Source organism: Platalea leucorodia, assembly GCF_965183815.1.
Source record: "Platalea leucorodia genome assembly, chromosome: 4".
Taxonomy (NCBI): domain Eukaryota; kingdom Metazoa; phylum Chordata; class Aves; order Pelecaniformes; family Threskiornithidae; genus Platalea; species Platalea leucorodia.
Genome location: NC_138826.1, coordinates 46,299,416 through 46,546,606, shown reverse-complemented (window position 1 = coordinate 46,546,606; position 247,191 = coordinate 46,299,416). Strand labels below are relative to the sequence as shown.

The window sequence follows — 247,191 nt, the reverse complement described above, 5'->3', positions numbered from 1 at the left end:
AGGAATCAAGTTGGCAGAGTATCTGCTGTGTCCCATTAGTTTTAATTATGAGTCAGGATCTCTCCCTATGTTATCTAATGTGGATAACCTGATTTCCCAGAAAATGAGTATTAAACAGAAGTGTAGAGTTTGTCAGCCACATCCCTATATTTTTCTAGTAAGATCCCAAAAAAAGGTCCACAGAGTAGGAACATTGTATGAGAGATGCCAGTGCATCTTAAACAGCTGGCTGTAAATTGAAGCATGAAGAAACCATAATCTTCCACAGGAACCTGTGGAGACTGATACATAGTGTATCTGGACAAAAGAAATTCATTATTTCTATACTGAAAAAAAAAATTAAAGACAACCTTTAGAGGGCAGTTACATTCACTTCTTTTTGTGGAAAGAACAGCAATGAAATACAAGCATGAACTACATTTAAAAAATTTTGTTGAGAATCTGAGTAGTGGTTTATGTCTGAAAAATGTTATGACTGCTGTCATTTTTTCATATAAAAAAGTATAAAATATATATAAATATATATGTGGCTCTAAAAAAAAGGCTCACTGCCCTGGAGACCTATGTTGGTCCCTCCTAAAGGAAAATAAATTAAAGCATTCTCCACAGTTCTTATTCCCTTTCACAGTACTAGAAAAAGCTGACATTAGGACCAGAGTTCAGTAAATAAACACAACCTTGCTCAGAAACAGGAGCCTCTAAAGCAGTTAGTGATTTTTAACTTTGCTCTTTTATCTAATATTGAAGAGGTCCCATCCCCTCTAAGATCAGAGTTGTGTTTTGTCAGCTGAATGCTGCTAACACATTAAATGCCATTTTAGCTGCAATAACCTTCCAGCCAGCATGTCTTGCATTTGGTGGCTGAACCAGGTGCACTGTTAGACTAATTATACTGTTTCCAAAATGCTGGCACACACGTTTCAGGTTACACTCATTTAACATAATGAAACTACTCTCAGGTGAAAGCATCTGCAGAAGCAGGACCTTTGATGCTAGAGCGAACCTTGGAACAAAGACAGGGTGTATTGCGAAATGCACAGCAGAAGAATGGTGCCCTGCCAGCAATGAGATGCTGAGCCAATAACCCTGATGAGGATGAAGGATGTTCTGTCTTGGTGCAGCAGAACGCAATTACGCAAATCACATTCTTCAAGTAAGCACTGTCTTTGCTGTTTGCAGACTCCCAAGTTGTGTTTACAGCTGGCTGCACTTCACTTGGCGATTAGGCAAGCTGTACACAGAGGACGCAAGAGCAGAGGGCTGGGTTTCTGGAGCCATCGCGACCCAAGCTGCAGCAGCACAGGTCTCTCCATCAACCGCGTGTGAGAAGGAAGTCAGAAAAGGCAGGCTTGGTTCACTCCTGCCCTTCGTCTCACGTAGGCACCTGCAAGCGCACAAAGCTGGGTGAAACGTTACCTGAGCAGAAGACACCGCTTGTAGTAGCGCGAGGTCGCTAACTGCCTGGTACCGCTCTGGTAGGAGCCTTGTTTTTCTCTCAGAATTGGTAAATATTGAAAGTACGCAAAATTACCTAAAAGTCAAGAAGTGCTATTTATTTCCTGCAACCAGTAGTTCACGGAGAATTGGAAGCACTGCTAAATTACTGCAGCTAGAGCACATAAAAAAAATGAATCTGTCTTCATGCCAGCCCACAAGGAAGGCTAATGAGGTTCATCTCATTCACGTTACACGATCCGGTTTTGTGACATCGGGGTTTCCGAGCCGTGCTATGTGTGATGTTCAAGCCCGCGCCTCACGGCGCTGAGGAAGCACGCGCTTTCGGGGCCCTCAGGTGCGCCAGCGGCATCCCTGCGCCCGGCGTGCGGGGGCCCGCTCCCTGCCCCCTCCGAGGCCGGCGCTCTCCGGCCCCCCACACCCAGGCTGCGAGGGAGGACAGGCGCCCCCCGCACGGCGGCCCGCGGGAGATGGCTCCCGCCCGCCCGGGCGCCTGAGGGGGCAGAAGGAAGGCGGGCGTCCGCGCTGCTGCTGCTGCTGCTGCTGGCGGGGGCAGCCCGCCTCTGCCGCTCCCCACCCGCCCGGCTGAGGTAGGTTGGTCCGGCAGCCTCGGCCCCGCTCTCCCCCGAGGGTGGCTGGGGCCCAGGTGGCCTTGATGAGCCGGCCGGGGCCAGCAGCCGCAGCCTGCGCGGGGCTCGCCGCCGGGCGGGGCATTAACCGGCTCGGGCCGGACGCGGCGCCGTCGCCGAGCCGGCATGGACGGGGCGGGCGCGGAGGAGGAGCGGGCGCCCGAAGGGCTGGGTAAGGGCCGGGCCGCGGGGCAGGGGCGCCGGCTCTCATTAATGACCGGCGGGGAGGCACCCGGCAATGAGCCTAATGAGCGGCCCCGGTGGAGGATAACGACCCTGTCGCCTCTTCTAGGCTATTATCTGTGCGGCCGGCCCGCCGTGCGGGCTGTGGCGGCCAGGGCTAGCAGCCATTACCCGCTGCCTGCCCTTGTCGCCTTGGGCCGGCGGCCCCGCGTTACCCTGGCCCTGGGGGAAGCCGCCATTTTGCCCGGGATGCCTTGGGGGATTTGGGGCAATGGGCTGCTGGTCGGCTCTGCATGGCGTGTAAAAGCGGCCGGCAAGCTGGCGTGAGGGCTGGGGGCAGGCGGTCTTCCCTTCCTGCCACACCGAGGGGTCCCTGCTGCCTCTGGGTTTCTAGGCTGCTGGTGCTGACCACCTTCACCCACTGTCCAGTTTTCCTCCTCCTTGTCTGAGCTAGCATGGGTGGACCTGTGAAGCTGATGTTTTTCCCTGTGCCTGTGTTGAGGTTGCTTTGCAGCCGGTGCTCCAAACGATCTTAAAAATCTTGCTGTCACTGTGCAAGTGGTTACCTTGTTCCAAGCAACGTCTAACGAGGTGGTTGTGAGAAGAAAAGAGGGCTTTGCTTCCTGCTCATGCACCTTCAGCAGCCCAGGCGTTCCAGACTCTATAAGCATGATGTTCCCAGTCAGTTAAAATCCCTTCTGCTTAGGGTTATATTTGTCTAAAAGTGGGACAAAGTGATGTTCAGCCTGGTCTCTTGTCATAAGAACGATGGGAGAAAGGAGTGGTTTGCTAACCCCCTGTTTGTTACCATGAAGGCCTGTCTTTCTCTCCAAACTTTATTGTCATTTCAGGTCTTTTCTTTGGCAATCCCAAGTTGTTGTCAGGCCTTTGCTATATGTTTTAAAAATAGAGACAGCAATTTACTTGGAGGAATATTCCTGTAGATGATATAAAACTCCCAGGTGTCAGTCTCTTTCTCTGCTACATACACAAGACTTTGAAATGTATTTTGTGATGTAAGCACATACTGGTGTTTGCATAAAACTAAGTTAAAAGCCTTGTCAAATCAAAGCACTAAGCTGAAAATGCTACTCCTGATGTGAGGCAGAGGGTGAGTGACGGAATGGATGATGTGAAAATACTAGCTTTTTCACATAATGAGCGACACGAGCTCAGAGGCAGTGAGGGCAAAGGTGGAAAAAGGAATTATGCAGAACATAGCCAGCTTCTGCCTCACTCGGTTCTTGACCCTCCCCATCAGGATATTTCATCTCATTTAACAGCAGTGGAAACTGTTGCTGCTTAACAAGATCAAGTTATTATAGTTGCATGGTTTCCTGCTTCTGTCTCTTTCCCCTGCAACTAATTCGGTTCTCTTAATCCTGTAGAAAGCAAATTGGAAGGTCTTGGAAGCAGCCTGGCATCCCCTCATACTTCCATGAAGATTCTCCCATCTGACTGGTGGTGTGGGGTTCCTTCTTGATTAACAATTGTTTAAGAAAGAAACATTGAGGCAGAAAGCAAGCCCTTTATTTTGGCATTGCACTAATATATGTCAAAAGTAGGACAGAGTGAAATGAAATTATTTTAGATCTTTTCCTCTCCACATTAAACAACCACGTTTCTCTGTAGGCACATACAACTGAAATGTTGCCAACAGTCTGCTCAAACTTTCCTCTTTCAAGACAGAGGCAGATATATGGTTTTGGTTTTATTATTCTACTTTCTATTCTTAAGAAATAGTCACTTTTTTTTTTTTTTAAGTAGCAGAAATCACACAGACTCACACATTCTGAGACAATCAGCGGGTTTTCTTCTTTTAGAAATGTATATGCCAGCTGGGAACATATAATGCTTCTTTATTATTCTGTTGCCTATTTTAATTATTTCTCTTGCTGTGTTCTTTCTGACCTGTCTTGTACTATTCAGTCTCTCTTACTGTAATGCAGTTTGTGCTTTTTGTTAAACTTGGTCAGACTTCTTCACCTATTTTTGTCCTCAGCCAGCTATTTCATTACCTGTCTTGTAAGTCTGTTATTCATAAGCATTGTGGCTGAAGCTGCAGAAAACTAATTTAAGCCAGTTATTAGAAGTTTGTACAATTAGTTGTTTTTTTGCTTGGTCAGTTTGAGTATGATAGAAACAGAAACCTCTATAAATCAAAAAGTGATGTCCTTTGTCAGATAATCACTGCTGACACAGTAGACCAGAATTTTGCTTGTATTTTTCTTTTGCTTATTTTAATAAGGTGACACTTAGTGTCTTGATACGTCATTAATTTTTATTCTGTTCCTTATTCTAAAGACCTTTGTTTTCCCTAGTACTGTTTTCCCCGTATTTGTAATATGCAACCTTCCTTTTATTCTCTGTGTCTGGAATTAATTCTTCCTGCATTTTACAGTTGGTTGTTTTTGCAGGCATCTTCACTCTCAAAACGAGGCTTTTTTCATCTCAGATGTTCGATCTCCGTAATGACCATATCACGTTCTTTGCTGTTGCTTTCCTACGAGCACTCTGTCCTGGTGGCGGTCTTTATTTTGAACTCTCTAGTTCTTTTCACTGTTGGGTTTCATTGTGTAGTGTTTTCCTTCTCCCATAACTGAAGCTTCCTATCCAGGCACACCCTTTTTCTCATGCCATCTGGGCACACCTGGCTTAGACAATGTGCGTGGGGGGGCGGGGGGCTGTTGTTTTTCTTTTTTTCCTTGTAGAGTGCAAGGATGAGAAGGAGGATGCATCACTGAATACTGAGCACTTTGTAGTAGACGCTGATGCTGTCGGTGGGCATGGTACAGGGAGCAGTGTGCCGTCTGCATTCCAAAGCATAGCTATAAAGGAGAAAGTTGAGGATATCTTGGGAACAGAAGATGGGGTCAGCCCTGTAAAGAAGGTGGAGGGAGATGGAACATATTGCACCCTGCAGGCAATTGGGTCAACTTCCCAAGACTCGGCAGCCCTTGACGGCCAGCTCGACCTTGCCTCTGTGTGTGGGCAGCTGTCAAATTTCCTCAGTGACGTGAGGGCTGTGCCCCCACTTTCTGTGGTTGAATTTGCACAGGAGCCCACAGGTCAGTCAGGGTCACATGAACAGTGTGAGAGCTATTACTCTGATGGGATTGAAAAGGAGGCAAAGAAGAATAAAAGTAATGACAGAAGTGGAGTGTGCGCTGAGAAAGCATCTGGTGGAATCCCTGGAGACCTCTGCAGGCAGGATGCGTGTGGCCCAGCTACTCGCCGATCATACAAATGCGCTTCAGCCAACGCTGCAGCTCAGCAATCCTACAAGGTGTCTTCAGTTCCGGAATCCAGAAGTAGCCACGATGGGACCAAGGGAAAGAAAGAGTTACTTGAGAATCCCGAAATTCTACCACCGGTCAGGAAGAAGTCCCGCACCTTCTATAGTGCAGGTAGATACCGGGGAACCCACTGGCAGACAGTGGCACTTGTAGCGCCATTGGCGCTGATGTTTCCTTTGCTGTACTGAAGGCACAGCATAGAGGTGCTGAAGTGCTCTAACTGGTATTGCAATGCATTGTACGCTATTAGATGTGTGAAGACTTCTTCAAATAAAGGTTGCCGAGTGCCTTATGTTTGAAGCATTGCTAGCGATGCCCTTTGTTTTACTGTGGAAGAAGATTTTTGTTTATTTTTGTGGTTTACTTTTCAAAAACATCTTTTATGTTGTTCATGTATTTCTAAGTATAGTAAAAAATGTTCTCTTGTTTTTCCTCTGTCTTGTTTCTTTTGGGGTTTGTTTGTTTGTTTTCTTATCACATGCTCCCCATCTCTCTCTCCTTGAACAATGCATCATTTCTAGAGCAGCTAGAAGAGTTGGAGAAGATGTTCCAGGAAGACCACTACCCCGACAATGAGAAGAGGCGGGAGATCGCAGCTGTGGTTGGTGTAACGCCACAGCGTATCATGGTAACACCTGTGTGGGTAACAGTGCTGACTGTGGGTTCTGTGCAGAAAATTGACAGAGGGGGACTGGGGCAGGGAGGAGGAGCTCATGAGTAACAGGACAGAGACTACATCTGCCACTGGTGACAAGAAAAGAGAGCTCGCAGGGATGGACACTGCAGAACCAACTGCCCCACACAGTGGGGCAGTGGAGTCTGTGGTTGCATACTCCCTCTCTTCCTAAGATGAGACACATAATGGGTAGGTAAAAGAGGCTAAGGAGATTGGAGTTAATCTCTCTTATCTTGAAGATCGTGGGTGACAAAGGAAACTGGTGTTTGGGGCTATCTTTCTGCTCTTATTCTTCTATTTCTGTTTGCAATGAATCTTCCAGATTCTCTGGAAGAAAGGTTTCTGGCCTCACCTGGTGACATGTGGAGGCAGTCATTGCTGATTCGTTGCCTGTGTCCCCCTGTGTAGATGGTTTCCTCTCTGAATGCATCCTTTCTTTCCATTTATCAGGTCTGGTTTCAGAATCGCAGGGCAAAGTGGCGGAAATCAGAGAAGTTGAGTGTGAAAGGCAACAAAAAGTATCCAACATCATCAGCTCCGTCAGTCCCCTTTGGGTCAGATGGTTATGGGTGAGGGACTTACTCCGTTTTCTCATTTCTCCAAAATAGATACCTAAGGAATTAAATATTTTCCTTTGCCGTTTCCCCTTTACATTTAAGCTGTGGAGAGCCGACCATGGAGTTGGACCTCAGTAGGCTGTCAGATTTCTGGGCAAATTGTAGTGGACCCTCTTAAAAGCACTTTTGATTAACCTGTAGCACTGTTTTGAAGTAAAACTGTTGAAATCGCTCTGGCTGAAGTCATGTAGAGAGCAAGGGATGAGATAGAAAGGTCTGTGGAATCACTCCTTCATTTTTAGTTTCTGTGAATGTGTTGGCCAGGCACTTTGTGTGCCCTTGGGAGTTCTTTTATCCCAGTCCTTCTCCCACCATCACCTGGCAATGGAAATGCTGCTTGCTTAGATCAGTCTTACAAAGTCATGGGCTTCTGTGAAGAAATACAAGCTATCACCTTCCGTAGGTGAGCAGGGGACATTTATTTGGGGGTGGGGGAAGGGAGTATGTGAGAGGATAGATGGTCTTTCAAGGGAGAGTGGGTGAGTAAGTGAGGGAAGAAATCAGTCTTCACAGGGAGGTATTTATGGCAGTCTGGAGCAAGAGTCTTCCTGTGAAAAAAACAGAGTGAAAAGAGAAAAATTAAGTGAAAGATTGGAGACCACCTGACTGATTTCATTGCACTGTCCCTGCTGCCTGTCCTTTCCACACTAGTGACCTGGGGCTGCTTCCCCGAATACCGTTGATAGTGTCCCTTGCACTGCTTCTCCTTGCACTCTTAAGTCAGCCAGCGCTTTTCCTTTCCACCTGCTAGTGATCTAGGATTTGCCCATTGCAGGATAGTTAGAAGAGTGTATACTTTTGTTGTAACGTCTTGTCCTTTTTCTGGTCCATGCTCATACCCTTTATGTATACCTCCAGGGCACCTCTTCTGCCCATGCCTCCATTGCCTGACATTGCTCATGACCAGTCTGCCATGCTGGGTGTAGACACTACAGCTGGGAACTACTCCAGCCTGCTCAGTGGACATCCTGCACCACTTGCCTCCTCCTCAGGTGAGACCCCCATCAGCACAAGTATTTTGCATAGCGGCCGCATTAGCTGGTGGTGCTGGCAGGTTCCCAAACACTTTAGGGAAGGTCATGTGAGAGCCCTACGCCATCAATCCACAAAGTGACACCGGGTTTAACAGCTCTCTGCTAATTGAGTGTCTACCAGCTATGTACCAGCATGGTGGTGCCTCTGTGCTAAAGCTAGAGCCAAATTTGCAGTCTTTATTCGTGTCCCAGCACAAGCCAGCAAGGATTTCTGAACATGACTTCATAAGGATATGTGATCAGGGCATTCTTCTGTAATAGCTGTTTGACACTGGTACTGCTTCTCTGAACGATGACAAAAGTATTATTCTGGTTATTATGCTCTGCATGGCAGACACACGCACCCCATATTCTGGTTTAGACTGCAACGTTCTGGCTACAACCTGTAGTGAAGTGAGCTGTGTGAGGAAGGTGCATTGTATACTGTTGGGGTTGTAGAGCCTCCCTCAGGTACTCCATACCTTTAAAATCTCCAAAGGAGGTTCCTTGACTTGTCTGGCCAGTGCAGTTTTCCGTTTTGTGGAAGACCTTGAGGGAGTGAGACTAGCTGAGTTCTTAAGCATACAGCTTTATGTAATTGCTGTTGCAGTGTTGTTGAAAGTCAGTGGGGTGTGCTGTTGGACCAGTTTTCTACCTGAACTGCATTTAGACTTTAAAGATTGATGGCTACCAAAAAGAGAGGATTTGTTCAATTGTGTATTCGTGTGTGGAGTATCAGAGCATTCCCTAGCGTCAGGAATGTTCCCTAAAGCATTTCCCATGTATATGTTTACGTTACCAAGTTGGCACGACTTGAAAATATTTCCAAAGTGATGAGGACTTCACCACTTCCTTAGGGACGGATATCCCAAGCAATAGATATGCTGACATGTGATACAGTTGTGTGTATTTTCCTGCTTCCCAGTGTAATTCATTCTTTTGAATTTCATGCCATCATTTCTGACTCCTCATTGTATTCTAAGTATACAGGGTTATCAGTATTAAGGGCAGGTCTGTGCAAGTAGTTTTCTAATAATGACCCAAAGACTTTAATATATTTTTAGTAGTGCTGATACCTTAAAAGTATTTTGGCACTGTAGAAAGCAACTATAAGATTGTATCAATAAGCTTAGAATACTAAGTGCCGGGTCCTGCACTTGGGTCACAACAACCCCATGCAACGCCACAGGCTTGGGGAGGAGTGGCTGGAGAGCTGTCTGGTGGAAAAGGACCTGGGGGTGCTGGTCGACAGCCACCTGAACATGAGCCGGCAGTGTGCCCAGGTGGCCAAGAAGGCCAATAGCATCCTGGCTTGTATCAGGAATAGTGTGGCCAGCAGGACCAGGGAGGTGATAGTGCCCCTGTACTCGGCACTGGTGAGGCCGCACCTCGAGTACTGTGTTCAGTTTTGGGCCCCTCACTACAAGAAGGACATCGAGGGGCTGGAGCGTGTCCAAAGCAGGGCAACGAAGTTGGTGAAGGGTCTAGAGCACAAGTCCTATGAGGAGCAGCTGAGGGAGCTGGGGTTGTTTAGTCTGGAGAGGAGGAGGCTGAGGGGAGACCTTATTGCTCTCTGCAACTCCCTGAAAGGAGGCTGTAGCGAGGTGGGGGTCGGTCTCTTCTCCCTAGTAACAAGCGACAGGACTAGAGGAAACGGCCTCAAGCTGCGCCAGGGGAAGTTTAGGTTGGATATTAGGAAAAACTTCTTCACGGAAAGGGTAGTCAGGCCCTGGAACAGGCTGCCCAGGGAAGTGGTTGAGTCCCCATCCCTGGGGGTATTTAAAAGAAGGGTAGACGTGGTGCTTGAGGACATGGTTTAGTGGTAGGCTTGGCAGTGCTAGGTTGACAGTTGGACTTGATCTTAAAGGTCTTTTCCAACCTTAATGATTCTATGATTCTATGAAATAGATATGTATGCTGAAAGCATGTAATTGAGATACTTTCTTGATACCATAATTTAGCACTTATGTCATTTAAATTTGCCTGTCATAGTCTCAAGGCAAGGGCTACTTCAGTCAATTTTATGAGCTGTTTAACCAATATGACTGTAATTCAGTTAGTTCCAGTTTTTCCCCTTGCAGCAGAGTAAATATGATCAAAGTGTTTGAATAATTCACTGCTCCCCAGAATGATGAAGTGGTGCAGTCTGTTGAGTCCTGTATTTAATTAGATAAAGACCAAGATTTTGCAAAATGATTCATTTAAAAGAAACAAACCAAACATCCTCATATTTCTACACTTGTATTCAGAACTCTTCTGGTTCCATCTTCTGGTACATCTGCAGACATGCTGTTTAGTTGAGAGGGAATATATTTGTTAGAGAAATAAAGTTTCATTCAGGGATGTCATCTTGTCATCTGTCTGTAATGAGCAACTTTTTTCTGGGGAGCCTGCACACTGGGATGCAATTCTCCATGTGGAAAACACAAGCAGTCTTTCTGATGGGAAAGAAATGTCCTGTCTGAATTCTTTGTGCAATGTGTAAGGAAGAAAAAGGGCAAGGGAGTGTCCCTGAGAGTGGACTGGGTATGTGAGAAAATGAGTGATAAAGATAGCTGAGTTTTTACTCCTTGAATCCTTTGAACTTGGTGCTGACTGCCACCTATTGCATTTACTGTGTATGCATCTAGCTTTTATGAAACACAGGCTTCCTTTGCTTGTCTGAAACCCCTGTATCTTCAGTGTTAAGGACATGTGAAGATGAGAATGTACTTCATTCTACTACATCTGTGTGAGGGAACAAGCTTCCCCTTGTTCTCTTTAAATTATGCTGGGCAAGAAGTAATGAAATCTATTTGTGTCATCTAAGCCTGGTAAATACTTTCCTGATACAGATCTGTTTGGAAAAAAAGTACCTTTTCTAAATCACTTTGCAGAAAAGAGGCATGCTTTGCTAATGCACACAAACTGTGCTGTTTGATGATTGGTTTCTAACCTGTTTTCCTGAGGGAAGGGAGGAATACCTTGTGTGTAACGAGCCACACACTCTCTTTGTTTATGAAACCCACCCTGCCCTCCAAATTTACTTATTAAGATTTGATGGAAGGGGGAAGTCTTAAAAAATTACGTTCCTACAAGTCATGGAAAAATTGGTGCCTGGGCAGAGTAGAGACCTAAGTTAGTGCTCCCTCTGAGGGAGACGACCGTTACTAGCTGTAGAGAGTCCTCAAAGAAGAGATATCTGCATGGCACAATTGCAGAAAAAGCTTCAGTCGCTGTTTTGCCTTACTAGATGCGGGATAACACTGCCATGGGGAATGAAACTTGCTTTTTTTGTTATCTAGCATTGCGTAGGCAGACTTTTCTCTTTAAGAATGAAAGCAGAAAACGAAACGGAAGAAAAATGAAAGACAACGTGACTTCCAAATGCATTCAGCCTCCTTATTCAGAAAAAAGGCTAGTCAATAAATAGGGCCATCCAGGGTCCATCTGTTTTCTTCACTAGAGTATCTCAGAAAATGAAGGAGATAAAACTTGGATAGGATAAAATCTGAAGTAACAGAAGCAAAATAAAAGAGGGAACAAATGAATAAAAAGGTCATCAATTTACAATGCAAAACCTATTGCTTAGTAAAAGTGGCCTTTGTGGAAACAGCTCATGGCAGGTTTCAGCAAAATAATCTGTGACCTGTGCACAGTGGTGCAGTTGTACCCAGAGACTGTGGCCTAATGGAGTGGCTATTCAGGTGCTTTCCTTGGTAGCAGCACGTTTAACCACTTTCAGCAGGACAAGCAAATGACTTAAGTGCATGAGAACAGTATGATCTGTTACCTGACACCTTTGGAAAGTGTTCAGTACCACCTTTGCCATTGTTTTTACTTGCTCTAGCCGGTAGTTCTTACTGTCTGTTGGTTTGTGGGTTTTTTTGTTTGTTTTTTTTTTTTTATGTCCCATTGTTTCATACAGTTCTCCAAACAAGCTGATTAAAAATCCAGCAAGTTGTATTTGAGATGTACTCTACCTTACTGGTAGTTATGGCTTCTGATTGTGATGTTAGCTACACTACTTGCCATGAGAGCCTTTTGTGCTTCAAAAATTCAGTCTTGAGCTTGCTTTGATCTTAGAATTGTTTTCTTACTAGTTTTGCTAGACAGATAGCTTGCTTTAAATTAATGGTGGTTTTTTTGACATTTGCAGTTTTTGAAGTTTTTCTTGTTTGTCTGAGATTTCTTACGGATATATATCTGTTATTCATTGACTTAAAACATTGACTTACATTTTCTATAGAGTTGACCCTTTAGAAAGAAAAGTTACTTTCTATGCCTCTGGTTTGCAGGAGGAAATTTTTCTGCCTCATCGATGCTTTTGCAGGAAATATTTTGTTTCATGTGACTATCTTGCTGAGGACATATGTCAGGAACCCAGCCTATGCTGGTATCTCTTATGCAAATAGAAAGAGGATTATTCAGTGGCAGAGATTGTAACGGAAGTTTTGGGAGCAATTGGATGAAATTGGACATGATCTGTCAAAGAACGGTAAATAAATTACAAGCTCTAATGATTTCACTTATAGGATTCTGGCTTTTGAACAAATTACTTTAAAGCTGATGATGTGTAGCTGACACTGCAAGCAAGAGTTGTCCCTTTTAAACAAGCGGTAGGTTCTGGCCTACTGAAAATCCAGAAGAGGATCAGACTGACGCACTTCTCAAAGCAATGCAGTTAGAAACTGAAGTTGGTTTACTAATCTTCAGTCCGTTAAATGAAGAATGCTGTTGCTCCTAAGGTTGATGAATGTTTTGTCTACTTTCAAAATGTCATTTACAAGAGAGATGTGCTTTCTCATAATTTCAGGAAGAGGATGTATCTGTGAAAAGCTTTGTGATGGCCCTTAATGTTCCAATAAATGCTCCAATTACACAGGCATGTTTCCTTAAAAGAAACTGCATTGAATAGTGTATGACATAGAGACTCATAGTTATAGAGCCTTTTGCTGAATTCTTGATTTGATGCTTGGGAAAGCAGCCCTAGCAAGTAGACTATCTGAGGTTAGACTGCTTGCTCAGCGTGTAAACAACATCAGCCGCATTGTGCCCAACACTGGGCTTGTAAAACAGTTATAATCATGGTCTCCAGCCTCGCAAACCGTCTGCAAGCAGCTGCATAGTTACTGCCTGAATCATTGCAGGCATCTCATGCCAAGGCCTTTTGGAGTCAACATAATAAGTGCTTAACCAAGAAAGTCATGTATGGCTGACGTCAAGAGGAAAGGCTCCAATGCAGATAGGTGTCACTCAGGTAACAAATCTTGTGCACATGATCTGGTCTGTTAACAACAGTGAAAGCAGCTTCCTAGAACATTTGAAAATCATGTTTTCACAGTTGAAACCATGCCCTGTTGTAAGTTCACGGACACCTCTCTAGAATAGGCCTCAGTCTCCTTCAAGACTGGTGAAAGACTGAAATCACAGTCATCCCGACAGAAATATACACATCCGTTTTTGTTAATTTAAGACTCTGTCCCATTCATTGGAAGCTATGTGCGTTAAAGAATGGGTCTCTTAACTCTGCTAGGATGTTGAGGAAGCAAGTATAGTAAGGAGAAGACAGCTGTGTAGCTGAAGACTTAGAATAGCTATTCTTGAGCTAAGCGTAGTGCCAGGACTGGTTCAGAGATGTGAAGCTGCGAATTATTAAATTGCTCTCCAAAAATTCCCAAGGTTGTCTCATGGACTGAAACCCCAGAAACAGTGGAAGTGATAAACAAAAAAATCCTACTGTTACATTCCCAGGTTCACTGGAAAGCCTTCTGAGGGTATCTATCTCTACATCAATGTCAGGAAGAGCAACAGAATTGTAAAATGTATTATCTCAAGCCAGTGATCAGAATTCATCATTGTACAAGATGCTGGAATCTTCTGTAAATATAGTATCAGGTTTAGCAGATATTACTTCTTTGGGAATTGTTTATTCTTATGCACTTGTGGCTTTATTCAGAAGATACAAATTCAGTGTCTGTCTTTGAAAGGACTGAGAAGTAGAGGAAACTTTAGAAAAGGCTGAACCAGCTCTTTGGAGGCTGAGTGCGCTGTCTTCACCATATCACTGCCCGTGGGTCCTATTGCCATGATCCACAAAGATTATCTGCACTAAGTGTTGCAAATATCGCAAAAAACAGAATTGAATTCTTAGTAGGTGTGAAAGTGGGTTTAGAAGTGATTTCCTGGGCTATGTTGTTAACACTGCTTGTATTCGTCCTAAGCAAGACTAAGGCTGTCTGCAGAATAGCTAATCCTACTGTTATTGTTGAACTGAAGCTTTATCAGGATATAGACTGTTTTTCAGGTAAGTTGTGCCGCACATGGCTGCTGTTTCATAATGTTTGTGTGAACTGCTACATTCTGGGACAGAATGGTTAGGAGAACCAGTGCAAATGAAAGTTTTGAAAAATCAGAAGAGATCTTCAGCTTCGTTTCTGGCTAAGCTGTTTTGACTTGCGAGGAAACTAAATGTTGTCTTGACTAGTGCTTTGTTGTGTGGGACTAGATCTGTGCTGTGTCAAAAAACAGGAATGTGACAGGTACATCATAGATGCTGCCTGACGTGTAGAAGTAGTATGTTCAAATAGAAAAAATAAACCACTGAGAATTGCCTGGGCCTGTGAATGCTTTAGAGATGTCATCCTAGATTTTGCTCTAGTTTTCTAAATGAACCCCAAATTAGGGGTATTCAAGTTTTCATTGAAACGTCAAGACTCCCTCTTTCCATAGTTGCAGAGGTTGAAAAAAATTGAATGTGGGAAGATGCAGTAAGATAGGCGTAATTGCACAGCACACTGGGGAATCTGAGAAATGGTGCTGCAAGGTGTTGAAAAGGAATCTCCTTATCAGCTCTCTGGGCATGCATACCAAAATTCTGTAAAGGTAGCTCATGCTTGCTGTGGCAGCTTTGTGTTTAGGTTTTATGTTTAAGGCCTTTGATTCACACCTGGCAGAGCGCATTTGATGTTACTCTGGATGCCTGCAAGGGTGAAGTATAGCTGTAAACTATCCATGCTACTAGCTTTCCCTGGATTCTTTACAATGTGTGGGAGTAGATCAACTTTACCTGAACAGTCAATGATATGCTCTCATATCAGCCTCATCCTTGTGCTGGTTCAGCCTAGCTAGACTTGAAAAATCATTTCCAATGGTGTCATGCACACCTGATGGTTACACTTCTCAAGAGAGAAATCATTTGCTATTTGGCATAATAAAAGAGAATCTTGTTCTCTTGCACCATGTGCAAGCTTCTTAAACTTCTGTGTATACTTGTTACTCTGGATCACCAGCATACATGATTCTTACCTTTTCATTTCCTGTATTATCCTCTTTCCACAGAGGCTGTTCTGTAGGAAACTGTTCCTCTCTCCTTTTCCAGCAGTGCCTGAGGAGGCAGGTCACCAAACAAGATTCTAGCAACCAAATGGTGTTGGTTTCCTTTTCCATCTCCCAGCTTCTTTTTCTCAAGGCCCTTCAGCTGATGTCTCTGCTTTTTTTTTTTTTTTTTCTTTTTTTTTGGCATGACTCATCAGAGGCCAAACCAGGAGTGAAAATTTCGTTAAAAAATGGCCTAGACAGTGGATCTCTAAAGGCACGTTTTTGTTTCTTTCAAACCACAGTTAAATTTTTCAAAAGGGTAATCTGTGCAGCACACTCTTCCCAGAGGACAGTAGAGATGGAAGATGGTTGGGGGATTGTTCCTGGCTTTTTTCCAGGAAGTACTTTGCTTCATTTGGCTGCCTTCTTGAGAGCTGAATAAATCCAGTATGCAGAGACTGAAATCATGAAGGTAATTTTATTTAACCAATAAACATAATCCTCTGTTCCAGAGAGCTTGCTACTACTCCCTTTTGCTTCCCAGCAGCAATGCTGGTACTTGTTCACTTTTATTCCCATCAGTTAACCTCCGCTCTTTCACTGGCATCTTGCTTTTTTGTTCTGCCACTCTTGTCATTCCCTCTGCTTGCTCCTTTTAATTTTCAGTATGACAGCATCCTATGACAGTCTCTCTTTTTATTCGCAGTCTCTTCAATGGCAGGAATGGTGGCATCTTGTGAAGCAGTTCAGACAAAGGCATTACCACAGCTCAACTTCAGTTCCAGCAGAACGGAGTGCTTCCCTAGTCTTCCCAGCCCTCCGCCCATCCGTAGGGCCAGCCTCCCTCTCAGTCTGTCCTTCAGCACGCACAGTCATATCGTTCCCTTGATGCTGGACACTCCCAACAGTGAATGCAGCTTGTCCGGTCAGGAAAATGGCTCCAGGGAGGCCTTTACATACAGCATCCAGAATCAAGGGTAGGAACAGATGGGATTGCCTTTGAGGGAGATTAAAAAAGTGAACCCTGGGAGAAGCCTTGAGAGGGTGAAGGCGGGGCATGGGACAAGGAAATAGGTGGGAGCATAAATGAGCAGTTAGACGTGGGAGTGAGAATGTCCTGTAAATGGAGTGTGAAAAAGCGTCTAATGTGCGTAGAAGGACGGGGCACTTGCTGTCAGAAAAGTGATACCTTTAATCAGAGTGCTTTCAAGAACTGTGTGCCTGTCAAGTGAAAGTGGGGTGCAGAAGCACAGTGAAGAGGAATCCTTGAGAGAGGGTGGGTGTGCTTTGGGGCGCGCTTTGGAGAGTGGGAAGAACTGAAGGGAAGGTGATCCCCACTGGTGCGCATTGTTAAAGAAACCTGCTGTGAAAGCACTTGGCTCAAGTGGTTTCTGTTGCTCTTGTCCCGTGCCTCGCATTTGGGAGGAAGGGGTGGAGTCAGAACAGGTTTGGAGCGGCTGTCAAGGGGAAGATATAACAGTTGTTTATTGTACAGGTTGCTGTAGCTGTTGACCCTACTTTAATCTCTGAATTGCCTTTCCTTGCTCTCTGCAGTTTGAGTCCACCAGTTTCCTGCAATTACCCCGAGCAGCTGGAGTCAGCAGGCAACCTAGAGACCACGTACTGTCAGTACAGCAGCCAGGGTGGAATTTACCAGCTTCCCCAGTATCCCCAGCAGCACCAGCTCTCCCAGTTCCATCATCTGCCAGGTCAACTGGCCAGCAATGTGCTCTCCAGTGTCCGCCTCACTCCTACGCCACCCACTGAGTCCCATACAGCTTTCCTCGCCTTGCCTGGTAACAGTGGACCCGTAACCTATGGGGCAGCAGGAGCCACACAAGGCTACGTACAAAACCACATGGGGGGACAGCTCTTGTTACAGCAGCCAAGTGGAAACTCGGGTAAATTTCTGAAATCTTTTGGCATCCTGCTCCTCTGGAGTAACTAAACAATACCCTGAAATGTTCAGGATAAGGAGTGGTTTTACTGATAACTGTGAGAGAAAGAAGGAATGTGCGTATACATGCACAAATACATATATGCTGCCTATCTTTTTTTTTTTAATTTCCTTGTATGCTTTTTTTTTTTAAGTGCTGAGTGACCCATTAATTTGAATTGAAAGTTACTACATAGGCTGCATGTCAGAGAGAGTGTTACCATGTGACTATGTCAGGTAGTGCAACGGTTTTGTCTGGAATGGAGAGCTAACTTTCCTTTTTCAGGAGTGTACTGTTGTACAAACTAACATGCCTTCAGTGTATGTGGATGGGAGTCAAGGGTGCAAAGTGAAAAAGGTGCCACAGTAAATGGAATAGTTGGAGACAGGAAGAAAAACAGGCTTCTAACTCTGCTGTGCTTCTGCAGAAACCATTTTGAAAGAATGTTATATATCTTAGGATAGTGCAAAAAGAGAGACGGGGCCCACAGAGTATGGATATAGCTTCTTTCTTTTTCTTCCTGTGACATGAATTTGCAACACCACTTAGATTAAAGCACTTCAGCATAATTTTCTAAAAAGTAACTAGGTGAAAATGGCATTGTTGGTCTCCTTGTTTTGTGTCAGGGATTTGTATTTTGAAGTTGTTTAAGCCCAAGTACAATCAAAAGATAAGCTATTGCAGTTTATTTCTTTGGACTGTCAGGTTTGTTGAATTAAGCTCACAGTCCAAAAAATACATCTCTGTTCTGATCGCATAAGAGAATAGAGTTTTCAGACCACAGAAGCTGCTCCTGTTTTTGTACCGTTTTTGTGGACCTTGTCAGGGAGAGAAGCCTGACTCACAGGCTGATGGGTGCAAGCTGGCTCATGTTCACACTGTTCATGGCCTAACATTCTCCAGAACAGGTTGGCAGCACCCATGCTATCTAGCACGCTTGGCCTGGTTCTCCTCTCTGGTTGTAACGCATAATTATTATTTTCTGTGATTTTTTAGTTTGAAGTGCCAGAAGTAATGAGAAGGCTGTGTCCTGGCGCACCAAATTAATGTTTTTATAGTGCGATGCCAGAAGTGTGTGTTGCATGCCTTGGGGCATGTCGTGCGAACATAAAGGGATGTGTAAAGGTGCAAGCCTTGTTAGGACTGATAAAGTTGGAGGATTGTTGAAGGAACAGAGGCAGAGTTGATGGTCTCTTATTCCGTACTTGTGTTCAAGGAAGATTTCCCATGGCTGTTACGCAGTGTGGACGACCAGGGCCTGGGCTTCCAGAAGTGCAGTGGGGAGGGAACTGATCTGTCAGTGTAGACACACCCAGAACTCTTACTTCAGCATGTAAGCAAGTGAGCAGTTCAGTTGAATTATAGATATTACTTAAAAAACATTCCTGCTTCCTGGATTGCAGTTTTGATAAATGGATGTGAAGATTAAGCATCCAGCTTATGCTTTGCAGAGCTAACTTGGAAAATATGAGTGCAGGAAAAAAAATCGGGGCGGGGGGAGCATGTCTCTAATATCATTACATATGCTCAGGATCTATGCTGAAGTGACATCATGGTTTTTAGATTATAACAATGCTATGAACTTCTTAACTTTTTCCTCCTAATAACTCTGTTCTGGATAAATACACTGCAATGTAAACAACAAAGTTCACCTTCACATGTGTATGATGCCTGCTCTATTGCAGTAACCATTAAGGCATAACTGTAATACTGTATTTGCGCTGAGCTTGCTCTCTTAAGCATAACATGCACACTTTTACATATACATGGTTTTAATCCTCCTTCCTTTATTTTCATTGTTCTGTCCTTTCTTGCTTGCTTTTTCCTCAGCAGGCGTCACTGCCTATCAGGCTGTCCCCTGGAATGATTTCTACATGCAGGGAGCTCCGTTCTCGAATCAGTTGTGCTCGCGAATGCCATTTTCCAGCACAGCAGGAGGACAGTACTTCACAGAGCAGATTTCCTACACTCAGCCACCTTGCCTGCCCTCCTCTCCGTATTTTCTTCAAGTGCCCAATGGAACAACACTGGGATCCATGCCACATACTGGAAAACAAAAGGGAGTCACACCACAAGACCAGAGTTCGTACCAGAACCACCAAACAGAGCCAGAGTTGATATCGCTTGCTGAAAGAGAAGAAGTCGAGAGTAGCAGCGAGAAAGGAGAGACTATTGTTGGTAACTGAAAGGCCAGCTGATTTATTTTTGTTGAGAAGGGGAGAATAAAGCAGGAGTTCCAAGACAGCAGTAGCTCCTCTGAATGCAGGATCAAAACTGTGGCATGAATGGGAATGGAACTTTTTTTTTTCCTGGGTTGCTGTCCAAGACGTGTCCCATTATGCTATACCTGATTCTTAGATTCATCTATTTTTAGAAATGGGGACTTATAGGTCAGTAAAATAGATGGCAAAGTTTTGTCCTCTGTCAGTCACAGTCTGTTGTGAGCTGAATGGCTACACAGGACTTACTATTTCTAAGATTTCCAGAGACATACACACCTCTCTTCAAAGCAGAACTTCTTGAGCAAGAAGAGGGGAAGGGGAAGGGAGAGCTTTCTGTTTGGATTTCCATTTTCAGACTTTTATTTTGGAAACAAAATTACCTTACTCTAGATTTGCTGAATGGTGTCCTGTGCCTTAAATATTGTTTGGATGTGTGTGTCTAATTTTGAAATATGAAACATTTGAAAAAATTCATGTTATTCTGTGTCATGTGAGATCACATTTTCTTATGAATCTGTTTTTTCTTCAGATATTAAAGAAGAAACCCATGACTGATGCTGCACTCTGAGAAAAAAAAAAACAAAGGAAGAGGAAACGTCACCATTTTAAGCTCTGCAAAATAAGAACAGAGAAAAAGAGAAACGAGAATAATAATATTTGCAACAGAAGGACTTTTTTGTTTCTTTTTTTGGGTTGTATTTTTTTTCTTGTTGCCATGATTATTTTCCTGCTGAGGAAAGAAGCGGGGAAATTTCAATCAATAAAAGCTTCTGGTCTGTGTTTTTTGCAAATCTCCTGACTCTATTCTTCTTAATGAATTCTGATCTTGAGGAGCTCACAGACAGGAAAGAGCTGATAGAGGCACTGGAGTCCCATGGGTAGCTGGAAATTCCAGATCATGCAAGAGTCAGAAGGAATGGCTGGTATCCTGGAATATGTGGGAAGAGAGCCCGGGAAGGGTAAGATGTATGCAAAACAGGGGGAGGAATTCCAGCAACTACACCTGATTTTAGGGACTCGGATAGTGCAAGAAGTGTCATGGGAAGTCCGTGGTGTTTGCTAGCCTTGAATTACTTTTTTTTTTTTTTTGGTCATTTTCAATATAAAACTATAACAATAACTGGCAGCAAAACTGTAACTACAAATGCCAGCAGTGTAACCAGATCCCTATCAGTTATTAATTGGTTTAGCATCCTGTTTGAATTGTAGATGGCTTTGCATGTCTGAGGATTGGATTGCTGAAAATTTCTTATGAATTAGTTGATAACTTAAATATTTGGTGGGCACGACTTTCTTGAGATACTTGGTCATCATTTCTGGGACTGACCCAACAGTTTATTGCTGAGGTGGCTCAGTTATTTCAAGAGGGGTTAAGCTCTCTACTGTCTCTTTTGGTGAACAGGAGCTGTGGACGGTTTATGTGGGTATGTATGCCTTGCATTTACGTCTGCATCCTGTTAGGATGTGGTGCAGGTTAATCTGGTGGGATGTTTCGTAACTGTGGCTTTTCTTTCTCATTCCTCAGATCTTACTGAATATCACACTGCAGTGTTAGCAGTAGTTTAGTAGGGCAAATGATCTTGGCTTGATAGTCTCAGCTTCTGCTTTACCTGAGACTGTCAGCCTAGGATAAAACGTGTCTCTGCTATCAGTCATCAGCAGCAGCAGCAGAGGGCTCAGGTGAAGAGATTGTTTACTCCGGTACATAAACAAATGGCTGCAGTCCCTAGGAACCCTGGCTCTCAAATGAGCTTTAACCACCTGAATGCATAGGATATATAATACGAGTGGCTAAAACGTATGTCAGGCTCTCGCTGTGTCCTTGTGAGGGAAGACCCTTGTGTTGTAGGAAGCTGGAGGTGCATTTCCTTAGCTATTGATATTTGATATTCTTGTATTTGACCCTGAGTCTTGCCACTGCCTTTTGGACACAGGCAAGGCCTGAGTAATTTTTATATTTACAGTGATCTGGGTGCCCCTCTTGTACCTCGTGAAATTAAGTGTTATCAGGTCTTTTGTTTCAGTTTCTCCATAGTCTGTTCATAGAGTGTCTGGCAGGAGTTGAATGCTGCTGCTCCTCTCCTTTTTCTTCTTCTGTGTCTTCTAAAACTCTGGTTTATGTCTGGCAGTGTGTGCAGACAGCTGAAGACTAAGCAGTATAGTCAGGGACAGATTTATATCCCGAATATACAGATCTGTGTAGAGATTCTGGAATTTTCATTTCCTAGAGGAAAAGTTTCTTATTGTCTGTAACAGGCTGAGAACTGGTGGGGAATGTGCATTAGTGCACACTTGTCTCACTCATCCACAGCTGAACAGCCTAAACCAATATTTCCAAGAGCTGTGAATAGGAGTTTTCATTGCAATTACAAGTGCGCTCTGAAAACTTACTGGCGATGACGGCAGAATTCTTCATAGCTAGGGCTGGCTACGTATCTTGCTTGGATCCAAAAACAACCCTTGCAGGAGATGAAGAGGACAAAACCAACAGGATGCCAGCCTGTCCGCCCCTACATGCCCCTTCTCTTACAGAAAGGAAAAAAATAATTTAGGGTGGTTTTTGAGAGACTTTTATTTTCAGAAATACGCCTTTTGGGTGCTGTTTGGTGGCAGAGTCATGCAGCCAGCTTGCATATTCTGCCCATGACATTTCCCATAAGAATGTCATTTGGACACTCAGGACTATGTGACACAATCTCAAAAAGTCTGGGGATTGAATGAGCCCAGTCAAATTTTTGAAATGGAAAATCTTTGGTGTTCAAGCTTTTGGATAAAATGTAGGCTTCTCCAGGAATGGTTTGATTCATTTCCATGCTTGTACCTTAAATTTGCCAGGTTCAAGTGGGCTTGAAGTTTTGAATTGAGATTTCTTTCGTATCGCTGTTAAGGGCTGGAGGCAAGGGTGGGTACTTGAGAGTACACAGATGGCCAGGTTCATCCTGTCTGTGGTTCCAGTGACTCCACTGGAGCTAAACCAAGGCTAATCTACTCCACACGCATGCAGACTTTTCTTTTGCTGGCAGAAGCAGTGACAGCCCTTGATCATGTGCCAGGCCACCCACCAAGGTGAAGGGTCTTAGATATTTCTGTCAGCCTGTCTATCATACCTACAATGCACCCTGCACCAATATCTTGGAACCTCATCATTCCTTAGTCTTCTTGCGCTATATTCCCTGCTGCAACTTACTGTTACTAAAATTAGGTACATGTTGCACAGACACTTTGGGTTTAGGCCCCTGTGTGCTTTTAATAGGTATTTCCATTGCATGTTAAGTCTCAAGAAGGCTCACTTTGTTAGGGTGGCAGGATCAACATTCAAAATGCCATGGCTTTGTGACTGTGGCATCTCCTCCTTTGAAGTGAAGAATTGTATGAGGTTCAACAAGGCTCAGTGCCAGGTCCTGCACTTGGGTTGCAACCACCCCGTGCAATGCTACAGGCTGGGGGAGGAGTGGCTGGAGAGCTGCCCAGTGGAAAAGGACCTGGGGGTGCTGGTCGACAGCCAGCTGGCTGTGAGCCAGCAGTGTGTCCAGGTAGCCAAGAAGGCCAATGGCATCCTGGCTTGTATCAGGAATAGTGTGGCCAGCAGGGCCAGGGAGGTGATAGTGCCCCTGTACTCGGCACTGGTGAGGCCGCACCTCGAGTACTGTGTTCAGTTTTGGGCCCCTCACTACAAGAAGGACATTGAGGTGCTGGAGCGTGTCCAAAGAAAGGCAACAAAGCTGGTGAAGGGTCTAGAGCACAAGTCTTATGAAGATTGGCTGAGGAAACTGGGGTTGTTTAGTCTGGAGAAAAGGACGCTGAGGGGAGACCTTACTGGTCTCTACAGCTACCTCAAAGGAGGTTGTAGCGAGGAGGGGGTCGGTCTCTTTTCCCAAGTAACAAGAGATAGGAAGAAAGGAAATGGCCTCAAGTTGCACCAGGGGAGGTTTAGGTTGGATATTAGGAAAAATTTCTTCACGGAAAGGGTAGTCAGGCCCTGGAACAGGCTGCCCAGGGAAGTGGTTGAGTCCCCATCCCTGGAGGTATTTAAAAGATGGGTAGACGTGGTGCTTAGGGACATGGTTTAGTGGTGGACTTGGCAGTGCTGGGTTAACGGTTGGACTCGGTGATCTTAAAGGTCTTTTCCAACCTAAACGCTTCTATGATTGTTTTGCACCTGTTCTGTAATTTTAACTGGAAGCGCCAAGCCAAGTAGTCAGAATTTTGAAGCAAGTCAGACTTGGTGCAAATGGGTATAGCCGTGTGTGTAATCAAGTATTACTGTGTTTTTTTCCAAATTAATGAAGAGGTGTTACGAGGGGGAAAGCCAAATTGTGGATGTGTGTATTTCTGTTGGACTAGTTCAGTACCATTATTGTAAGACTGGAAAGGAGAGCGAGGATATTGTCGCAAGCATGTTTCCACAGAAGGAAAGCAACTGTAAGGTTCTGTCTGGTTACCCAGAGCATGACATGCACATGCTCACATATGCGTATCTATCCTGTATATTGCATATTTTAACATAATTAAATTGTTAACCTTCTGCTACTTCTAAATAGCTGATGTAGAAACAGGTAAATTTGGTATATTAACCTTTTCCTCTGTGCCTTAGCCAGCAAGTAGACATTATTTTCTACAAACGAGTCCTGTCTAATGTGGTGAGGGCACATCAAACCTCATGAACTAACTCTTCTGTTTTAGTCAAAAGAGAAATCTTTTCCTACAGGCTTAGTTTCTGTAAAGCAGGATACATTAGGAAGTATCAACATTTATTCAGTTTAGCAGTTGAAATTCCCAAGGTATTTTTTGCATTGCTTATTAGAAAGATTGCTACAAATAGCATGAGAAAATAATCTATTGCTGAATGGTAAATATTGATTTTTCTTCACATAGCTGTGCTAAGCACAAGAACAATACATTAAAAAAAAAAAACCCCAAACCAAATGCATTATCTGACAGTGCCATGCGTCTTCATAGCTAAATGCTGACAAGCATGGAAACACCTGCGATACCTCATTTAGCTTTATGATAATTATACCTTCAGAACTGATAATAACTCTGCCAGATGAGACTGCACAGCATAAGATGCACAGCATAAGTCATCAAAACCAACACGGGGGGACTCCGGGACGCGTTGCTTAGTCTTCGTATGTGTCCCACAGGCCCACATCTGCATGATCCCATCAGACAAGGGGTGGTAAATCTTGAACGTCAAGCCAACAGCTTCACAGAGAACAGGGTTCTGATAGCAGCCTGCTAAGGGTTGTTGCTGGAGAAGTGAACTGCAGAAAAGCGTTTGATTTTACAGCAAGGTAGCTGTAAATAGCCAGGAGCTTAAAGGTTCCAGTTATATACAGGCATATGTGCCACCCTCTTGGGACACTTCTTGTACCCTCTGTGCTTACTATATATATTTTTACAGGCTCTAGAAAAAGGGAGTGAAGTTCCTCCTTTGGTTTCTTTTCAGGAATTTTGAGCAAAATGTGAATGAGAGAGAAAGCTGCAGCACGTTTTACCTGCAAAGTGTACCTCTTGGGTTCACCTCGCCTTCTGGTCCTGGGGCAGAGAGGGACCCCAGCTCCTCCAGTGCTCCCTGCTGCAAGGGAGAGGCTGAGGCAGAAGCCTCCGCATAGTTTTTGTGGAGGGGAACTGGTATGGTTGCCCTTTCTTCTGTGGGAAGGTGGTTTCCTCCTTACTTTTAACAGGGAAATCACACGGCCACGTCTCCTCAACCCAGCCTCTTGGGGAAGGTGAGGTTTTCTTTTTTATTTTCTTTATTTTTTTCTTTTATTTTTTTATCTTTATTTTTTTAATTTTATCTTTATTTTTTTGTTTTCCCCCACCTTCCTCTGAGCATGCCATGTCACGAAGCGGCAGCAGGTTGTGCCCTGACGCGCCCCCGCGGGCCAGGCAGCTCTGCATCTTCCCGCAGGGCTCCCACCTGCCTGCGCGGGGGCTCGGGCAAAGGCTCCGCGCCCTCCGTCGGGGCCCAGGCTCTTCCTTGCGCCACACATGGCTCCAGATGTCGTGAAATCAAAATGCTGTGATACGCGGTGATCAAGGGTGGTGAGAGCCTCTTGTTTTGAGCTCCCGTAATCTCTGAGGAGTGCAGAAACATTGGTGGGAGAAGGTCAAAGAAAAAAAGAGAGCGCCAAGGGGAGAGAATAGTAAGAAAGAGGGGGAGGAGAAACAGATGCCAAAAGGCATGTTGCATGACCATGTGCAGGCGGTGATGGGAATCCTGACCCTGCAGACAACTCTGTTTTGTTATAAATGTGTTTGTGTCCATGCAGCATCCCTGCTGCCGGCACCGCTGCTGCCTAGCTTCTCCGGCCGTGCCCCTGCTGCAGCTTTCATTCCATGAGCAAATGTGGGCTTCGGGCTTCCCGGTGGCCCCACGGCAGCCTGCACCAACAGAAGGGCAAGTGTGGGGCAGGAGGCTTCCAGCCACTGCTTTTAATCTCTCTGTTGGATTTTCACGCTAGGATCGGCACGCTGAGGTATTACACACCCATCCTCTGAGCTCATCTTCGCATTTCGCTGAGGAGCACTTTGGTCTGCCTGAAAACATACTGGTGCCATGGGAGCCCTTCTTGTAAGCTGACGGCTTCTGGGCACTGGTTTAATTTGAGCCACTGTCAGGGAAGAAGGGACCAAAATAAAGGTTACTCTGAGACCCTTGCTGAGAGGGGGTCCCCATCCCGAGTCCAGGCTCAGTGCTCCAGCGTGGGGGTGGTGGGGTGGCTGGCGCAGGTCTCCGGGGAGCTCGCCAGGCTGTTGTGAGGAGCTGCGCCCCAGCACCCGCCAGCTCCACCTGCCAGGGCCGATGTCCCCTCTTCACTACAGCACAAATACTCTGTGAAAGCCGACAGCTCGCACAGCCGCTGCCGCAGCTTTGGGGCTGCGTGAACGTGAGCTGGCGTGCGGGGAAGCTGCAGGCTGCTGCTACCCGCCATCCCACACACGGTGGCAGCCTGTTTTGCTGGCTGGGTTGTTTACACTCACTCTGTTTGCAACAACAAAAGCTGTCCCATAATATAGTTCCCATAATTTGTTTGCTGTTCTCTGCAGAAGAGTCATGGTTTATTTTTACAGCAACCTTCCATTTTGAAAAGCACCTTCCTGTTTGTGTAATATTCCTGCAGTGCCAGGGGAATACATGCCCTCCCAGCCGCGCAGTACAGGCGAGATGTGACTCCAGAGAAACACTGACCGTCACATCTGGAGGCATGCTCTCTGCTGATTCATTTAGTTAATGGCTCAGGAAGAAAAGCCCTTTGTATACAGATGACTGAATAGCAGCCAATGCATCAAAAAGCAAAAGTCATTGCCTTTTTTTCCTTCCCCCCTTTTTTTTTTCCCCCAAACTAGGCTCCCCACCCTGCTAGAGGTGCTTTACTGAGTCATTCCACTGATTTAAAACACTGTTTTGAATTTTGCCTACACAAAGAGAGGAAATGGAAAGGGAATCCCCATCTCCCTGCCTCTCTATAGGGAGGCTGCTCCCACAGGAAAGCCTCTGTGTGGGGGCAGAGTGAGTAATGCTTGCAGTAATACGCAGCTTTCTTACCATGGCTACGAAACGACTGAATAAAGGTGGAAAAGAGAGGGTGAAGTGGGAAGAGACACGGAGGAGGCATGAGTGGTCAGCGGGAGGGGAGACAGAGCGGCCTGGTCCAACAGGCAGCAGGGGGAAAGCCTGGTGGGAACCCTGGGGTTGCCTTAGGGCTGTCAGCGCCTGCTGTGCAAGCCCCGCTGCGACCCATCTCGGGGGTTGTCTGGTCAAGGTGGCTAGAAATTAGGAGTGCAATAAGAAACAGGCTTAATTCCTCTCTGACTTAGTTCATTGCGAAATGAAATCGTTTTTGCCCCAAGCCTGAGGCAGCCTGGTTGGGTGGACGGGGCACGCAGCCTGGAGGTGTGGGTGCAGACTCCACGGGAGATACAGCAATATCGTTCCTCTGCTAGATGATGCTTGGTTATTTTAAAGTGGAGGGTCTCCAGCAGTATTGCTGGCATATCGAGGGGAAGGTGATCACATCTGCAAAACCAGGAGGAGAGAGGTGCCTCCCTCCAGCCCGGAGGAAGGTCACCAAGTCTTATGGGGTTTTAAGGCATCCTTTTGCTGATTTTGGCGATGGCCTATTCAGCAGGCTTGGCTTTAGTGAAAGCTGTTTTTAGGAGCATTTGCTCTGGAGCCTGAGCAGGTTCCAGTCTGGTGGGCAGACTCCTCCCGCCGGCAAAGCTCTTGGTAAATAAATGTCCTGGACACAGCCTAGACCAACGCCCTCCCTCCATCCCGCCCAGGCTGAGGGACTGTAAGCACAGAAAAAATTAAAATTAAAAAAAAGGAGGAGGAGGAGAGGGAACTCCTTGTTCTGCTCTGAAAAGTGACTGCATAAATGTGATGCTGCCGAATAAAATACTAAAATAAGAATTGCTTCTGTTTAACTTACTGGATCTGCAAAACCCAACCTAGCCAGGGGAAAATGAGCGAGGCGCTCTGAGCCCACACATCATCAGCTAAATTAAGTTCCTGGTTCAGGAGCACCTTTTGCCCTCAAAGGTATTTGCACAAAATTAGCCACAACATAGTTTCACTAACATGAAAAGGAGCTGCTATCTGGAGAGGGTGCAGAGGCACGCGAGGAATTCTCTAGGACTCTTTTACTGGCAATTGCGTACAAAATGGAAAATTTCCTGCTTGAAACAGAGCTGTCAAGCAGAAAACAAAACCCAACTTAGACACTATACAGAGCATAGCTGATGTGCAGCCAGTGACAGGCAGCAGTAGCACGGCCATAGTCACTTTTTAGAGGGTAGAACAGCACTTTAAAGAGCATAAATGTTTCACCTCAAAAAAAATGCAGAAAATTATTTCAGTTAGTTAACAGAGATGAGCATTCAAAAATTAGGAAATGTTGCTATAAAGGTGCAACTTTTATTCAGGCTCTTTTGTGCCTACGCATACGTGATATTGTAATTAAAGACTATTTGTAGCTCAGCACCTCTGTCTCAGCCAGTGAGTAGGCAGGGAGTAATTTGGATTTTTTTAGTCTTTTCAGCCAGTGTGTGACTGAGGCCATGTTTACTTCATGTAATCTTAATTCCTCACTGAATAGTTAATAATTTCCATGTGGCATTTTGGTGATGCTCATCAGTATTGTTTGTCAGTGTCCCACAAACATGACATAACACCCTGCAGGAACAGGAGGCATTATTACAAATCTCTTCTATGTCCTCGTTTTCCAGCTTGGGAGCTCAGGCACAAAAATGTTTAAGTTCAGAAATAGGTACTAGCAATGGACTGAGACAATAGAGGCATAATTCTTCAGGAGGTGCAATGGTTTGTTGTCCATGGCTCTTGCAGACTTCAGCTGTTGCCATGTGGGCCCAGCACCCCAGCAAAACTAAAAGTACTTTACCTAGCAAACTCAGAAAATGAGGAATACAGAAAGAGTCCAACTGTGTGACTTGCTCCCCCCATCACTTTGGGCCTGAAGCAGGACAACATCAATGTATCATCTTCATCACAAGACCATTCTTCCTCTTCCTTGGGCTCTTTGATTTGTTCATTAGAGCCTCCACGCTCCTGCTGAAAGGGAAGCACAGATCTTGCAGCGCTATATTGTATTGCATGCGCACATGAATTAGAGGTTTCCTCCATGCTCTTCATACCAGCATCACCCGAGACTGCAGTCCTAATGTCATTTATTCTCTACTCTTGGTTGTTCTTTTTTGTTGTTGTTGTTAAATAAACAGCAAAAGCTACAGTTCATGGTGCGGGGGTCATGCTGCCACATAATGATCATCAGAAGGTTGGAGTCTTTGATTTCATCATTTGAGCTGAAGACCCAGCTGATAGACCCTTTTTGTAGTGCCAGCATTTCAAGCTAGAAAGAGCCCTTTATATCTTTTAGTCTGATCTCCTGTATACCCAGGCCATTACATTGTCTCCCAGATGTTAACCTGTTCCTGTCATTCCCCACAACTTGTTCTCACTCATCTTTATACCTATGCTCTGCATTTGCCTTCCCCACTGTTTCTAGTGCTGACCCTTTCCTCCAACCCTAGTTTTTCTCTGTTCCCTTACTTTCCCAGCTCCTCTCTTCAGCTTTGTTTCTCCTGTGTCCTGGTTTCAGCTGGAATAGAGTTAATTTTCTTCCTAGTAGCTGGTATAGTGCTGTGTTTTAGATTTAGGATGAGAATAATGTTGATAACACCTGATGTTTTGGTTGTTGCTGAGTAGAGTTTACACCAGTCAAGGACATTTCAGCTCCCCATGTTCTGCCAGGTGCACAAGAAACTGGGAGGGAGCACAGCCAGGACAGCTGACCCAGACTGGCCAAGGAGCTATTCCATACCGTATGGCGTCATGCTCAGTATATAAAACTGGGGGAAGAAGAAGGAAGGAAGGGGACATTTGGAGTGATGGCGTTTGTCTTCCCAAGTAACCGTTACGCGTGATGGAGCCCTGCTTTCCTGATGGCTGAACACCTGCCTGCCGATGGGAAGCAGTGAATGAATTCCTTGCTTTGCTTTGCTTGCATGCGTGGCTTTTGCTTTACCTATTAAACTCTCTTTGCCTCAACCCACGAGTTTTCTCACTTTTACTCTTCCAATTCTCTCCCCCATTCTATTGTGGGGGAGTGAGTGAGTGGCTGTGTGGTCCTTAGTTTCCAGCTGGGGTTAAACCATGACACCCTGATGCAAGTCCCACCTTGTTCTCTGTGCTGCCATCATCCTGCTCCAGGTCACAGCGCAGGACACCTGGGGGAAGCTTTCCATGCTGCTTCTAGCAAATACAGGGAATGGTTTATCACTTTGTTTTAAAATGAGGCCAGAAAGGGGAGTGAGGGTGGAAGGAGAATGTGGTGCCCTCGGTCCCTACTTATCCACTTAGGGTTACAGTGGCTAGGGCCCTCCTCCAGGATTTTGGAGAAGTGCCTCCAGCTCTGTTGCTGCCTGGTATCTTTGAGGACTGGCACAAAGAAAGAGGTCGCTGGCTACTCTGGGATTTTTCATTTTTGTGTTGAAACAAAACAAGGAAAATCAAAAAGGTCTCCAAGGGAGGAGCATAACCCTCCCTGTACCATCCTGGTGATGCAGAGGCCCGGCTGTGCTAAGTATTTCCTTCTAAAAGAAGTCATTGTGTAAAATGCACGAATGCTCTTGGAACTACTCTCTCTCTTCTCCCGGCTCCAAGAAGTGCCACAGCCACTGAGCTGCAAAAAGTCACGCGTCTCGCCAGGCATCAAGCTGTCCTGCATATTGCAATACCAGGACAGCAATGAAGGCGTGGGCATGAGAAAACTTGCTCTCATAGCTGCAGCACAGCAAGATATTTCTGCATCAGCTGGCACATTTCACTGTTGTGTCATGTGCAGTTTCTACAGGAGCTTGGCAACACACCTAAGACAGCAAGTTTTACAGCATGGTCCTAAGAAATCGGCTGTGGAGTATTAAGCTAAGAGAATTAACATGAACCAGTTAACCAAGAAGGCTGACTAGAGATAAAACTTCAAGGCTGCCTACCAGGGCACCCGAAACCAGATCAATAGGTTTTATGCAGCAGATAGATACACCTCCTGAAATGAAGAGCTGGGCACTTGGGATACCAGTAAGGATCCAAAAAGCCTGTCTCCCTTGATGGCCCTAGCTCTGAAAGACCCCGAGCGAGGCACCCTGCGTTAGGGCAGTGCCTGGACACTGGGTGACTCCCAGTCAGGAGAGGATGGGAGCACTGGGGGAGGTTAAGGCAGGTTAACCACTGACCAGGATTGCCTTTTATGTTTTCTTCACTTGTAACCTTGTGTTCCCACACTCCCCCTAAGGATAAGCCTTGCTTTGTGTCTTGCTAGATAGATACATTCTGTTTGTGTTTCATTGCGAAGCCTGGGGGTGGTAGGGGAAAAGACTAGGTGAATCTGAATGAAACCAGCAAACGTGCAGGGTGTTGTCCCACCAGAGGCAGCAAACCAGAGCAGAGGGCTATTTGCAGGCATGCCTGAAAGACTGGTACCTGAGGACACGTTTCAGTAGCCTGGCTGTTTCGTGGCAGCGTACAGTTGGTCCACAACAGGTCTGATGCTGTCAGGTTTTAGCTCATCAGGGCTTCCCTCCAGAAGAGTATGTATTCCCCCTGCACAAAGCTGATGGCAGAGGTGTGCCATAGGCCTGGGTGAACCTGAGCCTCAAGAGGGCTGAGAAAGCCTGGTCTCTGCCACCCAGCGCACAACCGGTGGCACATGGGTTAGGAGTTTGCGCACTCATCTCGAGAGAGGGACATGGAGGACAAGGGGTTGTATTCCCTGGGCGGAGAAGGGGCTCCTGGGAGAGTCTGTTGTATAAAAGGGCCCTTCCTCCTGCCGTGTCCTTGAGAAAATTTGCATCTGGAGTATTTACACCATGTCCTGTCCCCCAGGTAAGCCACAGATGTCTGTAAGCATCTAGGAGAGACCTTCCCACACAGGAGAGACCTTCCCAGGGAGTCAGGTGAGGCCATCTCCTCCTGGGGACAGCCCGAGGCACGAGCCACCCAACTCAGCTTTGACCAGGCTGAGAAAATTTGGTTTGCATTAAGGCACAGCTCTTGTTCCCAGGAAAAGCCTGATGATGATTATCAGCTACAGATTTTAGGTGCATGTGGGGCTAAGTGTAGGTGAAGCTTTTGAGCTTTGCATTGTTAGTCCCAGGGACACGCTTAGGTGCCCAAGTCCTTTGGTGGCTTCAGCTCCAAGTCCAGCAGGACTATGCAGATGAAGGTCTCTCCCAGAAGCTTACACTTTGGTGCTCTTTTCCTTTCTAAAAAGCCATAGGCACATCTCTAAGAAAAAGCAGAAGCTGTCCACAGCTCTCAGGCACTGCCTCCAAAACCAGAGGCTGTCCTTCAGTTAAATGGTTGCTAGATTTTTTTTTTTTTAAACATTGGCAAAACAACATTTTTTCCTCTAAGCTCATTGTTGGAAATAACTGACCTCTCTTTGCTGATACTCCAGTACATACTAAAAAGCCCATTCAGCTTGAGGCAAGCAGCACAGAAACTTTTAGCCCAGACACTTGAATCCTGGCAATGATAAGGCACTGATAACAGGGTCTGATCACAAAAAGTGTGAAGGAATAGCTAGTACCAGCTGCAGGGCTAATTTTACAGATAAATGTGACACGCATTGTAAAACAGAACTCTTTCATAGAAGGGAAAACTGAAGTTTTTAATAGAAATCTTCCCCATGAGTAAGATGGGACCTTTGCCAGCCAGCCAGAGGGAGGGGAGCTCCTCTCATGGTGTAACAAGATGCCGCCAGCAGTAATCAAGCAGCTTGCTGTTCTGGGTTGCTTGCATCCATGTAGCCAGAAAAGCAGAGGAAGCAGCTCGCGAGATACGCCAACAGGCTCAGGAAAGGGAACTGATGGCAGCAAAAAAATCAGCTTTCAATAATTGTAGTGCCAAGTCAAGGGTGGAGCCTTAGCAAAGAGGAGAAGCTTACTCTTTCTCGTGGACCTTGGCATATGAGATTAGCAGTCCCACCAAAGACAAGGAGACCTTGACGGGAACGACTCACTGAGTGGCATGTTGCTCGGCTTTCTGCCCCATTTCCACGTTCAGTTTTGTTTCTTTTTCCATGATAAAGTCCTTGATCATGGACACGCTAGCCTTCACCAACCCATAAAGTACCAATAAAACTGCTTATTTTTTTGACTTTTTTTCAGGTAACTGCCTTATGTGGAAGATGTCTTGAAGATTTTCCCAGAATGGTGGTGAGGTGTTTTCTCTATATTTAGTGTACTTGCTTCTGTCAGAAATGGATCTTTGGGTAGCCCACAAACAAACAGGACAAGTTTCCAAGTATGCAAAAAGAGATATTAATTTTAAAGGAAGCAAATAACAAGTGGGGCACTGAAGGTGTCTGTAGGGAACTGTCCTGTTTAACATCATTGCCAATAATCTCGAGGAGGTGATGGAATCCACTTTCCTCACGTTTGTAGGGGGACTGGTCAATATGCTTGAGGTCAGGGCTGTTGTCCAGAGAGACAGATAGGCTGGAGGAATGGGCCAACAGAGACCTTATGAAATTCAACATGGATAATTGCAAAAAGTCCTGCATCTGGGAAGAAATAACCCCATGGTGACAGTACAGGTTGGGGACTGCCAGGCTGGGGAGAAGCTCTGTTGAAAAGGCCCTTGGGGGGGGCGGAATTGGGGTGGGGGCTGTGTAGACAGCAAGCTGAACATGAGCTGGGAGTGTGCCCTGGCAATGACGAAGGCCAACAGCATCCTGGGCTGCATCCAAAACATTGTGTCCAGTTTTGCCCCCCCACTATCAGAAAGGCATTGACAACAAGCTCGGTGGAAGACAACCAACATGGTCAGCATGCTGGATGGAGCGTGCTCTCTGGGAGAAGATGCTGAGGTTACAGGGCCTGTTTGACCTGGAGAAGCGAAGATTCGGGAGGAGGGTGGGGGGCTAATGGCAGCCTTCCAATATCTGTGAGGAGGTTACCAAAAAGACAGAGCCAGGCTCCTCCCTGTGGTGCATGGTGAGACAACAGGCATAAGTTGAAACAAAAGTAGTTCAAACTCCTAAGAAAAAACTTTCTCTCCAGGACACCAGCCAGGCAGTGAACCAGGTTGCCCTAAGGGGCTGTGCATTTTTCCGTCCTTGGAGGTTTTTAACATCAGGTTGGGTGAAGCCCTGAGTAACCCAGTCTGACCCTGCTTTGAACAGCAGGTTGGACCTCCTGAGGTCCCTTTCATATTGAACTGTTCTGTGAGCCTACAATCCTAATTCTCTTTGAGCTTTACTGTCCTCATATCCTGGAGATTTTTACAGCCTCTGGTGTAAAAATTAAAGCATGCAGTGTAGCACCCTTTCTGCTTCTACAGGGAAAGGCCTCACTCATTAACTTGCCATTAAAGCATGACTTGCATGATCAGGAGAGTGGGATTTGACTCGGTCTTCTCTCTTCTATCCATCTACATCATGTTTCCCACCTTGGATTTCCTTTCAAGAGTATTTTTGTTGTGCACACTTTGCAAAATCCTTCAGCAGCTCTGTGTGGAGGACAAAGGCTAAAGCCACAGACTGTACAAGAAAGAGGGGAAAAATCCCTTTCTGTGCCCCACGTAAAATGTGAATGCTCACATGGCTTCTAGGAAAATTTTAAAAAGAAGAAAAATAGAAGTAAAAACACAATGAAAATAGTTTTCTTTAGGTGGTGGTTATGGTGATGCCAATGGTTGAAGGTCTACAAATCACAACATTCCCATACCACGATGCAACAGCCCTGTAAGAGCAGAGGTTCCTGGGGGCTGTATCTCTTTATATTGTAAAATATAAAGAGGGGATTGATATTGAGTAGTTGTCCCTAGGAGTCACACTGCAAATAAAGTAGTTCCTCATCTAAAACAGATGCAATGATGGCTGTGGTAAGAGTTTGACTGGACACAGAAGGGCTGCTGGGTTTCTCAGTGTGGTTGGCAAAACATAAGATAAGGCCCTAGTTTCTTGCAAATTCAGTCTATAAATAAAGCTGGTTCTAAGGAAAGGCACACAGTAGCAGCCAACATGGACTTTGCCTCTTCTCTCCTCCCCCTCCCCACACACCTGGCAAAGGCAGCCACAGTCCTGCAGAACAACCCACCCACCCCACAGCACGGGACCAGACTCCATCTGAAAACAGAGACAGAGCCCACTGGCATAGCCTGAGTAATAAAGATTTTTCTGTCTTCGCTCGCACACAGAATAAAGTGATAGAGAACAGCAAAGGACTGACTAGTCCCATACAAGGAGGAGCAAAACAGTAACTTTATTGAACGCCCACTACCACTTAACATCTGTCTGCATTTACACTGTGCCATGAATAGCCTGGAAGTAGACAAAGTCCTGAATCATGACTTCTGACAACTGACCCTGTCTCTCCTCTGCCCCTGTTGTGGTGCTGATGGTAGGATGCAACCTGAAATTCTAAGGTGCCCACCTCCCTCCTGGAAACTTGCTCTGCCCTGCATCTCTGCTGTGAGGATAACCGTGCACTCGGGTACGGAGGCAAGGAGAGGGACCAAGAAATCCCCACAATAGAGGAGCATCAAGGATATTTAAAACTATTCTTTTAACTACAAACCCACAGTCTCACCTCAGCTTGAGGTTTGGAAAGGGCTGCTAAGTATTCTCCCATCTTTCCACAAGCAGAGGCAGTGCCTGGGTAAGTTGAAGGTGCAGCTTGCATCAGGCTGCGCCAGTGCGAAGCTGAAAAACTTGTTCTACAGTGTAACTTCCCTGGCTTTCCTCCACCCTATTCCTTCCTCATACAGAGGCAGGGAGCAGCATCTTGAGACACAAACTCCTTTTATCCAGCAGGACCTGCCATGTTACTGCTTCAAAGGGAACGATTTCACTGGTAGGACAGAGCAGCAGAAGTGCAGTAGTCCAGTGTGTGGCAAGTTAGGGACGAAAAGCCAGCATTAAGAACAAGACATAAAAGGTCACTTCTCGGCCACAGCCTGAATATCTATTGAACACAAAATAGGCAGCTAGAAAAGAGAAGCATTCAACATGCCATGAATGGCTGCCTTGTGGATTCATTTTGTAGGAGCCACGCATGTGGAAGCCTGTGTCCAGCAGTGGAAAAAAATCTCGCTAACCTATTTTTATTATTGCCAGCAAAGTCTACCAACTGTCTAGATGTTCTAGATTCATTTAAAAGTAACTTTTGATAGGGTTCAAGGTTCTCAGTGCTGGCAGTTCAAATGAGGTCATTTTCTCAGAGCTGCCAACAGGCGGAAACTGAAGAGGTGGCTATTTTATAATCATAATTACACAGTGGCCATAGGTTTAAACCACCCTCTAAACATAGAGACCAAACAAAACCCAGCTTGGGCTGTGCTAAGTTAGTGCTTGTGCTCCTTAGTTGGAGCAGCAATGCTCCCCCAAGGACAGCAGCTCACAGGGTGTCCCTCCTGGGCAGCAGCAGTGGCTGCAGGGACTTATTTACTCCGCTGCAAAGCACCTGGCTCCTCACACTGCTTCCACTTCTATGCAGCACACCCCTGTCCTCCCAGGGTGCTCAGACCCTCACCTGCCTGCATGTTATCAGCCTGTTGCCAGCAGCAAGCTGGCAGTGAAAAATAAAAACAAAAAAAAACCAAAAAAAAAAACCAAAAAACTAAACCATGTTGAAAAAAGGTGCTGCAGTATTCAGAAAGAGCCCCTGCATTGCTCATATCATTGCCTACAGCTGGAGAGCTGCCTTAGCTCTCTGCTAAGGCTTGCTTCTAAGAAAATGGGGCAAGGCTCAGCTTGAACTTCACCACACATCCCCCATGGAAACTGTATCAGTCTCACATTTATCACTGGGAGTTTAGTCCCCAGCACTTTTTTTCCCCTCCTCCAGAGCAATTTCTCTGAACCCATGTCCTGCAAAGTTTGATTGGACTCCTAGATTCATCTGAAAAAAACAAGAATAGTAGAGATATACACGTGGCTCCTAAAAGCTGTCTGCAAACACTTCATATTCTTTTCTCCTAAAGGGTGGAGGGAGTGAAGTATAGTCCTGACTGGGATAGCCTGTCAAAATAAATCCAGGCTTTTCTGTCTACTGGAGCAATTCCTTTAGGAACTCTTTCTGAAGTCACCCTGCAGGTAACTACATCCTCCCCTTCTGCAAATACATCTTCTCTACACCCTTTATGAGTAAGCCTATTAATTGCTGAAACATAGAATGTGGTATGATGGATTTAAATTTTTAAATTAGAATTTATTCCCACCCCAAAGGTGTTAGGCTTACACCTTTCTTTCCATTATTGCCAGATTCTTCCCACATCCCACACCATTTCCACATTTCACGGACCTGCTGTCATTTCTTTCCTTGTACTCAATTATGGTGCTGGTGTGCTAGGGATTCCCGTAAAATGACAATGTGCTGTACCACAGGAGACTTTCCCAGCTCCACTGTAACAGATGAAACTGTTTTCCAGCAATAAACCCTGTCCCTGTGGAAAACCAGGCTCTCCCTGCCTTGGTGTACCTTCTTCTGACATTGCTGATGGTGCAGCTAGCTTAAGATTCTCTCTGTTCCTGAGGCAGGCTAGCTCTGATTTCCTAAAGTAAGTCTGAAGATCTTTATTCTGGCATAATTACCTCCTACATTGCCAAATCCAGCCTTCCTCAGGACTTTGTAAAGTCCTTGTCCCTTAGTCAAACATTTATTTTCTTAAGCTTGCAACAGCAGATATACTGTTTCCTGGTGCAAATTCCCATATTCTGCATGCGCTCCATTATTTTTCCCCACTGCCCTTGGCTAGCTTACAACATATAAATAGCCATATCCTTTAGTGGTTTGGCTTTATCTTCACTTGTTTTCCTCACAGCAGCAGACAAGGGGCAGAGCTGACAGCAGAGCAATACAGTGCAGAGGCCACCAATGCTTCCCCATCTACACAAGCCAAGACCCAGCAGCAGCCTGTGCTCTGCTACTTTGCCACATGTGTTTCAACAGCTCATGAAAACTTTGCATAATGTTATCCATTTAACAGCATTACAGGCAGTATTTTATGTTAGTGCCTAACATAGGACTTACTCTCATTACTAGTTATCTCTTTTTACTATCCCAATCCAAGCAAGTGTCTACACCAGGACTGCTCCGCTCCCACAGCTCTTTGCTATCCACAAGCAATTCCCATAGGCATACAATACATAGTGTCACATTTGGCCACAGACCATAGCTACCTTAAGCAAATTTAGTGCAAAAGATTAGCAGCACCTGTGTTAAATGAAGAAATCTGCTTGTATCTGGAAACAAAGCTGCTTAAGTCCTTTTCCTTTCTGGTTTCTCACATTCCAGGTAGGCTTTAAGGTCTTAACATATTTGCACCTTTCTGTTTACTGATGGGGAAGCTAGGATGGCATAGAAAAGACTAAGAAGTATTTTACTCTTCTATGTTTTCCTTCACCTTATCTATTCCTCCCCATAAGCATTACATCCCACCTGTAGGATAATTTTTTCCTACTCCTAATTTTTTCCAAGCATCAGTACTTGCTTCTCTGCTGACCCACTGAACCAGGACAGATTTCTTCCTAACAGGGATCCTTGCCGTGTCCTGACTCACTTTGCTCTCCCTCCCTTCACAAGCATTACACCAGTGTGAGTCACTTCTGCCACAGCACACGCATGGAAAAAAATCTCACTCTGAGACAAACAGAATGTTTCCTATTCAGTATTGTAATTCCCCCATTCCTGCTTCCCAGAAAAAAATCCATTATCCCTTTTGTTCACCTGACCCTCTACGTATTACTTCAAGTCACATTCTGCTCCAGCTTCCCTGAGACAATCCTGACTTAACCTGAAGATGGGAACTCACTCCTTGCTTGGGCAGTCAGTGCTACAAACAGATTTTTTAAGGACTGCCATCTTAGAACTGAAGTCTTCAGGAAATTCCGTTGCAATTCCCACTTTTAAAGTAAAACTTTTTCATCATTCAGCTCATGAGTATTCATTACTGAGAAGTATTCATTCCAGGCTAGCTTGCAGATCTTCAGATGACGGCAACCAGGTTTTACAGCTGTAGTTCATGTTCCTGCTAGAAGGAAAGTAATATTCAAGTAATAAACAGTAGCTCTTTCTTCTGTGATAAAAGACAACTTACTCATCTGTTGATTACTCAGAAAACACTGACCTACATACATAGGAAGTTCAAAAAGGGCCAAAGACCAGGTTGTAGGACTTAAAATATGGGGGGAAGAGGGCAGGCATCACAGAGGCTTGAAGCACTGCAGTAAACACTGTGGTTAGGGCAGCAGCATTGCAAGGTAAGGACTACCTCACAGGAAGCCCCCATCCAGCTTCTGTAGAAGGCAGCAACAGTGGAAGGTATAAACTTAAGTCTTCTGGATATTCAGTTGACCTGGATGCCAGTAGCTGCCACCCAAATCCATCTCATGAGCTGAGGTGCCGAGCCTACAGCTTAGTTCTCATCACCCTACTTACAACCCACTGCATTTTCTTGCACACTGACAAACTCTGCTAGTGTTGGGCTACAGCCATGTTGGCAACCTGAACACTTGCACCAACATGGAGCAATAAAACCAAGGGCAGTTGAAGCCAGCAGTAAACTTTCGCTATGGTTGACAGCAATTCACCCCAGCTCTTTCAGGTGCCAAGTTCAGTCTCATGCCCAGAATTGCACAGCTGACAAAAATGCTCCTTCTCAGTTCTGCAAGAGCTCAGGGACATGGTAGGTCTCAAATCCCGTAAGAGATTAGATTTTTTTCCTCCAGGCTCTCTCATATATTCAAGAAGGAAAATTAGATCAACTCCTTTCTGGAGTCATTCCAGTCTCTGTAACACACAGAAAAGCATCATTACCATTTGACTTTTTTGAAATCCAGACTTTTTTTTTTAAGAAGGCCCTATTAACACAGAACAATGCAACACATTACAGAGGAGAGCTGTATGGTTTGCATAACCCCTTAGACAAGGGACAAGGTGTAACAAAGGTGGGCAATACATTCATGCATCAGTCCAGAGCTACAGCCAGAGCCTGACCCTCAACAAGTCTGATATTTCTCATAATATTTCTCATCATATTTCTCATAATAAATACCAACCTCCTATTAAGAGACATCTGTAGTACCTAGAGGACAAAGACCAGAAGCTCCTAGGAACACAGCTGAAATACTACAGTAGGGGAGCACCAGATACAGGTGAAGCACATCAACTTGCTGCAAGGATCCAAATCCACAGGCAGCCCCCACCAGAAGATATTTTAGACGAAAAAAAAAAAACCCACAACTTTAAAAGCCATTTAGAGTACAAGTACAGGACAAATTGGTAATTCTTTAGGCTAAGGGTTCCACACTAACATCTCTGCTCCCTCCCATATCCATTTTTAAACTGAAACAGGATAGCCAGAGCTCTAGCTGCTGCAAGCAGCAACTGCAGAGCTGTACAGTAACTTCTCACGCAACTTTTGTTTTTTTCCACTTGGAAACCTGAGATTTGGCACACATGCCATAAGCCCTTGAGATTGTACTTCACTGGCTTTGGAGAAACAAAGCACAAAGCCAGCCACTGAAAAAAATCCTGAACATACACTATGGAAGTCTGCCATGTCAAAGGACCAAGGCCATGTCAGATGCCAGGGGACAGAGTTATGTCAGCAGACAGGCTGACAGAAGAAAGCCCAGCTGGCTCCAGGTTAGAGCCCAGCCTGTTTGCATCAAAGTACCACTGCCCACAGTGTGTGTGTATATATATATACACACACACACACACACACACACACATATATATATACACATATACTGGTGATACGTCATATCACCAGTATGACAATCATCCTTTGCCACCCTGTATGAAGACAACAGTAAAAATGTTACTGCTGTAACATTTTAGGAATATAATTAAGAACTGCTTTTGTTCACACACACCAAGGAAAGGAGGAATGACAATACCTTCCCTAACATGCTCTGGCATGTCATCTTCTCCATTCCTTGGAATTCCCTTCAAATATGACATTGGCACAGGAGTTATTTCCTGCTTGATACTAAAGCCCTAGTGATTTAACACTTAACATGTTATGCAAGTTCAACTCCACGCTATGCATCAAACAGCAAGATTAATAACATAGTAAAATCTCCTCTCCCCCACAAAAATACAATACATTTTACTCTTTATTATTAAGTATCAAATTGTCTCCAACATAAATTACATCCAAATTACATAAGTTTCAAGAGTCAGATATTTTATGTACAATATTTGTCTTGAGTCAGATATACCTTTATCATTTTAACCTACAACAAAAAGCAAACCTACATCAGTACCAAATAAAGCATTAAAAAGGTAACAAATATATAACTTTTTAGAAACGCTTTCAGAATGCTAAAGTTAATGACAAAGATTTTATAGTGCAGCAGTCTTGGGTCTTTCCCTCTTAGACCATTTCTCTGTTTTTGCGAATAGCACAGCAGAGAATCATACTGAATATCATGCCGAAAATCTGTAAAGAAAGCAAATGCATTAGAAATCGGACGATCAAAGCGCATTCTATCAACATGGGGACAAGCACACCTGCTCCTCCTGGCCCAGAGGCCACATTAACACTTTATTCTGCAGTTCGTGTCCCTGCCCCTCCCTTCCCCTCCACCCCCAAATTTCAGCCCATTCTCATGAATCCCCTTCACCCTCAATACTTCAAAACATATCAGCTATAAACCACTGCTATATCTCCTAATAAATCTTTGATCATCCCAGCATATTTGCATTCATGTCATACTTCCTACCAGAGAAGTCAAACAAAAAAGCGTGAATTTTCTTACTAGCACTGTTATTTCAGTTCTCTAGCACAGTCTGTAATTTTTATAAAGGAAACAAAAGTAAGAATCCCCAAGAGATATTAGGATTAAGAAGTGGGCTGCCAACATGACCAATATGTCTTCACCCTATATATCACACTACCAATACAACTTCACCACTGCTAAAACTACAAGGAGGCAGATCCTAATCCAAAGCAGAAGCAGGGAGGTCCAAGACACCCCACCCTCTGCACTGCCTCAGGGCCCCACAGCACACACCCTGATCCTGCTGGTACCTGTCATTAGTGGAATGGGCTTGTAGACTGCCACGCCAGGCACTATTCAGACTTTTGCTGTAAGCATCCTTTGGCCATACAGCCACCCTCTACATCTGGAAACTCACCATTATTACAGCAATGCCAAGGCCAACTGCTCCAATCACATTCAATTTTGAATTGAAGACATCATCAATGGCAGCAGGGCATGACTGAAAAGAAAGACTGCTTGTTAGCATTTCATACATATGAAAGGTTTGTTTCTGCTTGCTTGTTTGAGCTCAAGTCTGCCAAATGATGCTACACCTTTGACCAAGTCTGCTTGCATTAGAGATGAAGACTCATCTTTTGAAAGCTGCTTTGAACTGGCCTTCATTTTCACATCTTTAAAGAGAGCCAGGGATGTTCCAACACAAAAGTTGGAGAAGTTTAAGTCTACTCTTCAAGTATCTAAATCTCTTAACTGCGCCTTGGTTACAGCAGGATTCCTTTCTGAACATCTGCAGTTGATCAGGTAGATCAGGACAAACAGCAGTTGTACCAGGCTTGGCTTGTTACTAATGGCTGTCAGCATTTAAGTTGCTGTATTGCTCAGCCCTTCTCAAAACAGATTTGAAGCTACTCTTGATATTTCCACTTGCTATTGTAATTTTGCAGACACCTTATGAACACATGGTGCATGGGAATGGCACGATTTCTTGAGCTGCATGCATACAGGCTAGGCTCTGGGTAGATTCATAGAGGTGCCAGTCTGAAGCTCCCAGGACAATGAATTACCATTGCAACTAAAGAAAAATTTAAGTACAGTCCTTTCCCCAGCAAAGACACATGGTAGCTGAGAAAAAGAACAAGGAACTTTTACAGAGGTATAAATCTTTAAGAGCCTGGTAGCTGGTCAAAGTCTCATCCCAGCTCCTGTCCTACTTATTCCAGCAGCAGACTACAGTGAGCTGCTGAAAACTACTTTTTTCTTTAGTTGTTCCTTATGTAGCCCAGAAGGAAAGACTGAATCAAGGATTAAACAGATCAGCCACACCATTATATCCCTTTCATCTTGTAGTCTATCTACTGTTTTTCTACAGCTGGGACTAGGCCATAAACACATCAGAAGATGAAGTCAACAGATGAAGCTAAAACATGCTTAGCAGAACAAAAGCAAACAATAAAACCTGCATGCTGTCTCAGCTATTCCCATATAATCTAACTCATAACAGATTGTATGGACGGGACTAAAGATGCAGTCTAAATAAAGATTGAAATGTCTCATGTGGTCAGATATTTGAAGGCACAAGTAATGTGAAAAAAAACATTAATTGAATTCCTGCATTATTTTCTATGGGAAGACTCATGCAGGCTGTCTTGGAGCATGAAGCAAGGGCACAAGACAGCTGTAAGAAAAAGAGGAAAAGGGGTAGTTAAGAACTATACAAGATGCCTCTTCTGTATCTGTGGCATACAGGCACCTTTGCAGCAACGTTTCAACAAGGGAATCGATTCAGAGAATTAGCTTCACAGCGACACTCACCTAAACAGGCCACCAATGCATTACCCACCTCTCCTTTTCCTTGCTAAAACTTCAGACTTGCTCCCACCCCATGCTCTACTTCTCCCTAACCAAGAGGGGACGCAACAGCTCTTGTGCAGCACCAGGAATGTGCCCTGGCAATAGGAGGAGCCAGGAGAACAGAGCTCTGTAGCATGTTTTCAGGTGAAGTTTTGGCCTTACGCTGTCCACCACGCCAGTGAGTCTAGTGACACAGACTGCACATTTCCTGTAAAGTTCAGATTTCCTGCTGACCCTGCTTGTTCTTTCCACAGTAACAGTACATTGATTTTCCACAACCAGATTGATGACAGAGATAGGTTGCTAAGTAAGTGTGACATGGGAATTTCCCATGGAGTGGAAGGGTTTATTCAGAAACATGTATCTTATTCTACTCATTGGGCAGAGTTGTTGGTGAATTAAGTCATGCTTTACCACTACAGAAAGCGACTCGAGCATGCTCTTCTTCGGACAGGTGTCCATAAACTGCTGCTCAAGAACTCCTGTAACACCACAGCAGTCTAGCTACAAGAGAACACAGGAAAAGAAAATCAGGTTAAATAATCCTTATTTTTGCTCTGTATTTGGTAAAAAGGAGAAATAGATTACATTAGGTTTTATTACAGACCTTATGCAAATTTGGTTAGAAGTTCTGCCAGTATGACTGCTATAAACCTAATTTTAAAAAGCCTTTATTGCATTAAAGGACAAGATTCTGAAAGGAAGAGCTAGATCTCATTAAGTAGACACCCATTAATTTTGGTGACAGCTTGTGCTTCTTACAGACACAACAATGAAATCCTCATAAACATGCAGGTATGCATACTATGGTACCTCTAGATCAATACTACAGATCTAGAGCTTCCCAGCTTGCTTCTGAGTTTGTTTAGGAAAAGAAGAACTAGTTCTATGCATTTCAGAGGCTGAGGGACAAAAAGGGATACTGAATTCACTGATACTATGCAAAAAAGATCTTCTCTGCAATTTGTTACTAATACTCCTTTGGTTTCTTCTACTTAGTAAGATACTAGGCTTGTACAGGGGACTGGATGACATGGAGAACAGCATGAACAAGGTGCAGTACTGTCTAGTTTACATATAACCATGTACTTACAGCAAACTGAAATGCTTTCAGGGTGTCTCTGGCAGCTGGTTGAGATCTCTTTCCATAGGTTTCCATGTAGAAGTCCTTTAACTCTTCAATAACCTACAGGACAGCAGAGTTGAAGTGTATTACTGTCTTACCTTAGTATTAATTATGGAAAACTTATTTTGCATAAGTCAGTCGTTAAAAATTCTGCAACCTACAATACCCATCCTTTTGACATGTAGAAATAGAGGGTGGAAACAGAGGGTGGACAGCATTTCTCACCTGAACGGGTGAGCTTAACTGGTACACTCACCTTAAAAGCCACACCTAAACAGATAAGATTCATTTTCCCTTCCAAAGCTCTGAGCTTCTAGGAGGAGTGAGAACCAAGTCTTTGCCCATCAGTTACACAAAAATATTCCCTATTCATTTCTGTACCCCAGAAGTTGCTATATTACCCTGGTGTATAATACAAGCAGAAAAAGTAACCCTGATCACCAAGCACCTTATTTTCAAACAAGACAGAATCTTGACTGCTTGTGAGGGGACAGCTCAGATCAGTCATGTTTTATATGCAGAAGCATTCAGCCCATAGCTTACCCAGATCCTATCTGGAAATGGTAAAGCTTCACTGGTGGCCTACTTCGCTTCACAGCTCAGCCAGGTACTGGCTGAAGGGCATCTCCAGCATGCAACAGCATCTTGATTCTGGCTTCTCTGCTACAGTCTCATTTTTAAATATTACAGTTTAATTTCTTGCATTGTTTTGTTAGAATGGATCTTCTTCCTCTCCCCCAAATTTGCTGGGTAATCAGGATTTGACTGGTACAGATTTCAGTAGACTGCTAACTTTCTGTGGGCACAGTCATAGAATCCCAGAATGGTTTGGGTCAGAAGGGACCTTTAAAGATCATCTAGTCCAACCCCCCTGCTATGGGCAAGGGACATCTGTCCTGACACCAAGTTGGGCAGGAGTATTGATCTGCCTGAAGGTAGGAAGGCTCTACAGAAGGAACTAGACAGGCTGGATCGATAGGCTGAGGCTAACTGTTTGAGGTTCAACAAGGCTCAGTGCCAGGTCCTGCACTTCAGTCCCAACAACCCCATGCAACGCTACAGGCTTGGGGAAGAGCATCTGGAAAGCTGTGCAGTGGAAAAGGACCTGGGGGTGCTGGCTGATAGCCAGCTGAACATGAGCCAGCAGTGTGCTCAGGTAGCCAAGAAGGCTAATGGCATCCTGGCTTGTATCAGGAATAGTGTGGCCAGCAGGACCAGGGAGGTGATAGTGCCCCTGTACTCGGCACTGGTGAGGCCGCACCTCGAGTACTGTGTTCACTTTTGGGCCCCTCACTACAAGAAGGACATCGAGGTGCTGAAGCGTGTCCAGAGGAGGGCAACGAAGTTGGTGAAGGGTCTGGAGCACAAGTCTTATGAGGAGCGGCTGAGGGAACTGGGGGGTTGTTTAGTCTGGAGCAGAGGAGGCTGAGGGGAGACCTTATTGCTCTCTACAACTCCCTGAAAGGAGGTTGTAGCGAGGTGGGGTCAGTCTCTTCTCCCTAGTAACAAGCGATAGGACAAGAGGAAACAGTCTAAGTTGTGCCAGGGGAGGTTTAGGTTGGGTATTAGGAAAAAATTCTTCATGGAGAAAGTGGCTAGGCATTGGAACAGACTGCCCAGGGAAGTGGTGCAATCACAGTCCCTGGAAGTGTTCAAAAAACATGTGGATGTGGTGCTTAGGGACATAGTTGAGAGGTGGACCTGGAAGTTGGGTTAACAGTTGGACTCTGTCTCAGAAGTCTTTTCCAACCTTAATGATTCTATGATTCTGTCTTTCACTAGATCAGGCTGCTCAAAGCCCTGTCCAACCTGACTTTGAACACTTCCAATGATGGGGCATCCACAACTTCTCTGGGCATCCTGTTCCAGCATCCCACCACCCTGCCAACTTTTAAAAGCAACCTACCTTTTCTTTATTTGCAAATCCCCAGATTGCAGCAGCAATTTCAAGGGCAAAAATCACAAAAAGGAAGAGGAAGAACTAGAAAAGAAAGACCACATCATTAAGACTACAGCACCACAAAACAGCATCACACATGTACTACAAGCTTGTCCAGTCCCCAGCATCAAGCCTTGTGGGAACCGTCACTCAACCAGGTTCCAGCTGGAGGTCTGGAATGCTGGTAAGACTAGGAAGAAGGACACACTGCACTGGGTCAGCACTTCTTCCCAGAAGCGTCAGAAAGCCTGGCAGTGTTTTTCCAAGCAGAAGTCCTCCTTTTTGATCAGTGTTAATTAAACCCAATCATCTGTTAACTCAGACCTTGAAATTGCCCAGGTCACTCAGACACATCGCAACAGCTAACACCAGTTCTTTTCTCTGGTTTGTAACTCCTCTTGCTTTAGGAGTCATTACTTAATACCTAGCTGGCCACTAACTCCCAGAGAGCTAATGGTCACTTCTTTGTTGTATATCCCATAAAATAGAAATAAAAGTGTCATCTCTGTTTGATTGACTACCAGGTCCAAAACTCTAGTACAATTTAAAGGCACTTTAAAGAGAGATATTGAGAATTACAACAAAGAGCTAGAGGCATCATTTTGCAAGAAATACATGAAATTAAAGTCTTCCATGACATAGAAGGGGAATTGTTCTTTCACCAGCTATAGTAGCAGTCTTTTATTAACTAAGTCTTCTGGTTATTTGGACGAGTAGTTCCACAAGTGTACAGATGTGCATGAACCCAGTAAGCTCTACTGGCCCCTCCAGTCTGAAAACAATGAGGTTGCTCTCCAATAATTGGCTTGCAGAGCAGTTGTCAACTAGAAGAGCTCATCCTGTGATTATGAACAGTAGAGGCTTGTTGTTGCAAGGATCAAATACCACAGTTCTGGTCTCAAAGACTGAAGATTGCACAGCCTTCAGAGTTCAGGGCAAACTGTTTAATAAATAGCATTACTCTTATCAAGATTTTAGTTCTGTGTTCACACATACTCCCAGTCTTGATACTTCAATGTCTGAATATGTCACTAACTCCAGAAGTCACCCTGTATTGAAATACAACATGGATGCTTGGATTTAGGGCCAGAAATAGAAACTGTATTTAACATTTTAGCATTATGTAGGTGACCATGAGTTTAAACATTGTGGAGCCAAAACAATCAGCATCTGCTGCCCTTTAACTGCATGGTAATATTTTCCTTCCTTTCTCATCATGCTGCTAAAAATTTAAACACTACTCTGAACACTTACCAGGCCAAGCATACATTGAGATTCCTGCAATGCACCACAGCATCCCAAGAAACCAACCAGCATCATAAGTGCGCCAGCTCCAATAAGGATGTAAACTCCTAGGGAGGAGAAAAAACAGAGACATGTATACAGGCTAGTTGGGACCTCAGCAGCAAGGTATAAAATTAGTTGCTCCACAAGTAGCATTTGTAGCTTTTGCCAAGGTTTATTTACTGAGGTGTTCCAAGCAAAAAAGGCTGTGCTTAATTTTCAAAGCAAACATCTCAAAACTTGTGGGGAAATGTACTGATAAATAAAAACTTCAACTTGTAACAATTGATGTGTACCACTACTGCAGTTTCAGAAGTTTTCAAAAATGGGCAAAGTAAAACCATCTAAGACAAACTGCAAGACACATTTTAAAACTGGCTCAGAGCTAGTTACCAACTTATCTTCAGATGAAGAGTGTGTTGCAGTTAGAGACAGCTGGAACTAATGATTTGTCAATATCTGAGAATTCCTGAAGTGTGCTACCTCTAGAAGAATGGGTATTAAAAGGCATCATAACCTGTCATAAAGCTTTAAATGCTTTCCTACCCTGCTTTTCCATCAGGAAACACTGAATTATTCCACCAGTCATGGCAGTACAAGTCTACACTTCAGCTGCCTAACTCAACAGCCTCTCTAACTACAAGAAACTTAGCATCTTGTGCTTTTGCAAAAGCAGATACTTCTTCAAACCATATCAAGTGGCTGAGCCTGTAGACCATTCTGCCCAGAATTTAGGTAGCAAGTGTGCTGGAACAGAGAGGGCAAACCTTTCTGGGCTAAAAGGACTCCATTTACACCCACTCCTCTCAAGCTTGGGAGCTGCCAGCTTAAGCATTGCAGCTGCCAGCTGGTGAGAGCAACAAGATGTAGTAAGCAAAACAATTCCCAAAGGATGGCAAGAAAGTATTATTGAGGTGGTGAAATATGAGACAAAGAATCAGCACAAAGCATGTAGAATTAGTATGACATTTCTATCAATATAGACAAAAATACAGTTCTGGCCTTCAGAGACCAAATCAATACTATTTAAAGAAAGCCATACGTAAGCATTTCCCAATTACATTTTCTAAATGCAAATTGGTAAGATTAGCTGCCAAAATAAACATCTACTTGATTAAGCATATGTAAGTGATTAAGCCTGACATTTCTTATCAGCAGGAAATTCCTGCGCCAATTTTTACCCCAGCTTAAACTTTTTCCATTTTTTTAATAAAAAAAAAGAGTCCATCAGAACCTCTTATTCCAGTTGAAGTAACTTGCTTTGTTATAGGTACAAACTGACAGATTCTTTCTATTTCCTATCAGAAACTGCAGTCAGTAACTACTCCCAGAAAAATTTGTTAAAACAGTAATTGCTATTAAGCTTTTTTTAAAACTCAGTTTAACCTACAGAGATTTCAAGTAGGTTTCACTGCCTGCATTCAGCCAGTAGCTTAAGTATCATATCATAAAACTTTCATGGTTTAGGAAGTTTAAGAGTTGTTTTAGGCTACCCAAAATAAGACTTGTTAAATATTCAGCTAAATGGCTAAGTTTAGATTTCTGTTCCCTTTCCAAGGTCCAGTTAAAAGTATATGGAAATCTTCCTGGCAACTGCAAGAACGCAGTTTGCTGCCATGCCAGCATATCATGGGTGAAATACAAGCTTTCTCACAGGTAAGCCACCTGCATGCCTGTGGCCTCTTCACAAAGTCTCACAAGCATTTCCATATTCCCAGCTATGGTCTCTAACAAGCCTAACTCATCATTCCTAACAGTACTCCCTGTAGGCACAGGCTACCTTGGTACTATAAGGCTGCAAGTGTGAGTTGTACCTCCCAGCATGCCTTACACCATCTTTACTGACCCTTTAAACACCAGTTTGGGTGTTGTGACAGATCAAGTAGCTCACCACAGGAACCCGTTTTCTTGGTAAGAAAAAAGACCAACCTATCCACGCTGTGGATGGCTAACGAGTGACGCCATACAGGACATAACAAATCCAGGCGCTACAGGGATGTGAAATATGTATGTATAAGGATTGTCCAAATCAAAGATGACAAACATGTACATAAGAAAGGTACATATTTGAATTTGTTTTCTTCCCAATTGTTAGAGGTCTTCAAACACACCCACTTGGTTTCAAAAAGTGTTTGAGCACCTACAGGTGCCAACAACCAAAGAAGCATCTGTTCTTCTGCCCAAGCCTAAAAGTGGCTGTAGAGATTAAAATCTAACATATAGGGTAAAACCCAGTTCAGTTAGGAACTCCTACGACATTAGAATAACAAATTGAAAACATGCATGTTTGTCCCCTAATTGGTAATCTTGCAAAACAGAATATATCAGAGAATAACTTCCATCTGGCCTAACTAAAGCTACATTGATCTAGGTTGCCTGTAACAGTTGCTCACATAGACCAAGATATTTGTGCATCCCTTCCATTATGTTCAGTATAAATAAGCATACATAGGGCTGTAAGAGTTCTCTCCTGAGAGATCAGGTGACAGAGCTGTGGCTTGGGGTAGCTGGTCCCTTGGGGGGGGTGGTGGTGGTGTACAGAAATAGTTATTCACGCCATCTTTGACTACTCATTTACTTATATTGTGGGAAGCATCAGGAAAAGACATCCTCTATGTCTACCAGGAGTCCCTGGGACTACAAAACACTTACCCAACAGCACCCAAAGAGGAACTGCAGGGTTTAAGCTAGGAAAAAGATGAAGTGATACACAATGCATAAGAAGCCAAGAAACTGCTCGTGTGACACTGCTGCTGCCTGCATTAGAGCTCACAACAGAGGCTGGCCCCTTACCCCACCAAGGTTGTTTAGGGCCGTTTTGTCTTTAGCCTTCAAGGAACACAAAGGTTTCTAAGCAGTCTGGAAGTCAGGGCACAAAAGCGTGATCTATCACACCGAGCCATCTCCTAGCTTACCTGTGTAAAACGTCGTGTTGTTGGATTCCAGTTCAAAGATGCTTTTGGTCTGTGAATCAAACCGAAGCCATAGTCCAATTGCAAGAACTGCTGTCCCTGCAAGCTGTAAGAACAAGTAAGCCTTGTTAAATAATACCAATTAATACATTTACCCTTGCATTAGTAACAACATCAGAAGTAAACACAGGATACAGGTCTGTTATTTAAAGAGGTGGTGACAAAGAACCAGCATAAAAGGATAGGGATACCAAAACAAGAACAAACTTAGTTCCTGACATGAGGCATCTTGTTTATAGACACGTCTACATATTAAACTACAGCACACAAGAACAATGCCATTCTTGTTCTTTACTGAAAATGACCAAGATTTACCAAAGCACCAAGTGTCAGTATTTCCACTGACCCCTCCACCCATTGTTTTATTCGGGGTGATTAATGACATTGCATGGTTTAGTGATCTTAAATCTTCACACTGAAAGACAAGTATAATGCAAGAAAAAGCACCTTTAAGGCCAGCTAGAAGTTTTAGCATATTAAACAGACTGGTAAGAGTTCAGTGTTCTGCCGTATAGAGTTTAGAGAGAGTGGTCTTTCTTGCAAAATAGGATAAAACCAATCCAATAAGTCACCGCACTGACAGGAAGGGGAAAATACAGGCTGCTAAAATAGCAACATTTCTGTGTGCTGATCTGGAACAACGCAATCAAATTTTAGATAATATTTAGTTTTATTATATTATTGTCTGTCTGTGTGCCTCCAGGTTCCTTTTAAAATCAGTGCCTGTGTTTGCAGCAAGTTGTTGTGTGTATACATTAGCTTCCGAATGAAACATGTGGGAGAAGGCATTGGAGAAGTGTTGCAAGAAAGAGGGAACTGCACTCTGGTAAGGCAAATACTAACAATTTGCTTTGAACAGGCTGAATTGTTCCTGCTGTAAAAAAAGAAAACCTGGGGTCATCTTGCATACAAAAACAAAAAAGAAACCAGGACAAACTAGAAAGCTGGAGACTATGCTTCTCAGCAATTCCTTCTCTCCTTTGAAGGCCTTTTAACTATCAAAAAAACTCTACAAAAGTGAGATGAGGACAGAAATTGCAGCAGACATTAAAAATTTAAACTTAAGATTGAGCAATAAGCTTAGAAAGTCTGGAGCTTTGGTTAGGCTAAGCAGGCATGAAAAGTAAAGCCTTATCTCTGATAAGAAGTTCCTTCTAAAAGGGAACAGCATTCTTGATTTGCCTCCAAGAAACTAGAAAGTGTTTACTTTAAAATGGTAATTTTCAGGGAGAATATGGAAGGAATTCCCACAGAAAGCACCCAACACCAAGCCTGACTCCCCCTGCCCCACGCTCTCCCCACAGGGAGCCCGAGAGCCCTTTCTTTCTCCCTGCTACAGGAGTGCTTGCGTGCACCAAAGGCAGGCACAGCTTTGCTGCCCATGGCTGCCTTTGCCAACCTCCTCAGCTTGCTCTTCCAAAAAAAATAAGGAAAGCTTTGAAGATTCACCCAGGACAAAGAGGATGGAGCTAAGCAAGGGCTTAAGGGCAGGTATACCCCTTGTAGCTTCTCAGCAGAAAGCATCCTAGCTGAAGTGTAAAGGGCTCAGGTATCACTGAAGGAAAGCGAGAGGCCAGCCATACCAGAAAAAACCAGCATTTCCTGTATGGCAGGCACCTGACTCCCAAGCCTGCCTCAAAGAGGAGCTGCATGGTTTTAGCTGGGAAAAAGATGAAGTGATATGCAATGCATAAACAGCCAAACCCAAATGGAGGTTTCCAGAGCGATGCAAAAGGCACTTTGTTGGTGTCACAGGTGCGTAGGCCCAGGCTTACTCACAAAGTGCACAGCAAGAACAAAGCCTGCACGTACCTACCGCTTTCCTTGTTAGGGCTATGCTGACAAAATAACTTTAAGTTATGCCGAAGAACATTGGTTGTATATGGTACGTCACAACAGCGTTATTATTTCAATTTATTGTGCCACAGCAGCACCCCAGGGGAAGGGAGAGGTACAAGAGGAGGACTGGCAGAGAGAAGGGTTGCTGCTCTACCCATGCTCACTGCTACAGTATCACTTAAAGCCTTTGGAAACTCATCCCACTTCAGTGCCTCAGTTCAAAAGTCAGAAGGGCTTAGTGATGGAAAAAACACACATTGCTTCTAGCCTACAGTTAAGACACCCAGTATTTAATAATACTCTGTTTGAGACTCACTTTCCTGGGTCATCAGTCTTCAGCTTTTATATGCATCCAGATCTGGAGCATTAGGAGAAGAAACCTACAGCCTTTGCTTGTTTTGCTAGGAACTCAAGAATTGCAAAGCCACAAGCCTGAGCACACCCAGCTGTCTGCCCCTACCTATGTTTGTGGTTTGACAAGCCTCAGCATTCAAGTAGAGAGCTCGGGACACTACTGCAAAGTGAACAGGGCACAGCAAAGGACAGTAAAACTGAAACCCAGAGCTCATCCCCCAGCAGACCTTTAAGGCCAGACTATTCAAATTGTGAAGAATCTCTAAGCCATACAACAACTGCGTAGATAATCTTACAAGTCCAAGCAAAGCAGAAGGCTCAGTTAATGATCTCCGAGAAAGAAACTGGTTGGTTAACATTAGGGAGAGCTGATGTACTTAATATGTCTCCTTTTAAAAAACAGACTTAGCTCGGAGGGGGGGGGGGGGGGGGGGGGGGAAGGGTGAAGCATCATATTTTCTCCTTGGGAAAGCAGTCATCCTGTGAAAGAAGTTACCATCACAGGGAGGCAAGAGACTAACGGGATCACAGAACAGTGATAATACTTGATGTCAGTGAACTGCTCCAGATCACTAAAAAAACCTGTAGCATTAAAGTAATAATTCTCTCCATAGTGGACTCAGGGGGAAAAAAGCAGCTCCTTCTTGCAAGAAAAAGTGACTTTTTGTCCTGGTTTCTTAAGGAAAGCAGACTTGTGTTCTCAGTTTGTGCTCACGATGTCCACTGATCTAAAAAAAGGCAGTTTTAAAGCAGAAGGCAAGAAAGTAATTTGAAACTTCAAGTTTTTATCAAAACAACCAGAGACTAGGCCACCAAGGCCTAGAGAGGAAGAGGAAGAGGCCAGCACAGCCCCACAGGCACCCGCTGCCTTTGGCAGCATCTCAGCCCGACTGGGCAGGCTGGAGGCTGGTACACACCAGTGCTACGCCCATAGGTTTTGGCAGCTGTGTTGGGGTGCTTTTGGTAGCTGCTGTTTTTTCTTCCTGGGAAAGGGGTGCAAGCCTCCCCCGCCCAGGCTGTGTGGAAGCAGATTCCCTGAAGAGCTAGTTGTTAGGTTTTTAAGCTAAGTGTTTTCCCAATCTAACAGACCTGTTTTGTCATAGCAGTTGAGTAATACAGGATATTTCTAAGTAGATCTATCCTGTGCTGAAAAAGAAATTTAACAGAAAAAGAACAAAACTGTTTTCTTGAAGCTAGTCACTTTGTGTGCACAAAAGCCTACAAAACTAAGAAAAGAGCAGGGTTGTGTGCTTATGAAACATGTACATAATTTCTGTATTAAACAAGTATAGGAAAGGGAACTCCGAAGACAGACTTTTTTTTTCTTCAACCAATCTGACCAAAACATGGAGTTAAAGGGGTACTATTCACTCACTGCATTGGAAAAGTCTGTGGCAGTGATTCTCCAGTAACAGCATGTCCTGGCACAAGTATGCTACTGACATCCCTACTCAAGCCAGTGCTAGCAAGGTTTCCTTGTGTTTCCCTTAACCACTGCCAAGCAACTTACAGCTCCCAGCTCATTTCTGCTTGACTAATCTCTGTTCTGCATCTGCAATGGACATATGCCAAGCAAGGGTAAAAATACCTGGTTATTCCTCCTCTAGTCTTATGGAGGCTCCTTGGGTTTTGTTTTGTTTTTGTTTTTTCATCACATGCAAATGTACCCCCATTGCCTCAAAGGCTCTACTCCTGCATACATCTTTCTGCCTGTTACAACAAGAAAAAAACACAACTTCTTTGGTCTGTCTTCCTTTCCTACACAGCTCTGCTCCTAGTGAGCCTCCTGTGCAGGACTTCCCTCCTCCCACCCATCCAGCCCCACGCTCTGACAAGTGCCTTCTCCAAAGTCAGCCCTTCCCATTGCTCTGGTCTCCCCCTTGTAAACTACATGGTTTTGCCTCTGAGCATATCAAAAGGTGTGTCCTGGTATTTACCTTTGACACCGTGCTTTCTTTTAGCCTTCCATGTGACAAGAGATAACTGAAAGGATCTCTACCACTGCAGATGACAGTTGCTATATACTCAAGATGAGAAACAACCCATCTATCCTGGAGGCAGAAGCCATACAGAACCCTCTGCCTTCCTCCCCTCACCATACTTGGCTAACTTCAGCACGAACTTGGAGCATTCAGTGCGGAGACATGCTATCAAGCAATTTCCACAGCATTTTTTTCCCTTTAACACCTGAGGTTTCAGAGATAGGGTCTCCTAGCAGAAGACTTGCACCAGGAATCATTAGATTTAATGATACTCTACTTCCACAAGATGGAGGCAGGGATAGAGAAGAAATGAGACACTACAAGAACTCCCAATATATGGACCAAAGGCTGTAAAAAAAGCCTTTGTACAGGAAGCTATAGGTTCTGCTATTTTAGCACATTCAGGCCAAGCTTACATGCAACTTCCATCAAGTTTGTGGCATTACCTCTAGCAGAAGGTAAGTCAATAAGTAGAAATATGGTAGAGTCAGTCAAAAATAAATACTACTTTCAGTGTTGTCAGCTCAGCATTGCATCTAACAGAATACTGTTATTTTTTTTCTTCAAGTAAGAAGGTATGTCAGGCTCTGCATGACTGTTCCTTACGTAGGTTTTACTGAGGGTATGCCAAGAGTACATTGAAAAAGCCACTAATTTCCCTTCACCTCAAACAGATAAAAACTTTTTGCTAAAAATCTGACTCAGATCTTCCATTGTGTAAGACAAACAACTTTTCCCTCACTGTGCAAGACAGCATATGAACAAAGCCAGAAACGGATATAACGTTATAAAGCACACCAGCAAAGAAATTGGGAGCATTATGAGAAGTAATGAACTCTGTTTCTGTCCTGTTACCTGCTGGTACTCTATAAAAACCCCATAAACAGTAAGTACAGATGAGGCTCAACATCACTCTAACCCCTTAATTACAGGATTAGTGTTATCCATAACAGCACAGGTTTTCAAACCTCTGGGAAAAAAAGAAAGCTTTCCTAACAGATGTGCAATGAGTGCTAGCAGTTATATAAGAAACTGTAGCTATTTCCAAACTCCTTTGAGAAAAAAAAAGTAGACTGGAAAGGAAGTATTTTCTTTCTGCTTAAGCTAGTTTCAAGAATGTTGTGGGCTAAGTTAATGTCACAGCATTTATTGCCATAAAATGGTGCTCCAGTACAGTAGGAGCAGCATTACAGAATTCCTGAACCACTGCCAAGACTAGTACCCATTTCATACAAGTTCCTATTCAGAAGCCGGTTTACTATATTTGCAATTTAAATTGCAAATAGGAGGTAGGACTGCTAGAACTCTAAGTACAAGTACCTTCACATCAGGTTTCTCAAGGCAACATCCTCCAACTCCACTCCTGGCTTTACAAGACTTACTGGAGTTAAAATACATTGAACTGAGCCCAGGCAGCATTTTGATTCATATGCTGCAGTCAGCGACTAAATCAGTTGATTACAGAAAGCAAAAGCAACTAATTCCTGTTCCTTTTGTGTGTGCATGCATATTTACATACACACATGCATATTTCCCTGCCCATCTAGCAAGTTCTCTTCTCCACTTGAGCAGAAAAGACACTCTGCAGAGTCAAAGTACTGAACTGCTACTGCCTGTTCCTGGTGCGGCACAAGCAAATGAGATTATGGCTCAGAACAAAATCACAGGTATCTTCAAGTTACAGAAAGAAAAGAGCCCTGCTGGCCTAATCTTACTAATGTTATGTTAGCAGGCACTCCGGTAGACAAATGCATTTGCTGATAAACACTGCTCGATAAACAAAACAAGAAGAATGGAGAGCCCAGACAAGACACTTGCCTTATAGTGTAAATGAGCAAGAAAATAATTGCTCAAAGACTCAACATGAACTCTGACTGTACGCTGCAGCACTTCTTTGCCTATAATACATTATAAATATTAGCAGCAGATGTCTTTGTATTCCACAAAATTCACAAGGGAAAAACCCAGCATTTAAGTTTAATGATGCAAGCTCTTGCTTTTGTTCAGCAGGAGAAATCCAGTGGGAGAACACGCAGGCACACGCTCGGTACCCATGGCCATGCCAGGCACTTGCCCAATGTGCACCAAGTTACTCAGAGCCAACAGTTTTATTGGAAAAAGACTTTGTCACCAGGGCCAACAAGCCTGAGCAAACCCAGTGAGTTAAGGGAGCTCAGCTAGAGGTAGTCACTCATTACACAATTCAAGGTAATCAAGCATGTGCTCGCACCAAGGTTGTTCAAAACCAGCTTTGGTAAGACCACTTAGGTGTAAGGCACATAATGTGATGTTTCCATTGCCTTTTGCCAAGCTTGAGTTGGCTTGGTAGAAAAATTTTTATATTACTTCTGTATCAGCCTCAACACCTCCTTCACCAACCCCAATTCAAACCCCAAACTTGCAAAAGCCTAAAATGGTACAGCTTTCATTACAGACCACACCAAAGATGCCAGGGCCAGTGCTGGTAACCCTGAGACAGAAGAGCAAACAGACAGGGCAAACCCAGGTGGGAGTACCCCAGCCCCACCAAAGAAGCACAACAGCAGTGAGGAACTTAGTGTTTGCAACAATGCTTGAACTGAAGCCAAGATGCAGCCACCCCTCAGAAGGGACTGGATCACCTAACTTGCTCATCTACTTAAGTTACAGTTGCATGCAATGCTTAAACCAGACTTCAGAGGCATGACAAGCATTTCTAGCAACCATCCACAAATCCCATACCTGCCAATCAGGCCACAAGCATGTTTTAACCAAAGCTCTGAAGTCTCAAAAGTTTGAGGGCATCATGGTAGTGAGATATATGCCTGGTCTGGCCTTACCAGCTGGAGAAAAGCCATCAGACCAGTTACCCCCATGATCTAGCACAGCATCCTACAAGAGGGCTCCCCAGGAAGGGTATCAGAACAGGGCAGAGTAGCATTTCCCAGGACTAACCTCCCACTTCACATGTTGAGCACTTACAGGTTGTGCAAAGACAGACGGTACCTTTGGAAAAGAAAAGTTAAGGAGGGCTGCCAAACACTGCATTCATTGGGTACCCCTTGAACTGCATACTCCACAATACCTGCTGGGGAGAATGCACCACCACTGTGTGCATGGCCACAACCTTTTCCAAAACTTCCTCTTCTCAGACTTAATATCCCTCAGTTCTTACTCACTGACTCTTTCGATACAGTCAAGCCCTGCCTACTACCTGGCCAATCGTGATCCTACAGACCTCTAGCATGTTTCCCCATCTGTTTCCAGGCTGAAGAATCCCAATTCACTCAGCAGTTCCTAATAGCAGAAACCCTCCTCTTCCTTTCCCAAACATTACCAAGCTCTGCTATGTTCCTCTCAAGGCAGGCAGGAGGAGAGCAGCCCACAGCATTGCAAGACACCAGCACACAATGGATTTATGCAGCAGCACCATCTTTCTGCTTCTCTAGTTCCTTCACTTCTGAAGCTGGTTTTCATCTGCTGCTGCTGAGCACCCACCTGATGCTTTCATGAAGATACCACAGACCCTTTTCTCCCAAAATTTCATCCCTCTGGCAGCAGATGCCCCTGAGCCAATTAGTTTGTAACTCCAGGCTGCTTCCTGCTCCTGCCTCCCACACGTTACTTGATGCCTACCTTTGGCGAGTGTCACTCTGCTTTGTCATGTAGCCTGCTATGTCAGCATGCACCCATCTTCATCGCTCTGAACAACAGATGCTACTCAAGCACCAACATGTTACCTCACATGCTATTCCAGATTAGGTGGGACTGTACTGACCACCACACAGTTTGCTCCTGCATCCCAGCTCTGCTGGTTCTCTCCACCGCAAGAGAGCTCTGCCTCATCTCAGCCCTGCCTCCGCTCACTCAGCAATTTCATCCCTGACAGGATCTTACTCCAGGACTGCTTACTTTCCCTAAGAGCCTTGAGATTTTCAGGAGACATTGAACAAGTGAACTAATACTAACCAGCACTCTTTCTGTCCAAGATTCAGGCTTTGGAAGGCTTCAGAGTTAACAGCTTCACAAAGTCTGACTTCCCCTTAAAGCAGCCATCCTCTCTTCCTCAATGTCACATCTCCACGTGTACATCAACTTACTATTTTTCAAGAATCTTCTCCTCTGCCTATTCCAGAGGCACCACATGTGCCACACTCTACATAACCTACAATAACATAAAACAAACCCCAGACTCAAATTCACTGCATTCCAGCCCTCTGGCACCAAGGTAGATGGCAAGCAAGGAGGTTTTACCTAATCACAATGCATTTGTAGTTCTGAAGTAACTGTTGTGTGACCCTGGCAAGTTGTTAATCAGCATTTGCTGTTGTTGTTTCACCACCTTTTCATTGACAGGTCAATTCAAGCCTGTGAGGGATTCAGAGTCAAAGACAGGTTACAGCACAGAACCTCCCCAAGGTCTTCCCCAAGCACACCCAGTAAGAGAAAGTCCCACAGAACATCACTCCTAACACACGTTTACACCTGGACGGATTACTGTCTCTAAGGACGCCCTGGGAAGCTCCCTGGTCCTAATGTGTCTGAAGAGGAATATGTTAGGCGGGTTTGCTTTTGCAAGTTATACAAAAATACAATAAGGCTAGCCAAAAGAAAGCTTTAGGTATCTGCCCCGCCAGCATTTATGAACCTTTATCTCCTTCCTTTGGACACAGCTTCAACTTTTTGAGAGTTTCCCAGTTTTTGTTTTAATAGCCTCCTATACCCAGCTGTTTCACTCCTGCTGCTGCCTCTTGCCCTCCCTCAAGTCTCTGATGGAGGCAAATACATGCTACCTGACATGCAATCTACAAATACCTGCAGGTTTGCTGCAGACCATTTAAACGCCTCACCTGTCCTTCCTGAGATAACTTATTTTAAAAAAAGGGGTGTAAACTTGATCACAGCTTTGCAGGACCTTTTAGCTGCTCTTGCTCAAGGAGGTGCACTAAATCTAACTGCATCATTGCCACCATTCCTGAGTAGCACTTGGGCAATAGGACCCCACACCCATGACCTACTCAGAAGCAAGAAAAGGCTTGTTCCTCCTCTTGTGGGGATTTCCCAGGGCCAAGAGCCAGTCACTGATTGTGCCTTCAAGTTTAGGATCGGAATTGCACTCAGGCACAACATTTTTGCTCAATTTATTTCCATTACTTAATGGCCTTTTCACCTCCAATGCCACAAGAGACATTAAAGTCTTCTTTCTTATTAGGGTTGTTCCTGTCCTCTAGTGCTGCCTGCCCCAAGACACCTTCTCTTTACACTGTTCATTGAGGCTTAACAGCCTAAAATACCCCAAGAGATTGCTGCTTTATTCCTCCATAGAGGACGCGAGGTTCACTAACACCATACTTGAAACTCCCCTTTGACAGCTGTAGTAGGGCACAGATACACGTATGAGCCCTGAGGGTCAAGGATTACCGCAGCCGGTCTACAAACACACTTATCCCTGGCTAACCCCAGCTGCTTGCATTTACTGCCTCTTGGTGCTTCCAGCCACTTGTCAGGACACCCCAAGAGGAAGAAGCACCCATCCCCCTTTAACTCTTCTTTTCCCCACACCCTAGCCAGGTTTAAGAGAGCACAGCCATCCCCTGGGAAGGCCACTTGAAGAGCTGCATCCTCATGCCTCCTCTGGGCACCAGCCCTACTTGGGGCAGCAGCACCAGCCTACACGTGGTACAGCCCCCTTCCCCACCACCACTCCTCCTCCCCTCCACCCTGTTAACAGGTAAAGCCTGCATCCATGCTTATGGGACACCCAAAGGTGCAAGTAAAGCTTCTGAGCTTTATTACCATGAAACCCCCAAGCAACAGATGCCTCCTAAGCTAAACGAAAAGACACTCCCTGTTCTCAGCCCTACGGAGCAAAAAGGCGACACTCACGTTAAGAGCGTCTTTGAGGCAACACCTTTGCCACACAAGCATTCCTGCGCTATAAAATAGTTTGTAGAAAGTCTGTAGCTTTTAAAAAAAAAAAGCAAAGCAAACCATGAATATTTCTTCCTGTCTCAAAAAGTGGTTTAGCACCTCACTGACCCACAGGTTTCAGCAAGCGTGTTGTTCAGCTTTTTCTTCTTACCAGCTATAACCCTCCAAATATGACCTGCCTCCTCACCCTCCTGGCAAGTCTCAGGTGGCAAAATGTGCTCTCCTGCGCCCTTGTAAAGTTCCTCTACACAAGTTCCCTCAGTTGCAGCCCAGGTCCATTTCCTTACTTTGCTGAAACCCATTTGTAAGTTGAGAGATCACAAGTACTTTATCCGTTAGCATTGCATCTTCCAGTCATCCCATGCGCAATACTGTAACCGACTCCAGAAACGGTTTCTTTACACAGCTCCAACTTAACTTCTCCACATCAGCGGGTGAAAAGGAATCACACATGCATTTCTCCACTGTAGCAGACAGCTGAGAGAAAATTAATTTTTTTAACCTCACACTTCACACCTACATGTTAGGCACACCGACAGTTGTACTGCGTTCCCTGTGTACTTTTCCACAAGGCAGACAATACTAAAATGTCCACGCCCCAAGTGCTTGAGAAGCAGCCATAACCTATCAGTTAAGCCATGCTTTCCAACACTGCCTGGCAAACAGAGACAGTTGTGGCAGAAACCACACTGGAGATACAATCTCCACTTGTAGTGGCGTGCTTCTACAGATTAAGCTATTTTAGGACTTTCTTTACAAAGATCTGAGGCAGAAGCCACAGCACCAGCGAGGCTCCCACCAAGGCACGTTCACGTATGCGATGATCGCAACCACAAGCGCTAATTTGCGAGGAAGTGGCTCACTGCCCCCCGTTACAGCCTTTGCGCTGGAAAAGCTAGAGAGAAGTACAACCCGCAAGCAGAGTTTCTGGAGAAGCGTTGTATGTACTGATGAAGGGAAAACAAAACAAAACAAAACAAATCTCTCTTCGCACCTAGCATCCCCCAAGACGTTAACAGGCAGGACACACAGTCTGCCTTACGCTAACCACGGTCCTACCAAAAATAAAGAAAAGCAGCAGTGAGCCGGGTGCAGATGTTACTCGGACACCTCCTGCCGAGGACATGGCACGCAGCACACCGAGTGCCGCAACAGGTCACCGGGCGCCGCTCCCGCCCGCGGCCGCCCGGGGCGAGGCGGCTGCGGGCCCCGCGGGGGGAGACGCGCCCGCCCGGGGCCGGGCCCGGGGCCGCCCCCGCGCCCCGAGAGCGGCGCCAAGCCGCTGCCGCCGCCGTCGCCCCGCCCGGGCGCGGGTTCCGCGGCTGCCCCGGGGGAAACCCCCGCAGCGGGGGGGGGGGGGGGGGGGGGAGCAGGGCCGGGCACCCAGCCCCCTCCTGCCGGGCGGCGCGGGAGAAAAAGTGGAAAAAAAAAAAAAAAAAAAAAAAAGGCAAAAACAAACAACGAAAACCCAAGCAAACCACCGCTCCCAGGACTTCGACCCCCGCTTCCCGCGGGCTCCCTCCCGGGCAGCCCCGCCGGGCGGGCGAGGGGGCAAAGCCCCGCCGCGCCCCGGGCTCCGCAGCAGGGGGGTCCCCCGGGGCCGGGCGCGGGTCCCTCACCCAGAAAATGAAGTTGAAGCCGAAGAGCAGGTACTTGATGCACTTGGTGCCTCCTTTGACGGGCATGGCGGTGGTGGCGAGCAGGCGTGCGGCAGCAGGGACGGACGATCGCGGCCAGGACACCTCCACCCGGCGCCACTCCTTAAATCCGGCTCCCCCCCTCCCGGGTCTCCGCCGGTCTCCCCCCTCCCCGCGGCCGCCCGGCCCCTGCCCGGCCCCCTCCCGCCCCCCGGGCCGCGCCCCGCACCGGCCGCCCAATGACCCGCTCCCCGCCGCCCCGCCCCGCCCGGCAGCAGCCCCGCCCGGCAGCAGCCCCGCTCCCCCCGCCGGGGCTGCCGCCGGGCCGGGGGCTGCTGCCGCCCGCCGCCCCGCGCCTCCCGGCGCAGCTGGGTGCTGCAGCTGGGTGCTGCGGCAGGGTAACGTGCAAACGCACGGGTAGCGTGCCGCTGCCCGCGGGCCCGTAGTTTGCCTGCTCTTTTACAGGTTTAGTTTAACTTACGTGCCTCAGTCTGGCTTAAATGGGTATTTTCCCATACAGGATAAACTCTCAGCATAGTTTAACGGCTTTAATCTTTCAAATATGTCTGTACAAAGTTGCTAGCGTGCAATTTAGAATAAATCAGGTGAGATCAGTTTCAGCCCGCCAACTGATCCGTGGTAACTGGCTGTGTACGTGCCCGTAGGTAACCCCGGTTGAGGGGCAAAACATGTTAAATTTCAGTGAAGAATTTCCCTTTGATTTTAATGGGAAGTTCAGCACTCAACCTCTGAGTCTGCTAGCTCAGGAGTGAAAACTGAGGGATAGTACCTTAATTTAATACAGCGTGACTAGAAATTCAGCAGTTATCGAGAGTCAAAAAAACCCCAAGCAGAACGGGAAGAACAGAAAAGACTTACTGAAATGCAAATAAAAACATGTTGGAGTTGTTGTTGCCAAAATAAATGATAAGATAGAGCACATTCCAGTGGAGGAGACATTGAATTGGGCAGCAGTTTCCCAGACCAGGTTGCAAAACATTAATACATTTCCATTAGAAAGCAAGGCAGAAAAATAAAGACCTAGGAAAAACGCAAAGACGATCGTGGGTGCACAGGCGTAGCCAAACTGAGGCCTCTGCTGCTGCTGCACCACGGGTAGAAACGGTACAGGAGAGTGTGGGAAGGGTGGCTGGCTGCTGCCTTGCTCTTTGTGAACCGTGCCTGGCTGCAGCCGAGCATCCAAGTGGCCTGATGGTCTGAGCGTCCGAAAGCAGAGGAGTGGGGAGCTGCGGCGTGTTAAATGATGCCATCAAAAGCTTTCTGCTGCTCTTGGTTTGGGGTCTCTAAATGGGCTGGTAGTAGATAAGCTTGACTCCAGAGAGGAGGGCGAACGGCGCTTAAACTCGAAGCAAACTCCACCTGAAGCATTTCAGTTTGTGGTGTAAGTCAGTGACGGGAGCGGGAGGGAGGGAGGCTGGCCACAGCAATATAGACCCAGCAGGGCTGAAGCTGGTAAGTGCACACGACTAAAACTCTTGTGGTATCTGTAAACTGAGCGAGTTTAAGTACTGTGTCTCACTCTGGAGCTGGGACTGATTTTCTGAATGGCTTTCGGGGCAAGGGGGGTGTGTGTAACTTTGCCATTAAGAATTTATGCCCATTAGTTAATATCACTAATATGGCTTTCCTCAACTTTCTAAAGTTAGGGATAAAAGAAAAACTTTGGATAAAAAAAACCAAAAAACCTCCCACCATGATATTATTAAGCTTTTCATGCTTATACCGTGTTAAAGCATCTCCCATTAAAATTCATGGGCGGTAGCCTTTTGATCAGAGGCAAGAAATGGATCTGTTGGATCAAAACCTCCTGTGAGTTTGTCCTTATTTAAAACTAAAGCCTCCCCGTTCATCCGGCGAATTGATTTATGAAGAAGTGAAACCGATTTGTGCACTTTTAGTATTCTCAAGAATATGGACTGAAAATAGTTGGAATTTGTGCTTATGTGGCTTTTTTTCATTCCATATGAAGGGTCTGGAGAGGACATTTATGTTTCAGTCTTCGAGAGTGTGATGATCTGGTAGATGCATCTCTGAACATATCTGAACTTTTCTGACTATTGGAATGAGATAGTAATCAACTGATTTTCTGCAGAATAGAAATCACTAATGGAAATTCATGCCCTTTGTAGAAGTACTTCAGAATGATTTATTATTTTAAAACCTTGTATTTACGTGGGATAATAGGCCAAAATATTTTGCATGCAATATTTATTATCTGCACTTAAAACTGTATTTGATGGTTAAAGTGTTATTTTGTCCTACTGTAACAGAGAAGCACAAACTCAGGATATTGCTGATAAGAAATCTGAGTTTACCAGAAGCCTCTTAAAATTACCTTTCTAATCATCTAGACATGACACTAACTTAGTTTTCATATACAGATAACCTGAATTATTTTCTGCTATTTTAATGTGAAACTGAATGTCTGGTTTGGGCCAATAGTGAAGAGGACAAGTGTTTGCTTCTCACCGGGAAGGGTTTTCCCCTCAGACTGCACCATCCAAAGGACCCTGATCCTGTGATTAATGTAGCAAGGCAAAGGAGAGAGGGTGTTTCTCTCCTAACTGTATTAAAGGATGATGGGAACCACTGGTGAACACAGCAGAAGTACTGAGGTTCACAGCCTCCTTGACCTGTTTTCCCCATAGCTCTACCTTTACAAATATGTGGAAGGACTAGTGTCAACTAGCTTGATGCCTTTAGCCTTCTTTGCATAAAAAATTTCAGGTCTTTTAAAATGTTTCTTTCAGCTCCGTTAAACAGCCAGGCATAAAAGATTTGAACCACAGAGGGATAAAGCTTTTCTCAGTGAAGGACAGGGATTAACAGAGTTTCTTGAGAAGTGTGGATTAGAGGAGAAAGATAACATCAGTTTTCTTCTTTGTAGAGAAATAACATCTCTGACTGTACAAGCAACACAAAAGAAAAAAAAGGACTTTCTTTTGTACACAAAAGAAAAAAAAAACAACAAAAGATTGTTTTGCTTGCTTTTTAGCTTCAGTGAATTTTTTCTGCTGCGTATGTGATGACTCTGGTGCACTGCGTGCTGGGCTGGATGTGGCCGTCCGGTGAGGGAGGGGGCTGTACGACCACATTGCTTCTCTGCTGTCAGGGAGTTGAGAGTTTAGGAGGATTCAGATGACACCCGCGTAGGTTCTGTGGCTTCTTATTTCCTCCTACCACTCAAAATCCATCCCCGAGTTCATCTGTGAAACTTCAGGTTAATTGCCTTACTTCTTCGGGCCTAACCTTTTCAAGCAAATTTTACAGGTACTTACTGTGGTTCTTTTAAATGCAGCAATAATTCAGAGTGGCATGATATATGGGAGAGAGCTGTGATGGCTAAGTGGTTCCTGCTGGCTTTCGCATCTGGGGCTGCGAGGGAGAGGCAGGTCTTGGAGCTGGAGAGTTGAGATTTTCATTCCATTGCAAAAATGACTCATAGGATTAGTTATGCTGATAACACCATGTCAAAGGCACTGACCTTTTTCTGCTGCTGGAGGAAAAGTGTTTGGTGTTTGGTATCCATAACAGATAAATTCTGGAAGACCGCATGCTGTGAGTAAATCTGTGCATCTTGGAAGTCTGTCTGGTTTCTGCCATGAGAGAAAGGCTTTGAAGAACCCACAAAGCCCCATGGGATTTCACTAGAAATTAGGTCTTCCTCTATAACTGGAAGTGTAGTTGGAAGTAAAGGCCTGAAGCCAGACCTCTTCATTTTCTATGTTTTCAATTCATTTTCTATGTTTTCAAATTCAACGATTTGAAGAAGATTAGAAGAGATTTAGGCACATCCTTGCAAATATTTGGCATGAGACCTTTGTGTACGATACGTTAGTACTGATAATGTCAGGAGAGCAACTTGAAAATCTCAATGTGAATTTAGGAGCCCTTATAAAATTGTTTCATAACCAATTATCACTTTCAAACTCTGAGATAAAACGCATGGGATAAAAAGCAAAAATATTTTGTTCTTAGTTGTTTAAATTTAAACTTGTAGTCAAAGTATAAGCATCAGTTCCAAATAATTCAGACTCTCTTACTACTACCAATGATGAAAGTAGGTCATTTCAGGAAGGAAGGATGTGGAATATGTCATAGTTTTACTTAGGGAAAAGAAAACACACCTGCTTTTTTAATTGTCATGGAATACAAAAAAATAGTCTTGATGCCTCTTAATTTTTCATAGAAGCAGTTTAACACCATTGAATATGTAGCCTACAGTATAGCTCCTTTTCAAGTGAAATTACCATTTAAGACCCTCACGCTGCAGATAGTAATACTTGTATCTGGCTTTCAATACGTGAGCAGTCTTGTGTCTGTAGGATGGGAGCCCAAAGCTTTAATAAACAGCAGGCTGTTGGTAGGGACAAATGCTGTGACTATGAAGGGTTGCAAAATGCCTTTTTGGAAATCATGACTGTAACACATGCAGCTCTAAGTGTGATTCATCTAACTACTATTTTGATGTCCGTATGTGTCAGCCCTCTTGGTATAGATGAGATTATTTTAAGACCAGAGGACAGAAGTGGGGCCACAGGCTGCGGCTGCTATCGAGATGCATGCAGTTAGGTGGGTTCTTGAGCACAGGGACCCACGATGTGCCACATGTGTTTGAGATACACACTAGTACCTGATACATAGAGTAGTGGTATACTTGCTATAATACAGCACTGCAGGGTGTGTGGTGACCTAGGGCAAACCTTTCTAGATGTCAGATTATAAATCAGGCCACTGAGGGTCATCTAGGACTTTTGTGGAACAAACTGGAAAAAAGTCCTGGCTTTTCAAGTGCATGAAAGAGAAATACAGGTAGAATCAGAAAAGAGTGAAATGGCTTGAGATCTGTGTCTCATAGCCAAGGAAACAAAGGCCACCGTGTGTTTCCTCATTATTCTGATGGGCAGGCGCCAATGTCCACCAAAGGTGACTGACTCTAAATCGTGCTCCTTGACTGGAAGTCTGATGAGATGCCATTTAGAATAAATTGTTGCTCTAAACAGAAAAGCTTCCCCTGGTGTGAGTGGCTGGCGTAAACTGGTGATATCCACTCTCTTGCATTTTTATTCTGTACTTCATGTTAAGCTGTCCCTGGTTTTCATCCGTATGTCCAGTGGAAGAAATAAGTCCTATACATGCAGCTTTTAAAACATCTGTGATTTCTTCCAAGTGCTGCTGCCCCAGGGCTACTCTCTAGCACTTCTGCGCTGCTGGAGTGGTGACCTGCATACGTTTAATAGTATTTCAGTTAAAATGTGAACACTACTCTACGTATCAGGTACTAGTGTGTATCTCAAACAGACTATTAGCAGAATGGATCAGAAAGTGGTTTACTCAGTGCTGTGCAGCGGCCCCACTGGCATGGCTACTCAAACTAGTGCTCTACTAAGAGCTAACAGTTGCCTGTGTTTAATAGTCTTTCTGGAGGCTTTTTTTTCCCCCCTTCAAAATAAAGTGATTAGAATAGAACAGAACAGAACAGAATAGAATAGTTCATTTGGAAGGGACCTGCAGCAATCATCTAGTACAACTGCCTGACCACTTCAGGGCTGACCAAAAGTTAAAGCATGGTATTAAGGGCATTGTCCAAATGCCTCTTAAACATGATTACTAGTTACGGTCCCAATTCTGAAAATATTTCTGGGTTTTATTCTGTTCCCACGAGGAGCTCCATAATCTTTCATGGGTCTCTTCATGGTAATCAATATGTTCACCACATCTGCTTGGCTTGAGCTGCACCTGTTGGCTACATCTATTTGTTTGACCAAGTCAAGAGGAGAAAGTTCAGGGGATGTGGAGTGGGAGGCAGCAGTGGCACCACGGGGAAGGTGTTTGGTTCACATTTTGTCATGTAGGGTTCCCAACGCTGTTGTCAGGTCTGTTGGTCCCCATGCTCCCTCTGCTTCTTCCTTTCTCTCCGTTCTTCCTTTCTGCCCCTTTCCTAGGTGTTGGCATCCCGCACCCTGCGGTGCAAATTCCCTCGCGTTTCCCCTGCGCCCGCTTGGTGGGAGGGCTGCCGGGATGCTCTGCTGGGGCAACCAGAGGTGGATTTCCAGGCTTTTTCCCCAAATTCCCCTGGCAGTCCTGGTGTCCCTCTTACACATGATCCAACTCACGGAGACCCAAACAGCACGGGTTAGGGAGATACTTGGGCTTTCCTTCATGGTGCTGCTAGGTGGCTAGTGGGGAAATTATTTTTAATCTGAGATTCGTGGTTACATTAAGAATTTTACAATTTAAATTTCTGATGCAAAGCAGTCTGAACACTCTGGCAGAATCTCAATTAAACATGTTTATAAATCCTTTTGTATGTATAAGTCTAAATATTTTTCACACCCGACTAAGAACATTAGAGTTATGTGACTGGGCTTTAAAATGCTAGGTTTTTAACTTTCATTCAATTTAAGAAAGCAGGAAAAGTAATGTTTAACAATTGAGAAAGTGGGGATATTTTCCCCCAATTTTTCAGTTATGCAGAAATGTTCCAGGAGATTCTTCCCACTGTCTTCTCAGAAAGAAAATAAGCTTTCTTTATGCAAGTGCCAAGAACAAAAAAATTATATCAAAACAATTAAAAAAATACATGAAAATAATAATAAAAAAAAATCAGAAAATGCCTTTCCTTTTTAGCGGTAGAGGTTTAGTATTAGGATCTGTTACGGTACACAAAAAGGCTCCATAAGCTCTATCCTCACTGAAAATTACCATGACTTAATTTCCTAGTGGCTATTCTAGATTAGCTATTGCAGAGTAACCTCCTACCTAATCACTCTGTCTGAACAGGAGAGGGTTTTATTTCTGGGTAACTACACAGCACTTGCGGGTGAAGTTAAATCTTTTTTAATTCTGAAATAGCACTCATCTGAGGGAGCTGATCTAAATAGATATTCCAGCATAGGTTTAATTAATGATGGACTAGATAAGGCTGGCTCTGTTTTCCAGTACTGATCTCAACTTCTTTATTTTGCAAACACATGGATTTGATTTTAAGCTTGCAAACCACTCTTTGGTAAATAAAGCAACTATGCATAGCTTTGAGCGTGTGGATCAAAAAAAGCTGTTTCTAGGATTGAGATTTATGTTTTATTCTATTAATTTATTTTCTCTCTTATTCCTTATCCTTCCCTCCCTACCCCAATTCAGTTCTCAAATTCTTCTCATATTTTCTTGGTGCTTTTACTTTTCTCCCTTCAGTTTCTTCTAATTCTGTCTTGAGAACTGAGGAGGAAAGAGCATTGAACAGAAGTTACAGGAGTGGTGAGTATTGTTCCTTTGAACCTGTGAGCTCTAAAGAAGTCATTTGAGGTCTGAGAAAAAGTGTTATGGAACTATATTTCAAATCAAACTGTTTATTTTTTCCATTCTAGTAAAGTCATTGACCTTAATAGTTTCTGTGAGATGATCACATGAGCAAGAACAGGCTTTCTCAAATATTTCTGGTTACAGACTCTTAGTGTCGTCATGAGGTCTGTGGTCATTTCCTACTGATCACGCTGCAGATTGCTTCATAGCCTGGAAAGCCTGTGAAAAATCACTTCCCCTTTCCATCAGCATCTCTTTTTTTACTTCACAAAATCTTTCTTGAAGACCTGAAACAATGTTCAAGGTCCTCAGGTGGGAACTGCTGCTGTATAGCACAGCGTATAGGTCATCCTGGCCGGTGTCACAGGAGGCCTATTATTATCATTCATAGGAAAACTCTTCACAGGACTTTAATTGCCAATGTGGTGTTGGGTTGCAGCTTATCTTTTTACGTAAGGCAGGCATCTAACCATGTCACCTACTTTGTATTATGTTGCGCCTGAAAACCAGCTGACCAGGATCTGAAATGTGCTTCTAGTGGACCCATCTTTTAAAGTGCAGATGAGCATTTATCTCTGAAATTACCAGGAGGTACTCGAGTATCTTCTCAGGCTTTGGAAAATAATGCCAATCTCATGCAGTGTTGCTTTTTTTTTTTTTTTTTTTTAATGTTTTAAGAGTGGAAGGCGAAGTATTGTGGGCAGGCATCCAGCTACCATATGCAACACGTTATGCAATTTATTTTGCTACAGCTGCTACTGAAAAGCATGACACGACAGATACCCTCACTGCCCTCACCAGTCCAGAGCATTTGACCACCCTCAATTGCTGTTGTCAAACATACATCAGCTGGGAAGCTGATGCAGGAGACTCTGTACAGGTGATAGATGTGTTGTTGGGAGCTCAAATTTATCTGCTTGGATTATTTTGGTGCCTGTGCTTACTTGGACATGTATCTATTTATTTCAGTGATAGAAACAGGGAAGCATAGATCATCAAGACCTGCTGGAGGCAAACCGATCTGTATCTTCAAGAGAAGGAGTAAGAAAATAAGGCTGCTACAATCTGCCCGTGAATTTCAAGCATTGTAAAATGGAAACAACAACTCCCTCCTTTCTTGAAAAAAATATTAGAGTTTAAGAAATAGCATGGGAAAGGTATACATCATATACTGGGGCCTGCTCTTTAGAATAGGTAAAAGAGAGGCAAAAGCCAAGATAAGGAAACTCTGGATGTTGTGATCCAATTTAGAAGAGGGAGGTCACACCAAATTTGAGCTGATAGCCTAGTCTTCTTTCAGTGAGTGCCCAAACAGGGCTATATTTACATTAAATCCAGAACCAAAGCAAGAATTTCCGTATGAACAGGTTGCTGAACAAGCTTTCCCTTTTCCATATGATACCATTAGGGGCTAGGGAACATTCTCTCAAAACGTGGTGGGTAAAGTAAAGGAGTGCTATTTTTTATATCTTACAACTATTCTCCTGTGTTTCTTCCTATGAATCACACTGCCTTGAAATGATGGGTACACATTTCTCCAACTGCTCCTCAAATCATCATTAATTAAACAATGATTAATTAAACCCTTCTGAAGAAATCTGGGCCAGCATATGCCCTGTGGTGCCACTCAGGAAGGCTTGTTTCCATGGAAAGGCTAGGTTTTCAAAGAGTAAGGTATGTTTTTAAAGCCATGGTATTGTATTTCTTCCCATCTCAACTTCAGCTTGTATTACGTTAAACTGAAAATCTTTCTTTAAAGGCATAGCCGTTACTGTACTTATGTTGACATAACTTGTGAAACTTTCTCATAGTGGAGCAAAACCATAGGTCTTATGATTGCTTGATTAGCCCATAGGTGAACTTAACTTTGCTGGCCACTAACAACTGTAGCTTCTCTTAGTCAATGCCACAACCTCCTTTGATGACACCTCAGATGAAACTGGTGAATGAAAACAAGGATCAAGATAGAGTTTAATTGAAAATCATCTCTTCCATGCCTATCAAGTCATGAAATAAGGATTGAAAGCCTCCTTAGAAATGGGGCTTGGTATGTACATTTTTGCATATTCTGCATACTTCTCAAGGGGGCACAGTTAGATTCTCTAAATTTTAAGTCTTGTTTAAGTAATATTTTCTGAAATAAGTCTCTACCTGAGAAGTTAAAGAAGTGGTAAATAAGCATCATCACATTATTTTGATTCTTTTTGCACTGACATAATTAAAATCCTTTGGTTTTGATTTAAGATGTTATCTTATTTGGCTCACTACTAAATTTCAAATTATATTTGTATTGTGCATAGCCATAATATCAGATATTATTGCTCAAAAGATGTGTTGGATCTATAACTTTGGTTGACCCTTTTGAGATAATAAGTAATACCAATTTTTCTCCTGTGTGAACAGCTCATTGCCTTAGGTCAGAATAACAGGTGACTTTAGTTTTGCAGTTAATCAAGCAGCCTTGTAGCTTTTAGGCTTTAAAGCACTGTTGGGTTTTTTTTAGACTTAATGTAGTATGAAGGGGCAGATGAGTTCATCTCCAAATCAGTCTGAGGGAGCCTGGTTCTTAGAGTAAGCAGTGAGTATTTCCAAAAAAGTTGTAACCTCTTTTAGGAGTTGCAAGTTGAGTGTTCTAAAGCCAAAGTGTATGAGGAAGAGCTGACTCTGGAGAAGTCTCTTTAGAAGGCAATTGATTTTGACTCCAAACTGAAAAGGAAAAATGTTAAAAATCAGCATAATTAAACTAGGGGGGAATTATGTGCTCTTTAGAAGTCTTTTGAGATACCTGAAGGCATGCTTTCTCACAACTAGACTAAGTATTCTTATTTTCCCAAAAGATTATAGCTGCTTAATAAAGCCTGTGAAGACTCCTTTTGGAGGAAGGAGGGGGTAGTCTCTCCACACTACATGGAGGATAGGGTGTTGAGGTAAAGTAGACCGAAACCTGGATAATATATAGCTAGGGGAAAAAAAAAAAAAAAAAAAAAAAAAAAAGGAGCAGTAGACCTTTTAGAGTGTCTTGGGGAAAAAGAGCAGTAGGGTTTTTGACGTTAACAACCAGTCTTCAAATTTCAAATGCCGGTAGACAGGCAGACTGTGAGGTGTGTCTCAAAATTGGCATGTGACTCTAGGCTACTGATCGCCCCAAAACTTCCAAGAAATGCCAAGCAAAAAATCACCTTCCTAATAGAATACTATGATCTTGCTTGTGTGTGTGCTTTCTATGGTTCCTTGCTACCTTCATTGATATTAGAGTTTGATTTATAGTAAGTCAACTTGTTCCTAAAAGTTGCTAATAACTTATCATGTATCGGAACCTGAAAACAGCTATACACGAAATAAACCTCGGTTCTGCTTGTCTAGGTATGGTTTCTAATGTGGTATAAAATCTGACATGTCTAGTTAATATTAAGTGCAGATACAGATCTTACATAAATACTGCACATTTGCATTTCCTTAATTATTTTATTTTTACCTTCCATTACTTGCATACAAACTTGTTGCCATGAAGCTAACCAATGTTTGGTATGACTCATCATGGAAACTTGAGAAAATGTTTGGCTGGAATTGCTAACCAGTTAGCTATATATAAAGCAAGAATGGGTTGATTTTGTTCAGTCTCGGAGTCTAGTATTGACTTAAGCTGTAATTCTCAGATGTTCTCAGTGTCCTCAACTCCCAGGGCTTTGTTCTCATTAAAAATAAGGCTCTTCTATAAATGCTCAGCAGTGAGTCAGGTGTGTGGATATCTGTATTTAAGTCTCTACACTTGGAATTAAGTGCTTAACTTACTTAAATTGCTAAGCTTGAAGATTTTGCCAAGTATCTTTATTCCAAAGCAAGTCACAGAAAATAATCAGAAAGGGATGTTTGATTTTCTTTAAAATTACCTTTGTGCCTTCAGTAATCATAAAAGATGCTAGACAGACAGGAATGGAAGTTGGTTTCTGATCTATCAAGTGTGGCATAGGCAGTAACAGTGGAATTGCCATGGCTCAGCCTTGAACTGAAGAAACCACCTATATGTTTACCCTGCAGAATGACACCCTTTTATCCTGCATGAATGGCCTGATGCCGTGTAAGACACTGCTCTGTCACAGCCCGGCAGTAGGCGTCTGAGGCTGGCTCTGTGCGGTACCTTGCTTCCTTGTGCTGGCTGGCCTGCAGGGGCTGCGAGGGGGCTTGTGGAGGGCTGCCCCCCTCTCCATTCCAGCTTAATAATTTCCTTAGGAAAAGGAAAATTTTCTTGCTCACACTCTTGACTTAACCACCCATCACATCCTTCAAATTATCTCGTGTGCAGGGATGCCAGAGAAGAATGGGCCAGCCCAGCTAGGAGGTGGCTACCAGGTATCTTTTGAGGTTAAAAAAATATCCCCTGTGTTCATCCCAAGACATTAATGGCTTGAGATTGCAGTTTAGGGCATAGCAAGTATCACTCAGCCTGTAAGAGGCAGTACTGAGGTAAATGGTCATCTGATTGTTGATCTATTTGTTTGGTTTTTTTTTTTTTTTTAATCTATTTTTTAACCTAGTTGTTGCATACTTGCTTACCTTGAGTTCTTTTGCTTCCTCCAGACTCATGCTTCTCTTGCTTGTCTCTGACCTGAGCACTGTCATTTCCTGCACATTTTGCTCTCAATTCTTTACATGGAAAGGATGAGAGGCACAGCTTGTTTCCATGTGGTCCCAGCACCCTCTCTGCTCTGACTTCTCATCAGGGCTACTGGCTTGTCCCTTTTTTTCTCTGTAAACCTCTGTTCTCCCTGCTTTGTGCTCCTCTTAGCTAGAACACAAACTTGGTATTTCCACAGTGGGGCTTGGATCGCCTCTGTAACTTTTTGGGTGGAGGAGGGAAGTCTTTTCAAAAGAATACGGGAATGCTTTGTGCACAGGGCTGGGTTCATAATTCAGCATTATCCTGGAGCACACTAGGATAGTCAGCAAGTATGCAATATTGAAAATTTGCCAGATACCAGAGCTCTGGAGGACTGGAATATATTCTTCAGAAGGCTGTGAGAGCTGAGTATACAGCTATTCTTTTCTGACTGCAGAGGTAACGAATGTGTGAAAGCTGGGTTTTCCACTGCTCAGCTGCCCCTTGGTAGCAAAGCTTTCAGGAGAGTCCCACATCCCATTTCAGTACCTGGATCAGAAATGTATATTTCAAAAAGTCTGCACTTCTAATTCGAGGTCATTCATTTTGGTGTCTAAATAGGAACGGACACTTGCAAATATGTATTGTTCAAGTGCTTGATTCTACCTAGGCTTCACAGAACATGGGCTCAAGCCTTGTATTAGACGATACAAAAACAAAGCTAAAAAAAGCCAGTTACATGATATTTGTGACGGATATTAGTACTACTTTGTTTGCCACTTGTTCTCGTCCTTTAAAAGTCTGTGGTCACACATCTGAGAGGGGGCAACTATTTGCCTTGCCTTGGCTGCTGCGACTGGGTCAGTCAGGGGGATGGAGTAGGGGAACTGTGCTTCCCGAGGAGCTGCTGAGACCGGGGTGGGAGACTTAAGGGGTAATGAGTCTTAATATTTTTTAGGTGTCCAGCTTGAGATACCAGGTGAGGAAACTGAGAATATTTCCATCCTCAGACCTTTATGTGTTTGTGTATATATATATATAAATAAAATTTCACAAAATACCTTCTATGTGGATACCCCAGTTTCTCCAAGGAACCTGTGGAAATTTACAGCTGAACTGACGTTCCTGATGTTGCTGAGATTACATATTTTATTGTTTAACTTCAGGAAGCTGTTAAATTTTGCAGCTAATTTTATCATATATTTAATAGATATGTATAGTCTCCAAAGCATATATGGCTGTTCAGTTTTAGGTTTTTTTTCCCTCTTTTCTTTCTTTTTTAAGTTGGATTGTGAAAAGGTGGGAAAGTTTCTGTATACTCACTTCCATAGATCTGATATCTGGTTTGAGATGAAGGGGGGGAGAGGAATGTCATTCTCTCTGCAGATGATTTACTTTTTGTGTCTGGGAATAAAGCCAATATTTCTTTTCCTCTATTATATTTCATTTCTACGGTTGAATTCAGAAGTGACAGCCTTCCCATTAGTGTGGTTTGCGGTTAGTTTGTTTTCATTTCAAGGGCTCCTCTGCAGAGATAGCAGTAACCCAGTAGGTACTTTCCCTCTGGTTGCAAATCCAGGTGTGTTCTTGTCATTTTGAGCCTCCATACTTGAAAGTGCATAGAAAACATTTCCCAGAGACAAACAGTTTGAATTGTATTTGTACAGTTAGAATAATGTAACTTGCCTTCTCTTATCACAGTGATACTAGTATCAGTGTTGAATCAGTACCGAAAATAAATCTAGGGAAATAAATTTAAAAGTTCAAAGACATTTGTATTTTAGCACACTGGCATCTGATCTGGGATTATAGCAAATATAGTTGTGCTTCAGAGCAACCCCACCCTGACACATCCTGAGCTGGAAAAGGTAGTAATGTATATTGGGTAGAGGCTTTGCTCAAAATCGGCGTTAATAAACCTCAGATTTAATCTGGCACTTGCTGTACTTGATCTCATGAGGTTGCAGGGGCTTGTGCCTGCCAGAAAGGATGTTTTCCTTGTATCTGAAGATCTGCCAAGATAATTGCCAAAGCAAGATGGATTCTGTGGCAGCAGAAGTTGCAGAAGAGTAATACACATGCTGAGGAGTAGGAAAGCCAGGGAGGCAGGGAGAAAAGTCATGGCATCTGACAGATGAAAGCTCTCAGAACACAACTCCCCACTGAAACACAGTGTGTTTGCTTTTGGGAAGATACACACCCCCTTGTTCCTCCTTGCCAGCCTCCTCTTGTTATTCCCTCTGCCGGTGAACACAGCTGGACCCAGCTCGCAGGGCAGCCAGGGAGCTTGGGGCTGGACTCACTGCGGTGCTGACCACGCTGCCTCCTGCTCCGTCCTCCTGGCTGATTGTGGTAGAAATGGTCTATTCTGAAGGCCAGAAGTAATTGCTAGGCAGCCTTTGTAACAACAGCAGTAGAAGTTTAGATTTATTTCTGCCTCGTGTTGAGCAAAAGCAATCTTAACGCTGCGTTTCTTGCTTTTCAGAAGTTTGCATTTATACTTCCTTGCCTTGTTAGTACCTGGTTTCTGGAGATTTCTTTAACCACAGTTAGTGCCGAGAACAAGCTATTGCTGCTATTCCTTACCTTTCAGTGAACAATGATTTTTTTAAAAACTACTCTTTTGTACAGATGTGTACGTTTTTTAAAGTAACTTTTCAGGATGCTTGTTTAACCCTGGCTGAAGATTTCAGAGTCTCTGGCTTCTTGGCATTGACTGTGTGGGTCTCGCAGTGCTTTGACTGCATGCTTGTTCCTTCCCTGTCTCTTAATCTCCTACTCTCCCTCTTCTCACCTAGTGCAACACCGTTTTCTGTTATTTTCCACATGAGGCATCACAGGATGTGCAGATTGGTTAAAATAGTTGGAGAGAGCAAGAATCAGGGGACTGGCCAACCTGGTGCACGAGGCTGTGAAGGACTTCTAGAAAACAGGGCTGGGGACCATCATATTCTCACTGTTGTGCAGTAGCTAACATAAACGCTGGCATCAATTGGGACCCGAATATGCAAAATGACCTTTGTAAATAACTGGTGTGGGTTTGGTAAATCGACATCTGAGGGGCTTTAAACTTAGACTGTGTGTTTAAAAGGCACAGTGAAATTTTAAGAAAGTGTAAGTCAGCATGAATCTCGGGTGCTTAAAGTCTTCTCTAGCCTTAGCTGGAAGGATCTCAGCCTTCATTATAGAAGGGTGTGAAGCTGTCTTCCATGCTATTGCACTGTATTTTTACCCCTTTCAGTGTACAAAGCTTTGTCTAGACTAGGATTTATGTCAGCTGTGTGATTAGCTCCTTGATGGGTGTAAACTCTAGCCTAGATATGAATATGTCTTTCATCACTTGCAAAGGCTTTACCTTCCCTCCATTCCATGGGATTAAACTCAATGAGTTCAGTGCATGTGGTAGAGCTCAGTTTTGATTCCCCCCGCCTCCCCCTCCCCCCCCGGCTGTGGTGCTGATGCTATTTGTAATGTAGAGTGGTTGACCTGGTCCCTACTTTGTTAAGTGCTGTACAAATTGAGAATAAGGTGCCAGCTCCAAATAGTTTACAGTGTGTGTAAAAGATGAGACAAAAGTTACCTGTAGACAGGAGGAGCACGGAAAATAGTGAACCAATATTGGTCAGCATCCTTGGCCATGCCCTTGGCAGTCCTGCAGCCAAGCCACCATCAAGGTCCTGTCCTGCTTCTTATGGGCACCTAATAAGGTGGTGGTCTGTAGCAGATCAGCCTGCCACCACACTTTTTAAACTTTACCAGGATAAATGATGTGTGTAATAGATGCATTCTTTTATGCCACTGAACTGCTCAGCTCCTGTACTGTTCAGCAATGACCAGATAAAACCAGACTGCAAACTGGTTTGAGCATTATTCTGCCCAGAACATCCTTGTCAGATCTATCTTCCTGCATGGCCGAGTGACGTTTCTGGGTAAGTTCACAAGCCTTCCTTTGTCCTCACCGAGAGTCCTTCAAACAGCCTCCTTGTTCTCCTGGTGCCTTACCCGTTAGGCAAATTAATTGATGAGGAGGGGCACTGTGGTACTGTTTGACAGGAGCTCTGGTGCCTAAGTTTTCAGTACAGCTGGTCAGAGGCTTTCCAGCACTGACACTGGAAAATGCTAGTTTACTGGAAAATATGTTGTGCCTGTGATACCTTTGGCTTAGGTATCAGCCTGTCCCCTTGCCCAAATTCCCTTGTTTTTCAGTGTGCTGCTTGATTAAGCTGTTATGGAACATCTAGGAAGCCTCCCAGACTGGGATGAAAACTTCTTGGAAATGAAGAATTTTCTAAATGGCAAAAATGTTGTTTCCCAGTTATCTCAGTTATCACCAGATCGTGGAGTTTTACAGGTCTAACAGGAATTTCCAGGCTTTGAGCTTCTGCGCAGTCTTTTCGATCAGGACACAGGACAGGAACTTTGTAAATCCCATGTCAGATTTTCCAAATGGAACATTAAAAAAATACAGCTATTCATATATAAATAGTTTTGTGAACAGTGGGAGTAGTGGAGTTAAATTTCCTACAGATCTGTACCCTCTGCCCCTGCGTCTCATTCCTGCTGTAATAACCACAGCTTCTCTTTCCCCCTCTCTGACCTCCACATTTTGCCTCTCCTGCTGTCACCTAAGCCACCCCACAGAGCAGGGACTTCCCGCTCCCTCCTATGTTTACAAACCACCGTCAGGGAAAAAGCGTCTGCTGGTTTATAGTTGAGGCAATGATGATAACTGCTGAGTGGGTGCTTCAGTTTTTCCTTTTCCAATATTTCTCCCCATCCATGTGAGGCTGCTAATATTCATTAAACACATAAGAACATAACTTGCTTAAAACTGGCCAAAGAATTAAATATATATAAAAATATGTATATAAGTAAAGTTTAAACCAGGCTTAAAGTACATCCCTTTAGGAAATTTTGAATTTTAGTTTCCAGTGCTGTTAATCCCCAGCCACTAACTAGGAGCCAAGAGATTTGGAAGAGCCTGGTCCCATGGGCAGGAGCTCAGCATGCACTTCAGTTCAGTGCCTGAGAACCACCGCTTCAGGACAGAGCCCTTCTGTAGTTTAATGGTAAGACAGAGCTTTCTACATATGAACATGTCATACAGGTTGCTTTTTGTTGCTTAACAAATATGGCAGCTGGATGTTTTTAATTTTAAGTCTCTGGAGAGACTGAATCTGAGTTTTTGCCCATGTTTGTCATTTTGTACTTACTGATGCTAGTCTGATTCTCACTAGTTCTAGTTATTGGCAATTCAGGCTTTAAAGCTTTTCAGCTTTCCTTTGAGGAATGCTTTCTTTGGTTTGTCTTCTCTAAACAGGCCTTTTTGCTATAACTCAAGTTACAAATTTTAGACCATGAAGCTACAAATAGCTAAAAGTAGTGTTAAAATAATTAAAGCTTAATTTACTTGTAAAGCTAGTAAATTCCGAAACCATGCTAAGGTCTACTCAATGATCCGTAAAATTTTTTTCAGCAAAACTACCTTGCTCAAGCGTTCCTTCTGTTGTCTCCCTACTGATGCTTTGGGTTTGGACAGAGTTTTTTGTCCTGTATTTGTACAGTGCTTAACATAATGGGACGTTGGTCTGTGAGTGGTCTCGTAGGTACTCCTAGGGAATCTATAATGGAAGCCTTTTTCTTTCCCCTTTGTAAATAAAACACTTGTTGTGGGATGTGTTTCCACTTCTAATTATATGTAACTGGCTCAGTGCTTTTGAGTCTGGAAGAAAATCATTATGTGCTTATAAGAACTAAGTTTCATGTTGTCTTTTAATGAATGAGATGTGGCTGTGCTCCTGATGTAAAATACAGTGTTTTAGATAATTTCGAGGTCTTTTTTTCTTTTTTTGTTTCCCCAAAGAAATCCCTACACTATAATATATTTTATAATAGACAAAAAGTGTTTTCAATTTTTTTTTTTTTACTTATAGAGAAGTTATTCAATTTTTGCCATTATCCTGTATAGAGTAATTGATGGTTCTACATGTTAAAGAAGCAATTAATTTATTTGGCTTACAGTGTTAACCAAAGTAGTGAATGTTTACTACTTATAAATGAGGGAAAAAGCTCCCTGAAATCAGTTTTGGCACTTCTGCCATCACTGTAATTGCTATAAAATTATCTTTATGCAATTAGTAGTGGCACCTGTTATAATAATACCTACTGCGTGCCTCTGCCTTCCTGTCCTCCCAAGAGTCTGAAAGTGATGACATGACCTGGGATGTATTTTCTCAAATCAGGGGAAGAAGGAGAGAGAAAAATAAATAGAGTAGTACATGGAATGATTAATGTATGTAGAAGAATGTATGGCACAGCATGTTCATTAAATAGTCTGCATAAAAGTAAAATGACCGAAGGTGCGTTAACTTTTGGAAACCCTTGGCATTCATTTTCCAGCCGAAATTCCAGGGAAGATGATTTCCTCTTTTTGAAAGGTGAAATGGGAAAGAGCGAGAAGGGCATTGCAAGCACCATGGTAATTAACCTGAACACCAAGACCAAAAGGTGGGTGTACTCTTCTCTCAGCCCACTAGGTTCAGACTAAACTTGACTTTTGCCTATTTCGTCTGTGCTATAAAATCTGCCCTAGCCTTCCTGAGTTCTCTGTATATCCATGCTTGAATCTCATCTTCCAGAAAGCATGTCAGACTGCTGGGATCAGTAGCTTGGCATTGCATGTGTGTTTGGACCTGAGTTTTTCCAGAAGTGTTTCAATACCAGTAAGTAGGGTGTGGGGCCTGTGCTGTGAATAGGGAAAAACGAAACAGAAGTAGTATGTGAACAAAAGTAAAAAGCAAATAAACAGAAAATACAGATCTATCCGTGCTTGCATAAATCCTCAGGCGCTTTTCCTTCTAAATACGATGCATTTTTCTGCTAAGCAAGGGAAGGAAAAAAGAATATATTCTGATTGCTTTTGTTTGATACAGAAAGTAAGCATAATTTTTAACTGTTTCTTGTTTTTGGAACAATTTATGACCAGTATTATGTCAAGCAATCAAACATAGATAAGCAAGATACAGTCCTTTTTTTGGTTGTTGTTCTAAAGATAAAATCTTCGGGAATGTGCTCGCAACAAAAAAGTGAGCCCAAGGTAGGTCTCAACTTTGAGGCTGTTCAAAAACTAAACTTTTATTAAAATGCAATTTTTGCACAATTTTTGTCCCACTCCAAATTGCAAAAAAAAAAATTGGACCGCTTGACCCATGTCTTTCTGCTAAAAGAGAGTGCTCAAGTTAAACTTAGAGGGTATTTTTAATTTGTAATATAATTTCTATAAAATCCCATCATTTTTGGAACAGTCCAGTGGGAGACACTCCCCCTCCCCCCCTGCATCTGCATTGTCAACTTGCCTGATGTTATTCTGGAATCTTATAGTATTTGGAGGGTTTTATCTTTTATTTGAATGCCCAATATGGGAATTGGGAGTTTCTGTGACTATCTCAGCTTTGTTTTTCGTCTTGAAGTAAATCTCTAGCCTTCATGTTTGTGAATAAAATCTTGTAAATGCTAATCTTGGATGTTAGAAAAAAATCAAAAGGCATATGAGAGAGAACCAATTATTATTCTAGAATTTCCTAGTTCTTGTATTAGTCTTGTGATTTTAGGATATGTACTGTATCCCAATATATGAGCAAAAACCAAGACCTAGAAGCAAATTTCACAATCTATCTGAGCTTCCCCCCACCCCATCCCCCGTGCTTATATTAGATGACTGCAGGATAAAAAGGGTGGTGGTGGGGAATGCGCATAAGACATGGATTTGTTGATCACATAATGGTGCCAATTGTTCCCAGTGAGCAGTGAATGTTTCTGCGACTTAATTGTCCTCTACAATGAGTAACATGCTCTGTTTTGTACTGGGGTAAATCGGCATTTCAGAAAGAGAAACACGTGACTTTGTCTTAACGATCTGCTTATTATTAGAGTTGTTTCTTGCTCGGCATTAGAAAAATGAGCTAAATAGAAGTCACATCCATACACAACCTTTCTTTTTCAAAAGCGATTAAGAAAATGGAATAAACATTTAAGGTAAAATCCTGGCTCCCCTTGGCACAGTGTAATGAACCTCCATGGGCCAAGACTTCAATCTTGGGGACTACTCTTCCTAGTGGAGACCTTCAGAAACTCCCTCTTCTTCGATAGGAACTGGCATCTCAATGCAATTTGTTTTAATTCACAGGACTCTTCCCAATCTTTTACAACTGTTTTGTTTGTGTGCAGAACTTTCCTGACACTAGAAAGGGTATAGTAGCGTTTAGTCAGAGAAATTTCCTTTTTGTAGCCCATATTCAAAAGAGAATTAAGTTAATGAGACTGAAAGCATGCATAAATATTTTATTAAGTGAAGGCCAATGTGAATATAGTGATTGAATCTCTGGTAGATATGAAAGTTGAAGTCCCACCAAAGTTGAAATTGATGGAAAAAAATATTTTAATGGATAAGATCCCCCTTGCTGGTTGGTATTTCTGGTCATCTGTACTTCGACAGCACTAATATAACCTGGTTTTGTGTCAAAATAACTTGTTCTAAATGTGAAGAGTTTTCATTAGGAAATGATAATGCAATTTTATCTTTTTTTTTCTTTTCCCATTACTTACAATGGCAGCCAACATCTAGCATTCTCTTGCTAAACGTCATTGTAAATTCAAGTTAGGTATTTTAAACCAATGAGGCCAAATAATTTATAGTTAAAAGTGTGGCAGGATCTGGATAGATTAGTAGTTACATTAGGTTACTTGAGCTTTTTATGAATTTTGGTGTTTTTTATGAAAAACAGATCATGTCTAACAAACCTTATAAATCTTTAGTGAGATCACAACTTTGGCAAATAGTATTAATACAACATATTTGGGCACCTTTAAGATTTGCCGTAACATCATTTCGGTGACTAGAAAACCTGGAATGATGCAAAAAAAAAAAACCCCAACAACTGAGTGCTCATCCCATTGATTATACATTGCCAAATGATAATCATCCTTCTGAGAAGGTTTGTTTCTTGTAGAGTCTTGATAGCATCTCTCTCTGCCTTATGCTATTTAACATGGTGAGCTGGTAGAAGATGCTGGTGCGGGGAGGGAGGGATGTGGACCAGAAAGGCAATATTGTATTCGTAGGGCAGCAGCAGTGTTAGATATTTAAACCTGGCTCTAGTTCTGGTCTCTGGAGAGAGTTAGAGATAAGCCATTAAAACCATTTAAAATGGGGAGAAATGTGCTTTAGGGAGGCAATCTGGGAGCTCAGTTGATTTAGTAAGTGGATGGTGGAGAACAGGCTCGAACTGACTGTCCAGGCAAGTATGTGGAGAAAATGTGGTAATAGATGTTTCTTAAGTTTTCATATAATCCACTGTCTGAAGACTGCATCTGGGCTAGCTGAAACCCGAGTTACAGTGTGTATTTTTAACATGGTGTGGCATTAATTGTTGGAACAGTTTACCAACAGTTGTATCAAGTTGAAATGTTAAATGAACCCTGGTGGTATTTTAATTCAAAAAAATAATTAATTTAGGACAATCCTACAGGGGTCAGCCTTGAAGACAGAAGCTCCAGCTGACTCTGGATGCTGTCTCAGTTGGGCAGTGGAAAGATTTTTAACAGTTGCGACCCTGGATGGAAACCTGTGCTCTTGCAGGAGCATTTCAGGAAGTCTGTCATTAGTAAACTTCATCATTAGTAAACCTCCTAGGACCTTAGACCAGCCCTGTGCACAGAGCAGAAGACATTAATTAATTTATCTTTGCTTACACGCTTGTGATGCAAATACAGAAAGTACCGTTTCTGTCTTATTACAGAAGGGGAGAGGGAAGAAATTGCTTCCTAAACTGTAAAGCAGCAGCACAGTGTCTGTGTTTGCTGCCTTCTGTAAAGGCAAGGCCTCAATCTGCAAAAATAACCACTTATGCTGTTTGAATCTCATCTGGCAAACAATGTCTCTTGTTTCTATTGTCATAACTGCTGAAGTAAGTGGATTTATACCGACAGGCAATTGTTTTTTAGGAACAAAAGCATGGATGCTTACAAGATAAGTGATTCAAAATCAAGATATTAGCTGTAAGAACTAACAAATCAAGACATTAGTTGTAAGAACGCACACACATGAGAAAGATGGCTTTCCTTTTTTTTTCTTTTTTTTTTTTTTTTTTTTTTGGCAACTGTCTACCCACCCTAAGAGGATATTTCCCATCTTTTGGCCGTTCCTGTTTGCTTCTGCTCTTTTCTCAGTACATTAATGTTTTCCTGTCAGAACAGATGTAATTGGTGGATATATGCAAGTGGGTGCATATATTGGTGGATATTTGTACATGCACGCATTCATGGTGCTTCATCACTTTAGGGTTAACAATAGACTTTGATTCTCCCCCTTCTTGCCTGAATGGAGAGCACAGTGGTGGGGCTGTTTTTTCTGATATCCACTCAAAGCTACATTTCTGTTCTGTTGGCCTCCTCCTGCCTTTGCTCCAGGGTCGTCAATTATGGGTGATTATTTTATTTTATATTTTATATTTTATATTTTATATTTTATATTTTATATTTTATATTTTATATTTTATATTTTATATTTTATATTTTATATTTTATATTTTATATTTTATATTTTATATTTTATATTTTATATTTTATTTTATATTTTATATTTTATTTTATTTTTAACTGTAAATCTTACAAGCTTACCAAACCTCAGATATTCCAGTTAAAAGACCAACTGAGGACATTTTTCATATAAATTGAGATTTAGAGATCTTGGTGTGTATATGAGGGTGACTTTGGCTAATTTAGTAACAAATTAATCTACTGTATATATGGTGTTACAAGATGAATTGTTACTGCAACTGTTTTACAGGCCCACAGCCCAGAAGTGTTAGCTACTTGTATTTTTCATGGTTTCATTTAAAGGCATTGTAGCAGCCAGGCATTTGAACAAATTTAATCCCAGAGGGAGGGATTAACTGCTTTTAAAGCATGGGTTTTGAAAACTGGTATGACGTCACGCAGAATTCAGTCTCTCATTTTCTCTTATTATCTTAATGGAAAAATTCCCTCACGTTGTATGTATTTTTTTTTTTTTTTTTCCTTCAGCAGCCTGATGGTGATATTGTGGTGGTTGACTGGTTAGTGTCTGATGTCAGTGCTGATGTTAAGATATGACCAGGATGCTGAAATACTCATTCTATCTGGAACAGGCTAGATGAATAGAAAGCATCCCATGGGGTAATTGTGGAGTTGGTAAAGTGAATAGCATGTATGCATTGAGTACCCTGCTCAGAAAGTCTTGTGCATGTAAATACACTGTGTAAACCAAGAAGGCTAGAGTTTTGACTAGTTGAGGGGGGGTATAGGAATATGAAAACCACAATTCGAGAGGAGGGGAGGGGGGGAATTATTGAATTGGCCTTGGCTGACTCCTTATATGCAAGGAATTTCAACCTGGGGGTGGAGGCTTAAGGCATTAACAAGCAAAAGAGAAAGAGCAGTGAGCAACTGCTTCCAAACTCTTACAGGAGGAGACTGAAAACAAGGGATGCCCTCCTAGGCTGTGCTGCTCTGCTGTAGGAGCATCCCCTTTCTGGGAACACCGAAACTTGTGTTAGTGTCTGAGAAGTACAATCAGGCATATATCCTCAAGGTGATACATAACTTACATAAGGGACAAATAGACCAGGAGAAAAATAATCTCTCCTCTGCCCTTCCTTCAGCTTCTGGTACCTCTTTGTAACATATGCAAATTTATGAGGCTTTCAGCTTTTCAGCTAGCACAGACTAGAGTAGTGCTACTGACTTCAGCAGAGCAGTACCAGTTGGCACCAGCTGAAGATATCGTCCTTCAGCTATAGTATTCTTACTTCGTAGAGACATTATAGGGTCACTGTACAGGAGGGGGGATATTTTGCTCTGATGCTGTGCTGCAGATCGCTGGGCTTACAGGATGCAACTTGGCTCATAAGCCCCCCTGTCAGGCTACGTGGCAGGTTTGTAGTCTGGTGCTCTGGCAGCTGCGCTGAAGAGCTTTATACAGGGTAGCACCGAAGAGCTCTGCTTCACTCGCTATGGCCTAGGGTCCTTTAGGCTCAGATGAGTCAAAAGATAACCCTGGGGAAGGCTGTGAAATTGGAAATCCCATGAACTTGCCACCAGGGAAAGAGTTCAACTGGTTAATATGAAGGTTTATCTTTAATAATGCCCTTGTTGGATGGGTTGCATAGTTAGGAGGGAGGGTGCCCAAGTGTTTGTTTTGCCTTGTGAACTTCCCAGCATGTGGAAGGATGTCTGGAGGCTGAGGGGTTACAAATACAAAATGTAGGTGGTTGGTGCCTCCTCTCGTCTCTGGGGAATGTCTTTCTTTGAACCATCTATCATTAACTGTGCCAGGAGAAGGAATTGAGCACTGATGACCCCAAAAATGCACTGAAGCCCCTGCAGTTCATACAGGACTAGAACCAATGGCACTGTTTAGTTTTCCAGATAGGCTTTCTGGGTGTTTCAAAGAAATGTATTCTGCTACTTCTTGCTGAAATTTATTTTACACTTCTGTGTGCAACAAATATAGTCCTGTTTGGGCAGCTGCCACAGGGACAGATTGTGACTCCGGCTTTCTTGTTGCAATGCAGCTCAGCCATCCGTCTTGCCTTGCTGAGGAGTCCCTGCACGGCACAGAAGTGGCGGAGAGATGATGTGCAGCTGTGAGGGCAAGCGGGCACTGCTACTGCCCTGCTCAGGGACACAGGGCAGCCTTCTAGGCAGCCCTGATGAGTATTGCTTACTTCGGGTATTGTACCGAGGTGCTAGTGCATGTCTAATTTGTTGTTTTGGCCACTACAGCTGTCCACATGTCCTCCTGTCTCTTGAATATACGTAAGTGGCTTATTTTCTCTGCCCTTACTTATGCCCTTAAAATGTGTTAATGAATAATTATGCAGTATAAATCTCATTCAAGGCTTTTCTGCATGGGGAAGGTCAATACTCCATTTCAGTACTAGTGTCCTTTGTTCATCTACCTCAGCGCCTTCCTCAAAAGAGTGCAGTAGCCTAAGTATTCCGAAGGGAAGGATTCAAATATAAGGTTATGTGGGCTTTGCCAGCTGATATTTTTATGTGTTTTTTTTGTTTTGGTTTCTTTTTTTTTTTTTTTTTTTTTTGTGGTGTTTTTCCCCCCAACCCCCGCCTCTTGGACATGGAGAAAGTAGGAGGTGATGCAGAAGTAACTTTCCTAAGCCTGTGCCCTGTGTTATTTCTGGCCTGCTGCTCTGAACTTTCAGGAACTGTCATGGGATGCTCTTATTTTCAGAACTATTTGCAATGATTCTTACTTTTAGCTTCTTTAATGTTGCTTATGCTGAGTTTCACTGTTGGGTCACTAATGGAAAAGTTAATGTGAATGCCTGTTGTGAAAAAACACTGAGACATACCTTCTATTAGTCTGGGATAAGGAAAGTTGTCTGGGTGGTGGTGGTGTTTTTTTGTTTGTTTGTTTTTTGTTTTTTGGGGTGGGTTTTTTTTTTGACCAAGAAGTAGGATTCTGGTGGCTAGCAGCTGTTGCTTAGGAAAAGAGTTGTAAGAAATGCAGGGTTCGCAGCCAATGAGGCACCTTGGCTCGGAGAAGCTTCTGGATCATGACCAGTGATGGCCACAGCTCAGATCCGACCCAGGTTGTAAATGGGTGCTGCTGGAGACCCCCTTGGGGTGGTCTTCTCAGAGCAGCGGGTCTGTGTTTGCAACCTCTCCCCTTGGGTTGGGACGCTGCCTGAGGAAACTTCCTGGGATTGAGTGCCCTCGCCTGCTTTGGGTGAGTGACAACTTCTGGATATATTCTTGAGTGAGAATCGCTCCCCACGTGAGCAATTGCATCTTCTGGGTACCCACGGCGGGGAGAGAGTTTCCCCCCTTGTGAGTGAGGGAGTGTGTGTGTGCACGCTTTTTTTGTGTGCATTAACGTGTAGTAACAATACCCCGACTGACACCTCAAACCTGTTCTGTGTTAAAAGTTCCTGGAATGTTGATTGATTTCGGTTTACCCCTGTTTCTCATTGGTTTCTGTTGTGTGGTTTTGTGCAATGGACTTGTTTGAGTTTGTCCTTCATTTTGGTTAGTTTTAGTGTACCTCCGTGACAGGGGTAAAGACTTTATAAGCCACAAGCTCTATCTGATTCATCACTTGATCACTGTGATTTGATCCATCCCTGTGATGGACCAGCCCTTCATTAATTTGTCTGACTCCTTTTTGACACAGTGACCTGGGCTGAGGCCTTCCAGTTATGTGCTTTAAAGACAACTCCCTGAGAATTTAATTGACAGCTCCCAGCCTGTACACTGGGAGAAATGATAAATACTTGTTTACCTTCTCTGTGCCATCTGTGATATGGTAGGTGCTTCTCATGCTTTCCTTCCCTGATTTTCTAAGATTGGAAATTTCATAGATCATAGAATCGTTAAGGTTGGAAAAGACCCTTAAGATCATTGAGTCCAACCGTTAACCTAACATTACCAAGTCCACCACTAAACCATGTCCTCAAGCACCACATCTACACGTCTTTTAAATACCTCCAGGGATGGGGACTCAATCAGTTCCCTGGGCAGCCTGTGCCAGTGCCTGACTACCCTTTCCGTGAAGAAGTTTTTTCTAATATCCAACCTAAACTTCCCCTGGCGCAGCCCTTCCTCCCCCTTCCTCCCCTTGCAGAGAAGTTGCTTCCTACCTCTAATCACCATTTTATCTTTTCTTTTTCTATCCTTAAGAATTTCACTGTTTTAGAGACAGACTGGCTGAGAGCACAAACAATATTCAAGATTAAAGTGTATTTTGTATTTATGATTGCACAATGGTGTGTGTGTGTGGTCCCGTCCCATCCCCCCCCTCCCCCCCCCCTTCCTGTAATTCTGTCACTTTTTTGACTACTTCTGAGCAATGAAGCAGCATGGCTTCCCTCCCTATGAGTCTCTGCTTAAGAACTTTCTGCTGATTCACGAGGCATGCCTTCCGTTCCAACATTTCCTACATTTCAAAGTACACCGTCCTTCATTTGATTTTTGTGTGGCATCTGAGGATGTGGCATTTGGGATTTCAGTTTACTCAAGGTGCTGAGAACACTTTTTAGACCTCAGAAAATCAATCAATGCCTTTGCCTGCAGAAATTAAGTGATGCTTACGGAAACAAACTTTGTCCAGAACAGAGTACTTCAACTCAACGTGCTTACAGCAGGGCCAGAATCAGGTTGAAATCTTCAGATTAGTTGGCTCTATTAAGATCTATGCGTTGACATCCTAGATTGGCTTGTTTCCCTGTTAAAAAAACAATTTTAAAGAAAATTTTGTTACTGAACCTCATTGGTATATTTTCCTTAAGTAAGATGAATTTTTCTTACAGCAGATGCTTGCAGCTTTCAAATAGTCTTAAAGTGACATCCTGTGGTGTTTCCACAGCCTAATCTAATTTGCCAGTTCCTAAGTGCAGAATCAAAATTCAGTATTGCTAGGCTTTAGTCTTCTAGTTTGCCTACATCAAGATATTTTGGTTGGTTTTAGTGGTTGTGTTGTTCAGGCTCTGTATGTTTCATCACTGTTCCTGCACTCAGTATCGCAGGTTTCATAATATGGGCTCTTTGCATACGTATCTGTGTAATAAACTCGGTGACAAACGTGGCATGCTCTCTAATGCCTCAATACCTATTATCATATAACTGTTAGGAAACATTGGACTTGTTGCATGTGACCTAATATTTGAACAAAGCAATGAAAAGCAGTATTATGGATCATTTTTCTCAGAAGTCCTTCATATTCTCTTCCAGGAACTGGCTATAGGGGGCTTTCTGGCAACAGTGCATAGTCCTTTATATATTTCCTCCTGTGCCTCGGGTGTATTATTTGTAAAATTACATGGCAGATCTACCCAAGCATCACTAAGCTTTCTGGGCTGGCTTCCTTCCCGCTCGCCAGCAGCCCGTGACCTGCCCTGCCGACCCCGCAGCACAAACCTTGATGGTTGACACCAGCCTTGACGATGTATTTGCAGCACTGCTCTGCCTCCAGCTGCCATCCTCCCTGGAGAAAGGACACAAGAACAGTTTCTGAGGAAACGGGGTGGTCAGGCGCTGGAGCAGGCTGCCTGGGACGGGGTTGGGTCCCTGTCCCTGGAGGTATTTGGAGGATGGGGAGATGTGGTGCTTGAGGACGTGGTTTGGTGGTGGGCTTGGCAGTGCTGGGTTAACGGTTGGACTTGATGATCGTAAAGGTCTTTTCCAACCTAAACAATCCTATGATGATTCTAAGGTACAGTATCAGCCAATAAATGTGCTCTTTAATTACCTTTTTTTTTTTTTTTTTTTTTTTTTTTTTGAGAAAACAGAGCCAGGAAGGAAAAAGGAAATCTGTTTTTTGGGTGTCTAGCTCAATTAATTTTCTTTGTTATGTCCCCCAAGGTCCCTAAGACACTTAAGAGGTGTTGTGATGTCTGGTTTATCTGAACCATCTATTAAACATTGGCTGTGCAACTCACAAAATGTCCCCCAGTGTAGATCAAGGCTTTGATCATGCAGGTGACCGTGTGTGGACCTCAGAGGCTCAGTCCAAGTTCAGTAACCTGCCTGACTGCAGCCTGCTCCTCTCTGAAGCACCTTTTGATGGGCTCAGACTTCTGTACTGTTTGCTCTCTCCCTCGCTGGTCTTCTAGATAAAGCTTGTCAGGGTGTGAAGGCAGCGGCTCAAAAGCTAATAAAGGAAGACCTCGGCCATCCATCATGGTTGCAGACTAAACAATCCTGTATTGTTGAAGAACTGGCCCCTTTTTGTAATAGTGATAAGGAAATCACTATGGAACAAACCCAGCAATGTTTCTATTTTTAAGGAATATTTTAAGGGACGCTCACTCCATATTCGGTATGCACCAAACAAAAAGGCATGAATCAAAGCTACCTGTTAGATTTAGATTTGCAAAAAGGAGTCATAAAATGAAGAGACTTACCTGGGGCTCAGGCACTGAGCAGACAAAAGACCATGGTGATAGATCTTATTTCCCATATCATGAATAATACTGGGATTCCTGTAATGAAAGGTTTGGGAACATCTCTCTGTGATCACTAATGCCCAGGCTCTTGGAGGTATGCAGGGCCTGCTGAGAGCTGGCAGCTGGACCCAAGAGGAGAGAATGATTCCCAGTCAATGCTATTCCTGTCTTCATACAAAACCAGAAGTAGACGTGAGACTAAGAGGAAAAATGAGGCATCTTGCCTGTTCTCTCTGCTGTTGCCCTCTTTCTGCTTGTTGTTCAGCTGTAACTTCAGACTTGAAGGCAGTTTCACGTGAAAGGTTTCTTAGCCCTTCTCTATAGAGTCATGTCAGGTTCAGACTGGGTAAAACCCTGGCCTGCAGATTTCAGCAGGGTCAGAGCCTCTGTACTTACTGGTTCCTCTATCTAGAGGTTCCCAGCTTTTGGTGTTACACCCTCTAATGCAAAAATGCCAAAGAAACAGTTTTTAAACCTTCGACTTGCATATTTTTTTCCCATAGATGTTACTCCTTTGCAAATGCAGAGGAGTGCTTTGGGCAGAAGCTGGGAGGGATACATTATTGTCCTTTACCAGTACTTCGTTGCTGCTGCAATAGGATTGCCCCATGCTGGAGCGATGTCTGTGGGAGCACAGCAAAGGCCGTGACTGTAGTGGGCATCAAGTTGCTGCACACATGGGGCGTTTTCTTGTATGTTCTCCAGGTTCTTCCCAGTTGCTGTGAGGTGTGGACCTTGCATTGCCATGGATGTGATTGGGGCAAACCTTACTGCTGCTGTAGAAAAGGCGGGAGCATCTGGCTGAGAATATCCTGACGGAAAGTGTTCATTTCAAAATCTTGTTCTCTGGCTTTTCACATGGAAACAAACAATTTGGTCTGTGTTTCTTTCTTTCTGTCACTCAGTAGCTGTAGCGCAGCTCTACAGCATTTTAACGTGCAGATGTCATGAAGAGTTCATACAAGACAAATTAAGTATGGCTAACAATTTATTGTTTGTATTACTTGTAACTCCTCAACCTAAGCAAGCTCATCACCTATATTGTCTCAAAAATAATCCATTGCCATTCTGCAAGTATCAACCTAGTCATCTGTGGAAATCGTAAGGGAAATTGCCTGGAGGAAGAAATTATGATATTGCAATGGAGGGGGGTGGTGGTGTTATTGTTTTTGTTTTTTTTTCTTTTTTGTTTTCTGAGAACTGTGTGCAGGGATTGTACTCACTTCGTTCTCAGAATTGCTTGTGCAGAAGACAGACACGCCTGCTGGGGACTCTCAGGAGGCATATTTTATTGTTTTGCATTGTTTTTCTTGGTTTAAAGTAAGGACCTGATTCTGTTAACTAGTGGCAAAATATGATTTATGGGGAAATGTGTTGCCTCCTAACCCCTTTGTTATTACTAGTAGCTATTGAAAATATGAAGCATGAGGCATTGAAAGTAGAGTAAGATGTCATCTGCTCTGCATTTTTTGCTCAGTGCTGAACTTATGCCCATAAAGCTTGTGCCCACCTCTGTAAACAAGTATGTGCATGATTAACTTGTTATCATGTGTTGTTCCAGAGGGTACCTCTAAAAACATTTGCAAATTCAAGGACGGAATGAGTTGATCTAATAGAATGTGACAAAATTCAAATGTGTTTGTACCTGGAGAAGAGAAACAGGTCATTACTAGCTCTGAATTGTTTTTCCTCTTTCTCCTGTAAAGCAGTTGTTCACAGGAGAAAATACTACGTGGTTCTGTGGTCTTTAAGGCATGGAGCATCCTATTCCTCTTTAACAATAGTCTTTCAAATAAATATGCTGCCTATTGGCTCAGCCAGTGAGGTTTGTCACACATGCACATGCAAAATATATTTCAAAGACTTATCTGTCATGTAAGTTTTTAAAACTATTTCCCCTCATTGTAACTTTCTGGCAATTAAGGCTACAGATTTACACGATAGCAATTTAATCTATTGTCTTGAGAATCAGACGGATGTGACGTTCAGTCTTTATCTTTCCTTTTAAATGAACAAGAGTTCCTGGCTTGTACAAAAACAAGAAATTTCAGACCAAAGCCATTCCAGTCCTGCCTTCTGAAGGAACACGGGAACAATGGTGGTATAGGCTATAGGTGGCAACTGGAGGAGCTTCTTGTTCATGTGCAAGAGGAATCTCACACAGAAGAAGGTACATTAATTTCTAATTAAACTAGTGATAAAATTATAGAGGGGTATATACTGGCAGATCTCACTGATTGTATTCTGATTTGTTAGTGGCACCTGCTCTATTAGAATTGGGAAACTTCAAGTCTACAGCTTAAAACAGACTGGGAGGTGGAAGGGGGCTGAAGAGAAGGGTTTTATGCCCTGTCTTTTTTAGTTTCCTTGCTTAGTAAAACTGAGGGGTTAACAAACAAAACCAATATCTGATTTGATCACAATAACACAGTGCGTGCACTAAAAATACACTAGCAAGTGTGTAATCTGAGAATAATGCCTATTGTTTTCCTTACCATTATTTTGCAGTTGCACTCCCAGGCAGTTGCCACTTCTTAGCTGTCTTGCAGAAGTAGCAGCCTTATGTCAGATTGGCATTTGCAGCATTATATTAGACTGAGTTTTATAATAGATCTTTCTTTTCCCATCTTTTGTAAATAAGGCAAACTCATCATTTATGTGGCTGTGAATTGGACCTACATAATTAACATCAATAAGAAGTGTGTGTCTGTAAACCAAAATCAGAATTTGTTTTTGCAAATGTATTCTAGTCTTTAATTGGAGGGTCCTTTTAGGGAAAGGTGTGTCTCATCTTCTGGCTTTAATGTATTAAAGTATGATATATTTAAGCCTCTCTGGTGGCTTATATGATCACTGAAATTAACTCACCTGGATGGAGCTCCTTACAGCTTTCATCCATTAATGGCTAATGTCTTGCCACAGAAAGCATCTGTAATTCACCATCTGCATGGCACTCATATCCTATTATTATTTTTCAAGTCCTGGCAGTACAAGAGGTAGTTTATAGACATACGGAGAACAAAGGCTGACGTTTTGGTTATAGAAAGCAGGAGGCAACACTAAAACTGATTTTGGTGAATGGAAGTTTTCACCCTGGGTCTGTAATCTCTGCACAATTTCCTCCTTTTACTTCTAGCCTCTTATCTTGAGAATACTATCATCCTGAAATCAGTGGCTTATAAGCATGTGGCCTGCCAGCCAGACCTGTTGGCTGGTGCAAAATTTTGTCTTTCGCCTCGTGGATGTTTGGGCAGGATGTAAATCTTGTGCAGCAGAGATGACTTCTACTGGGGCCAAGTTGGCTGATCCAGTCTGGTGTGCTTCTTCATGTCAGGGTGTCTGATAAATAATGCTGTGTATTGAAGGGCTTTGTGTGTGCAATGTATTAACTTGGGTAAATCAGAATATGTGTGTATGTTGGGTTACGTTTCCTGTGGAGGTAGCCCACATTTTCCTGCAATGAGAAGTGAAAGTGGGAACAAAGAATAGTTAATCATCTCCCAGATTACCTACTTTAAAGAAGCATGGGTGGATAACTGAATTACTGTGAAAGTCTGCATGGATTATGGCTTTCTGAGATGTTGTAGAACCTCAGAAATAATTTTTTATAAATAAAGGACAGAAAATGGTGAGTTGTTGTGAAACAGACTAAACACCCCAAACTAAGAATGTTCTAATCTCTCTCTTGATTTTTCACAGATGCTCCTCTTAGCAGCGCTGCTAACAAACCTACTGCTGGCCACTGTAATATCAGGTAGCAAAACATGTTTATTTTCTGATGTCTAGGAGCTATAATACGTTTTCACTGTTTCTTCTGTGAGATTTTTTTTTTTTTTTTTCCCCTCTTTTTGCCCAGCTAATCCTGCAATCCTGGATCAGGTAACATTCTCATCATGCTGGCAACATCGATAAAGTTACTCCTTTTGGCTCTTTACCTTGTACTGTGTTGAGTCACAAAGACTCCCTGAAATCAGTGATGCTTGGATGAAAAAACTACGGGGCTTTGCTATTGCCCTATTGATTTTAATGGATTGCAGGCAGGCACAAATGAATGAATGCATGGCATTCCTTAAAGGATTAGGACTGAAATTACCCATGCAAGGTTTGGGCCAGTAGAAATAAAGAGAAAAAGCCATTTCACCAATGCATATAATATAAAAAAAAAAAAAAAAAAAAAAAAAAAAAAAAAATCTGTGCTTGATCCTATGGACTGTCATGCCAGACATGCAGTCTGCCTAGAAGCTAGAGCTAAAGGTCTAGGACATGCAGTGATCAATGGTGATAAATTCCTGAACTACAAAATGAATGTTTTACATTGCAAGTTACATTGTATTTTTACATCCAGGATCATCAGGTTCTTTGCTTCAGGAGTCATCGGTTGCCCGTTGCAGCCTTTTTGGGAATGATCATATCAAAACTTTTGATGGTTCTTTCTACAATTTTGCTGGGGACTGCAGTTACCTCCTTGCTGGGGACTGTCACAAGCGCTCCTTCACACTCCTAGGTGAGTCTGAGCGAGATACTAAGAAGTAACAAATGCAAAATATTTTAGGGATGTGGCATTGCCCTTGTGCTGGGTTCCGTCACCGAGAAGAAAAGACAAAGAGCTTTGCCCTTTGTCAGATAGGATCGACCACTGCATGAAGGGATCTTAGTTTGGTGTTATTTGTTTGTTTGTTTGTTTCCTGAGAGCAGGATTACTTCTGAAGGAATTCTGTCACTTTGCCTTCTGTTATCCCTTGGTAATATATTTTACACATAACTAAGCTGCCAAGGAATGGAGATTTTCCTACTGGGTCTTCTAAAGAGGGAAAGTGAGATCTTTTTTAATTTTGAATTTGCTAGAGGAATGTTAAAGCTGAGTACAGGAACAGGAGATACATGACCCTGTAGAACTTACTTTACCTATATGCTAAATACCCTAGTAAGAAAAATCCCACCCTGCAGGACAAAAGGCCTTTGAATTAGCAAGAGCCCCTGCAGCATTATTCTTGGGGACAGGCAACAGATGATATGAGAACCAAAACCATATGTTACTTTCATACCAAACTCTTTTTGGCAGATATTCCTATATTAGCTAGTAACTGTTCTGTATTAGTCATAGTTTAAGATGACTTTTTACTGACTGAGTAAATTGAAGTAAACTGATCTCATCACTCTGAAGAGGAAACGTATACCAATATTTAAATAATTTTCTTCCTCAACTTAAGCAACTCAGTACAATTTTTTTGTATGTAGAAGAACCCACCAGCATATGTGACATGAATTGATTGCATTCTTTTATGTAAGCAAATAAATCTCAATTAAAAAAAAAGACAAACCCGTGAGCAGAGGCTTTATTTTTTTTATTGGGCACATAAGCATGGCATAATGTATTTTTGATGCCTATCTTAGCATGCGTGTGTGGTTGGTTTTGGTTTTGGATACCTGGCTGTGAAGTGCAAGCTGCATTGCTGAGTAAAGTGTCTAGGTCTGGGCAGAGCTGGCTACCTCAGAGCAGGAGGTCCAGAATGGGCGGTGCATTGTGCAAGGAGCTGCTGTAAAGTCAAAGCTAGACAATGGGCAAAAGCAGAGAAAGAACAATGTCTGAACCTCCCACCTTCTTCTCTCTCAGAGCCTAAGTGGTCTTCATCTCTATGTACTGCTCCTTTTGAGAAATTCAGAGTGAGTTGCTCCTTAGTTGGATAGTCAATATTGGCATCCGCTGCTTAAAGACCAGTTGAGATGGTTAGAGGGCTTATCAAGAACGAAGATATCCAGGCTCGGTTCTTCCATCAGTTCAATGGATTCAAACCACTGAACTATGGGTTGTTCTTGGAAGGAAACTAGGAAGGGAAAGAGCAGGGCAGATCATCAGGCACACCTCCTGTGGCAACTCCTCCAGAGTGCATGGTAGGATGGAGAGTTCACTGGCTAGAGAGAGTAACGGGGAGAGTGCGAGTCCACAGCCAGTGCCAGGTCATGCACCAACCAGTGGTTGATGCCAGCCCTCATCTTGGGACTATCTGTTCATTTCACATTAAACAACTATGGGATGAAATAGATGGATGGCTCTTGAAGATGTTACATGATACGCTCCCGACCCTGTAATGTGTACTTACAAGTTGTCCTGAGTCCCAGAACTAACAATATTTGCTTATGTCTCACCTCTTCAGGAGACTACCAGGATGGGGAGAAAATTGGTTTCTCTGTGTATCTCGGAGAATATTTCAATCTTCGCTTCTCCTTAGATGGAGGTGTGATGCAGGAAGACAAAAGGTACCTGTGGGAACAACAAGTGTTCCAGCAGAAAAAACCCGATGTTTTTTATGTGTCATATTCTGAGAAATTCCTATTTTTCTTCACAGGGTTTCCATACCTTTTGCCTCCAATGGCATATTTATCGAGAAGGAGACAGGTTATTATAAAATATCCAGCGATGAGCATGGCTTTGTGGTGAAGATTGATATCAGTGGGAATATTCAGATACTCCTTCAAGAAAAGCACTATAATAAGACCTGTGGCTTGTGTGGCAACTTTAATAAATTTGCTGAAGATGACTTCAGAACTCAGGAAGGTAAGACTACAACTAACTGATTGTATTTTAATGTACACTCTGCACGCCTTTCCTGATGGGTGATTCAATTAAGATTTTGCTGATTCAGGAAAATGTTTCCACAAAACCTGTCAGGTATCTCATCTTGATGCGCTGAAAAGCTATCTATCTGACTAAATTCTTTCATCTTCCTTTCTCCTGAAAGGCAATTGCTGTCACATCTCATTCCTGAGCAAAGCCCAGAAGTCTGAATTTAACACTTTTAGAAACCTTGAATCTTGAAATACAAAGATAAAGCTACAGGCTAAACAATGTACAATATAGTCGGTGGGGAGACTGACTAGGAGAAGACCAAGCAAAAAAAGATGTGAGGAATACTCATTGATTCAACTTCTAATTTTTCACAAGTTAGACAAGTGGGAGTAAGAATAGATGGTGTTGCAATAGCAGTATATTAAATCCTGGGGGTTGCTGCTGGCAGATTTGTGCTTGGATTTGGCACGGGATGCTGTTCTATAAAGTGTTTACCTTTTAATGACATTTCCCTGTCCATATGGCCTGTTGGGTTGGAGCCGCACCTTGTATCACAGCAACTCCTAATGAAGGGGAGACACAAGATTGTTTTTGCTGCTCTATTCACGTTTATGCAAAGTCTGCCAGTGTGGGTGAAGACTTTTTTGAAAAGCACTGAATATGACTTTGAAGGACCGATCTTGATTTGTGGTATTTCAGAGTGTTTTTTAATTCTCAGCACTTAGCTGAAGAGGAAAGATTTAGAGTAAAGTTAGTTAATACATTAATATGTGAAATTGATAATGTAAAGTATATATTAAAAATAAATTATATAGAAAATAGAAAGGGAGACAAAGCAACTCGGAGAAGAGTCTGGCAGTGCTCCAGAGATGTGTCTTACTGACTCTTGGGATACATAAGCATAGCTTCAGCGTACAAAACCCCCCTGGTTTCATAGTGTCTTAAAACGATTGATCATCACTTCAGCAATGTAAATAATAAGAAACAAAATCAGCTCACAGAATTGCTTGGCAGGGCTTGGATACCTTGATGTCTGAATGTGTTGAGATCTGAAGTTTGCATCCTTTTCTCGAGACAATAAATAGGAGTGAGGCTATTATAAAAAAGCAGGAGCAGAAAAGGAGACTGTATTGCCTTGCACTGTTCAAATGTAGAGGATTCCCTTCTGCTGCTCATGTTTAAGTGTGTTTCATGCTGTATTTGTTTAACATGCCTGAGACTGTATCCTCCCTCTTAAAAAAAAAAAAAAAAGCAGTGCTTTCACAACACAGAGATTTCTGAATGTAATGAAGTACATGACAGGGTCACTGCTTGGAAGAGTTGAAAAATAATAGAGAAGGTGGCAGAGAACATCCGTAGCTCATACTGTAGGATGAAAACCCTGACTTCTGTAACCTGCGTGAACATACAGATCTGTGATTTTAGCCTGAAGAACAGAACTGTATCTCAGCAATTCTGCCATTTTTTTGCTCTGATACAATGGATCTTTCATTTAATCTAATTTAGAAGGAACTAGAATTAATTATGTTTGAATTTGTTGTATCAGTGAGGGACGTCACTACACCCACGCATTTGTCTCCTTGGCAGCTCTGCTGGCGGGGTGGTTCATATGAGCTCTTCTTAACTTGTTCCAAGTAAAATCAGCTTTTGATTAGTTCAGACTTTTTCTTTTTTTTTTTTTTTTTTTTTTAAAAAAAGTTGAAGCTAACTTCTGGGTGAGGGGTAACACAAGCAGCTGGGAGAGGCAATGTTCTATAAATGAAAGATCTAGGCAGCCTACTGGTAGCCTGTGAAGCAGTTTACCCTTTTCTTTCCACTGCAGTTTTTATTTGCTCTCCTTTTAGCCTGATTAAATCTCATAAAGGTCAACCCAACCCAGGATGTGAGCTTGGTATAATGACTTAGCGAACTGAGGGCATTGAAGGGTTACCTTAAGGTTGCCAGCAGACTGAACTCTCCCATTGATGTGTCCATTGCTTCCTGTTAAAATCTGGGCATATTTTGATTTATCAGATTTGGCCCTCAGTTCTAACCTGTTAAATATATTTCTGGTTAGGATTTGTATTGATAATAAATACAATAAGATCTTTGAGCTTCCGAATAAAATGCAATGGAAGCATAGCGCACAAAGGAAAAAGAAAACGATCTAATGTTGCCATGATCGTGGGCTCTCACCTGGAAACCCCTGGGGAGCACTATGCAGATCTGAATGTCAGAGGCAAAGGAAGAGAGATGATGCTAGAGGTTATGCATCAGGTAGTGTGCTATAGCCAATGAGCTTCTCGGATAGCTGAGATGTTTCAAACCTTCCTGGAGGTTTTTTAACCAGGCACCTCAAGACATACTAGCCTTTAAACCGCTTTGATTTATGCTGAAATAGTAAGCTGTCTGCTTGCTAATAGCCCTTGCCTGGTTGGAGGGGAGCCTGTAAGAGTCACCGTGATGGAAAGAGGTCTGCAGTTGAAATGTGGGTTTTTTGTTTTGTTTTGTTTTTCTGTCACAGGCTGTAGCTCACACAGTTTATAAGGTGTTGCAGTAGTTTTTGTATCATCTTCATATCTGACTGTGTAGGAGGAAACTCATGTTTCATGATGACCCATTTCTAGGGCTTTGTAGCACCAGAGGACCAGATCCCAAATTTTTTTAGAAGTCAGAGTTGTCACAGATGATGATAGAATCTAGCCCATAAATGCTGTCTTTCATGTAGCATCAAACGTTTTGTCACAGTTTCAACAAAATGGCAAAGTTTATGTTAAAAACAAATGAAAACATGATTTTTTTGTATTTTAGATTAAAAAAAAAAATGTGGTTTAATAACACAGAGGGTTGGTTTGGTTTGCCGCGGTTTGCTCCTGAGAAAGTGGATTATGATACAGAACTTAATTATATTTGGATTGTTTTGAGGTGGTGGTGAAATAAGAGGCAAAGCACCTGCTGTATTATTGGATATTACCACTTACAGCAAGTAAATAAAGGAGGCATGAAGGAAAGGGTGTTTAAACTTCGTGAACAGTGTGTAATTGTTTTTCTTTTCTCTTGATATATTCATACTCATGGTCTATAATCTATTCAATCATGCATTATTTTCATGGCACTCTTATGACTCCTCACTGTGTTTTGGTGTGGAAACTGAGAACTGATAGTCCAATTAGAGGATAACACACATCACTCTGGTGTACATTTTTGATGCTCACTTATTGAGCTCCTGGAGGTCTAAGTGATGTGACTAAAGCTATGATACCCTAGCAAATTAACATTGGTAGGACCCAGCTTTGAAAGTAGTGGCCTTAGGCAGTAGCTCTTAAACCTCAAAAAGCCCCCAAACTCTCCCCATTAGGTTTCAGAGCTGCAGACGCACTCTTTCATTCAGACAGAGGATGGGGTGCTGAGTCAGTCTCATTGACGTAGTTGGTTACTAAACTAGTTCATCCTGCAGAGAAGTGTTTATGTCCTGTCGAGACTTAAAACCAAGGTTGATTATATTGTCCGTGGTTGCTTGTTTATTGGATATGGCAGTAAAAACAAGCCAACTGTCCCGTGAGTGTTTGTTCTCACACTTTAAGTGTAACTACAATATAAAAAGAAAGTTCTCAGAAGCTTTCTGGGGTTTTTTTGTTTGTTTTTTTTTTTTTGTTTGTTTGTTTGTTTGTTTTACCCCTAGATCTTAATGATGGAGTTAATTTCTCCTCTGCTTTTTCCCGCCAGCAAGGCTCTTGTCCTCTATAGCCATCCTGTGAATGCTTCCAAAACTTGGTAATTGAACAGGCTCTGCTTTCTGACATGATCATACACTTCTAACTGGTTGCTAGTCTTTGCTCATATCAGAAACATGAAGTTGAGTCCTTTCTAGATGCTCAGATATCTATTTCGCAGCCTTCAGCCTGTGGCATTTAAGTGTCTCATGATCGTTGTCGTGAGCATTTTACAATTGAGGATCTAAAGCATGGGCCAGAAGAGATAGTATACATAATACTACAGAGGAAATTTGACACAACATGGGCGACTTGATCCTGAAATCTCCTCGGGGCATACACACATGAGCAAGTAGCCAAAACCCTATAGTCTTGCAGCATGTTAGTGGTTGAAGGGCATGCTCTTACCTCGCAGTAAGTGTAAGGTGATTTCTCCCCAATGAGAGAGGTTGCAGTGCAAGCTCGTGGAGCTTATTTGTGTGCCCATAGCCTCAGTCTTTGCCTAGTACTCTCATCATTGAGCTGTTTCACAGTGATATTGCTGCGATAGGCGCTTGGATGTCTAGGTCATCATTAAAGCTTATTTGTGCAAAAGAGCTCATTTGAGTCCAGCACAGGGATATGAATCCCTTGATTTGTTATTTGTGCATGTTGCACATTCTTAGCATTATGGAAGAAAAAAAAAACAAAACAACCCAAATTAATCCAGCATCCCGTTATGCTTTTCTTGGCACTGTCAGGAAGTGTGTTTCTGGGAATCTGTCTCCAAATTACAAAGATATTAATGATAAAACAGTACCCATGGCTAATTATGGATAAAGGCTTGTTATTCTGAGCCTGCTCCAGCTGTCAGCAACATATTCCAGCCTTTTAAGCTGCTGAAATACAGAGTATGTGATGCCACTGGAGAGTTGAATATAGGTTAAACAGGTAGAAGCAGACAGTATCTGCAAGGAAAAACCTGATGTTTCAGGTAATGTTTTTGTTCTGGAAGTAGTATAAATGCATATGACTGAATACACAACTTCCCTGTGTGTGGTACCTGTTATCAGAAGCTTTTAAAGCATGTTCCAAACTCAGTGATGCTAGTGCAGATAATTCCCACCCCCCGCGCCCCCCCAAAATAATAAACAAAATTTTTCGTCATTCTGAGATTCACATTTCTTGGCATTTTAAAGGATATCAGTAATTTGATTTTAGGCAAGTTTAAAGTATTTGTTTGGCTTAAGTAAATAATATCACCACCTTTCTTGCATTTTAATTTGAAAGCAAAGGGGATAGATTCAGAAGGGAATTTAGCTGTCATTTACAAACAGTACAGATGAAGAAGACTTGCCTTGTACCTGTCTTCATTTATATGGCATTTATCTGAGATGCCAGAAACCTGCATTCATAACCCACTCTACTTTATTCAGAGTTTGGAATCAAAGACATTTTTGTTGTGAGGAGCGTGCCTTCATCACTGGGCTGTAGAGTTTTGTGTCTAATATTATTAATTTTATATTCATTGAACCAGAGAGGGCAGGAAAGACTTTATAGCCCATGACATCAATAGTTCATATCATTAATTTGGTCCAAACTGTAGATCAATTTTTGGTCAACCTTGCTAATAGTTTTGCTTGTCTGGAACCATGTACTAAACCATGTAAAACTGTGTAAAAACCAAAACAAACCCCTCAAAAAACCCAAAAGACCAACCCACCCCACCCCCCCCAACAAACAAAAAAACCCCATTGCTTGGTAAATAACTAATGTGTGAAAGTTTGCACACCTCTATTCACAGTATTGTTGTCTCTTGCATGAATTCTTGCATATATTTTACAGATGAGTTAACAGAGCCTAGGAGAGTTAACCTGAAGGGCCTATGGGCATATCAAAAATTTGCAGGAGGTCCAGGGAGGGAGGTCAGGGTTCCTGCCTCCCACTTGCGTGCCTTGAGCACGAGATGGTTATTGCTAACGCTTCGTCTTGCCTGACGATCACTCTCAAAGTAAAGAAACAGCATACTGGTTTCAGATTTCAGGAGGAACTGGTGATTTTGAGATCCAGATATCATAGTCTGATATCTGAACACTGATTTTTTTTCTGTCGCAGGTGAACATCATCTATCTGAAAATCAGATAAGTGAAAGCAACTCTTCTGACCAAAAAAAAGGGTGTGGGTTAGGGGGGGAGTCTTGCCCAAAACACATCAGTGTGGTGTGTGGTTTTAGTTTGTTTGGTTTTGGTTTTTCTGGTTTGTGCCTTTTTACTTTTTTTTTTTTTTTTTTTTTTTCTTTTTCCTCCTCCCACCTCTCCAAAAAGACAGGGCCACGAGGGCAGCAGTTAGAGCACTAAAGTCATAGTCCAACAGAACACTCCTGGAGGCCCTACCTGCTGCTCATGTGGTTGGTGCATGGCCCTCTCCTGTGGGACGTTAGCAGGGTTATCAAAATGGTGGGATGTTTCTAGGACATAGGGAGAAGGTGAGATTTGGGTTGTGCTTTAACGGCTACCTCCTGAATCCATCTTGTATCCTAAAAGGAGACTTCATCCTAACTAGTTGCCTGGGGGTCATGGCTGTTTAGCAGCCAGTTTGCATGCCGGTATCAGTCTGTACTATGGTCCACATCAGGCACTGGTTCTTCAGGCACTTGTCCTGGGTCCAAATGCTTTGTTTTCATTACATTTTGTGAAAGCATCTATTTTCAACGTGCTTACTGCAAGACTTAGACAAAACAAGTGCTTTAGGAAAAATCCCACCTGGGCCATACGGAGGGTTTCTGGGTGTAGGGCTCTGATGAGCCCTGGCCAGGAATTGTTCCTCCAGAAACTTGGCTGCTTAGAGAAAGAAGAAAAACCACACATGGAAGGAACAGAAGGAAAACTGCTGTGCAGGAGAGGAGGGCAGTTCCACAGTTCCACTGTGGCAGCTGAGATGCCCGGCTGCTCTGTTAATAGTATCACCTGCGCACTTAAGAAACCCCAGGGTTTTTAGATTGTTTTTGTTGTGTTGTCCCCTCCAACACCTCTCCTTTCCTACCCCCTCGTGTCCTTCAGCAGAAGGAAATGAAGGTGTTGGGTGAAAGGCAGCAGCGGTGGCGGGCACTCTTCCCTCCCTCCGGAGCAGTCAGGCATGCTGGGGACAATTCTCCCTCGCTGCTTTTCTTCCTGAAGCCTCATCAAATAGATGAAGTATTTGAGACTCACCACACTGATCGATAGGGCGTGTAGCGCAGAGTATGGGTTGAAGAGTTCTCTTCAAAGTAACCCTCTGCAGAAATAACTTATCCTTATGACCTATATTTGTTAAGCAGCTCAGTGGCCCCGGAGTCACTTCATAGTTTCATGTTAGAGCTCTTCTGATGGTCAGTGAAACCTCCATGTCCAACTGCTTTTCACCTTTCCAGGAGCATCGAGTGCATCTTACTGTGTGTTTGTAAAGCTGCTCATTCAAGGAAAATACAAGTACTCTGAAAATACAGGTTCCACTGAATAACTAATGATATTCAGTGAAATACTGTGTGTCTTTAGTGCCCATGTTGTTTAGCATTGAGGACAAAAGTTCTGGGGAAAAGCAGGCTGGCAAATGTGCACGCAAAGTTTTGCAGCACTCATTTTAAAGGGCTGGAGAGGCACTATGACTTTATCTGTTGCCATAGGTCACTTAAGGCTACACTGGACAAATCACAGGAAAAATACACTGTCAACTGATCTCTCTTAATTCATTATTATCCTAGAGTTTTTACTATCAAATGTTGAGGAGGCTTACCTGGGGCAGGACCTTGAGCTATTGAGCAAACCCAAATCGATCAAGTATTGCCTGTTCCAAACAGCTTGTAGCTTAATTTAAGGGCCCCAGGACTTGGCAAGGAAGAAGAACTGTTCTGGCAAGGTGTTGGCAAATCACTCGTCCCTGTGGAATAGTCTGCTCACATCATAGACAGGCACTGACAACAAGAGGGTTTGAACAGTAAGTTAAAAACCAAACCAAATGCAAAACCTGCAAAAGTTTTGCAATTATTTATTTCGAAAAAATTTTACTTGAAAGTATTGAGCAGAAGAGTTAAGAGTTAAAATAGTATAATAGAAATGTTGCATAAAAGAACTACATAAGAGGTGTAAATTTACAAGCATCACAAAAGAAAAAAATCTAACAGAGGGGGAGAAATGAAAAAACAGGTGACCAGCATTTCAGGGCCAACAGTTGTTCCAACCTTCAAGCCTTAACTTGTGGGTAAATGGGGATCTGGTGGTACCTGCCAGTGGGAAACTCAACATAGACACACATTCAGAGCCAGAGGAACATTGCTTCAGAGCGAAGCCCATCTCTTATTTTATAACTGTTAGTGTAAGACTGCATTAGGGCAAATAAAAGGGGATTTATTTAATTTGACACCTTGCTTCTCATCAGACTAGATTTCATTGTTACTCTAATCTTACAATCTGTGGTAAGTTAAAGGATTGCATTCTTCTTGTTGCTGTCTTTCTTTTCTTGTGCTCAGTTCTGGCTGCATAGATGAAAATTTCATGCCTTTTACTGCCTTCCCCTGTCATCCTTTCCTCAGAGTCTTCCTCCTTTGATATCTGCTGTGGACCTAATGTACGCTACATTTATGAGCCCCTAATTTCTAGTTTAAAAAAAAAAAAAAAAGTCTACTGGCTTTATTACATCTGCATTAGCATTCTCGGTGTAGTTTTCACAACTACCCTTTAGTTTAGGAACAGTTTTAGTGTTTGGTATATTCTATGTGTTTGTACCTAATGTACAGAAGGTAGCTCAATTACATTTTGATTATATATACATATACATAAAATATAAAATGTATCTAAAATATAAAAATATTATATAGATATATTTAGGAAACATTTATTTTGTTTTTCAGGGGCAGTCAGGGTCATATTTCCATTCTTGGGAATGAGTTAACAGTGACAACTGATATTCTCACATGCAACACAGTAGGGTCTTAAAAAGCAAAGTTACAGAACTGAGAGAGAGTAATGAAATTAACCATTTTGTAGCACGTACCCACAGAAGGAAGCAGAGGTAGTCCTTTAATCAGCCAGGCCATGGAATGCAAAAGGGGGAGGAGGGAACATTCCCTTTCTGGGAGGATCCCCTTTCTCAGTAGGATGGAGCAACAGAAGCATCTCCCAGGAAGCAGATGAACTACTTCAGTTTGGCTTTTATGCAAAGTGAGTGCAAATCTTGCTAAGACTGGGCCAGGAGCTGCTTGTAATATGACAGAGGAGCATGTTTCAGGACAGCTTACACAGTAAGATCATGGGCCCAAGCAATTATGGTGTATGTTAAGTTTCTTTGCAAACAAGATTTAGTTTCAGACAGAAGGAGAAAATCAAGGCTAGCTGGGATCAGGAATGCTAATACTTTCATTGGTTAGGGAGACCAGTTTCATTTTGTTTGCCTCTCTAATGTCTCATGTTTTGTTGACAACTTCTAAATAGTAGGAAAATGTGTAGGCATGCTTAGGCTTCTATAATCTTCAGCAGATTATATCTGACCAGCAAATAACTCCTACCATGTTCATACAGGTGTGAGAAGTGCTGGGGGCTGCCTTCTGCAGGCTTTAGTCTGTCCTTGAGCTCAGAGAGGTCCTCTGCAGGAGTCAGTCCAGATCACTGAAGATGGCTTTTCTACAGTCAATATATTTGGAATAGAAATTCATTTGATATGACAGTTTTTATTTTTGAAACCAGCTTTCAGCAGACTATCACAACGATAGTAGCCAATAATGACCACTTGTTGCTCAAACCCCTAAACAGCCATGTGCTTCTCCTCTTCTTCATTCACAGGGACCCTTGTGGGAAATAGTTATGACTTTGCAAACTCCTGGGCTTTGCACAGCGAAAACAAGCAGTGCAAGAGAGTGCAGACTCCAAGCAACACCTGCAACATTTCATCTGATATTGCAGAGAAGGTTGGTGCCACAAGATAGCATTCTGGTTTTGGTCCTCCCCTACCTGAAGGCAGCTTGCCTACTCTTTGGCAGAAGAACACAAATGCTTCCTTGAATCCACGTCTGTACCTAATGCGGTCCTCCCTCAGCAAGCGGTTAGGATGTGAGGCGCAGGAGATACCCATTTTGGGTTTCTGAAGTGTGGTCTGAAATAGCTGTACTGGGCACTGCTGTCGCTGCCGCTCTGCAACAAGGTGTGGGGCTCCTCATCCAGCCTGGCAGGAGATAACTGCGAGGCTGGCAGTGGCCATACGTAGGTCCCTGCTGTGGTGCCGCAGGGTCAGGTGTAGGCAGAAGGTGGAAGTGACAGATCCGCAGTGCACACCTGTGCTGTCTGTGGGTGCTCCTAGCCTCTCCGTGAGCCAGCGTGGGGCTGGATGCAGGATCCAGCTGTGTGTTTGCAGTTCCTGAGCCGATAACTGTGTGCCTTCTCTGCAGACTCTGGCTGGTGCTAGCAGCAGGATTTCTGCACTGGGCTGCCCAGTCCTGTAGAGAAGTGACCTTGAAGGTTGCATGTTATGACTGATGTCTTATTTACTGCAGTCTTAAGAAAGGAACAGTTTACTCACTAGTTAGTGAATGCATTTTTTTCTCTCCTACTGCACCCTGGCTGTCGCTATTCTTTCTAAAACTGTGGTACGTATATAATTCCCTTCCCCTCCCTGCCCCGCCTCCAAACCCAACACACAAATATCAAACAGATAAACAAAGAAACCAACAGCGCATTTGAGCCTGAACTGTGAGTGGCTGCCAAAGAAACTTTGGTATTACTTGGGAAAGGTGTGTTTTAAATGGTACCTGTACAATGAGGTAGTTAATTCCTTCTCTGATTCTGCCAGCAGAGAAGCATCAGTTATGAAGCCTCTGTGGGCACCACCACCACAAATAGTATTTGTGAACATGTTGCAGTTCATATACCTGGGAGTCACCAGAGCGTGGAGATGTTTCAGCAGGCTATTTTTGACAGAGGAGATATTCTCTCTAGGTGTTGCAAAGGCTCTGTGCCACCAGGCTATTTCCCTTGCCAGGAGGAGGACGTTCCTTCAGCTATGCATATAGATAGTAGCTCTGATTTGTTGAAGAATCACAGAACTGCTTGTCTCAGCCAACTCTGTGACCCCTTTTGCTGCATCAACCTTTTTCCTCTCCTCTTTCATAAGCATAAATATCTTTCTTGTTTCCCTTAGACACAGGGAGGACACACGCAGATGGTCAGCTCTGGGAGGAAAGTAGCTTTGCATATATACTGATTTCATGTGGTATTACAGGTTATGACTATCATGGTAAATTGAGCCCTCATCCATTGATGGTTTGCATATGATCTCATGTACTCTGTTGTAAATCAGAATGATCTGGTGGGTGCCAGGTTTAGATTTATACCAGAGTAACTGAGGCCAAAATTTAGCCTTTGGTTTCGTGCTGTACAAGTCCTGTAGACCTATACTTGTTAAACTAGGCTCAAATAATTTCTCAAGAGTAGTAGCACTTCCTGGAACATATTTGCTCGACAGCTACTTCGAGTGCTGGTTTCCTGGTTTCCTAGCTTCCTGGAAAAAGCTAAGACTTGGACAAGCTTCTGACTATACTTTCCACTAAACTTTTGGATGGGGACGCTTGTGTTAGATGTGTTCTGAATTCAGTGAAGCATGCTTGTGCACTACAGCTTCAGCCTCACAGCCTGCAAACTTGGCTGAGGAAATACAGCAGTGATTTCGGGTTGGAAATCTCCAGCCTATGCTTCTTGCTCGAGCTGAGCTGGTGTGCACACGGTGTTTCTGTCGGGGTCGGGACTGATTGAACACCTAATGGTGCATGGTGCCGAGGGCATGACCAAAGCGTGGGGGATTTCAATCTGGCTGAGATGCCTTCTGAGGGACAGGACTGTGTTTTAAACCTGGTTACAGCTCTAGAGCAGGGCTAGTTCTTGTGAGTGGTTGTCGCCACTGGAATGTTATCTATTCAGGCAAGTTTAATGTTTAGAAAATGTCAACATTGCAGCTGAGGCCAGGGAGTGGCACGCAGGGTGAAATCTTGTCCGATGGGTAGACTGCAGCTAATGTGAGTTTTATACAGATCGCATTAAATATTGATGATTTGTTGGATAAAGTTTGCTGTCCCGCAAACTGGATGAAATGATATTCTCTCTCATATGAGTTCATGAGCTCACAGCTTTTAACGTTCGCTTAATTTATTCACTGTGCAAGAATAAACACAGTGCTATTAATAGAAGTCCAGTGAAATGAGTGCCTGCTGAAGAATGTAGGGCTTTTTAATAGCGTGCTTTGTTTGCTTGCTTCAGCTTCAGGAATGTAAATCTCCCCCATCTCCCAGCCTCCCTCCCTGCCAGGTGGTCAGCTGCTAGGTAAGGAAAACAGCTTTGGTTCAGTGTGCTCCTCCTGCCCTCGTCCCCCTGCTTGGGGTAGATCTGTGATTTTCTTTGCTCTCTCTGCCCCCCCACCCCTCCTTGGAGAGATGGCTTCTGACTTTTTTGCACGGTGCAGCAAAGCCAGAAAGCCCTGTTGCTCTTTTATCTTCAAATCGTTGAAAACATGGGCAATTCCATGTTCTTCATTAAGGAAGAGCTCTTGTCTTGATTAATGGCTCCATGTATCAGCTGAAGATCTTGACCCAGCTCACACTCTTACTCTACCGTTGCTCCGGGCCTCTCCCTGCCCTCCACCTCCAAAACACATACACACTTACGTGTGTTTGACTACTGCTCTGCCTGCAGATACGGTTTCTCCTCAGATACGTGTATTCCCCTCCTAGGGCTGGAGGCAGCTTGGCATCTGCATGGTGGGGCTCCTGTTGGCTACCTTGTCTCGTGATTGGGAGAGCATGCCAAACTGGATGGTGTTGGAAGGAGGGAGCTATTGCCTCCCTACTGTGCCCTGCCCTCTCCAACTGCTGTTTAAATAGTTACCAAAAAGAAAGACCTGCTCTGCGTCGTCTGATCCATTTTTTCACCACTCAGATGTGATGATTTAGGCTACCTGCTTAATGAGATAGTGCAATCTTAATACCCTTTCAGATGGCTAATTGCATGGGTAACATTGATCTTGAAGTATAAAATGGAGTGACGTGGATAACTGGTAATGAGGCAGCCTTGAAAACAAAAATATGTATGTTTTAAAGCATTACAATTGATTCATGTGTTCTTAGACGTTACCTTTATTTTCTAGATTTCACCTCTAATAGAAGTGGTGCATGGAGGACACAACTCACTGTATTCTTTCTTTTTTTTCTTTCTTATTAGGAAACTATACCTATAACATGTTAGATGTGAAAATGACTGAAATTAGAATTCAACTAATTTCTGCTTTTGCTGAAATTCAGCTTTTGCTGTGCTTGGTAAGAAATAACCCCACTCATATCCCATGGAGTACTTCCATATGCAATAAAGAAATAGCATTTGTCCCCAGATCTGAAAGCAAGTGGGAGAGGTTTTCAACTTTTGGACCATAATTTGTAATGGTAGAGTTCACAAGCAGGTCCAGAAAAGACATGGATGTACAATACTATAAAACATTTTAGGGATGAAAATGAGGCCCACTATATCTGAAATCTAATTTTTCTGCTCCTGAAATATACAGGTTAGCTGAATCAGCATTCAAGTGAAGTGACTTCTGTCGGTTGTTATTATGTTGTCTCAAACATACAGCCAGCATTTAGTGTACTAAACACATTGGCTTTGGATGCTTTTTACTTGGAAAGATGGGAGGCTAAATCGTCTCTCTTTGATGAGCGAATCAAAAGATGATGTATTCTGAAAAACTATACCCAATTATGGCACCAACATATACCCTTCCTGAATGATCTGGAGAACCACTTCTGTGTATCTATATACCATAGGGTTTAAATTCAAGGGAACGAGAGGGTGTCTCTGCTTTCTTCTGTTACTCTTTAGGTTATATCTCTTTAATGGCAATTGTTAAGCAACAGACAAATGCAGTTCATGCAGCAGCAGAAGGCAATGCCACAGAAATTGGAAGAATGTACAAAATTCCACCTACAGCTCTGTGTGGTGGGACTGGGGCAGAAAGGTCAGCAAGTTTGCAGTCGCTAAGGGTTGTCAGTGCCAGGACACCGCCAACCCATTTAAAGAAACACTTAGAACTCATGCAGAAGTCAAGTGAAGGTCTTGAAACTTCTCCCCTGTATTTCAGATACTGCAGTCAGTTCTGCTAGTTTTAATCTTACAGCCACCTGTACTCTAAGCACTGTTTCAGCCTGAGGCTTCTCTCCCTGGTCTGTTGGTTTTAGATGTTTCTTTGTCTGTGTGGAGCTGCTTCCAGGACTGTTGCTCCCTGAGCAGGAGCGCTACAGCAGTGGGTGAGACTACCAATATCTGGTGCTCACCATGTATGTGCATTGTCCCCTAAGCTAAAGAACAAGGACCTCTCTTAGTTCAGCCTGACTATTGAGTTTTAAAGAAAGAAAAGAGAAAAAATAAAAATAATTTGCAAAATGGTTTAAGTTGGAAAGGACGACTGGAAGCCATCTAGTCCAACCCTTTGCTTGCAACAGGGCCATCCTAGGTCAGGTTGCTCAGGTACTTGTCCACTCACATTTCGAATATCTCCAAGAGTGGTGGTTCCACAGCCTCTCTGAACACTTGTTCCAGTCTTTGACCACCCTTACGGTGAAAGTTTTTGTTTTGTTTTGTACCTATTTCGGTTTTCCTATATTGCAGCTTATGTCTGTTAATTTATCACAATAGTTGAGATATGTCTAAAAGATGCGAAAATTTCAGCTATAATTTCTTGCATAAAGTCACTGGAAAATCTGAAGCAATTTGAATGGCAAAAAAACCTTTACACAGAGAAAATGAACTGTTTGTTGCTTTCTAACATATATCACTTTGTTTCTTGATAATCAGCTAGAGCTCAGTCATTATGTATGTTGTTATTGAACAAGACCAAGACCGAAGAACACTATAGGGAGAAAAAAAAAAAAGGCTTTAATTTTATTTTTTTTTGTGTGTGGAGTCTCCTTTAAAGTCACTTTCACATCTAACATTTACTGGTATGTAATAAACATGGTCATAAAAGATTGTTTCTGCTAATTTTACTGTTTAGTGGCGTACACAGAGCCTGAGTTCTATTGCAACATAACAATTAAGTTCTATTACCTTTTTAACAAGGCTATTACCTTATTAAGAAAATGTATTAACACAGCCCCTAAATGGGCTTACTGCATATACTGGTTTTCTGTTGCATTTGATAGTACCTGGATCAAGGCTTTGATCCAGGAGTTCTGCACTGCTCATCCTCTGAGTGGCTCTGAGCTCACTTTCGGTTATATCACTTTCATCTTGAAGTGCTGCTTTAATAGCTTTTTTTGGCTGCTTCTGTTGTTGTTACTTCCACCCTTAGGGTACTTTTTCACCTTTCTTGTACTTCTGTGTAGTCTTAGAGCAGCACCTACCACCATTTATGCAGTTCCTGCTCCCTTCCTTCTAGTCTTTTTTTTCCAGCTGGTTCATCATGGTGGCTGCTGTCTGGGCATCATAATTATTCCAGGCTAGAGCTCATTTTCTGGAGGACAACAGTGTTGAGCTCTCTAATGGCACTCAGTTAACATTGCTCTAAGTTCCCCGAGGCCTTTCTCAGAAAGCTCAAAACCTCTTTGTGTATGCGGTCGTTCACTGAGCACTTTGCTAAACTCTGAATATATTCCCAGTGGGCCAGGCATTTCTGTTTGGTTTGTTTTCATAAGCAAGAAGTTCTCTCTCAGCTCAGACATGTACTAGCTTTAGCTGATCACCTGCACAGAACACCCTTTAGCAAAAAAAGTCTTTTCTACTCAGCAGTTTTCCTATAGAGGTATACAATCTGCCATTCAGGGGAGGCATCTAGACATCTGCTGAACTCTGTGGTGTGGTTTTTTTTTTTTTTTTTTTTTTTATCTCCCCCAAAATGAAAACAAGACTCTCTCTCTCTTTCCAACTTGTATGTGCTGTCACCTCAGGTACTTGTTAAGGTATTCAGGAGCAATGCATCATTACTGTGAACTACTCTGAAGAACATGCCCCTCCCCCCCCATGTATAACACCTGAAATATACAACATGGTTACATCTGCTTATATAAAACACTGACAAATAAGTAGAAGAAAGTTTTATGCTTCAACTGTTTGTGCTAGGGTTGTAGCAGAAAATTGTTTTTCCACTTATCTAAACTTGGTGTCATCCTTTCAGAAAGTTGCATTGAGGACCTCAGGCTTATTGAACGGTGACATAATGCATATGTAAGAGAAAGTCTATTTGGGAGCCTCTCTTGGAGAAAGCCATAAACTAAATTTTCCTTAGTTTTTTTTTTTCCACGTAGAGCTAAGTTTCATCTTAGCTTGCTGCCGTCTGAAAGGAAAGGTCTTGGTACCCACCCCCCATCTCACTGTGCAGTCCTCTCCTTACAGTAGCTGTTGCCATGCTGATTTAACTCACGAGAAGAACAGAACAAATTGCTTTTCTTCCCTGGGTTATTTTTCTGCCATTTATTTGAGTTAAATTGACCTGTCATGCATTGGACAAGCCAGCAGGAGCGACAGGAACATGTGGCCAGAAGTGGGAAACAAATTTGATTCCTTGGATTCCAATCAGACTCAATCTTTCATTGTGAAACTTACTCTGTTCCCTCATTATCCAAAAGATGGTCTGGTCATTTTTCTTCCTAAGTACCTCAGTCATAAGTTTTTTCTCCCTTGCTGTGCATGTCTTCCTGGTAATCCAGACACTATCTGGTTTTCACTGGGTAGGAAGCAGTTCTTTGCTTCCCTCTGTTCGCTGGCTGACTGATTGACTGATATGTTTCTGCGTGAAACATCCTTTATATGACACTCTATTTTATAATAATCAGTATATTAATGTACCTCTGTGTATATGTGGATATGGTGAATAAATGGAGGTAGCTCGCTACTAGCTCTTGACTATGATGTTATTTAACTACATGGTGATGTTAAATAATAACCATGATGTTATTTAACAATAGTGGTGACAGTGTGTTTGGAAAAGCTGGGTTTTCTCCCTTCTTCCTGAGATTATAGTAACTTATTTTGTCCCTTTTTCTCTCTCTTTTTCTACCTTTGCTCCTCACTTGTCATGCAGGGTGTCATGGAAACCTGCCAGCTGCTAAGAACATCTTTGACCTTCTCCAGGTGCCACCATCTAGTTGATCCGGAGCCATACATCGATCTCTGTGAAAGAGACATCTGCTCCTGTACCCAGGGCATGGACTGTCACTGCTTGGTGTTTCTTGATTATGCAAGAAGCTGCGCTCATGAAGGAGTGATTTTGGACGGGTGGCCTGAAGAGAGCTCATGCAGTAAGCTGACAGGATTGTTCCTAGCCTGCTTATCCCAAATGAGATCATGTCTGTCTTGCAGATTTATGTGCTGCAGCTAAAAGCAATTGGTGCTTTTTTAGGATGTTGATTCAGGCATGGTAGGTTAAAATCTGAAGTGCATGTCACTTCCATTTATCTCAAGTGCCTTTGCTCACTCCCCCTTTCAGCTCTCCATCACCCACCTTTTTCTAGAAGTTGTTGTCCCTAAGGCAGGATTGTTTGAACCATATATGAAGAAGATCCTGAGCTGTTACAGGTCCTACCATGGTATACAAAGTCAGCAGAGACTTATTCAATACACAAAGGTATAGACTAGGATGTTTAGGAGCTATTTCACGTAGGGTTCAGATGTGTGTGACGTTATCCAGCCTGTACTTGTAAGTCAGCATCCTCGTGAAAGGCTGTCCTTAACATTTTTTTCATAAAAACAGTTATTTCATCCTTTATTTGCTTGAACCAATTATATTGAAATTGGGATGTTGCCTTTTTTAAGCTGAATTTCGTCTAGGTTAGAGATCCTGATTGCATCTTGAAATGCTGCCTTTATTAGCCCAGGTTTTTTTGAGGTCAGAGGTCCTGATTGCATCTCTGCTAATATTTTGCAACAAGGAAGTGCATAGACTGACCGGGATGGATTGCATTTATAGAGGAAAGGTCATGTTTGCACTGACCATTGGTATACACATATACCTCCACTGGAGAACCCCTGTTAAATACATAAGCACACGAATAATATTTATGTGAATAAAATTTATATGAATTAAAAAATCAATCCTCTAATATCATGTTCTCAATGATTTTTCTCATGTTTTTACATTAAACAGGAAGGACAATTTTCTCGGGATGTTTATGTAAATTGATTTCATGGGGTAACTGACTGATTTGTACTGACACCACTTTCTTCTCTGGTAAAGATATTCTGCTATTGGCCACCACTGAAGAAAACTCTGCCTTCAGATATGGTTAGGGCAGGAAGATACTGCCAACCAGTTGGTTAAGTGACGGTACACCAGAGGAGCGTCTTATTTCTAGCAGTAATTTGTTACCTTTGCTTTGGGTCATAAAAGGGATCTGATGAAAACTTGTCTCCTTGCTCAGGATGCAAGCCAGAGAACCCATTTTTGCTAGGGCTGTCTATAAGTCTAAAGCCATGAGTGAAATAAACCCTTCTCTGTTCCCAGGAGTTTTAGAGCTCATTTTTTTTTTCCTGAGTCAGGAGAAAGAGAGGTGGCCTGCTGCCACATCAGGAACTTAATTTTCCATCACCCTTCATCTGTGCCATGATGTTTTCTCAGGAGATGATGATGATGGTTGCGTGGGAGGCATGAAACACGCTGCTGCATTGGAAGAGCTCTAGTGCTGGGCACGCTGTACTAGTGCGAGCTGGTGCCCAAGCCCTGAAGCCATGCAGGTCAAGACTGCTCCTTTGTTACCTTTCCACCTCCTTCAATAGAGGATTTGCTGGGGAAGGGCAGGGTCTAATCTCTTCTTCCCACTCTATGCCCACGCAGTCTTGTGGGGTACATCTATTCATCAAAACGAAGGAATAACTATAGTGTGTGCTTGCATAATGGCCAAGCCTAGATAATGATAGCAGTGAAGGTACGACAGCATGGGTGTTATCCTGTGCTGGCTGTTCTCTGGAAGAAGAAGGATGGGATTTCAGAGTCTTAACTGTCTCCCAGTTCTCCCTGGAACCATGGAACAATATAATATTACAAATGAGTGGAGTAACTGCATATCTTAAAGGTACAAAACATGCTGGTCTATCCAGATTACTTGGATGTTATTGCAAAACTTCTCCCTGTGTTTGATTGTTCTTAATGCTCTTGGTTTTAGTTATTAAGACTCAATTTATTAGAAAAGAAATTGGCTTTAGTCTCTGAGTATTTACTACACAACCTGACAGATAATGATATTGCAGAAAACTGAAAATCAAGTGTTTCTTAAATGTTCTGCTTCTGAAAAAGAAATCATTGATTGGAGAGGATATGACCTTTTTGGTACCTCTGTGGTTCAGCCTTTGATAACTAAAGGATTTATTTATTGAAGAGTTATTGAGGAATTTGCATTTCTAATTTCTTTTAATTGTTTCAGGGCCAAGATGTCCAGTTGGCATGGAGTATAAGGAATGTGTATCCCCTTGTGCCAAAACCTGCCAGAGCCTGAATATCAATGAAGTGTGTCATGGACAATGTGTTGATGGCTGCAGCTGCCCTGGTAATTTATTTACTGGGTTATTTACAGAGAAATATTTGGCAGTGATGCTAGGTATTTTATTAGAAGAAGGAAAGCTGTGTCTTCCCTTAAATTTTCCTGAAATCAGAAACACTTCTCTTTTCTGGGACCATGCCCTAGAATAAACCAGTTTCTATAATGCCTGTATGCTCACTCCATGAAAGGGCCATTTTTCAGACCTAACTAAAAAGTAAATGTTTCTGTGAAAGTCAGCACCATCTAATACTCTAGGATTGCCTTTCTTTCTTGATGAGGGACCACTTACCATTAACATATCTAGATTCCTTCTGAATTGCTTTTGGTTAGAAGCATCCAGTTAGAGGAAGAAAGCACTGACAATATACTGAAAGAGTTTCTCTAAAGAAAATCAGTACGTGTAGAGCTCGCACTATAATTCTAAAGATCTTTGTGATTTTAGATGAACAATTTAACTTATTATTGAATCATTCATACAGGAGATTTGATTGGCTTAAAGGGAGCAGCCCAACCACCACAGTCTTCCTCCTCTGTCTGTTGTACTTAAGACAACTGCAGGAGGAGAGTTTTATTCCTGGCTGCAAAGCTCCATATGCTCCCATTTCTAGCTGTTTGTTTGGTTTGTTTTGTTTTGTTTTTCTTTTTATTTGTCTGTTTTTAAGAGGACTATCTCTGCATCTCACCCTTCAAATCTGGACTTTGGGCAAATGCACAGATGTATTTACTGTCCCCCTGTACAAGATACCTAGCGTGATAGAGGTCTACTGAGAACATAATTTGGTTTCCAAAACCTTGTCATGTCAACCTTGTTTGAGGAGTCATTATTGCATTCAGAGCTTAGTAGTTTCCCATTTAGCTGCCAGTCTCTTACTTACTGGAGGTTCAAAGCTGTCACTCTGCCCATGGAGAGTGACAGGTGATGTAACCAGACACAGGAGCTTATTTTGTTGTGAAGGATTTAGTTATTATTTGTGCAGTCCTGGGGGTGCTGGGAAAAGCTAAAGGAGACAAATCCACTGGCTGCACAAGGACTCTCGCTATATTCTTCCTTTGGTAGCTGCACTGGTCAGTTCAGCCCAGGAAAGGCCTAAGGGGACAGGAACTGAAGAGCAGAGAAACAGGAGCTCAACAGAAAGGGTACTGCATGAGGAACAAGTAAACAGGTAGAAGGAACCACATGAAAAGAAATAATAGCAGTTCAAAACTTTTAGTGTTGTTTGGTGCACAGTCAACAGGGAAGAACTTTTGATTTAAGTTTCACAGAGAACCAGGAGGATCTGACCGATGAACAGAGGAATTTGGGATTTAGGATGAGAATTATACCTTCACGTAGCTTCCCTCCAGTGCTTTAAGAGTAAAAAGGATCTGTTCAACGAATGTGTCTTTTTTTTTTTTTCCTTAAATGCACCAGGCAGTTACTTTAATTGCTGTAAAAGGAGTTACTATTGCCAGGAAAAAAGGCGGACATTCTGTTCTTTGGTGCTCTCTGGAGAGCCACACCACTCTTAAATGCTCAGATCTTGTTTTGGTATCTCTGACTGGAAGGATTTTCTTAACAGCAGAGTTCTTTCCAGGCAGCTCTATGCGAAGAATGGGAGAAAGGGGACTTACCTGTCTCTCACTGTTGGTGGTGACTGCTGCTGCCAGGGAAAAGGGCCAAAATCTCTGCAGGTGATTGGAACGAGTCTCGCAAAGAGGAGGGAAAGGGTTTTTCAGCAAACAAAATGTTTTGCTACAGCAGCTCTTTTAAAAATGGAGGAATATCAAATATTTCTCAACATGGGGATCTAAGAGAAAGAAACTTGTCCTTTCTTCTATTGCTAGCTTATAGTGCAATCTTGGACAAGTCTTTTAACTCTTCTATGCCTCTGTTTATCTTTGTAAGATAAAATACTCTATGTATAGAATAGGTAATTATAGTTGTGTAATAGGGAAACCTCAGCTGTTGGATGCAAGTTGGGAAGCTGGCCCTTTCACTTTTTGCTTCTGCAGAAGTCGAGAAGAGGAACCACAGTTCCACATGATAGCGTTTCTTTCTCTCAGACCCTGTCTGCTAGTCTTCTATGGTGTCCAACTTTGTTTCTTCATTCCCTACTTTGTCTCCTCTTCTGTCCTCTTATGACAAATACAAAACCTGTCTGGACACACTTTACTGCAGTCAGTGAAGTGCACATGTTTTTCCAACAGTCGGGTTTCTAGACCAGCTCTGATCAACCTTGATTGTGCTCCCCGTGTTTCGACTCATGTATGTTCCAATATGTGTGTTTTGGACTTGGGGACTCACTAAGTAAAGAGCTCTTCTGGGAGCACTAGAAATGCTCCACGCAGCACATCTGCGGGAGAGGCAGCAGTAGAAGGAAAGTAGACACCAGCTCCTGCGAGGCTTTTTGGCAAGCCTCGTTCTTTTTTTATGCTGTCTGTGACTAACTATGGATAATAATGCATATGAAGTCTTGCCAAAGGATATGAAGAACTAGAAAATCTAATCGTAGTTATGTTTATGTCCCTGTGTGTGTGGTATGTGTATCTGCTGCTTCCTGGTCTCTCCAGAGGGGAAGCTTCTTGATGGTGAACATTGCATTGAAACCTCCGACTGCTCCTGCATCCACTCTGGAAAACATTATCCTCCTGGCTTCACCATCTCCCAGGACTGCAACTCATGGTAAACTCTGTGCTGCTCTGATGTGATTGCTGTTGGTCTAGATAAGTACTGCACACTGGTTAGTGACTGTTTCAGATGATCTTTCTAGAAATCTCTCCCCCTACTTTTTAAAAATTTCCTTTCATTGGCAAAGGACCTGCTCTCTTATTGGAAATGCCAGCCCCTTCCAAGAAGTGAGCTGTTCACAAAGACAAAATCAGCTCTGCTTTTAAAGGGATATTTGATCTGATAGAACAATGTGAGGGTCATATTCCTTCCAACACTAGAGAACTACCTGTTTCCTGTGGATAAGACAGACTGGCAGGTTCCCATGTCTGGTTAGTGTCAGCAGTGGTGTCTTTGTTTTGACTTCCTACATTTATTTAACCTCTAAACCCCATTTCTTTCCTAGAGGAGTTAGCTCAGGCACGTCCTTAGAATTTCTCACAAAGCTAATTAATCTTCCCAGCTGCATGGCTCACGATTTTTCTTGCACTCATGAATGCCAGCCTGAAGGGGAAGGCTAGCTGTCTGAAGAAAGGAAGAGGAATGAGTAATGTATTCCTGATCTAATTTTGTATAAGTGTGAACATATTTGTGGAAGGAGTTCAGACAACTCTGTGCCCAGATGTTTCCAATTAGAGTACAGGAGAAGGACCAGTGAAGGCAGAAGAAAGACAGTCTATGCATCATCATTGTTAATCAGAAGTTTTTCATTGCCTGCACCATGTGTCGCAGAATATGAACCATAACCATGACATTAGCATTTTGTCTTTTTCCCTGGAGCTGTCTGTAGCTTTGAGCTTGGCCACATTGTTAAGCCTTACTGCTCTTGGGAGATCAGTGCTGCCTGATAGACTATATTGTTAGAAAATTGTTCCTGTTATTCAGATTTGATACTGCTATGGAGAACATCACTCCATCAGCTCTGCATTTACCATCCTCAATAAACTAACTGCCCATAAAGAGTTTTCAAGGGCTGTGATAATTAAAGGAATAAGAAGAATCTAGCACCTCTTGAAACTTAATTGATTTTGGAGATTCTAGGATTGTCTGGCATGGTATCCCACAGACCCAAGAATGACAGTCATCTCAATCACTATCAGTGCATGTTACTGGTTACTAGTGGTGCCTATGGGGGATGGCACTAAATCCATCATCCAAAGACATTAAAGCAGAGACAATCCACCTCCTTGCAGCTTGCACAGAAAGGGAAACTAAGCAAGAGGAGCTTGAGTTGGCAGTGTGTTGTCAGAGTGATGAAGGTCTGCTTTAGCAGAAGTCTAGCTGGCCAGTGAAGGAAAAGGATTATTGCTCTCCTGTGATGAGCTCATGAGGCTGTGACTGGAGTAGTGTGGCGAGTGCTGGGCCCCCACTGCAAGAGAGGATTATGGACTGGAGAGAGTCTTGTGGAGGATGCTGAAGATGATCACAGCAGGGGAGTTTATGATGTGAGGAGAAGCAAAGGGAAATAGATTTGTTTAAATGCTAATGGGGGAACTTTCACTTCCTAGATGGGGGCTGTAAAGAAGACGGGGCCAAACTCTTCTCAGAGGCAAATAGCGAAAGAGCATGAAGCAATGGACACAAGTTGCAGCAGGGGAAATTCTGTTTAGACACAAGAAAATATTTTTTCCCCCAAAACGGTGCAGCACTGGGACAGCTGCTTAGAGAGGCTGTGGGACCTCATCCTGGAGATATCTAAACTCAAATGGACAAGGTCCTCAGCCACCTGATCTAGCTTTGAAGTTCCCATCTTTGAGTTGAAGGTTTTTCTGGAGGTCCCTTCAAACTTTTTTCCCTATGATTCTGTCATATTAATACCTTGAGAACTGCATTTAAAACTTGTAGTTGAAAACTCTATAATAAACACAGAGCTTTGGCAGGGGAAAAGAGAAGTTCTTGAGTTTTGCAACCATTCTAGCTTATATTACCAGCAGTTCCTGTGGAATGATGGTAAGAAGGGACAGCTACATTAAAAAACGAGGTTATGGGAGATAGAAAGGATGTTGGACACTGGTCTGATTTCCCTGAAACAGAGGCCCATGTTTCAATTACTTGGGAAAAAAGTTACAACAGAAGTTTTGAATTCAGGTACTCTTGCCTAACTTGTCATGATATGTTTCCTAGCATTTGTCGACGTGGCACCTGGATCTGCAGCAATGGGGAATGCCCAGGTATGTTGGCTCTACTCTTTTCAGGTTTTGACAGGTAAGCCTTGCCTACGTCCCTCCCACTTACATCCCACTTATATTATTTCCACACAAAAAGTGAATCTGTCTTTGTTCTTACTTGCTTGCTCCAGTGCAATCCAGATGGGATCATAATTCTAAGTTCTTCTCATGAGACAAGCCAGACATTGTGCTCTGTGGTTTATGCATAGCAATGAAAAATCTTGTTTCGTGAGAAGAATGGCTCCTGTTTTGCTTACTTATTTTACCAAGATATAAGGGTCTGTATGTTCACAGGATTGGCTTTTGGGTAGAGGAACACTGCTGGGTTTCTTTGACCAGGTACCATTCCCTATTTGATTGTGTGAATCAGCATACTTTTGTTGATGGGACAATTTGAAGTACTGGGAGTAGATTGGATCACTCTTAATACCTCATGGGTTTGGGCCCTAACAGTCATGTTACAGGTGAAGGAGCTACAGCCCTGGGGAGAAGGTGGCCACTCTGCCTTCCATGGGTGGTGGCAGACTGGAGAGGCAGTGCTGCAGGTGTTCTTGCTCCCCTTCCTTCTACTCTACCTCCCAAACTCACCGGTACTGGTGGCTGCTGTCCCAGCTTTTTGCCTACATGGGGAATGTGACTTTTCATGCTGTCCATCGGCCAGCAGAGTGCCGCCTTCTTTATTTCCTCCTGCTAGTTCTGTGGCCCATCTCCTGTCTCAGTTCCTGCATTACGTTCAGCCATGGAAAGGCCTGCTTGACCCGAAAGAGCATTTGACTCTGCTTGCATTGTGCGTAGAAGTCTGCAGGGAGACAGCACGGCTCTTTATCTTGTTTGTTCTTGCTTTTGGGAACTGAGAGTGGAAGGGATGAGAAGGAGACTGGGGGGTTATGGCAGGACAGAAAAAGAGAGAGCAGGTTTTTTGGGTTTGGTGTTTTTGTTTTGGTTTGTTTTTTTGAGATGAGACTGTGCAATCCTTACAAATTAGGAGAATTACAACAGTCTTAAAATGGCTATCAAAAAGTCTGTCGTTCTATTAACATTAAGTTTGCCTGACCCGTCAGTGCTCCATTTCTTCCTGCTTTAGATCGAAAGAGCACTTGCCCCAAAGTCTCAGCAGTTAAAAAAAAAAAAAAAAAAAAAAAAAAAAGAGGTGGGGGGGGTATGCAAATGTTCAAAATAGAAATGACATTTTTAGTGAGCTGTGCCAAACAGGACTGTGAGAAGCCCTGTGTTTGAGGTGTTCGCTAGAGATCTCTGCAAGTGCAGGGAATCTCACTGTCTAAAATGCCGAATCAAGGACACAGCCCCAGCTGATTTGTTATGTCTTTTAGCTAATGGGCAGCAACATGTTTACAAACAAGAAATAGGTCTTTTCCTAACTTCAGTTTTTACCTAGGTTATAGCTCTTAATGTCCTTGCTTTCTGGGCTACTATGAATACTATGTGGACCAAATTTTCATCCTCAACTCCAGCCATGTTTTCTTCATAGTGATTATAGAAATGAAGATAAGCCTGGTATTGAGACTTGCAAACAGATGTTGATATACAGCTTTGTGCAAGAGGGAATATAGCATTGCTGTCTTTTTCTGAGTTGGGAAGCTGTGCCGAATGAGCAGAAGTCAAATAGAAAGTCAGCTGATTTTTGTACCTTCTGGCAATATATCCAAGTCACTTTTCAGCTAGGCTTGTGCAAGACAGAAGGTTGTTTAAGTGCAGCTGTTGTACATGTACCTGCTAACATCTACAAACTGTACTGAGCAGCAAAGCGTCCCAAAGTAGCAGTCCTTGATAGGAACAGTAGCCAAGTTTATGTTACCTGTCCTGTTTTGTCCCTATTTGAAAACATATTGCAGCATATTTTTATTGCTGGTTGGTCATTTTTGCAACAAATACTTCTAAAATCATGTGTCACAGAAAGTTTATGTACTTAGACTCATATAAGCTCAAGGTAGTTCCATTATTTTTTTTACCAACCTGTTTGTCAGGAAAGGTTTCTTTTTATATTGTGGGAATGAATTGCCTAGCTGTAAGTTTGGTGATAAAGCTGGGTGCCCAGCTGGAGGTTGTGCTTCAGAAGGCAGTGCTGTGTCAGCCAACTAGCAATAGCTGGCTAGCACTAGCAAGAAGCTCTCAAGCTGATATCATAATTAAATTAATTATGAAGGCAGTAGGTTTCAGGAAATCTCATGGGATGCATCATACCAAATGGAATAGATGGAGGGACCCATAAGAAGACACTTTGTCGCAGGAAAGAAATTTCCCTTCCAGGAGCAATGCCAAAGGGCTGGGACTTGTATTGGGTAGCAGTCCCTAGCTCTCCATGCTGCAAACCTGTCCTCTTGGTTCCTAGTTGCAGAGAACGCCCTGGAAATCAAACTGCGCATAATATAGTGGATTATGTGTAGTTTTCTTTAAATCTGTTCTCCACATCTGATAGCCAGTTGATTGACTCTGAAGTTGAGTAGAATAACATTTGTTTTACCTTTGTCCAAGTTGAATTGAACAGAAAGTAGGATTTCCAGGGTGAGCTAGTAAATACCAAGCTACCTTACTCTCCAGGGGATGACAAACATCCAGTGGGTGCTGGACTTTTCTTAGAGGTGTGCAAGGCTGAGAATCCTCAGTATCTGTGAGGTGGTGCTTCAGCACAGGCTGGTTTAAGACTGCTAACACTGAATAATATGTTGCAGAGGGAAATTTCAACTTGATGTTCATTAGACAGATCTTATGTGGGACTCAAAGGCAGTGAAGAGAGAATAACTCATGCCGTTCACCTGCCAGCTTGTAACATTTAACCTTTCTCCATCCTTTGCCAGTGGATTGCCGATGTAGGCCCAGCACCTGAATTTTGTTCTAGATAAGGAGGTCTCTGCCCACCTTGTTTCCCGTGGGACTGTCTCTAAGTGTAATAGTCTTCTCATATGAAAGAATTTCTTTGCAAGCTCTGTGGAGTTGGAGGCTCCCTATGTGTTTGCAGAGGCCCTAGCATAACAGGGTAATACATCCCCATTGTGGCATTTGACTACTGCCTTCCTGGAAGTGAAAAGCCACAACTTAGCAAAACATTTTAAGATGTTGATATGTTTAAATAGCCTCTTTTTGTAGTAGAAGGATGGGTAAGCCAGACTTTCACGTTATTCTGTAAGGACTTTAGATGTAGCTATTGTAACTATGGAATTATTTTTAACTTTATGGTAGTTAATTAAGATAATGGTTCAGAGTAAAGTCCAGCATAAATTCTGCCCTTGGAAGAACTTCAGCAGTGATTATTTTCCAGCTCTTTGTTCTGATAAGGTATTTTTACTTTAATGTTAGAATAACTTATTGGTATTCAAGGCAACCCAACAAAGGAATCAATATTTTTGGGGGGCTGTGTTCAAGGAGGCCATTGTGATGAAGGCTTTCAGACATTGTTGCCTTCATAAAACCATACGGCAATGCTCTAAAAATGCCAGTAGAGAGACAAAGAGGGAGCTCACAATCTGCCAAGACACAACTGTGAAACACAGACTGAGAATGAGGTACCTCTGCAGAACAAGAGCAGAGCAGCAGCAAGAGTCCAACAAGTCTTGTTGCAAATTTTGATTTTTCAACTCTGTAAAAACATCTGCATTCGGCAGCCGGCTCTATGGATGCAGATGTGCCCCACTGGGCTAAGTAAAAGTGGGTTTAAAATGTGTTATGGCAAGATGTTGCAAGCTCCTGCACAGGGGTAAAGAGGCAACGTGTTCCAGTGTATGGAGTGTGTGACTAATGCTGGGTAATCCTGAGTGTTTTTCCCAGGTCTGCCAGTCTTAGGCATTAGTACTTCCACTCTCCATGCCTCAGTTTCCCCATTGTATAAAGAGGAAAGCTTAGTTCCTGTATAATAGAGAGCAGAGGTTGCTGTTTAAAATTAATTAGGGCCACCAGCACCCATCACTTCGGTACTAGGTACGACGTAGCCTGCGGAGAGCTTGAGTGAATGTCCAGGGCCACTGAGGTATATACTACAGAAGAATCAAATCCACTTCAGTGCAGAGAGCTGAGCTGTTTGCTGACGTCCTCATGACTCTCCGTTTGAAACATTATATAGGCTTTTCTGTAGGCATGAATTTCAGCTCTTGACTGCGATTTATACCATATTCCCCAGCTTTTGTCAGCGCCTCTGTTACTACTGGTAATGAGTTACAGGAATAAACAGTGAGATAAGCATCTCACCGGTGCTTTCTGGTCTGCAGGGAACTTGGGCCTTGTGCAACCTGTTCTACTGGGCTGCTCGTCCCCCTCAGTGGCTTGCGGGGGGGATGGGAAGTATTTTGTTTGTGACTGGCACTGGGGTGATTAATGGCTTTCTGCGTTTTCCAGGAGAATGCTCTGTCACTGGCCAGTCCCATTTCAAAAGCTTTGACAACAAATATTTCACCTTCAGCGGGATTTGTCAGTACTTACTTGCCAAGGACTGCATGGAAAATTCCTTTTCTGTGATCATCGAGACCGTGCAGGTAACAGCAGCCTTGGCTGGTGCCTGTGCGCCTCTGTGCGTGCTCTTGAGAGAGCGGGAAGGGCTACCGGAGTATGATATGAATTGCAGATGACAGGCCAACAAAAGTAACTCTCCTATGAAATAATTAGTTTAAATAACAGACGCAATCTTTCTCCTTAGTTAGTAAGTGTTTTGCTTCTCCTCGCTGCCATTCCCAGGACCCTACCTGGAGACTGAGATTCGTAATGAGATTTGGAGAACGAGCCCTCACCGCCTCTTTGCCAGCTGAACAAACAAATGCAGATGAGGGTGCCCCCCTTGTAAAGCACCCTGAAGGCCCGTGCCTCGCTAATGCCCAGGAAAAGACATTCCCTCAGACACCGAGTCGGGTGCACTGGCAGAGTAGTACCTTGGGTTGCTTTCCATTAAGTCATATTGGCTGGTGATTTCTGTGGCTTGCTAGCCGATCGATCAGCAGCTCCTGGCTTTCTTTGCCCTCCCCCCTGACGGACGTGAGAGAGGCAGCTGGAGGTCAGGGAGCGGAGGCAGCTGGAGAGAGGCAGGGAAGGGAGCCAGGCCAGCGCGGGGAGGGAAGGGGACCCTGGAGGGGGTGTCACAGGGAGGTTAACCCGGTTATGAAATTCATCGACCAGTTGCGCATGGGAATAGGTGAACTAACCTGGAGAGTGAAAAAGGTGCTGAATCAAGCAGAGGGGAAGAAAGGGGATGGGGACAGAGGAACTAAAGTCAGGGAGAGGTACGACGGAGTCAGGAGCCTGACAGGAGTGAAGAGGAGTATCAGCCTGCCTTGCAGGACATGAGCAACAGAGAAGTCACAGGCTTTGGAGAAATGGGGTGTGACAGTTGTGAGCATCATCTACGTCCGTATCCTGCATTAGAAAGCTCTGATAACGCAGCTCTGAGGTCATCTGTGCTTGGGAACTTGCAGAATGGGTTTCTACTGAAACTTCCCTTTCGAAACAAGGGAGGAGACCCGTGGGCCTGCAATGCCTGTTCGCCATCTGCATAACCCACAGCCAGGGAAAATAAATAGCACAAGAGTCTCGGGCAGTGCAAAGCATGCAGCTGTTTCCCAGCCTGACAGGCTGTGCGGGGCAGCGTGCCCTGCCTGCCCCTGCTGCAGCTGGAGGGGCTGGACGCCGGTCACTGGCACCCGCCGCTCCTGGGGGTCCGGTGTAATGCCCGCGGATTGCTTTCCAGGCTCTGAGACAAAGGATAGCTCCCTGGTGTGTGATTAACGGGGTAATGGAAGAAAGGCTGCCAGCCTGGTGTTGGCGGGATGCAGAAACTAGATCCATAAAACCATCGAGACACTTAACACCTCCCGAATTAGATGCTGAAATGCCTTTCAGGGGCCTGGGGCTAAGTCACCAATAAAGTGAAAGCTTGAGGTTCGAGGCAAATTTTCCTTTCTCTATAGTGTGCAGATGATCCTGATGCTGTGTGCACTCGCTCAGCTTCTGTCCGAATCCGGGATATGGACAACAGCCTCATTAAAATGAAACACGGAGGAGGAATTTCACTGAATGGACAAGACATACAGATCCCTTTGGTACAAGGTGTGTTTGTATGGTCTAACTCTGGCCAGCCACTGAAGAGGTTCTACTTACTAGTGTTTTCTGGCACGCCTTAGCCCAGTTCAATCAAAAAGTATTTTCAATACCAAATTCTCAGTTGCAGCCTCTTCTAGAAGCTCTGTCATTCCAGCGTCTCTCCATGCAGCTGACACATCTTGGCTCAGCTCCTCTAAAATCAGGAGAACTAAGCTGGTCTGGATTTGAGAGATGTGATCTTGAAAACCACTGTTGGTCTATGCTTTTTAATATTATTATTATTATTATTTTATCCAGAAGCTTGACATCCCTCCAGTTACCTTGAAAAACATCACAGTTAACGCCTGAGGTTTTGCAGAATGCACATATCCTCTTCTAGGGCTCCTGAGTGCCTTAAAGCAGAGCCTGCGGAGAAGTTCATGCAGCTATAAACTGCTGAGCAGGCACAAAGCTTGGGAAGTGTGAAGTCGGCATTGCTGGCACCCCCTGCTCTGTGGCACCCACTCTGTTGGCCTGTTCAGCACGACACAGCAGTCCCAGGCAATGATACACTGCATCCTGGCTTGACTGACTGACTGACACTTGGTGGTTGTTTTAAGGTGCCCTCCGTATCCAGCGCACAGTGAGGACTTCAGTTCGCCTTACCTATGGGGAAGATGTGCAGATTGACTGGGACGGTCATGGTGAACTCCTACTAAAGGTATTCTTTCTTTCTGTCTCTTTTATTTCTGGCTTTTTGCCCCCCCCCCCCCCCCCCCTTGTCCCACCCAAACATGTACAAAGATATTCTTGTCTGAAGCGAGAAATTGCTTTGTGTTGCATGTTACAAATTCCATTCTTTTTTGCTACCCCCAGAGCGATATACAGGTCCTTTTGTATTCCAGAAAAAAACATTTTCATCCTACAGCAGCTTGGTAGCTTTTTTCTTCTCTCTTTTCTTGTGCAATGACAGCTTTTATTAACCATGAATAGTTTTGTGTTTTGTTCAGCAGATACCCTCCAAACTGGATTTTTACTTTCATTTGCTTTGACTGTCCTGTCTATAGCAATGGGTTCGTATGACTTAAAATAAGGAAAGAATATGATTCCAGGGACACAGTTACTCATAATTTCCAGGAAAAATCAATTAACTCATACGAGATATGTTGCATGCTCCTTCTACTATGAGGAATGTTTAAAGTCACCCTTGATTAGGGTTTGTCTGTGCTGCAGACCACAGCAGAGTGTAGAAATACCCAAACCAGGTTTAAAAGAAATGAGCTGTAAGGAAAGCAGTCTAGCTGCCACAACAGAAAGCTTTACATAAACCACTTTTTTTTTTTTTTTTTTTTTTTTTTTTTTTTTTTTTTGTGCATGCATTGTAAGCTGCAGAATGAGTTGCAGCACAGAAAAGCCTGTGAGGGAAAGGGAGCAGATTATTTGCTGTGGAATAGTCTCTTGATAGCTGCTAAACCATCACAGTTTCTCCAGTTAAGCCATCTGTCTCCCTCTTTGCTCATACAAGAGGCTGTTCTCATTCGATCAGTAGGTCTCAGGGACTGCGAGTGTTGTCCCTGAGGGTCTATTCACTTCCTCAGGGGCGTGAGTCTGCCTGTAGCGTTGCTTCCTGCTGTGATAACCTGCAGGCTATGGGCACTAACTCAGGGCTATGTGCTCCCGCGTGATGCTGGGTGGCTGTGGACCTGCGTGCTCCTGCCATGTTTGTGTGGACAGGTGCTTAACCACAGCCCTGCTGCCTTTGGGCCCCACTTGTAAGAGGGGCTCTGCAGCTGGGCTCTCTGTGCGGGGTAGGTTTGCTCACTGAGAAGAGTTTTGCCAAGAGAGCCAGTTTTCCTGGGGTTACTGTTTCTACCAAGCAGTGAGTGCTGCCGTCTCTGAACCATGCCATTGCTTTTGCACTCTCCTTGCCTGCCCCAAAATCTGGCTTAAATGTCACATCTGGCACAGCATAAGGGTTCATGAAAGCTAGTTCAGAAGTGAGTACAAGAGTTGAAAAAACAGCAGAGATGAAGGTCAAGAATAACTTTAGAAAGCATCTGTGATTTTGGTGTTGTTTTTTTGATCTAGCCTGTATCTCTGTGCTCCAAGGGTCCTAGAAGTTGTTTTTGTGCTGAGAATAATTCAATTCAGTCCCTTGGCACATCTCAGAAGTTTTGGCTTTCCTCAGTATTCAAAGTATTTTTCTGCCTGGTCAGAGACTCGTATAGCCTGGCAAATTCTTTCTTACAGTTAAAACAAATCTAATTTTCTGCTCCAGATCCTCTACCCATAAAAGTGGTGGAAGTTTCTCCAATCATCTGCATTTACTCAGTTCTGCTCTGAGCTCCTTCCCTTGCTGGGTATCTAAAGCATTTTTTTAATTGCTTTTGGGGAGTTAATTTATGCAGGATTTGTAGACTGACCTGTTGCCAAGTATTTCTGACAATTGGGGGAAGTGATACAGTTCCATTACCTTGGCCAGACTTCTGGTAAAAATTCTTTCTGTGTTCCTCAAGAAGGCTCCCCTTTCTGTGACCACTTGATATTTGTGATTCAAGCTTCCACTCGAAAATAAGTCAGAATGTGGATTTTTATGAGTCATTGTCCATCTGCAGAGTATGTGAAAAAGTAGCTTCCTTGGCCATTGGATTAATAAGGATACGTATCCTCTAATAATTCATGGTTGTTCCTTTCAATGTTCCCATATTTACTCTCTGACCACTGTGTTCAAAGGGAGGGTAGTATCAGGTTATGTTTTGGAGAATGTTTTTATTTTGAATTATACAGAAAACCAGTTTTCTTCAAATATATGTTTTTCTAGCTCTCTTCGTGCTGTTTCACTGGTTACTCCTGCCAACCTGACTAAAGTAGCACTCTAGTAAATACATACAGAGAGCAGCATTAAAGCACTGAGTCAGCTCCTGAGGACAGTTGGTAGTACTTGTGATGTATCAGATCTTTACTTCTAGTAGAAACTGACAGTTCCTACTAGAATAAAAGGTATTGGTGCCTTTGTGTTGCAAATGTTGCTTAGGAGATTTCCCCCTGTTTACCTCTAAGTTTAGAGTCCCATTTCAGATGTCCCTTGATTTGCAGTAAGAATAAGGCAGGGTGAAAAGTACATCTGCTACGTGGGTTGTTTGCAATGCTGCTTTTAGTGCATCATAAGTTTCTCTAGGCAGGAGGAAGCTCTAATGAGGTAATGTAGCTTTAGGGGTAGCAGTCTCTTCCTTATTTTGTTAATGGTCCTTAATGGTGAGGGAAGCAACTCTTCCAACATTGTCTCTGTTTTGTGACAAAACAATCTCTTTAAATTTTCTTATCTTCAAATTTTCTTTTAAAATGTGAAATGGTTTCAGATGCCGCATCTTTTCCCAAATTACCATTGGAAATATAATCAGCTCACTAAAAAATGCAACTCCCACTGTTGTCCTGTTCCTTTATATGAATGAAGGGGAAAAATAGGGAAAGACTAAACTGGAGTGCTGATCAAGGCATGAAAGTAAGCCATTTTTCTTCTAGTCATCTTCAGTTACCACCTGAAATTATCACTGTACCGTGCAAAAATTGTCCTGCTGCTGCTAATAATAACATTTTTGTTAGAAGTTTGAAAATGTAGTACAATGAAATTGTCTGTAGTATTTTATTGTGTATTTGAGAATTTCCTTGACCGTTAAATTGTGCACGGTTCATTCCTTAGAAAATCTTGTTATACAGTGGTGACCTATTCTGAAGGATCACCAGACTAATGTTGTGTTCCTTAGCTGTCTCCAGTCTATTCCGAAAGGATGTGCGGGCTATGTGGCAATTACAATGGTAACCAAGGGGATGATTTTCTTACACCTTCCGGCATGGTGGAAGCTCTTCTGGAAGATTTTGGAAATTCCTGGAAGCTCAACGCAGACTGCCAAGACTTGTCAAAACAAGACAGTGACCCTTGCAATCTCAATCCTCGCTTAGGTACTGAACTCCATCCAAAATTAACATGTGCAGAAAACTGTGCTTTTCCATTTTACATAACAACAAAAAATAAAAATAAACAAAAGAAAAATAAAGAGAAGAAGCTAGTGTTGCTTACATTATCAGCGGGGTGGCTGTAATCTCTGGTTAAAAAAAAAAAAAACCGAAAAAACCCCAAACCAACAAAAAAACCCCCAACCAAACAGAGACACACTGATTGATGCAGGCTTCCTAAGGAAAATGTAATGTTTTATGAAAATTGAAAACAAAAATCAGTAATGTGGGATCATGCTGCTGTTCAATTTGGACCACCGTCAGAGTTAGACCATCACAGCCCCAGCACAAACTTGTGCCACTGAAACTACTCTTACAAGTGATAGCAATACTATGTTTATCCTCTGGGTGGACAAAACACCTGTCGCCTTCGTCCCCCTCTGTCCTTACACCTTATACACTTTTTCTGATCCCTTGTCTCCCTTCTTTTACTGCATCCCAACAGACAGCCTTCCTCTTTCCTTCCATACTGCTTGGCTGTCCTGGTTGGACATGGGGAGAAATTCTCAGAGCAATTTTCTTGTCCCAGGTGTTACAGCAAGCTCTGATTTCTGTGGGGGAGCAAGCACACAGAAAATTTTATGGCCATAGATCAGAGCAGGCACTATAGATTTGTGAGTGTAGTGCAGCCTAGAAGGTTTAATTTTGCAAATATAAAAAGCAGCAGAAAACAGAGGCCCTGTAAAAGGAAGTACAGCACCAGAAATAGTGGTAACAGAATATAAAAGCATTGCTTTTCCTTGATTTGTTTTACTAGTGAAACATTATTCTTTTAGTAGAGCTCATGACCTATGAGCTATGATGCTATCTATGCGTACTTGATCCTATTCTATTCTAGTGTGGTGTATTTTTGATTTTTTTTTTTTTTTTTTTTTTTTTTTTTTTTTTTTTTTTTTTTTTTTACAAAAGAAAAAGAAAATGCTTGCTGTGGGTCTTCTAGCTTCTCTTGAAAGCCACTGATTGATTCAGCGCAAGCATGTAATTTTTCTCTTTTTAGCCAAATATGCTGAGGAATCCTGCTCCGTTCTGATGTCTTCTGCATTTGAACCCTGTCACCATGAAGTCAGTCCTGCACCCTATGTGAAGAACTGCCGCTTTGATGTTTGCTCCTCCTCCAATGGCAAGGATTGTCTGTGCTCTGCTATTGCTAATTATGCAGCAGCCTGTGCTAGGAAGAACATCCTGGTCCAGTGGAGAGAACCTGACTTCTGCCGTAAGTGAAATGCTCCTAAAACTCACTTATTTTCCTTGTCTCAAAGGAATTTCTTGGCAATGTCAGATGAGAAATCTAGAATGACATGATTTCTGCAAGGTGCCAAATATTTCTTCTGGCAAATGGTGAGAGAGTATATCTTTCCTCCACTCTAGCAAGGATGCAAAAACTGTTCAGAGACTCCTCAGTACTGGGGGAGAGAAGCAATCGTTTGACGTACCTCAGTAGAGCTTTTGACTGGATTTCCATTTTCAGCTGTATTTAAGTTTCAGCTAGTCACCTGGAAACTTTCTGAATATCCCAGGGTAGGCATCTTCAAGTGATTTGTAATAATGTATATATTATTTGTAATAATGTATGAATTGCTTTTTCAGTACCTCCTTCTTTTGAGGCCCGAGCTTCCCAGCTCCTGACCTTGTCAGTGATTCCTGACTTTTGCCGAAGTTGAGGGTATGGAGAAAGCACAAAGGCAGGTACTCGGTCAAGTGGTATCATAGAACAGAATCATACAAATATAGACAAACTCATATCAGAAGGGACCTCTGTCAGTCTTCTGGTACAACCCCTGCTTATAGCAAGGCTAACTTACAGCAGATTGCCTGGGGTCTTGTCTGGACAAGTTTTTAATATCTCCAAGGATGGAGATTCTACAACCTCTCTGGCATCTCTCTTAGCAGTTTGATTATCACCCTGTCAGTGCAGAGGCCTGAGATCTATGTCATATCTCATCTCATGTACACCATTCAGCTAGTGGGTAAAAATAATTTTTCTAATCACATATGAGCTCCTTTCCTTCTTGTAAATTCTAGTATGATATGGTGACTGATTAAAGATGAGATCCTGAACCTTGATCAACAGGCCATGGGTGGCACCACTGAGCTAGGCAAACAAGAGCTTTGTCTGTGGCATTTTGTGTAGACATTTAGCTCCTATGAGAGTCAGCAAAAGTTGAGGTTTTAATTCCCCTGAGGATTGCTTGCAGGATGCCACCTGTAATAAATGGCAACCCTGGTTCAAAAGTTTACAGTCTAAAAGATGAGTTGTTGGAAGAGGATGGAATGACAACTCAGACTGCAGGTTTGGGTTACAGAGGTGGGGTAAACAGAAAGAACAGGATGTTTTTGCATAGATCAGTCCGGTGCAAGATTAATAGCCAAAATGCTAAGAAGCTGGAGCAGAAGAAGCCAACTTCTATTTCTTTTCTTTCTCTGTTAGGTCAATGTGGTAGGTAAAAATCCATTGCAATGGAATTTTGATGGAACATGGACACACTTTTCCCCAGAAATACTTGTGAAATGGATGTTTCTCCATATTCCTGAGCAACTTTGCTATTAAGGCAAGAAGACAATTGAAGATTTTGGGGAAAAGCATGTATGCTTGGCAGCCCTCCAGATCTGTTCTGCTACTTCTTCCCAAACAGGGGGTGGGAAAAACATTTATAAACTGAGTGTATAGAAACTAGAAGAGAGAGAGAGAGGTCACTGGCATTTCACCTGGTAGGGTCTGTACCTGTAAGGTGACTACAGCTTCTACAGGCTGGAGGGTATTTACTGCGAACGAGAACAAAACCAGTTTATGTTAAACTGCTGCATGGTTTGATAATATTTTACCTAATTTATGTAAATGTTCAGATAGTGGAACAGTAATGTAATAAAAATCCTTTTAAAAATGTGCAGGTCTGGAGGCTGGAAGAAAGAGCAGTGATAATGCACCATCGTTCTTTCTGTAATTGAACAAGTCAATTTTCACAATTAATCTTTGATAGTGCAGAGCTGCTTCCTCCTTTCTGTGCATTTCAGAGTGCTTTATACTCTCATAAAGTGACGATTTCCCTGATTGCAGATCCATCAGCCCCCATTAAATAATCCTGGTGCCCCAGACATCTCCTGTCACATGAAGGAGAACAATCCCTCTTTTAATGGGCTTGAGACGTGAATGTGCAGGTTGCGTAATGTGTGCTGATGGCCCAGTGCACTGAACACGTGTTCCGCTCATGCCTTGGTCAACAGAGATTCAGTTTCTTGGGAAATGACTTGACAGAACCGGTTTGCTTGATTTGAAATGCATAAGCGGCAGGGAGATAAGTCATTAGCATAGCACAGCATTTCTCCTGCGTGTTGAGCCAACAAATGCATTCATCTCTCATGTCTTCAAAATTTTATTTGCAGTTTGACTGTTTAAGAGCTGGCTCATACCCTTGCAGCCCACCATGAATAAGCAACAGAGCCAATCCCTTCATGCTGCATGGAAGGAGCAGATAGGCCATACTGTGAAGGGCTGTCTGTCTCATGCACATGGATATAATAAAAAACTGGGTAAAAAAACTGACTGGATGGCTGGGCTCAAAAGGTTGTAGTGAATGGAATTAAATCCAGTTGGCAGCCAGTCACAAGTGGTGTTCCCCAGGGCTCAGTGTTGGGGCCAGTTTTATTTAATATTTTTATCAATGATCTGGACGAGGGGATTGAGTGCACCCTCAGTAAGTTTGCAGATGACAGCAAGTCAGGCAGGAGTGTTGCTCTGCTGGAGGGCAGGAAGGCCTTACAGAGGGATCTGGACAGGCTGGATCGTTGGGGCGGGGCCAGCTGCATGAGATTGACCAAGGCTCAGGGCCGGGTCCGGCACTTGGGTCACAACAACCCCATGCAACGCTACAGGCTGGGGGAGGAGTGGCTGGAGAGCTGCCCGGTGGAAAAGGACCTGGGGGTATCAGTCAACAGTTGCCTGAATATGAGCCAGCAGTGTGCCCAGGTGGCCAAGAAGGCCAATGGCATCCTGGCTTGTATCAGGAATAGTGTGGCCAGCAGGGCTAGGGGAGTGACCGTCCCCCTGTACTCAGCACTGGTGAGGCTGCACCTCAAGTACTGTGTTCAGTTTTGGACCCCTCACTACAAGAAGGACATCGAGGTGCTGGAGTGTGTCCAAAGAAGAACAACAAAGTTGATGAAGGGCCTAGAGAACAGGTCATACCAGGAGTGGCTGAGGGAACTGGGGTTGTTTAGCCCGGAGAAGAGGAGGCTGAGGGGAGACCTTATTGCTCTCTACAACTCCCTGAAAGGAGGTTGTAGCGAGGTGGGGGTCAGTCTCTTCTCCCAAGTAACAAGCAATAGGACAAGAGGAAATGGCCTCAAGCTGCGCCAGGGGAAGTTTAGGTTGGATATTAGGAAAAATTTCTTCACTGGGAGCGTAGTCAGGCACTGGAACAGGCTGCCCAGGGAAGTGGTGAGTCCCCATCCCTGGAGGTATTTAAAAGACCTGTATATGTGGTGCTTAGGGACATGGTTTAGTGGTGGACTTGGCAGTGATAGGTTAACAGTTGGACTCGATCTTACAGGTCTTTTCTGGCCTAAATGATTCTATGATTCTATGTCTCGTGTGTGTATGTATGTATGTACGTATTGTTTTGTGGCAAAGGGGAATTGGTCAACAGGTCCCTAGATCTTTCTTCAGGTTTTAGGACCTGTTGATAAGCCCACTATTTTCCTTAATGTGGTGGTGCTGGGGTAGTTTGTTGTCTCTGCATGGCTTCTGTGAGAGGATTCGTATGGGATGAATCCAAGAGTGCTGGAGTGGGGACTAGGGAATTAAGGGCAGGCTCTGAGCAGCATTTGAGGATGGTTGACTCACATGGTGGGGCTCAGCATGCCAGCTGGTGCTGGTGGAGCAGTTGTGTTAAATCTGATCCTGACAAGGTGCATCTTCACCCAGAGCCTCTGACCTAGGTACAATTGCATTTTCACCTTGTGCTACCTGAGAAACTGGTCAGGATTTTTGCCTCTTTCACTCTGGGTGGAAAACCCACCCACAAGAAGCTGGATGAACTATCTGATGGTTACACATTTTTCCAATGCTTTGCCACTGTTTCCCATCTTATCCCTGGGACAAGCTGAACTTCAGAGCACAGCATTGAGCTGTTTCAGTTTTATAGCAGGCATCCGTAGAGACTAGATGCACCTCGCCTTTTCCTCTAATTTTCCTGGCAATAATGGAATGTTTTTTTTTCATTTAGTGGCAGTGTTATTACAAAGTGTACAGGCAACAGTCGCCTCCCAGGTCAGTTGTCTCGCCTTTTTGCTGTTAAAAACAGATGTTGTTGGGAAGTGATGGAGCAGTGTATTGGGACTTGGAGTGTGAACATGACATTGGGTAGCATAACTGGAAAAATGGAGTATGTTTCTAAAGAATATTAGAAAGTTCACGGGCAGGTAAGATGAGTTACAAAGCTTTAGCTAAGAAAGGGATCCACTGCAAAGTTGTCCCTGTGGGCAGGGAGTGTTACCACTGACTAGAAAGTAGGGCAGGATGTTGGGCTCAGTTATCCTATCTTTTTTGAATCTTGAAATTCCAGTAAACCCACCTGGTGTACCCACCTGAAATCTGCCAACCCAGTTCCTTGTTTCCAGAGGCTCCTGTGTAGCAAATGGTAGTTTTGGCGGAAGCTTCATGGTTGTCCTGCTTGCACATGCCTTTAGTGATGAAAGTTACTTTTAAAATGGTCCTCAGCCCTGGGCTGTGCCTGTTCAGTATTTGATTTACTGAAAAGATCGTGTTTATGTAAATTAGAAGAACTGTTCTCTGAATAGCTGCCAAAGACTCCTGTAACTGTGAGTGAATCTATCATCTATTTATTTCTGAGTTAGGAGGTATTTACTCTGCTTACTGTGTTGATGAGCACACATAAATTTCTTGGGCCGTGTTGTGATAGGTATGTTAAATAGTTCAGGCACAAGTCCCAGGCTTGGGAGATCCTTGCTCTGAAGAAGGCTTCAAGTCACCTTAGGTGCCTCTGTGCTGGATCCTCATGTTAGGGGCTTACGCTCCCATGTACGGGATTTCAGGTGCCTCAACGGAAGTTGGGGAGATGTTGGTGCGACCATGCCTCTCTTCAGTAAGTAGAAGTAATTCTTCATTTCAGAAGAGTTTTGTGAAGGTAAGCATTAGACGTTGGTTAACATTTAGGCCTTGCTTTGTTAGCCTCAAGTGTTAGTTCAGCCCTGCTAGCAGCTGGCTGAGGCTGCAGGGCTGTAGCCTTGCTATAGTTTTTCTTTTACTGCCATTGCTGCTACAGTTCCCAGGAGTGTGTGCTCACAGAAGAGAGGGTAGGGATTATTGGATCATTCTGCAGGGATGACAAGAGGAAAAGCTTTCTCTGTAACTCCTTGATCTTGGTTTTAGCACAGTACAAATGTGCCAGCTTTTATTTGCAGCTGCTTGCCTTACTCCACTGAACATCCTACCTCATCACCTTACAACTCTGGCTGTTTGCTTTAGAAGGTTGCTACAAACGACACGTTTTGTAAATCCTGGTTATCAGGAGGCCTGTTAAAAGCCCTTGATAATACTAACTTGTTTTCTCGTCTTCTGAAATGTGTTGTCGTAGCTGCCACCTAGTGCCGATGCTGATGTATGCAGAGGAGATTGCCTCAAAATCAGCGATGTAGAAATAAGTGGAAGTTTTATAAACGAAGCCAAACTGGCTCCAAAGGCCATAAAAATAATTAATCATCAAAAATCCCTAGTACCCAAGGTTTGGCTCCACAATCACTAAATGGCTTCATTATTTGCACCTGTTTCCATAGAAATCACTGAGAGCTTCTGGGATGTGAGGCTGTAAACTATTGCAGCACCTGCTTATCAAGGCAGAAACCTACATTTCTAGTTATTTTGACCAAATTGTCCCTAACCATGTTGCAAAGGAAGAGAAGTGTGAATAGGTACATGTCGCTTGTAATGCTCCTAACTTGTAGATCCAAGTAATAGCAGAGGTTGGACAGAGCCTGTGTTTTTTCATTCTGGATGAAATTTTGTGGATGGATTTCCGTTGCAGGGGTTGCAATCTAATCCTGATATTTATTGGGAACTGCTTGTAGTAAGGTTTTGTGTGTGTATATATATAAGTAGTGCCCTAGCTTTACTGGTGCTGCAGAGTTAAGGACAGTGTAATACAGGCCTCCATCGATGAGTAAATTGAGTAAATACATTTTAATCCTCAGCTTCCCAGTCTGGTTCAGGCAGCTTTTCCTTTAATTGGCTTTGAATCAAGTGCCAGTCTCCCTGATGTGCACATCATTCAACAGCAATGACCTGTCCTGAAGGCCAAGTGTACCGACAGTGTGGAACGCCATGCAACCAGACCTGCAGATCTCTGTCCTACCCGGATGAGGACTGTGATGAACTCTGCGTGGAAGGATGCTTCTGTCCCCCGGGGCACTACCTGGACGAGCATGAGCAGTGTGTGCCGAAGTCCCACTGCTCTTGCTACTATGACGGTGAGATCTTCCAGCCAGAGGATGTCATTTCAGATCATTACACCATGTGGTAAGTGTAATGTTCATAACTCATCCCGACATGCTGTGACTCAAATTTTTGGATAGCCCGAGGGGTTAACTGGTTCAGTTCATCAGTTCCTTTACCTCCAGTGAGACTAGTTTAAAAGAGGGCAAGATTTTGCCTCCAACAAACCAAATCGTGAGTTTTGCTGTTGCGTCTCTATCCATATAATTTCAAATGCCACCTTAGAAAATGGTACTAAGCCCTGTTCATGAACAGTTCCTGCCAGTTTGAAATGTAGTTTAATTACTGACAGTAGCTACTTTGTAGGCTTTTAAAATGTCACTTTAATGTACTGAGGTACATTTCTTAAACATTAAAGCCTAATTGCCTCTATCAAAGATACAAATATTAAAATGCATTTCTAATTGTTAAATTGAGTAGCGATATACCGAGACTAGGAATGTAATTGCTGGGCAGCTCCTGGCAAGCCCTGTTTTGGGAAGTGTCTTCTTTTCTCCTTTACCACAGAAGTCATAAGTTGCAGGCACTAAGTGATCCCTTACTTCTCTCCACAGCAGACCTGACTATTATCTTGCCCAGCTTTATGCCTGCGCAGATGCGTTGGATTCAGCAGGGCAGGGCTAGCATACAGCTGAGTTACCATGCTAGTATATCACTGCAAATATCTTAAGGAAGGTTTGCCTTTAAGGTTGATAAGCACAGTGGATGGAGAGCAACAGATCAGCCCCCATGAGAGGTATAATTTTGGTACTCTGACAGGTTCCCTGAAGGCCTGACTGAAAACAACAGTGTGAGTGAAAGCTAAATGTCACTTTGTTAAATATAAGCTCTATTTGTTTTTTCTTAGCTATTGTGAAAATGGTTTCATGCACTGCAGTATGAACAGAGCTCCTGGTGCCTTCCTGCCAGATGTTTTTGCTGATGAGAGGCCATCTGCCAGAAGTTAGTATACTTTAAAACATTAATACTTTTTCTGGGTTTGTTTTTGGGTTTTTTTTGTTTGTTTGTTTGTTTTTGGTTTGTTTGTTTGTTTTTTTTTCCCCTCTTCAGTCTCTTGGTAATCTAGAATAGGGAAGAAATACCAGAGGTTGCAGTGGCTGGTGATGTTGTGAGTCTTTTTCTAATTTTTTTTTTGTTACAGGATAGAAACAAAATGATTGCGTGGGATTGTGCAGGGCTCATTGTGTCCCACCTCTCAAAATTACAGTTAGCCACTGCAGTCTGTCTTTAGTTGAAGAGGTTAAGGGGTCCCTTGACAGTGATCCGAGGCCCCCAATTGCTATTTGAGGATCACAAGACATCAGTAAATAGCCAGCTTTATACCTGCTTCTTACTAGCAGGTTGCAAGCTCTCTTTTATGATGCAGATGAAGCTTTTTGTGTCGTGAAGGTTAGAGTGCTGCCAGGCACTGAGTGTGCCCTCCACCCACCAGGCATCTTGCTGTAAAACCTCCTGAAGACTGACAACTGCCTTGCAGAGCTAGGCACTGCATTGGAAATCAGGACATCAGTGGTCTGGGATTTTCTGAGGTTCCCCACTGATACATTCATGGAGCTTTATAGGATTGTGATGGGATAGAGGGTCTTGGTAGACCACCAGTAATGGTGGCACTGGTTGGCCCCCACTGTCCTTCAGCTGAAGCCTCCGATGTGTATATCTCACCAAACTCTTCCTGTAATGTTATTAAGGCATAATTTTCCTGATACTAGTGTGTTAAGACTTACAAAACCTCAGAAAGGCGTATTTCTAGCCTAGCTTGAAATAATAACCTAGAATTTCTTGGGAAATCCTGATCTTCTATCAGAACCTGATTCTCAAAGAGTTTGAAAACTTTGTGTTTAAGCTAAGAGCATTGTTATTAACAGTCACCCATGTAGTTACACTCTGTGTTGGAAGTGAGTCTGAACACAATAATATATGGTGCTGTTGCTTCTCAGAACATCGATTTTGTGCTGACAGTGCTAGTGTACATACCCTACAGGTTGAAATATGTTTCACACTAAAGTGTGCTTGTAGCTCTAATGCAATCTGGAATTGAACCCTTGTGCAGCTCCTTTTGCTTCCATATTGGAATACAGGCTTTTATGGTAGCCTAACTGAGGTCACTTCTTCATGGAAAGTGGGGACTGTTACCTTTACGATGTCATGCATAGTGGTGTAGTGGCATTGCTCCATTCTATATCCTAAATCAGTTTTCTATTAAAAATGTTTATCCATCCTTTAGAAAAATACTGTGCTAACAATACTTGCAATTCTAATTACAATTTTTGTAAATTTATTTTTTAAAGTAAAAAGGAGCTTGACATGCAGATCCCCCATGGAACGATTTGTCTGTCCTGCAAACAACCCAAGAGCTGAAGGGTTGGAGTGTGCCAAGACTTGCCAGAATTATGACTTGGAGTGCGTCAGCCATGGCTGCATATCTGGATGCCTCTGTCCAAAAGGCATGGTAAGCAGGCTCCACTTTGTTTTCTTGCCTTCACTTTTTCCTACCAGCAGTCTTCTTGCAGCTTGGAAATATGTGGTTATGAAGTATTGACTCTGCCAAATTGTGGCTGGTTCAAAATATGTATATTAGTATATCTGCATAGAAGATGAAGTTTAGCTTGTAATAATAATTGGTAATCAAAAAGCCAAAACCTGCTTTTTTTAAGACCAGTTTACTTCTTCCTTCAACTCTCCTCCCAGAATCCTCCTCAGTCTTGCTGAACTTTCCTAGTCAGAGAGACAGAAGTACACAGGCACCCATATCGCAAATACCCACCCCACATCCAGCCAAACCCTCCTGCTGATACTAGTTGCCTCCTTGTTGAGTCTCCATCTCTGCCGCTGCCTTCCTGTGTGTTGTACCAAACTGAGAGTTCCCCATGAGAAGGAATGTGGGACATGAAATTTGCTAAGATGATGCTAAAGGGTGTCCTGGAGTTGCAGATGGTGGGCTGAGCATGCTTTTTTCACTGGTAAGATGCTTTCTGGAGTCTAGGTTTATGTTTCCCTGCAACCTTCAAATTTAATTATTAGTTTAATCATTTTTAAATAGAGCAAATAGCAAATATAGTTATTTGCTAAGCCAGTGACTGTGAACTCGATGTTGATTTAGAGCCCTGATAAAAAGCAGACGGAGTAGAACAGACAGCAGAATGCTGCTGTTGTTCTCTCTGAGCAATAGAAAAAAGCATCAGTGTTTAGTGCTGTGCAGCGTGCTCTGGGCAGGTGAAGAGTTGTGCAGAGGATCTCACTGGGGGCTGGGGGTATAGTCCCAGGCATCTTGTGAATACGACAGAGGTGAAGCACATGGTACACTCTTTATGAAGTTAAGTAAATGACACTTTTGAGTTGTCTGTCCAGGAAAACTGCTGGGATTAAGAAGTTTGTGATGTTCAGTGCATGAAAGGCAGATGAAAATACCTGGTAGATGCTGGAAAAAGAGAGAGGAGGTTGTGTCTTTTTGTTTTGTTTGAGGGATAAAGTACTCTAGAATTGTGAGAGTCTATTTGATACCTGTGGTACTTAGAGATGTGCTGGTGCAGTTTTCTGACTCAGAGGGGCATATGGTAAAGCAAGATGTTTTCAAATGCTGCAACTCAGGAAGTCTAGAAATGCAAAAGATTACTTTTTTTGGTTTTTTGTTTTGTTTTGTTTTTTTTTTTTTTTACTCTCTTATACCTGCTCAAGGTGCAGACTCAGATTAATATGCACTGGACATTGACTGTTAGCAAATGAAGGCGTGGGTTATTACTTCTACGGTTGAGATGCATGTTTATGTTTAGGCGTCAGCTCTAATGAATTGACTTCATCTACTAGTTTAAATTCCATTTAAAAAAGCAATTAACTTTCCCTGGAACCCTGTACTTTTATGAAGGTGTGTTGCTTTTTTCTGCATCTATATGAACACAGGTGCTTTCTCCCTCAAAATGCCTTCCATTGTCTTACTAGAAACAACAAAAAAAATACAATTCTCATAGCACAGTCATTTCTAACATTAATATCAATGTATTTTTTTGAACTTTGCTACCATATTTTGCTGATAAACACACATTTATGTAAATAGATGCTATTGCAGAATAAAATGGCAGCTGTAGACAAAATCTCAGGCTTGTGGAGTATGTTGTAGGTCCAAAGTGAAAAATACAGAATGCAATTTGAAGGTATTCATATCAACATTGAGTAAATTTTCACCACAATTTTCAAACAAGTGTTGCTTCTTTTCACATTTCAGTTTTTAAATGGCTTTCCTTTTAGAGAAGAATATTCCCAAATAGTGGTGTGATAAGTAAACTTTCAAAAGTTTGTGTACTTGTAAAGTTCCAGGAGCCCCAATGTGAATAGGTTTTTCTCTGTACATAACAATCAGTTCTCTTTGATTTGGTGAAGGGGCTTGAGATTTGGTTTCAGTCCCAGGATATGGTAATAGTACACTTCAGAGATCATAATGGAAAACAAATTATGATAACTACTCAACAGGAAAAAGAAAAGGGGGACACCCCCCCAAAAAAAAACAAAAACAAAAAAACCCAAAAAACCCCAAAAAAACACAAAAAAACCCCCAACAAACCCAAATCAACTTCCTAGTAATTAACCTTCATGTTTAGTATAGAATTTCTTATTCCTTTTCAGTAGGTTGGAACTATCATTCAAACAATTGTTTCATAAAATTCTTGCCAGGAGAAGCAGTCTTTGGCATTTTGGAATTGGAAATTCCAGTTGACTCTGCAGTGATGTGAAACATACCCCCGAATTCAACAAGGTGATTTGTCAGGTTTTGGATAGAAGAACTGGGCCCAGAATTTTTTAGAAAAATTAGTAAAATAAGTTCTTTGTCCGCTAGATGACAGTATGGTTCAATCTTCCAGTAACCTCGGTCTATAATCGCTCATTCTCATTGGCTTCCTATCTGACAGGGAATAAAAATTGTGAGATTTGTGTTTCTCAAAGCCATGATGGGAGAAGCCAGTATAGAGATGATTTTGCTGTAAGCCTGGTCATGCAAAGGCAGTATCAAGCTTGGTGCTTCCGTTATGTGGGTGCCCTTTGCTATGTGTTAGACTCCTGGCGTGTGGCTCCATGGGACCTGCCAGCTTGTTATCAGAGAGCAGTTTCCTCCCTGTCACCAACAGGTACCTAACCAGGATGGTCTGGGGGAGGCTTTTTCTGTATTTCTGCATTCTGCGATGTGCTCCCAGTACCAGTTGCCAAAGACAGAAGGATTTGGGGTGGTGACCAGGTTCTCCTTGCTGTCCCGCCTCTCTCTACCTTAAAGACTCTGGGCACACTGAGCGAAAGTGCTACAAAGTCACAAAGTCTGTGTTTTCCAGACTTGTACCAATAGAGCTGAGCAATAAAGGGACCGGAAAAGATACGACTATTTTTTTTTACCGGTCAGTCTCCCTTGTTGGTGTTCTGTAATCCTGCTTAATTTACGAGCACTCACGGAGGTGACCTACTGTTTGTAGGAATGTCTGTGGGAAGTCATAAGTTACTGAACACTTATGGGAATAAATATTTGCACATATCATCACTCTGGAAGAAATTGTGCCATTTTACTGAAGATTTTTTCTTTTGCAGTACAGTAGCATATAAAAATTATGAATGGCCATGGATAACTTATTAGCAAAAAAAATTCATCTTCTTGCTTCTCTAAAATAGTTCATACCATCAGGAAACACAGTCAAAGATCATAAACAACTCCCCAGTACAATGTGCAAGTATATATAGCAGTTAACCTGTAACTAAGTGCAGTGTTATCCCTATGTATATAGAGATGTTTACAGATCAATTAGCTGAGTTATCAGTCTTAAACAGAGAAATCCATAGTCTAAAATCTGTATGCACAAATTCCTTGCCCATTTTGAACTACATATCTGAAAAATAATAAAAAACAATAATCAAGGATTGTTCATGAACATCATGCTGCAGTTGCTTAGATTTGAATCAGAAAATTTGCTGGGGTGAGAAATTGCCAATTAATCAATCGATTATTTCCCCAGTCAGAAAATGCAGATGAAAATTAATTTCTTCCAACTGAAAAATAAGTTTTCCAGTTCATCTTGACTTAATATTTTACATTGTTTTGATTTCTTGAAAATAAAAATATGTCATGAAAAGTAATTCTTCTTTTTCTGTCTTTGATCATCTGGAGGGTGGGAAATTCTCCATACTTGTCACCCTTTTGCAGAGCAGAAAGGATAAATCATAACATATGTGCAGAAGTGTGGGGAAAAATACGCTTTCTCAGATTAGTTTACTGCACTCCAGGTTTTTCCCATTGGAAAATATTAATAAATATACAAATGGAGTGTTAACCACCTTTCTTGGGGAAAAAAGGAGCAAAACAATCAGAAAGCACAAAATCCAGACACTTCAAAACTAGAAAATGAATGTCTTTCAATTTCCAGCAACTGAAGCAAAGTTAAGGTTTAAAATTGAAATTAAACATTTTATGGTATTCTGGCTGCTGAAATAAAACTATTTCTAAAACTATGATATGTTAGCAGAAAAAGGAAAAAAAAACCCTAAACATTTTAATCAGAAGAGTTTGAAAAGTTTTTTATCCCAAACTGTTTTCAATAGAAACTTAACAGAGTGCTATTTTGATTTTCTTGCAAGCTCTGTTGTATATTCTTCAGTGTAGGCTTATCCTGTATAACATGACAGAGTCTTCACGAGGAGGTGGGTACCAGCTTTCTGATATGTGCATCTGCCCAAGGATAATGCTTCATAAAACAAACATATGAAGTATACAGCTAACATAAGAAAGAAAAGTCAAGTGTAAACCAGCACATGTTGAGTGTTTTGTCCTAACATGTGTTTGACTTGTCTTTGTCTGCACAGAAATGGTAACAGGCTGTTTTTAGTTAAAAAGTATCAACTATTGTGTTCTAATCTGACCCACTTCTTTTACTTAATCCCTTAACTGCTTTCTACCTTTGGCTGACTTTATGCTGAAGCCCTTAGGTTTATCAGGAGGAAGACAGTGAAAATCTGAGCTTCCCTTGACAGTGGGATATTCACCAAAATTGTGTTGACCAAGAAAGATTAAAATTCAGCCTCATCAAGGCAGAGTTTAGGAGAGAAGAGTCTTGAAGGTTCTGAAATCTGTAATATTGTCTTTCCTCTTGCAAGATTTGTCAAGGCTTGACAATAAATAAGACAGAGCAAGGAAATGGTGGACATTTCTGTCAGATCCCCAAGTAGGAGGTAGCTTCATCAGCTAGTCAATCTCTTACAATCCCATGGACGTGCTCTCAGGAGCATCATCATATGGGTGTGAGATGGTGTGAACAGCAGCTGTTCTCATTACAAACCTGTGTCTTTTCTCGTGGTTGCCTCCCCAATGCTCATGCCTCCCACCACCTCAGGCACTCAGGACTGTTACATCTCCTGTATTAAATGCCATCTATTGATGGATTGAGAGACTTCCACAGAAGTCCAGCTGTGTGTGAATAATGCCGCTGGCCTAGTAGTACCACATGGTACTTTGCTCAACAGACTTGTAACACAGCATGGCTTGGGTTACCAGATATACCAGGTTTTGGATGTGGTGTCAATATGGCCAGTAGATTGTGCGTTGCTATTAACAAAATCATCATCCATTGAATTTTGCAGCAAAAAAAAAAAAAATCAGTCTTCTGATCAAAGTCCAGTTTGGGTATTTATGTCCAGCTTTCTAAACCCCACCCACCCCCTCTGCAGTGTTCAGACAAGGTAGTCTTCCCTCTTCGTCAGTGGATTAACCGTTGCTGCACTGTAGCTTCATGGTGGCTGTATGCTTGTGATGGAAATACTAATACCAGTCTATTAAATTTTTAGAGTTGGGGATAGGTTGTGACTAGCTTCATGTCAGTGTGTGAGCAAGGGAGCAAGCAGAAGAGGTCCTAATCCTCCTTTTACTAACACAAATCTAATCCCAAGTATCCAGATGCCAGCCCTCGAGTCTATTGTTACCCGTGTTGCTGAACACTGTGGAAAAATTCAGAAATGTAGCCATAAGTGTGAAGTCATATATTGCTTTTTTTCTGAATGCCACCAGGAAGGAAGGAAGGAAGGAAGGAATTAATCAGCCTTGGAAGCATATGGTCCTCTCTGGCCTGTTTTCTCCCTGTCCTTTGTGGAGATTAAGTCTGAGGCAGAGCCCCAGCTCTATCATCTAGAAAAGCATTTCTTTTGTTTCCATCTTGCTTCTATCGGACTGAGCTTATTTGGCATAATATAGCTCTCCATAAGCCACGGAGCATGTGGAGCTGCATATGAATGAAGGGTCTCTGGGCTGTGAAATCCTTTTTATTAGTAGTTCCCTGTGGCAGTTCTAGGTCCCCATAGGAAAAGGCAGAGCAATCCTACTTTATTAACCTGGCGTTCAGACTACATTGATCTCATTGGCCCGTATTTAATGGTAAAGAAGAAACTATTTTAATGATTTTACAGAAACAGTTTAAAGTGGGAAGGTGATATTTTGTGACTTTTGAATGAGAGGGAGGGGAAGTGCTCTCCATTTTGGTATTCCATGAAGCATGAGCCAAACCTACCCTGGGCTTTGCAGAACTATGTCCAAGTGAAAAACAGTATAGCCAGCCTTAGGTTTGTTTGATACTCTAAAACTGGCAGTCTTCAAAATGGGAAGGGAGTAATCACAGAAAAAACAGAGAAAAGGAATGGAAAAAACTGGGTAGTCTAATGGCATTGCTGGTTTTTTTGTGCTTTTTTGGTACTTTGTTTTAAGTGGAACAAATGGTTTGTTGTTATACAATGAGAAACTAAGATCAGTAGGGTAAAACTGAAAAAGAAAAAACTGTAAACAGAACATAATGACCTATTTCCCAGCCACCATGCCTGTGAGAGTGGAATAATGTCTCAAATAGACTGATATTTATCCTGCCTTCTGGCGAATAAGTAGGCATTTGAAAGAAAATGAGTGACTACTGGAATTTTCAAAGGCGAGTAGACAGGGGAGTGGGCTTTTTTTGGGGGGGGGGCGGGGGGAGTGTTGTTTGTGACAACCGAACCTTCATTTGCACTTGAGTTCTCCTGGCACTGTGGCTCCTTGTCTCCTCCTCAGTGGCCGTGTTTCAGTCAGCCCAGCTGAGCCCTGCAGCTGGCTGCTTTTCTGGTAGGCCATCCTTCAGTTTATTGTGTGTGAGAAGCATGTGCTGTTCACCTGCTCTCCATATTCAGGTTAGCTATCCTGGTTTTGGTCAAATTTAAATTTCTCATCATGAAGTTAATCTAGAATCTAATTTATTCACCCAGCAGCTTAAGCTGGTGTTCAGCCCCTGAAAGAAGACTGTGATTTACATACCCATAGCTCTATTTATGTTAATTGAAAAAAAAAAAAAAATCTAGCAGTGCTGAACCTTACTTACCTCAGATAGTCTTGAACCATTTCCTCTATCCTTTCCTTTATTCTTTATCCACATGTTCTTGTGCTTGCTCCTCTGCGTACTGGCACATACCAGCAGACCCGCATGCTGACAAACTGTGTGTTTTGCTTAGGTGCGACATGAAAACAAGTGTGTTGCTCCTGAGAGATGCCCATGTTTTCACAACGGAAGAGAATATGCCAAGGGAGAGACAGTGACTAACGACTGCAACACCTGGTGAGCCACTGGAGCTGCATTTTTCCATTTTTCTCTAGGGCACCTAACGTGTTTCTAAAAAAAAAAAAAAAACCTTGCTAGACAGATTTATTTCATATAAAGACAGTTTTTTCAGTGCAATAGCACATACATTGCACAGACCAGCATCTTCCCTTTGCATGTCTCATCAGATGAATGCAATATCAGGCAAACTGTACCTGGTGCCTTACAAATAGCTAGTGGATTTGCTCCTTGATCTTGCAACACAAGATAAAAATATGTGAGCTCCTCCGGGATGGGAGGAATGGAGCCTGCATTTTGTCACTAAGCTCTGCTGTTATGCTTCCCGTTTTTTGCTGTCTGAGGCCCTTCAAATCAGTCCTTTTAAGCCAGAAACATGCATCAGCAGAAAGCGTGTGATATGCCAGCTGTAATACGACAGGAGCTCTTCAGGAAAACGTTAAAGAGGAGTTTGAATCAGGCAGAAAACAGAGCTGGGCTCTTATACATCAGATGAGCACTCAGTCCCTTGATATCTTCAGAAGGAGTAAGAAAGAAAGGGGGGGGGGGGAGTTGGTGATATCTTCTTAGAAGAAAAGAGTAAGTGTTCCATGTCTTTCACCCACATCCCTATCTGTCCTGTTTGGTTCTTGAAAAAGAATTTGTAGATTCAAAAGAAAGTACTGGGCTGTGAGATTTACATGGAGGGAAGCCCTCGGCACAGCCTTGGGTAAGGTATAGGGTATTTGCCCTCTGGACAGTTCTTGGTGTCTGCCTGCACAGTACGCTTGCTGCATTGGAGAGGTGCTTTGCTCTCCATGTGTGCTTGTGGAGGGAATGGTGGCTCTTTCCTGCCGAGCTCCAAGAGTCCAAGGTGTAGGACATCCAGCCACAAGCAGTGTGGACACTGTATTCTCTTTGAACTTAGACTACAAGTTCTCTCGTACTTTTTACCTGAACTGTCCCTGCCCAGCTCTGTGGCACCCCCAGGAGCAGTGTTTCTGTTATCCTCTGTATGACTGGGTGGAGTTGGATCGGAGCATCAGCACCCTTAGAGGCATTTGGTTTGTTTTTTGTTTTGTGTGTTGATCTTTGAGCAACAGCGATACCAAGTGTTGTATTTTTAAACTAGTGGGACTGCTCCTAACTAGTGTAACTTAGACTTGGATATAAAGTCTTATGGCTTTATATGGAAATATTGACCTTCCAGTGTTTTTTGTTTGTTTGTTTGTTTGTTTGTTTGTTTTTTAAACTTTGCAGCTACATATTACATTGTGAATCATGTACTACAATTAGACCTGGGGAAAAGTAGGTTTGAAGGGAGGAAGACGGAGGAGAAGTTGATATTTTTATATAGGTACATATACTATGACCTCCTTATATTGCATCTAGGTAAAAGTGACTCAGCTGAAAAACAGACACAATGAAAATTTTATTGAAACAAGAACAGTAAGGTGCAAAACTCCTAGGCATTGTTGTGAAATTTGCAAGATTCTTCACAGTAACCATGCACAGTCTTTTTATTTTCAGTCATTCTTACAATTTTCAATCTTAGGATAGTCATAACCATGTTGCTTCATTCTTGTAACTGCCCTTTTGTTTCTGGCAATGCCATTGTAAGTGGCATTTCCTCTAACATAGAATTTTCTTCAATATCAGGGTCAAGAAAATGTTAGAAATCATGCTTTTTCTCACTGATAAAAAGTTCTTCCTCTCATTTTATGTATTTTTCTTGAATGTGAAAATAAAATTGGAAATAAGGTCCCTTCAAAAACGTCACTAGAGCTTTTTTGAACTATGTGACTTTGAGAAGTGTCATGATAGTTCTCAGAAAATATCAAGTCAAATGTCATTTAGAAAGTGATATAGGAAATTACTATTGCTTTGAGAATTAATAAGAATTGAGAGTCTGCATTTTGGAGGTCAGATCTTCCTTTTCTTTTGTTTTTGCTTTTTGTACTGCTGTTGCAGGAGTTCTCATTCTCACTTGTTCTTAGCCAGATGTGAACACCTGCAAACGCAATATATGAGCCAGAGGTGTCAGATTTGGCGTTTACATGCAACTTGACATATGGGAGACCCTAATTCATGAACAACGGAATGTCTCCAAGTCTACGCTAGTGGCAAAACTTTTGTTATGCTATGTATTGGGAATTCATTGTAGAGTTCAGTGAAAATTTTGGAATAACATTTATGAAGCAGTACACAGCAGAAATTTGCTAATCTGAATTTTGCTACACCACATACTGTATAATCTCTCCGTGCACATATATACAAAATCTTGGTCTTGCTGTACCTATTAGCAGAGATTTAATAGCAGAGGGTGCAATAGGTTTCATGTTACTGAAATGTCATTCTTTGAAGAAAATGTATTGCACAATATTTATTATACTGTGAAGTGTTATCAAGATTAAATAATGCTTATGCTTGGGTTAAGGCATTACTAGAGAACTCTGTTCGCTACCCAGTTTTTCTTTGGTTAGCAACTTGATCTTGGGAAAGTACTTCAGGTTTTTTATCCCTGAGTTTTTACATCTGTAAAGCAGGGATAGAATTCCCCTTTCCCTGCCCTTATAGAGCTTGATTAGAAAATCCCTGAGGCAGTGATGATGTCCATCTGCATTCATATAGCATTTAGTAGATGAATGTTTCTCCAACCTCAAGCAAGCTATTGCTTATTGGATTATTAAATTATTATTATTAGATTAGATTATTAGATATGGTGTCAGATGCTATTCTAACTCCCCAAAATTAGTAAGAAAAACAAAAGAGCTGATTTTATGCTTCATTGACCTTATTTTTTATTTTACTTGCTCAGTCTCTTGCTAGTTAGCAAATCTATTTATTTCACTGATCAAAAGCCTGTGGATGACAAGGAAAAGATCCTCTTTCATACCTGCAGCTTCTGTAGCAAGGCTCCAGGATACCTCTGGAAATGGGCAAGAGAACTGGGTGGATGCTCTCAAGTCTCTTCTTGTCTTTCTCAATTTCCCTCTTTCCCTCATTTTAACATGAGGATAATGGTATTTACCTCCTTGAGCATTATTTATCAGGGTACCATGTAAGATTTACACTATTATGTATCACAGCAATGAAAGGATACAAATGTTCTTGGAAACTCTTAGAAGCTTAATAATGTTTGGTGTTGAATATGGCTGGTTTGGTGTCATCATGAAGACTAGGAGCCCTACTATTTTTTCTGCTGTCTGTTACACTGGTATAGTTACACTGAAACCAATTGAGTTACACCAAGATAAGAGAATTGGCTTTCTTCGCGTTTTGAATATCCAGTCTGAAGATGGTCACCATGTGCGTTTTTTTTTGTTTGTTTGTTTGTTTTGTTTTTTAAAACAAACCAGAAACCAAAACAACAACAAAAAAACCAAAGGGCAAAAAGAGTGCAAAAGAAGGAATGAAACAAAACCAAGAATGCTGTCCCTTTCCTCATGGCATCACTGGCTTTGTATGATAATGCAAGTGCAGTACAGCTGCTACAGCAACGTGGGTATAATGATATCAAGCCCTTAACCCTGTGTCTGATTGCTCTTCAGAATTCCCCTCCCCCTGAATAAACAAGGCAGCATCTTGTTTTGCTCTGTATATCAGGATATCTCCTTTTTTTTCCTTGCATATTCTATGGTTGTGAGGAAGTCTAGGAGGTGTCATTGACAACATCGCTTGCAAACTATACAGGCAGGGAACCACTGGTGTATCTCCTTTCATGATCAGGTGTCTTGTCACATCTCCTGTTGCATAACCTGAGATTTAGCCTGGAGTCCTATTTGAATGGCACCAAACTTGAATTCTTCTATAGGGCAGACATTCCGGTTCGATCACCACAGGAGACCTCATGGGATAGTACCACACGGTAGCACATTCCTCAGATGGTGCATGTATATGTGTACCTATGTACAGAAAAAGAAATATTTCTATCCATATGTCTATTCTTGTCAGACTGTGAGGTAGTGTCTCCAATTGCTAGGTCAGATAAACTATCATGAAGAATGAATTTAATTTAAGAATAGAGAGACCACTTTGGAGAAGGGTGGTCTTATACTTCAGTATGTAATATGAACAAAAGCCACTGGACAGACTGAATTACAGTCCTGGTTACTTGGTCCCAAAAGTTGGTCACTAGAGTAAACACATGTCCTTTGGCATCGGTTGGATATTAAATTTACTACTACTTTGGCTTTCAATGAGGAAAAATGGACAGTACTGCAAATAAACACAGATATTCCTGATATATATTGCTGATATTATACTTCATATTTAACCTGTAATGGTCCTTAGAGGGTAATCAAACTATTTTTCTAAAAGAATACTCTGAGCAGAGCAGCATATCCAAAATAAAATAGTAATAGTGTTATGAAATATTCTAGCAGGCTCTGTCCAGTCCTCTTTTTGTAATAGGGAGGTTAAAAAAGCACATATTCCTATATGCAACTTGTAAGAAAAAGGGAAACATATTCCTTATTCACTTAATCCGTTAATGCATTATTTGGATTTATGCACCCAATGTTAACATATGCTAATTTATATTAATGAGAGTGATTGTCATCCGGTGCACGGTAGTGTAACGTAGTTATAGAAGGATTCCAGCAGCCCTAAGAGTAGCTTCTCAAAGCTCAATGCAGAGGAGATCTGCTGGGAACATACCTGAGGACAGACAGCAGCACAGACAGCAGCACAGACAACTGCAGAGGTTTCTCACAGAGCTGCAGCTGATGTCCGGGTTAAGAGACACAGGGGAACGACGCTCCTGTTTGGTCTGCAGTAGGTTACTCCCTAACCCAGACCCAGGAAAAAGAGCAGAACAAGGCACCGTAGTAGGTCATCACCACTTGTGTATCTTTTGGAGAGTCTTCAGATCATGAGCTCCTGGTGGCAGAAACTTTTTAGCTTTGCCTAAAGCACCTTGCATTCTCTTGCTTATCATACACATAACTGTCACTCACCTCTGTTACAGCATGTGCCATGGTCGAAAGTGGGAATGCACCAAAAATATGTGTGATGGCACCTGCACTGTTATTGGTACAGCTCATTATTTGACATTTGATGGATTGAAATACAAGTTTCCAGGAAACTGTCAATATGTATTAGTTCAGGTAAGAATACGTCAAGCGCTGAAGCTGTCTGATGGTAAGGTATAAGGTATTTCACACCAGGAGAGAAGTCCAATGTTTGCATAAATCAGAGTAAAGTATTCTTAATTACTAACCCAGATGTATGGTAGAGGAGAGCAGAGCTTATTGATGACTTCAAAGATGTGTTGAGAAATATGATGATTGCATTGTGTTCTGCAGAAGTGAGTTAGGTTGTCATGTGTCTAGCTGGCTGTCATAAATCATATGATAGCAGCGTGGTACGGAGAGGAGCTGTCTGAATCTCATCTCTAACAAGGAATTGTAGATACCTGTAAGTCAATCTTTCCTCATTCCCCACTAGCCACTTTATCCTGTAGTGATTGATGGCTTACTGTCTGACTTCAGAGTGAGATCAGAAGTGCTTGGTGAACCTTCTCTATATGTGTCCAGAGCACAGACTCTGCTTGTTCACTTCAGCAAAGTAACTGTCCTGTTCCATGCACCACCGTGTTTGGGTATATTGACAATATCCAATATGGATGAAGACATAGCACAGTAAATCAGCCTGTGATTTGTGGGAGCAGCCAGAAATTTAGTGTTAAATAAAATTAAAGCTCATCTACAGGTGCAAATCATTGTGTATGTAAAAATGCATGTGCAAAAGAAGAATGATTTCCCTGAAAATTTGGTCTAACAGTAGATGGATCCGCTGCTAATTGATAACAACAGTCTTCTGCAGTTAGGAGCCCACCCATGTTTCTTGGGTGGGCTACTTTTTTCCACACAGACCCTTTTCATGAGGCCCATTCCTCCCTGCAGTTCTCATTGGGCAGGAAAGTGTGATCAACCTGTCTCTGGCTAGGTCTTTGAAATATGCTCCCACCTTGATGCCAGATGGATTACCTTAGAAGAATGATTGCTCTGACACTAGTGAGAGCTCTGTGTACAGGTCTTATGGGCAGTAATAGCATACAGTACTACAAAACTACTTAAAATGAAAATGAGATCTGTTTTCCTCAGGTGACAAACAGAGGGAACTATAGACAGGGTCTTTTTTGTAAAAGTTGTATACTAAAAAAACCCCCAAAACCTAAAAGGCCTGATAGTCGTGAGTCATCATATAAATATAGTAGTAACTCTCCATGCATCTCAGAAATATTTGACTTAAAATTACGTTAAACAACATAATTCCTCCCCAAGAAATAGGTTGACATTATTGTAATTATTATTCATGTACAGGTGGGAAAACATGAGCATCAAACATTTTGCTCCAAACTGTGCAGCAAGTTTCTTTCTAACCCTTCTTTCTAACCTAACCTTCTAGGTTTATATTTTTATTTTATCATTAAAGCTGCAGAGTCTTGTTTTCACTGTTAAATTTATTAATATATGTGTATTAAGATGTACACTGTGACCATTGTACATCTTTAAAATATCACAGATACTGTAATAGCATGGATCCTCCCTGCAAAATATGCGTGTGTGTGTCACTGGCAGAGTGGGCCTCATTCCTTAAGGGGTGGACCACATGAATATCAACACTAAGCACAAAATAAATTAATATAGGAACATTTGGCATCCCAACATATATCTTACTGGCCATAGAGTATGCAGGGTATTATCTGAGGCTTCCTTTTTCTCCATAGATCTGTATGTGTTTTTCAAATGTTCCACATTAATGACTCATTCATTTATTTTTGTCTGATAGGATTTCTGCAAGGATGACTCTGGGACATTCCGGATACTAATTTCAAATGAAGGCTGTGGCTTCACTGGAGAAAAGTGCACCAAAAGGGTTATCATTCTGTATGAAAGTGGGGAAATAGAGTTGTTCAATGGAAATGTATGTACGCTTCTGTTCTCTTTCCCTTTTTTGGGGAAAAGTATTTCAGGTTGTTTAGTAAGATGAGGCATGAATGACCTCGTGCTCGGTGGTTCTTGAAAATTAGATCATAAAAGGAACAGATTAGCAGGATTATAATTATCCATTTTGCTCCCAGAAGTATAATGCCATTTTGGTATTTCTGCTTGATGCCAATAAATTTATCTCAAGTAAGAATGCTGTTCAATGCAAGCTCATATGAGGAATGCCCTTTCTAAACATGGGAGGTCTAGGTCTATTTCAAGCAAGGTTAAGTGCAAGGAACAGCTAAGAAGTGACTGTCCCATGACTAGTAAAGCTTCAGACCTAATTTAGCCTTCTGAAGGACTGAGCACACAGGAGAAAAAAGAAGTCATGGCTGAAACAAGTTGATACTGCAGAAGCAAATATCAACTATCCTTTCCCGTGTTAAATTGTCAGATGGAAATTCCAGATGACTGGATTCTTCTTTTTTTCCCCTTTCCTACCAACAAACACTGAAGAATTGACCAAGAATCGCTTCCACCTCCCATGTCCCTTCGTGGCAGGAAACGGGCTTTCCACAGGGCAGAGTTCAGGTCCTTGCCTTGGGCACTGTAACAATTAAGACTGTCTGTGTGTTCAAACATTACAGAGCTACAGTGGATTATTGTGTTTCAGTTTCTCAGTTTTCAGAAGTACTGTGCTCTGAACTAGCATCTGGACCAGAGCTTTGCAAAAACGTTCCCACTGAAATGTGAAACCACTCTGCATTTGCCTTGTTTTGGGTTAACAGACAAAACTGTACCAGGTTTTGCATAGCCTGCAAATTGCTTGCAAGTTGCTGCGTGCCACTGATGCATGGCAGGAACACGTAAAACATACCATTATTTATAGTGTGTGCAGTGCAGTGCATCTTGACAGCATATGATCCATGTAGGCTTTTGATTGCTGGAGGAATGAACATAGGACATATTCGTTGCCCACCCAGTTCTTTATTTCTACGGCTAAAGAACCCCCTGCTTAGGTGAGGGTGAATAGTAGTGCAGGGATCAGTCCATAGACCCAGGCTTTGTCTGAAAGCTTCTTTAGGTGACAGATTTTCAGAAGAGCTGTGATTCCATTTGGACACCTAAAAAAGGGCCAGAAAAGACAAGAGGTGATTAGGCATCCAGCAGCTCCAGCAACAGAGGGTGTTTCATCCCTGAGAGAGTATGTCCTTGCAAAAGCTAGGTCTGTATCACAAGACTGTCCACGTGACCTTGACTGAATTTTCAGCTGTCTTTCTAGGGAGTTTAAGGCTCAGTGTAATATCTGGAGCAGGTTTTCTTAGAAATAACAGCAACCAAAGGAGAGATTAAGAAAAAAAACAACAGTTATGAAGACTCTTAGGCAAATTCTCACCCAGCGATGACTTCTTACGCTCTTTTTCCACAAGAATCCTTAGAAGCAAGCAGGAGAATCAACTTCCCCCCCCCCCCATTAAAATGTTTCCAAGCAACATTGTTTTAAGATGATATTGTTTTGAGAGCAGCTTCTAGTTTTAAGTAAATGGGGGCTTAACTGAAGTATCTGCATGCTGCAGTTCTGGCTCACATTAAAACAAAAATTATTGTGAAATCATTTTTGCTCTTCTGAAACAAATATAAATCTGCCAGTTTGTAAGGTCAAAAGTTTATGAATTCATGGTTGGGCAAAAAGCCTCCATAAACATAGAAATTCTGTAATTTAGGTCAACCTCCCAGCTCAATTTTGTCCTCCTCTGGTTTTTGCCTTAGTTTGGAAAGACAGAGACCGCTGTAGATATTTAGAAGATAAGTGACCAAGTGTGACTAGACTGTATAGTAATATATTTGGCATAAAAGAACATGAAAAATCTTCCAGTTCCTAAAACAGTGTCTCTTTTAACATATTCTTGCCCTAAAGACATTGAAGGCCCTCTTTAGGAGATATTCAGTCTTCTCTGGGGATAAAGTTTCTGGTAATACCCCAGAGATGGAGAGAGTTGAATTACAGTACTGAGCTTTTACTGAATTGAGCAAGAAGGAATAGTGGGATAAGGAAGTATTTTGCCCTCAAACTAGGGAGAGGATGAATGGTTTGTGGGGTCCTCTTTCTCCCTTGCTCTAGTCGCTGTTTGTACTGATTGAAAGTTTTTGTCTGCCTCTTCCACAATTAAGCAGTTTTTAGTTAATGCATTAGTGGTGCTTAAACTAACAGCCATGGCAGACCTTTCTCTCCAAATGTGTTTAATAATCCTATTAGTGTTCCCATTGAAAGGGGATTACAGTGTGAAAGAAAGCATTTTAAATTAATCTCTTAAGTTCTTTGTAGCTCGAGGCGGTGAATTTGCAGCCAGATGGAAAGAGAAAGAGGCACACAGGGGAAATGAAAGTGATGGAAAGATGAAGAGACACTGAAAGGAATCTCTCAGGATTTTTCCTGTTGGTGTAGCTGGTTGGGAAGAAAGTCCTTTCTGACTTGAGAATCAGGCTCTGGTCCTTTAGAGGCCACTGATGCATGTGGTTCTCCCAGTTCACATTACACTTAAACTTAGCCAGCCCTTTTGTCGCTACCTGCAATAAAAATAAAATACAATTTTTCAGTGAACCATTGACTAAATACTGAACTGATCGTTAATTGGGTATACCCTGTCCTCTTTATCAGCCCTCCTTCTGTTTAGCAGTCATTGCTTTGTGTGTCACCATTTGTGGTGAGTGTTATGTTCTACCCTGGGAGCACAAGGGACATTGCCTCATTCAAAATTATAGAAATGTGATGCGATTGAAATGCCGTACTCATGTCCCAATTTGCTGTTCAGAAGTGTTGCTTCTGAGGCAGTAATTTATCCGCAGCAACTTTTCAGTGTAGAGACAAGCCTGTAATCAGTTCCTTACCTATCCTTGCTTACAGTTTTGCAAGTGCTCCAAAGCACCTGCATAGTGTATGGGAACTATCTGTTCTCTGGAGAACAGCATGTTTGAAAATAGCTGTTAACCTATGAGCACATGTCCAACTGGGAAAGTGACCTACATGAAAAGTAATTAGAGACATGGTTGATAGCACAGTGTGCTTTTCTTGTCCAGGTAAACATCAAGGTACCTCCTAAAGATGACAATGGTTTAGAAGTCATGAGGTCTGGCCGTTACTACATCATTTTACTGGGCAAAAGCATCAGTGTGACCTGGGATCTGGCCATGGGAGTCTCAGTTATCTTAAAAGGCAATTTCAAAGTAAGTGGTTTTTGCTTTAATTCTTATTCTCACTAAAGAATGCACTTACCCTGTCTCTGGGGAATAGCATTTTATTTTATATTGACATGTTGATAGAGTTCCATGGAGTATTAGGTACTTGCTTGACAATGAAGGGATTTTTTCGTAATACCATAAGGATTGCTTACTTTCCTGGTAGTTCAACGATAAGGGGTAAATTCTGGGTCATTGGAGATGAGCTATGACAGAAAGGATAAATGTTGTGGTGCCTCAGAATAACTATGCCTTGAGTGATTTCTTCTGTATTCAAGAAGAGCACTATAAGGAGCCAGATTTACTAGTGATGGCGATAGGACAGTCATCTCCAGAAATAAAATGGGATTGTAGGGACATACTTCAAATAGAGCCAACAGGCACCACTGATCAGAGTTGTCTTACTTCCTGGAGTCCTTGGAGACAGTATGGTCCTACTTTCAGCTAAGCAGAATGGGAATAGGAGCTAAACATTCTCTGTGAGAGACTGTCTCTATTTTAATGAACTTGGCAAGGCCAGGGATAATTCAGTTTTTAAGCCTCGTACCATTAAAGCACTAGGCTAAAAAGACAAAACCCTAAGCCAGTCTACAGATGTAAAATTTATGTATTTTATGTTTCTTTCCCTGCAAGGATCAAGTGTGTGGTCTGTGTGGAAATTTTGATGGAATCCAAAACAATGATTTGACCAGCAGCAATGAACATCTTGAAGTAGATCCAGTTGACTTTGGGAATTCTTGGAAAGTTAATCCATACTGTGCTGATGTTGAAAAGGTGATTGCGAATGAACTGTGAAAACTAATTAATACGGGTTACAGTATCACTCAAGAGCAGGCAAAGAGGTTTGAAAGGATAAAAAATAAATAGAAATTAACTCCTTCCCCCATATTTTTGCCAAATAATATTATTTCTTGAAATCTGATAAAAGATCAATTAACTTATTTAAGGCCTCTGCGCTGCCTGGCTTCAGATGAATGTTAAAATAGCCAATCTGTACAGTAGAGGCTGTTCATCGAGTTTGCCAGCCCAGATGCTTGAAATCCAGGTATAACTGGAAATCTCATTTTAGAGCTTAATCTAAAAAAACCCAGCTGTAATTTTCAGACAGGGGAGTTCAGATAAAAAATTTGTATTTCCCTATGCAAACTTCTATATCCCAAATCTTAGTCTGTCCATTTATGAACAACTGAATGCACAGATTAATTTCTTTCTGTATACTTCTCAATCTTTTTTAAAGAACATTCAATTATTATTTATTTTTTATATTATAAGTGTTATGCATGTCCTGGTGCCGGAGATTAAGTGGTTTCACAGGGTACACTAGTTATGCTATACATGAGAATATACTTCCTCTTTTCCGAATACAGAGTTTTGAAAGAATGAAATTTAAAAATAAATTTGTCTTGACCTGGCAAATAATTATGGCCAAAAGTATTTCCAAATCAAAAAGTGAGAGGAAACAGCTTGAAGACAGCATGTTTTGACATTTGTAAAATGAAGCATTTCATTCAGATGATGCTTTTAAGGCTGAAAAGTTTCTCTTGAAAATTCATCTAAATTTGCAGAGAGAGTGGGGGGAAAAAAGGCCTTTTTTAGATCTTTCCTTAAAAGTTTTAAACTATGAGAAAATGAAATGAAGCATGTATTTTTGATCACATGAAATCTTCTGGGATAGTTGGATAAATTATGTGCAAGTGTGACATAGCCACAGTATTACCTTGCTGAATGTCACTTCTTAGATACAACTTGATTAGAGCACAGAAGAAGTTGCAATAATGAGGAGTGAGACCGCAGGGTATGACTGAGAAGGAGCAGCTCCTTGTTTTGGGGTAGTAGGCACAGGACAGAACATGTAGACTGTCTCTGTGATAAATGCCGTGTCAATACTAGTGCTTCTTGTTTTTAGATAAATTAAACGGGAGAGGGGGAGACTACTGAGCAGTGGCCATGGGTATTTTCTGCTGAAGACTGATTGTATTTGTGAGTCTTGCGGGCCTTCTGTAGAGCTGTGAATGATTGTTTTTCAGGGTGGATGTTTGGTACAGTGTGACTTTCTGTCATCAAAATATCTATGTTAAAACTGCAACGTACAAGTAAGAGCTGAAGAAAATCTAGGAGGTGACCTGCTCTACTCTGCATTCTGCCAGGGCAAGATTTGTCCTGACAATTTCCTTTGTCATGAAAAACGTCTAGTGCTAGTGAGGCTCTTACTTCAATTTGAAGAGTCCTGAGGTCCTGAAGGCAAGGCTAATGCAATGTATGCTTGTCTCTTACAATATTAAGCCCAACCGGGAGCAGACCTTGGTGTCTCCACTGTGTAATGGAAACATAGTGAAGCAGGTGATGGTAGAAACGTCGTGCAGCATTTTGTCTGGGGATCTCTTTGAAGAATGCAGAAAACTTGTGAGTACTGTGTCATGTATTTCACATTCTTCAATTCCGCATGACCTGTGCTGACGCTGATTACAACTGAGGGGACAACTATGGTTGTGCAGACAGCACACAGGACTTGGAGGAACCTAATTGGTGTTCTCATCTCTGACCATACCCTGTAGCTGATGCTTTATGGGAAAATTCAGGATACCACCTAGTAGAAAGCTATAGAATAACTTCTGCTTCAGGGAAATTTTGCTCTAAAGCCCAGAGACTGGCACATGAACTCAAGCACAAGGGTTGAGATTTGAGGGGAGAGGGAGCTGAGCTAATATAATGCCATTCAGACTGCATTCTACCCAAGCTGGGTATGGGAGCAGGGCCCAAAAATGTATAAAGTTACTCCATATGGGGAATATTAAGGAACAATAAACTGCAGCATCTATAACAGCTTTGAGAACATGGCCTGATTTGGGTCCTTGCTGACATCAGCAGAAAGACCTGCACTGATTTATGTGGCAACTCAACTCTTGGCAAGTGGAGCAGGTAAACCATCTGAAGGTTAAATGTGTGTAGAAGGAGGAGATGAGGGGAATCAGTGAGTGTACTGTACCCTGTATTTCTCTTTTTTTAGGTGAATCCTGAGCCCTACATGGATATTTGCATGTATGACACTTGTGCTTGCGAATCTATTGGGGACTGTGCTTGCTTCTGTGATGCTATAGCAGCCTATGCACATGTCTGTGCCCAAAAAGGTGTTGCTGTTCACTGGAGATCACCAGCTCTGTGCCGTAAGTACAGGGCAGATGAGGAAGAATTGGGTGAAAAGGTTCAAGCTTTTAATCAGTAAGCTGTTGGATCAGATAGACTGTTCTTATCCAGCTCTGCTCCCACCAATGTCCAGAGAATTTCACTTTAATGGGACTGGGCTAGCAGCTCATGGTGACATTTCCTCTCCCTTTTCTATTTATGTTCAGAGCCATATCTGGAAAAAACATTCCTTCAATAAGGGCATGTAGTAGTCCATGATACAAACAAATGTAGAGAAAGAAATGGTTTCTGTACATTTTCTTTTTTTTTTTAATTAAAATTTAAAGATCATTTTTTGCAATTATTTTTATGAAAAACAAATATCTCTGATCTAGAGCAAGTACTTCGTTATGTCAAAAAAAAATTTAAGTGTGAAGAAGTGGCCTGCCCTGGCTGTATTAAAATAAATATATTTTTATTTAAAGATGGAATTCTTTCTTTTCCTATGTGTATGTGGTCCACTTTGTACCAAGTTTGAGGTCATAGTTCTGAGAGGCAAGGTGAATACACTGGTTTGATTTTTTTTTTTTCTTTTTTTTTTTGCCTGTAATTCTTTCACTCTGTAGCACAAAGCTGTGAGGACCTGAATAAACAAGAATTAGATTATCAATGTGAATGGCGATATAATAGCTGTGGACCTGCCTGTCCTATAACGTGCCAGCACCCACAGCCTTTAGAGTGCCCTCTACAGTGTGTGGAAGGATGCCATGTACACTGTCCTGCAGGTGAGTCCATCTTTTGCTTTAAGCAATTCCTTACCTTTTTCTGCTCTGCTCCTGGTACTTGTAGGTATTGCTGTGTGTATATAAATATATATATATTTTATATATATATAAATATATATATATATATTTTTTTACCCCCTAGGTGTTTATGTTGCATGAAAAGAGGTATTATAGTCCAGAAATATTCACAGATTGGTAAGACTGGATATAGCAAAAGACATCATAGATAGAGCAGTTAATTCCTTAACAGGCTTACTGATGTGTTTTCACCACAATTTCTTGCTGCATAAGGAGGAAGGTGGCTAGGCACCCTGGTTTGAGTTTGTGAAATGAGCACAGTGTTTGAATGGCATGAAGTGGTGCCTAGAAGAGGAAAATTGAAATAGTGCCAGCAAGAACAAGAGAGGATGAGAATGGGGTGATAAGAAAGGAAGATAGGAGGATTAGGGGTTGTGTAGCAACAGAGGTTGTTGATTATGTGGTTAAAGGCAGGTATGAATTTGGGCTGGATACTCATAAAATGCTCTCCTTCAGAGCAACTACTGCAGTGGGGGAAACCCGTTGCCTTGACCTGCTTACTACCTCCAAGGCTCTGGTGCTCCTGAGAGTGCACAGCAGGCATCCTTGTGTGTGCCTGAGCTTTCAGCTTAACTGTTCCCATCAACTATCTCTTAGAAAGGGGAAAGGAAAAAATACAGGAAATATGGGGTGGGGAAAGACAGACAGAAAGGGAAAGAGTGAAAGATGAGCAAGATCCAAAAGCAGAGTGAAAACTCAGATGAATAAATAGTTCCTAATGGCAGAGCAAGAAGACATGAAGGCAAAGAAACTAGGTATTTTTAAGACCAAAAATAGCTATTTTGGGCTCTGGTATCTCTGACCAGAGTGAGGTAGGGGGGATACTGAGAGAAATCAATAATACATATGTAAAAAGTAAAATGCCATTTTCTCTTGTCATCTTCAATGCTTTGTTCAAAAGATATATTCACCTTCTGTATGGTACTGTCTGTTGCAGGTTAAACACTGGGTTAAGTACTTCCAGTATCTAAATAAAAGAGGTTATGAAGGAAGGAAATACTTCTTTGTGTCAAACTGGCAGTGACCATAACACAGGAAGAATATTCAGAATTTTAAGCCCAACTCAGAAGCCTTTTCATGTTTTTTGTAGCAGGATAAATGCAATGATTAGTTTTGCAATTCATGAAAATTAGCATCTTTATACTACTGTGCTATTTTGAAACAGGGAAAATACTTGATGAACTGTCCCTGGATTGTGTCAGTCCAGAAGACTGTCCTGTGTGTGCAGTTGGAGATGTCAAGATCCCACATGGAAGGAGAATAGTTTTGAACAGAGATGATCCACAGCGCTGTCAGTCTTGGTATGATGGGTTTACGCAGTGAAATCGCATGCCTCTTGAGTAGGGTGAAGGGAGAGAGATGAAGCACATCCGCATGAATAAGTTTTTGGACATAACTTTAAATATGCCACTGAAGATGAAGCTTGGAAACCATCTTTTATGTCAATATCCCTTCACATACAATCTGAAGTTGAAGTTTTTCAGTAACAGTAGGGATTATAGGATGTCAGCTGAATTTAAGCAAGTGAAATTCATAAATTCTTTTCACGAAAAGACTTTCCCTATATATAGGTGGCCCCACTGGCTTCAGACGTTCCACTTCTTTTTGTGTAAGGTGCGATTCAACATCAATAAAGCCATCAGACTCTTTCCTTCTGCCAGTACTAAAAAAATACTATGTATAGTGCAAGATCTGAATGTGCACTCAGTCTAGAACTTGGAATTGTGTACTATTGTTGGAAAATCAATTTCCCCAAGATTCTAAGATGATATCCCATGGCCTGATGCTGCATATATGCATTTTCAAGTATGATGAAATTAATGGCAGGGTGCACAATGCTGTGCACCATGCAGGATCAGGGCCTTCAGCTCCAATGCAGCAGAGATTGATTTTCATTCTGTATACTGCCCAGCGGCATATTACATCATGGCCTGTAGTATCTGAAAGTTTGGCATTCTCCAGATGTCTAGATCCTTGGTGGACACTTTCACTAGTCACTTATAACACTGTGAATAAAAAAGAGTTTTCCATCTTGTAATTTGACCATATTTAATAGAAACTGAGTTGTAAAACTGCGGCAGCTATTAGCCCAGACTAACACCTTAGCTCCAAATGCTCTGAACCTCACAGAAGCTCTGAATGGGTATGAACTTTGAATTCCTGGCCTCTTGCCAGGGCTAGCATACGTCTGTGCTATAAACCCAGGGCATGAGACTGTTAGGCTAATCAATTAAATATTTTTTATTTTTAACAGTATACACAGAGCGCCTTGAATTCCATCAAAAGGTCAAAAAAGAGTCTTCATAAATGAGTCTCTGTTCCCTAATTTTTGTAATCCTTAATAATAATTTATCTTAAATGTTAATACACTGGCCGCTGCTCACAAAAGATTTCAGAACATTAGGAAAACTTACCTCACTAGGGAAACATCCTTTTGCATAGCTGTCACCTAATTTAGATGCCTACACCATCTGTACAAACAATAGAAAATATTGAACAAAAATGAATTTTATAGCAAATATCCAAAGGAAATTGGAAACTAGAAGAGGCTCGCTCATATTAGGATTAAAATAATAAATCTTCTGTTGCTATATGTTAATGCCAAAAGTAGCTGTGCATTCTTCAATTAGGAAGACACTAAAAGCAGGTTGAAAAGAACATAGCGCTTAAACTAAGAGAACTTAAGCGAAGGTGCCACGTGTAAAGTGAATGGCACCAGATGCCAGAAAATGGCACCTTCTTCCAGTATTAACTTGTTTAGTTTGTACATCCTGGGTTTTCTCTGGCAGTGAAAATAAGCATTTTTTGGTCCTCGCTCTTTCATATACTTTTCGTATTCTGTTTCTTGGACTGTTCAGTAAGACAAGGAAAGTACATTGACTGAGTCTGTACCACCCTGTGCGTGAGTACAGTCATGTTCTTTGCTCTGATAAGTAAAGAAAATCATGCAACCAGGAATTAGAAGGGCAGAAGTGTTAAAGCCTTTCTAAAGATAGAAAGAGATGAGTTATAAACAAGTTCCTAAAAGGTGAAGAGTGACAGATATGAAAAATCTCATGGCAGTACAGAAGGATGAATAGCGGAAAAGGCAGAGATGGGGGAAAAAGAAAAATGGGAGCTGAGATGGAAAGGGGAAGAGAAAAATGTAGTAATGGAGGTGAGAGGAAATGTTGAGGGAAGACAAATGGGACTAAAAAGAGATAACAGCTATAGATGAAATACATCATTTGGTATGAGAAAAGAGACTGACACAGAGAACACAGTAAATAAGAGGAAGATAAGAAAGAAGACATAAAAAAATGGAGGACGAACATGTGCCAAAGCTGTATTCCAAACAAAATGAAGTCAGAAAAAAGAAAAGGAAAATAATGCACTTTAGAGGTAGAAAAAAGGCTGTTTGTTATTTTCACTAATTTAAAACCTAGGTAAACCTAGCCTCCTCGCAGAGTCTACTAAGTCATATCAGAGCTAAAAGCATCTTTCCTACTCTACTTTGTGTTAGCTGCCTCCAGTTTGCCTCACGTTTTTCTTCCTTGTGAAGCAAACCAGATCTGCCAGTTCAGTCCACCAGTGGCTTGTAGGTAGCTGTATTGCTCAAGTGCAGTGGGTTTCTAGACAATTTCCAGACACAGATTTTACACATTCTGCCAAAGACTGTTGTAAGGAGAGTTTCCTCTGACAAAGATGTCACAGGTTGTCATACATTTCCTGGATCTAAACAAATGTGCATGAACATACAGGATTTAACTGTACAATACCTTGTGGGGAAATGGGGTGGGAAAAAATCACATCATGTTTTGTTTTTGTTGTATTTTTGAGATATTTAACTGTTTTTGTATGGACATTCTTTTATGAGACACAGATGATGTGTTGTTATAAGTGTTGATATTTTACAGTTAAATTTGGTGGTCTTTTTAGTCTGTGTGAAGGGAAGAACTTAACCTGTGTAGCCTGTGAACCAGTGGAGGACGCCCTAACACCGACAACACCTTCTCCAGAGGAGGACATTGAACTACCACCCAGTGAATACTCATGCAGCAAGATGATGGACTTGGCCTTCCTAGTGGATGGCTCCAATAAACTGTCAGAGGAGGATTTTGAACAGCTGAAGACTTTCATAACTGGCATGATGAAGAAACTCCACATCTCCCAAAAGAAAATCCGAGTGTCAATTCTGGTGTATAGGGCTGGCCCCACAATCTATCTTGGCCTTAAAGATATCAAAACACAGTCCCAGATGAGAAGAATTGTCCAAAGCATAAAATACACAGGTGATGAAGTAGCATCCGCTGCTGAAGTCCTTAAATACGCTGTGTTTCACGTTTTTGGAAAAGCAGAAAGGACCAATGCTGCCAGAATTGCAGTGCTTTTTATAGCAAGCAAGTCTCCAGGAAAACTCCGCAGCATCCTCACAGCTTTGAAGAATAAAAAAATCGCAGTAATGCCTGTGGGAATTGGACCGTATGTTAATGTGGAGCAAATCAGGTTCATTGAAAAGCAGTCACCAGATAATAGAGCCTTCCTAATGAACAATGTGTTAGAGCTAATGGATAATAGGGATTTCCTCATTGATCGTCTATGTGATCTTGGACCTGAAGAAAGTCCTCCGTTACAAGCTACGCCCACTCCAACAATATCCAGTGTCTTATTTCCCACTTGGGGTCTCACAGCATCACCACCCTTTTCAGAAAAACCCACCCACAAAAGCCTGGACATTGCTTTTATTGTGGAAGGATCTGACAATGTTGGGGAGGAAAATTTCAATATTGTCAAGACGTTTCTTGAAAGGGTGATCACAGGAATGGATATAGGACAGGAACATGTTCATGTTACAGTCATGCAGTATGCAGAGACTGTCACTCTGGAGTATTCCTTTAGGGAAATACAGTCAAAGGAAAGCATTATTGAGAAGGTGAGGAGCATACCCTACCAGGGAGGGAAGGCTACCAACACTGGGAGTGCCCTCGATTATATTTCCAAACACACATTTACACCAGTGAATGGGGGCAGGCAAGATGTTCCTCACTTGGTGTACATGGTGTCATCCAGCCCTTCTACTGATGTTATCACACGACCTCCCAGGAGCATAAATGTTATTCCCATAGGCATAACCCCCAACGCAAATATCCAAGAGCTCAGAAAGATCAGTCAGCCTAATAACCCAATAATCTTGCACGGTTATCACAAACTTATTGAAGAAGCACCTGAATTAGTGCTGCAGTCATGCTGTTCTCGTAAAAATTGGACAGAAATCCCAGGTAAAGTTGGATGTATTTTTTGTGTAATTTTTTCTTTCCTCTCTCTTGTCTCCTCTATTTCCCCCTCACATCACTGAAATTTGAAGAGGGTTCCCATATCTCATTTGGTATCTTGTCCGAATGCCAAGGAAGGACCATTTATCTTTACTGGCGTCTGAGGATGCTGCCCCAGTTCAGCAGTACTGAGCACAGCCCTGCAGCCAGCCTTCAGTGGGCTCAGAAGTCCTTGGCTCCATTTGTCAGTAAAGTACAGTAGCTCTCAGATAGGATGGAGGGTGACACAAGAAAAAATTTATTCTCATCTACCTGCCTCAAGCAAATTAAAATTATGCTTCCTCTTTCCTGAAGGGGCTTCACAGGTTTTGTGTTTTGGTTTGGTGTTTTTTTTGGTGTGGCTTTTTTTTTTTTTTTTTTTTTTTTGGAGGGGGTGTGTGTGTATTTTTTGTTTTGTTTGTTTGTTGTTGGGTGGTGGTTGTTGTTGTTGCTTTGGTTTTTTTGTTTGTTTGCTGCTGTTTTAGTCCCCTGAGAGTAAAATAGCATTAGCAGAAAAGCAGGAATCGAAATACCCTCGTACCCCACTGAATATAAATGTCAAGGCTTTCATTAAAGGGGCATCACTTACTCTTTCAAGGGGTCATTATCGAACTTTGTTTTCCCAAAATGCATGTATCTCTGCCCTTTCTGTTCCTACCAATGATTAGCAGATGCTACTTCTGGGTATTATGTACAAATAACCTTTTTTTTTTTTTTTTTTTTCTTCCCCTTACTCCTCAGAGTTGTGCAACAAACCAATGGATGTCATGTTTCTTCTGGATGGAAGTTCCAATATTGGAGCATCAGAGTTTGAGGAAATGAAAAACTTTGTACGGGCATTTATTGAACGTGTTGAGATCAGTATGTATCTGTCTTTCAACTCAAACGCATAAAGACTCTGTATTCTTTTGCTATACAAGACAAAACAGCTTCTCGGTATAGGTTATTTTTATTTTTTGAATGACCCATTCCAATACCTCAAAAATTTTTTGAGTTTATATTGGGGAAATCAAGCTAGTAAAGCTTTTTCTTCAGATGCTGTTCAGTTTCCTCCTGAACCAAGCTGTTCTGGTTCAGGTGAATAAAGGTGTGACATCCAATTGAGGGAACTGTGTGATGAGGAATATCTAGGACAGCAGCTCTGATGAGCACTTCCATTTATATTGTACTGGACATAAGCGTGTGTGCCAAACAGGCAAAGAGGTCCCTGTCACAGGATGGAGATTTAGCTGAACTGTTATTCTGTGGCAGAAAAGCAAAAATACATGTTTGGTTTTGGTTTAGTTCTGGATTAGATTCAACAGACTTGAAAATAATAGTTCAAGTTCAGTTCTGGTTCAAGTAAGAATGGATAATTCAGAGGGTTTTTGGTTCAGGTTTGGTCCAACTGCAAGGTTTTGGTCTTTGGAATGGGCATTTCTAGCTCTGACCAGCTTTTTTGGCTAACTTAGAGTGCTAGAACTGAGTTTTTGAGATTTATTTCCTCACGCATGTTGGGTGATAGGCACTTTTTGGGAGTGCTAGACTCACTGAGCTTGCAGAGTATGTACTGATGGGAGGTACACCTCTAGTGAGGTCATTCAGCACAGATACTACCAGTGCAGCCGGCCTGGCAGAATGCCACGTATCCTGCACATGCATGAATGGACCATGTGGTACATGTAGTAAACCAGGACATTGTGTGCCCTTGTACCAAGTCCATCCATATGGCAGGAACTGCATAGGATCCTGCATTTTCCGAGAAGCACTTGTTTTAACAAACCTGGATTTTTGATCAGAATTGTACTTTTTCAATTCAGCATTCAACCATTTCTATGGAGCAATTGCCATTGCTGCTGGTGTTTTGCCACTGGGCGTTGATGTGTTTGTATTATACCTGTGCCTCCAAAAGAGGTGATTACCAGCACTTGTACTAATTAGAGAGCTCATAGAGGAAAAATATAGCATTTCTGTACATCTAGAATAACTTAGATTTTTTTAGAGATCATACATGGAAGACACTTTTAGAAAATTGTGTATATGCAAGATATAGAGAAGCAAGCCAAGTGAAATAAACACAAACTAAATAAAACAACAGATAATTTCTTTTAGCCTAGCTGTTTTCCTTGTCTTTGAAGCCTGTAATAGCAAATGTTATGTCATTAACAACAGGACAATAATAGTGTAGCTATGAAATGACTCCTCACTACAGCCTTGATTTTAAAATCTTTAAGATGATCGTGGAAAAACTGTAAAGTGTAGCAGATTAGACAATATTCAGATCAATATAGGACTGCAACATTTGGGTACATGAAACTACAATTATTATTAACTTCATAAATGTTTTACAAAGCATTGATAAAGAATAATATGCTATATACATAAGTATCTTCAGTATACAGTAGAAGTCCTTCTAAGACCATGAAGAGAGGTACAGCTAGTCATTATAAACAATTCAGCTCTACAAGTCTGATATTAACTTTTTATATCAACCCTCTGTTAATAGTTTTATTCATGTTTCTTACATAATGTATAACAGAACTAGGATGTCAGAGAATAGCAAAACCTGGAATTTCTCTTCATTCCCCTTTGCAGGTCATGCTCCCCGGGTGTACTATGTCCCATGCTGCAGCCTGATGCCTGCCACTCAAGTATTGCATGACAGAGGGAAATTTTCATGAAAGTAGTCATCTGGCGGAGCCTGGCTGATCAGATAAATGGGGCAGCAAACTACCTTCTTTGCAAAACTATGTGCATGTAAAAAAAAAAAAGTGATGTTTAGACAATTTTAAAAGCAGTAACATTTGGAGATCAGTAAACTGAAATTTTCCAATCATGGTCAAACTGATCTGAGGTAAAATACTGCTTGCTGATTCCTGACAGAAAAGCAACTGTTTCCAGCAATACTTGCATATTTTTTCCTCTGGGAACAGTTCAGTTTTGATCTTCTGACTGAAAATGCAGCTTTCACACTCTGATGGAAAATTGTTGTCTAGTTGTGCTTAATGTAAAACACAACCATAATGTATCCTTTAGATTTATTTTAAGACATTCATATGCACTGCTTAAAATGTTTATTTTCTGTTTTCTGCTTCAGGCAATACTTCAATTCATGTTTCAGTTCTCCAGTATGCCAGGGAAAATAATCTAGAAATTTCATGGAACATGCCTCAAGAGACTGAAAAGCTTGTAGAGATGGTGCACTCAATTCAACAAAGGGAGCAAGGTCCTACAAGACTAGGTGAGTGATTATGTGGATGTTGATACTTAAACAAGAGGAAAAAAACCCAGAAATTCTAAATATAGCCTGTCCCCAGTCACCAATTCATGTCAGTGCTATTGTGGTGGTGTTCTGGTAGGACTGTCAGGTTTTTTAGTTCACTCATGTCTTTACTATATGTACATTCCTTGGTAAATGTTCAGTTTTCTCTATTAAAATGTATCTGTAGGTTACTTGAATTAGGGTTTATCTTAATGTATTTTGGAAATAAGATGACCAGTTTCTTTTTAGCCTTGAAGTAATTATCAGGATCTGCATTCATTATCTTTCAAGAAAGCAAAGCATAATTAAGAAGTAAAGACTCTGATCATTAACCTTTCAGCATCAAGTAGTTGATTAGATATTTAGCAGCAGAACTGCTTATGCTGGCTTCAATTGCTGCCCTCACCAGATGTTTGTCACTCTGTGCTGAGCCAGTGTAACCGATCTGGTTGAAAAATAACTTAGCAAAACAGTAGTTATATTCTGGGTGGTTCAGTTCCCTCATCCAAGTTGCCATGCTGGTCCCACAAGGACTTGGGCTGGCACAAGGCTGGGGACGGTGCCAGGGAGCAGTGATCACCTAAGGCAGCACCTTAGCTGAAGACTTACTGGTGAAAGGTTATCTTCTGTTCCAGACAACTGCATCCTGAAAAACATCTCCACTTCAATTTTCATGTGCTAAAACATAACACAGATTTCCCACTGCATCTGTGGAAATTCAGTACACACATATGTGTCAGTTGTAGGGTTCAGCAAAAAATGATTCTCCTACAGCATATCTGATCTTTCACCAGATACCCTGAGAATTTTGTTCTTCTGGACTGGAACCACGTTTGCTCTGGCAGCCACCTAGCATTAGGGTCCTATAAGAGTTGAGGAGTACACAGATTTTTAGGGTCTTTGGCCTACTTCAGACTGTAAAGAGTTATTGGTACAGAAAAGTGAGAAATAAAACCTGACTTCCATAGTTCGCAGGAGGATTAGCCATGATTGCTTTCTCAGCCTGGAGAAATAAAAATACCAGATGGCTGATGACTTCTATAGGCTCGTTGTGGGATAAATTGTTACATACAAATAGATAAGTTTCATGAAGCCTTCCATGTAATGTGTATAGTAAGCCGCACCGAACTGCAGGATAAACAGAGAAAACATGGCCTTTGGGAAATGAAAGGGGAGAGGCAGCCACATGACATACTCGTTAGTGATTTGTTTATGTCTCATTGGAAAATGCTTAGAGACCACAATGAAAGATGTGATATAATGAACTAAAATGGAATAGAGTAGAAGTAGTTTCTCCCAAATGAAGTAATGAAAATAAGTCGCTGTGGTCCTGTCCCGCACCTTGTAGTGTGTGTGAATTCGGCTGACTGTGTAGGAGACTTAGCATCCATGGGAAACCCCTGGTCATTCATGTCATTCTGTCTGTGCTCGGGCCTCTGGAAATGCAGAGGCTGCTCAAAAAGTGTAGATGGCTCAGTCTGGATGTTGCAGTTCCCTGGGTAGCTTTGGAAATCTTTTCTAGCCTATGGAGGGCTTGATCAGAATTTACCTATCAAAAATATCACTACCATCAGACCAACGCTGTTTCTTCTCATTTGCGCTGGCTTCCCTATGGTAGAAACATGATTCTGTGTAATCCTTACTCAGTCTTTGCTGATCCACATCATCCTATTTCCGTCAAAAAAGGCTATATGTGCAGAGAGCAACTGTAGGCTCTGTCGCCATCACTGCAAAAGTCTTACTGCATAAAGCTTTCCCTTTTGTGTTTCATTTAATGATAAGGAAACTCCAGGAGAGAGATACATTTTTATTAGTAAGAAATAATGAAAAACTACAGAATATTTGAGGGCATAGGCAGAACAAAAAGAGCAGCCTATACCACAAAGTTTTCCCATGTTTATGCAATAAGATAACATCATGCAAATTTTGGCTCAAGTAACCTACTGAGAAGAAGCTGTGGGGATATTCAGACATAATGAAATTGTGTACAACTTCACCTAAGAAATAACTGAAAAAAGAAAGCTAACTGTAAGCAAGAGCTAACTGTATAAGCCTGCATTCAGCTAAAAGAGTGGTCTGCACAAGAGAACTGAGAATCACATAAACATGCCTCTGTTCAGCTTTCATGAGTATTTAGGAGTGTCATAGGGAGCACAGTGATAAGTCCCTATAGTAAATACTGCTTAATGCTTTATAAAACTATGATGTTGCTTGCTTATACCTTTCCTAAAAGTAGTTGATTTAGGCTGATGTTTTCCATGCCTGCTGCCTGCCTCAGACTCAAAATTTGGAGGAAGTATGATCTATGTGGGTCAACGGTATTAAAAGCATTTTTAAGGAAAGAAATGTGTGGTGTCCCGTGTTGTGTCCCCCGACCCCCAGCTTTAGGGAAAAATCTTAAATATTTTTACTGAAATTTTCTATAGTTATTAACATATTTGAATAGCAGCATTCAGCTTTGCCTGTCATGATTAAGAAGATACAGATATTTCCTTTCTAAACCCGCCCTGTGCTTTAGGAGCAAAGGCCCACCATAGCACTTTTCTTTATTCGTATCTCTGCCCTGAGTGATGCAGTCTATGCAGAATTTTCAAAATCTGGCCCCCCATCACCCACCCAAGGCCACGGTTTTGCCAGCAGCTGCCTTGATCTAAGGGCTCCCATCCATTGAAAGACAAAGGTCTTCCTTGCTTGCTCCCCCACTACTGTTTCTGAATTGTTGGTGTCAGCTCCTTTCTTAAGCCAGCTTTGGATGCCTACTAGTCTCTTCCCTGAGCTATTTTAATTCACTGTCCTGGCAGATTCTTTTGCTTGCGTGCTTGCTTTTTTAGTTCATTTCTTATAAGGTTTATGCATTGAATGTGGTCCTGGTGGAGCCCAGGGTTATCAGAACTCCTTGGTGGTAAGAGAAATGCAGGATTTTCTGACCTGCAGAGCCAGGAAAGCAGAGAAGAGGTTTTGGGGCTTCATAGCCTCCTCCCTTCAGTGCTGGTGGGCTGTTGGACTGATGAATCTGTGCTGCTCATGAAGAGTCCAGCCATTCTGTTAACTGGCATGTATTAATGCCACAATATCAATGTGCTAAGAATCAACTATTTAAAGCATCAATCTGCGGGATTAGTTTGCCATAGCTATTTTGTTTCAAAATTAAAATAATCTGCTAGTTTCAGTTAAAAAGAAACACAATTCAATGTCTAGTCAAGATGCTAAATTAAGATATAAATACTACCTTCAGGATTATTGTCATGGAGGGTTGTTCCTGATTACACAAATCCTTGGTTAACTAGATGCTTCCTAGCCTGTGGCTTTTTCTCTACCTCTTCAAGTGCTGAGGAGCCTTTCTTTTTTGCTTCTTTCCCAGGCAGCTTTTGGTACTAGTGGGTGATTAAGACCTCTTGTAGTAGTTTTTCTTTTTTGGTCAAGATGTTACAGAAGTGTTAGCGAAACCACTGAGGCCACTTAAGGCACAGATTCACAAGCTCCCGGCAGGAACCTCCGCCTAGCTGGAATCCCCCATCTGTCACAACTCCACAGACCCTCATGGGGGCTTTACGTTTTATTCCTCATTTCACACAAAATTAAAGAAAATAATTGCAAAGATTGCTTTTAAGCAATTTCTGCTTTCCCTGAGGCACCCACTAAACCATTAAATGTCTGTGTGTTGGTTTATTTTCCTCCAGATTGGCTTATTCTGGGATGAATCTTGTTTTTTATTTCTTGGATGTATTTCAAACATTTCTAGGGCACCTTGTGCTCTTTCAGTTCTTTCCATGATGTTCATAATTGCTCCCAATCTCATATCTGTGATTCAGATTAACATGCCTTTTTACACATTTTTCCTCCTTTATCCAAATCATTAATGGAATTATTAATAAGGCAGAATCTAGTGTAATTCCCTGTAGACTCCCAGTAAACACCTCCAACCCTACTCAACAGATTGTCTTTTGTCCTTAACGCTTGTTTATGTCCATTTAATCAGCTTTCAGTCCTCACAGGAACCTCTGCATGAACCATTCTGAATTACTACTTGAGAATATGAGTCTGGCTTGAATGTGCATCAGATAATACAAAAAAAAAGTATATCCAGCTAATTAGCCTTTATTGGATAGTCATGTTAAAGGCAATCAGAAAAAGGTTCTTATAAAGCCTTTTCTGACTGTCAGAAGTTCATCATCAAATGTTCATAGTCTTAGCTGAGAGGAGAAGACTGTGCAGTGATGCCATCTCCTCTCCATTTTTTCCCATCTTTGTAGGATATCTTCTGTTGCTTTTGCTTTAATGATTATTCCATACATGACTTCTGTTTTGTATTCTATAGTGTAGTCAGCAGTGTATCAGCACTGAAAGATGGGGAGAAGGTGCTGTGCTGTGGTGGTAGCCTTTGGAATGAACAACTTGCCCTTTCTAAAGTGGCCCATATAGGTCAATGTTTTTTCGGTTTTTCTTTTTATTTATTTTTTCCATGGACATGCCCAATGACTAACAATCACATCCTACTGACTGAGCTGAAAGGCTGCTGCAGGCTCAGTGCTCCTGCAAGCTAGGCCTTTTTGTTCAGTTAACCAGATAAGCGTTTAGGTGGTCAAATTTGGGAAGGGAGGATGTGTGTGTGCATGTGTGAAATTAATTGTGGACATTATGCCTGTCAGGACCGGCATAGTTGTGACGTGTTAGGACGCCGTAGGGCAAAAGGGGGCAGGAGGTCAGGCACAGACAACCAGACATGCATTCCCCACCATGTCCGCTGCCTTTGGGAACAGATTTTTTTATTGTGTGTCATGCTGCTCTCAGCTCTATTGTTCTCTTGTATGTGATGAAGGCTTTTGGCTTTGAGACTTCCATCTTGATTTCTCATGGGTTGTATGTCTAATGCCTAAAATACATGTGAGTATAGAAGTCATTCTGCTTCCAAAACCCATTTGTTGCCTTTTTTTTTTTTTTTTTGATAGCACATTGTATATGTGAGAAACAGAAACCATTTGTAACAATAATACATGAGACTAACATAATTTGCCCCGATGTTCAGTATGTGGTAACATGTTGGCTGCTAGTCCAGGCTTAGGGTCACATGCACACACAGAGAAAATCCTTCATAAACGTGTAACCCTTAAAGCCCATAACAAATGTCCCATTCACTTCACTGGGGTTTATATGATGCCCCTTGTCAATGCTAGCAAATGTTTTGGCCACTGTCATATTTTCTTTAAAGAAAAAAAATTGTTCTGTTGTTTTATGGAGCAGGGTTTAGGGTATTTTCTATTAGCATTTGAATTTTCTCTAGGGTCCATCACTGAAATGAATAGCTGATGGTGTGGTTAGATACAGCTAAACAGATTAAAGAGCTGGTTGCTGCAGAAGGGCCTGGCCCTGGCCCCCTGACAGCTCGCTGCTGCACACTTGCACTGCCTTCCTTCTTTGGGAAGGGATGTGCATTGGGCCTTCAGCGAGCTGAGGGAAGGGCCAGAATGGCTGAAAATGATGCTGCCTTTTTTTTTTTTTTAAAGAATGGTTATTTTTCAGATATGGTGAGTTTCCTGAGGCAGCTAGCTGCGTGGCCAGGTGGGCAGCAGTGCTGACTGCAGGGAACTGGGAGGGCATGCCCAGTCAGTGCACCTGGAGGAGCAGACCCTTCCTTCTTCCAGCAGCTTGCTACGGCACTAACGCAGCCAGAGATGCATTTGCAATATACGTGGATATGTCAGGGCAAGCTGTAGTGGTGCCAGCAGCAGCAGTGGCCCAGATGTCAGGCACTGAAGGGGTGTACGAGATCCAACGTGGTCTCATAATGGCTGAAGCTGATGCGGCTCAGACCTGACCATTTCAAAGCTGGTTTAATTACATCCAAGAAGCTGTGCACTCTTCTTTCAGTCTTAATATAGCCTTGTGCTTGATGATATTTATTTCAATGTAAACATTCTAAATTTCCTTTATTGGTATGAAAATGGCAGATTACTGTTATGTTGTAGTGTAGCAGTAAGAAAAGGTTCAGTTGGTTAGTTTGTAAGTAGTCAATATTTTTTATTATGGTCTCTGAGGAGTTTGTTATTACCCTCCCTGGTGAGATGTAGAGACAAACACCTGAGAAGTGACAGCTTCCAGATTGGGATGGTGACTTTCTGAATCCCTCTAGGAGGATGAAAGTGTTCATTTGATCATATCTTCAGACGCCTGGCTCTTTTCTCTAGAGCTGGCTTCAAAATAAGGGGAGAAATCCAAAGAGTTTTTAGTACACTACAACAAATTTTCCATACATTAAATTGAGTAATTATTTTTTGGGGACTTTGAAATAGTCCCTGGTTCTATTACAATGGAACTTGATTTCTTTATTAGAAATTATAAAAATAATGGATTTTCCAGTTTACATATATGTATGGAAGTTTCTGAAAATTTTCAGAATTAATGGGAGAAAGAAAAATGGAGCTGGGAAGAGCTGGTGACCACACCAACCACACAGGTCAAAGGGTCATTAAAGAAAGACAAACACAGAAATTCCAAGTACTTTTCACAAATGAATGAAAAATCATTTGTGATTCTTACTGTGCAAAGTTTAACCTAAAATATTTGAAAGTTGAAACTTGAAATACTTTTTAAGTAATTATTTATAGGACAAAGGGGAAATGAGTCAATTTTCTGGCACAGTGACCATCCTGGAGCAATCTCAAGGATTGGAATATAGGCATATTGATTTTCTGTATTTTGTTTATCCCTTAGTTAGTTATAGCTAACATGCTATTCTGCATCTAACATCTACCTCTACAGACATACAGAGTAACTACTGGAAAACAAAACCATTTGTAGCAATGATTGTGAGACAGCTGTATAGGACGAGTTAATACCTGAGGTTAATTATTTTTTCTGGTCAGAAGTAATAGTTTGTGAAATGGAATCACCATCATCCAACTAATAATGATGTTTTCTACTTGTAACAAAATATATTTTAAAAAACACTGAAAACTTTGAGGTTGTCACTGAACAGAGACTCCAAAGTGTTTTCATTTTGTATATAAAATATAATTGAGAATTAAAGTGGGAATGAAAATCAAATTATAAGAACAGAATGAATCTACACAGTTGGAAGAACTAAATAAAAAAGATAATCATTACATAGAAATAAACAAAGAGAAACATCCCATCTTGTTCTTAAATACTGTTGGAAGCTTTCTGTTGATTTTTCTCTTTTTTTTCTTCTTTTTTTTCTCCTGATTGTAATTGACATTTCCAAAAAGCATTTTAACTTAAACAAGCATGCATCTTTCTATTTGAGAGTTACTGCTTGGAAAAATATGTGACCCTCTCTAGACAGGAGATTGTTAGTGGAGATAATGGCACGTGATAGATGGAAGCTTACAGGAGGAGAAGCTGATGTGGATACTGTTCCTGCGGTAGGTCTGACAGGGCCTCGCAGCAGTTCCTGGTGGGTCCCAGCTCTTCTCTTTAGTTGTGGGCATCTGTGTGGAGAGATGACACACAAAGTTGAGGCTGGGGCTCTGGGGAGGACGTAATGATAATGGGCTAAAGGGGAAGAAGATGTGGCTGGATAAGGCGGGAAGGGGATACGAGGCTGTCAAGGACTGTAAGGTGTATGAGACAACATGGGAAAAGCAATGGTATTTGAGAAGGGAACATCACCTCCAAGCCAGTACTGTGGAAAAGGAGATATTTAGGCTTTTTCCAAATATGTACTCTAGGCTAGATTCCTCCAGGGGATAAGTTCTTCCTGAAAGCCTGATTAAGGCCTTGTAGAATATCCAGTTGCTGTTGACATGTTATCAATAGTCAATGTACTGAGTGAGCTTCCTAGAGGTTGTCTGTCCTTGCAGCAGCCTGAGAAAAGTGTCCTTGCTTCTGCCAGTGAAAAGGGGTGGGTGACATGATGAAAGAAGACATAAAGTGCAAAGTGTTCATGTGTGCTAAGGTATTCTGGTGGTGTGCTGGTAAATTATCTACAATCTGACTTCCAGTATTTTACAGTTGTGCTTGTTGTTTAAAATTGTTCCGTGAATTCCTCAGGCAAACATATTCCTGCTCCACAGTTTTTGCAGATTACTCACAGGAACTAGTCTTTCAGGTATTTGTTATCCACCATTCACTGTTTGCCCTGAATGTCACATCAGTCACACGGTATCATTTCTACTTCCTGACCTGATAACTTCCAAGCCCAAAGGAGCTTTTAAGAAAGCTGCATATCGTCATTCCCAGTATAAATATTTGTGCAAATACATATCTGAATACAAGCACTAGCAAAGTACTCTCTTGCTGAGGTCATGATTTTGAACAAAAATTTCCCTGAGTGTTCACAGATGTTAAATGAAAGGGCAGCAGCTACCCATTTAAGCCAGTTTTGTGATTTGGTAGCTAAGGTAGAATTTCTTTATGTCTTTTGTGGGGTTTGGTGGGGTTTGTTTGCTGTTTTGTTTTTTTGTTTTGTTTCAGTTTTTTAATATGGATTGCCCAGTTATATTATGGGTTAGTCTGAGTCTAGATTTCAGAGAGTTTGCTGGTGGTAGGGAGGCAAGATACGCTTTTCACACCCGTAGGACAAGCTGACTAAATTAGGGAAGGACTAGATCTTTTCTGGGAGCTGAGCAACTTGTGTGTATAGTTCAGGATGGTGTGAAGTTGTAGATCAGATAGCCACTGGATGTCACTGTTGTTCTGCAATTGGGAAATAGGTGCCTATTCTTCTACAGTATCTTCTTTCCTTTTGTGTAATGCAATACTTCCGGAAAAGGTAACTACTAAAGTGAGGAGCATAACTTTATCCTCGTAGCTAAGGAAAGGTAGTAAAATTCCCATTACTTCAGAGATTGGGGAGCTAAGGATGGCCCTCCTGTGTTGGGATGTATTAATAATACTGGTAGGTTCTTAATAGCTGAGATCTTTCATGTAGCAGCAATAAAGCAGATGTTAAAAGTCCTTTAAGAATAAGTATTTTCCAGTACTGTATAACCTACTAATACAAAGTAAGATTTAGTTTTATAGCCTCCTATGAGATTTCTATCATATCTCTCATTTATGTCTTCATTTCTTCTTAGGAAAAGCCATTGATTTTGTAGTTCAGAATGCAATGTCGGAATCCCACGGGGGGAGACCCAGCGCATCAAAGGTCGCAATAGTCATTGTGTCGGGGAGATCAGAAGACACTGTGGAGGCTGCTGCACTTTCTGCAAGAATGAACAGTAAATCTTGTTTTGCTGACATTATTTTTAAGCAGAGTTGCTTTTTAAGTAATGCACTAGAACAAAGGATGAAAAATTAAGGCACTGGTGTGTTCATATAAGTCCAGAACTTACTGTACGTAATGTTCTGGTAAGAAACAGGCCTGAACAAAACGTGCCTTATGAAGATGCCTTTGAATTACTGGTAAATTCAGGACCAACCTGCAATTTAAGCTGAACAGCTTCGATAGGCTTCACAAGTTAGTGGCATTTCATTTTCTAAGGTGCTGTGGATAGACAGAGGTGATAGAAATGTGATCTGATATTATAAATTCAATACTGTTGCAGTACAGTGAATCTTGAAAGGTTTACTGTAATAATAATAAATAGAGAGAGGATTTGATCAGATTTTGCACTGACCTATACAGGAATATGCTTTTGGTATCAATGTGTGCTGCACGATGTTTTTTTTCAAGTTTTTTGTCTGTAGTCTCTGTACCTCAGCTTCCTCAGGTGTTCAACTGAGGAACAGTGACTTCCTTTGTAGATTGCTTTGGGAGCTATTGAATAAGGCATGGACTAAATTACAACCATTATTTTTTAATTAAATGGCTTGAAAATAATCCAATTGCCATGTAACTGAAGAAAGAAAACAACATATTGACTTTTTTTACATTTAAAAAAAATATGAAGGTGTTGTCATTAAGTCTGCAGCTGTGTTTTGTTGACCATGCATCATGATCTTATGCTTGGGACTAATAGAGCTCATCTTAGCTAACACCGATTAGAGCATCACCATTTCTGCCCTTAGTTGCCTGTAGCTTGTGTGGAGGGAGTGGTGCAAGTAATACACGAAAATTAAGTGTTGGAAAAAAACTTTTCCCAGTTTTTTTTTTTTTTTAAGAAGCAAATGAAAAAAATACAACACCAAAGACCTCCTTCTCCTGTGCCTTGCCCATTTAAACCCTTTTCTTCTCTTTTCCTAGGGGTATCCTTGTTTCCAATTGGAGTTGGGAACATATATGATGAGGAGCAACTAAGGACTTTGACTGGGTCATCAGCTCTTAACAGAATCATGAAGCTTCAGAATTTTGAAGACTTATCCACTATGATCACATTGAATAGTGAATTTATCAAAAAAGTGTGCATGGGTAAGTTGTAGCCTCATAACTGGAGCAAAACCCAAAAATTGAAATGCCAAAACCAGAATAATTTTTCTTGACTTGAGAAGTCAGCCCAAAGTTCCTTTGTTAGTGTTTCACCAACAATCATCACAAATGCTAACCTGGACCACCACCATCACTTAGGTGTAAAACAAAATCTGAGCCCTTTCAGCATGTAGCCAACTGCTATTCTAATCAATCAACCAACTTTCAGCAAGATTTTTAAAACTGCTTAGGCCTGAACTTCCAAGCTATCATCTTACTAATAATCAGGACTGGTCATTAACTGAAGGACACCAGGAAAGCTCAAGCTGTCATGAATGAATGGGGGTATACTTCAGAAATGTTACGTTACTTGTGAGTAAAGATTTCAAATTACATATTTTTCTGCACAGACCTAAGCATCATTATGTGTATGTCTACAAAGAATTCAGCCAAAAAAGTCTAAGAAAAAAAAAGAACAAGAAAGAATTAACTTTTCCAGGAAAACAGATACTGGGGAAAAGTGTAAAATATATTAAACAGTCATTTATTTGTAGATAGCAATGCCCCCCCATCTAAGGAAACCTGCTTCAACTCTGGCCAGTATTTTACTTCTTTTGTCTCCTTGGTCTGTGTGTATATAGATATTTATTATTCATATTGTTGTTGTTATTTCTATTACAAAAGCATCTACGTGTCCTCTCCACAAACCACTGTCTCATTGTGTTAGTCATTGCACAGGTTTTTACCAGCTTTACTAGGGCTTAGTTACATCTCCATTAAAATAAGTGGACTTTTTTGCAGAGCCAAGTACCACTAAGAATGAGGAAGTTGCAGAGTGTGCACAGTCCAGCTTAGAGATATCCGATCAGTCTCCACTGGGATCACTTCTGGCATTTTAAAATCTCTCCAGAGCATCAAACAGCTGCCATTTTCTAGATTTAAACAGCTGCCATTTTCTTTCTTTTCTTTTAAAATAAGCTTTTAAAGATGCATTTCCTCTCCTCACACTGTAAAATATGTGATTTTCTTGCCCTAAATTACATTGATCCAAGATATAGGATGGGGAGCAGGAATTTGAAACCAGTAACTATTTTCTTATTGCAATCTGTGCTATAACCTAGCGGTACTAGAAGTGAAAGCTTTGTATTTTTATGAAATGTACATCCAGCTAATCCAACAGCACAAAGTCTATGCTCAAAAATTTGAATGGTAGGTATCTTATAGTAGACACCTAAATCTGAAAAATTTAGTTCTCCCTTTTGTTGATGGCAAAGACATTGCTATGGGATCTTCTTTTTTTTGTTTGTTTGTTTGTTTTGTTTTATTTAAGTTTTTTTACAATCTGTGAAGTATAATTTTCCCCTCCAGACTCATACAGTTGGATTTCTTGTACGGAGGGAGTCTTACTTTATGTATGGAAGTGTACCAAAAATAATACTATTAAAAAGGTTTAAAAGATTTCCTAAATGCTTTCAAAATACATTACTTGTCCTGGAAAAGACAGAGCATGTAGCATATATATGCTAGCATAGTATGGTATTATATAAAGAGTTTGCTAGTCAGTGTTTTAATTTCCTAGACGTGTGCTTATCACATTGTCATACCATAGTACTTAGATGAAATTACTTTCCATATGTCTTTAGGTGTGTTATGAGAGCACATAAACACGGAAACTGCAACTCAGTGGGTGCCTTGTGACCATCTAACTGGTTATATAAAAAAGTGCCCATCACAGCAATGCCTGAATGTAATGAAACTGAATTTGAGTGTTCTTATTGCAGCTATTTTCATACTTCTGCTAGTTGTTCACAAATCTTGTCTTGGGGCTACTCGCTGTATTTATCTTCCTGTGTTTAATAAATGTGTGTGTGCATGGGTGTGTAAATTCTCATTACCTGCTTATTGCTAGAAATATTCTCAATTCATCCCAAGATTCAGAACTAAGGCTGGACCCTGCCTCAGAGCTAAAGCCATGATCTTCTTTTAAGTACCATCTGGGCAGAGCTGTATGTCAGTACAAGGAGTGCTGTAGAATTACAGCCTACCTGTTCCTCACAGGGTATTTTGGGGCCAATGTCATTGCAGAAGTCAGGTAATGCTAGCAGTAACAAAGTTTATGCATTCTTTGACTTACTCTTGTACACTTTGGACAAATGCCTGCAGTCTTCAGGTAGGGATTCTCACATTCTAACACAAAAAAAAACTTGTTACAGTCTAAGTCACATTTTTAGGTAAGCAATCTGTATTTTGATGACCACGACTTAAAAGGCTGGATAAGGGAGTGAGATGACTAAAAGATGTCTGTTTCTCTTTCAGACCCTGTCCGAGAATGTATAGATGAGGATGGAAACAAAAAGAAAGTAAGTGTATTGCCTGGGTCATCCATCTGGCTTTCAAGTTACAATCTTCATGTAGGACCATGAATACTTTCATAGATTATCTGAAACAAAAAGTGTTGGACAATTTAAGTATTAAGAATTATTTTGGAGGAGGAAAATGTTGGCTTTTGAACTGATGGGATAACTTGGCACACAAAGGCAACTAACAACACCTGATCTTGCAGTGTGTTGAATACTATTGAAGGCAGTACAGAGCCAAAACTTGTGACAGTGTGTGTCTTCCCTGACAGAGAAAAATGTATTTCCATCTCCTGGTGAAAAAAGTTCTGGGAAAGCTAGACATGGCCAAAATAAAGGTGTATGTATAGGGGGAGGCAATGTCATTGTCCAGACCCTCTCCTTCTAAAAATACAAGTACCTTGTCTCTATGAAAATTTTATTGGAAGATAATTATTGTATGATAGTCATATCTCTAGGGAAAACCAACTCTTAAGTAATGAAATCAAAGTTCTTAGTGTCTGTTTGCAGAAAAGCTTTTATTAATACTGAGTAAATGCTCAGAAATGTTAGTAAACCTGTCTGATCTCTCAGAAGTGATGCACTCTAAGAAAGGAACAATGTAGATGTTTTAAATGGTTCAATTTCTTCATCTCAGATGAAATGCCAAAGTTTTGAGTGTGTGTGATACTTCATGCATTTAAAAATATTAGCATAAGCTTGTTACACGTTTTCTTGTAGAGGTTAGTTATGAGTTCTACCCTAGGATTTATCTTGAATTTCCGGTACATTAAAAATACTCCTTTGATTTTTCCCTTGTGAAGACATGACCACGACACTGTAAGGAAGGATGTGGCTAATAAAGAAATACTTATGAATTGTCTAGACACAGGAAATATACTTATATCAAAGCTGCCTTACACGACTGGCCTCGGTCAGCTGGTCAAAGCACAGAAAGGCTTTAGCTAGATCAGACACAAAGTATAATCTGGTGGCTTTGAGGCTGACACCCTAATTAAGAAAAAAGCAACAAACAAAAACTAAACTTGAAAAACTTATTTAAAAACAAAAGATAATCAGATTCTTGTTGTTCATTTCAATTGCATGTGTACAGGCCTCTGAGCCCCTAGAAGCAGACACAGGTACATGTAGATAAGTGCTGGGAAACCTAAACTTGAATTTTAGACAGGTCAGGTTTCATTTTTTTGGTGATAAACTTAAAGCACAATTTCCGTTCTGGCTAAAATGCTTTTGGAAGAAAAGAGGCCAGGCTCTCATCTGTATAAAAATGAACGACACTTTCAAATGGTAGCCTTTAGGGGGATTTTGCGTTAACTCTTCTGTCAGCCAGAAAAAACGGGTTTTAGAAGACACTGCCAACATGGTAGCCATTGCCTTTTAGAGCAGTCTGTTGAACATCCCGTGGTGCCTACAGGACACCGTGGAAGTGCCTCTGCCTCTGATGTTCAGCACCCACACTCTGAACTCCTCTGCTGCCTCACAGGCAGTAACGTGCCATCGTTGGCCTGTTGCCCTCTTCCAGCATAGTCCACAGGGATGAAGAATCAAGGTTCCTTCCTAATGCAGAAAACACAGGCTCTTACATCGGATCCATAATATTTCAGGCGTTACTTGGGGAGTTACTGCAGGAGGCTCAGTTCCCCAAGCGGGATGTCTGTCATGCACCTGGAAATTGTGAGAACTGACCTCTTGCAGTTTGCAAGGAAATGGGAGTTCTCAGGATCAAAAATCTCAGCCTAAATCCTATCAGTATCGTAAGTGATACGATTTGTTACATTTTTTTTGTTATTACCTCTACCCTGGAAATGGTTGTCGAAGGAAGATTCATGGCTAAGGTCACTGTTAGTAGCAGAAGGATGGAAGATCAAATATGCTAGGGCAGGCCAAAAATCCATCCAACCCCCTGTATTATGTGGCTAAAAATAGAAGCCAGGGAAGAATATAAGTAAGTATACATGAAAATTACCTGAACTGTAGTAGCCTTGAATAATTTGTGACTCAGGGACACCCTGAGCTGCGAGTGGTACCTTTTTGTGTTTGATAGTGCTCAATAATTTTCTCCTCCATGAATTAGTTCAGTCATTCTTTGAATCCATGTAAGTTTTTAGTATTCATCATATCCAGTGGCAAGGAGTTCAAATAGTGCTAAATATAGGCTGTGTAAAGAACCACTCTTTCAATATTTGAACTTGCCAGCTGACAGAATATGTGAATGATTATGATTGATAGATTAATTTTTTTTTAATGTAGTTAATTTGCATCAGTAGTCTTGTTTTGATGCTTTTAAACAGGCATGAAGGTGATAATAGAAGTGTAGGTACTTGTCTTATAATGGCAGCACTTTATGATGAAGTGATCTGTATAGTGATCTTGTGCACTTCTGGTCTACATATGGCAGTAAAAATCACATTCCTAAACTAACAGTTTCTGTAACGTGACTTTTCTAGTATCGTTCAGCACTTAGTTTAGAGAAGAACGAACAAACAAACCCCTTACTAAATTAAAAGGTGCCAGCTGATGAACCTGATTGAGGTACGTGGCGCTCTGTCCTGCAGATGCACAGTAAGAGAAAGAGTGTGCAAGTCCAGGTCCGTAGGTTCAGAGCTCCCTCAGAGAGGAAGTCTGAGGCTTCCTCCGGTGTGCTGGCAGGCTCATCGGTTTCAGCAGACTTATCCTTCACAATTTAGACTTCTCTGCTTTTGCTTTCCTTTCTGTCCTATGCTTACTCCTACGATTTCATATCAGTTGGGATTTAGGCTTTCTTTGTCTTCAGAGTCCCTGCGTTTTCCTCTGCACCAGGATTCTTGGCTTTGTTTGGATCCTTCAACTGATATTTTTGTTTTAATGTGCTGTGCTTTGCTTTTCTTGTCCAGCTCTTAGATGTTTTCCAATATATGTCCTGTTAAGGAGTGAAATAAAAACAATTAAATATGTATGGAAGCCAGAGGGTCCTTTGCCAGACTTGCACAGCTGTATATGTACCCTTCCAGGTGCTCCACTTTCAGTGAGTTGTAGGCGAGACAACTATAATTAAAAACCATTTCATTTTTTCCTATCTAAATATTTTTTTCCATACTTAAAGCTCCTCACATTACTTTTTCACAGCTTCCTTTAGGCTCACAAGCCTGAAAAGTGTTAAGCCACTTTCAGGACAAGTTCCCTTCTCACAGTCCTGAAACATACAAAGCAGGTCCAGTAAATTAACTTGTATTTAATATGTAAATTTTTATGGCAGTTCTGTTTTAGACTTGATGGTACCATGTAGCTCAGAGATACAGAGCAATACTTTCACATCACTATTCTTGGTTTGCACACTAGTGCCAAGAATAGTCTGTGAATTATGCTGTGGTTACCTAGATATTTTGCTACTTTACTCTTTTCTTTAATGGGAATGATGGGTAAGCTGAAAAGGAGAGGATAGGAGATAACCTTGCCCAATAGCAATCATCTTTTCTTCCCCACATGTTTCTGCTTGTGAACATCAAGAAATGTTATCCAGTTCATAGAACCACTGTCTCACTTGTTACTATTGCTTCTGGGCTCACCTCTGTAGAGATGGATCTGGAAAGGGCTGTTTCCCACATTTGGAGATATTCTTGGGAATGCAGGCCTCCGGGATGAACACTCTGTTTTGAAATTCATTGAGCCTATTTATGGACTTTAGAGCTCCACGGGACTGGGGCCAGAGAGCTCAGCTTTTTGAAGATATGAATCTCGAGGTATTCCAGATTGTGACCACATCTATTTCTCTGTCATTTAGTAGCATGTAATCCTGGTGCCTTAAAATTTATACTGTCCTTTAAAAGATGAGAATATATTTTACATTTTATTTTTAATTTTACAAAACCACTATGTATATCTAATAACATTAGTCTGGTAAAGGAACAATTTCCCTTTGGGAAGGGAGGAACTGTTTTAAAGTTCTGGAGTTGTGGATAAAATAACTAGAGTATTCCATACCTTTCTAGCTTGGGACAAATATTGTTAATTCCTGCTGTGCCATGACCATCTGTGCTCAGAGCTCTTTCTAAAATAATTTTATGGCTTATGAAAACTAAAGGCTTTGACATTTAAAGAAAAGCTAAGGGGAATTCTTTATTGACTATGCTATCCATCCATGCTGTAGGATGGCTAAGCTAACAATAGATGAAGTACCAAATACTTCATTCTGCTGTAACAAAACATCTCCTATTCTAGACTATTACCTTTTGCTTGGAATTTCAGAGTCTATTTCTTACAGTGTTGCTAATTTAAACTTTCTCATCCTTGTGAAATCCTTAATGCACTGCATTCTATTATTTAACTATCCATGGCTAACTTGAGTAGCACTGCCGTCAGTGTCACTTTACTTGCTAGCTGTAGGAGTGTGGCAGCAGCCAAGTTCTGCGTTTTTCTCCCCTCTGCCCATGTTAAATATCCATGTCTCCCTATCTAGCCTGGTGACAAATGGACATTAGCGGACCAGTGCCACACCGTGACATGCTTTCCAGGAGATTACACAGTTCTGGAGAGTCACCACATTAACTGTGAGAGGATGCCAAAACCAGTGTGTCACAGCAATCTTCCTGCTGTTAAGATTGAAGAAACTTGTGGCTGCCGATGGATGTGTCCATGTGAGTATCTATCTTTGCACGTATGCCTCTCCCTCCCCATCACTTGAAATGTTAATCAGAAACGTAATGCTGAATGGAGCAGCTCAGTTGTTGTACTCATCAAAGATAACCAAGGTGGGAGGAATTAACGCTGTACACCGGTTAAAGAAACAGTTAGGAGTGTGAGAGTGTCACTGATGCCTGGAATGTGTGATGCTATTTGCAAGTTAAGGGCCACTGCGAGCTTATTTTTTACATTAGTATAGCTACAATGTTTTATCAGAGATATTCATGCTTGATTTCCAAAACTGTGCGAACCAGGAAGGAGGATGTATGGAAGACAACAGAAATTTATCTCTGCAAACTGTAAGCAAGTGATGTATTCTTGATCCACTTCTAGGCTTGAGGATTTGGTCTGACTTCAATCAAGCGCATGTATTAACAACAAAAAACGCTCCCTGTCTCCATAAAACCTCACACTGAGTATTTGAGCAGAAACAGTGAACACTGTGCGATTAGTGCCTTGGCTGAGATGACAGGAACAGAAATTAAGTGCACCCACTTGCATTTACAGGGTGTAGGGATTCAGCCCTGAGACATCCAAAATTTTAACACCCTAACTTTTAGCATTTTCTAAAAGCGCATTTGATTATCCAAACACTTTTTAAAGCTAACATTTCTCTTTTGATATAAATATTTCAGAAAGGTAGAAAGATTTTAGTTGAATCATCATAAATATTTTATAATGTTTAAAAGATACTGTGAGTGATATCTACCCATAAAAAGTGCATCTGTAATAATTTTCTCGATCCTAAATACGTTGATAGCAACAGGGAGGCGTTACTTTTGGCATACATTTGGCAAAACATGTCTCCATAAAGATTTTCTGAAAGGATGAAATGAAAATTACCATTCATACCATTAGCTGATTATCATGAAAAGACCTATAGTTGACTTGAGATTGCTGCTGTTTAACATGAGATAACATTTGTTTAGCTCTTTATGAATTTAGTGAGCTATGATATGCAAAATTTAACTTCTTTTTTCCCAAGGTGATACAGCTTGTGATGAAAAGTGGTAAGTTTTCATATATTATAAGAGGAGGAAAAAAACCCCAACCCCACCTAGTTGATCAAAACTCCATGGGTAAAGTACCCTTGTTTCAATGACTGGTCAGCAAAACCCGGATGATGCTGTGTAAACTAAAGCAACATCCGTAGCAGGTGGGAAGGCTGATTCTGATGCCATATGTGCTGAAGTCAGAGCCAAAACTCACAGCAATCAGTAAACTTTATTGATGGACATAGCAAAGTAGGTGCTTAGTAGGAGGTCAGTGTGCTTCAGCATCTCTTTGTTGTTATGAATGGAGGCAATCTGTGCTGCATGAGCATGTCAGTGCACGCTTAATGGTGATTCAGCAAAGTAGTGTTCAGTTATTTAGAGAACTAGAGTCCTTTCAAATGATTGCTTGGCAGTGCAGATGATATGACAAATGCTTTTTCAAAGAGGAAGTACTTGAAAAAGTGTTCTTATGTCATTTTGTGCTACAGAATACCTATGAGAAATTTAAAAGGATTCCCATTATCCTTAGAATTTTTTTAGATGTCCATGAATAAAAAAAAGGTTGAGAAACATTGTTTTATAGCTACCTTGTCTCGTTGTATATAGATGAACTCTGTAAGAAGGTGCAGTAGAATATCTGAAGATGCTTCACTGCTCCAAAGGGATGTACCTCTTGACAATTCAGTGCCTGACAGTACACAAGATAGGCTTTATTTTTTTTTTTTTTTTTTTTTTAAGCAAAAGTTGCTGTTTGTTGTTTTTCCTGGGAAATTAAGTTTGAAGGTCAATGAATGGGAAACAGATTATTCTCAAATCTCAATGAGAAGCCAAGTAGCTGAATTATTAAAAATTGAGAATTTTCTTCCTACACGTTCAGCTGACATTGCTTTTATTGTCCTTATTATCTTTAAGCAAAAGATTTGAAAATGCATGAGTCAGAAGCATCCTTTTGCTCAGGTTTTGTTTTGGTACTTTCAAGATTGTAATCCTCCTTGTTTTCCAGTTTGTGAAGACAAGGAAGTGTTTATAACCTAATGACCAGGACACTGAGCTGTCAGTTGGCCATTGATTTATCCTGTGCATATTATTTCTCTGCCCTTTTCCTGTTTCCCATCTGAAAAAAAAAAAAAAAAAAAAGAAAAAGTCCCTGATATTGGCCTCTGACATGTGTTTGATAAGAATGAAATAGTGCTTCTTTGTTTCAAATGTAATACTTTACAGAATAAAATGCAATACCATCATAAAAATGCAATGCAAAAATTAAAAAATAAGCACGTTATGGTCTTTCTACAAATAGAGAAGGGATACATTTTCCCTGCTTTTATTTTTCATATAAAATCTATTAATAAATCACATTCAATGTGAGTAAACCATGCTAAGGGATTTTCATAGAATCATAGAATGGCTTGGGCTGGAAGGGACCTTAAAGATCATCTGACTCCAGCCCCCCTGCCATGGGCCACCCACCAGACCAGGTTGCTCAGGGCCCCATCCAACCTGGCCTTGAACACTGCCAGGGACAGGGCATCCACAACCTCTCTGGGCAACCTGTTCCAGTGCCTTGCCACCCTCTGTGTAAAGAATTTTTTCCTAACATCTAAACTAATTTTCTCCTCTTTCAGTTTGAAACCATTCCCCCTTGTCCTATTGCTATCTGCCCTTACAAAGAATCTCTCCCCCTCTTTTATATAAGCCCCCTTTAAGTATTGTAAGGCCACTATAAGGTCTCCCTGGAACCTTCTCTTCTCCAGGCTGAACAATCCCAACTCCTTCAGCCTGTCTTCATAGCAGAGGTGCTCCAGCCCTCTGATCATCTTAGTGGCCCTCCTCTGGATTGGTTCTAAAAGGTCCACATTTTGTGTTGAGGGCTCCAGAGCTGGATGCAGTACTCTAGGTGGGATTTTCTGTGAGTTTATCCAATTCTTTTGTAATACTAATTGCTCCAGACAAAGATACTTCAAAGAAAACATGTGATGAAGTATTTACCAAAGTTTCTTGTCAATGATTTGCTGCAAGCATTTGCAATTCATTACCTTCCTAGCTTTCTCAATTAATTGATTCCACATGCCTGTAACAATTGTGAAGAAATAGTCCAATTTGAACAAAAGTGAATGCCTACATGGCTTTGCTTTTTTTTTTTTTTTCATTGATTTGCAGGTGTCTGTATAGGAAGTTCATCTCGACATATTGTCACTTTTGATGGGCTAAATTTTAAGCTGACTGGCAATTGCTCCTACACCTTGTTTCGAGACATGCAACATGATGTTGAAGTTCTCCTCCATGAAGGACCATGCAGAGCAACACCGAAGATGAACTGTATGGACTCCATTGAAGTGAAACATCGTGGAGTATCTGTTCAGCTCTTCAGTGACATGGCAGTAAGCTAAACACAATGAAGTAACTGCATTGTCTGTTCATGCTATAGAATTTCAGGTTATGGGGACAAATTTGTTCCCTTTATCCAGTTTCTGTTCCCCTTGCAGCCTATTCTTAGGCTTCTGAGCAAATGTCTTTCAATTTCATGATACAATCTACATTCACATAACAAGCCAGACACATTTCTCTTCTTGTTCTCCCTGTTGTGTGGGTGTGACAATGTCAAGAACATGGGATTTGGCAGTATCTCCCTGATATATATATAGAGCTAGTGAGTTGGTTCTTACCTTGTGTGCAGATGGACCTCAGCATTAGAAGAAAGGCCAGCTTAGTACATATTACATCTATTTTATAGGCAGAGAAGTATTCAAATTCAATATGACACATTTTCAGTCTCTGGGTTCCTCAGACACACAGGAGTCAGCTAGCCTGCAAAGGTGATCTCTTCTGACTCGTATGTAGCAAAATATGATGGACCAGAACACCTGCACTCAGTTCTGCATAGTGATGAACAGCCTTGACTTTCACTGAGGTTTATTGATAATCAGGGTCTGTAGGCAGCATTTTAATTTCATGGCATTAGATTGCTAGTCTGTATATATGTGATACTGAAGGAATGCACTCATATGGGAAAATGTTGAAAAAGTTGTTCATATAATATACAGAATGAAGGTCAATTAGTTCTGTGCATTTTTAGACTCAATAGAAAGTTTCAGCTTGCAAAACTGATTCTTATGTCCAGGTTCAGTTGGATCTGCAAGTACCTGTGAAGTCAAAATGTGCTTCAACTGTAAGATTGGGTTGATTTTAACGGCTTGCTAGAACTGATGTTATGATCTTTCCTTTTCGAAAACAGGTCACTGTTAACGGTGAAAGAGTTCATATTCCCTATTCTAGCAGCTTGTTTGAAGTCACTGTCTATGGAACAATAATGCATGAAATCAAGTTCTCCCATCTTGGACATAATCTCACATTTACTCCAAGAAATAATGAATTTATTCTTAAACTTAATTCAAAGAGCTTTTCTTCAGGAACACAAGGGCTTTGTGGTAAGTTTGAAAGCTAGTAATTTTAACAGCTTTCTAATTGGGCTTTAATTGCTATTTGTATTATTGGAATTTCCGTAGTCCTGAACGTGTAAACTCTCTGGCTGAACTGATCCCCCATTGTTGGCACACTGCTAATCTATGTAGATTTTTCTACTACGGCCATCAATGTAACAGTTCATTGACTCCCAGTAATACCTTAGAAAGAGCAAGGCTAGACATCTCTTATATTTTACCTATTTCACATTATATCATTATCTTTTCAAGGAGATTTGTTTTTGGTTTGTTTGGTTTTTTGGTTTTTTTTGGATGAGGCTTTAACTTTAGGTTCTTACATATACATTTATGTGAGAGACATGTCCTATGCTTGCAGTGAAGTTGAAAGGTTTATGAGGGGTACTACTACCTGGGAGAATTAATTCTATGGTATCCTCTATGGTATAATCTATTGTATAGACTGTACCTCTGTGGCATAACCTATACCTCCTGTAATAAAGAAATGGGAAACAAGACCCAGTGTTTTTATGCCTTCATTGATAATAGCTGTAAGGAATATGATTTGTTACCCTTCCCCTTGGTGTTCACCAGGCGGCCCCAACCAGCTGCGTTTGTCCTGTGCCTGTTTTCTCTAGGTTTGTTTTATTGCTGACTGTATTCAGACTCTTTCTTTTCCTTTTACTCACCCTCCTAGGGGTGTGTGACCAGAACCACATCAATGACTTCACGTTACGTGATGGCTCTGTCACTTCTGAAAGCAGCGTGTTTATCCAGGACTGGATGGTGGAAGAGCCGGGAAAGATCTGTGAAATCCGGAGAGGAGACATATGCTCTGAGCATGCAACGAGCCACTGCCACCTTCTGCTCTCAGATCGGTTTGCAGAGTGCCACAGGGTAATCTCCCCCAACATGTTCTATGAGGCCTGCGCAGAAAGCAGCTGCTATGAGGATGAAGCCTGCGAGATGATAACTTCCTACGCTCACATCTGCAGGGAAAACGGGGTCTGCGTAGACTGGAGAACACCTGAGTTTTGTCGTAAGGGGTTTATGATACGTTAAAAGTGATATAGAAACTGTCTGACTTGGTGATGGTGGTGACAATGACCATCTTGTCAGTGTAATATTGGTTTTTGAATACCGTGTAATGGGGCAGAAGTTCCAAATAGAGTTTCCCATATAAGTGGCATTGCAGATCTGATAACTGGTTTGTCATCCGTTAAGTTGCATATTATGGAAAATGTGTTTCTTAGTAAACTGCTAACTAGTAAAATGCAAGGTAGTTTTGCAAGGCTGGAGGGATATCCTATGAAATAAAAACACTGTGAAAGCTGTGCACAGGCAAACACAGCTATGTGATAGTACCTGACTCTGCAGCCACCGAACCATCATGGGACCAGGTTTGGACTGAGAGGCTGCTCTGATTCTGACGGGCACTTTTAGCTGCAGATATTGTTGCTCTGGTACAGACATTGGAGGATCTGTACAAGGCGGGCAGGGAAACATAAATTTGACTAGTGGAACTGATCCCCAGCCTGTTGCTGTCGTAGCTGCACATAATGGCACAAATTAAGACTCTTCACTGTAATAGTTTTGCGAATTCCCCACATTGCAACCAAGGCCTAAACTTTTCAGACTGTAATGGAAGAGCCAGTGTGATTTTAAGTCTCTAATGCAGTGAAAAATGGGGAAACGACCACTCTCTGGGGTGTCTTTTCTTGCTAGCACATGCCAGCTACACCGATCAAACCAGCTGTAATTTGCTTTGCAAATCTGGTTCTCCTTCTGGCTGTGTTTTGCTTGTGTTTTGGAGGTGAAGAGTTTGTGCTGTGAGAAAGCAGTATAGCAGGATGTGAGTCTTGCAAATTGCCCAGAGCCCAATAGAAGCAGGACAAGCATGCTAGTGCTAAATTCAGACAGTTGTCGCTTTGTATACCTACTCCCCTAAATTCTTATAGACATAAGAAGTTCTGCCCTATCTTCCTGGTTTTTTTTTCTTCTGTTTTCTTTTTTTTCTCCCAACAGTCCTATTATGAGGCATACCTAAAGATCTGCCATACAGTTAAGTACAAATAAGTAACTCTTGAGGTGGCTTATACTATACCTTCTGCTCTTAGTCTGTCTGCAGTGATGGTTATAGACATTGAGATATTCACTCACAGTGTTTTTGGTTTAGTCAGGTATCTAGCTGAGATGTGCGTGTATATACGTAGGCATTTTCTTTCCCAGCTAGCCCTTCATGTAGTGTCTTGATATCTCAGTTGTTTTTCACATCTCCTGCCTCTCCAGTTTAGTCAGTTCTTGTTGCCTTGCTTTCTTTCCCTCTTGCTGCCCAGATACTTTTCATTTCGGAATTGGAGAACCAGCATCCTAAAAGCATGATACAGCAAGAACTCAGTACATGTTTTGTTTTTGTTCATGTTTTAAACTCAAACTGAGGGAATGATGGGATAGGAAGTCAAGAATGTGAATTTGAATTTGGCCTGAGCCTCCAGTTACTGTCTTAAATATCTTTCCAGGACTGGTTATTGAAGAACATGTTGCTGTTGCAGACTGAATCTTTTAAGAAACAACACAGTCTGTTTGGAATATAGTCCTAGAACCAGAGGGAGAATACTGCCAGCCATTTTCCAAATTTAGTGCTTCAGTCAGACTTTGCAAATTGTGATGTCCAAGGCTGAATGTCAGTGGATTACCTTAATAACTCTCTGCAGTTTTCAAATTCCCATCTTGTTACACAGCATGTACAAGGATAGCCAAAGAGTTGCCCATTTTAACACTAGTTGCATAAAACAGTCGTTAGTGTCCTAACAATACCATCATCTTCTTCCTTCAAGCAGGTGCATGTGTGCAACTGCCAAAAATAAAATTGACAATTACAGGGACATTATATGGGTTGCATTAATGACTAAAGACACAGTGCAGCTTAATCACTCTACCACTGCATGTTCAATAACAACGGCATGGTTCTGGAGTACCTTGCTGCCCTCCCCCTACTCCAGTGAATCCCTGTCATTTTTTTAGGGTTTGATTTGGAGTTTTGTCATGCCATATTGGGACATTTCAAGTAGTACAAGTCCTTCCCGACTGCTATGCCTGGATGGGTAAATACACTCACTGGAGTGAGTACATAAAGACAGAGCCTGTTCTTCGTCCTGTGCCCATTCAGTTCCACTGCCTGAGCTTTCCTTGCTCCTTTTTGGGAGGGTGGATGTGTTGAGTAGACTTCCAGCTTTGTGTCAATGGATGGAAGGAAACTGTACTCCAAGGTGGGAATGCATATGAGGAAGATATTGGTTTTTTTTTTAAATTTTATTTTTTTCTAGACCCCAGACTTAGTAGACTTGTGCTGCAGCAGCCTGTGGCTTCCACTGATAGCCATGTAACCCGGAGGCATAGAAGATGCACCCCTTGAGCAGGCTCACCCTCACAGTGAATGCCAGCTGAATAGGGTTTCCACTTCAATGACAGTACAAGCTTTATCTTAATGTGAAGATCGTAGGGATTTCTAACAAATCACTGCATTGCTACTATTGACACATGTTGGGATTCAGCTTTGTGTGGAGAGGGAGCTTTATTCACCTGGAAATAGGATTGTTTATATAGCGGTTAATGAATGGACTGAGATATATTCATTCTGCAGTTAGAAAAGAAATGGCAGCTCATGTGGAGGTGACCAAGTCAGCTTTGAACTGTGTAGCTCAAGTAACACTAGCAGTTAGCAAATTTTGCTCAGGAAGCAGAAATGCTCAGAAGATAAATGACAGCAGCAGCAATAGCAGTTGTTAATCTTCATATGCTGATGTTTCCATGAGTGCTTCTCAGCAGCTCTTTAAGCTCATTTATGTGCAATGTGGGCATGCCCTCTAGGTACTTGCCAATGCTAGCTTGCAGATGAATTAAATTTAGGTACGTAGTTGATGCCTGCATGGTGTGTGAAACAAACAGCTAGTTGGTACTGCTCAGGAAAGCTGTGGTTCTTTGAGGAGGATGCTGGTGGCACTCAGCAGCTGCAGGGATTCCTGGAAAAATATTTGCTTGGAAACAACATTTTTTCAGGAACCATTCTGGTTGTTGGAGGGTTTTGTGTTTTGTCTTTCATTGGGTTGTTTTGCAGGCTCAGGTTAGAAAGCAAATGCAGCCCAACTGAGGGGCAGTGACATCTGGCAGAGAAGCAAGAATGAAGGTCAGGAGGAGGAGAGAGGAGCAATGGGATACAAGAAACCTTGAAACCACCTCTGCTAATGAAGGATTTGTGTAGTGGAGCTACAGTGAGATTATCTGCTGCTGTTTGTTCGCTGTGTAAGCAAGGCATTCTGGTGAGGACCATAACAGCTGAAGGATTTAAACCATGACTTAGAAATCAACAGTATGGGGGTGGCTTTACGACTGCCTTCAGCTGATCTGGGACAGAGTTTTTCTCTTCCTCTTCCATCTCCAGCCATGCATTCCCACTCCTTTTGCTGTGCTGGCTTTAGTCCTCACATGCCTTTTGGTGAGCTCTGAAAACTAGCTGTGAAGGAAAAAATAGTGCCAGCAGCAAAGAGCAGCTGAGGTGAAGAGATTAAGGCAGAGAAGGGACTGCCCCTTTTGATAGCAGCACTGATCTAATTTGGTTTAATGTGGCCTTGAAACGATTCCAAGAACATTGGAAAAACCCTCCTAAACATACTCCTTTGGGTAAAGACAACTGTTAAGGGAGGTTTAAGAAAACTGTGCCTGAGCAATGTGGGGAGGTTGCCTGGCAGCTGATGAGCTATTGGCCCTCCAATTCACTCCAGCTTCATCAGCACTGGGGTTTTAGCTGTCCTTTTGTCTGCACATCACAGCGCGGTGAGGCAAAAGGCAAGCCAGCAGTGTGTGACCTCAGGAGCTAGCTAACTGCTAAATTATATTTCTGATAAGAAAGGAGTGGCATTGTCACCTGAAAGGAAGTGTGCCTTTCTACATGTATCGCAGCTTGAAAAACACCCCTCCTCTAAATATCCATTTAGTACTTTAACCAAGGATCTTCTGTCTTGTCTGATCTGTTTGAGCCACAAATTCGAAGTGAATCCCAGTGCAAACTATCATGCTTCATCTTTCACTCTGAAGTTGTTAAGTGGTTTATTTTATTTTGATGGACTTGCACCTTCTGCAGATCCTCACAGAGGCTATTTTCTCCCAACCAGTATCTACTAGGAATAGCTACTGTAATAGAAAAATAAGGAGCTGAAGAAATGTCAATACTTAAATGTGACAGATGACCCTTTGAAATGTGCTATCAGAGATTTACAGAAATTTGTCGTGTTTCCCGCCCTCCCCCCCCGCCCCGCTTTTCTTTTCTATTCTGTTCCCTGTTTGAAAGAAAAGGTCATTTTTAATGGAGCCAACAAACTGAGAATACAATATGAATACATTATCATAGTAGAATCATACAGGCTAGTATATGGGGTAGATTTCTTTTGAAACTCATTTGGAAGAAGAACTACTCTTCTATTACTTGATTTGCAGCCTTATTTTCTCTTTTTGCTAATACCCACAGTCTTTTCCTTTTCATTCAGAAACAATAGGCATTTGAGGTAATCACTGAAATAGCCAGCCAGGAAGGTGGTTTGTTGAAATACTTGCTTCTGAGGCTGGCTGCAGGGAGTCCTTCATGCCTCCTCACATTCCATAACTCTGGCAGAAGTTTCCATACAAAAAGTCAAGTTACCTGTAGGTCATGTAGGACCTGGTCAGACCTCTGGAGCACAAGGGAAGTAATGAGTCTGAGGTGGCTTTCTACGATTGCCTAGTTGTCATTGTGCCAATAGGCTGAAAGGATGGTTAGGATGATTTTCTGGACATTGATGGAGTTTATCCCGTCTCTTGACACTGCTTATGCATGCTTCATTCCCATGCCCCCAAGGAGAGAGGTGACTTCAAAACAAGAGCTCATTTATATTTCTTCTGCAAAACATAACCACCTCATTTCTTCTTTCCTTCTCATTTCTTCTTTCCTTGAAAAAACATCGCCATTTTGCACAGGCATGTAGGCTTTTTGATAGCATATCTGGAGTCCTGGGCATGGTTCTTCGTTGCATTTTTCACACACCTGGCTCTGTAATGCCAGCCAAAGAGGAGGAAGGAGAAGGGACTATGATACATGAAGTACATCGGAGGCTTTAGCAGTGGTTTGATTCTGCCTGGGAGCTGTCCAGGTTCTACACTGATGGGCATCAGCATTAAACTCTAAAATAAATTAATCTAATTTTGTGCAGAGAAGGTTTACTAGATTTGCTTTAGGGCTAGTGGTAAGTAAGCAAGATGAAAGCCAGTGTGCTGAGTATATTTACTGACACTGGAATAAAAAAGTAAATGAAACACTACCTTAACAGTTGCTGTGGATGTATTTTCACACATTCATTAGAGCTGACGTGAGACCATCACAGGCAATAAGCAGTGGTGCTTACTGTAGTCACCTTGTTTACAGAACTGTTTCTGGGAATAAGTTTTTCTGGAAAACACAGTATAGTCTAGGTAGCTAGGTTTATAAGCAGGCAATTTCTCCTGTTTTACTTGGATAGACCTTTTTGTGTTTTCAGAATCCAGCCAAAGCATTTCATAACAGGGTTGGACTCTCCATCAAGTTCCTGTGGCTTTTCAAGTTCCTCTGCATCTGCTGAACTATGATGGCTATCCACACATACAATCATAGACTCCAGCACACCAGAAATAATCAGATTTAGCATGGCTTGAAATAGAAAAGGGTTAACGTTCAAGACATTTATTTTCTGTTTCCTTTGGCTATGAGGGGTGTGTGTAGACAGTTCAGCTGATGAATGCTTGCTTGGTTGGGAGCTCAGGTCTTCATTCAGTAATTTTATTCCAGTGTTTTTTGTCAGGGGACTGAAATAAGGTTTTATAAACCTCACAGCAGTCACAAACTGGGAAATAAGAAACATTTTTCCTAATTGAAGCGGTAGAGAAAAATAAAGTAGACTTAAGGGAGTACACAGTATGGAAGCTGTGTCCATAGGTTTCTTGAACAACTATAGCCTTAGTTTTATGTTTGCTTTTAGAGACAACACCCTCAGTGTTGTGAACTCGTCAGTAAAAATTTTATATGTTGGCTTAGGGGGGAATGCAACTTCCCCTGATTCAGTTAATTCTGTTAATAAGGCAATTCAGTTAATAAGGTGCAGAAATCCAGCAGGTTCAGTTTTGAAGTACCAAAATGTTCTGTTTTTTAGCTTGCTTTAGTTGCTTGGGAACACTGCCACCTATCAAGTTGTCAAAAAATCTTTGTTCAACACTTTAGTCTGTCCTGGATATCTCCTAACCATGCGCTGTTACCGGTGCTTCTCTAATACACATAAAGATGGGTCCAGATTCTTATGTCTCTTGCCCAGTGTTGAAAACAAAGTTACGCAAGATGTTCAGGTCATGTAACCCATTGTATCATTATTAGGGTAAGTCATACTTTGCTGATTCACGTGACCTGAAAATGTGGCTTGATGATTTCTGCATGGGCTGTAACTTAAGAAAATGCCTTCAATCACTTTCCACTGTGGATTGTCTTAGTTTTAAAAATGTATTTTCAAAGATGCTAGTGGCTGCAGAGGGCGAAATATGTTCATCAGATGATGGCTTTCAAAAACCTGAACAGAATTCTAAAGAAAGTATGAGTGGAAACATTTCTCTGCATTTCAGATCTCTTTATCTAAAGAGGTTTTTTTCTGTCTTCCTCAGCAATGAAATGTCCCACATATTTGACATATGATCACTGCCACACAGCCTGCATAAAGCACTGTGAGAATAGTACCAAACTCAGTGTCTGCAAGGATTATCCCACAGAAGGCTGCTTCTGTCCAGACGGACAGGTGATTTTTAATGACAGCTGTGTTGATGAAGAAATCTGCACACAATGTGTCAGTGAAGATGGCACACACCATCAGGTAACTCTACACTTAGCAGCTTACCTTTGTAAGTGGTTGGGGTTTGTACTTTTGCAAGTAAATCTGTCTTATAAGTCTAACTATTTTCCCCTTTGGGTGCTTTATTTTCTAGCCCAGTTCCTCATAAGCAGCCGTCTGTCAGCCCTGTGTAGCTCCCCTAGTGTGAAATTGGCAGGGATGGATATAAAATTCACAGCTGGGACTGTACAGACCCGGAAATGCATGACAAATTTGTGTGGAGGGAGGTCTGGAGGGAAGAGAGGAGGGATGGCATAAGTCAACATTTACCAAGATAAACACCTCCATTCAGTAGGCTTTTACTAGAAATGACAATTTTATCATAAATCTGGAACCCTTGCTTAAAATGTATCTTATTTTCTTTGCAAAGCTTATTGAAATATTTTCAGTGGTTAGTGTGGAGCTGTGAGACCAAGATGACCTTATGTCTAGTTATATTAGCCTGCCTCTTTTTTTTTTTTTTTTTTTTTTTTTTTTTTTTTTATGAGAATCATTCCTTTGATGAAATTCATCATTTTAGTTTTACTGAAAATCGACTTTCCCAGGCTAAGTCAGACCTTTCTGTGGCAGAATGTGATTGGGAAGAGCTATGGGTGCTGGGTGCCAGACTGCAGTGAAAGAAACTGTTGATTTCCCTTTCAGCATCACACAGTGGGTGCACGAGCTCCTCCCTGTGTCCCCTGTTCCAAGTAGCAGGGGTTGTTCATCTTCACCCCCAGCTACTCAACTCTGGGAGTTTTCACCTAAGTCAGCCAGTCCTGTTAAATCTGTGGTTTTGTTATGAGACTTTAAGAAGAAGCAGCTTTAATTTCAGTTTTTTATGGGCTTTAGATTCTTAGGGGATTTTTGGATGGTCTTGTCTTATACTCCCCAAACCTGCTGTCAAAGACATAATCATTTCTGTAACATTGATCTTCTGTAAATAACAGAATTCTCTGTGTGTGTGTGTGTGTGTGCGCGCAGATAGTCTATTATTTAAGTAAAAAGATATATTTAAAAAAGTAATTGACTATGTGCTCTGAATAACTTCATTTTACACACACAAATTTAGACTCACATTTAGTTCGGCAAGAAAAGTGTTATAAACATTTACAGTTAAACTGAAAAGAAGAAAAGACTATTTGTGGCTAAACCATCTCTTTTAAGTATTGTTTGCATTGATCAACATAATGACAAAAGCATCAGACTTAACAGAGCAAACACCTTTCTTTAGGTGATAGGGTACCAGTGAGCAATGCACTTGACTAAGTGAAGTGTTTCAGGCACTGCTTTGCCAATGCAAGAGTTGTACAGATTGCAGGTCTGCAGCAGGAGCCCTGCATGTGTCCGTGCAGCCTGCGCTCGCACAGGACAGGTCCACACGGGTCTGAGGCTGCTGACCCCGGCATCTCACCTTGCCATGGCTTGTGCCGTGGTGCTGCCTGCTGGTACTGTCAAAACACAGCGCACCGGAAAAGTATTCACTAAATAAGATTTTGAGGGTTTCCTCCTGTTGGGAAAGGGGCTGGTACAGGAGCATAACAGCATTTTAGCCCCCTTTTCGGGTGTACATACCTTACAGATTTTGGCAGCAGGAGGGAAGACATAGGGAAAGTGTGTTCTTTTGTTCCACAACTGCATTATCCAAATGACTTTTATCAAAACAAAAGGTTAGAATTTTCTGAAGGATTGAGCACATGGACCTTGTACTAGCTTTTATTTTAAGGTTACAGTATCTCCATACATATGGCCATGATTTTTTCTTTGTGTTCTGTTTTGAATCTTTGCTTTAAATACAGTATCATTGGATTTGTGTAGTGCTTATAGAGTTGGTAAATTGGAAGGGGGAAAAAAAAAAACCACAGTAATTTTTGTAATAAAAGGAATAGAAAAAAAAAATCATTATTTCTCTTGAAGGAAAAAATAGCTTGCAATATATATAATTACTGCCCTAAACACAGATCAATTGTGCACAACTCTTGGTGAGCCTAAGAACTCTAGTTATTATATTATGATTCTATATGAAATGGTTATTGCAACTGCAGATTAAAGCCTAGGGTCTGTGTGCCTTAAATCTCTGAATCCTGAGGCAATGCTGTGCATTTTCCATTTAAATAATTGTTTCAAGCCCTCGTGGAGAAAAGCTCAGAATACATCTTGGGAATAATGTCTGCATGATATCTACTTGTTTCTTCAGAAGTTCTGAAATTCATGAGTTGTCACATGCCCCTTAATGGGGTTTTAACTCTGAAAACCTCTTGTCTGTACCCCAATGGCAAGGCTTAGCTGCAGCTGCTGTGTGGATGGGGAGGTGGAGGGCAGGGGAGGATCAGCTCACACAGCCGTTTTGCATCTCCACCATTGCAGGATTAGCTGTGTGAGCAATACAACAGGCAGTGCAACTGGTCGTGGGTTATGATTTCCTTAACCCCCTTCTTTCCTGCTGGTGTTCTTTCCTCTGTTCCTTTCTACCCCAGATCGTGCTTGGGCTTACGGGCTTCTCGGTATCAACACCTACATAGAGCTCTACTAACAGCATGCTATCTCTTGTCGTTTCTTCTGGTATTAGAAAGAGACTCCTACTTATGCTGAAGAAAACCTGTTTGAAAATTGAGGCTGCTGAAAATGTTAGAGCAAATGTTGTGATTCTCTGTGTTTTGAAATGTCCACATGCCTTTCATATCACTACCTGCAAATGTAGGCATTCTCTATCAGCTGCCTTCTCAGGACTTTTTAACCCTGAGGCCACTGAATGCTCTGGCAGAGCGCTCTGAGTTTTCCCAAGCCCTGAGATAATGTTCTTTACTAGCAAAACATTGATGCAAGCTTTCTTTGACTAAAATAGATTTCCTATCGATTAACCAACCCTATGTGATTTGGATGATAAGCTTTGTTAAACCTCTGGCTGGCTTGTTCTAGCATGCCTGCTGTCTTATCCTTGCCATGCGGTTAGCCTTTGAAAGTAAACTGTCTTTTCAGACTCCTGTGATAGCTTAAAATACCTAGATACCTCTGGGTACAGGTGGCAGTATGCTTAGATATTTCCTTCCTTTCTTCTTATTAGTACAGATCTCAGCAGACTGTTATTTTTAAACTGCACTCCAGAGTTTTCTGGATGACACCTTTTCCCTTTGTGGCATCCTAGCCTGCTCTACATGGTCTCACCCAGAACCTGGATCGATTGTGCAAATTAACGTTATTGTCCCATAATGCATCTTTTCACTCTTATCTACCTATTCACATGGAGTTTAAATGTAGATAGTTCTTTATAGATAACTACATCTTTAAAATCAGTTATTTTCCTCTCTCTCAAGAGAGAGAGAGAAATGTGCTTGAATACTGATGTACTTTACTGGCAACTTCTGAATGTGCTTATTACCTTCGGGTTACCACTGCAGCGATAGTTTCAGATTTGGGCTTGCTATGGTGCTTTTCAGTCTGCAGTCCACTGGGAAATCAAGTGATGACACCCCACCTATTCTTACTAAAAAATATGCACTGTTTATTTCTCTGTGTTTAAGTACTACTAATTTGGGAAAGCAGCCACTTCTATGTATTTCCCAAAATATTGTTGTTTCTCTTATTACCACTGAACATCCAATCATGGTATGTAGTTGCATGAGTCCACTGTTACTCACAATAGCCTGCAATTTCATTTATAACTTCTGAGCATTTTTCATGCTTAAAACAATAGTAATTCCTCATCCCATTCATGCATTCTTTACATCTTTTGCTAAATTGGTACACTACAGTCATTTCAGAATTATGTGTCTCCTTAGGTTCTTGCTGTTAACAGAGCAACCAACCAATGCTGCATATAGCCTTCTGTTTTTCTAAATTGGTGTTGCTCAACCTCACCCACTCCCATTGCCAACATGCCAGTGGCCAGAATATTTGATTTCTTTCTAACAATCTGTTTGGTTTTTTTTTTTTTTTTTTTTTTTTTTTGGTGCAGCACATGGAAACATGGATTCCTGCTAACGAGCCTTGCAAGATCTGCACATGTCTCGATAACAAGAAAGTAAACTGCACCCTCCGACCTTGCCCTACTGCCAAACGTAAATTCGTTTAGCTCTAAGTATAATTGGACTTTAATTGATGTTTTTGTTACCTAGTTCTCTAGTTCTTATCCAAACTTGTTTTATGGATGTTTTCTTCTTACTCCAGCTGTTCAGTGTGGTCCCTGTGAAGTCCCTCGTCTGCGCAGGGACCCCAGTCAGTGCTGCCCCGAGTACGAGTGTGGTAGGTTCTCATAAACTGTTGGAGTCTTCTTGGTACATATTTTTACAAAATGCTTCAAAGGGATACAATCTGTGGTTTTGTTTAATGCAATACTCCATTTTTTAACCACTGAATGAATGTACAATCATCTATGTGGAAAAAGAAACAACTCCTGAGGATGTGAGACTCAATTCATGTCAAACTTGGCTTTCTGTAAGAGATGAAAAAGGGAACAGAGCAATTTGTTGAAATGACATTAGAATACTCTTTTTTCAAGTACCTATTTTTGCACGGTCTATATTTGCACATTAAATATAACATTAGAACCTTAATCCTCATAACCCAAACTTGAACTGTTCCCTAAGCTATTTTGAAAACAAACTCTGACCCGCTGAAGTCTAACTTACTTTGTATTTTAGGATAGCAATTGAGTGTAGGGAAAAGAAGGTTAATGGGGACGTGCATGTGTGTGTGTGTCTTTTCTTGACGACTAAGTAGTCATACGTGGTCTTAAACACTCTTTCAATTTTTCTTCTTAGTCTGTGACCTGGTTTCCTGTGATTTGCCTCCTGCCCCTGTCTGTGAGTTTGGCCTGCAACTTGCTCTGACCAACCCTGGAGAATGCAGACCAAATTACACATGTGGTAAGTTTTTGTTTTGTTTTGTTTTTTAGCAGGGAGTGACACTGGAGCGTTGCATTTGAGCAACACTGACAACTTCCTTTAGACGTTATTTTTTCCCTCTGAAAGGTTTAATTTTGGAGGCAGCAGAAATTTAATGATTTCAGAGACTTGGAAGAAGGGTGTTGTTGGCACTTTCTGAGTATGCTTTTGAATTAAGGAAAAGAGAAACACTTTGCTCTTGGACGTGTGTGCTCTGACTCTTTTGCTTATTTTATAAATCTTTTTGATTGTATATGAAACAAGAATTTTTTTGGCAGGGTAGGAACTTTTCCTGAACCTGCAACACAATTTTTGACCTGGGTCTTTTATATCTGCATTACTTCTTAGTCTTTAAGTAGGTTTGTAACAGTTTGCAGTAGCAAATTAGTGCCTTGCTGCCAGAGAACTGTTGTTCACTCACGGCACTCTGAAATGCTGTGTGCTTGACATGGTACCTACCTTTTTCTGCTAGCGTGTAACAGAGAAGCATGCAACTTAGTTCAAAGACCTTCCTGCCCACCGCATCGAGAGCTGACTATTAAGAAGACTGAGTGCTGTGATAAATATGAGTGTACCTGCAGCTGCACTAACTCAACAGTGAGTTGCCCTCTGGGATATCTATCCAGATCTCTCACCAATGACTGCGGCTGTGTATCTACCACCTGTGTTCCAGGCACGGTAAGGGGAATGAAGTGTGATTTCCACAGATGAAAGTATTTTTTGTACATGGAGTGACAGCATCAAAGTCAGTCATTAACAAGCCCCCAAAGAGACTACTGGATAATGATGCCAGGGCATTTTAAATTTACATGTGTCTGAGAGCAACACATTTGCATCACACTGTTGCTTGTTTTATTACAGCCATTTATTCTGACATAATCAACCTCTTTTTTGAGACTTTGAGATAATCAGGTGATTTTATATATTCCTAATGCTTGAATGACCTTGAAGTTTCATATATATATATATATATATATATATATATATATATGGAATTTCAGAGGTAATTTTGAAATGTTTCCTTTGTTTCTGGATAGCAGAGGTACATGCTTTGGGGTCAGTATGGTCACTATATATTCTTTCAATCCTATAGTAACTTTATTGAAATATTTGAGACACCTTAGACCTAAACTCCTTGTGCCCATTGATTACCTTTGCCTCTGCCTAAGGAGGCACTGTATCTTATATGAAATATATTGCCACTTTTTGCCAAATTAATACCTGACTCTCTTACAAGTTTCACCAGGATATATTTTTCCTTATTTTGCCAACCTTTAATTAAGTTGTTATATTATGTTAACCTTTAAGATAAGGTTGCTTAGAGGAGAAGTTGCAAGGCAATGTAACCTTTTCGTTGAAGCAACCTTACCTCACAGCTTAACATCAGGTTATACTGTCTTGCAACTCAGGAGATCTAGCCTTTATTTTTTGTTCCTAAGTAGTTCATGACCTTGCATAAGTAATTTTATGTCTTTGTGAGTTACTTGCTATATCTATAAAAATAAATGATGTTTATCTCTTTAATAACGTGCTGTAAAATTTACTAATAGGAAGTGCAATATTAGAGATGGCAGTACTTTTGTGGCAGCTGTGATGGCTTAAGGATACAAGAGAATGAATGCTTGTAGCTTGAAGTAGTACCTTTTCAGATCAGCTGATTTAGCTGGAAGAAGTTTTGTGTGCATGGTTCCTTCTACAAGACTCACTGTTTATTATCTCTAAATATTGTGTCATGTTATACTTCCAGTGAAACTGAGTCAGACCCTGGGCAATTCCACCGAATGCAGATAAAAATCTCCAATTTATTCTTTATAAAACAGCATCATTGGTTGCCCTTATTTTCCTTTCCTCAACAGAGTGACCACAATTTTAAGACCTGTACCATTTCTACTGGGTTCAAAGTATTTCATAAAGTTTGTGGTAGTTTTCATATCTTAAAAAGAAGCCTTCTGGAGCCAGCAGTGTGCCCTTACAGCAGCAGTGTGCTCTTTCATGTATTAATTGTTGCATTCAACAGGTGTGTGTGCACAACAACGTAGTCTATCCCGTTGGGACAACCTGGGAAGATGGTTGCAGGGAATGCTCTTGCACTAGTATGAGGGATGATGTTACAGGACTTCAGATGATGGAGTGTCATGACAAAGCATGCAACACATTCTGCTCTCAGGTGAGTAACATTTAAACCAGTGCATTAGCCAGCAGAGGCCTGATAGGGATCTGAAATGATTACTTTTAAACCTGCATGTTTAGAGAAACCAGAGAAAAATAGAAAATAAGTGTTGTAGCAATGAATTATCTTGGGAACAGAGTCTAAGAAGGCCTGAGCATTACTGACTTTATTTTAGGGTTATTGTTTTAGGATCGTATCCTGCTGCCAAGGAAATCACTGACAAGTTTATTTTATATTTCAGTAAAAGGAGAACTGCATCCTGAAGTGTCTATCATTTACACCATTTGCATAATAATACTCATGATGTCTGAAGTTCAATTTCAAATGACTTTGTTCTAGCTGAAGTTCACTTTCTGAAAAGAACATTTCAGATCTGTCTATTGCTCAGCTTTGTCCATGATAGCAGTAATAACACCACATGCTGTGGCCTTTATTATGCTCAGACATCTGCTATGTGCTATTAAATTATGTGGTCTACTTTTGGAAGCCCACAAAGGAAGTATGAGCTGCTTTGTTATATTGACATAGCTGGTCAAGCAGGAGGAGACAGATACTTGGTACAAGAAGTTGGTAGAAGAATTCTAGAAGGGTCAAAGGATTTGGTTAAAAGTCAGCAGCACTTGCCAGTGTCATAGATTAGAAGACTTTGACCATAACATAATTTGTGCAAACACAAGTTCAAAATGTTTTTTTTTTTTATACTTCCTTTAAACTACCCAGTTTACATCCCTAACATTCCTTGCCTTAACATAATGTGGAGAATAAGGAAGTAGAAAATCACTGTAAAGTTAAATGTGATTCCCTACAGTTGCATTTTGCTCTGGTATCTAGCACCTTGTACCCATAATCCCTGAGAATTCCTATGTCCTTGCTTCATGAGGTTAGCATGGATGTGTCGGTCAGGGAGGACAGTGGAAATGCACAGCTTGGGTCTGCAGAAAAAGCAGATGGCAGAAGAGGTTGCCCAGCCAAGTGCTGACAACCCACACCCCTTACCAACTGCCATGGGGCTAGAGAAGTTGTGCTGCAAATGTCAGAGGCTACCACAAATACATTTTGCCTCTTTGTAAGGCTTTCAGTATATACATGGATTAGTTGAGATTGTTCTTGATGGTATTAGCCAATTCCATTCAGGAAAAGGCACATCTGACTTGAAGCAGCTCCTCCATAGTCCATGGTCTGCTGTGTTCACAATCTGCCAGTTCAGTAGGCTCTGTGGGGTCCATGTGGAGCAACTACATGTGGCTGTGTGGGATTCAGAATATTCTCTGCAGGTCTTTTGCTGACCCAGGGTTTTCCCCATAGGTTTGTTCCTCCCTGAACTGTGACATGAAGCCCAGAAGAAGCCAATTTGTTTTTTTTTCCTCAGTGCAGAAGCAAAGTTGAGCTAGTTAATGCTATGCAAATCTCCAAGTTGCTTTTGAATATAATATTAGGCTACATATTGCATTAGCCCACACAAAATTCAAACAGCTGACCAATCAGCAAGTGTTTTCCAAATGTGTGTTGTAACATCAATGCTCTCCGTGGTCCAGTAGCTGATAAAAGTCTTCATGTTGGCCTGTGACTCAACTGACTGCCCCAGTGTCATTACAGGTGACCAGCTGGAATTTGTCAGTGGGAAATGCAAAGGAGGGCATACTACAGTAATAACTGCAAACCCCTTTAACTAAGAGGGACAGGTGCTGCTTGCTGCTTCTGTGCTTGATTCACTGTGCTGACTGGGATGCTACTACGATATTCTGGGTTTTCTAGTGCTACATGTGAGACAAGATTCACTTGCTTTTTTCTTCTTGCTGGAAATACAGTGAATCTCTAAACAAATATATCATGCACATTCCGCTCCTCTGCCAGGCCTCCAAATCTTTGCAGGCTATTTCTCACTGTTTTTCCTAAACCTTTTAACTGATTTTAAGAAGTCTGCTTTTTTTTTTTTTTTTTTTTTTTTTTTTTTTTGAATGAGTCCCATCTATGCAGTTGCATTCAGAACAGAGGATAAGAAAAATCAGTATGTGATTTCTCTTCTTTCTCCTTGCTTTTATTCAGTTACATTTGGAAGAAACGTCTTCACTAGCAAACCTTGTATATACAGCTATGAGAAGTTAGGGGTCTTCTTTTTGCTTTAGGAAAGACATCATTAATAATGTGTCTGGAAGTCAAAGACTGACCTTGGGCATAGAGCATGTATGTGCAGTACCTCATGGCTGAGTTAACATTATTGCAGAAACCCTGCACTGTCAGACTTGTTTTAGTTTCAGTTAAACAAACCAATATCTGAAAAACAATTATCTTTTCTGAACTCTATTAAGATAATTGTGTCTCGGTTTTCAAAGAATTTCAAATGCCTTAATACCACTGTATTTCAATATCATTTAACTTACAGCCTTCGTATCAGAACAAGGCCAGACAGCATATAGATATGTGCACTTGCGAAGGTGTGGAAAAAAAAATGCCACACTTTTTTTGAATAATATTTTCCTCTGTTTTGTCTTAAACACTGCATAATTCCAGAGCAAAAAACAAATCCATAAAACAAACAAACAACAAACCAAACTAGTGCTCTTTCTGCGAGTGTAGAGTTTGGTGAGAAAGCTTGAGGATGCCCAATGCAGTGAAAACCATGACTGCAGATGTGAGAGCTGTCAGCTTTTGCAAGAGAATCCCTTCCATTTCCATTTGTTGAAGAGACTTATTTCTAGTATGGCAGTTATTATGAAATATTAGATCTAAAGTATCTGGCTCATAGCCATAACTTTATCAATAATCTGTTATTCTAATAAAGTATTATTAATGCAGAGCTACAGTTTCTTGACAAATCAGCCTTAAGTATTGTAGTGTCAAAAAGCTTTTTTAAAACAAAAAGCCTTGGTGGAAACCATGACAGTTCTTTTTGGGAATCTGCCATTTCTTCTGCTCCTTTAATGGTTATCAAAGGTGTACAACCAAAACCATAGCTGTTGGAGAACCTGGATATCTCAGATTTTCTTTTTTCCTTTGCTTATTCCTGATTCAGTGGACATATATATCAAGGACTGCAGAAGTTCTGTAATCCAGTTTGAATTGGCCTTAATGCTTATTTTTTAAGTTCCAATTAATGACATTTAAAGTTGTATTGACATTAAAGACATACTTTAATCATGGATCATTACTAAGATGACAGTTAAACTCTCTGCTGCTTGTGGTTATTAATTCCATTCTGATCTGAATTCTCTCAGTGCCAGGAGGCACACAAGGCGCGAACATTGTTCTTCCACTTCGATCGGTCTGTGGCTGCGTGCTCTGGAGTCCCAAGGGCCACAGCGCAGTCTTCTGTTGGTTTTTTCCTCAAGACATGACCGATCCAGTTCCATCTCCTCCTCCTCACTTCATTACTGATTTTCTCCATCTCTGCCATTTCATTTTTTTTTTTTTTGAAAGTTGATGCTCGTCGTTTCTGCAACTTTTTATTTTTTTTTTTTCTGGGAGGAGGTAGTTGGCCTCCTGCCCAACCCCCATGACTTGGAGGGCCAGTGGTTTTTCTGTCAGGGTGGCCTTCCCTTAGGCTGCGTTGGTTCGTGGCACCTTCTTCAATTTTATCCGGTGCACCCTCCAGAGAGGGATCCCCTATCCACCACCCAGGGGACGCGCCTTCTAGCCGTGCAGCCCCAGCCGAAGGTATTAATTCCGTTGCCGGGTCTTAAAGTTGTGGAGTGTCATTGTCGACTGTGTCATCTGACTTCTGTGGAAACACCTTACAGTTTTTTATCTAGCTACACCAAAAGACAAAAAAATGTAATACGTGTACTAGCTTCTTCACCCTGATGAATGAACGGTGTTAACTGTTCTCCTGAGCATGAAAAAATCAAACTCAAATCCTATCTGTTGTTTTAGAATGTAAAGAAATGCTATGGAAAGAGAGTGGATGTTTCATTAAAATGAACCAATCCCACAGTCCTCTGAGGATGTTAACAGCAAATCTAGACTTCTCCCTTGCAAACCAGATGTGAGTTTGCTTCATTATATGCCATAGTCCCCTCACTTTTTCTGTTCTCTTCTATCTTTCTCTTACCAAAGTTTTTGAGAAAGCAAGCAGATAATTGCTGTAATTATTGCATGTGCCACAAGGAGGAGTGGTGTCTCCCTTCTGCAGCTTCTTCAGAAATTATTTCTCTGAGAGTGCATCAGACTACTTCCCTTCAGAGAATCATGAAAATGAATTACAGCTTTCAAAACACCTTAAAATCACTAGTATACTAATGTGAAGGGAACACTTGCTTTGCTTAATTTCTGTCAGTGTTCTTGGAGTTAGGTACTTTGTAGGTGATATAAAAGAGTGTGGTTTAAAGTATTGGATAATTTAAAATATTAGATGATTATGAGAAGAATGAAGCATAATTTTCTGAGATAAGTGTTTAAGACAAAGCCATTTGGCTAAGTGTGTGTAAATTAATTAGGTTAGATTTTCAAACCTCTTGATGACTGTGTTAAATGAAAATCAAGAACATTTGCACCATATGTGCAAAGGCATAGTGAATGATGTTTTCAATGGATGCTGACTACAAAATCTATGGCTTTAATCTCCAATATTTCAAATGGATATTTTCCTTTGAAGTAGCATGTAAAGCATCGTAGTAAATGGTTTAATAGTGTTTATTAAGGAGGTCAAAGAAATTAATGTAAAAGGAAGACTGTTGTTTGAATATTAAATGCACAGGATCCCATTTAAAAACTGTGAAAGTCTTGGTGGGAGGTAATTTCAAACATCCTGCTTGCATTTTAAAGCATAATTTATTATGAAAATCAGGAAATGATACCTTAATGTTCTAGAGATTTGCAAATGGAGAATTAAGTCCTCACCTGGGGTAAATTTCTAGAATTGTGCTGATTCATTGTCACTGAAGATTTTGCTTTCAGCATTTCACGTTGATTTATATCCATGCTACTCCATTTTTGTCAGTCTACTGTTGCCAGTTTCATTCTCTTTGGTTCCTCTAACCCTCTCTAGGTACTATCAATCATCTCAATATGTAAAAGGAAAATACTGGAACCGCCTTAAAAATACTACGTTGAGGAATAATCTCCATTCTTTCTTTCCTGCTTTGTTGGCCAAAAGGCAGCTGACAGAGTTTTCTGGCCAAAAGCTTAGCACCTATGAAAAGGTGAACTATGTATCCTGAGCAACCCTAGAATGAAAGAGTGCAAAAACATGCCAAGCTGTAGCCTGTGTGTATCCCTCCAGTAGCCTTGAGTAGGCAAGGAAACCAAAATCTGTGTTCTCTGAATGCTACAGAATTAATCCGCATTTCTCATTTGTTTGTTGGAAGCCAAGCCCCAGCTCAAAAGTAGGCAAAATTTCTACCCCATCTAGAATATCTTAATCCATATGCTTTCACCCTCCACGTGGGAGATCAGCTTTATCTCAGCATTTGTGTTTGATAAAACAGCCTGATCTGGCGGCATAACTGAGCACTTGTCAGGTCCTCTGTCGCAGCTGCTGGTTATCACTCCCAAGTCAGCCACGTGCACCTGTTCAAGTGCAAGGGGTGCCTTGTGTTGCCTTATCCCTTACCTCCCGGGGTACGGGGATTTTTTTAGTCCTGTAGACTGTGATCAGACAGATCTCAGTGTGACAGACAGTCAGACACTTACCAAAAGGCTTCTTCTGAGTTTTAATTCCCTGTTTGAAGTTTGAACTCTGTGTTTTTTTTTTTAAAAAAAAAAAAAAAAAAAAAAAAAAAAAAAAAAAAGGCAAGATGCGGAGGAGGAATAAAGCAGCAGATCCAGTCCAGAAAAAGCAGGGGACAAGCAGAATATTGACTATAAGTGGATCCCTCTAAGTGGATCCTTGAACAAACCATGGCAAACACTGTCACCTCTATATGCTAGAAAATGAAAAATAATGAAGGAAGAGATGGATAATACTTAGTCTGCCTAGTTCGATCTAACATTAACCTTTGACGGCACAGTATCTGAGACTTGTCAGATGTTCATGTTGATAGATTGTGCAGCTCAGGAATAATCCTGGTAGCATATACTCTTTGTACATGAGTCATCTAACTGGAGGGGAAAAAAAACCAAACAACAACAACAAAAAAGCAAAAAACAAACAAAGAAAAAAAACCCCAAACAAATCCACAACAAAAAACCACCTCAAAATGCACAATACATTTTCCTTTTCTTAGATATAACCTTAAACATTATTTTATGTTTAATTCTAAAGGTGGTAAAGCTTTATTTATTTCTGTGGGCCCAAATTTTTATGGTGTGAGTACATAAGGTGGGGTTTTCCAATGGTGAAATATTTCTCATGTTGTGGAGGATCTGTGACAGCAGGGAATCACTGTTCACCTTCTTGTCAAGTACAGATGGCTGCTCTGCTTTTTGAGGAGCTCATGGACTGCTGCAGTTTGCAGGTTTGTCTTCTGAGACAGGTTTGTAGGCTGCAGTGGTTCAGGGACTGCCTTAGGAGGAGCTTAGCAGGCGCTGAGGTCAGGAGCCGTGGTCTCCTGTATTTCTTCTCCTTAGGAGTCAGAGCCCCCAGATTTTGAACACACCGAGCGCCCAAAGGGCCACTCGGTCAGGTTGAACTGTCCAAAAGCAACATATTTGTTAGTGCCTTAGGAGTGCAAATCACAGCTGGAGTCTGCTGCATAGCACCTTTTTGTTTGTACTTTAGAGGGCTCTGTTGAAACCAACTTAGTGAAATTTGGGTCCTGCAGCTGGATTTTGCTTGGTCAGGACGCTGGGTTTATTCTGGGCACAAACAGCTCATGGATTTTTATTTCTCTGAGTTTGCCACTAAATAAAAAGTTGCATCCTGTACTTCAGATGCTTCAGACATGTATTTAGCAGATAAAAGTCATATAAAACACAATGTTCAACAGCACAACTTTCCCCACAAAGCTAGGTCTAGTATTACATTGTATGACATTATACAAAATGCACTTTTTCTGATTATTGAGGTTTGCTAATGTGCGTCATATTGTAAATCAAGGACAGTTCATGAATGGAGGGAGCAGTTGCAAATACTTCAGCAATTGCAGTTCAAAGGGGTTGACCAAAATAAAATGATGCTTATTTTCATTGGCATTTTTTGCACGAACAGTATTTTCTTTGACAGAACATCTTTCCTGCAACTCTGTATTGAAATCGGAGTTATGCTTTGCCCTTTGGAGACTGCTTAGCTATTAAATATAAAAAATATTATTTCTAATTAGAATAAAACTCCTTGCTTTCTTTCACTTGAGTATTCCAGTGTTTGAATATTTGACTAGTTGCTTCAGGAGATGAAAACATGAAATGATCAGTCAAAACTGGTTCTTGGACTGCATTTCCGATCAACCCTTTTCTTCTGCTTCAGCACAGGGCAGTCAGATGTCTGAATGCTCAGACTGAATCCTAACCTTGAAGTTTCAGGAATGAAAAGGGGAGTTATGAGTGCTGATTAGCATCCAAAATGCCACTAAACAGTTTTTACCTTTCATTTTCTTTTATATAATATTATATTAAAAAAAAAGATTTTTGAAATACATTTGCACTCCTCTGCAGGGCCATGTTATTGGAAAGACTTGCACTTTACAATTTGCTAATGCACAAAAGAAACTGCTTATATACAATAAACTAATATTTGGAAATGACTGCTGCTTAATGCTGTTGAAATAGCTCAGGGTCCTCCAAAAGCATTTTTCTTTTATCTCTTCCCTTTCCATTTCTGCCTGTTTATATCATTGTTCTGCTCTGTCTTGTGGCAAATCTTTGTGCTATTATATATTTGAGCAGATCCTAGCAAAAGGAAGAAGTTTCTGGGTGATTTCAGATGTCTTTTTTTTTTTTTTAAATGTTTGGCACCATCAACATTTTCTGCACTCCAAGAAGGGGCGCTCAATACCAGATTAAAGAAGCTGATATCCTCACAAGGCTGGCCCATTGGTTGATTTGCATGACCTGAAGAAGGGTAGTACCTACAGTTAGTTGATGTGGCTGAAGGGAATATCTCTTCAAAATATATATTAAGCAGGAACTCATGAGATAAGAATTTCTGTGTCTAATGTTGTGTGCAAATTAATTTTTATTTTGACAGATTATGTTAACCATTTAACAGGATGCTGAGCTGGGTGGACCACTTGTTTATTTTGTAATAGCAGTGTGTGGCCTTACAGTTCTGTTTTCAAACTCCCCTTTCCATAAAAAGTTGCTAACATTATGCATTTATCCCAGTGTTTTCTTTTAGGATTAATCTGCTCATTTGTCTTCTATTCCTGGATCAGTCAGTCCTTTTCTTTTCTCCCACAGGGATACAAGTATATCGTCCAAGAAGGGGAATGTTGTGGGAGATGCCAGAAGACTGCCTGTGAGGAGCAGCTATTCTGGTCTCGGGGTGATGCAGATCCTCGTTTGCACGAGGTGAGGTGGTAGTGGCATGGACACTTCCTCTTACAGCAGAAGTGCCCTGGAATTGTTTTGTGTTCCATGGAAGGAGATGAAGAAGTTATGTGTTATTTCTCCTATATGGCAAGCAGCACTGAAAAACAATTTTTTTGGGGGCATGTGATTTATCTACTTGATTCTAACAAGCTAACCCTCTCTATCTTCCACTTTCAGGCTCTAAGGAAGCAATGTTTTTATGTAAAATTAGTAATTTCACAAATGTTAGCTCAAAAGAATATTAATGGGACATACTTCTGTGGCTGTAAGCTATTTGTTTAAATTATTCAGAGAGTAATACAAATTAATTGAGAATAACTGGCAGGTGGAGTAGTGGATTGCTTGAATTTCCTGGTCCTATTCAAATCGAATATCCTACTTGGTACACACTGAAATATCAGGAAGTAAATGAGGACAGAAATATGAATTATTCTCTGGTTGCTAAAGATGATTACTGCGTGTCAGATCAGACCGCAGTGGTCCAGGCCATGCTTGTTCTCTGCTCAGAATAGCAGTTTATTTTCAGCAGTGTGCCTCTTCCCTTAGGATTCAAAGAACCCAATGGGCAGTGAGTACATGCAACAGCCATTTAAAATGTGCTGCAGTTACTCTGCCACTCTGGAAAGCTAGGTGGATATTTGTTTCTTTTCTTGCCTACATTTTTCATTCCTTCAGGCTGTTCAGTTTGTTCTGTCCCTAACCCAACTACCCTTGGCAAGCCTCTGCCTGCCCCCATAGCATTAAATTGCTTAATCCTATGCAGAGCTTTGGATTCAACAAAGGCAGGAACAGTAAGTTAAATATGTTCAAAATAATGGACCTTCTCCTCATTTTTTCTTCCCTAAGTATTTTTTGTTATAGTGTGTCTGCATTTTCATCTACACCTCACTTTCACATGCTTGGTATTAACGTTTAAATAATTTCTTTTACAAAGGCAGTCTGCTGCCATCTTTTTAAAAGTTAACGTAACGTTTTGCAGCCTGCCTCTTCCCTGATTTTACCAAGGGCATTTCTTAATGTGGATCAATATTCTGCTCTGCTTCATAAAACAAGCCTTCAGAAGGCCTAGTTTAATGTCCCACCATGTTTTACTGATTTTGGTTGTCCTAAATGGAGTAATAGATCCTTATACTCTGTTGTCCCTTTCTTGCTGTGTCCTCTTTCAACTCTTCTGTAAGACTGTTCTATAAACTGATTGTTGTGATAAGGATTTGTGGAGAACTGTTGAGTGACAGACTGTTCCTGACGCAGTAAACGTGCTTTTTGCAAACCAGCATGTTGGCTATGGTGGTCTTCCCGCTATCCAGTGGTGCAAATACTGCTGCCTATATTTAATCCTTTTACAATTTCCCATCAGGTTGGCACAGAGTGGCGATCCCCCTTCAATCCTTGCATTATCAATGAGTGCATCCGTGTGAACAATGAGGTTTTTGTGCAGCAAAAGAATCGATCTTGCTCTCAAATGGATGTGCCTGACTGTCCAGAGGGAACTGAACTGCGCTGTGACCAAATAATAGACTGCTGTCCTTCTTGCAGATGTGGTAAGGTTTTGGATATGACAAACAGAATCACTGGAGAATGAATCATCTTATGTGTTAATCTTCTGTTTCTCAACAGCAATTTCAAAAGTGCATGTTATGCAAGTATAGTACTACTTTGAAGCTCTCTTGTATGATTTAGACATTGAGTGCAATAGCACCTGCTGCTGTTATTTTCTCTTTACAACTGATGTTCACTGCCTCTTTTTGAACTACTTACTATTGAAGCTATTTTGCATTGCTTCAGAGAGACATAGCAGGCTATGTCTCTACAGCTCTAACCTGCATTGTTAAGCATTTAAAAGAAGACTTGAGGTACTTTTGGCCTAGGAGGTTCAACGCTCTCCCCAGGGCCTGCTATGAACAGGGAGTTTACATGCAGCCATGCTGTCTTCTGCGTGTCTCTGAGCATTGTGGCTGTGGCCATTTCCTAGCATAGACTTGGGTCAAAAGTCTAAATCAGATGATTTAGCTAATTGGCCTCAGTCTGGGAAGACTCGTAGTCATGTTTAATTGACAAGCCACGGCATGAGGAGCTAGCAGTGGAAGGAGGAGAAGAAATAAGCACTGTAACTTGCAGAAAACCCATGAGTGCATCTTCTGTGAGTGCAACACTTGAACCGGAGAGGAAAATTTACACTGTGCCATGCACTTGTTAAAAAACAGCTCAGCAAGGGATATTCGGAGATGGAATTCAGGATAGCTCTGACAAATTGTTACCTTTCAAGGTATAATGTAAGAGGGTTCAATTATGCCTCTTTACAGTGAAACTGGATCTAAATGTCCTCAGTTGGAACTCTAATAAGTCAAAAAGGTATACCTGTGGTTTATTAAGTCTCGGTAATGTCATGATAATGGTAATGCTAAATGGAATATTTTCTTCTTTTCCAGTACCTCTGAATGGTTGTCCTTTGAATGGCACTGTTATTGGGGTAAGACACGATTCCTTTTATTTGCTGTGATGGGAAGACATTTAGATATATGAATGAGCTTTTGAAGAACTTGCCAGAATATAGATAAGCGTACAGGACAGCTTTGTTCAGACAGAATCTCTGCAAGTGGGACCTTGGGGTAAAAGCAGTGGCAAGAGGCTGAGCACGTGTATGTCCAGTTCATGACCCTGCCACAGTCTTTCTATATGACAACGAGTATCTCTGCAAAATGGGACAGTAACATTTCCTTATCTTGAAAGGATGCTTGAGAAAAGTGCTAGGAAACCATAGTAATCTGCATTGTGTCATGATTTGCAGGCTACCAAACACACAGGAAACTATCTGCAAGGGATAATCTCAAAAATGATCCTTGCCCACCTTGGGGAAGCAAAAACTTCCCGTATTCTACCTAGAGGATAAGGCAGATTAAAAAAGGATGGAGACTCTTGCTCCACCTGTGTGGAAGGAGGGGTATCCCTCCTTGGCTATTAGTAGGAACAGGAAAGCTGAGCTTTCTTACTGGTTGACCTCTGTCTCTTTTCAAGATCCCTGCTGATATGCCCTCAGAGGAAATTTTTTCTTGACTGCATATTTAATGGATAGATTAAGACATGTTTAACCCAGCCCATGACAGTGGGAATGATGGGACTTAAGGATCTGATCTCATTTATGCCGGATTTATCTTTGGAGAGCGCTGTCAATTGTCCATTGTTTCCCTAAATCCATATTCTGGCAGCACCTCTGGTGTCAAAGAGCTCTAAATATTCTCATCATCCCCTGGGGAAACAGGTCCTCTTTAGTCATTTAACCTAACTTTTAACCTACGTATCCCTGCATTGTCAATGTATGTCTTTCTTTTTTCATTTATTTAAAAGGTAAGTTTACCCTAATCTCTTTGGACTTTTGAAATATGGCGGAGGGAAGCTTTCTCCATCTGTTTCTTCTGGTTTTGATCTTTTTCATAGGCGATGGACATAAGTTTATCAGTTTGTTGGAGCTAAAACCCTGTCATCAAGCATCCATCATTCTGTGTGGGGATTACTTCCCTGTAGAAATAAATCCAAGGAGTAACTTTGCCTTTCTTATCAGAACACTGGGAGAAGGGTTTTAAAGTGGTAAAATCTGAAATAATCTGCTTTCTCTTTGATTCCTCTACTTGTCCTCTCTGTAGTATGTTGTCAAAACTAGTTGTGGCATTTTGTAAAGACCATACTTGTAGAGAATGTCATGCAATATAGTAATTGCTAGCTCCTGCAACCTTCAGTTATATAGGATATGCATATATATATATATTCTCTGTTGCAAAAAGAAGTTGTCTTTCCAGTTGCATGCTGTTCTTCCATGAAGAACTATGTGAACAGCTATTTTTTTTCCCTTCCAACAAAGTGTTCACCTGATCTGTCAAGTGAAGTCTTTGTTCTGTTTTCAAGTGTTTTAAAATATTATGAAATATTTTAAAATTAACCATAAACAATTTTTGAAACAAAATGTCGTGTTGAAGGCGAAATGAGAAGTATCTGTATTTTGAAGACTTAAAAATAAAATATTTCAGCTTCTACAATATTGAAAAAAATTCCTATCTTAATAAAATTTTCCCCATTTGAAATTAATTCGTAAAGTGTTCCAGCTGACACAAAACTACATTTTGACTCATTCTTATTTGCTATCATCTGGCTATATATAAAAGCCATCTTTAAAAATTTTTCGTATCTTTTTTTTTTAATACAGCTTTTAAAATGTGTTATTTTTCTTCCTGACAATCGGTCATTTTATCAAACACTGCTTGTGCAAGATTTTGAGGGTGTAGGTAGGCCTCAGCTGTTACATTACTTCTGTGCTTTTGCTGTCACAAGTGTCAAGCGTTACTGAAGTTAGCATTCAGCAATGCAGTTACCAAAATATTTTCTCAGGATGGAGAGTGTGAAATTCTTGAGGTATAATCTTGGAAGATTTCTAAAGAAAGTGGGCATTCTGATTAAAAAAAAAAAAAAAAAAAAAAAATCAAGCTTATATTATAACTTGTCTTAAATTAATGAACTTTTAAGTTAAACTAGCTTTATTTAATGACTTATTGTAAGCTAATTAGCTATATGTCTGAAAGCTTTTGAGCAGCTGACATTACTACAGCTTTGTCTTACACTATTTTCTACTTCAATGACTGTTCCAGAGTTCTGGTCAGGAAGGAAGATGTGGTATCCACAGAAGTTTATACTTCCTGGATTTCAAAACCTTTATTCTGGGTCCTTTAAGAATAGGTTTCAAATTTCATTTTATATCAAGGGAAAACTTTGCTCCATTAACTCATTCACTGAATAGTTCCAAGTTTTGAGTCTTTTACTGCAGTTCTGTTAACTGGCTGTATCCTTAATCCTTTTACATTTTTGTCTTGTATCTGGTTACCAATATTATATTCCAGTAATTTGGTGTATTGCATTCATTCCGCTGTTCTTAACAATGCTGTGGGCTTTAACTGCAGACTTCCAAGCAGGTGGCTGTATTTACCAAAAGGATTATGTGTTTCACTCATCTGTTTTCCCAGGCTTTTACTGAGTGGCATTTTTGAAGGAGATCTGAGTAGATTCAGGCTTCGTGCAGGTTATTTTTGTTGCACTGACTAACACTGGGTTAGCAGATGTTGACATTTCATTCTAAGTTAGCCAAGAAAACACATGATAGGTGTATTATTTAAAGGGAAAAAGATGTATCAACCCATTATTTCACTCATTTCTGTCATGCTAAGCTGTATTTGTTCACAGAAAGCCATTGTTAAAGCCATTTGCATGCTGATCCCTAAATACATGAAATAAATATCATAGAACTAATCTGAGATGCAAACTTTGGATCAAGGTAAGACCTTCCCCCAAAAGTTAAAGGCACTTGTGCATGAAGATTTTGTTTCAACATGTCTCTAGTAAGCCCTATGTGCCTGCCCATAACAGTGATTTTTAGTATAAACTCAACTTTATCTGTCTTTTTTGTATTTAATTGGAATGTTAGCCCTATTAGAAGGAAGATCCAGTGAGGGTATCAATTGTAATATCTGTTGTGGCTTTAAAGATGCTTTCTTCCTGATGTGAAATCCTAGAGCTACTGAGGCATTCTGTGATAAGCATTTACTTTTAGAGGGCCTGAATTAAGTACAATTATGATAGTAAAGAAAATAAACCCAAATATATTTTGAAACGAGTCACCATGATGAGGACTTCCCCCAGATTTGCAAGGCTTTTGAGTGTGCATGCACATGTGTGTGTGGAGCTACTAACCAGTAGAGCGGTACTAGTGTCAGTGGATTGAATGCCCTTGTGAGGCCATGTAGTCTGTACTAGAACTATCACTCTGATGTTCGAATGCTTTCCAATGTTGAGAGAAGACAAGAAGTCTAGTGTTTCATGTGACGCTTGCTCTCCGTCCCTCTCCCATAGGAAAATGTTATGAGTGTGTCCTCATGCCCGCATCCATTGAGGTCTTTTAACGCTCCAGATTAATGACCTGATACTCACTGTAAAAGGTTAAACCAAGAAAGCTGAAGGGTTCTGTCTTGAGGTCTCAAGCTGGGTTGTTAAAAGACAGGGATCACTTCATTGTTATTACCACCCCATCATGTTGTTTGTGGGGGATCTTTTTTTATAGACCTCCACAAAACAAGAAAAAAGTCATTGCTACTGCTGGTGCTTTATAGAAAGCCACTGAGCCCTGAGGACCTTTGTTGTGCTGGGGTGCAGAGTAAGAACGTAATTAAAATTCTGTAATCAGAACATTTGTCCTTCAGTGTATATGTCAGAGTATTCACTCTGAGCTACCCGCAAACCTATTACCTTTACACTGTTACTCTGGCCAGCTTCTTGGTTTTGCTCCGTTTGTTCCATGAGTGTTTACTAGTGTGGAAGAAGAAAAAAAGGAATTTGAAGAGATGCATAGTATGTAGCATGGGAAATTTCTGTTCCAAATGAAGTCAACAGTGAAATTCCATTGACATTTGAAGCACTACTCAAAGCTTTTAGAATCTAGTAATATTCAGTGTCTGTTTACTTTATTTATTAGGTTTTAGAAGTTCTTTGTGAAAATCTTTAATAGGCTTCTCCCATTTTGTTCATTCAGCCATACTGGTTTAATATTTTGAGGTTGAAATGAAAGGCTGCACACTTGGAAAGCGGGAAGACTTTGTATTTAGAGTTCCTTTCAGTGCTAGGAATCCAAGTACTAACTCCACATCCTTTTGTTTCCCATTTAATAGTTTGGCACTGTCCTCTGTACATTTAAATGCCATTTTTGCTTGCTTTGAAAAGGTGATGGGATCCAGTAAACAAGGAGCTGAGGGAGAGCTCAGGGAATTTGAATTGTGTGCCAGCTCAGCCACTGACTTGTAACTGTGGACAAGTCCAGTTCTTCACTCAGTAATTCTGTTTCTGTTTTGTTTGGTTTTTGTTTTGTGTGGGTTTTTTTTGTTTTTTTTTTTCTTTCTCCTTTCTCAGTTTTAAACTTTTAGGCCTCTAGAAATTCTAAGTGGTGTTATTACAAGAACAATAACAAGTAATTTCTGCTCATGATCTGTGGGTTGCGATGGCTCAAGAATAAGAACTTATTGGCAAAGCAATTCACTACACTCACAGAAAAATGAACTGGTGGCAACCACCTAACACATAGTCAGGACAGCTCATGACAAAATCTTCCTCATCACTTTCAAGGATGATTCCTTTCTTGCTTGCTAGCTTTGTAAGCAGTGAAGTAAGAAATGCCAATGCCATTTTGCAGGTTAAGGAATTAAAGAATTTTAGAACTTTAGAATTAAAGGGCTTACTTGAAAAATAGTCTCATGCTATGCTGCTTGTTGTGGAATTACAGATGCAAAAATTTGGGTTTCCGGAAAGTGGGGGCATCAATTTTCAGTTTTCTCTTGCAAAGAATTGCAATGCAAGATTTAATGGAAGAGATTTAACCTAGATAAAATTGCTCATTTACTTGAGTTTTGCTGAAGAGACAGTCACTGACTTACAAACTGGTTCTAATGTTTCAGCCATGGAGACGCCTGATGGTGGATCAATGCACAACGTGTTTCTGCTCCCTCCAGTCAACATCTTCTCGGAGATATACTCTGACATGTACAAAATTAAGCTGTGAACCATGCCCTATAGTAAGTGCAAGTGGTCTGGATGTTCCGGTTAAGAATGTGTCTGATGAGAAGGTCATGTTCTTCATTGTATACACCAGTTTATGTTCTCTACAACTCTGGGACCTGTTGCCTTTCTTGAAGTTTTTCTGAGAAGTCATGTGTTCTTCTTTCCCTAAATTAGATCAGATATACCAAATGTGATCTAAATCCACAGTGCAGGAAAAGGTAACTTTCCATAGTATTCAGGTCCACAGGCACTTTTTTTTTTTTTTTTTAATTATTTTTTCAGGCTACTTACCTTCAGGGCAAAATAAGATTTGGCATATCATTGGCAATAAGAGCTGTGTCTCCTTTCCTACAGTATTATCTGTCCCTCCACAGACTGGCAGCTCAACCAGACCTCCATTCTTCAGGGCTTTCCTATGACTATTCCAAATAGTCTAATAGCTGAGCTCAATAATATTTCTTTCTGGTTCCCAGCCATGCCTTAGGTTATTTGAGGTGATTGTCCCCATCAGTTCCACTGGTCTTTTTGAAGTCTTTGCTGCTGCTTTGCTGCCATCATCGGCAAGGAATGAGCTTGGCTGGCAAAGCCATAGGCAAACAGCTCCCATTTTTACTCCACTGACCAACAGTGTGACCGGAGTGCTTAACTAGTTCTGCTCAATCATTTAGTTTTCTCTCTAGTACCAATACCCCAAGTAGCAGGAGACCTAAGCAAGTTGCAGAGGCTGGCTTAATCTCCCCCTGTCTGAGGAGCACAGACCAATAGCTAAGGTTCACAGAAAAAGCCTTAAATGCCCCCTCCTCTTCTGCGTTTTCCTGGATAATGGATGGAGCCCAATGGGCCCAACCAAACCCAGGGCCTGTGCAAGCAGTGGCCGTTGCACCAAAAAGCCACATTTCTAACATGATCATATGGGATTCCTGTCTGATATCCAGGAGATGCATAGATTGATAGGGTCCCTGCAAAATAGCGGGGCAGAGTTTTGGATGAGTCTAGTTTTCAATCCCTAAGTAGAACTGAAAAGGACAATATAGTAAGTCAAGTTTCTATGGTTTCTTCTTTATTAATGAACTAACCAGAGCAAGACTGCGGGCTTAAATTATGTCCTGAAACCACTTATCTTGATGAATTGTCAGCAGTTCCCAGCTGGCCTGTTCTAACTAGCAAAATTCCAAATAATGCCCAGGCACAGGTCAGTGGTTAGGATAACCCAAGGCCAGCCTGTTTTGTGAGGAGAATGCAGTTTAGACATACATACGTGTTCCACTTGTCTGCAGGGCCAGACAACTGTCCTTGACCCCCTTTATTTGCTGGTATGGATGTAGCCTGTGACAAAAGGGAGAATCTGGAATACTTTGTGTGGTTCTGGACACTGATATCACCCCTCCTGTAAGGTATGATTATAGACACAGGCTTCTGAAAGGAAAATAAATGGCCAAGCTCAGTGCTGAGCATTTTCCTCACTTCCACAAAATATAACCTGGCAGATCAATGAAAAAAACCCAGATACACTAGAATGAATCTATGGCCAGAAACATGTGTGCATATATATATGTATATATATTCCCCCACAAAAATACACAAACATCAATTCTTGCTTTTCAATGCAAGAAGCCAGCTGTAGAAATTAAAGGTAGAGGAACCAATAAAATACATGGTAAAAAAAAAAATGGGGAAACATTCCTCTCCCATTTCTTTCACCACCCACACAATTCCCAAACAGCTCCTTTCCCCCACCTGACCCAAAAGTACAGACTAAACAAAAAACCCTGAAGAAAGGGCAATTTCCAGTTGGGCTTATTAAGCACTATGAACTTGTGTTAAGGCAATGTGCAGCTACCCAAGGGAGGTTGCAGGCCTAGGTGTATGTATCCCTTTGTAGCCATTGTAATGAATCTGTGGAGCTTGAGGGGAAAAAATATCAAATAAAATACAGAATGTCTTCATCCCCCTAAGACCAGTGGGATTCACATACATACTTGGGATCTTTACTGTCTCAGAGTCATTGATTTCATGGTGTACCCAGATTAAAAGCAATTCCTTCATAATGGATAAAATCGTGGGTTAAGAGTATATACTCTCTCAGGAGCACCTGCTTTCTACTGGATGCTGAAACTGTGAAAGTAAATGTAATGGTAATTGAAGTGTAGCCAACTGCAGCATATTCTGTTCATCAGGGTAATTTTTTTTTTTTTTTTTGGTCATTTTATGACCTACTTTAGGTGCTTACATTTTTGCTAGTAGAGCGAGTTCACCTAAATAACAATGAAGTATGGTTTCTTCCTATGATTTAATAGTAACCCCCCACCCTCCCCAAATTCTTTTTCTATAAAAAACATATGGATAACATGCGTGCCTTCACTCAACCAGAAAGTGTTTGTTGCCTTAAAAATGTTCAGCTCATCATAAGCAGCTGTTGGTTATGTGTAGCAGCTGGAGACATTACTGTGGGACACTTCATGTGTTAACTCAGTTCCTTTCTGGGTTTTTTTGGTTTGGGTTTTGGTGGGTTTTTTTTTGTTTGGCTGGTTGGGTTTTTTTTGTCATCCACTCTATACCTTTCTTCCTCTCCATCTAGTGCTGCTCACTCTCCCATGCTCCTTTCCTTGCCACTGTTTTTTCCTTCCTGTGCCATTCGCAGGGCTCCATTATCCCTTCCCTTCCCCCTTCTCTTCCTCCTTCCCCTCCCCCTTTCTTCTTCATTTTATTATATGTTATCCTCTCTGATGCTCTTTTTACTTTCTTGCTTTATCAGGCCATTTTCTTTTTCTTTCCATAGTCCAAATTTCCCACCTTAGCCTTATTCTCCCCTTTCCCTGCCCACTGCTTAATTGTTATCTTGCCCTTTTCTCCTAGTTTAAGCACTTCACACTGCTTTTCCAAGTTGCACTGTGTAGTATTCATTAGTTATACAGAGAAGCTCCAGCACACCACAAATACGAACTGTATGTCACTCAAAACATTTTAATAAGTTTCTTACCCGCTCCTACTGTCATGTGCTGTTTAGTGGACCTGACCTTGCAACTGTTATAGTCAAAGAGTATTGAATTCAGTGGATGCAGGAGGCTTTGTATTTGGAAATAAACTTCTCTCCCTATTGTATAATAAACCAGTACCATGATTAATGCCAGCCTTTATAAAACAAAAAACAAAAGTATGCAACTAATTAGATTAAGCTAGTCTTGTCCTATTGTTTAAAAAAGCATTTTTCTGGCTATCACTTTGTCCACTGAACTTTTTTTTTTAAAAAACCGTCTACAAATAAGTGTAGGAAGCATACTTAAAACAAAATAAACTCAGAAAAATGTCCTTTACTTTCTAGAATTACAAAAGGCAGGAAATCCCTGGCTCTTGCTGTGGAAAATGTGTGCCAACTTCATGTGGCATCAGGCTAAGAGATGGAAGGCTTAAATACCTTCAGGTAAGTTTTAAGCACTTTCTTTTATTTATGAGTAAATGTAACTGTAGTACAGACTTCTGGTGAACCTAGGGAAAGTACATATGAGCTCAAACAACTACTTAGAGAAAATGAAAAACCTCATTTTAAATGAGAAATGGATAGTTTAAGTTGAAAATGTGAATTTAAATTTTTTTTTAAAAATAAATTTTAATTTTTTAAATTTTTAAAAATTTTAAAATGTGAATATCCAGCATGATAGGTTCTTTAAGAGGAGTGGATATCTTTCTGGTCAAAACCCATCAGCTTGTCACAAGAAACAGCATATAACATTTTCTTTCATTCCATTCCTGAGCAAAGCTGTAGATGGGGGGAGTATGGGAAAAGCAACGAAGCTAGTGAAGGGTCTGGAGCACAAGTCTTATGAGGAGCAGCTGAGGGAAATGGGGTTGTTTAGTCTGGAGAAAAGGAGGCTGAGGGGAGACCTTATTGCTCTCTACAACTACCTGAAAGGAGGCTGTAGTGAGGTGGGAGTCAGTCTCTTCTCCCAAGTAACAAGTGATAGGGCAAGAGGAAACAGCCTCAAGCTGCGCCAGGGAAGTTTACGTTGGATATTAGGAAAAATTTCTTCACTGAAAGGGTAGTCAGGCCCTGGAACAGGCTGCCCAGGGAAGCGGTTGAGTCTCCATCCCTGGAGGTATTTAAAAGACGTGTAGATGTGGTGCTTGAGGACATGGTTTAGTGGTGGACTTGGCAGTGATACGTTAATGGTTGGACTTGATGATCTCAAAGGTCTTTTCCAAACTAAATGATTCTATGTGGGGGTGTGGTTTTATGTATTTTTTTAAAGATGATCCCAACTCAGCCAAAAGTTACATATTCATATATATCTCTTTAAAAGACAATTCATAGGCCAAACCCCCAAGCTTCTCACTTATACAAGTTTCTCTTTTAAGTTAATGGAACGTTCTTCCTTTTTAAGAGCTGAAAAAGGACAGGTTTTGGCAGTCTTGACTGAGCTGTAATCAATATGGCTATGGAAGTAAATAGAAGATGATGACTTTGTTGATAAACAATTCTGCTTACTAAAGATTTCCATGTTATATAAACTTCACCACCATGCTACACTAATTGAGATATCAGTAAAGGAATAGTCAGGTTGTGTAGTATCCTGAAAATTTACTGTCCCATGTTGTTTCTGTGTAAAGCTAACAGCCCTTGAATCTTTACAGCCAAATGAATCACTTCAGGATGGCTGTGACAGTCACTCCTGTAAAGTAAATGAGAAAGGGGAATTTATCTGGGAAAGGAGAATCACTGGCTGTCCTCCATTTGATTCCAGAAGATGTCTGGCTGAAGGAGTAAGTAGTGAAATGGGTCCTGTTTCCAGGTTTCCTAATAGACTCTGTCATGTTTATGGTTCTGTATATAGGTACCTTATGTGTATTAGGTGGGAAACCCCAACCCTCTCCCAGCACCTTGGCTAAACTGAATTTGAACTTTCTTTGAAATTCAGAAAAATGTAAGTTTTCTTTATTTTAAAATATATGCTGGTTTTATGTAGGACTATACTGCAGGGGAGATGCTGAGCTTGCAGTAATTCTGTTGTATATGAAGCAGCAAACATACGACAATGGTTGTTCTAACAATAATGTTTTCAGTTTGGTATCCAGAGCAAAACTGTGTGGATAATTACGCAAACTGACAAGACAGTCAGATCACCCCCTTTTTTTCTATGAATATGCATATGACATGCTAAGACATTTTTTCTCTACCCTCATGTGAGGTTAGGGAAAGGAATTTTCATAATGCTGTAGGAAGAGCTCAGACTTCCACATTTGCAGTTGGTTGGTATAATGATATAATAAAAAACCCCACTCAACATGTCCACTCGTTTTTCCTCTGATTTGAGGCTAGCCATACACTGAGGAACAGAGTACAGGTTGGGGTGTAGAAGATGGGGTCCTGCTTTTGCTCATCTAGCATCACACAGGCATTAATACCCACCTGTCCCCATTTTTGGGGGGGCATGACAGGAAGCAGGAAACCTTTAACAAAGCTTGTGACCAAACCTCTCTCTATATACACATCAAGCAAATGGAGGATTTGATATGTATAATGCAGGAAGAATAAAGCTTTTACAGTGCATTTCTCACTTTGTGAAATCACTATAGCCCACACAGTTCTGCTGTACAAACAAAAATTCAGAGAAATGGTGGGTTATGTTACAGGCTTAGGTTTATTATTGTATTCTAAAGGTCTTCATTGAAAATCAATGAAGAATAATTTACTTTTTAACCAGAACTTCCAAAAGTGCATTTATTCTCCTCCCATCCAAAGAAAGAACTATTTCAGCTATAAAATTCGTGGTTTTCCTCTAGTTACAGATGGAAAGTTTAGGGTTTTTTAATTAAAAAAGCCTCCAAACTTTTGCATGTAAGTTCAGGTGTTTAGTGCAACAATGGCATCACCCTGCAGTATAAATATTTCTCCCATTTTTTCTTTCATCTATGGGTTTTCAGTAATTTTCCACCATACATATGTTTCTGAGAATTACTTTCTACATGGTAGTAGTGAAAAAAGAAAAATAAAATTTTTGGCTGTTAAAACTTATTTGACAGATGTGATAGTTTATGATGATTTGCCTGTACATTTTCAGGTGTTGTGGAATAGGCATGCTTTCATCTCTATTGCTAAAAAAATCAAGAGGGGCTGTTTAACTTCCTTTCTTAAACAGACATAAGACTTGAATGCTATTGGTTTTATCACTCTAGTTCCCAGAAAATTATTTGTATTCAGTGCCTTTACTTTAGAAAGCTCCTAATATAAGGTGAAAGCAATATTTTCAGGTGTTGAACTTGCTAATATAGTCAACTATTTCCAATCAGCTATCAACAAATACAATCACAAGTTCAAAACCTTAAAATGGATAAAGAGATGATTACTAATGTAGTTTTATATTTTTGTACAATATAGAAATACAATTTTCTTGCCTAATACCCTGTTTTAAACATCCCTTTGTATTCTTCCAGCAGAACATACGTCTATTACTTGTGCCAAAATAGAAGTTTTCTTTTTTTATTGTTTTAGGGCAGAATTGCAAAAATTGGCAATACCTGCTGTGACACATGTAAGTAAATAAGCCAAAAGTCTTGTATGGAAATTGCAGAGAGTGTAAGCTGCTGGGTAAGGAGCTACGTTTTGCATAAGATGCGGTTTAATGAAACACAGCTAAGCAATGTGGTTAAAATAAACCATCAAACAAGTCCAGCCTCTGGTTGGGATACTGCTGTCATGTTTTGTCCACTAGGACACGTGTTTTGACAGTATTCACAAGTGCTTAGAAAGAAACAGATACTCTCCACATTTTATGCAGATGTTAATTAGGAATGTTTTATTTCATTGTTCATCTAAAGATAACAGGAACAGTATTACACACAGGTTGACAAGACACATAACCTGATACTGAATATGTGAGGCAACCATTTCATGAATAATCAATCAACTTAAAATGAATTTTAAAAAAACAAAACAACCCTGGTGACAGTAATGTACTTTTGATTGGTTTTCAATAATGTAATAACCAAAAAATGGTAGGGGAAATGCTTGTCAAAGGTGCATCCCTATTGAACAGCCTGACTGCATCTTAAATTTGGCCGTTTAGGAGTCAGGAACTCTTGATTTCAGGCATCATTGTGTAGATAATCCAAATGTCAGTCAGGCTGTGAGCGTAGGAAGGGTTTGCTTACATGAGGAAGGATTGCAGGGTTGGGTTCTTATTTCTAAAATGAATCTCTGATGCTTTTGTGAACAGAGAACCTCTCAGTTTTCTCCTTTGTAAGTAAAAAATTAATAATACTGCATTTCATTTAAAAATAAAAAGGTAACAAAAGATTGATATTCTCTTTTAGGGTCAGAATATCAACACCTTGCCTGTGTTCCATTATCTGTTTGGTTTTTTTTCTTTTCTTTTCTTTTCCCTCCATGCATGTGCTAATAAATAAAAGATGGTCAGCATAGCAGCCCATCACCACACTGGCACAGTAACTGCTGTAATAATACCCCTGATGAAGGACGTTAACTCCTAGAGAGTTTGCAGCCATTATCTGTCTGTGTAATCATTGAGTTCTGGCTTGAGCAATAGAAGTCAGAAAGCTATTGAGATAGACTGTCATCAAATGGCTCAAACAGGTAATTTAGTTAAGAGATCATTAATCTACCAGGCTTCAAGTAAGGAATACTGAAAATTATTTATTCATAAAAACAAATTTTAAGATTTAAAAGACAGGATAGTGGGCAGGCTCTACTAATGTAGAATGCCTATCACTGCAACTGAGGAGAGGAGCAACCCAGTTCCAAATGAGCACAGCTCAATATATACATCCATTTAACAGTTATAGTGATTTAAAATGATACCTCCTTGCAGGAGCAAAAGCAAACTGATCTAAGTGAAATATTGCATGCCTAAAACCGCCCATATTGTATGGGCCTTCAAATCCTTATTCCCATTGATGTTTGCTTGGATATAGCTCAAAACTGAAAGGTCCTGTGTTACAGCACAGTTCTGTTCCTCGTCGCTTCTCTGTTCAGGGCCCTTCATAACGAAAAAGCCAACATACTGCATCCAGCCAGCTAACTATGGGTTATCAATTGAAGGATGTTGATTAACACATAGCTTTGAATCAAACAGCTACTTCTAGATACCAAACTCTCTTTCTCTCTCCTCTGTATTTATATCTTTCCACCAGGGCACTCAGTAGCAACATGCAGTCTGTTATGTACACTACAGGGAACACCAAGGCTTGGCAAAGCTACTGTAAAACCAGAGTAATTTAATTCTTCTTAAAAGTCAGATAAGAGAATAATCAGTTTCTCATGGACGCAGAGACTTAGATATAGGTTACACTGCCTTCCCCGGTCTTGAGAGAGTTTGTCTTTTGGACACCTCAGTACCATAAAGAACTGGGCAAAGGACTTGTTCTTTCAAGTTCAAAGCACAGTTCAGGGTGATGCCTTTCGTTCAGGACAGTCCTACGTGGCTTCGAGCAAAGGTTGTTTAAGAAGCCAGTTTCCCTTTCTATGCTATGCCTTGGCAATTGGAGTTCATTAGTGTGTCTGAGGCCATTGTTCCAGGTTTTAAGTACGTAGGAGTACATAAGTGAACAGGCTTATTTTCTCATTAGATTTTTGTGGTACTAACAAAGGACTTGATTATTTGCAAAGGATATTCCTTATTTTCCCACTTAACAAAGAAGTTACATGTCCGCTTCTTACCTCTTTTCCCTGTTGATCTCAGTTGCATGTGCCTTCTAAGTTACAAGTACTTGCCTTTGCAAAGGAGGCACAGTCTACAAAAAAGTAAATGAGAGTAGTAAAGTAACTTGGGAACAAGTCGATAAGTCAGGATCAAAAAGGTGATGAAGGTGTTTTGAGTCTGATGACAGTTATTTTGTTTGGGCTTTTCAGTTGTGCGGATACAATTGCGTATTCCTTCCAGGTGGACAAGTTTTATCAAATGAAGTGATGAAATCTTTAAAAGAGGACTGGCAGTTCCAGCCCTGGAGCCAGAAACACTTTTCAAGCTTTTTTTTTTTTTAAATGAAATGTAGAGCCTTAGCAAGGCACAGAGCCAATTTGGTACTAACATTCCCATAGAAAAGGTATTGAAAGCTGTGTTTGCTGCTAGCAAGATGGATACATTTCTCTTCAGTTTATGTGCCTACTTAGTCGTGCAGTTGGCCAGCTGAATTCCTTCAGCTCTCTGAAATGCTGTTGCATAGTATGTAAAAAAAATTCCGCTATTCTGGTAAATACAGAAATTCCATTGGTTAGCTAGAAATGAGTAAAAGTAGGAGCCTCCTCTTTACACAGAGGCATAGCACTTTATTAATACTACAAAGAACTGCTGTTTGCAGTGCATAAAATATCCACTTAAAAAAGCATTAGCTCTTTCACAAGTCTTTAGAGGTGGACCAAAACAGACAAGTGTTGAGAACAAAATATCCTGGATTAGTCTGTATTTGACCATGTCAATGGCAAAGTTCCTTTTGAAAGTGGAGGGGCAGAGTCACCATCGACTACTGTACTTAACAGATCATAGCAAACCAACCTCACTTCACAAAGAGGGATCAGCAGATTCCCTGAGCTTGCACCCTCCACACATAACAAATCCAGACCTACTGCCTCTTATGTGGATTTCTCGTTAGATGGAAAAAAACAGGGAGACTTTATCTAACACTAAGAGCAAAAGGTATTGGAAAACAAGTATCATGACTTACTGAAGACAGTGGAAAAGTTCCCATTGACTTTAAGTTAGATTTTTACAGAATTAGTTTTCTAATTCTATTTTTTTCCCCTAGTTTTTCTTTTTGCCATGTTAATTTTCTGCAAAATCCACCACACATACAGGGACTGTTAGGAGTTGTCAAATCTAGGAGCCCAATAGAGGCAAGGCTGCCACAGCTCCATGTCCCCAGGTCCAGGCAACAGTGAGACTGAGCATGTATACCAATAGGCACACACGCAGACACATATATACAACATGCACAGACACATTCTTTATGTACACACACAGAAACACTCAGTACTCTGGCAAAGACAAATAGCACCCACATTCTCATCCTGATCTCCCCTCTGGCTGCTCAGGATGAAGGTCCTTAGTGGTCTTAGGCACTCACTCTGTCCAGTAACTGGTTCTGCATCCCTGCTAACTTGGACTCATGGGCCCTATGATGTGTGGTCCAATTCCAGTTGCTGGCACTTAAGCCTCCATATACACACATCCACGCAGAACAGGGAGTCCATTACTCAGGACAAGTAGTTAGAAATGGAGTTTAATAAGAAGACAGGACAGACTGCAGTGATCAAACATAGGACAAGGTCAACAGCTGTTTAACATGCAGCCAGCCCCATTTATGCCTTTATCCATCCATTTTCCCATGCTTGTTCCTCACCAAACCACCTTAATCCCTCTCTTCCCCCACCTTTCGTTCCTTCCCTAAAAATCCCGTGATAAGTAAGTCTTGTAGAATCCCAAAATGTTCTTCCCTAGCATGACATAAGGAGTCCCACGCAGTCCTGAAGGCAGTGACCCACCTCAGTCTGTAAGGTGATCTGGAGAGCTGCTCCCATTGACTCATCTTGACGAGCATCATCCCAAGACAATGGGATCTCTCTCCTGTGACAGCCCCAGGAACAGCCAGGTCAGGGTGCTCTGCTTCTCTGATTAGGTTATTGGGGTTCCCATGTGTGTCATCTTTTTCCTGTGCACCTGCTTGCCCAATGTACCATTGAACGATCTTTAAAAGGAGAGTTATCTAACACAGAAGCCAATAGGTAAAAGGCAGATGTTAAGTGGCAAGGTGACTTTAAAACAAAGCAGTCAATTGAAAAGAAACATAAGGGAAACCTTGCTCTTCAGCAGAATTTTAGGGCTGTAGTGTGATACAGTCACACTGCTATACATTAATTACTCTAAGGAGACACACCTAATTCTCTTGCTAGGGATCTTACCAGTAATGACATCACACTAACAGCAATTTCAGTAATAAGGGAAAGGGAGTTAAAAATGCAATTGTCAGCACTATCGAACACTTTTTTTTTTTTAACTTGGTAGGTGTGGAAGTGGAATGTCGACCAGTAAGTACCAGACTGCAGTACAGGAATATCAACGGATGTGTGGCTGAAAAGGAAGTGCCTATTTCTCATTGTGAGGTAAATAACAAAAGCAACCCTCCTGCCCCAAGACCTGCCCTTGCCCCCTTTCTGTCTTCCACAAGGGAAACCTTTGCCTCCACCACGGGTTCACTTCAGTAAGTGGAGCATCAGTTTCTGTCCCTCTCATTGATTCACTCCAACAGTGTAAACCTCATTGGCACTTATTTCCTAAAGTAATTTGGTGATGCTGAATTTTCCCTATTTAAGCCAGCATAAAAAAAGGTACATAAATTAGGCACAAAGGCTTTGTTCGTACTACTCTCTTTTGCTTTCATCTGAAATTAATGACTCTGAAGTGGCTTTGTTAGGACTTTCTCCATAAAAAAAAAAAAAAAAAAGAAAAAAAAAAAAAGAAAAAAAGAATTTTCATCTTAGTATTAGTGAAGCTGATTTTCAGATCTGAGTCTAATTAAGCACACGTATCCCTCTTCAGGCTCTGAAGTTGATTTATGAGAGTGCAAATTGGTATTTAGATGCATGATACTTTAAAACACATTTAAACTTGTGTGCTGTGATTTGACTTCTGTGCTCTATAAGCTCTATGACTCCTCTATTAGCCTGAGCACTAAGCTGTTGTGTTCTGCATGTCTTGTGAATTTCTTCCATAATCAGATTAAAAGTTTAATTTCCTGCCCATCACTGCTTATACCTCATAGGACAACTTCCATTTGAAACAGGAGCATGGCTTCCCTTCTGGATGTTGCCATCTCTTTGAGACTGGGAACCAAAGATGACATTCTCTTCCCAGACTGGGTTGTAGCGGGACAGCTGCTCAATCTGAGATAATCAAGCTTCATACAAGGATTGTATACAACCCTTGCATACGATCCAAACTATGGTATACAAGGGTGGCAGTCAAGAAGATGGCTTGCACCCAGCCCGTTGAGCGTTCTCTTCAGTTAAGGCAGTAGGCAAAATGACTTTCCTGTGACTACTGGGAAAAGAATGGGAACAAAGAGGAGAAGTATTAAGGGCATACATGCCCACACTTTTCAGATAGCTCCTGGGCCTCCATTTGCTACACAAGTCTTAATAAGAGTGGAAGCTTTAAGGACAACAACAAAAACACTTACCTTTCATTAGGGAAAAAAAAATAAAAATTCTTGACCTCTTGTCCTGTCCACAACGTCCTTAGCCATAGTCATGTGTATTGAAGTTTCCTCTGCAAAAGTATAGATTTTATATTGTGAATCTGGCCATACATTGAGCAAACTAAATATTCCTGCTATAGCTGGTATTGAGTAGTTTTTCTGAAGTTCTCCCTGATAATGCTATGCAATTTTTTTGTATTAATCTCAGAAATAAGAGCACGGAGTCACAAAAAGAAATGGACTCTGACAGAGTTTGATGTGGGACCATTTGTTTTTACATCATGAAAGCTTATAGCCACAGGCATTGACAGCTCGGTCTAAATTAGTAAAGTGGCCAGACAAGTAGAACAAGGAAAAATAGCAACCAGCAGGACAACAATGGATGTGTGGCTTGCAACATTTGGGCTAAAGCACTTTCTGAATGAATGATCTCATACAGCTGAGATGATAACCACATGTGCTTAGAAGCCAACACAATAGCCCTGGACATCAACTATGATATTTTAAATTACAGGCTTTTTCTGCGTGACCAGTTTCATTACCTCTCCTTTGCTATGCTTATGCTCATAAGACATTACTCTCTGACCAGTACCCCACACTCTGGAATCAGATACCTGTTTCTGAGTTCGTGTTTAACAGCAGAGCACTTACCTCCAAAGTCGTCCATGGATGTTTTGAAGGGAAGAACCTGGATTCTGATTGCACTGAGGTCTGGCACAATTCAAACTTGGTATCTCTTTTTTCCATTTAGGGCAAGTGCAGAAGCAATACCAGATACTCTGTTCAGACAGGGAAATGGGAAGACCTGTGCAGCTGCTGTACAGCCACTCAAACCACCATAGTCACGATCCCCCTCCGGTGTGCCAATGGGACGGTGGTGCAGCATTACATCCCTTCTGCCTCTCAGTGTGAATGCTACTCTCGGAAGTGTACGGACTGAACGTTTCTAAGAAGCCCGGTTGTGTAATCTCAAGTTTTATGATGAAGGAACTTTACAGTGCAAGCCTCATTTTCTCTCTGTAGACTATTTTATCCAGTAGAATCCTGACTAACTAATTGTATCAACATAGCAAGCAATAAAAATTACTAGCCCAACGGAGCATTTTCTGATTATTCTTGGGGTGGTTTATAGATTGTGGTGTTCTCCTTCATCTTCACCATGGAAAGTAATCCAAATTATTAGAAAAACAAAAACAAAAAACCACAACCCCCCCCCCCCCAAACCCCCCAAAACAACCAAAAAACAAACAAACAAAAAAACAAACCAAAACAAACAAACAAAAAAAGCAAACCCACAACACAGTAACAGAAACAGTTGCTTCTACTTAAAGAACATATGCCAAAGCATTTAGCATTGTCTTCAGAGACATTACACTTGCATTCCCCACTTCAGACCTCAGTGACACTCTGTGCGCTTTTAGATTTTTGGTCTTTTCTTCTCCTCCAGTCAGGGAGTACAGTAAATACAGAGTAAGACTTCATAGTAAGAGAGTGATGTTCTTGATACACAAACAATACTGGTTATGGCTCAGGCAACCAAATATCTTCTGCAATGCATATACATGTTCCTCCTCAAGCTGAATGCAAAGAAATTGTGTGCTGAGGACAGGTTGTATAACTTCTGTAAGTCCTCAGTACTTGTGAACAGGCTGAGGGACAGATCTTACCTATTTAATTCAGCACTTCCACAGACCAGCTTGAAGAGAAAACTCATCAGTAATCTCCCTTATTTCCAGGTACCAGAACTTCATCTATTGCATTAGCTACAAAAGTTAAGAGTTCTTGCAAATGCAGAATTGTCAGTAGCAAGTTTAATTTAGTTACTGCTGCCCGGGATAAATTTAGCAGGATTTAAATTCCACTTGGTCTGGTCAGGCCGGAGAAGACTAACGATTTTCTAGAGGGTTGTTGGTGATGGTAGAATCTAGTGCCAGTCAAGCAGTTTCACTGGGAAGTACTAATTTCTCAAAAAATATGAGAGAGGGAAAACTGTTCATTCCATTTGAATCTTTGAAATACAAGAAATATTTAAACTTCTTTTTGAATTAACTTTTTTTAATAATATTTATAATTCAGATATAGAAGATGTATTAAACATAAATAATAAAAGCAACCCCAAACTGTTCATATGTTTGTGATGAAATCAGTAAGGCTTAGGAATAGGTTATGGGTGAAAAAAATCATAGTCTCTCCAGCTCTAGCAGAAGTGTTCTTGACCTAGTGAAAAGCATGTATAGAAGTCCTGAAGGGTAAGAGTGCTCCTGAGAAGCCTAGCAGAAAAGGTCAGGAAATCAGGTTATTCTTGTGCAGTTTCTAGGTTGGCATCTGTAAGAATAGAAGGCATTTCAGAGGACATTGCCACCACTGCCCCTGTGTCCTGTGGAGGAAAGTTTTGAGATGAAGAGTTAATGCTCCTCACATGAATGCCGATGTCACATGACTAAAGGGGTCAAAACACCTCCCCATCTGCATGAATGGCTCCCTTTGGGATCAAACAAAAACTCCCTCTGTGCTTTCAACTAAAAAGGCAAGTTGTATTCCTTTCTGAGAGGAACCAGGCAGATCGCTGCTTCTTTTTTGCCATTCAGCTGTGGATTCAACACACTGAGTTGTAGGCCCTTTTTTCTCTTATTATTCATTCAAGACATCCTCTATTGCTGGACAGTGCTAGGAGAAGCGCAGGCTTTTTATGCATCTGTCTTTCTTCTGCTATGGGACCACAATAACCCCAGGGAGAGAAACAAAGTTTTAACTGGCACCAGCCCCGCTTACTGCAGTAGATCTCCGTGACCAGTTTTCCTCCATCCTCACACCAGCTCCTTGTTGTAGCTGCCTCTGGATATTAAGCTTCCTGACAGGTGGATTCGGGTCACCCAGGTAATCAGCTGCATAGCAGCTCATCTGAAGCTGCAAATAAGCAACTCCTGGAACAGCAGCCTGCAACATCAGAGAGGACCAGAAAAAAGGAGGTGGTTAAAAGGCAATGTCTTCCTCTTCCCCTTACTGTTGCTGGGCTGCCCCTTTGTTTCATTGGTGCCCTCACCCAGACTGACCTTTCTTAGCTCATGAAAGCTGACAGGATTGCAGCCTAAGGTTTCATGGCTGCAGACAGGTCTTCTAATCAGATAATTGCATGAGTCAGGCACCAGCTTATTGGCACGAGGAGGATACACAGGAGCAGCCATAGGGCAGAGATGGAGCCACAGTTTTCTGAACTTCTGAAAAGCAGCCATGCACAGCTAGTATTTTCCACCAGCAACAAAGTGGTTGGACAGATCTGACCAACAGAGGGGCAAACATTCCTGCTTTCATCACTTCTACCTTAATAAACAAGAAAAATCTTGAGGATCTACATGTCTCAAGAAAGAAACAGACTAAAATAAAGATATTGGCTTTCAGACTAGAGCAATTAGTATTTTTCCTAAGGAACTCTGGATTATTTCTTGGAAAACTGCTTGGTTATAGGATCAAACTCATAGCAGATGTAGCTCAGTGTAATTGCATAAGCAGAACCGTATTAAGACTTTACACCGGTTCAAGAATATGTCTCATATTACATGGCTTTTCTTCACCTTCCTTGGTTGCAATTTTGCTTTCGGGCATCTATGCCAGTATATGGACTGAAGTGGGTGCACAATACATTCCATGATAAGTTATTGGGTTGTCTTACAGAATAGAGTTCTGTGGACTTCTGTATGGTCTATATGTTATTATTCAGGCCTGGCTAGTACCTATATATTCCAAGCAAAGACAAGGCCTGTTGTGCTCAAGGCCAGAAGGAGCTTCTTGCTTGAAAATCCTGTCATAGAAACAGACAAGTGGGAAAGAGCAAGAGAAAGGGAATATTATAAAGTCTCCCTTAACGGACTGAGAAAGTACATGAATTTTTGGCCTTGATCTGCTGGCATGAGAATCAAGATTTTTCAGGCAGCCTGCCCCAAAAGAGCTGTCTTTCTTCTAAGGCTCTGGTGGTGCCAGTGTCCTGGTTTTGTCTGGGATAGAGTTAATTTTCTTCTTAGTAGCTGGTATAGTGCTGTGTTTTGGATTTAGGATGAGAATAGTGTTTATAACACACTGATGTTTTGGTTGTTGCTGAGCAGAGTTTACACCAGTCAAAGACTTTTCAGCTTCCCATGCTCTGCCAGGTGCACAAGAAGCTGGGAGGGGGCACAGCCAGGACAGATGACCCAGACTGGCCAAAGGGCTACTCCATATCGTATGGCGTCATGCTCAGTATATAAACTGGGGGGAGTTGGCCAGGGGACAGCGATCGCTGCTCAGGGATGGGCTGAGCATCGGTCAGCAGGGGGTGAGCAATTGCATTGTGCATCACTTGTTTTGTACATTCTTTTATCATTATTATTTTCTCTTCCTCTGCTGTCCTATTAAACTGTCTTTATCTCAAATCACGGGTTTTACTTTTTATTCTGATTCTCTCCCCCATCCCACTGCCGGGGGAGAGGGGGAGTGAGTGGCTGTGTGGTGCTTAGTTGCTGACTGGGGTTAAACCACGATTGTCAGTAAGGCAATGGGCTCGGACTTCCTCCATGCAGGTTTCGATTGCCTTTCACACTTCCCAGTTTCACTTAGTGCACCCCTGCTATTTTCAGAAGCATTCTTTCCTGGCAGAAGTGAAGAACGAAATCAGGCCTGTAATCAAGTACCTGCTTAGTAGAGAGCTGTGCACACGAACAGTAGTAGTGTGCCAGCACATCAGACAGCGTCGTATGTCAGACTGCTCCATTAACCTCCACCAGCAGAATCCAGGCTTTGAGAAACATTGTTTTTCAACTCGTACATACTGCTTGTGAGCCTTGATGGTTTTGAGCTACCTTAGTCTTTGCCTTGCCACCAATGATTCAGAACGTGTCCCACCACTTCAGATCGGCTGCATTGTTGAGCATGCTACAGGATAGATTTACAGGAACGTTAAATGGATTTGGGGAGGAGTCTTATATAACTTCTTAATTATTAAAAGCATCCAATCTCTCTGCTAATTTTTACGGTCTTCCAAGCACTACTCCTCTACAGCAGGTGAAACACAATCTGGTATATTGGCATTATTTGTAGCAGCTCTGCATTATCAACTAACACCATACCCAGGTGCCTCAGAAAACACAGTGATGCCCAGCTATGATTTTCTCTATTGGTAAGCGTCCTTAAAAATAGACTACAGACCCAGCTCCATTTTAACCAGCTGGATATTGCTTCCTCCTCATATTGCCTCCTGTGTATATTATTTATTACCTGAGCTAACTGTATTACCTGTAATGGACCCATCCTTATGGCTTATAGGAGCCAGTAATTTGAACCCTTGCAGGCAGAGCTTTGTGTCCACAGGGATCCAGGCAGGACCTGGCTCTACATTCCCATACTATTCCAAAATTAGTGGGTATGCCTTTCTGTTTTAGCATTTAATTGGTGCAGCATATAATGTGGATATAAAATAGCATAATTTTCAGCAAATTTTCATTCCCCTCTCCCAGAAATAAGTATATACAAAGCAGTAGGTTTGCTATCTATCCAGGCAGCGGATTAATTGGTTATAAAACATCAGGGCAAAAAGCAGTTCAACAGTTGCTTCCCCTGAAGTATCCTCTGATCCCACTTTATTAGCAAAAAGTTACCAGGAGTTCTATGTGATTGCACCATTGCCCTGGGCCAAGTAAGCATGAACTACATTGAGATCTGTGCTGCTATGGACATTGCAGCAAAATGGTCAAGCAAAGAGCAATTCACTTGTTCAAATGGATGGGGTGGTTGCACAATCAAAAAAAATTACAGGCACACCACCTCAAAACTTGTATGCATGGGCTAGCGTGCAAACAAAAGCCTGTATGAAGTAGCATCCCCCCTGCTAGAAAGCTTACACACAGCAACTGAGAACAGCTTTTTTTTTTTTTTTTTTTTTTATTTCTGTGATCTAATAGTTTTTAGATTGGTCAGTCCAGTGGCATCCAGGTTGTTCCCTGTTTTGTAACTGAAGGCAGTTTCTAAATGAAGTTCTGAGATTAACATAAGATACTAGCAGGGTAAGAAGTACAAGTATTTGATACCTACTGATACATTACTTAGAAATTAGGAAATGCTGTTCCAAAGGAGGGACTAAGAAGAGTGCAGTGATTTAAGTTCTCCTATCTGAAGACATTATTGTATGCGAATACTAAAGCAAGTGCTAAAAAAGTATTCTGTGATATTTAATGTAGTTGTCTTCCCTGTACGATGCACAAAGAAAGACCTTATAATTACTTTTCCCCTTTTGTCAGGGGTAAAACGTAGTGCAGAAAAGTTTGACTGACCTGTATAAAGCTGTTCAAGAAGGAGTTGGGGCTCCCAACCCCTGTCCCTTTTAAGTAAAATCAGGCATATAACATTAGTGTAAGTTACCCACAAAATTCCTTATGTGGCACTTCAGTTGAGCCAAAGTAAACAGATGAACACAGTCTAATTTAATCTCATTCTCTTTGGTCTGCCTATAGCTGTTTCACTAAAAGGGCAACTACTCAGTGAAAATTTGTCCAGAGTTTAAACCAGCACATGTATTTCTCATCCTTGCTGGGAAAGTTTTACAGGACCCAGTGCAAGTTTTGCAACACAACAGCCACACTGCTCCCTGTATAAACTCAGTGTCTTTGGTAGCGTAGCCACAGTGCATGAGTACATCTCTCTGTGATACAGAAAACTGCTATTCTTGCCAGTCATGACACAGTGTGTGATCCTAAATCACAAGCTAGTAGAAACACTGTACTTTATTCAGTCACTGAATAAATCCATTTCCCCCTCTCACACAAGAGAAACTGTCACAGTGTCATAAATAGGCTAAAAGAAGAAAAAGATTTGAACTCCAAATAATTACACTTCCCTCCAGTTATCATCAGCAACTAAAAGTCCTTTCTCAGATGGTATTAGTCATCAACAACTTTTCTTCCCAATACATTGCTTAAATTCTAAGGTTGAAGGCTAAACAGGATCCATCACCTGTTCTGATTAGACAGTTGATTACAAGATAATCCCCTGAATATTTCATGCAGGAATGACAGTGCAGCATCCAGGCAGTAAGGTAACTTGAGTAGTTGAGATAGAGCCTTATAAAAAGGTTTCTGCACTTACCTCCTACCTGGAAGCACTGTAAAACTTTGCAGATATAAAGGCACTCTTCCCCACAGAAACCACCTCCAAGATAGTCTAATCCTTGAATAACGGCTTTTTGGACAGAGCTGGCTCTGTTGTAGAGCCCTGGTTTTGCATTAGCTTTTTTCTTCCTCTCCTCCACTACCTCTCCACTGCCTTCTGGGGAGTTAGGACAAAATATGCCTGTTGTTACGTTGCTTGTTGAGGCATTATGGAGCATGAAGACAAGATGCTGAAGTTCAAACAGAAAATTGCCATGGCCTCTCAGGTCATGGGAGTTCTGCCTTTTTCCCTCTCTTTCTTCCATGATGGTAATCACCAAAACAGAAGGTCTCGCTAATTAGCTCCAGTTTGTGGTTTGCTTAAAGGAGGATCAAACCAGGATGGAAACAGCTGCTAGTGCTGTTCACTACTTAAGCCAGTGCAGAAGCAGATTGTGCATACGATCAGCGTAGCCACATCCTATTAGCACTGACGCAACTTCCAGCCAAACCTCCAGGCAAGATGGAAACACACACGCCCGGTAAGTTTATTCTCTGCTTCATTGTTAATTGCTGCCTATGAAGTTGAAAGGGGGTGGGGAACAGAGAAAGGAATACTTTGAAAGGACTTCTGTGTCCTCTTTCAGGACAGCTTCAAGAAAAAACAAATAAAAAAAAGAAAAATCTGAGGCCCAGGTGACATACAGGCAGTTCAGAGATAAAACGCACAGAGTTCATTTCTTCTGAAGCCTCAGGAGCGCAGCTGTGGGTCAGTGTTGTGATCCATGTGGAAAAGACAATCACCAGGCAAATGCCTTGTGCTGGACTTGTGCTGTTTCCATCTGCATTTGCCTTATTGCAATGCAACCAGGGGGAGCGAGCAGTATCTTTTTTCAGAAGACAATGTGCAGCAGTGAGCTTTCAGTTCCCGCATGCAAGGAACAAATCTGCTCAGTGCATAAAACCTTCTGTGTTTGAGTTCCCAGCGTACAAGTTTAGAAGAACGTTCAGTGCTAATACTGTGTCACTACTACTTTACTGCCACAGCCAAAAGCTCTGTGGTTGTTTCCACGTTATCTCATAGTTTCTAGGGCTGTAGCTCTGCTGTGAACTCCGGACTATCACACAGCTCACTGAATCCTGCTATTTCTGTGCTCTCCTGTCCAGTCCCCTTCCTAAAATTATTTGCATAACAGACCACAGTGTGCAAAGAGCCATTAGATTTAATGCCTACTGCTGATCTTTCTTGAGTTATTCCAGTGTCCTTTTTCTATCCCTGATCCTTCACTGTTGGAGTTAGTCCTGATATATACTTTATGTTGGAAAAATCATGTACTTTCTGTAATCTTTATATTTAGACTAGGATTAAAAAACAAATAAAAATAGAAAAAGGAGGGGAGTCTGTGAAGTTATACACCCACTTATATTATATAGATACAGCTCAATTAAGTCTTCAGTTAAGGTGGTAGCCATTCATAAGGTGGCTCAGGTTTTTGTTTTACATCGTGTGGTTCCCACATCTATCTCCACAGCTCTACTCTTTCCTTCATTCTTGACCGTTCAGGTTCATAGTCTTCCACTGTTTAAGAGACTCTCTGGCTCATGGCATGTGCCAGAGGTGAGTGAGCATCTCTGTTAACTCAGGTACATTCTTCCTGCTCCTAATGCCAGAGGTGAGGGCCCCTGTGTATGAGGGTCTACCAACGGAGCACAACCACAGGTTTTTACACTTGTGTCTGTGGCCGTAGCTATTCAGGCCAGTCAAAGCCAGCAAGGAGCCACGCTACCCCTTGCCTGCCCCTGTCTATTTGAGGTGCTGCAATGCTGTTGTTTCTGGCAGCAGTTCAGGGACAGGCTGTCAGGGCCCAGAGCACATTGCCCCATCTAGGAGTTCCGTTGGTCACATTAAAGAGTTTAGTCACATTAAAGAGTTTAGCTGGATGAGTCTAAGGTCAACTCCTTTGCTGACCAAAGCTGTTGTGAAGAAAGCTGGAAGTGAGCTGCCCTCCTTTCCCTTGGGAACTGCTTTTAAGCTGAGGCTTTACTGCTTGCCTCCACCTGCACTACATCGCAGCTGAGCAGCAGCTACATCTGTGCCTGGTCTTGGACCATCGCCGGTTTGGCCCTGACCCAGACCCAGCAGATCTGCATCCCAGCTTGACCTCAGACCTACCTTGTCACTGCTGTCTTGCTGAGGGATCAGTGAGCTGTGTCTAATTCTGATCACGGTCTCCAGCCCTGATCCTGACCTGGACTAGCTGCTCTGCATGTGGGCTCCCTGACAGTGGGGTCACTCATTGCTCTGCTCCATCATGCTCTGCTCCAGGCTCACCTTCCCCCAGGGAGTGGATGACCATAGGCCTCCTTTTCCCTAAAATGACTGTATGAGGATTATTATTATCCTTTGTGCCAGTAACTCTTGCTTTGAAGAATCAATGAATATGCATTCACACAAAGGGCCAGAGGGTTATGGGCAAGTTGCTCTGTTGACCACATATTAACAGCTTCCTGAACCATTATAGCCTCGAAGTACATGGTGTTATGGGAAGAAGCTCACCTTGTGCCAGAATTACTTCTTGTGCACAGCTCCACCAAACTCAACACAGCTACAGCAGAGTGTGATTTTCTCCACTGTGTCTTCAAGACTACCATTAGTGCCTTTTACGAATCATAGGAATTAAAGACAGACAGACAAGGCTTTTTGGATTGCCTCTAATGCTCTCTAATGCAGCATGGTACAAATTAAAGCAAATTTCAGATTAGAGGGTATGAAGCCTGCCATGGAGAGGAGGAACTTAGAGGAAGCTTCTGGGAAATGGAAGTACAGGTGTGGCTTGGAGGAAGTAACACGGGTTAAGACAAGATCAGAGATGGAACAGTCCTGCTAAGGCTTAAGGTAGGCAGCACAGCCCCACACAATTCCCTGTCTACTTTCCACCTTCATCACATTGTCCCAGCCATATGCCCTGGGCTAGCAGATCTCCTGGGGAATGAAACTGGGGGTGCAATCAAAGGTAGAAAGCAGTGGAGCTAGAAGCAGAAAACACCATTTTTCAGGTTTGCTACTTCCAACCTGTTCCCCCACAGCTGAGTTGCCACCAAGAGACCCAAATTTGCAGCCTGCGGTTTGAGTGCTCATAGAGTACCTCTCAGACTGCAGACGGGAAAGGCAAGACCACCTATAAGAAGTCCTGGCTAATGCCTTTGACAGTCTGGGTGCATTTGCCTGTCTGGACCTCGTTCCAGCATTCAGTTTGGAATGCCACATCCTGCGCCTCCAGGACACTCAGCAAGGAGAATCTCTTGGGTAGGAATCAGTATCTCAGTTGTGTCCCTTTACATTTGGCCGTACATAACACTGTTTCCCCTTTCCTTCCCAGCCTCCCAAATATGATA

General features: G+C 41.7%; 3 protein-coding genes across 3 annotated transcripts; 2 read left to right on the top strand and 1 right to left on the bottom strand.

Moving 5' to 3' along the window:
• Window positions 1–3,390: 3,390 nt before the first annotated feature.
• On the top strand, window positions 3,391–19,291 carry NOBOX (NOBOX oogenesis homeobox; the record flags this gene model as incomplete). The annotated part of the gene is made up of 8 exons (XM_082308847.1): window positions 3,391–3,448; window positions 4,979–5,674; window positions 6,085–6,191; window positions 6,690–6,808; window positions 7,715–7,848; window positions 15,875–16,145; window positions 16,723–17,069; window positions 18,936–19,291. 8 exons carry the CDS (start codon window positions 3,391–3,393, stop codon window positions 19,289–19,291), a joined length of 2,088 nt encoding a protein of 695 aa, XP_082164973.1.
• Window positions 19,292–40,587: 21,296 nt separating this feature from the next.
• CD9 (CD9 molecule) lies at window positions 40,588–62,635 on the bottom strand. The gene is made up of 8 exons (XM_082308724.1): window positions 62,463–62,635; window positions 50,702–50,804; window positions 47,757–47,854; window positions 46,470–46,544; window positions 44,531–44,623; window positions 43,852–43,941; window positions 42,002–42,085; window positions 40,588–41,303 (listed from the first exon to the last, which is right to left on the bottom strand). The coding sequence occupies exons 1-8, from the start codon at window positions 62,526–62,528 to the stop codon at window positions 41,238–41,240; spliced, it is 675 nt and encodes a 224-aa protein (XP_082164850.1). The 5' UTR covers window positions 62,529–62,635; the 3' UTR covers window positions 40,588–41,237.
• Window positions 62,636–93,471: 30,836 nt separating this feature from the next.
• Window positions 93,472–237,782, top strand: VWF (von Willebrand factor). The gene is made up of 52 exons (XM_082310963.1): window positions 93,472–93,570; window positions 95,100–95,154; window positions 95,746–95,904; window positions 97,556–97,658; window positions 97,748–97,956; window positions 107,453–107,577; window positions 114,720–114,936; window positions 117,055–117,177; window positions 119,722–119,833; window positions 121,943–121,989; window positions 126,334–126,470; window positions 127,893–128,031; window positions 128,625–128,725; window positions 131,769–131,964; window positions 133,016–133,231; window positions 139,309–139,549; window positions 140,373–140,467; window positions 141,814–141,974; window positions 149,015–149,118; window positions 154,067–154,205; window positions 155,893–156,027; window positions 159,111–159,257; window positions 159,903–160,043; window positions 161,553–161,672; window positions 162,277–162,433; window positions 163,019–163,177; window positions 164,421–164,556; window positions 167,174–168,513; window positions 169,288–169,407; window positions 171,623–171,766; window positions 180,823–180,966; window positions 181,932–182,096; window positions 184,410–184,453; window positions 188,886–189,063; window positions 192,262–192,482; window positions 193,337–193,529; window positions 194,218–194,559; window positions 201,234–201,439; window positions 205,392–205,494; window positions 205,604–205,678; window positions 206,197–206,301; window positions 206,792–206,997; window positions 208,337–208,486; window positions 216,761–216,871; window positions 218,250–218,433; window positions 219,322–219,362; window positions 224,377–224,493; window positions 227,802–227,900; window positions 229,109–229,237; window positions 230,967–231,006; window positions 235,492–235,589; window positions 237,435–237,782. Exons 1-52 carry the CDS (start codon window positions 93,541–93,543, stop codon window positions 237,621–237,623), a joined length of 8,448 nt encoding a protein of 2,815 aa, XP_082167089.1. The 5' UTR covers window positions 93,472–93,540; the 3' UTR covers window positions 237,624–237,782.
• Window positions 237,783–247,191: the final 9,409 nt, after the last annotated feature.

Bases quoted from the DNA above. Each gene is read 5' to 3' on its own strand.
- VWF (XM_082310963.1), top strand. From the start codon at position 93,541: ATGTGCAAGAGGAATCTCACACAGAAGAAG. The intron at 140,468-141,813 runs GTTAGTATACTT...TATTTTTTAAAG, and splicing joins TGAGAGGCCATCTGCCAGAA to TAAAAAGGAGCTTGACATGC. The intron at 162,434-163,018 runs GTAAGTACAGGG...TTCACTCTGTAG, and splicing joins GAGATCACCAGCTCTGTGCC to CACAAAGCTGTGAGGACCTG.
- CD9 (XM_082308724.1), bottom strand. From the start codon at position 62,528: ATGCCCGTCAAAGGAGGCACCAAGTGCATCAAGTACCTGCTCTTCGGC. The intron at 47,855-50,701 runs GTAAGCTAGGAG...TCTCCTCCCTAG, and splicing joins CAACACGACGTTTTACACAG to GAGTTTACATCCTTATTGGA. The intron at 42,086-43,851 runs GTAAAGCATGAC...CTTTCTTTTCAG, and splicing joins TCGAGTCGCTTTCTGTAGTG to TCATGCCCTGCTGCCATTGA.